Here is a 242,236-nt window from a genome sequence, read left to right on the forward strand (position 1 = left end):
ATGTCATTCAACTGCTCTCTGAACACTGCAAAATGTCCTGCAGAAACTGGAAATTTCAGTGCTGTCTGTATGGGTCAGGCAGATAATAGGCTTACCTGTCAACCTGTTTTTTGACATCTCATGACTAATACAATCAGTTCTATGAAGAAAACACAATATTTGCTGGAGTTCTGTCAAATTCAGTGCTGTGCTTTGCCTTGATAATTTGCTGTAGTTTTCCTTCGCCTACATGATGGAAATTACAAGTGCTTACAAAAAGCAGTGGAACATTTGGTAAATAATAGTTGAAAACAGTTCCCCTGATATTTTTAAGACTCCAGTTACAGATTTCTACTATAGCAACATTTTCTTTTCAGATACACATTTAGGTCCCCAGACACTAGAATAAATAGAAATAACTTCATTCAAAATATCCAAAAGTAATTTTGTCCATGTGAGGTTTTGTTGTTTTGGTTTTTTTATGAATTAGATGATGACCAGATGGTTCGTTGTTTCATGGGATTGGAACTACTATGGTAATCCAACAGGTTTCAAATCCTTTAAATTGGTCCTTATTGCTTTATATTAATACCGATGGTTTGCCACTAAAACCACTCATCTAAGTGAGCAAACACATAAAGATTCATAGCACAGGATTCAGAATGAATCAGCCAATATCTGATTGTACAGGTTTAACTAAGAGAGATATCAGCCACCCCAAAGGACAAAACTATAAAAAGCTGTTGTCTTTTTAGTCCTGGGAGCACATGGAAAAAACTCTTTATTTTTGGCCTAATGGCTGCTTCCATGCCAGAGGCATAAAAAGTAATTATTCACCAGCCTTTGCTTATACTCACAAGCACATTCAGCAAATGACATCCACAAAACAGATCCTAAGCACTCTTTCCCTTATGGAGAATTTTCCAGAATGAATGGTCTGATTAGGTTACTGCTTATGATTACCATCTTTGAAATATGTAATTCATAAATCAAGGCTTTGTTTTAAAATTTAGGATAAAGAGGGGCACCTGGGTGGCTCAGTCGGTTAAGTGTCCAACTCTTGATTTTGACTAAGGTCATGATCTCACGGTTTGTGAGATAGAGCCCCAAGTCGGGCTCCATGCCAACAGTGCAGAGCCTACTTGGGTCTCTCTCTCTCTCTCTCTCTCTCTCTCTCTCTCTCTGCCCCTAGCCCATGCTCTCTCTCAAAATAAATAAACTTAATAAAATAGAATAAAAATTTAGGATTAAGAATAACAATACAATGCAAGAATTCTTGTGAAGATTCAAACACTTTTCATGAACATGAAACTATTTAAAACTATTTAAAAATAGTAGCTTGTTTCAATTATCTTGTTTTGAGATGGTATGTCAATTCAGATGCTCTGTGACACAATTGCTATACCTCTCTGTTCCCAAATGCTTCCCAAATGTTAGCTCCTCCTGCTGAATTCGGATAATGGAGAGACTGAGGAAAGCCAGGAGCACTACCAGTAAATGATTTTAAACAAGGACAGCAAAACATACACCAAGTTTCATTTTTTGAAATGACAAAACTCTCACTGTGCACACAATGTTTCTAATAATACTATAATGTTAAAGTTCAAGAACAAGATAACAAAGTATGCTTACAAGTTTCCCATTGTTTCAAGAACTTTGTTTTCCCCTATGCAATGGACAGAGTTGCCCTCATTCAGCTGAAATACTTACCTGAGATTTAACACAGCTGACCTCACAAAAAATTTTTTTAAAAATTTGAAAAATCATCATTTACACTTTCAAAGTTAGAAAAAGATTTTTAAAATGTTTTTGACTCTCATTTATCTTTTCTGTGGGTAATCAATGAGTGTGTCCCTGTTGGTCCATGCTATGCCAAGGACAGCCATTTGGCCCTTCTTTAGCATGGACAGGTATAGCAAGTAATGTGACCATGAGAATTAGTGCAAGGCACTTGATGTCCAAGAGGTGGCAGATGGAGTAAGATAGGGCCTTGCGAATATAGAAACAATGCCCTCCCTGTTCATGCTCTCCTCCAGCCAGGGCTTCCTGGAAGCCACAGCTTTGCTGGAGACTTGAGACCACTAAGGACACTTCAGCCTGAGGCCTAAGAACACCAGAGCACAGCTCAGTTGGCTCTCTGAAGAACTCACATGGCATATCTCAGTCACTTTTTTTAAATTTTAATTTCAATTTTAATTTATTTATTTTAATGTTTTATTTTTGACAGACAGAGAAAGACAGAGCATGAGCAGGGGAGGGGCAGAGAGAGAGGGAGACACAGAATCTGAAGCAGGCTCCAGGCTCTGAGCTGTCAGCACAGAGCCCGACGCGGGGCTCGAACTCACAGAGTGTGAGATCATGACCTGAGCTGAAGTCAGCCGCTTAACCGACTGAACCACCCAGGTGTCCCTCTTAGTCAATTTTTTAAATTGAAAATAACTTCTTTTTCTTATTCCGTAAGTAATGCACGTTTGTTATGCAGAATACAGAAATTTAAAATTAACACCCCCCTTCCCACCCCCAAAAAGAGGTGGGAGGGAATATCCTTTCATTCCCCCACTTCTTGGTTGAATTTTGGTGTATATTCAAAGTTTGGTCACTCCTCTCCCTCTCTCTCTCTCTCTCTCTCTCTCTCTCTCTCTCTCTGGGATCTTATTGTGAATATTCTTTTGAGTTATCTATACATCATTCATGTCTCACAGAACCTAGCACCGTCCTGCCTGAGTAGGTATTCAGTAAAAAGATGAATAATTGAACATCCAAACCGGCTCCCCCCGCCTTTTTTTTTTTTTTTTTTTTTTTTTTTTTTTTGCCTTATGCTGCTAGAAATAGTATAACAACTGCTGCACCACATCTGTTCCCATGTGCTTGCCAAAGGAATACTAGGTATTGGCATTTATCTGAAACCATCAAGAAACCACAGTATTTACTAACTTCCTCAGAAAACCCCTCCTTAAAAGGAGCACTTCACAAGTGAAGAAGCCCTTGATTTGGAGTTAGAAGATCTAAGTTTGAATTCCAACTAGGTTATTGTATTTCTCATACAATATTTCTTTCTCATACAATATTGTATTTCTCATTTTACTTCTTTAAGCCTCCACCTTTTAGTCTGTGAAATGAAGGCATCAACCTATAGCATCCCTAGCAGTTAAAATCTTATGATTGGGGCGCCTGGGTGGCGCAGTCGGTTAAGCGTCCGACTTCAGCCAGGTCACGATCTCGCGGTCGGTGAGTTCGAGCCCCGCGTCAGGCTCTGGGCTGATGGCTCAGAGCCTGGAGCCTGTTTCCGATTCTGTGTCTCCCTCTCTCTCTGCCCCTCCCCCGTTCATGCTCTGTCTCTCTCTGTCCCAAAAATAAATAAACGTTGAAAAAATAAAATAAAAAAATAAAATAAAATAAAATCTTATGATTTATCATATCATATAATCATATATGATAAATCATATGATTTATCATATTATACAATCATATATGATAAATCATATGATTTATCATATTCTACCCAAATATACACACACATATGTGTAAATTTTTTTATTTTTTAGTGAAGAAAGGAGCCAGGAACTGGCCTTTGAGGTACCAGTACGACAAAATCTGGTTTTGTTTGCTTATTTTCTAAACACTGAAAATCTGGAGGAAATCAGCCTATAGACACTTTCCATGGCTGGGGTGCCTGGCTGCTTCAGCCAGTAGCATATAATTCTTTTGTTTGTTTGTTTGTTTGTTTATTATTTTTGAGAGAGAGACAAAGCACGAGTAGGGAGGAGCAGAGAGAGTGGGAGACACAGAATCCAAAGGAGACTCCAGGCTCTGAGCTGTCAGCACAGAGCCCGACACGGGGCTCAAACTCACAAACCATGAAATCATGACCTGAGCTGAAGTCAGATGCTTAACTGACTGAACCACCCAGACGCCCCAGTAGCATATAATTCTTGATCTTGGGGTTGCGAGTGGAAGTCCCATGTTGGGGGTAGAGTTTACTCAAAACAAAACAAAGAAAGCATTTTCATGGCTAAGTTGGGAAAACTGAAAGCATGAAAACCAGCAAAGAAAAACAGAATAATAAAAACATCCATGTGTGGATTTTATTCATTTTTAGTCAGATTCTCAGATGAATGTTGCAATTTTGTCTGAGGCTCCCTCTCTTGTTTCATGGCTTTACACTTTGTTGTGTCATAAAATACCTGCCTCCCCACTCCTCCCTACTCTGAAGGACACAAGCAGAGAACTGCTCTTCACCCGTCTGTGAGTGATGATTCTGCTTGGTAAAGGAACCTAACAACTGAATCAAAGAAAGCCTAGTATCAAAACAGGTTGAGACAGGAAAGTGATTGGTAATTCAAGCGTCTGGGTGAAGAGAGTGAGGACCATCACCACCTACTGTTTCTTGCCAGTCAAGCTTGGAGTCATTTTAAAACCCCACACTAATTCCTGGGATGCATTTAAGAAATGAGAGGTTTCTAACAAGACCTGAGCTACGTAGGGGTCTCCTTCATGCCCGCGCCTCTTCACCTGCCTAAGTGGAGGGCAGGTGAAGTGTAGTGGGGGACTGCGAAGGACCATGCTGGGCAAGCCCTGCCCGTGGAAGTCCGTCCACTCACGTGCGCCAGGGCTTTGGAACTCACCACCTCAGTGTCTGCTTTTTCCAAATGATCAGTCAGAACAGATTTGTCCGTTCCCAACATGACTGAAATGTACCCAATTCTTACTCATTTCCTCTAACTTGGGACAGTTTGCCCCTCCGCTCGTCCCACCACAGTGCCAGGCCTGGTCGGAAGTGTTGTCTTTGATTCCTGGGGTCGAGGCCAGGCTTTGCCCATCCAGCCATCGCTGCTGTGGCCGCCAAATGGGATGTGGGCTTAACACCTGGGCTCTACTGTTCCTGTGGAGCCAGGGCTGTTTCCACTGCAGCTAGGAAAGCAGTCCTCTGTGTTCAGCTAGAGTCGCTGCTGCTGCGGCGGCTGCTCTTACTTCTTTTGTTTCTAAACTTTGGGTTTTAAAGTTAAAAAGAAATACTGCCTATGGTCACGTGGCTCAAGAAGGGATACAGTGTTATACCTCGGCTCCAATCCTGTCTTCCAGCTATTAATCACTCTACCATAACAAGAAAAAATGTACATATATTCTTTTACCCGCTCCCCCTCCCCGCCCCCCGTTTTATGAAAGCATTAACATACTATGCTTGGTGCTTTTTTTTTTCATGTGACAAAATATTACACTGTTGCCAGCAATGGGGTGAGTGCCTACTGCCTGCCCCACACTCTTGCCATCAGTTTCATCAAAACTTTTGATCTTTGCTAGTGTTACAGGTGAAAAATATCAGTATAATTTTAATTAGTAAGGCTCATCCTGTAGGAAGTAGCAAAAATGCCTGTGGGAGTTACCTGTTCATACTCTACCATCTGAAGACAAAAGGAGAGACTGACACAACCCCACCCCCACCCCCACCCCCACCCCCGTCCACGCCCCCCATGTTTCCATTATCAAGCCCACCCACCGGCATCCAGCATTCCCTCACTCCTGACGGCTCTTTTTTCCAGAGTTCTTTGCCTGTGTCTTCTCAATCTGGTAGCATCTGGAGCCTATCTTAAGCCTAAACCTCAAGGGCCAAGGGAAGGAAACTGTTTCCAGAACCCCAACTGAGACATCTGAACGGAGAGGCTCACCTAGCAAGAGCTGTGATCTTCAGCCAAGGGCACAAACAGACCACTGCCTCCCAGCAGGGAAGTGAACCAGCAGACTAAGCAACCTGACTGTCTCTTCCCACCCTCCAATCTCCTGCCAACACTCTCCATTGGCTGAATGTAAGCAGGAAGGCTGAGGGGGAGGGAGACCACTGATGGGCCTCCTGACCACAAAGCAATCCACTAAAGGGTAGAAAGGGGATCTAGAAAAGCAAGAGAAGACACCAAATGTGCTCACAAAATGGAAAATCACACGTGCCTTTGTAACTTGTTCCTTGGATTCTTTACTTTGTCTCTTCAATTTTCCAAGCTTACTGAAAGACAAAAGTTTTCAGTCAGGACTGTCTATGCATTACCCCATGTTAGATTTTGCTGGTAGGTGGGCACTCAGCTGCATAGTAGCCATAATTGCCTCTGGGTTACTTCTTATAAATTTTTTAAAGCTCATCACCTGAATCCTGGATTAGCACAATTAAAGTCGCATCGAAGAAAAAGAACTAAATAAGGATGACACAATTAGTATTATTCATTTGCAACAGGAGGATGTTTCATGATGATCTGCTTGTTTCATGGGTTGGAAATAGCTACTGTGTGTGTTCTGAAGACTAAGTAGGCTAGGGAAAACTATTGTTTCAACTCTAGATCCTGTTGTCTCATTACCTTAAGACAACAGGTACAAACGAAACCCTACTGATATTAGTAGCTAAATCTTAATAGTACCTCAGTCCCACTTGCTCAACTATCTGTAAGAGGCCCAGTCTCTAACAGTGTCCTTATTTCTGGAAATTTGCTAGAATCCTCAGTATCTTACATGTGTCCAGGAGTCGGTAATGCCCATTATTTGCCATTCTGGCAAGTTCGGCTAGGTTTCCAACTTCAGCGGCTGATGGTTCCATAGAAGTGACACACAGAACTAAACTGCTCCTGTGCCCAGAGCTGTGCCTTGCGTCCTGGTGGATTCGAAACTCAATAATGCCTGGAACTACATCTAGGGTCACTGAGCTAGAGTCTGGTGGAGTTGGAAGTGAAATGTTGTCCTTGAGGTTAGAGGTCCAAATGTTGATCTTAGAAGGTGAGGAGGAGATTGCTCCCTCTGGGTGATGCTCAGGAGACGCAGTACAGGGTCCCACGGCAAGGTTGCTTGAATCCAAAGCATTAGTGCATTTAGTTTCACAGTTATCTTAATTAATACACTAAACAACCATTGCCAAGGGTCACACCTTGGCAGAGGTCTGTGCTTAGGTAAGTAGTACAGTCCCCACCCCTTTTGAAGTTCTGTTTCTGGGTCTGACTTCCCCACCAGGCTCTTTCTTCTCTTATCAGGTACTCCTATTGCTCTCATGCCCCACATCACTCCTCCGGTGAACACCCTGCCAGTCCATCACACATGTTGGATATGCCATCACAGAGCTCGAAGTCTTTGTCTCGCAAAGATGTTCAGCCCGGATATAGAGAAGTGGATATAAACAGATTCTTAATGAGAGATGTTCCCTAGGTCCTTTCACAAAACCACATGAGCTCTTTTCCAGACCCTCTCCCCCAACAATACAACTGCACAAATAGCACAAAAGGGAGTTCTTGTGGGGTGGAACAGAGAGCATAGTACCCAAAGATCACTGTGTTGTCTCCCATTCCCAAGCCATTCCTAAGTGATGGTTTCCAGAGAGTCGAGCCAAACTGAAGACTAAATAAATAAATAAATAAATAAACTGTTCCCTACAGTAGTATCCCAACTAATAAGTGTAGAAGGAATGCTGGAAACAGAAAATTACCATTTGGCAAACACAACTGTAATAACTATTTTAGGGTTAATGGACCCTAAAATGAGTGGGCCAAAGTATCATGAAAAGCAAAATGTTTACATAGTTTCAGACTGTCACCTCATTAGATGCTTATTAATTTCAAAGGGAAGACAGTAACTTGCCAGCAATGCAATCTGCCAGGTGCTACCTTAAGTGATCAAAATTAGCATCACCAGTGATGGGACACATCAAACATGTTCCTGCCGATAGGATGCATTGACAGGCACAATGTCACTTCTGTGATACTCTTGCCGAAAATGTGTCATCTGAACGTAATCAAGAGGAAATATCAGACAAACCCAAATTGAGCAACATTCTAACTGGCCAGTGCCCTCCAAAGAGTCAAAGTCATGAAAGACAAAGAAAAATTGAGGATTTTTTTTTTTTAAAGATTAAAGACTAATGAATCGTGAAAGCTAAATGCAATGCAGGATTGGATCCTGAGCAGGAAAAACAAAAAACATTAGTAGGACATGACAAAATTTGAATAAGGACTACAGATTACTAGGTAGTATTCTGTCAAATTAGTTTCCTGCTTTGAAAATGGTACTGTGGTTATATAAAACGTTAACATCTGTAAGGTGGATAAAGAGTAGATGATAATTCTTCACATTCTTTTTTGCAACTTTTTCGTAAGTCTGAAAGTTTTTCAAGATGGATAGTTGAAAAAAAGTTAAAAATAAATTTTAAAAACCATGACTGAACAAAATTCATTTATTACACTATTGGTTTGTGGACATAATAAAAGCATACATGTTAATTGAAAGAAGTAACTTCAGTCTGGAATTTAAGACTAGACAAGCAAATTTCTCCTTTTGATTAGTCATGTGTAGAATTATTCAGGCATTTCTTAAAAGCACACTTTAAGCTTTCAGCATTTATTTTATTACCAAAACTTGAATGTCAGAATGGCAATTGTATGTGAAAATTCTTAGGTAATTCAGGTCTGTCCTTGTAACAATATGAATAGATCTCTGCTTGCCATTGTTTTATTATGACAACAAGAGTACTAACTACACTGACCTTCGGATCAGCAATTCCTGGGTAGAAGGTGGATGGAAGAGGAAAGTTCTCCACCACCCCCCCCCCGCCCCCCCCCCCCCCCCCCGTAAATCCGTTTCTTTACAAAGTATAGCTTAGGAAAGGAATTTAGTACTTTTTTGTAATGTTTATCTTGAGACAGTGCGAGTGCGCAGGCGCAAACGTTGGCGGGAGGAGTGGGGGGCAGAGACAGGAGAGAGAATCCCTCGCTGTAGCTCGCTGTGCAGCTACATCTCATGAACCCTGAGGTCAGGACTAGAGCTGAAATCAAGGTCTGAGGCTTAACGACTTTATGCTCCCCCATCCCCCCCCCCGCCCCCTACCCCCCGATTTGGGGGAACACTGCCCAAGGACAAGGAAAGAGCCTTTGCCAGTCTGGTACTCTCCCCAGACTCTCCAGGAATTTCTCTGGACTTTCTCTCGATGGGGAACTGACGACTTCCTGCCAAGGTTACTTCCTCGGTGAGGATCCAAAGCCCCAAAGGGGAACCAGCCTGACCACCCTTGCCTAAAAGGGTGAGGGATTTCCCCTTTTGCCCTTTGCAGGGATCCTTCCCTCCCTCTCTTTTCTCTTTTTGGCCCTCCGGCGCCCTAACCCTAGTACTTCCCAGACAACTTTTAAGTCCTCCAGCCGGGGCGGCTCCTGGGTGGGGTCTAAAGGTCTGAGGGCGAGCAGGTTGGACCCTCTGCGCCTGAGAGGGCCAAGGGCCCTTTTCCTCTGCTTTCTCACTCTGACCCCTGAGGTCTGCTCCCAAAGTCCGGCACGACTGGCAGCCCGCCCAGGGTGAATCCACAGAGCTTGCAGACTTGGTTGGGCCCTTTCCTGACGCTGGCTAACTCTTAGCAGCCTTTCCCTTTGTTCCTGTGGAGCCAGCTGCCATCTTGATCTCCAGACGAACGTGTTCCTACCCCTCTGAGTGGTGGTGTCCTACTCCTTTGCCTGACGGTCTGGCCTAACCAGTGGCCGGCTCTCCCTGTTGCTAGGGGACACCCCAACAAGAGGTGCCAGGCAATTAGCAGGGATCCTTTTCTTGGTGGGACCACCCAACTTGGTGGGATGCCCCAAAGGAGCAGTCACCTTGTATGTGCAGCCACCACAAAAAGAGTCAGTCGTCCCATATTAGCCGCAACTCCTCCCTGTGGTGGGACACCACCAGAAGAGTCGGTCACTTTGTATTAGGTCTGGTCCTTTTTTAGGTCAGCAGGACACCCTGGCTGAAATCATGACCACGAGTCGGAGCTCCTTTCCCTTTGGAGGGATGCCCCTTTGGAAATCGGCAGCCGGTCTTTCCCACTTTGGGACAAACCCCCTCTCTTCCTTTTCATTCACCTTTGGGTTATGTTCTTAAAAGCTAGATCAAACTTGCGGTATATATATACAATGGAGTATTACTCGTCAATCAAAAAGAATGAAATCTTGCCATTCGCAACTACATGGATGGAACTAGACGGTATTATGCTAAGTGAAATTAGTCAGAGAAAGACAAATATCATAGGACTTCACTCATAGGAAGACTTTAAGATACAAAACAGATGAGGGGCGCCTGGGTGGCGCAGTCGGTTAAGCGTCCGACTTCAGCCAGGTCACGATCTCGCGGTCCGGGAGTTCCAGCCCCGCGTCAGGCTCTGGGCTGATGGCTCAGAGCCTGGAGCCTGTTTCCGATTCTGTGTCTCCCTCTCTCTCTGCCCCTCCCCCGTTCATGCTCTGTCTCTCTCTGTCCCCAAAATAAATAAAAACGTTGAAAAAAAATTAAAAAAAAAAGATACAAAACAGATGAACATAAGGGAAGGGAAGCAAAAAGAATATAAAAACAGGGAGGGGGACAAAACATAAGAGACTCTTAAATATGGAGAACAAACAGAGGGTTGCTGGAGGGGTTGTGGGAAAGCGGATGGGCTAAATGGCTAAAGGGCATTAAGGAGCCTACTCCTGAAATCATTGTTACACTATCTGCTAACTAACTTGGATGTAAATTTTAAAAATTAATTAAGTTTAAAAAAAAAAAAAGAAAAGAAAAGAAAAGCTAGATCAAACTTGACCCCAAGGCCTATGGATGTTTCCAGGCCTCACTACAAACTCCCAGGTCAAGAGGTATGACCCTCCCATGAACTCTTTCTTAGATACTATTTTCCAGCTTGACCTCCTTTGCTAGAACTCCTCCAAATGGTCAGAAGTCTCAAATGTGTCTTGCTTGGTTTCATGGCCCTGAATCAGGACCTCAACCTAGGAGCCTCTTGCAGAATGTGTTTGGCTGCTAACAAAACACCTCCTGACATGTTAGCTACTGACTCTCTCGTTGTTCCTCCTCCTTTTTTTTTTTTTTTTTTAATTTTTTTTTTTCAACGTTTATTTATTTTTGGGACAGAGAGAGACAGAGCATGAACGGGGGAGGGGCAGAGAGAGAGGGAGACACAGAATCGGAAACAGGCTCCAGGCTCCGAGCCATCAGCCCGGAGCCTGACGCGGGGCCCGAACCAACGGACCGCGAGATCGTGACCTGGCTGAAGTCGGAGGCTCAACCGACTGCGCCACCCAGGCGCCCCTCGTTGTTCCTCCTCCTAATAGACCTAGGTTACTCTTGCTATATCTGGCAGCTTCCCCCTCATTCATTTCCCATGTTAATGGCTATGATATCTGGAGTCAACTGTGGTTAGTCTACCTCAGGAAGGGGACTTTAAGGAATATTCCCAAGCAGCTGCCACTTTTGTTTTGGGGAGGTTCTCTATCTTCTCTGGCCCAGCATGGACTACCCATTTCCACTTGTGGATGAGAAAAAACAAACAAACAAAAAACATGGCTTCTGCTCTTCTGTCCAAGCTTACATGCTTTAGAATTGGGAGTCCTTTTTCTCAGCCCTCAGGCAGCACCTCACCTCTGCCTCTCCCCACCCCTCCTCCTGTTTCTGCACCACCTTGGGTGTGGCCTGCAAATCTGGCTCTTACACCACCTTTGGTGCCTCCAGCACCATTGACTCCTTTCTTCCCCTTGCTGTCTATAAGCAAAGAGCACCCCCTTGGACTTACACCACCCACTTCAGATTTCTTCATAGGTGTCCTAGGTAAAAATTGGCAATGGGGAACAAATTGATTGACTTTTAAGTAGACCCAAATAAACATAATTCGCTATTTATTTTTTTTTATTTTTATTAAAAAAAAATTTTTTTTTAACGTTTATTTATTTTTGAGACAGAGAGAGACAGAGCATGAATGGGGGAGGGGCAGAGAGAGGGAGACACAGAATCTGAAACAGGCTCCAGGCTCTGAGCTGTCAGCACAGAGCCCGACTCGGGGCTCGAACTCACGGACTGTGAGATCATGACCTGAGCTGTGAAGTCGGCCGCTTAACCGACTGAGCCACCCAGGCGCCCCCATAATTCGCTATTTAAGCTAATTGAAACTTTTATTCTACCAAAGTTTGCTGAAGGTTAAATAAGCTCGTGATCTCTGTTGCAATTTGTTAGCAAAAGATGTCTCAAAGTTTTCATCAGCAATTGTTAAGACAGATTTCAAAGTGTTTGGTAACCTGAAACTTTAAAATTTGCTTGAATGATAAATTGGATGAATTCATTGGATATCTAGGTCTTTTCCAAAGAGGATGAAATGCTGAAGCATTGATTATTAAACATAAGGTTTATCTGCTTTTGACATCTTATTGCAAAAAAACCAAGGATATTTGAGTCTGTTGGGAAACATGCTTTGTGTTTAATTGATTCATAAATTTGCCACCCACAGAATTCTGATATAATAGTTCACAACTGGTTACTAGTTTTCACTGGAGACTAAGATTTCTAAGAGTTAAAATTCTGCTAAATAATTAGACTCATGGAAATAACTCTGTATGTAGGAAAGTAGGAGATGTGTAAGAAAGATATAAGGGACGGGAACACATTTTTGTTGACGGTAAAAGAAAGTAATTTTGTCCTAAAATGAGACTGATTGTTTGCAGAGAAATGGCATGTGACACAAATCTGAATGTAAAGGAAAACTGTAGGTTTACGAAGGGAAGTCTTTGGAAAGGAATTTTATGCATGGTCAGGATAGACTAAGATGGAAAAGAAGGAATTCTATTTATTTATTTATTTATTTATTTATTTATTTATTTATTTATTACTGTTTATTAATTTTTGAGAGAGGGAGACAGAGTGCAAGAGGGGCGAGGGCAAAGAGAGAGGGGGACACAGAATCCAAACAGGCTCCAGGCTCTGAGCTGTCAGCACAGAGCTCGATGTGGGGCTTGAACACAACTGTGAGATCATGACCTGAGCCAAAGTCAGCTGCTTAACTGAATGAGCCATGTAGGTGCTTTGAGAAATGAATGGATTTTAAAAGTACACTGGTATAAGGTTGAAATGCTGCTTTCTCTCTGTTAATAAAAGTGTTTTTGGATTGTTGGTCTGTTCTTGATAAGCAAATGTAAGCAAAGTTTTGTTTTTTTGTTGTTTGTCTTTTTTAATCTGCCCAGAAAAACCAGTTTCTATGTTTTGTCTTTATCAGGTCTTTGATTAGCTATAATCCTACTTAATCTTGTGCTTTTTTTAACACACTTCCCTGAGATTTTTTTAACAAACTTCCCTGAGATTTAAATTGTAAACAAAGTCTCTTTGACTAATTAGGCTTGTTTATTTGGCAGGTTATGTTCTGGTATAAGGTCATCACTCAATATTCTGATTATTAAAGCATTAAAATGAGTAAGAATTTTGGAAAGTAAAACTAAAGCTGCGTTCAAACTGAATAAGAATTACAGTTTTTGTGACTCTTATTTAAAACATTGCTGGCTCTCTAATGTTTGCTCTTCCAGATTAAGGAAACTTTCTCTTAGGATATCTGTGACTTACAGAAATGTGATAAAGTATTCATTTCTGAACCAATTGAAGCATTTAACTTTTCTCTCGACCTGAAACCTCTGAATTCAGAAACTCTGAGTATTCGCTCTTCCTTGACAATCATAGTTATTTGCAGAAGTTCAATAAGAATCTCTTCTCCTTGCAACAGGGTACCATTGGAAACAGTGGTTATTTTACCAAGGCTTTGACTGGAATGTCATATTTGAGAGTGACATTCATAGACTCTGATATGACCAAACAGCTTTAAGGAACTAAGGTTGACTTTATGAAACATGGAGCCATAAAGCCCCTTGGAAATGTTGGCCTGATACTTTGCTTACAGAGTTCCCAGCAGCCTTACCAGGTGAGTAAAGAATGTCACTTCCTGGCAGGTGCAGGGATCTCAGGATATTTGGAAACCTCAAGAAGAGAAATTCACCCAAATCTACAGGTATTGCAGGCATGTCTGACAAGTATTTGGGTGGGCTTGTAGCCTAGAGAGGCTACTAAAAGTTCAATCTAGATTCCTTATGAAAAGTTCCAGCAAAACAGATTTTAGAAATCTGTATGATCAATCACTATTCTTGCTGAGTATGAAAAAAATTGGCCAAGTTTGTTAAAATTGGACTTGTTTTTCAAACAAATAAGTCTTGATTTGGCTATCTCTGTAAATAAGGGGGATTTTAAAGAAAAATTGGTTTTCAGTAACACACCTTTGCAAATGTTAAATTCTAGTTCTGATTGTCCTGAAATGTTTATTGTCTGCCTAAGCTAGACAACTTGAGGTAAACTTCAGAGAAATCACCACCATAGCTTATGTATAGACAGTCTTCATGCTTGTTATTCTATGGGGATAATAAGAGGATCCCATGGACATACGATTATTTGAACATCTGGAAAATGGAATGGATTCCCTGTCAACTGTATAACTCAACTATCACCTTGACCAATTCTGTGTCTGGGATGACAAAATAGTTCCTTAAAATCCAGAGCATTCCCCACTCCGTGGGGTTAACTATGGACTCAAGGAAACAACAAATGGCCCCACTTTCCTTAAGATTGGATTGGATGATGCACTTGGGGATACCCATATCCCCAGACAAGTCTTTTCCCACTTGTCAGTGATTCCTCGTAATTAGGATATTGTTAAGGCTAGACATCAAACAAAGAGGGCTTCTTGATGGTTTTATCCGTTAGGCATATTTGTCCCAGGAACTGCCTCTAGTGATATAAAATTGCAAGTAGAGGCTTTAGCCAAGCATACAGCAGCCACCTTTAATTAAGCTCAATAGGGTGTCACTCACAAATCCAAAAGGTAGCCCTCCAAAACTGAATGGCCCTTGATATCCTGACTGCAGCTCAAAAAGGAACCTAAGCTTCATTAGAACAGAGGGTTCTATATATAGTCCAGATTACCATGAAAATATTGCTGGGTTTCTAACTAACATGAATACTCAAATTGGTGCTTTAAATGATCCCTCTTTTTACTTTAATGATTGGTTAAACTCCCTGACTAGAGGAAGATTTGTCAGCTGTCTTAGTTGGGCTTCTTTTAATTTTTGTTATTCTAATTACACCATATGTTATATCCCTAGGACAAACTGACCACCAAACCAGTGCAGTCCAAAACCTGACCCCTCTTTCTTAGGTAACATACATCCAAAACTTACATCCAGGGATTGGGTATACCTTAAGACTCTTTCACAGGACAAAAAGCCACTCAAACCTGACTGGATCAGGCCCTATCAGGTTCTCTTGACCACTCCCAACAGTGGTAAAACTTCATGGCTTCTCCCTGTGGATTCATCTTTCCAGAATCAAGAGCATTCCAGCCCCAGATGTGGAGCCCTCTGCCAAGTACAGTTGTGAGCCCGTTGGAGATCTATGCCTGTTACTCAAACAAGATTCAGATGATACACACCCGGAGACCTAGACACCCATGAATCCGGCCCCTTGCCAATCCCCACTCTCTTGCATTTAATCATTCTATGACATTATCTTAGAAAAACTTTCTCAATTCTTTCCTTCTGAAATTCACGATTTCTCCTTCCCAATTCCAAGACTTCATTCTCAACCTTTCCCTTCAGGATGACCCCTCCAGATTTACTCAGTCAGAAATCATAACTTACCTGGAACTGTTTCCCCTTGCTGTTCTGCTCTTACAATACAATCACAACCCCTTTTGGGGCTAAGCTTTGTCTTTTTCATTGTAACCTTCTTTTAGCTTCCCTCTTCGGGGATGCAACACAAGGATGGTTTTCCTGAAAAGGAACCTGTTCATGGCTATCCTGACTCCTTTCCTTCTTAAGACCCCTGGCCTCAATAGTCATGCTCTTAATTATTGGTCCCCCTATCTTTAATCTCTTTGTTAAATTTGTCTCTTCTAGAATCCAACAATTCCATATATGAATGATGGTTCAACAGGGAGTCCAGCCCATACCATCAGAGGGTCCCCTCCATAACTTCACAGAACCCCTGATGAAGCAACAAGTTTAGATCATGTTGTCTATAGGCTCCTCATTCAGTAGGAAGAAGCTACTGAAGATGAGACTTCCGCCCAAATGCCAAAGATTTGTCATTGTCGATCTGTTGGGGGTGGGGGTGGGGGCGTGGAATGTAGAGGCTGCTTGTAGGCAAACAGGCTTGAGCAATGGAATGTAGAAAGGGCCACAGGTGACCACCTGGCTGAATACAGACAGGCCAATCAGGTGCTCCACCTCAAAATACCCATAGGCCCTAACTGGCCAATGGGCGGCTTACAGTCAGGCACAGTTACCAAAAAAGGGAGAATTCCATATGTTGTCATACTTCCTCCTCTTCCCCCTTTAGAAACAGCCCCCACCCATTGCCTTGTTGCAGACAGCCTCTCTGCTGCCCTTTCCACTGCTCCCTTGTGGTGTATTCAGTAATCTTCTATCTTCTTTGTTCTGTGTCAGGTGACTTCTTCCACTACCCATGCCACTGGCTTCCACTCAATGGTCACTCTACATCTGGGTCCCTTATCCGGTCAGACAGACACCCTATTTAGACATTACATGAAGTAGGCACTGGACTAGACATTGACTCTGAATGGTTCACGGTCTGGTAGAAAGGACACAACAAATTATAATGTGAACTTATATACTAACAGTGAGTGCATAAAATGTTATAAGAGGCAGAGAAAGAAACAACCGAGTCTGCTGAAGAGAAAATTCAGGGCAGGTTTCGCTGTGGAGGTGACCTGTTACCTGACCCTTGAAGGATATGGCAAGTGGAAAGAGGAAAAAATAGTAGACATGTAAGTGTGAAAGTGCACATGGAGGGATGAGGGAATAGGAGGAGAACTGTGGTATGGATGAGGTATAGAAACAGAAGAATGTTTGCCTTTAGCCTAGAAGGCTGACCTAATAGCCTACATAGTTTCGATAAGGATCAAACACGCATTGGTTGCTACATTCTGCAAGGGTCTCATGACTGCCTGTATATCTTGCCAATAGTTAATATTGAGCCAAATGATAAGGACCACAGAAATCTTACTACAGTAGATTTATGAGTAGAAATTTATGGATAGAAATTCAAAGGAAACATGATCTAATACTCCCTATACATCCCCTCTACCTTGAGCACTAAGCATATAACCACCAGCTTCATACAGCAAAAGTACGGCTCTTTCTGCCCAAGGGTCCTGTCCTCGTGCTGCTTAAATAACCTTACTAAGTTGCTCCAGAAAACATCTCAAGAATTCTTTCTTGGCCATTGTGCTCGACAACCCTGCGTCAAAGATGGACTTTGTGTCAAAGATGTCCCACGGTGTCAAAGATGAAGGAGGAAAGGTAGGCATGAGCTAGGTGATTCTAAGGAAGAAGACAGTTGTTGGATATGGTCAGCTAGCACCCAGCAGAAGATGGAGAGCTAAAATCTTCATCTCCCGATTACCTTACAATTAGAGTTCTGGTTCTAATTCAATGCAGTGGCAGGATATCAGGACACAAGTAATGACACCCTCTTCCTGCTGCTGCTGGCCTTTTCTCTGCTAGCAGGCAAGGTCATGGAGTTACAGGGTCTTTCTATAGCTTCACTGCAGTGTCCAGTCTTGATTGTGGGAATTAAGAGGCAGTTGTAGCAGTGCTGGCAACAACCTCTGATGCTGGCTTCCTAACAGAACAGTTATCCTAGTAATTTCTTGGACTCAGTATTTCTAATAGTGGATTCCCCCAAAGATCGAGATCTCCCTAACTGATCTATGCTGCAGGGTTCCAGCAGTCATTCAGAGAGTCCCAAGCCTTTCAAGGATTTGGGAAACATCAAATTCCCCTAATTAAGTTCCTTTCTTCTTCTTTTTTAAATGTTTATTTATTTTGAGACAGTGTGAGTGGGAGAGGGGTACAAAGAGAATTTCAAGCAGGCTCTGGACTATCAGTGCAGACCCTGACACAGAGCTCCATCCCACAAACCATGAGATCGTGCCCTAAGCCAAGATCAAGAGTTGGACACTTAACCAACTGAGCCACACAGGGGCCCTGGAAGTCCTTTCTTATTAAAATACCTAGATTAGTTTCTCTTTTATGCACTGAACTCTGACTGATAAAGTGAAAATAAGGAAATCCACTGTCTGAATGAGAGTATCCTGGTATCTGAATGAGAATGATACTGCTAAGATTTGTGTTTGATAAGACAAAATAATTACTATTTCAGTTAAAAAGACAAAGTGATTTTTTAATATTAATCATAAAAATAATTTTTAAAAATATTATCATGTTAAATATATAGTACTTTTTCAAAACAAAAAATGCTTGTTTTCCAATGATACATAGTCAATATCTTGTTCATGCCATTTCTTATTTATACTAGAAGTCTAAAGAATCAACTAATTTAAAAATATTAATCAACTTTCAAATAAAATGGGGCTTTTATTTTATATTAAATATATTTATATTAAATTTATTTTTCTTTGTGATAACAACTTTAAGTCATTAACTACATTTTTTTATTTTTTATTTTTATTTTTTAAAGTTTATTTATTTTGAGAGAGAGGGAGGGAGGGAGGGACAGATAGGGAATCCCAAGCAGGCTCCATGCTCAGTGCAGAGCCAGACTTGGGGCTTGATCTCACAACTGTGAGATAATGTCCTGAGCAGAAATCAAGAGTCAGACACTCAACTGACTGAGCCACCCAGGCACCCTAGCTACGTATTTTTAAATGCTCTTATAAAAACCATGTCCAAAAAAGGCCTGGCTTTCATTTGCTATACTTCCCTATAATTTCTTTCTTTTTGATTTAGTCACACATATATATGTTTAACATATACAATGGACCCAAAGACGGTGTTATTTAAAACAAAATATGAATGTACCAGTTTCTAGTTTACTTAAGTCTGATCAATGCCAATACATTTTTCTTTTTTTTTTAAGTTTATTTACTTTGAGTGAGAAAAAGAGACTGAGAGCAGGGGAGGGGCAAAAAGAAAGGGAAAGAGAGAATCTCAAGCAGAGCCCGACTCGGGGGCTTGATCTTGAGAATGGCAAGATCACAACCTGAACTGAAATCAAGAGTCAGTAGCTTAACGGCCTGAGTTACCCAGAGCCCCTGGAATATATTTCTATATACTATTTCCTTCCAATCACTGGGATGGTAGAACCCAAGAAATTGAATTTTTCAAATCCCCACCTATTCAACAGTCCTCCAGAGAGGCAATCCACAGTGGAGAACCCTTTGTTTAGTAAAACATGGTAATGAGTCTATAAGCCCAAAGGAATCCAGTAAAGAGTGAAGACCTCCATTTCTCTTTCAGAAAGAGCCCTAGGGAGAAGTAACAGAGCTCAGGGGCAAAGAAAAGTTTTGCTTGGGCAAAAGACAGCAGGAGGGGCAATGCTTCCCATTGGGGAAAGAAAGAACAGTCCAATGACAAGAGTGAGACTTTAAATTCAAAGGGAAATCGGAGCAAGAAGCGGCTAGGATAAACTCCCTGCTACCTGCATCAACCATCAAATATATAAATAGAATGCTGGAAAGAACGTTTGAGCTGTTTTTATATAAATATTAAATAAAAGACATCTGACCTTTGGCTTCTGTGAACATTAGCCATCACGAATGCTGTACACAATTGGGGAGCCATGGGGTTGGGGAGTGGAAGATGGCCTGGGGCATAGAGAAGGTAGAGCTGGGGAGAATGATTAGGAGGCTCTTGCAATAATAGTTCAGGTAGGTAATGCTAAAGACCTGATCAAAAGCAATGGCGGTAGGAATGGTGAGGAAGGGAAGAATTCCAAACATTTCAGTTGTAGAATCAATTGGGAGTGGTGACTGATGGACAGAGAAGCATGGTTGGGATGCCTCCAAAGTTTCTAATATGAGTAACTAAGTGACCAGTGATGAAGTTATCAGAATTTTAAAATACAGCAAAGGGGGCAAGTTTTGTGGGGAGAGTGGTGCTTTTTATTTTTATTCTTAATGTTTACTTATTTTCCTTCAGTAAGCTCCACACCCAAGGTGGGGCTTGAACTCACAACCCCAAGATCAAGAGTCCCGTGCTTTACAGACTGGGCCAGCCACGTGCCACATGAAGTGGGGATTTTTAATCGGGACATTCAGTGGAGAAATCCAGGAGACAGATAGTATATTTTGAAATTGTTAGCATGACTAAGAATCCCTAGAATAATAATAGTTTTAAGAGTAATTCACTCCCAACTTCTTAGGTTCTCTCTCCCATTTATCTTACTAGCTGCTTGTACTTCCCTAGGTTCCAACTCTTGGATTCTAAAGGTCAGTTTTGAGAAGCAAGGTAGAAAATGGAGTGGAGGATCCAAACTTTGTTTTAGGTGAGCGGTACTACCTCGCACTTCATATGGTAAAAGAAAATTAGGTTAGGTCTCAATTCTGCGGTCTACCAACTGTGGAGACGTAGATAAATCTTCATATCTCTGCCCCGCCGTTCTTTGTTTTCCCATCTTTTAAATGGGGTTAGAAGAATTTACACATGGGGAGTGGGTGGGTCAGGACTCGTTGAGAACACAGGAATAGCCACAGAGACGTCTGAATTCCGTGGATCTTAGTGATACTATCTCTCTGAGAAAGACTCCACCCCAAACGTACTGACCCTGAGTGGGGTGGGGCCCGGGAATCTGTATTTTAGTGGTTCCCAGGTGATTCAGATGCTCAGTCAGGATTGAGAACCAAGGACTCTTCCCAGCCCTTCTGTTCTCTGAACCACTTCTCCATTTCCTTCTGCTCCCAGAGATTTCCAGCTCCCGCAACAAAAGGAGCGAGTGAGGAGGAGCGACAAGGCGTCAACGAAGCCCGGCCGGCCCGGGTCCCAGCCTCTCCCGGGCCCTCTCCCTCCCAGGGCGCCCGGCGCCGGACGCTAGCCGCCAGCCGCCACATTACATAACGGGCCCACGGCCCGCTCTCGCGAGGTTTCCAACCCCCCCCCCCCCCCCCCCGCCCTCCGCCCCTCCTCGCTCCACGTCAGAGGGAACCGGGCGGAGCGGCCAACATGGCGGAACGCAGGCGACACAAGAAGCGGATCCAGGTAGTAAAGGCGAGCCCCGGGGTAGGGGGGCTTCAGGGCGCTCGGAGTAGAAGAAGCGAGGGAAGCCCCCGGAAAGGCGAGCGAAACCGAGGGCAAGACGGGGTGGGGGTTCCTCCGCGAGGCCTCCGGGCGCGGGCTGCGTCGTTGTGAGGGGCCTGAGGGGGGGCGGTGTTGGCGACGGCAAAGACCGAGGCGGAGGTGGTGGGGCAGCGGCGGAAGGTAAGAGGCGCCGCGCTCGGAATCGGCGGCGGAGGCGCGTCCGCCAGCCTCGGATTCCCGTGACTGCCCCGGCCCAGGCCTCCTCGCGAGCTCAGACACCGACCTCCCCGGGCTCCTCCCCTCCCTTTTTTCTACCTCATCCTCTCGCCTTAGTTATCCCGAAATTAAGGCCATGGTAATTAGGGTGGGAGGAGGCGGAGGGCTGACCTAAAGCATTCGGTTCTTTGTGCGCAAATGGGAGGAACGTAGGTGAGGGAGTAACCTCGGTTTGGTCAGCTGCCCCGGGGGCCCGGGCGACGGTCTGGCAATCCAGATGTTCAGTTGCGTATATCCTCCTTTCTCAGTGTTAGGAACAGGCCAGTTGAAGCTTTCCGGCTTTCTTCCAGGCGACACGGTGTAAATAAACACAGCGTCGTTGGTACTGCGACGACCTGGTCGCGCCCAGAAACCTCTCACATGCCAGTGTGCCGGCCCCATAACCTACATAACATGCCTCCCTCATTCCACATGCCTGTCATCTGTGCCCATGTTCCCTGCCGTTTTCCCCCTGTTGTTCTAGCTTTTTGCCGAGAGGATTAAACACATGGAACGTCTTAGACTCAGGATCATTTCTGTTAGTCGTTGCCTCCTAAGCTTATCTGCCTGGAAACCTTCCGACGGCATCATAAATGGATAAAATGTTGTGAGTTGTTACGATGCCAATCACAAATTGTGACACTCATCGTTGACCTTCTGTGTCTTGGTATTTCATTGCCTAGAATGACTTTTTTCTGTGTAATGTTTTGTTCCTCCATTAAAAAAAAAATGTATCACTTAATTGGACTACACCAGAGGTGATTTGAGCCATGCACGTTAAAATTCTCCTGAAGACTAGGAAGCGCTGGGGGGGGGGGGGGGGGAGATGCCAGCCGTCAGTAAATTTGGAATTGTGGGATTGGGCAGAAGTAAGAAAGTCTTCCGAGCAGAGCGCAGAAGAGAATCAGAAAGAGACAAGTTCCCCCAGGTTCCAACAGGTCATCAAAGCAGGGTTTAAGGGGATTATGGAAGAAGTTTCTAATGACCCTACTCCCAGTGGCAGGATTTGGTGTTATCGTACTTGCATTAGAGTTTGTATTGAAGTTGCCAGTCAAATGTGTACTCACCGTACGTAAACTCACACACAGAGTGCATTTTATGCCCCTTAACACACATATTTGCCCAGTTTCAGCTTTAACGTTGTGAAGGTGAACCTTACTCACTTTTGAACAGCGGCTTTTTTTCCCCGTCTCGATCCTGTCTTAAAGAGTAAGGTAGATGGAGAAGCTGCATGGTGGTGGTTGTGTCAGGGACCTAAAGCTGGAGCCAGAGTGTTCTGTTTGCGCCCTCGTTTCACTGGTTACTGGTTGTGTAACTTTGGGCAAGTTACTTAACTTTTCACCTCGACTTACAAATTGTAAGAAAGGATATGTACCTCAAAAAAAGGAGAGGTTGTAGGGTTGTTGCGAAAATAGGTGAGTCAGTGATTTGCTATTGAAGATTATAGACGTTATTAGGAGTGTTTGGCATGTAACTGCTTCCTTTCCCCTTCTCCAAAAGGATGAAAGGTTTGGGTTGGCTGTTTTGGTTTCTGTGAAGCACTCTGACGGACTGAAGAAAGATTAACAGCTGTCCATTCAGTGAATAAACCATCACCTTGTGAATTCCGTAAAGTATAGCTATTTATCCACTGCTGTGAATTTGGGGATTAGATATATATGTGAGGATCCGATTGTTAAACATCAGTTTGGCATATTCCTAAATAAAAGCATATTAACATTTATTATTCCCATCCTGGAGGTTTACACGTAGCTGTACTAGAATGTTGTAGAGATCTTGGGAGTGCTATTTGGAGTACTGCTGTGCAGTGTTAACAAACTAATACAAGTGTACAATATCTTACAATGTCCTTGGGTTCCCCCCCCACCCCCCAAATCAGAAACTGTAGTATTGGCCTCACTTTGGACAAAAAGATCAAGTGTAATGTCAAAGTTCAGAGTTTAAGTTACAGAAAAGATTCTTTTATAAGACTTTTGGGCAAAAAAGTCTAATATTAACTGAGTTTCCTGTTTGTTACTTGATGTTTCATATTTAGAAAAGATTCTTATGTTTAATAAATTCAAGTGACCTTGAATTGTAATTTTACATTGGAGGAAATGATTGGTATAATATCAGAGTTTGGAAAAGTAGCTAATTCATTTGCTTTTTCTAGTGTTACATAATTTCAGATTCTGATATCCCATCAAAGTTGGAAAGAAGGGGACTATTTTGTCACACTTTCTTCTTGGATTCACTTTACTGATCACTGAAAACTGGAAGTGAGCTACATGTTTATTAATGTTAGGAGATTTTAATGATTGAGATTCTCAAATGAGAGTGATCCCAATCCAAATTAATGAACCATTTGAAAATAAATAATTTTAAGATTTAAGAAATGAATTATGCAAGTTTTAAAAAAATATACAGTATGGGCATATTGGTTAGCAAAGTGCTTACTGGTTTGGAATGCTGGTATCATGAAAGTTTAGAGTTGAGAAGGATTTTCAGATAGTAGAATTTGTTTGGAATCCTTTTGCACAAATGCCGTTCTTACGGGAAAAGCAAGATGGTAAAGCCCTATAACCTGGTACCCCCTACCATTATCCCATACTCATCGTCCTTAAACTATTTTTGGGACCTACATCTAAAAGTATTACTAGTATAAAACTTACTGATCTAATATATCACCATCATTTTATGGATAAACTAAGGTTCAGTGAGGTTATTAAGTGACTTGACCCAGAGTCAGTCATCAAGGTAGTAAAACCAGATTTAGACCAAGTCTTCTAGTTCCCAGTTGAGTGTTCTTTATACCTCCCCAGTGGTTTAAAAAAAAAAAAAAAAATTCGGAAATACTTTAACCCTGAAGTCCTTATATTAAATAATATAACATAAAGATTTAACATGACTTGTCCCTGCTAAAGAGAGAAACCTCCCATTTAGTATTCTGTTGATGTGTATTCGGTTGAGTGTGGGGACATTTAAATGGCTTACTAATTCTTAGAACTTTGGTAATCTGCATCTCAGTTAATTTTATTGTACCCATCTGTCTTCCTAACAGTAAAACCCTGACATGTCATGGGCCTGTATGCTTAATTTCAGAAAAGGGAAGGAAAGAGAAAGTTTGTGACTATATAATCTGACTCTCTGAGACCTTCTGAAGAAAATAAGACAGAACCCATGAAGCCAGTCCTGAGTCCGAAAACTTACCCAGAGGCTTACTGGAGGGCTTGCTTGCAATAGGAGTCAAACACAGAAGGGCACTGTCATAGTCAAGATACAGAGACTCTTGTGAAGCTTTGTTAGTAACATGCTGTGTGACTTTAAGCAAATAATTTACCTAAGTTCCCCTCCAGCTTTCAGGTTTTACTCTGTTAATCTATTTGCATTTCACAAATATTTTACACTGCTTGCATGAAGATACGAATTTGTAATTTGTTAACTAACCTTTTTCTTTTTTCCTTACTTCACTTGACAGATCAACCAAACTTATTTCTTCTGAATGTAGCAATTAAAAAAATTCTGTAACAGGGGTGCCTGGGTGGCTCAGTCGGTTAAGCGTCCGACTTCAGCTCAGGTCAGGATCTAGCGGTACGCGAGTTTGAGCCCCGCGTCAGGCTCTGGGCTGATGGCTCGGAGCCTGCTTCCGATTCTGTTTCCCTCTCTCTCTGCCCCTCCCCCTTTCATGCTGTGTCTCTCTCTGTCTCTAAATAAACGTTAAAAAAATTTTTTTTTTAAATTCTGTAAGATAGAAGACTGGCTTTTTTTTTGTTTTTTAAGTTTATTTATTTTTGAGAGAGGGACAGCACGAGCAGGGGAGGGGCAAAGAGAGGGGGGCGGGAGAGAGAGAATCCTAAGCAGGCTCCTCGCTGTTAGTGCAGAGCCCAACACAGGGCTCAAACCCACAAAACTATGAGATCATGACCTGAGCTGAAACCAAGAGTTAGATGCTTAACTGACTGAGCCACCCAGGCACCCCAAAGACTGGCTTACTGACTCTTGACCTAATGTTTTTTCTCAAAAAAATTCTTGTAACTACTGGCTAAAATAAAATATAGCTAAAAATGATAACCCCTATTTCATTACAGTATTTGCATGTTGATCTATTCTAAAGTAAAAATAGTATTTAAGTAATTTAAAAAGAGTGTTCTAACCAACTTACACAATTTTGGGTTGTGAGTTGCAGCAGCCAGCATCTTGGTATTTGGGTGCAAAGATGGCAGTCTAGCCTCAAAAACCTTATTGGCTCTTTGCTTTCTAAGACATTTGAGCTCATTCATTGAGCTATAAAGTTCTCTTCATTTAAGGGTTGATGAGCTGGCTTCTCTCTCTCTCCCTCTCTCTCTCTCTCTCTCTCTCTCTCTCAAGACTTTTTAAATGTTTTTTTATTTATTTTGAGAGAGAGAGAGAGGGAGAGAGAGAGACTCCCAAGCAGGCTCCATGCTGTCAGTGGGCAGCTCAATCCCACAAACCGTGAGATCATGACCTGAGCCGAAACCAAGAATCGGACACTTAACTGACTCAGCCACCCAGGCACCCCTGGCTTCTCTTTATTAGTGGTTGATGCTATTCCCAAAAGGCCTTCACCTTTTTGTTAGAAGGTTTCTAGAAAAGTTATGAAAATATTCTGAAGATTTGTTCACATCAAAAGAGAACAAAGAGGGGAAGTATTATAGTCTAATGCGTAAACAGGAAGAGAATAAGACTGTTTTATACTCTTTAGGCTTTAGCAGGGCAGCAGTGAGAGTGAAGACTCCATGGCAGGATCTCTCTAACCAGCTTCCCATGGTCATGTTTTCTTGGTAGTCTTCTTTCTGGCTTCTTCAGGCTTCAAAGCCAGAATCTTTCTATCTGGCTTCAAAGCCCCAGCAGATGGAACAAATTCTATACTTTTCTCTTAAAGGCATTCTACAATATGATAACTTATATGTGGTATAATGAACATTTCATAATATTTCACAAAACAAATTGGAAACCTATTAAGATTTGAACTTGAAGAAGGAGCAAGGAAGGTTATAAGTTGTGTTACACCAATATCTTGATAGAATTCACTACATTTCTAGGGAATTACTTCAAGGGAAGTTATTGATACTTTTTAATAAAAAAGTAACTGGACAAGTAACTATCTACTTGGGAAAGATTATCCAAGTCCATATTTTCTGGGTCTCTTCTGTTCATTGTTGCTTAGTAGTATCTTTAATTTACCAAGGAGGGAAAAGGAATAAAAGTAGATTACTTGGGTCTGTCTTGATGTTGTTAGAAGAGTTTGGTGAACTTTGAAGTTAGTTGTTAAAGTGAGGTTTAAAAGTGTTATGGATTCATGTAGTATCAGATTCCCTACTGTATAATAATAGAATAAATAGACTTTTCCATTTCTTGTGTATCCTCATATCAGATTTTACATGTGATGCCTCTGTCAACAATCAGTAGATGAGTACATTTATACCTGTGTTTAGTAAATGGTTTGATTGGGTGCTAATATGAGTATAGACTTGTCACGCCTAAAGTCGATGTGCTTGAGAAATATGTATGATATGATTTTGGAAAATAACAATTGCTATTTTGTATAATTATAACAAAAGATAGGTATCATGCTTTACAAATTTTGGTATTAACTGAAGCATCTAAAGGTATTCTAGGGTATACACTCAGTAAGTATGTATTTGAACAATTTATGTTTATCTAGACTTATTTCCCATGGTTTTTTTTTAATCAAGCATATAGAGTAATAACTTATCAGTTAATTACATAAAACTTTACATTGACAACAGATGTATCAAATGAGAAAAAAATTGAGCATAGGTGGGTGTGATAATAAAATAGAATTGGTTTCCATAAGCCAATTAGTAGTAGCTCATTATTTTCAACTATTTGTAATATTACTTTTTGGAATACACAAATATATAGGATATTATTTACTAATAGATGAGCCTCTTAGAAATGCATTGTATTATTCAACCAGAATTTAATACTATCATTTAACATATGATACTAACATGTTAATATATGTTAGTGTGATTTCAAACATTGAAATATAGGGGTGCCTGGGTGGCTTAGTTGGTTAAGCGTCCAACTCTTGATTTTAGCTCAAGTCATGATCTCACAGTTCATGAGATGGAGCCCAGTGTAGGGCTTTGCATTGATAGCACCAAACCTGCTTGGAATTATCTCTCTCCTCCTCTCTCTGACCTTTCCCTGCTTGTGCACGATCTCAAAATAAATATTAAACACACACACAAATTGAAATGTAGATTTTTTTCTCCTTTTAGTGTGTCAGAAAGTATACTTTGTGGTTCAAATCATTATGAACCTTGTGGTTTTAGTGAACTGGGAGTGTTAACTTTTGTGAATTAATTTTTGTTAATAGTGTTAATTTTGAAATGCAATGTTTTCAAGATTCTACTTTTGTATGATACATATTTTTCTATATAAAACTAAAGGTTTTTATTCACGCAAATATTTGGCTTTCACTGTAGTCTTCATTTGGATTGAATAGTTTGAACTTTTAATTTTTATTGCCACACATAACCCACAGATGGGGTACTAGTAAAGTATAAGAATCATACACTGTTAATTGGGCAACTGGGAGAAGAGGATTTGGAAAATGCAGAGTAAGAAATATGAGAAGTAGCTGCCAGGTGATTTAACAACCAAAGTACAGGCTTTCACTTCATCCAACAAGTTACTCCTTTTCAGGATAAAATTGAAGCTGGTACTTTGGTTTGTTCATTGTTCCTCATTTTCATCAAACATAACTGAATTCATACTTAACTGAAATTTGTGGGAAAACTGACATAAAGACTGATAACTTGGATTATTTTTTCTATTTTGTGTTATTAGAATGTCTTATCTAAAACATAACTGTCTTTAGCATTAATTGTTTTTAGCACCTAGATTCTTGGCAGATAGTTCTTTACGAATATTTGGCACTTCATTTAAGAAACAGACCTTCCCGAAATTACTCACATTTAGATTATACATTGCTGAGAATATTGCTTGAGTGCTCTCTGTATCATGCTTACATATGTAATTAAAGACAGTACTTTTGTTTTTGTAGCTTATAGCACTACAACAACTTCTAAAAGTGTATCAGATGTATACAAACGTAGATTGCCTTCATTTTCTTCAGTATATAGGTGGGAGAATACATACACAGGAGTAATTGAAAGGGAAGAGAATACACCTCTTTAGTATCTGAAATAGTATTCTTATGGCTCCCACACTGGGACAGATCTCTCTGGTTAATTTGGGAGTTCCTCCTGTAGTTTGTTGTCCATTGTTCAGGGTACATAGCTTTGTTAAATTTAACATTTACTTATGGCACCTGTTTCTACTTACTTTGACATTTGAGCACTCACTACTGGCAACCTCTTAATCTTTGAAATTACTGCTTTGTGGCTTATAAAAAAAGACCGGGCAAGAGTGAGGTGAGCTAGTACAAAGTAGTTACCATACTGGAAAAACAACTCAAAAGAAATGCCTTAGCTGAGGTGAAGAGGCAGGTTTTGGCCCTATCAACAAGTATTTGAAAAACATGTAATTTTTTAAATCTCTCTTCTGTCTTTTGTGTATATTATCAGGTCTCCTCCAGAGAAGACTTGAAAGAAAGGCTTATACTCCACTTCAAAAGATTTGTAGAACACATATGTAAATTCAACACACGAATTTGTGAAGTAAATGATTACACTAAATATTCTTATTTTGCAGGAAGTTGGTGAACCATCTAAAGAAGAGAAGGCTGTAGCCAAGTATCTTCGATTCAACTGTCCAACAAAGTCCACCAATATGATGGGGCACCGAGTTGACTATTTTATTGGTAGGATTATATCAGTAAAATTCTGTTAGTGTACATATTTTATGAAGATACCTAAATTTGAGATATGTAGACATTTTAAAAGTGCTTTCCAAGTATTATACAAAGATGCAGCTGGGTAATGGACATATGGCAGTTGATTATCCTGTTCTTGCCTTTTTTGGTTGCAAATGTCAATAGTAAAAAGACAAAAGAAAGTGCTTTGTTGCAACACTAGTTGCAATTTTTTTTAATGGGATTTATTTTCAGTGATAATACTACAGTTTGTTCCGATAGTAAAAGTACTTGAAGATAATCTTTTTGTAAAACTCTGGAATAGAATCCAATGGGAAACAAGTTTGATGGAACCAATGTAGGAGCTTTGGTTCTTCACATAATCCAAAGGACCTCATTATAAGCTAATGTCATCTATAATATGGCCCTGTAGCTTATAAATAGTGGCTGAAAAAAAATAATATGAAAGTAAAATAAATGCTAGTCTCATCAGACCTACTATATTTAGTTTCTTCTTGTGATAGCAGTAGATTGTTCACAGAGCTTATTTCTCAGTGGGTCACAGTAAACTTGATAACAGAATTTCTATTACTGTCAGGGGAAGATTTTTGGTTTGTTTATTCTACATTTAACTGTGATTATGTGATAAGAATGATACTTATATTAATTTTAAATGTTTTTGTCTAGAACATTTCCACATAATATATCTGGTCTTAGTTCATATTTTTGAATGTCAGTTATTTCCCAACATTACTTTAAAAAGACCCTTATTGCTGTGTTTCACAAATTTAAGTTTTGAGGAATTGTTTATCTATCATGATCATGTCCGAATTAATTTCCTTTGAATTTGGTTTTATTTTCTGATGCCAGAATATCTTATAAATTATTACTTAGACATAAATTCCCATGTATACATAATTTACAATGATAAATTTTTTCTTTAGCTTCAAAAGCAGTGGATTGCCTTTTGGATTCAAAGTGGGCAAAGGCCAAGAAAGGAGAGGAAGCTTTATTTACAACAAGGGAGTCTGTGGTTGACTACTGCAACAGGTAGTGTTTATTTCTTAGTGATGGATAACATAAGTAGTGATTTCAAAATACTTGCCATAGTCCTAAAGCTCCTTCCCCATTTTTATCATTAAATGTAGTGATACTAGAACATAGCTCAAACAGAGCTTTTTCATGCAATCTGGATTTTTTTCAGTACCTTTGGAAATGCATTTATTTGGTATTAGACTATGATATTTTCATAATTTTAATTTGTATTATATTACAATTATACATTTGCCAGGCTGACCGAGCTGAAAGGTCAGCAATACAAATCCTATACCAGTGTTAAAAGTCACCAAAAAAAGTCTTTCTTTTCTACGCAAATGGCTAGGGAGTCTTTCCCAAAACTTTGGCAGGGATTCCTAATAGACCTGCTATATCTGGGTTGTTTGTTTTTGTGCCTGTATGGGGTTAGTCAGTCAGGTACCCTTCCTTATTTTGTTGGTGATTGCTAATGTATTCCTTGTAAAATCAAGGCAACGACAGCATCTGCCTTCTCTTGATTCCATGGTGAAGCATAGATAGTTCAGTAACATATCCATGTTTTTCATAATAGGTACTTCTCCTTTGGGAAAAACTTCTGATGGTGAGTGGTATACAAAAACCACTTTCCTCTGAAAATAAATATATTGATTTTTCTTTCAGTTTTTTCTCTTGGCTTACTTACTAAAATAATTAGGCATATTTATTAAGATGTTAATAAACCAAATTTTGTTTTTATCACTGAAGTTTATAGTTGGTAGGAATCTTACATTTTAGATTATTTTATGTTTGGTAGGGAGATACACATAGTATTTGCTAATATGTTGTTTAATGGCATTTAAAGTATCAGTCACATGACACCCCTTTAAAAACCACTGTTTCCCAACCTGGTTTTAAAACTGAAGTTAGGGGTGCCTGCGTGGCTCAGTCAGTTGAGTATCCGATTCTTGATTTCAGCTCAGGTCATGATCCCAGGGTCATGGGATTGAGCCCCACATTGGGCTCCACACTGAGTATCAACCTCTCTACCTCTGCTCCTTTCCCCAGCTCACTGACTCTCTCTCTCTCTCTCTCTCTCTAAAACAAAACGAAATAACAAAAAATAAAACTGTGATGTTAAAGAACTATCAAATATTTCTTAAAATTCTTAGTTGCCAAAAAGTAGAGTCACTGTTGGACCTTTCAGAAACAATGAAAATTTCACTGTTGGGACAGGAATGAGCTAACAGTGATGTACCTTTACAGCCATTTCTGTAGAGCTCCAGAGTGCAAATTTCTCTGCCTGCCTCAAAAATAGACTTTTGTTTTACATATGGTGTGAAAATTAAGATACTATACATGAAAAAACAGAGAAGCTAGGTAATTTACTCAAAAGTAGTAGAGCCATAATTCTAAATCCAACACTCTGGCTCCATAGTCCATGCTCCTAACCACCATGATATACTACCTCCTCCAACAAAATGATGATGCATTTAATGAAGCAAATTAAGATGAAGGGTTCATCTGTCAATACTATTTGAATATTCAATCTGTGAGCCCAGAGAGAGCAGCAAGTATTAATCCACATCTCTTGTCCTTTTAGGAGCCTTGATCCCTTGTTATATGAAGAGCCTTAAAGACCTAGAGATATACTCACTTTTCGTTGTAGATGTTATTCCCATTCATGCCAGGTTGTTTGTGTCCTTTCTACATGGAAATAGAGAAGCATAACTACCTAAATGTTTCAGAGCCACTTCTGATAAGCCATGGCCAGCCCTCGTGGGTTCCATCCTGACTACAAATAAAACCACAGAGATATTTGTCTAGTCTCATTTTATGAAGTTGATCAGTAGACTTGAGGGAGTCTGAAGAAAAACAAAACAGGAAGATGTAGGATGATACACAGAGCAACCTTTTCTAATGTGCTCTGTGCCTCATAATGGCCTGCTTTGAGTATGAATCTAACTCTACATGTGACTTTGCATCTCCAACCCACGACTCCAGTAATGTCTTTCTCACTCTCATTCATATACCACACTCATTTTTTTCTGGTCTTTCATTGATAATAACCTGCCATTTTCCCCAAATGGTTTTTTGTTAATCCTGCCTGCCTCTCAATATAAATATCCCTCCAGTTCTATCTCTGCCATGTGCTATTCCACAGGTCCTCCAGCCCACATTAATCTTTGTATCTAAGGTTCTATAGCATTTATAAAGTTAGTTCATACATTATACCCCTTAGCTATTTTAGAATTGTTGCATATGAATCAGTTTTTAAAATTTCCTGCCAGCCATATCTGAAGGCAGTTATAGGACTATTTTCTGCTTTAGTGTAACTCCATAGCAATTAGCACAGTGTGGGCATTTAATAAAACGTTACCATTGCTACATGGGTGAAAGTCTTAAACATGTCTGGCTTCAATAAATGTTTGTTAAACCTGAAAAAAAAGTAAGAGGTGAGGAAAAAATACAATTTAATGACTTTGCATAAGCTGCTTTTAACAATCCCATTTGTGTATTCAGCAGTTATAAAATATCTGTTGTATTCCAGGCCCCAAGAATACAAAGATGACTGTGACTTGGTCCCCACCTCCAAAGTACATATTCTAGCCTTTTAGAGAAGACTCATGACTAATTACAATGCATTGTGTTCTGTAAGGAGGACAGGGATGAGAAAACGTCAAGAGTGGCTTCACAGAGAAAAGGTTTAATCAAAATTTGAAACATAAATAGGTGATTACCCAGCAAACAATGGGAGAAAGGACAGTCAATCCTGGCAAAGGGAGCAGAACATACTGGAAGAAGGAAGTAGTTCTGTGGAAATGTAAGAGAGCTTTGTGTGAGTGATTTGTACTATATATGTTAAATAAATGAAGGCACTGGTTTTGTTACGATAGTAAATGTCATCTCACTTTTCCAGTCATAGAGTGAGTTGAAGTAGGCATTCTCTAAAGACCTGTCAAGGAATATGTCAATAATTTTACTTACTAGTGAATAGATTGATGCTATAATGTAATAATATGAAACCAAAGTATGTGTATGTATATTCTGTAACTATTAAATGAAATTCAAGGTTTTGCTATAGCAAAGTTTGCTTACTTTGAGTACATATATTCCAGGCACCATGCTATAAACAATCTACATGTGATTGTGAGATAGAAATTTTACTAAAATTAAATAATGCACCCAAACCCACATAGTTAAGTGGTAGAGGTGGTATTTGAGCTCATGTACCTGAATATGACTTGTTCGACACCAGTTTTATTGTTTAATAGTCTGCATTTGACCCTTGAACAACCTGAGGGTTAAGGGGTGTCAACCCCACACAGTCAAAAATCCATGTTTTTAACTCCCCTCCAAACTTAACTACTAACAGCTTTCGTTGACTGGTAGTCTTACCGAGAACATAAACAGTTGATTAACATGTATGTTGTATATGTGTTATATGCTGTATTATAAAGTAAACTAAAGAAAAGAAAATGTTATTAAGGAAATCATAGGGAATATAGGGCATACTGTATTTATTAAAAAATAATCCATGTATAAATGGACCTGCGTAGTTCAAACCTGTGTTGTTCAAGGATCAACTGCACATGGGTGGCAGATACTAATGGTACAGTCTGTGGGACATTTCAGACAGTTGCAGAGTTTTATGCTATGTAGGTCTGAACAAGTAGAAGGCCAAATGAGAAGACCTAGAAATTAGTTTTGTGGAAATGTTCATGGAGTGGACCCCAGTTGGGCAGCAGAATAAAGGCCAGCCAGGCAGTTCAAAACAGAGGCCTCAGAGGGCACAACATAATGACCAGCAATAAGTGGTCACTGGACAGGAAGAAAGCACTTAGTTAAGAAGTGGTATGATGTGCTGGAGCAGGCATTAGTGGAGGTAGTGGAGGTAGAAAGGTGGGCAGTCAACAGGCACAGATGGTGGATTTGAGACTTAGTTTGTATGTTGTGTTTGGTAGTTGTACATTATCAAGGAAGGAATGAAGAAGCAAATCAGGAACTCTGAAACTGGAACATAAGATTTGAAAGGATGGCTTTTAGGTAACAAAAGTAAGGGCAACTCAGTTTCTTGAGTAGGATTGTGAGGCTAGAAAAGAACTACCACTTAGATTGACTTAATTTAGGGTCTTCTAAGCTCATCAGATGAAGAAATGAATAAAGCAAAGATGTCTTAGGTAGTTTATACTAGTAAAGGGAGCAAGCAGACATAAATTATATATTAAGTTAGAAGATGAATGCAATGGCTAGGATAACAGGAAACAGGAGAGAGGATGGGGGATGGGCTTATAATTTTAAACACGATAGGGCTAGTTGAGAAGGTAACATTTGAAGGAAGTGAGGGAGTGAACCAAAAGGACATTCTTGTTTGAGGGAAGAGCATTCCAGGCAAAGAAAGGCATACAGAGCAGAAGCCCTCGGGTAGGAATGTTTAAAAAAAATAATTACTGAGTAAAGAACAATGCACTGAGAGAAATTAGTGAAACAAGGAATACTTGGTGTTTTGCCAGTATATTGTACAATTTTCAGTTTGTTACTGCTGTGGTTGTTTTCAGGGTTCAGGAATATCACCTTAGCATATTTAGTTATTCATTACTTAATTGAAGATATTTCATGATAGTGGCAGGCTGAATCGTGAGAGAAAAAAATAACATCAAGGAAGACTGCTGCAAACACGATTTAGATCATTCAAATCATGGGCACATTTTTAATCTGCTAACATTTCTTAAACTGTTTTATTTATTTTCCCCTTCTATCTGCTCTTGAATTTGAAATTTAACATTAAATAAAGAAGCATCTTGATTTACTCTTAATTCAGAGAAAAGTTTCATAAGGATAATTCCAAACTTGTAATCTGTTATATCTAAATTATATGGTTGAAAAATAAAAATTAGGTGAAAAACTTATGAAATCAAATTGGCACTACATGTTTTGATTAGAGGTGGGTTGACTATTTTTCCATGGATTTACTAGTTGTAATTTCTTTCATGAGTTGCCGGTGTATATTTGCTCATTTTGGGGGGGTGGGGGCAGAGGGGTTAGTGTTTTTTCTTTTCAGTCTATATCTATATAATTGATAAGGAGTGTAATTTCATGCCATTTTTCCCGTAGGCTTTTAAAGAAGCAGTTTTTTCACCGGGCACTAAAAGTGATGAAAATGAAGTATGATAAAGACATAAAAAAAGAAAAAGAGAAAGGAAAAGCCGAAAGTGGAAAAGAAGAAGATAAAAAGAGCAGGAAAGAAAATCTAAAGGATGAAAAGACAAAAAAGGAAAAAGAAAAAAAAAAAGATGGTGAAAAGGAAGAATCCAAAAAGGTGATTTTAGCTAAATTTAAGTAAAAATAAAAATGATTATTTGCATATGATCACTGGCATATGAGCATTTTTGAAATGCTGTGCAGCAACCATTTAAGATAAATACATTAGGGTTCTTACGAATACCATGGTTGAGAATTTTTATTTCTGTGTCTCAAATAGTGAAACTTTTTTTGACTATGAATGAATGTCTTATTGTTTTTGCTTTTTGTGGTTTTTTTTTTTCGTTCTGCTTAACTTGTGTTTTAATAGGAAGAAACTCCAGGAACTCCTAAAAAGAAGGAAACTAAGAAAAAATTCAAACTTGAGCCACATGATGATCAAGTTTTTTTGGATGGAAATGAGGTGAGCATATCTACTTTATAAATAGAAATCCAGTTTTCCATAGGAGTTTTTAGAGTTATCTGTGATGACTTTACTAAGAAAACAAGTAATTTTGGTAAATCTAACCACATAGACACTACTTTTTAAAAAAATCAATAATTTCTCTGAATTAGAGTTACGAAAAATGTATAGAATATTAGCCAGAATTAGGTTCAGCTGTCTGTGAGTAATAGGAAACCTGAAATAACAGTGGCTGAAAACAGAATAGATGCTTGTTTCTCATCAGTTAAATCTGAAATTTAGTAGTACAGCTATGGCAGCTCTATGGTGCAGCTGTGTGGGGCAATTAGTAAAGGTTACCTTATGGTCCAAAATGACAGCTAGCCTTATATCTGCATCCAAAGGAAGAAAGGAGAATGAGGAACATGCCTCCTCTTTAAGGACATCTTCCAGGAGGCTAGCGGTTGCATTTCTGCCTGGATTACCATGGCCAGAACCTGGTCACATGGTCATGCCTACCTGCAGTAAAGTGTTAAAAATGTGCTTTTTGTACTGGTGGTCATTTGCCTAGCTAAAATGCAGGATTTCCTTACTATCAAAGAAAAAAGAGTAGAATCGTTAATGGAGGGCACCAATAGTTTTCTGTCTTTTATATTCAGACTATACACTGACTATACACTACTTTAGAGGCCTAAGATTTTCAATGTTACTTAGTGCTTTACTCAAGGAAATTGTATTTATTTCTTTTGTAATGGAAGATTTGTGTGATGGTAGCCTTCCATGAAGACTACTTAATGTAGTCATTTAACCAATACAAAAACATTAATTATATACTGGCCATTGAATTCTTGTGAATTTCAAGGCATATTTCTTTTTGTTGTATCTAATACAAAAGTAGTATATATAAAGTAGTGGTTCCTGGAGCTATGAGTTTGAAATTCTGGGAAAGCTTTTCAGAAAATATGTGCTCTTGGCTCATTCTAGACATACTTGCATGAGAATCTGTAGTATGGAATATAAGGGTGGCACGTGTGTGTAATTTGTCTGACGTGTCCCAGGACAATTCTGATGTGAACCCTTGGTTAAGAACTACTAGAAGAGAAGATCACAGTTCTGCCCTAATGTGAAAGTTCAAACACCTTCAGTTAAACATCAAACATTAGCTATATGCAAGGACATTATAGGTGCTTGGAAAAGCATGATAAATAAGGTAAATTATTTTCTTGGAAGTGCTTGTAGTCTAGCAAAGATACAAGCTTTTAAACATATTACTGTATCATAGGTTGGTGACTGTTAGGATAAGAGAACATCAGTTAAGAATAGTAAATTTAAGGGGCGCCTGGGTGGCTCAGTCGGTTAAGCGTCCGACTTTGGCTCAGGTCACGATCTCGCGGTCCGTGAGTTCGAGCCCCACGTCGGGCTCTGTGCTGACAGCTCAGAGCCTGGAGCCCGTTTCGGATTCTGTGTCTCCCTCTCTCTCTGACCCTCCCCCGTTCATGCTCTGTCTCTCTCTGTCTCAAAAATAAATAAAAGTTAAAAAAAAAATTTTTTTTTTTTTTAATAGAAAAAGAATAGTAAATTTAAGACAGGATAAGGAGGGTCTGGAGACCTTGAACACTTGAACTAAGTTTTGAAGGATGATTGGCAGATTACCAGGTACACTGAAGGAATGTACAGATCTATTAGGTGAAGGACACAGCCTGAGCAAAAGCAGGAGTGCTTGCATTCCTGAAAATACTATATTTTGTTCTATAGAAGGCAACATGCTTTCAAATTTTAAAAGTGGGAAATGTCTTTAAAAACTGGATTTTTAGAACGCTAACTGGCAGGTGTGATGTCTATGGGTCTGATTTCTAGGGGAAATGTGCAGTTAAAAAAGAAGAATTGTGGGTGCCTGGATGGCTCAGTTGACTAAGCATTCGACTTTGGCTCAGGTCATGATCTAGTGGTTCATAAGTTCAAGCCCTACCTTGAGCTCTGTGCTGACAGCTCAGAGCCTGGAGCCTGCTTCAGATTCTGTGTGGCTTGGGTCATGTGATCTTGCAGTCATGAGAACGAGCTCCTTGCTTTATGTGGATGGAGCCTGCTTGTGATTCTCTTTCTTTCCTCTGCCCCTCTCCCCTGCTCACGTGTATGCTCTCTCTCTCTCTCTCTCTAAAATTAAAAAAAAATAATAATTTTTTAAAAAAGAGAAATGGAACCCCCAGTGTTAGAAATAGAATGAAATCAAAGACAATAGAGTTCTGGTCAAAATAGAATCAGGAAATGGAAGAGTAGTGATATTTATAGAAACTAAGAGATAAAAGTAGGAATTTTAGATGGTGATTGGAGCAGAGTTCTGATTGTTCTGAATGAAGGAAACTTCTCTTGTGTAAAGCAAATCAGGCTTTAAAGCAGTGGTTCTCAGCTTATGGGCTACAGACTCTCCACAAGGGAGGAGGCAATGAAATTATTGCAGTTAGTCATGGAATCTTTATGTTCACTAAGCATGGATCTTCATTAATGATTCTTTGTGTTTCACAGTGAGAGGGAATAAGGTAGAGTTGATTGCTGCTGATCTGTAATAGGGCCTGGCTGAATCTATCTTAACTGTGCTCTTAGCCCAGACTGCTTCTCCTTATACCAGTGTGCACCATTACATTAGGAACAAAAAGTTACACAGTTGCTGCTCTTTGGGTGAAAATAAGCAATGGTTTGCACACATGAACAAATTGTTAAATGCATGCAAGTACATGGAAATTTACGTAAGTGCCTTAAGGAATTTATAGTTTAAAACATTTTTTTTTCTAACTGAATAAATACCCAAAGAAACACTATTCCTGAAAGAAGGGTCTTTGGAATTTGTTTTCTTAGAAACTTAGTTCTTATATGTGAAGAAGTTGGAAGTGACTGTTATAGACGATACAGAATTAAGCTTAACTTTCTAATGTAACCTTAAGCACTGGGGTTTCTTGATTCTTCTAGGTATTTGTGTGGATATATGACCCGGTTCACTTTAAAACATTTGTCATGGGATTAATTCTTGGTAAGTACAATCTCTAAAATTTAGAAAGGAAAATAAAAATGCAAAAGCCATAGAGAAAAATATTTAACATAAAATAGTTATTTTAAAAGAGGTGTACTTGAAATAAGGTCAGAAGATTAATGACAAGCTGAGAAAAATATTTACAAGACATTAAAGCAAAAATGAGATGAACAACCTGGTAGAAAAATGGTAAAGGTGGTCCACGGGTAAAGAAATACAGTGATCAATAGTCAGCAATAAGGTAACTTAGCCTTGAAGGGGTTAAATAACTTGCCTAGAGTTACTTAGCTTATAAATGATAGAGGTAGAATTTGAATCCTGATCTTTCTTGCTTTCGGAAGACCTAGAACCAGACTTCTGATTTCTTCTGATTATTCCATGTGGTCCCATTGTACTTAGAAAAAAAACTGGAGATGCTTGTATCCAGTTTCCCTAACTACCGAGAAACCATCAGAATACCTGCTGAGCTTTTCAGTCTGTAGGTGCCAGAGCTTCACCCCAGACTCAGAATCTTCAGAGTGGAATCATTTTTTGGTTTAGTGTTGTTCGGAGGTTGTTTCTTTCGGCTCCTCTAGTTAGTAGACAGATACAGTCAGACAATAAGACATTGCTTGAAAGCAGCAGCAGTTGATCATTTAAGGAGCTGACAATGTCACATTTTTAAACAACACTTTTTTCTAACTATATGTAATTTATACTAGAAAACTTCTAGCCTCCAAGAGTAATAGTTAAAATGTTAGGTTGAGCTATGTGAAATGGCTGATAAAATTTACCATTTTTTATCTATAAAAATGGCAATTTTATATGTCTTAATATGTTTATATTTCAGTTTAGGAATATGGATGGAATATTTAGGAGTATTTAGGAATATTCAGTTTAGGAATATGATGACTGTTATTGTAACCAAGCCATTTAAGTTTTAATCTAAAAGTTCTCTATGTAACTTTGTCATTTCTTGTTCTAGTAATTGCAGTGATAGCAGCCACCCTCTTCCCACTTTGGCCAGCAGAAATGAGAGTAGGTGTTTATTACCTCAGTGTGGGGGCAGGCTGCTTTGTAGCCAGCATTCTTCTTCTTGCTGTTGGTAAGTAGCATTAGTAAATTTGACCTCAGTAAGGAATATACCAAGCAATTTGGGCTATAATCTGGAGCTTCAAGTAAAGCTTAATTGCAACACTAATGTAGGCAGATCAAGGAGTATATGGACCTACTTTTTGGGTCATATCCCAAAACTGACTCAGGCTTGAGGTAGAATATGTACCTGATTAGATTTGGTCTGTTGTGAAGAAAGTATTTAATGTGTCTTCATCTGCATGTAGATATGGCTTAAAGTTTAGCTATCACAGAGACTAATATTTTTATGATGGTTGATGATTTATGAGACATAATCCTTTTAGTAAGACATTTTTGTATTTTGACTTAAGGCAAATGAAACTTGTATTAAATACTTAAATTGTATAAGCTTAATAAATATATATTCAATTCAGTAAATGCCATCTTGGGGAAAAATTTTGCACCTGTGTACCAAAATAAATTCTAGATGCATTAACGTGTTATAAATGGTTTTTAAAAATCAAACAAGGAGACATAAGTAATGGTTTTTTTACACACCTGGATGAATGGGGTCTTTGTAGCTAAAGACAAAACAATATAAAAATAATCTACTTCAAATGAGGAAATTGAAAACAAATGATTAACAAATAGCTGAAAAATTCTTATCACTAGTAGTCAAACAGTAAAATTAAAATAATGGAATAGTTTTTTGCCTGTTTAATTAGCAAGTTTTTTTGTTTGTTTGTTTGTTTGTTTTTTTGGAATGGAGATACTCAGGGCTCCTGGATGGGTCACAGTGTCCAACTCTTGATTTCGGCTCAGGTCATGATCTCACGGTTCTGGAGATCAAGCCCTGTGTCAGGCTCCATACTGACAGCACAGATCCTGCTTGGGATTCTTCCTCTCCTCTCTGAAAATAAATAGATAAACTTAAAAAAAAAAAGAAAAGAAATGGAATCACTCAGTGCCAGGGAAGATCTGACTGAAAGGAAATGCACTTAAATATGAAGAGTGGTGGTAGTTGTGAATAATTTTAATGTTGTTCTTTATACTTGTCTGTATTTTTTACAATGAGTATATTACTTACCATGGGAAAAAGAAAACATTATTTTACTTAAAATCCTAGTCTTTGAAGATATTTCCATAAAGGGTAGGCAGATTTAATTTAACTTTTTTACTTTGAGAAAGAAGTGGAAGTTTTTCTCAGCTTATCTAAAGCTGTGTATTGATATTTAAACTTACATACAGTATATTATTCCTTGATCCACCTAGATTTTATATTGGTATATGGTACTAAGTTCTGATTATTTTCCCTAACTGACAAATCCACCTTTCCACCAAGGCATAAGAGAGTACTTCCTATACAAAATTTAAAAAATCACATTATTGACCTGATATCTGTTGTTAGAGGACATACTTTGACCAAGATTATCTGAACTGAGCAAATGTTATTCTGAGGTCTGTGATACATAATAGATTGCTGTGTTATAAAGCATTACTCCTATAGTCCTAGCAATTTGCCTCTGCGTGACCCTTCACCCTGGACATCAGGGTGTCCTGAGTTAGTGCCGCTAACTGCACCCTGTAGCTTATGTAGTATTTTCATTCAGTTTATCATGTTTATGGGCTTCTCTTTTTTCTCTGTGATCTCTGACTGTGTGAAGCTTTCTTCACCCACCTTTCATATTTTCCCTCTTCTAGCTTAGTCACCTTCAGAAAATACCCTGATGGTTCTGCATGTAACACAGTGCATTTGTGGACCAAGAAATTATATCTAAGATTGTGAAGCAGCTAACTAGTGGTAGTATACTACCTGCATCAAGAATGAGAAGCTATATTAGGGCACCTGGGTGGCTCAGTTGGTTAAACGTCAGACTTCAGCTCAGGTCCTGATTTTGCGGTTTGTGGGTTCGGGCCCCGCGTCAGGCTCTTTGCTAACAGCTCGGAGCCTGGAGCCTGCTTCAGATTTTGTGTCCCCCCCCACCTCTCTCTGTCCCTCCCCTGCTCACGTCCTGTCTCTCAATAATAAATAAATGTTTTTTAAAAATTAGAAAAAAAAAGAATGAGAAGCTATAAACTTAAATTAGTACCTCTGGCTCTCAAATCCCTGAAAATTTAGAAGCTCTTTCTTTTTGCTCTTTAAAATATCATTTTTTCAGTAGTGTTTTCTATCATCTTTCATTTTAAATATCCTATGGATTTAAGTATGCATTATAGATTAAATAATCTTGTAAATTAAAGCAGAAAACAAACCCAACATTTTGTTACTTCTTTTAGGCACTAGAGTTCCAAATATACTTTCAAATAGTTTTGATCTGTAGCTGAGTTATAAACTGGATATTTATTTTATATTATCCTATGAAGTATTATATATTAGTCAAAATTCTATTTGGTGCTACTCTGAATATGTATAAGACCTTTGGCGGTTTTCTAAATGGGTCCCGTTTAGTATAAGGATGGTATGACAGTACATATCACAATGGTTTTCCCATGATTCTTTCACTTTTGCCCCTGGTAATCTAATGCCCCATAGAGGAAGAACTGTAAAACCTGTTAGGATTCTGCTATGCCCAGTTTATATATGTGGAGAATTTAAGTTTCATTTGTGCCATTTCCATATTGCTTTTCGTTGGATTTGAGCCAAAATTTCATATTATGGACCACTGGTCTTACAGCCCTACAAAGTCTATAGTAGTATCATAATTTTATTTGGAGAAAAAATGTGCAACCCTCCTTAAAAGACATTTCTTTTTATCAGTGGAATTTATTAATAAATCATAATTGCAAACATATTTGCCATTTCTGTTTGTACCACAAAAGACATTAATGTGTACAGTCTTTCAGAATATTTATGTTCTTTGTGAAAATAGAAATCACTGCTTCCTAAAAGTCAAGGCAGCTATAACTATTTCCTTTTATTTACTCAAAGCAGAATAATGGAGGAGGCACAAATGGCCGAGCTTTTTGCAGACCTGATATGTAACAAAACAAAACAGGAAAATCACATAGCTCTGTATAACTGGTAGATGAAGAGAAAACTATATGAAATACTAGGGTTTGTGTTTGTGATAACTTATTGCTCTAAACTTTAAAATTCTCAAATTCTTCCATTATCTAACCACAGTTTTGAGTTTGAGTTTTGAGAGTAACCTCAAGTGCTATTTGGTTAAGCAATCTTTGCTTTGTTTCCTAATATTAGGAGAGGAATCATCCTTAAATAAGCAGAAGTGACATACTTAATTAACAAAATTGTAGCTAGAAAAATGTTCTTTTATTGTTCAGAAGTGTGTAATTTTACTTAGAAGACTCACCATTTAGGCAGAGTATGCACATGCCTTGGATCCATGATATATTTAGGGCCCTTTGGAAATGTATTTTTATTTCTTTTAAAATCAGCACTAGTAATATATGCACATGTATATAACAACCTATGCAGGATTATTTTATATGTCTACTACTATGGTCATAAAGAGTATAATTTTTAATATTTTTCAACAGAGTAATTGCCTCACAAAGGCAAAAGTGCCTACTAGGAAAGTTAGGGTGCAGCCTTGCTTTTTCCCTTTTAAAGGCTTCTTAAGATATCCTTCATCCCTTACTACTCTGTTCCCTTTTTCTTACATCAGAGTCTCATGCATACTGAAAGATCTAACTAATGGCTGTGCTTATTGATACACGATGTAGTCAGCTGTGCCCTCAGGATTGGAGCAGAATGTTCTGTGCCTGGAATACTGTGGTTGCTTCTAGATTAGTTAGGATTTCATTGTTTGTATATAAGGTACATGTAATGTGCAAATAATAAACTGAATGTTTCTTCAGTGTTTTATTAATATTCCTTGCTATCCAAGTCAATGCTTGAATTATTCAATTAGAGCCGTTTTTCTCCTATAGCTCGTTGCATTCTGTTTCTCATCATCTGGCTCATAACTGGAGGAAGGCACCACTTTTGGTTCTTGCCAAATCTGACTGCTGACGTGGGCTTCATTGACTCCTTCAGGCCTCTGTACACACATGAATATAAAGGACCAAAAGCAGACTTAAAGAAAGATGAGAAATCTGAAACCAAAAAGCAGCAGAAGTCCGACAGTGAGGAAAAGTCAGACAGTGAGAAAAAGGAAGATGAAGAGGGAAAAGTAGGACCAGGGAATCCTGGAACAGAAGGCTCGGGTGGAGAACGGCATTCGGACACAGACAGTGACAGGAGGGAAGATGACCGATCCCAGCACAGTAGTGGAAATGGGAATGATTTTGAAATGATCACAAAAGAGGAACTGGAGCAGCAAACAGATGATGGGGATTGTGAAGAAGAGGAAGAAGAAGACAATGATGGAGAAACAACTAAATCTTCCCATGAAAAATCATAATCTGACTAATTTGGGACTAAAGTGCAAGAGGTTGGATTTTCTATGTTGGCTGATCGTCCTAATGTACACATGACATTTGTAGCATTCTTTAAATCCATTTGCTGAAATGTATTTGACATCCAAGCAATTATATTCAGTCCTTCATTTCATAGAATACTATTATTGGTACAGTCTAAAGCCATTTATAAGTTGTATCTATTTGATAATTTTACAATAAGTAGGTCTTACTTGTTTTGATAGTTATCAAAGATGCATTTTCCACAATGATATTTAGATTAATGGCATTTTTGATAGTTGTATGGCTTTTTACTGTTAGATTAATCAAAATAACCAAAAGGGATAAAAGAGAAACACCAACATTTCAGATTATGCATAGTTATGTAGCCATTTCACAGTTTCTTTAAAATGAAATGCTTAAACTCCTTGTTCTTGATAGTTAAGCTTTGGTTGATTATAAAAGTATACCAGGGAATTTCTGGGATTCTGAGTTAGCAGGGTTCAAAAGCATTTTGTGGAAACAAGCCAACTAGTAATGGTGCAGTAACACTTTTAGTTTAGCTACAAATTCTCCTTTTCCAACTTAGGAAATCCAAACTGATTTGTACATCTGACTCAGAGAAAGATAGTCATCTCCAACAGAGAAAGCAAACAGCACTGGTTGGAAGGTGATGGCTCTTCCCATTTCCTTGTCGTAAAGTAAAATGTATTCTGTACATAATTTACAAATAAACATTTTATTTTAATTGTTACTTATTATTTAGACATTTTTCTCAACACTTAAATTTGTAAAATTAAGACCATGTAAGGGTATGTTTTTAGAGAAATGGAAGTTTCAATAACCCACAGAACATCTGTGCTCTTTCTACAGCAGCTTCAGTTTTGTGCCAACATTCCATGTATTTGAATATGAGTTAAAAAGATCCTTAATAAATAAGAGCAGACTTAAAGTAGCTGTTTGTATGCCTTAATGTTCATTTTGATTTATCTTAAATCGATACATTCAGAAAGGAGGTACTGTATTACCAGACCAGGAGGCACCTCTATGAAAGATAATTTACTGTTCTAAAATAATCCATTTAAAATAAAGAACATAAAAGAAAACACAAGAGAACCATTGGACTCTTAAGTGCTTTGAACTAGTTTTGCAGTTTGATTTTATGCCTTGCATTACCTTAGTTACAAATCTTTCAGAAAAATCTGGTGTTTACTTATGAGCATAATATCATTCCTTGGATTTAGACACTTCTAAAATGATGATGAATATTAAATTATTTTCCTTCAGTCACAGAGCATTTTGCTTTGTAGTTCAAATAGGTGTTGTGGGTAGGTTTTTTTTCTTTAGGCTGTTTCCCATCTAGTGTTTGACTAAAGATGTTAAATTTTTCTAATTGTGAAAAAAGGCATTTTCTGCATACTGACACATTTTATTAAACATGGCTTGACTGCTTCTTTATAGTATTCCTTGTAAGTGGACAGAAATACAGCTGTTGATGTTAATGCAACTCTGTCAAGGCTACAGTCATTTTAATAAGTTTCCTCCCGGCAAATGTTCATTGATTTAAGTGCCTGGGTGTTTTCCCCTCACATTTTCAGAATGCTGCTACTGCTTATTTTCACAGGAAGGATATGCATAATTACAGCTTCGAGCCTCTTAATCACCAGTAACACTAATCCCTATTTTGGGGTATGATAATGGTACCAAAAGTGTTTTTCAGAAATAAAAAATGACCTAACTTTTACTACTGTGTTAAGACCCAGGCACTCAATATTTATCCTAAAGCTCTTTATAATATATGTAGTATGTCTAGTCTTAAAGACATTTGGAGCATGACAAGAAAGTCAGCTTCTTATTGATGTTTGTGGATTCTTACAGAATGTTAGTACAAATTTTTATAAATACCTGGTGGTCCCTGGGGGGAAATAACATCCTTAATGATAGAAAGTGGGCTAGAAATTTCAGGTCAGTGTCTCTACTATTCGAGGTTGTATACCTAAAGCAACTAAAAATCAAAAGGCTGCCACTATTCTATGCCTCAAAAGCATCACTGGCTGTCTTGTTGGCTAACATTAAATATTCTTATGCCAGAGCATGGAGGAATTGTCCACATTAGTCAATGGAATGGTGATTTCTTTTTTACAAGGAACTTCCAAGTTTGCTATGCTACTGTAAGTAGAAGCGTGAAGCTTTTGGATAATGTATGATTTATTGTGGAGTAGGTATAAATTGGCCTAAGGACTGAATTAACCAGCTGAGTCCAGATAATAAGAATAAAGCATATGTAATTCTTCTTAAAGTCAATGTATTAGATTGTTTTCCCTCCCACTAATTTCTTCAATTTTCCGACTATATGGCCTAGACAACTCTAATTGAAATAATTTGGAATTAGTCAAATACTATTCGGAAACTAATAAATTTTAATGTATCACATCGAAATTATGCAGTGGTGATGGGTGTTAATGTTTCTCCCCTTTTTGGTTTTACATTATAAGTACCAATTAGCTGCCAACTATAAAAAATGTCTTTTGTAACTTGAATTTTCTTTTTTGAATCTTTATTAGGAACTGGAAAACTGCAAGTACAGTTGATTGTTGTTCTTCATGGCAGTTAGATTCTATAGTCACCACTAATACAGAACTAATACAGAATACTGAACCATTGCTCCTAGGGAAAATACAGGCCTATTGTTCTGCAAGCCTCTGGTCACATTTTTATCAACTAGTCAATACAGAAGCTTGTTTCAGGTGTCTTTGTGTTTTGTTGATTTACTAACATTGATTTACTAACATTGAAGTCATGGTCAACAGCCCTGTAACTTCATGCTTCACCGAAGCTCACCTAACATGTTATTTTCTGCATGAGGCATATCACAGCCTTCTTGCACCTATTAGGAAAAATAAGCACTTCAGCATTACATCTGGGGGGCATTTTAAACAGGGAAATCACCAATGAAAGCACAAAAATGCAAAAAAAAAAAAAAAATGGCACTAACTGGAGCAAAGGATATTCATCTACAGTATGGGAGGTGAAACACCTTGCTCAACCCCAAGTAGGAACATATGCATTGAGCAAGTCAAAATTTTCACTCTAGAGGTGACCCCGAGAGCACCAGGGAAGTTTTAAAGAGTAGGCAAACACGGAATCCATGAATGAGGATGCTCAATTGTACTTACTATGTTACAAAGCTATGACATCCATCTGCCTGAGCTACAGAATAGATCTTCATGCTCCCATATTTCCATAACATTTTAGAAAATATTTTTAAGTAATCTCTACACCCAGCATGGGGCTCCAACTCACAACCCTGAGATCAACTCTGCTCCACTGACTTAGTCAGCCAGGCACCCCTCCATAACATTTTAAATGTCCACCGTCTGAAAGTAAATACTTAGTTCCTAATTATTGGTAGTCGATAGTTTGCTTTTACTCCGTTTCAGTGGCATGGCAATTCTCTGTTTAATCATTCAGTAACATTGAGTACTTAACTGTGTGCCAGAATTTTATTAGGCACAGCCATGAATTAAAAATTACAAACATAGGGGCACCTGGCTGGCTCAGTGGTTAAGCATCCGACTCCTGATTTCGATGGTCTCACAGTTCGTGAGATCAAGCCCCAATTCAGGCTCTGTGCTGACAGCATGGAGCCTGTTTGGGATTCTCCCTCTCTCTACCCCTGCTCGCTCTCTCTCGCTCGCTCTCCTCTCTTTGTGTGTGTCTCAAAATAAACTTAAAAAAAATTACAGATTAGTTAAATATTACAGCCCTCCCCCCTTAGACCATCAAATACTGTGATATGTGCTATATGGTAGGGATTTGTCCTATGTGCTGGATATCTCTATCCCCTCCATCTCTACTCCACCCTCTTCCCCATGAAGCTGATGAATGGACCACAGCAATGAGCTCCTTTGCCTCCTGGCCTCTGGGTGGGTTTGGCCGAGGAGTGCCCTGGTCAGAAGTAGACTGATGGTCAGAATACCTATTCTTTTGGCTCTGTCACCATCTTTTCCAAGCTTCCCTTCACTAATTTCCTTGGATTTGCCACTCCCTGTGCTTTTCCTTCTGCCCAAGAGGTAATATCAGCTCTGCTGCCACTAATCTGGAGTTGCTCAAGTTACTGTGCTTCCTGTTGTGGTTCCCTGCTCCCAAACCTTTGTGCAGTATCTCCTCAAAGTATCTTTTTTTTTTTTTTCAACGTTTTTATTTATTTTTGGGACACAGAGAGACAGAGCATGAACGGGGGAGGGGCAGAGAGAGAGGGAGACACAGAATTGGAAACAGGCTCCAGGCTCCGAGCCATCAGCCCAGAGCCCGACGCGGGGCTCGACTCACGGACCGCGAGATCGTGACCTGGCTGAAGTCGGACGCTTAACTGACTGCGCCACCCAGGCGCCCCTCAAAGTATCTTAATTTAAGGACCATCTGCTTCCCATTGGAACCAAGACAAATCAACCAAAGAGAAATTCCTAGAGGACAAATATTCCAATGAGTTTACAACCTCTGAGAGGTCCTTGTCTCCAGTTATTAGAAAGGATCTCACAACCTTGCAGAACATGTCCTAACAGTTTTAGTAACTAAAATCCTATTCTAGTAGATATCTATGCAGATACTACACAAAGAAATGAATTTGTCTTCTTGGACAAGTCTTAAGCCAAAGTCGGCAGCGTTTAGCTGTGAGTTTATGAGTAGATCCAAATGCATTTACTCCACTTTTCCAACCTACCCCAGAGATCCTCTGAAACTTAAATAACTCACATGGCTTTTCCATTCAAATAAATTTTCAGGCTGAGAAAGGACATCCTTTCTTAGATTTATAGTTTTTAGGATTGTCCAAAAGGCCTATAATCTCCATCCTTTGCCTGGTGGTACAAAAGGCAGGAGGGCTAAGTTTCTCTGGAATTAGATCACCACACTTTGGTCGTATTTCAAATGAATGCCACCATCAATTCAATTTTTTTGTGCCATGGATTCTTTTTCAGAATAATGTTTTTAAGCGCAGAAAATGAAATGCATGGGATTACAAAGAAAACCAATTAGGCGCACCTGGGTGGCTCAGTTGGTTGAGCTTCTGACTCTTGATTTCAGCTTGGGTCATGATCCCAGAGTCGTGTTGTCAGGCTCCAAGCTGAGCATGGAGCTTGCTTGGGATTCTCTCTCTCTCTCTACCCTTTCCCCTGCTCACATGTACTCTCTCTCTAAAAAAAAAAAAAAAAAAAAAAAAAAAAAAAAAAAAAAAAAATTAAAAAATAAATAATTTTTTTAAAGTAAAAAAATTATATTGAAGTACAAGTTATCAAAATAATGTAAATGTATAATACAGTAATATATGTGCTCACTTAATAACCACATCTAGCAGGAAGTTTAACAACTGCTGTGATATCAAAGTAGCATAAACAGTATGATATCTCTACAACAGTTGTGGTATGAAAATACCTGATTTCTATTGTTGACAAACTCACAGCTACTGCCTGATACAGCTCTGGATTGTTGCATTTATAATAAAAAGAAATACTAAATTCCGCTTAAAGTTTAGAGGAAATAATTTTTATTCGCATCCAAGTTCACGTATCATCTGAATTCTACCCTCAAATCTCTTAGAGGTCTGCAGACTCTGGGTTAAGAAACCCTGACCTAGCTAACCAGATATTGGTGGCAATATTTCAAATAGAACTATAACATGGTATTCAAAGGCCAATGATACTTAATTTAGCATGATTTGATATTTTATTTTCATATTATTCACATGTCTACTTCATTAACACATATATAGCAAATTACATGTGTTGTGTGAGGTTTTATTTATAATACATTGTATCTTGGGGCATCTGGCAGGCTCAGCTGGTAGTGTACAACTCTTTTTTTTCTTTCTGTTGTCTTTTTTAAAAATTTTTTATTTAACTTATTTTTCTAATTTACATCCAAGTTAGTTAGCATATAGTGCAGCAATGATTTCAGGAGTAAATTCCTTTATGCCCCTTACCCATTTAGCCTATCCCCCCTCCCACAACCCCTCCAGTAACCCTGTTTCTTCTCCATATTTAAGAGTCTCTTATGTTTTTGTCCCCCTCCCTGTTTTTTATTATTTTTGCTTCCCTTCCCTTATGTTCATCTGTTTTGTATCTTAAAGTCCTCGTCTGAGTGAAGTCATATGATATTTGTCTTTCTCTAATTTCGCTTAGCATAATACCCTCTAGTTCCATTCACATAGTTGCGAATGGCAAGGTTTCATTCTTTTTGATTGCCTAGTAATACTCTATTGTATATATATATACACCACATCTTTTTCCATTCATCCATCGATGGGCATTTGGGCTCTTTCCATACTTCGGCTATTGTTGATAGTGCTGCTATAAACACTGAGGTGCCTATGTCCCTTCGAAACAGCATACCTGTATCCCTTGGATAAATACCTAGTACTACAATTGCTGGGTCATAGGGTAGTTCTGTTTTTAATTTTTTGAGGAACTTCCATACTGTTTTCTAGAGTGGCTGCACCAGTTTGCATTCCCACCAACAATGCAAAAGAGATCCTTTTTCTCCGCATCCTCACCAACGTCTGTTATTGCATGAGTTGTTAATGCTAGCCATTCTGACAGGTGTGAGGTGTTATCTCAGTGTGGTTTTGATTTGTATTTCCCTGATGATGAGTGATATTGAGCATTTTTTCATGTATTGGTTGGCCATCTGGATGTCTTCTTTGGAAAAATGTCTGTTATTGTCTTTTGCCCATTTCTTCACTGGATTATTTGTTTTTTGGGTATTGGGTTTGATAAGTTCTTTATAGATTTTGGATACTAGCCCTAATCCTAACCCTAACCCTAAATTCTTTATAGATTTTGGATACTAATCTGTTATTTTGTTTGCAAATACCTTCTCCCATTCTGTCAGTTGCCTTTTAGTTTTGCTGATTGTTTCCTTCTCCGTGCAGAAGGTTTTATTTTGATGAGGTCCCAGTAGTTCATTTTTGCTTCTGTTTCCCTTACCTCTGGAGACGTGTTGAGTAAGAAGTTGCTGCAGCCAAGATCAAAGAGGTTGTTGCCTGCTTTCCCCTCAAGGATTTTGAGGGCTTCCTGTCTTACATTTAGGTCTTTCATCCATTTTGAGTTTATTTTTGTGTATGGTGTAAGAAAATGATCGAGGTTCATTCTTCTGCATGTCGCTGTCCAGTTTTCCCAGCACCACTTGCTGAAGAGACTGTCTTTATTCCATTGGATATTCTTTCCTGCTTTGTCAAAGATTAGCTGGCCATACGTTTGTGGGTCCATCTCTGGGTTCTCTGTTCTGTTCCATTGATCTGAGTGTCTGTTCTTATGCCAGTACCATACTGTCTTGATGATTACAGCTTTGTAATACAGCTTGAAGTCCGGGGTAGTAAACAACTCTTGCTCTTGGGCTGTGGGTTCGAGCTCCACATTGGGTGTAGAGATTACTTTAAAAAAATCTTCTAAAAAAAAAAATAGATTATGCCTTAACTCCTAAACAAAAGTTCAAGATTTTTTGTAAGAACTTTATAAATGGAGGAAGCAGGGTATGATCTTATCCATACTGAGGTTATCTTTCAATCATTCAATAAACACTTGTGGGCCATTCATTAAGCAATCACTGAACACAAGGAGCTAGTTTAGTGAGGGAAGGACAGTATTTATGCAAACAAGAACTTGCAGCAGACTGTAGTATGATGTCAAGAGTATCAATTACATGCTTATGGGATCACGTAGTTGAGTACCCAGCCCAGATAGTGAGGATCAGGAAAAGCTTGAAGGATGAGTTGGCAGTAGGTAAAAAATTGAGGAAGGCTATTTGCAGCCAATGCAATGAGATGCATAAAATAAAAGACAAGGAAGTATGTCTGGCATATTCCTGGAACCAAAAATACTTCGGGTGCAGCTAGAAAAGAGATGAGTCTAGAGAATCGTAGTGTGGTGACTGTTGGTCAGGCAGTCTGTGGTACCAGTCTGCTGCCGTGCTGCCGCCATGATTATACCTATGTGCTACGTCACTTGTGGCAAGATGGCAGGCAACAAGTAGGAGGCCTAGCTGGGGTTGCTGCGGGTCTTGGAGACTGAGGGGGCGCCCTGGACTCACTGGGCCTGAGTGCTGCACGCTACTGTCTCACGCTGAACTGATGGAGAAGCTGCTCAATTCTGCGTCCCTGGAGAAGTAACCGTGCTAGAGCCTCCTGCCTCCTGCTGACCACGGGCAGTCAGGGTTGTGCCTGGAGTTCATTCCACTGAGGTAGAAGAGCTGGGAGCAATGCCTGACCACAGCCACGTGGGTATGTGTATGTCCTTCCTCTGGAAGGAACCATCAGTAAAGGTCCTTGAAGAACCGAGAGAGAGAGAGAAGGAGAGAGGGAGAGACAGATGAGTCTGGAGAGGGAAGAGATAAAGGTGTCATGGTTTGCCTAGAATCCTTTCCTTTGGGAAACACCCATTTCCCTCTGTTGTACTCCTCATTCTCTTCTGGAGTTGCCCTAAGAAAGAGCACATGACCCAACCCAAGCCAACCCCAATCCTCTCCCTTCCTCAGGATCCGAGTTTGAAGGACCATGGGGGCCTGGAGTTACCGATGGCATATTGCCTCCACATGGACAGAACCTGTCTAGAAACAAAACTAACATGAGAAAAGCAGGACTAGGAAAGATAAAGCATGAATGCCATCTCTGAACTCCTAGTCTAGTGCTGCCTGAAGCCAACCTCAGACTCTGGTTACATGAACAAAGAAATTCCTCATTTTTGCTTAAGCTACTTTGAATGAGGTTTCTGTCACTTGGAATTGAAAGGTGACTGACTTACATAGGATGATAAGGACGAACAGAGACACTGACATCTGTTTAGAGGGAATTGACTCAAAGCAGGGAGGTGCCACCATCAAATTTGCATGGTGGATGACCCTGACCACTGGAAATGGGCTGATGAGGGGCATGTCCAGAGGGAAAGAGAACGATGTAGTTATTGGAGTGACCATCATTTTCTCTGAATGTTTCTAACTATTCTCAGATTTGTATGTTCTACCCACAACTCCCCTCTTGTTTCAAAATAACAATTTTTTTTCTTGGGGTGCCTGAGTGGCTCAGTTGGTTGAGTGCCCGACTTTGGCTCAGGTCATGATCTCACGGTTCATGAGTTTGAGCCCTGTGTCAGTCTCTGTGCTGACAGTTCAGAGCCTGGAGCCTGCTTCGGATTCTGTGTCTCCCTCTCTCTCTGCTTCTGTCCTGCTTGCACGCATGCACTCTCTCTCTCTCTCTCTCTCTCTCTCTCTCAAAAATAAATAAAAAAAATTTTTTAAGTTTTTTCTTATTACAGAAAACTCAGGAAATACTTAAGAGCAAAAATACGGAAACAGAAAACCCCCAAACCTACCCTCCATGGACGATCACTGCTAAAACTCATATACATCCTTCTAAACCTTTACATATGTGACATGTGTCTGCAGGTTCACAGAGGTGGGAAAAGGTATTAAGCAAATGAGATTGTACTGTATGTACCTTGCACTTCAAATATCAAAAATCAATGATCTGGAAAAAGAACATTTTTTTCCAGAAACAACTCATTGATCAATTTATGATTTTAAATTGTATTCCTGTTCATCAGATCCAGACTTTGAAATGTGAACATATGTTATGTTAACCTTAGATTAAGTGTATGCCAAATGCATGTCACAGACACAGATTTCCACATTGCAGTGTGTTTGATGATCGACGTAAGAGGGAATCAGAAGAGTTCATGATTAACTTTCCCACATCTTCATTTTTTTTTTAAATTTTTTAACATTTATTTATTTTTGAGACAGAGACAGAGCATGAACGGGGGAGGGTCAGAGAGAGGGAGACACAGAATCTGAAACAGGCTCCAGGCTCTGAGCGGTCAGCACAGAGCCCGACGCGGGGCTCGAACTCACGAACTGCGAGATCATGACCTGAGCCGAACTCAGACGCCCAACCGACTGAGCCACCCAGGCGCCCCTCCCACATCTTCAAATAGACACCTTCACCTCTTACAGTGATGGTATTTTCCACTGCAAAGAAAAAGTAAAATCACTAACAAGCAAATTTGTCTAAAACTGAGGGAAAGCAGTGAGTATGTAGAAAGGAGTTTGCATTTTTAGAATCTAATCAGTATCTGTCAGACTTCACGACTGTAAAGAGCTTTGGTGCACACAAAGTAAGCAGGCTGCATCTCTGTCCCTAGTTCTTAGCTGCATAGAGGCTGCAAGGTTTACAAAGTTGAAACTTTTATTCTTAGTAACTTCTTCTCTCACTGAACTTTAATGTTTATTATTGAGAGAGAGAGAGAGAGAGAATGAGCAGGGGAGGGGTAGATGGGGGGGGGGGGGACAGAAGATTCAAAACAGGATCCGCACTGACAGCAAATAGCCGAATACGGGGCTCAAACTCACCAGCCGTGAGACCATGACCTAAGCTGTAGTCACACGCTTAACCAACTGAGCCACCCAGGCACCCCTCTCCCTGAACTTTAACACCAGAGTTCTCCACTGCTCAAATTCCTATGCACTTTCTTCTACCTCGCCTTCCATCCTACCCACAATTTTGTCTCTTTCCACAGGACTGGTTGCAGATTTTATTTCTTTAAAATGTATGTGCAAGGACTCTGAAGATGTCTAGTACTTCCAAAGTGACTTACTAAGTGAGCATGCAATGTTTGTTTTAAAGGTTCTATCAATGCCAAGCCACAATTATAAACAGATAATTTCCCTATAGCAGGGGAACCAATCCCTGGGAAATAAGCTCAAATTTTCAGCCCCATTGCCACCCCACATTCTTTATTCTGCCCTCTATAGGTTGAGAAGAGTGTGGTGATCAGTAGGGAAAGAAGGAATGCTACGTAGACCCCTTCTTCAGGGAGCCATCACAGTTTTCTGCAGCACTCGGGAGGCAGGGCTTCTGAAGACTCTAGAAATTGGGAGAACTGATCCACCATCCCTTCTTTTCTTCATTTAACCAGCACTTCTTGAACCCCTACTGTGTACCAAACAATGGAAATACAACATGAAGAACCTTCAGCTCCCAGTCTGAAGAAGGGGCAAGCAACCAGCTTCTGCCATGCAAGAACAGATATGGTGCAGGAGATCCATTTCTACCCAATGAGCTACAATTTCTGCCACTGGAAAGTTTCCAGCCTGGGGGGGGAGGATAAGGCAGTTACAAAGTCAAACCCTATGTGCCAAAGAGACAAAAACATAAATGCTGTGGGACTTTGAGAGAGAGAGCAGGAAGGTGAGCTTGGGGAGGCAAAAAGAGAAGACCAATGAGATAGATAGCATTTATCCAGCCAGCAAGAATTTTACAGCTGCCATCACTCATTCCCTGTCTTTTTTTTTTTTTTTTTTTACCATCAACAGATGCTTTCCCAAATGGAGAATATTGGCCTCCAAGACTTTACAAATCCAAGTGAGAAATAACCCCTACTGTCTGGGTAGGAAAAAAGGAACAAAATACTTTGGGCCTCTTTGTGATAGAGGCTTCCAGCACCAAGACTTAACATTTGGACAATATCAAGTAAGTATTCCATTTCTCTCTAAGTATCTTGCACTTATTATGCTAAAGTTAACCCTACCTAAAATAAAATCCACAAGGATGCTCATTTTGTTTACTCTACCCTCACCTGTCATGTTACAAAGAGGAAGCAACCCAAGACATTGTTCTAGGCTGCTGAAAACAATTCCATTTCCTTCCTGTTGGATGCTTTTTTTTTTTTCTTAATACAACATGCAATTATGGGAGTTTTTTCCCCAAATAGATTTGTGCTCTAAAACTTCATACCTCCCAGAGGAACATTAAGAACCCCCTGCAGATGAAGGCAACCAAGAAGTGTGCATTTAGAGAAGGTGGTTTGCTTTAATTGTTGTATGTGATCAACTTCCTGTTGCCTTTTAATGTTCTGCTGCTAGAACAGTCTAACTGGATAATTTAGAAATGTATATACAGGCACAAGAAATATTTTAAAAGAAACCTTTATTATTATTATTATTATTATTATTTATTTTTTTTTTTTTTTGAGAAAGAAAGCACACAAGTGAGAGAGGTGCAGAGAAAGGAGAGAGAGAGAATCCCAAGCAGCCTCTGCATTATCAGCACAGGGCTCGATGCAGGGCTAGAACTCACCACACGCATGAGATCATGGTCTGAGCCGAAATTGACAGTCAGAGGCTTAGCTGACTGAGCCACATAGGCACCCCTAAAACAAACTTTTACAATAAAAACTGTAACATACCTAGAGAAAGCCATACACATCGTAAGTGCATGGTTCAGTGAAGCATCACAAAGGGAACATAACCATGTGACATCAGTCAGACCAAGTAGTAGAACACCAGCACCTAGAAGGACCCACAACTCCTAATGCCTACCAAGAACCTGACTCCTCCCTTCCCCAGCACGCTCACTTGTGACACCATGTGGTTAGTTTTGCCTTTTTTTTTTTTTTAATGTTTTATTTTTAAGAGAGCGCAAGCAGGAGGGGGGCAGAGAAGGGGGGGGGACAGAGGATCTGAAGCAGTCTCTACACGGACAGCAGCACAAAACATGAGATCATCACCTGAGCTGCAGTTGGACACTCAACCTACTGAGCCACCCAGGCACCCCTAGTTTCGCCTCCTTTTAACTTCGTGTATATAAAATTATCATACGTAGTTTTCTGTGTTGAACTTTTCAACATTGTGAGATCCATATTGTATATAGCAGCAGTACCTTCATTTTCTCTGCACAGATGAATAATCACATCCTGAATGGGAGGAGAACTACAGAGTGTGAGGTTTCTCTCAGACTGGGACTCCCAAGTGCAACTCCATTTCCTCACCTCCCAGTTTAACTTTGGATGAACAGAGCTGCCATTATCCACTGAGAGTGGATTCCTGGCTAGAATACTAAATTCCTGAGAACTTCCCAACCATTATAACTCAATCCCTATTAAGAATTTTTCTGTTCCTTCCACTGTGAATTCAACTAGTATTTGCTGAGCATCTGCTATGTACAAATCCTTGTGCTAGATGAGTACAGCAGGACAACAATCCCAGCCATGAAGCTCACACTGAAAAGAAGGAGTAATAAGACAAGTACACAATGACTATCTTTCAAGGGCATAATCTGATTAGAAATGATAAAAGACATACAAGGTGCTTTGGGAATTTTAATGTCAGAGGAAATCACACTCATTCAAGGGATCTGAAGAAGCCTTTAGGATGGTGTCTGAGCTTTTGAGGACTAATAGGATCAGTAGAATGATCTGTGTATTTGGGTTTTTTGTTTGTTTGTTTTTATTTTAGGGAGAGAGAGTGCAAGATTGGGGGAGAAGGGCAGAGAGAGAGAGAGAAAGAGAGAGAGAGAATTTTAAGCAGGCTCCATGCTCGGTGTGGAGCCCGACACTGGTGGGGGTGGGGGGTGGCACTTGATCCTACAACCCTGGGATCATGACCTGAGCTGAAATCAAGAGTTGGACGCTCAACCAACTGAGCCATCCAGGCTATAATAATCTGTGTAAATATTCCAGGCCAAGGCTATATCCTGAGTAAAAACAAACCAACAAACCAAGTAAGCAAATAAAAAAAGACAGGGACGCTGTGGTGGCTGAGCCGGTTAAGCATCTGACTTTGGCTCAGGCTCATGATTTCCAACCCCACATCAGGCTCTGTGCTTACAGCTCAGAGCCTGGAGCCTGCTTGGGATTTTGTGTCTCCCTCTCTCTCTGCCCCTCCCCTGCTCGTGCTCTTTGTCTTTCAAAAATAAATAAACATTAAAAAAAAATTTTTTAAAGAATCTTAAAAAAAAAAAACAAAGACATACTATGGGGCATTTATAGAAAATATTAAGTGTCCTGATTGCCTTAATTATAAGGAATATTGGGAAGTGAGTCTAGAAAACAAGATGGGAATCATACTACAGGAAAATAATTTTAATTAAGCAATCTCTACACCCAACATAGGGCTTGAACTTATAACCTCCGAGATCAAGAGTCTCATGCTTGACTAACTAAGCCAGCCAGGCACCCCTGCAGGAAAACTTAAATGTCAAGGTAAAGAAGAAATTTATTCCAGTGGCTTCTTCCACTGGTTTCTACCCTTCAGCCTACAAATGTGCTCAGACCTCCGCCTTTTCCAACAACCAATTTCTTTACACTTTACTTCTCTCTCAAATATCTTTATCCCTCCTTTCACTCCTTGTCCTTTTTAAGAATTCTTATTCTCCACTTCAGTTTAACCCATTGCAAGCTGGTTTCTGTACCCAACATTCTTCTGAAATCATTGCTGCTGAGATTTCTGTATCTCTCAGAGCTCTTGGTGACAATGAATTAAACCAACTCTGGCTAGAGGACACGGAAATGGGATTTTTGGGGAAGGATGTGAACGGCTCCCAAGATTGAAGGAAGACTGGAAAAGTATGCTTAGAAAATAGGAAGGAACCAGGAAATATCTGGCAGCCTAGAAACCCAACCACCAGAACAGGCTACTCAGGTCTTCAATGCCATTGAATCCTGCCACCACACTTCTGCTTGAATGATCTGACTGCTCTCTTTGTGTCACTCTTTCAAGAGTCAAGGTTCTTGGTGGGAGCATCCTTCTGGCTGAGCTTGGGTCATGGGTCTGGCCCCTCACCCAGGTTGGGAAAATGAATTAAGAACAGACAAACAGAAGGAAACTAGAGAGATGGTATATTTAAGGCCAACACTGAATATAAATGGTTTAAATAAAACTAAAATGCAGAGGAGATCAGCTTAGATAAAAATTAATGCTTAGATAACTTAAAAGGAAAAAGAACACAAACGCAAATCAAAAGAAAGCTTCAGTAGATTTATTAATATCAAATAAAGTGGACAATAATAAACAGGGTCATTACATGATGATAAAGGAATTATTCATCAGGAAAATATAACAATCCTAAATATGTATGCACCTAAGAACAAAGCTTCAAAATACATGAAGCAAAAATTGTTAGAATTGATAGGACAAATAGACTATCCTACAGATAGAGTTAAAGACTTCAACACTATTGTCTCAGGACAAGTAGACAGAAAAATCAGAAAGCATATAGAAGAGAATTATACTATTAGCCTCTTTGACTTAATTTCCACTTATAGAACACTCTGCCCAATCAGAATACAAATTCAAGTGCCAATGTAACATTCACCAAGTTAGATCATATTCTAGGCCATAAACATTTTTTTAAAAGAATTGAAATCATACTAACCTTTCTGTCTACAACAGAATTAAAATAGAAATCTAAAATCTAAAATAGAAATCTAAAATAAAATCTAAAATGGAAAAGATTTGGTAAATCCAAATGTTTGGAAATTAAGCAGCATATTTCTAAATAACCCATGAGTCTAAAAGGAGGTCAAATGGATGATTAGAAAATATTTTGAAAAAAATTTAAATAAAGACAAAACATATCAGAATTTTGGGCATATAACCAAAGCAGTGCTTAGAGAGAAATTTATAGCACTTAAATGTTTACATTAGAAAAATAGAAAGGTTTTTCTCTTTCCCATTTTGCAAGATGACAGGTGAAAAAGCTGAGAAGCCAGACACTAAGGAGAAGAAATCTGAAGACAAGAAGGCTGATGCTAGTGACAAGGTTAAGAAGGGTAATCTCAAGCCTAAAACGCAAAGAAGGAGAAGCCCCACTGTGACTAAAACCCTGTCAGACAGGGGAACTAGCAGATATTTGAATGGCTGTGTATTCCAGAAAGGCTATATAAGAGGAAGTATTCAGCAACCAAATCCAAGGTTGAAAAGAAAAAGAAGTTTCTTACTACTGTCACAAAACCAGTTGGTGGTGACAAGTGGTATCCAAGTGGTTAAACTTTGCAAAATGCCTAGGGATTATCCTATTGAAGATGCACCTCAAAAGCTGTTGAACCATGGTAAAAAAAAAAAAAAACAAAAAAAACCCCAAAAAAAACCTTTCAGTCAGCATGTGAGAAAACTCCGAGCTAGCCTCACTCCTGGGGCCATTTTGATCATCTTCACTGGGCGCCAGAGAGGCAAGAGGGTAGTTTTCCTGAAGCAACTGAGCAGGGGCTTGCTGCTTGTTTTTGTTTATTTTATGTTTATTTATTTTTGAGAGAGAGAGAGAGAGAGACTGCAAGCAGGGGAGGGGCAGAGAGAGAGGAAAACACAGAATCTGAAGCAGGCTCCAGGCTCTGAGCTGTTAGCACAGAGCCTGACGTGGGGCTTGAACTCATGAACTGTGAGATCATGATGTGAGCCAAAGTAGGACGCTTAACTGACAGAGCCACCCAAGCTGCCCAGTGGCTTGCTACTTGTGACTGGACCTCTGGCCCTCAATCGAGTTCCTCTGTGTAGAACACACCAGAAATATGTCATTGCCACCTCCACCAAAATTGATATCAGCAGTGTGAAAATCCCAAAACATCTCACTGATACTTTCTTCACAAAGAAGAAGCTGCGTAAAGCCATTCATCAGGAAGGTGAGGTCTTTGACAAAGAGAAAGACAAATATGAGATTACAGAGCAGTGCAAGCTTGATTAGAAAGCTGTGGACTTGCAAATTCTGCCAAAAATCAAACCGTTCCTCACTTCAGGGCTACCTCTGCTCTGTGTTTTCTCTCACAAATGGAGTTTATCCTCACAAATTGGTATTCTAAATCACTTACAAGGAATCTAATTAAATAATTGATCCATAAAAAAAGAGAGAAAGAGATAATTATCAAATCAAGGGTCTAAGCTTCTACCTTAAAAAACTAGAAAAAAAAATTAAGCCCAAAGCAAGTAGAAGGGAATTATAAAGCAAAAAAAGGAATATCAATGAAAACAGTAGAGTGAAATCAAGGAAATAAAAGCTGGTTATTTAAGAGTGTTTAAAATGGGTACACTTCTAGCAAAACTCATCAAGAAAAAAAGAAAGAAGGCAGAAATGACAAATATCAGATGCCTACAGACATTAAAGAGATCGTAAAGGAATATTGTGAACAATTTTATGACAGTAGATTTGATAAATTAGATAAAATAAAATTCCTTGAAAAATACAAATGATCAAAGCCCACTCAAAAGGAAGTAGATAACCTGAATATTCTTATATCCCATTTTAAAAATTAAATTTGTGGGGTGCTTGAGTGGCTCATTGGGTTAAGCTTCAGGCTGTTGATCTCTGCTCAAGTCATGATCTCACAGTTCATAAGATCAGGCCCCATATCAGGTTCTGTGCTGTTAGCTTGGGATTCTCTCACCCTCTCTCTTTCTGTCCTTCCCCTGCTCTCTCTCTCTCTCTCTCTCTCTCTGTCTCAAAATAAATAAATAAACTTTAAAAATAAATAAATAAATGCATACATACTAAATTTGTATTTAAGAACCTTCCCATAAAGAAATTTCCAGGTTCAGATGGTTTCACTCATAAATTTAAAAACGTTACACACTTTATGATTCCATTTATATAATATTCTCAAAATGCAAAACTATAGAAATGGAGAATGGACTAGTGGTTACTGATAGACAGGGATAGTGGTTGAATATAAAAGGGTAGCACAAGGGAGACCTTTTGTGGTGATAAAACAATCATATCTTGTTTTTTTTTTTTATTCTTTTTTTTTTTTTTGGGGACAGAGAGAGACAGAGCATGAACGGGGGAGGGGCAGAGAGAGAGGGAGACACGGAATCGGAAACAGGCTCCAGGCTCTGAGCCATCAGCCCAGAGCCCGACGCGGGGCTCGAACTCACGGACCGCGAGATCGCGACCTGGCTGAAGTCGGACGCTTAACCGACTGCGCCACCCAGGCGCCCCAAAACAATCATATCTTGATTGTGGTGGTATTACATGAATTTACATGTATGATAAAATTGCACAGAACTATACACACAATTACAAATGTATATTAAAAATGATGCAACCCAAATAAGCTATATAGCCTAGTTAACAGACGTGTACCTACGTTATTTTTCTTGATTTGCTCCTACACTACAGCTGTACCATTGCGAGAAACTGAGAGAAGAGTACAAGGGACTCTGTGTATGCTTTTGCAACTTCCTGTAAGACTATAATTATTTTTAAATAAATTATAAAAAATGAGCCAAGCATTAGTGAGCTGTGGGACAACTTTAAGTAGCTGAATATGTGAGTAATTGGAATCCCTGAAATATGTGAGAAGGCAACTGAAAGAACACCAGAAGAAATAATGACCAAATTTCTTCAAATTTGATGAAAACTTTAAACCTACAGGTCAAAAAAATCCCAACAAACCCCAAGCACAAGACACATGAGGGAAAACAAACAAACTATACTAGGGTACAGCATAATCAAAGTGCTCAAAACCAGGGATAAAGGGAGAATCTTAAGTGCAGAAATGGAAAAAACACATTATATACAGAAAAACAAAATAGAGGTGACAGTGGATTTCTCATCAGAAGCAACACAAGTGAAGGCAACAAAAGCAAAAACAGGGGCACATGGGTGGCTCAGTTGGTTAAGCGTCCTACTTCGGCTCAAGTCATGATCTCACTGCTTGTGAGTTTGAGCCCCACATCAGGCTGTCTGCTGTCAGTGCAGAGCCTGCTTCAAATCCTCTGTCACCCTCTCTCTCTGCCCCTCCTCCCCTTGTGCTTGCTCTCTTTCTCAAAAATAAATAAATGTTAAAAAAATAAAAATAAAAAATAAGAGGGACTATGTCAAACTAAAAAGCTGCTGCACAGCAAGAGAAATTATCAACAAGATGAAAAGGCAACATCTTCAATGGGAGAAAATATTTGCAAAGTATATGTCTGATAAAGGGTTAATATCCAAAACCTGTAAAAAGCTCATACAACTCAATAGCAAAAAAACAATCTTATTAAAAAATGGGCAGAGGATCTGAACAGACATTTTTCCAGAGAAGACAAATGGATGGCCAGAAGGTACATGAAAATATGCTCAATATCACCTATCATCACATAAATGCAAATAAAAACTGCAATAAGATATCAGTCCTTGGGGCGCCTGGGTGGCGCAGTCGGTTGAGCGTCCGACTTCAGCCAGGTCACGATCTCGCGGTCCGTGAGTTCGAGCCCCGCGTCAGGCTCTGAGCTGATGGCTCAGAGCCTGGAGCCTGTTTCCGATTCTGTGTCTCCCTCTCTCTCTGCCCCTCCCCCGTTCATGCTCTGTCTCTCTCTGTCCCAAAAATAAATAAATGTTGAAAAAAAAAAAAATTAAAAAAAAAAAAAAAGATATCAGTCCTTACCTGTCAGAAGGTCAAAACAACAAGTAATAACAAGTGTTGGCTAGGATAGGATGTACAGAAATGTGAACCTTGTTCACTGTTGGTGGGAATATAAATTGGTACTACCACTATGGAAAACAGTATGGCATTTCCTCAAGAAATTAAAAATACAACTACCATATGATCCAGCAATCCCACTTCTGGGTATTTACCTGAAGGAAATAAACATACTCACTTGAAAAGCTATCTGCACCCCCACTTTCACTGCAGAATTATTTACAATAGCCATGACGTGGAAGCAATCTAAGTGTCCATCAATGGGTAGATGTATAAAGAAGATATGGTATATAGAAATACAATGGAAATTTATTCAGCCATAAAAAAAATAAGGAAACCCTGCTGTTTGTGAAAACATGGGTGAACTTTGAGGGCATTATGATAAATGAAATAAGTCAGACAGAGAAAGACAAATACTATATGATCTCACATGTAGAATCTAAAAAAAATGAAATAAAAACCTGAACTCAGACACAGAGAATAGATTTGGTGGTTTTCAGGAGACAGATGGTGGAGTGTGGTTGAAATAGGTGAAGGTGGTCAAAAGGTACAAACTTCCAGTTATTAAACAAATAAGCATAGGGATGTAATGTACAGTATGATGACTATAGTTAATAAACCTATATTGTATATATTGTAAAGTTGCTAAGCGGGTAGATCTTAAAAGTTATCACAAGGAAAAGTTACTATGCATGGTGATGGATGTTAGCTAGACATATTGTGGTGATTCTTTCACAATACATACAAATATTGAATCATTATACTCCACACCTCAAACTGTTTTAATGTTATATGTTAATTATAATTACATCCCAATTAAAAAAAAAGAAATAGCTTAAGTGAAAAGACAGTGGAGCAACACCATTAAAATACTGAAATAAAACATTGCCAATCTAGAATTCTACCACTCCAGTGAGAATATCTTTCAAAAGCCAAAACAAAATGAAGACTTTTTTCAAACGTGCAAGTTGAAAGAATTTACTACCAACAGACCTACATTGCAAGAAATGTTAAAAGGAAGTTATTCACACTGGAGGAAAATGGCGCCCAATGGAAGTACGGATCCACGCAAAGAGTGAAGAGTACCAAAACTAGCAACAGTTGTCAACACACGGTCTGGGGACTGCTGCTTGTCCCTTCCAGGAGGTCTGCAGGTTCTAATTATTTTCATAATAATGCTAATATGTTCCTGCCTTCCCATGCTCATTTTCTCAAAGTGTACCATGGAGTTTTCTGGTGTGATATGGCAAGAGGAGAAATGCACAGGCAGATATGAGAATCTAACTTTCTTCTATTAAGCCAGACATTCAAGAGATTTGTTAAAAATAGTACTGCTCTTCCCACAAATGTTTTTTTGAAAAACATATTTATGGAATTTAAATTAACATGTAATCTCTTTCACCGTTGTTTTAAAATCAATGAATAAATTTTTTTTTTCAATTTCTGCTTTTAAATTTTTCAATGCAGTGAATAATCTACAGAAACAGAAGCTTTTTTAGCATCCTCAATCATTTTTAAGATTATTTAAGGAATCCCGAGACCAAAAAAATGTGAGAGCTGCTGTTCCAGATCAGCTTAGCATTTAAAGGCCCTTGACAAAGATGATGAAAAAAAGGGTTTGGTGACACATAGGGCCATGTGGTGAGAAAAAGGATGAAGGAAAGGCTTTAGAAATGAGAGGCAGATAGAACAGAACACAGAAAACCCAAGCTGGAGGTTTGTACCAAGTAAAGGAAGGACAAAAGCTTTGAGGAGATTGTCTCTGGGGTGTAAATCATTTACCTGCTCACCGTGGACCAGTTGTGCCTGGCAAATATAATTGCCTGGCAGCTTCAGAAATTAGTTGTTGGAGACACAAATATGATTGCAGATTGTGGCTGCATTTAATAATACTACCATTTGTATTGTATTGGGGAGCACCTTGCTGGCTCAGTCAGTAGAGCACACAACTCTTGATCTCAGGGTTGTAAGTTCAAGCCCCACGTTAGGTATGGAGCCTACTTAAAAATAGATAGATAGATAGATAGATAGATAGATAGATAGATAAAGGGAGTGAGCCACTTGGACTTTGCCTCTAAATTCATTTTGTTCTCATAGCAATAAATGAGGGTTCCAATTTACCACATCCTCCCTCACACTTGTTACTGTCCATCTTTTTTATGACAGCCTTCCTGGCCATGGTCAATTTCCATTGTTTACAGCTAAAATAACTGTGGGTCATCTCAAAACAAGTCAAGTCATAAGCAGTTCATGGAAAACCCTCGTTATGTAATGCTTCAGCTTCCAAGTTGAGGGACTACTCTGACTTGTATGAGCACAGAGCAGTAAGGAGTCAATACTGTATAACCCTGGGAGGCAAGTATCATTTGTCCATGAGGCTGTGAGGAATATTCCATATTTTTGAAATGGAGAGTTCCTGAAAATATCTATCCCCAATTTCCAAGTCCTAACATTTGCAAACCTCTCTCTGAATCCTGGACTCCACATATAAATCTGGCCATAAGTTCCAGAGAATTAATACATCCCGGAAGCAGCCTTCAACCAATGACGGTTGGGGACTGGTTGATAAGTATTCCAGTTCCCTCATCCCGCAGGCAGGATAGTTTTGTTAAAGATCCACTCTCTCTCTAATTGAGGAAAAATTTACATACCATAAAACTCACACTTTAAAGTGTGCAATTTAGTGGTTTTTATATATTCACACAGCTGTGCAACCATCACTATTCAATGTTCTAGTTCCAGAACATTTTCATCACACTGAAAAGACACCCTTATACCCCTTAATAGTCACTCCCCACTCCACCATCCCTCCAGGCCCTGGCAATCACTAAAACACTTTTTGTCTCTATTGATTTGTCTTTCTAGGAATTTCATGTAAGTGGAATCATATCATATGTGGCTTTTTGTGACTGGCTTCTTTCACTTAACACGTTTTCAAGATCTATTCATGTTGTGGTATGTATCAGTATTTCATTCTTTTTTATTGCTGAATAATATTCCATTTTATGGATATACCACATTTTGTTTATCCATTCATCAAGTGATTCATTTGCACTGTCTCCACTTTGAGCTATTATGAATAATGCTGCTATGAGCATTCATTGTACAAGTCTTTGTGTGGACAGACATATATTTTCTTTTTTTTTTTTTTTAATTTATTTATTTATTTATTTATTTTTTATATATGAAATTTATTGTCAAATTGGTTTCCATACAACACTAGACATATATTTTCAATTCTCTTGGCTACATACCTTGGAGTGGAATTGCTGGGTCATATCATAACTCCATGTTTAACTTTTTGAGGAACTGGAAAACCGTTTGCTGAAGCAGCTGCACCAAAATCTCACCAGTAAGAATAAGGGTTCCCACTTCTCTATATCCTCATTAACACTTGTTATTATCCATCTTTTTAATTATTAACCATTATTCCCTAATTATTTATGATGCTGCTATAGACTGGATGTTTGTGTTCCCCAAAATTCATATGTTGAAGCCCTATATGATGGTATTTGAAGGTAGGATGTTGGGAGGTAATTAGGTCATGAGGATGGAGTTTCATGATGGGATTAGTGTCCTCATGAGAAGAGGCAGAGAGCTAGCCTTCTCTCCTCCACAGGAGGATACAATGAGAAGACATCTGCAAGCCAGGAAGAGGGCCTTCTCTGAGAACTTGATCATGTTGGCACCCATGTTGGACTTCCAGCCTCTAGAACTGTGAAAAATAAATGTTGCATAAGCCACCCAGTCTATGGTATTGTGTTTTAGCAGCTCAAACAAAGACAATGTTAAACATCTTTTCTCATACTAACTGGTCATTTGCATATCTTCTTTGGAGAGATATCTATCCTTGTCCATTTTTAAATTGGGTTGCCTTTTTATTGCTGAGTCTGGCAGGACAATTTTGAGATGCACATTCCACATTGCCTGCAAAGTTGTCCATTTGAGATTAAGACCCATTAGAGCACAATGGTAACTTGCCTGATAGCACATCATTTATTGGTGCCTTTTCTTCCGTATTAGTTTGCTCGGACTGCCAGAACAAAGTTTTACAGAACTGGGGAGATTCGACAACAGAAATTTATTGTCTCACAGTTCTGGAGGCTGGAAATCCAGATCAAGGCGCTGGGCATCTTAGTTTCATCCAAACAGAGAAAAAATCTGTTACATTCTTTTAAACTAGTTTCTAATTGTTTGCAATCTTTGATGTTTCTTGGGTTACAGAAGTATCGCTCTGATCTCTGCCTTCATATTCATGTGGTTTTCTACCTCTCTGTGTGTTTGTGTTCAAATTTCCCCTTTTAATATTGGATTAGGGCCCGTCCCATAATCCAGGGGTCTGTATGACCTCATCCTAACTGAACTAATTATATATGTAATATCCTATTCCCAAATAAAGTCACATTTTGAGGTGCTGGGGGTTAGGAATTCAACATAAATTTTGAGGGAAAACAGTTCAGCCCATAACACCTCATTATTTCACTTTCTTATTCCCCAGTTGATGTTTGCTGAGATCACTGCCCAATAAACTACATGCACTCAAATCCTTGTCTCAGGGCCTACTTTCGGGAGAGCCCAAGTCAAAGCCAACCTCGCTAAGCTTCAAGGCAAACATCACTCCCAGGTCCTGTGATCACCCTCTTCCAACAGGACTGAAAGTCCCAGTGACACTCATCCTTTCTGAAAGCTCCAAGGGTTTGGTCTGGAAATCTGAACACAATGGCTACTTAGAACTTAATATAACTTGGCAATTCTAGGGGTGGGAGTCTTTGTCAATCAAACTTTTGTGGCTTATTTGGTGACATTTTAAACTTATAAAAGGGTTTCAGAGGTACCTGGGTGGCTCAGTCAATTGAGCATCTGAGTCTTGATTTCAGCTCAGGTCATGATCTCAAAGTTAGTGAGTTTGAGCCCCGCGTTGGGCTCTGTCCTGACAATGTGGAGCTTGCTTGGGATTCTCTCTCTCCTTCTCTATCTGCCTCTTCTCCTCTCTCTCTCTCTCTCTCTCTCTCTCTCTCTCTCTCTCTCTCAAAATAAATAAACTTAAAAAGAAAGAGTTCAAATGAGGTAGGTAGATTAGAAGGAAAGTCTTTTGCCAAAATCATGAAGATTGAGTTAAGATGTTGTCTAAAACTCTAGACAAAAATTGGGTACATCAGTATTCACTTCCCCCAAAGCCCCCCCGGCTTCTAAAGAGCTGGAGTCTTAGATTTCCCTAAACACACCAAGCTCTCGTATATCTTTCTGCCTTTGCCTGGGCTATTTTCTCCATCCCACTAACAATTCACAAGCTCTCACACGTTAAGTTCCAGCTCAAATGTCACTCCTTATTTTAAGTCATTTCCAACTTAGTTTAATCAGAGTGAATTCCAGGACCTGTGTGGCAGCTATCAGTCCAGATAGCCTGGTGGCCTGGAGCTCCTGGCAGTCATCTTGCCACCATATGGAGTCTGAGAATGAAGCCAATATGGAGAAGAGTGGAAAAGAGAGATGGAGACAAGCCAAGAACCAGGACATCATTTAATTCCTGGATCAAACTATGCCAAACCCTGCCAATCCCTTGACATTTCCATGTCATGTGCCAAAGTATTTCACCCTCTTGCTTAACTCAATGTGAGTTGGTTATTGCTTTTTATAAATGAATCGGAGATCTAAGGCTGATTCATCCATGAGATATGACTTCCAAGACATGGGCAAGATGGCTGTGGACCATTTTGTCACAGCAGGGGTCCTAGAATGACACAGCACCTAACTCCTATGTCGCGTATCTTCTGGGTAGAACATTTTGTTAGTCAAGTCATATAATTTGGAAGTTCCTTTTATGTTATAATCTAAAAAACAATATTCCCTAATGTTTTAACCGAACAATTGAGGAAATCTTTATATTTTCACTATATCTTGCACTTAGTGGATATTCAATTAAAATACCTAGTTATAAGTTTTCTATTCCTTAGAATCTTGAATTTTAGAACTATAGGGGATTTTAAAGGTCCCGAGTGTGCCCCTCTAGTTTTATAGATGAGGAAACATTTGCGTAGACAGGTTAAATGGCTTTACAAAGATCCTGCTGCTAGCTAAAGACCAGCAGGGAAGACTAAAGGGAAGCCAGAGGGATAGAACCTGGGTGTCTCAAGTCTCATGCCAATTCTTTTGCATTATATGTCTATCCCAAAGCATCTAGCACAGTACTGAGCACATGGCAAGTGCCTGATTAATGAAGAAATAATGGATGACCCATAGGGCCTGAGAGCATCAGCTCTGAGACTTCTCCAAGAGGACAGGATAAATGCTTGAAGAGCCTCCTGGCTGCAGGATTCCTAGTTTAGTTGGCCTGCATTAGCCCACTGAGTGCTGTTTTGGATAGCAGCTCAAATCTCAAGTAAACAGGTTTCTTGCAAGTCAAAATGATTCCTCCAGGGTTGCTGCCAGCAAATGCTGGAGGCAGCTGGGATTGAAATTGTGCTGCCTGAAGCCACACTCTTTATTGCTGCTTTGCAGAACCAGGTGATTCAAAAAGCAGGTCTGCGGCGCTGAAATAGTAACTTTCTTGTCTTTTAGGGGGAAAAAAACCACATAATCACCTTTGAGAACACATAATCCACCCCTGAGGTCCAGGTGGAAAACAAGCTGGCCTATGACATGCTCCGTTGTTGAAGGATTTGGTGTCTTGAAGTCACCTTCTTCCCCAAGTGATGGGAGATCACAGACAGGCCTCCCGATTAAAAAAAACCCTAGCTCTCAAAACTACACCAACCACCTCAATGACCAAAAGCTCGGAGCCACACTAGACTTCTGACATGACAATTTAGCCTGAGTACAAAAGGCTTCATGCTTGGTTTTGAACCCCCTTACCCCTCTTCCTCATTCCAGGGCTAAAATCATAATAAGAGTGCAGATGGAGAGGAACAAAGCGGTCTGCTGCAGACTCAATCACCAAAATTACATGGAGCCCAGCCCCCAAACCCCTCCTTGTTCAGTGGGTCCCTACGTAGCTCACAAATGCTTCTAGTGGTCACAGTGGTCCTTTTGTGACCCTAGCCTGCCCCCTGTCCCCCTCACCCATGCTCAGCATCCACCCATGCTCAATATCCATCCCTTCCTTGCTATTCTGCCATAACCCCTTTACCATAGCGTCTGCCCCTGTCATCACTCTCCTGATGCCGTTCCTCTTATCCTAGCCACCCTTCAGCTGGGCTCCGGCAGTCACAGCTCTACCCCCTTGGCGCCTTCCAGTCTCTGGTTCCATCAGTTGTCACTGATAGACTCTGTTTCATGAAGCATTTCCCTCTCTGTGCAGGAATGTGATGCCAGGCACCTGATTGGTTGGACTGGAAGGTGAGGTGAGTTCACTGCCAGGACCAGCTGTCTGAGAAGCATGCAAGCCGTTGGCATATGTCCCCACCAACCAGTCTAGAGAAATGCTTGACAAAATACTCAGCTCCCAAAGAGTCCTTATCTCTTAGATACACATACTGAAATATTTATGGATGAAATGATACAAAGTCTGGGATTCACTTCTGAACAAAACATGTGGGAAGAAGTGGGTGGGGATAGATGAAGCAAGACTGAGTTAAGAAGTACTGAAGCTGGGTGATACTATCTGATTTTTTTTGCATGTTTAAAATCGTCCATAAAAAAAAAAAAGTTAAGGGGGAAAAAGGCCTCACATTTCACTTTACATCATTGAAATGATATATTAACGTTTGGATATATTTTACTGTCTAAATAATTGCCTAGATGTAAAAAATAAATACACCCAGGCATATAAATATTTGACAAAACCATCATTTTCTGTAGTCGCTGGGGTCACAGCAGAGATGAGAAAGTACTGGATATCTTGACTGATGCTCCTCTTGAGACAATAATGGTCTATCCTCCAGAGAAGAAACACAAAAAACTCTAGAACTTTATTCCAATAATTTGATTCAAAGAACTGAGGGTATCATTTGCGAAAAGACAGTTTAACTTGATTAAGCAATAATTGTGACTCTTTAGGATGGAGGTGATGAACTGGCTTGACCTGTCTCAGAATTTTCATTCATTTAATTTTCAGGCAGCATATTAGCATTCAAATCTCTTTGGATCGTGAAACGGTGGTTTTTAGCCTCAGTGCAAATCTAAGAAAAACAACTTGAGAAATGGATAGAATTTTCTTTGGAACGCCTTCACCTGCCTTTTCAGAAACTCCCGTGAGGTAGTATGATGTAGTGCAAAGACCACAGGCTTTTGAGTCAAAAAGTTGACTTGACTTCCATTTTGGACACCTGCTGTGTGACTTTGGGTAAGTTACATAACCTCTCTGAACCTCAATTTCTTCATCTGTAAAAGAGGCCTAACATTATCTACTTTACAGGGAAGCTGTGAGAATTATGGATAAATGGATGTAAAATGTGAGTTCCGTCACAGACATTCAGTTAATGGTACCGTATTGTTTTTATAACTGCCTCTTTCTCTTTAGCCCACTCCATATCTCCCAATGTGATCCCTAGCACACGGGCAGAATTCAACAAATGTTTGCTGAATTACATTAAACCTGGAGATGGTAGAGTTCGTGGGACGAAGTAGTAAGACTCTACCAGAATCCCCCCTTGGCAGATCTGTCACTCATCCTCAGGAGAGCTTCTCCACCTAACTGTCCAAGCCAGACGACAAGGACCCACTTGTAACGTCTCCCTCCTCCTCTTCCTCAGATCTGATCAATCGCCACATTCTCTCCCTCCAAGTTCACAATTATCCCTAGAATCCTTCCACTCCCTCCAATTCCTACCACTACCACTTTAGTTCACAACTGTCTTCTCTTTCACCTTTTCTACAGCAAAGTCGGTTCTCTTCACATCTGTTCTTGCTCCTCTTGCTCCACATCTTGTTCTCCTCCCTTTCTGTTCATTGTAGCTGGAGGGATTTTCTTTCTTTTTTTTCTTTTGAATTGCGGAAGAATTTAAATATTCACAAAAATGGAGAGTATCATGTACCCGGCATTCAGTTTCAACAATGATCGATGAGTGGCCAGTTTTGCTCCTTATATATTCCACCCATTTTGTTCAATGTTCTCAGATTGTTTAACCCAAATCCAGAAGTCCTAGCTTTTTGCAGGGATCATTTCCCGCATTTAGAATAAAATTCTAATTTCTTTGCGATCTGATCCCTGTTGATTTCTCCAGCTGCAGATCTCAATTTGCTATTTCCCTTCCCCAGACGCAGTCAAACCTATCAGCCCGCACATCACCCCTCAGAGGCCCCTACGCTAGGGTGTGTGCCCCATGTCTCTCCTGTCAGTGCCCTGTGCTGCTTCTCTAATTATACATACGTAATTTGGTAAGAAGTCATGTACAGTTGTCTCTCCTGTTGGTCATAAACTCCATGGGCATAAGGACTGTGTCTATCCCGTTCCTTGATGAGGGACGCAGAACGTAATTCAATACCTTCGGTATAAGAGGCACTTAAGCATTTGTTGAATGAGTTTCCCAAGAAAGGTACACAAAAGCCACGTGCATTTCATGTTGTAAATTGCTTATAGACTGATGTCCTAACCTTCTAAAACCACAAGAACAATGCTTAGGCTTTTAATTTTCAGTGTATTTTATTATGTTCAATATGTTGTATATTCCATAGGACTATGAAAAAGATTATTAGCTGTATTATGCTAAACACTGAGGATTCAAAGATGACTAATACACGATCCTACCCTCAAAGAGCCGAGTCTCCTAGAAAACACAGTCATTTGATTATTTGAAAATTGGTAATTTCTGGGGCGCCTGGGTGGCGCAGTCGGTTAAGCGTCCGACTTCAGCCAGGTCACGATCTCGCGGTCCGTGAGTTCGAGCCCCGCGTCGGGCTCTGGGCTGATGGCTCAGAGCCTGGAGCCTGTTTCCGATTCTGTGTCTCCCTCTCTCTCTGCCCCTCCCCCGTTCATGCTCTGTCTTGCTCTGTCCCAAAAATAAAATAAAAAAAAAAAACGTTAAAAAAAAAAATTGAAAAAAAAAAGAAAAAAAAAAGAAAATTGGTAATTTCTCATGTTTTATATATATAAATCAGAATATTTAATTAGCCAGAGAATCTGTAAAGTGTCGAACCACTAAGAATAAACATAAATTGCTATAAAAATAATAGCTAATATTTATTGGGTCCTTCCTTTGGTCCAGGTATGGTAAAAAGCATATTTCATACATGATGTCATTTAATCCTTATTATACCCTTTGAGATATGCTTTATTTCCAGTTTGCCAATTTTTTAAACTAGTAAGACATTAAAAGCTTGGATAACTCTAAGTGACCCAGGATTTGAAACCAGGGAGTCCCAACTCCAGAGGGAGGACCCCAACACTCTTTGTTGGGGCCGGCAAGTAATCTTTGAGTACTGCTGCAAGAAAAGAATAAAATAAAGGACACTTCCCCATCCATCAGTGCTTTCTGTGTGGTGTCCTGGTTTCAGATTCATGTGTACACACTTTCGTAGGAAAACAGCATCTGTTGAAAAACCTGTTACTGATAAGGTCGGGTTCCTGTGTGCCCAAGGCACTACCCATTGAATGTGAACTTTGTACCAAATCTTTCCTATCAAGAAATATAAATGAGAAACTCTCAAGTTGGAACGTCACCGCTGGCTGTGAACCTAGCCTGTCTTCTCAGCCAGACGGAAAGCTCTTCACATTTCCTTCATTGTACAGAGTATCTTGTCTTCTTATTTCCTACAGATAGGTTCTGACCAAGAGTAAATTTATTATATTTTAAAAGGGAGAAACTGTTAGGGTAAATTACATGTGTGGACTCTGAACCATGAAAAACAACTTTCTATTAATTATGCATGTTTGGGAATTTGTTTTTATATTTGTTAAATGGTTTATTTTATTTTATTTTTTTGAGGTAGAGAGAGCATGAACAGGGGAGGGGCAGAGAGAGAGGGGGACAGAGGATCCAAAGTGGGCTCCACACTGAAAACAGCGAACCTGATGTGGGGCCCGAGCTCACTAACCTAGAGATCATGACCCAAGCTGAAGTCGGATGCTCAACCAATTGAGCCCCCCAGGCGCTCCCGTTTTTAATTTTCCATTAAGAAAAATTTCCATCATATTCAAAAGTAGCTCAAATGGTATAATAAACCCCTTTGTACCCATCACCGTGCTTCAACAATGACCACCTCATAAGCAATCTGTCATTGATATTGCCACCGACTTCTACCCCTCTTATTTTTTTTGAAGCAAATGTTTGGGACTATTTTGAATGCTATGTTCGGTTGGTAAAATGTAGAATTATGGAATCAATAGAATAAATAAACATGAATTGGTCAGCAAGATACCTGGGGAAACAGGAACAAGAAAGAGGAATAGGTTGGGGCGCCTGGGTGGCTCAGTCGGTTCAACGTCCGACTTCGGCTCAGGTCACGATCTCGCAGTTCGTGAGCTTGAGCCCCGCGTCGGGCTCTGTACCGACAGCTCAGAGCCTGGAGCCTGCTTTGGATTCTGTGTCTCCCTCTTTCTCTGCCCCTTCCCCGCTCATGCTCTGTCTCTCTCTGTCTCTCAATAAAAAGTAAATGTTAAGAAAATATATATTTTTTTTTTAAAAAAAGAAAGAAAGAGGAATAGGTTGTGTGGTTTTGACACACCAAAGACAGGAGTGCTGACCTGGATTGTTGGCAGCATTTGCACAGGCAGACGATAATGCACCATGTGGGGAAAGTTTTGGTTGTGGACAAGGGAATATGGTGGGTCTACCTGTGAGGTGGTGGTTTAGCACACCACCTCTTCCTCTTGTTCTGTCCCTCCGGCATGTTCCCACCAATGTAATGAAGTCATTTGTTTGTGCATCCATATTGCCTCCCTCTCTGGCCTAAGCCATTGCTGCATGAAAGGAACCCCAAGATCCAATCAAAATATGATATGAGCCACAGGGGTAAGTTTACGTTTTCTAGTAGCCACATTGTGAAAAGTAAGAAGAGGAAACGTGTGAAATTAATTTTAGTTTCCTACTTCATTTAACTTTATATGAAATATTATCATTCTAATATGGCATCAATATAAAAAATTATTAAAATGTTTTACTTTTCTATCCTTTATACTAAGTCTTCAAAATGCAGTGTGTTTTTTAAAGTTCCAGCATATCTCAGTTTGGACCAGTGATATTTTAAGGGTTTAATAGCCATACGTACTAGTGGCTACTGTATTGGACAGAGCAGCCCTTGGGAACTCAGGCAGTGGAGTCAACAGCTACATTGCAATTTACTTGAAAATAATGCCACTAAAGATTTCTGGTAAAAGTTGAAGTGTATTGTGTATATGCTGGGCTTCTCCAGGAAATCTACTGAGATGAACAAGAGAAAACAACAATAAGAAAAAATTTAGACAAGTCCATCTAAAAACAAGGAAATACCTGCAACGTCCAGAACCCGGGCTATGAAGAAATGTGGCTCTTAGGATCTTAGGCAAGGTGACAGCAAGTTTAGAAAGCATGTTAGTGGTTCCTGAGAAGTGCTTCTTCATTTACAAGTATGGTAAAGTGCAGTGGTTCTGGTTACTCCAACCCTGGTTCTGTTCTTTATGTCATGTGACTTGAGCAAGTTATTTCATCTCTCTGTGCCTCCAGTTCCTCATCTTTAAAATGAGGATCATAAAATCTAGGGCGGTTGTATGGATTGAATCAGGTGATAGCTGTAAAACACTTAGAACTATGCCTGGCCCATATGTTTACTTCTCCATAAATGTTAACAATTAAAAGCAAAAATAAAACAAACCCAATAGCAACCGTATTGTGGATGGGGTGCCTGGGTGGCTCAGTCGGTTAAGCGTCCGACTTCGGCTCAGGTCATGATCTCACGGTTTGTGAGTTCGAGCCCTGGGTTGGGCTCTGTGTGCTGACAGCTCAGAGCCTGAAGCCTGCTTAAGATTCTGTGTCTCCCTCTCTTTCTGCCCCTCCCCCACTCACACTCTGTCTCTCTGTCTGTCTCTCTCTTTCTCTCAAAAATAAATAAACATAAAAAATTTTTAATAAAAAAAAAGAATTATAGATAGACCAAGAGGAAAGTGGAGCTGATGATAAACTGAATTCCTTTTTTTTTTTTTTAAGCTTATTTTGAGAGAGATAGAGAACATGCATGCGGGTGCAAGAGTTGGGGAGAGTCAGAGAGAGAGGGGGAGAAAGAATCCCAAGCAGGCTCCACATTATCAGCACAGAGCCCAATGTGGGGCTCAATCTCACAAACCACGAGATCATGACCTGAGCTGAAATCAAGAGTTGGACACTCAACCAACTGAGCCACCCAGGCGCCCCGATAAAACTGAATTCCTAAGTCATTTTTATTTTCTCTGAAATCTGGGTTCTAACCTGATGAGATTGCTTGGAGGTGAGAAGAAGAGAAAAGAAACAAAAACTGGCTTTGCAGGTGCTGACCAGCACCGAATAGCACAGTTTAACACAAAATCACCAGTTATCATCCAGGAATCATTATAACAACCTCCTACTTGGGCAGCCTACTCACCTGGACGGAAACTGTTCCACCAAGAACGAGGATGACACAGATAACTTAGAGCATTCGGAGGCAGCATTTTCTTTTTTTTTTTTTTTTTTTCAACGTTTATTTATTTTTGGGACAGAGAGAGACAGAGCATGAACGGGGGAGGGGCAGAGAGAGAGGGAGACACAGAATCGGAAACAGGCTCCAGGCTCTGAGCCATCAGCCCAGAGCCTGACGCGGGGCTCGAACTCAGGGACCGCGAGATCGTGACCTGGCTGAAGTCGGACGCTTAACCGACTGCGCCACCCAGGCGCCCCTCGGAGGCAGCATTTTCACTTTGAAGCTGCTGACTATGCCAGCTCACTCCCCTGACCCTCTCCAAATTGTTATTGAACAATAGGCAGACCCAGATATAACATATAGAGGTGAATCAAACACAGAAAGTACAGCTTAAGTCATATGCATAGCCCAACTGAAAAAACAAAGAGAGAGACATGTATGGGAGGATATTTAAGAAAACTACTTCACTCTCAAAGAATTTAAGAAGAACCTATGATTCAGGAGTAGAATTCAGTGATTCATCACTTGCATGCGACACCCAGTGCACGTCACTGAATTCTACTCCTGAAACCAATATTGCACCGTATGTTAACTAACTAGAATTTAAATAAAAATTTGAAATAAAAACATACAGAATGTAATTTATAAAAAGAGAGAGGTAAACCAAGAAACATACTCTTAACTATAGAGAATAAACTGATGGTTACTGGAGGGGTGGTGGGTGGGGGATGGGTTAAATACTTGATGGGGATTACAAAGGACACTTGTGATGAGCACTGGGTATTGTATGTAAGTGATGAATCACTAAATTCTACACTTGAAACTAACATTACACCGTATGTTAACTAACTGGAATTTAAATAAAAATTTGAAGAAAATAAATAAATAAAAATAAGGAACCTATGATTCATTGAACCTATGATTCAAGAGCTTCAGGAAGACATATGAAAGATCAGAAATGAAGTAAAATGGCATCAACCAGGAAAGAAATGAAATGACATTGAAACCATTTTGGAAATGAAAACCACAACAGAAGCGCTAAGAAGTAAAGATACGTTTGTAAAAAGAATCAATGACTTGGAAGATGGGCTTGAGAAAATACAGCAGTCAGAGGTAAAGGAAAGACAATGAGTCAAGATGATAGATATGAGGACCCATCATATCTATGGGCACCCATCAACCTTTCTCAGAAAAGTTACTTGCAAAATCTAGACAATCAAAGGACAGTTAAAGAGAAAGAGTTCAAGAATGGGAAAGACACTGCCTTAATGGGTCGCTGGTGAGAAAGGAATCATTTAAATACCAAACTAAGGTGAACAATAGCAAGAATTATTACAAGAATTATTACAATGTGTTGCAGGTTTGACATCATCAATGTAAACAATTAATCAGGTGGTCTAAGAGAGCAAGTGGGGCATCAGGGCCCAGAGACACCAGCAGTGAGGCATTCATCAGAGTATTTGGGCATTGTTTCTGTCTGCAGAAGTGCACTTGGCTCTCTGGTCTGCCCAGAGATTCTGTGAGCTTCCTTTTAAAAAATTTATTCTTCTGCTTAAATTAGATAGAGTAGATTCTGTTGTTTGTCAGAGAGACTTTGTCTGACAAGCCCTTCACATAGCATTTAAGAAAGACAAGTATGGGGGCTCCTGGGTGGCTCAGTCAGTTGGGTATCTGACTCTTGATTTTTGCTCAAATCTTGATCCCAGGGTCATGGGATCAATCCCTGCATCGGGCTCTGTTCTGACAGCATAGAGCCTGCTTGGGATTATCTTTCTCCCTCTCTCTCTGCCTCTACCCCACTGGTGCTCTCTGCCAAAAGAAATAAATAAACATGTAAAAAAGGAAAGAAAGAAAGAAAGAAAGAAAGAAAGAAAGAAAGAAAGAAAGAAAGAAAGAAAGAAAGAAAGAAAGAGGGGCACCTGGGTGGTTCAGTTGGTTAAGCATCCAACTCCTGGTTTTGGCTCAGGTCATGATCTCTTGGTTTCATGAGTTTGAGCCCTGAGTTGGGCTCTGCGCTGGCAGCATGGAGCCTGCTTGGTATTCTCTCTCTCCCCTTCTCTCTCTGCCTCTTCCTAACTCATGCTATCTCTGTCTCTCTCAAAATAAATACATAAATAATAATTTAAAAATAAAAGAAAGACAAGTATGTGGTCACAGTGGTGAGTGTGAGGGGAAACTAGTGGTCAGTTGGTAGGAATGTTGTTCCAACCTTTGGAAAGGGCAATTTGGAGGGGTTGAGTAAAATTCTAAACATAAATCCCTGTGGCCCAGAAATTATTCTTCTAGGAACCTATTTTACATACTTAAACACAACTTTCATTCACTCAACAAATCTATACTGAAAACTGCTAGTTGCTGGAGATACTGCACTAAACGAAACCAATCCCTACTCTCAAAAAAAAAAAAAAATCCTTACCCTCTTGGAGTTCACATTCTGAGGCGGAAGAGTGGAGGGAAAACAGTAAAGAAGGTGAACACTTCAAAGATACAGTATGTTAGAAGGTGAAAAGTGCTAAGGGGAAAAGAGAATGCAAGAGAGGGAACCAGAAGGTATCAGGCACTTGGTAATTTGTGCTCAGGGAAGACACTCATATGAGTAAAGACTTGAAGGAGGTAGAATATCAAATCATATGGTATTTGGAAGAAGAGAGTTACAAAAAGAGATGGCAAGTGCACAGGCCCTGTGGCAGAAGCGTACCTGGCACACAAATAATAGGCCACAAGGAAGCTAGTATGGCTGGAACAGAGTGGAATATGGAAGGAGACAGCTCAGAGAGGTAATGGCATTGGGGGGCAGACAGAACAGTTTTATAGGCCATTGTAAGGACTGGTTTTCACTCTGAATGAGAAGAAAACCACTGGAAAGTTTTGAGCAGAGAGGGATAATATCTGACCTACGTTTTAACCTGACTATTCCAGCTACTGTGCTGTAGATGGATTGAGGGAGGGCAAGGGCAAACACAGGGAGCTGTTCAGGAGGCTATTCCAATAATACAATCAACAGGAGGGTAGTGGCTTGGGGTTGGTGGGGTGGGGAGGTAACAGTGGAGTGGGGAGACGTGGTCGGCTTACAGGAATTGGCCAAAGAATAGGGACAAAGATGTTCAAGGCAATGTTGTCTGTAATTGAGAGAAACTAAAAATAACCTAAATGTCTAGTAATAGAAGGCAGGTTAAATTAGGCAAGTTAAATTATGGTACTTTTTTTTTTTTTACTTAAAAACTACAGTTGAAAGCATGTATATTTTTTAAACTAAAAATCTAAGTAATACTAATTTTTATATTTTATTTTATTTTATTTTTGAGAGAGAGAGAGAGACAGAGTGGGAGCCAAGGAGGGACAGAGAGAGAGAGACATACACAATCCGAAGTAGACTCCAGGCTCCAAGCCATCAGCACCGAGCCCGATGTGGGGCTCGAACCCACGAACTATGAGATCATGACCTGAGCCAACGTTAGATGCTTAACCAACTTGAGCCACCCAGGCTGCCCATGAGTAATGCCAATTTTTAATGTTATTCAATTTCCGCAAAGAGGGATATGAGGTGGTTTCAACAAAAGCGTGTTTTTGGACCATGAAAACATCTTGTTTGGTAATTAAAAATACAAACCTAGCAGCATTGAAAATAGAGTTTCTTATTTTAAAAAGATTCAAACAGAAATATGCACTTGCATTTGTTAACCTACGGGACCAGTAATTCATGACTATTTGCTACAAAGCACATAATTCTATTCTTTTACTTTTTTTTATTTTTCATTTATTTTAAGTAAACTTTATGTCTAAAGTGGGCTTGAACTCATGACCCTGAGATCAAGAGTGGCATGCTCTACTGACTGAACCAGCCAGATGCCCCTCTATTCTTTTTTTAAAAACAACTTTTGGTACAGCAGATATAATCGAGAAATCGAGGAAACAAGAAGATTGAAACTTTAAGATTGACTTTGTTCCAAAGCATCTAAGAATAGGCAAAAATATTTGTCTAGGGGTGAAATTGGAAAGTGGATATGCGATTCTGAATCAACATAAGGCTAGGTATCCATCTGGTGGAGGCCAGGAACTCTATCAATGATCATTTATTAATCACACACCATATGCCAAGTACTGTGCCTTGTGCTTTTATGACAATTCCTAATTTTACAATACATAATCTAGGTTCACAAATTTGCCCAAAGTCATTAGCTAAAAAAAAAAAAGAAGAAGAAGAAGGGCTGAAACTCATACTTGGATTGTTGCATTGTCTCATACCAAAACCCATCCTTTTTCGGCTATAATACTCTATATCAGGTAGGGTATCAATCAGGATTTCTTTCTGAGGCTTTTCTTTGGAAGGAATAGTGTATCCATGAGGACTGTATTCAATTGCTTGTAACTATTCAATTGCTTGTAACAAAACCTGACCGAGAGTGCGGAAAACAAGTAAGGGAATTATTCATCTCATGTCTTAAGTGCCGCTCCTCCTTTTTCTGGTGTGTTGCTCTGTGGCCACAAAACGGCTGCACCCCCTCCAACTTCACAACCACCTCAAAGCCGGAGGGAAACAGGAGGAATGCTGTGACAACTGCGCAACGGTCCTAAACAGTAAACTCCTCAGGCCTCGCTAGGAGACTTCCTCCTACATCTCATTGGCCAGAGTTGAGCCACGTGACTGCTCCGCAAGGCCCTCTGGGAAGATGAGCACTTTCGCTCCGCTTACTGCCTCCCTGACCGAACTCTGCGTGCTCTTAGGAAAGTAGGAGAAATGGGTATTAAGAAGGCAGTGAGCAATGACTGCCCCATGAAGAATATCGGACAGAACAAGGATGTTGGGGGAGGAACAGCGACCTCGGAAGTGCTGCTGGATCTAGTGGATTCCAGGGGCTCTGGGCAACTCTGTTGACGAGTTTTCGTGCAAGAGAGGCAAGGAAATGTTCTGAGCAGCCTTGGGCTCAGCTTCAATTCTGTTATTACCGAAGGAGAGAATAGATATTGGGGAGCAACCAAGGGCTCTGCCTCAGTCCCGCCACAGGCCCCTGAGCCAGGGTTCCCCTTGGGAAGGGGTCTGATGTGCACAGTTGTGTGCTCTGGAATCATTTCTAGACAGGAGGGGTCTGGGGCAGGTAACTCAGGCTTTGGGGGATGGAGGGAGAGCAGTAGGCACTCGAGGATACTTGGGGATGCTGGGAGCGTCTGAAGACAAATTCGGTCTCCTGGATTGGCTGGAAAGTGCCAGTAAGAGTGTGGCTAGCCCCTCAAAGTCACCTCTTCCCAGCCCTGTCACTAGCAAGTCTTCATTTTCCTCTTGGATGAATAATAACCCTACCTTGTAGGGTTGGTGCGAGCTTAGTTTGACGTGATGCTTGTCCACCTCCTGTTTTATATACACTCCATAGACGGCGGCTGTTATTTTTGAGAGGAACATAATCTGGCCCCCTCACGCTCGCTGCTCGACCTCAGCTCACATCCTCTCCTCAGCTATGCTGAGTCACATGCCTTTTCTCTATCAGAACGTGCACACCCTGCCCAGCTTTCTGCTTCTGGCTTTGCTCACGGTGACATCTCGGCTGAAACACTTCACATCCTGGAGAATCCTATGGTCCTTTACTACACCAGCTCACCTCCAGGAATTCTCTGGGGAAGTCCTCAGTTCCAGTAGCTTCGCACACTTAAACTTCTGCCAAGGCTCGGTTCTTATTGCACCCTCTGGCGGGCGTTTACTAGATTCCTCGTAGAGCCAGTCCAGGCTTTCTGAGGGGTTAAAAAAAAGGCCCAGGCCACTCCCCTTGTTCAAGGTTCTGCATGAAAAGGAGGAGGAAATCGTGCCACATTTTAAATGTTTAGACGACTGGGAACTTGTAGGTGTTCAACAAATACTTGTTGAATAAATACAATATTTTAGCACCGTTGTTGATAAAAAAAAAGAATGCAATGTAATTGTGCTATTTGCAAATGTGCTATTTGCAGTTTATATAAAACTGTGAATTCATAGTGCACTGCAGGCTTTGCTTAGTGGCATGCATATTTCAGGTTCTGTCACCCTGCGTGTACCTTCATTTGGAGACAACTGCCAATGGCCCTGTCCACCCTACTGGGGACGTAGATTCTCCTTGGGTTGGGGCTGGGGCTGGGGCTTCAACGCCTGGTACACGGCAGGGGGTGTCACTAAGCGGCGAGTGGCTGTAGCTCTCCCCCTTCTCTACCCCTCTCCCAAGGATCCGGGGTGGCGGCTTCCATCGTTTGTCGCCGCCCCACCGGCAGGGGGCGCCCCTCCGGCCAGCCTCCCGGCGGGGTCGCGACGGGGCGTGCGTGTTCAAAGTCGGGCCCCCGCGGACGCCCGCGCTTCCTGGCGCCAGGCGGCTAGCCGGCCGCAGCTGGGGCTTCGGGGCCGGACTCGCAGCCCCCGCCCTCCTCCTTTGAGCGCTCGGGGCGGAGCCGGGCGGGCGCGCGGGGCTCCCGCCCCTCTCTCGGCGGTCACCTGGGGCCGGGCGCAGCAGGTGTCTGGTCTGGCACCCAGCGCCGGGAACGCGGAGCGCACGCCGGAAACCGCTGCACTTCGGGTGAGTGCGGGGGCCGGCGCCCGGCGGTTCGCACCTGCTTGCTCGCCCCGGGGTCCAGAATGGTCAGCGGCGCCCGCGTTTTCTCCGGCGCGCGTTGTGCGCGTCGAGGAAGGAGACGAATTTCTCTTACAGGGATTCAGAAGCTGGGGTTTACTACTTAAGAGATCCTGGAGTGGGGCGGAGGGCCCTTGGCGGAAAGCTGCAGACGCCCGAGCCTGACCGCTTCGGATTGGGGGTTACCGCGTAGCCTTCGCGCCGGCGGTCTGTAGTGGGTTTCTGGTCCGGGGTCCGTGGCTTGGGTTGGCCAGACATTCGCACCCTGTTTCCAGTGGAGATAGCTTTTCAACATACACAGGTGATGTAGAAATGGTCTATGTAATTTTCCTCTCCTGGCACCCAGAGGTGGATGTAATCAGTCACGTACACAGACGCACGTGTGTTCGTTGGGGCGGACTCCGCGTCCCCTCTCTTGGCCCTTCGGCGTTGGGGACCGTGCCCCCGCTCGCGCCGGCACAGAGATTAAGCCCCAAGATTTTTCAGGGCTGTTTGTTCTACGAGACCGTGGTACCCTGGTTCGTTCCTCTATCCTGGCTGGCTCAGAATTCCTTCTAGATAACCTGGGGCTGCTTTCCGGAACTCGTCAGCTGAAGCTCCTTTTTCTCACCTGGGCAGGTGGCCCTGGGAGGCGGCAGCTGGGTCCAACCCCGGAATTCCGGAGGCGACCGCCAGGACCTAGCCCGCGGAGGAAGGTCCTGCGAGGAAACCGGCTCGCTCCGCCCCACCTTTTGCAAAAGACTCGGGTAAGGCTGGGATATGCTCTAACATCATAAATAAACCCACACGGATCAGAATTGCAAAGGACGCGTGCTTGAGTGGCCCTGAGGATTGCTAATCGCTTCAGGTCCAATCGTTTCGCTTGTACTTCTCAGATTTTTTTTTTTCTAAACGTATTTAATTACAAAAATTACTGCTTAATATACGTGTCTGACGTTTTTTAAGCAAGCCTTTAAGGCCGGAGTCTCTTTGCGGTATCCCCAGAGTTGAATCATTGGGAATTTGCCACTAGGGATCAGCGCGGCTGCCGTGGGAATCACGGGGAAGGGGGAACCTGCGGTTTAAACACTGTTGAAGAGACGTGACACAGCATTGCAGTCCGTCTGCGAACGTTGGTTGGATCCTGATTCGAAGGGGAGAAGTTCATGAAACATTGAGCCAATAAAAGAAAGGTGTACTGGTCAGTTGATCGTACAAGTAAATATTAGTTTTGTTTAGTTATTTTTGGTAATGGTGTTAGGATTGTGGTTGTTAAAAAAAAAAAAAAACCCTTTAAAAATACATACTGAAGTTGAAATATAGATGGAGGGTTTGCTTCAAAATAAACCACTTTGGGGCAACACTGCTAGTGGAAAAGTTGAGGGGGGAGCTCCAAAGGAGATTGGCTGTGAGTTGTTAATAGTTGAAGCGGGATGAAGGGTGGGGTATGGAATTCCTTACACTATTGTCTCTACTTTCCTATGTTTGGCATTTCCCTTTAAAAGTAACCACCACCATTGCCAGCGGAGCTTTTGTTTGTTTGTTTGTTTTCCTGACGGTAGGTTGGAAGGCACCACCAGTGAGTGTTTCTAGAAGAGATTCAAGGCCTTCCACAGACCCTCACTCTTTGTAAATCGGGTGTAAAACCTGCCTCTTCAGACGCAGACTCTTTCTCCCTCGTGGGGTGCTGCTTTATTTTGCTCAGAAGGCATAGGGTGTTTGCTGAGTGCGACAGAGCTGAGGGGATCAAGTTGATGCAGGTGGATGCTGGGTCAGCCCTTTTGATACAAAGGGTATTAGCAAGCCTAGGGGTTGAGTTGTGTCCAGACAGACAGGTTGTGTAAAATGTGGTAGCAGTTTTTCTGAGCTGCCCAAATCCTTTCCAAGTTATGCACATCAAGAAACAGCTCAGAGTAGTAAACACAGTACTTATCCATTTAAGATTCGTGTATACTTTTGGAAGCATGGTATATACGTCAGTAAAGAGTGTACATTATAAAAACAAATCACTAGGTAAGTGGAGGTCTACTTATTGCCTGAAAGAGATCTTAACCTATTTGTATTGTCATTTTCACCTTGTTTGCCCCAGACATTATGACTTGAAAGTGTTTAGCAAAGAAGCGACCCCTAAAACATTCTGTGGTGTTCTTTTTCCTTTACCAGAACCTTGCTTTGAAGAAGGGGCTGGGTGGGAGGAGTAATATCTGTATATTCATCCAACTTGCTCATTTTTTTCCTCTAGATTTATTATACAATTCCTGCTCATTCTGTCATGCTTGATTGGTGATTTGGAAACATGGCGATTGCATGAGGGAGCTTTTAAAGTTTGGGGTGGGGAGAGGCATACTCCTGAAAGGTAAAAATCCTTAGTAGCTTCAGCGGAACTGATTTTAATGCCTCTTTGCTTTTAAGAGAAAACCTGTCCATAATAGTTGAAAGTTGAAGTGTTGGTGCTCCTGGGTGGCTTAGTCGGTTGGGCGTCTGATTTCTGCTCAGGTCATGATCCCACAGTTCGTGGGTTCGAGCCCCCCATTGGGTTCTATGCTGACAGCTCAGAGCCTGGACCCTGCTTCGGATTCTGTGTCTCCCTGTCTCTCTGTCCCTTTCCCCTTCACGCTCTGTCTCTCTCTCAGAAGTAAATAAACATTAAAAAAGTTGAAATGTTAGATCAGGCCCCTCAGCCTAGACCTTGCTGGTGTAGTCCCATTCGTGTAAAAGAAGTTGTAAAGATGCTTTAAGTCAGTCAGTTGAGGAAATGCCAAAGCATGTCCCACTTTTGTCAAAGGGTGTGGAAAATAAGAGAATTGACAAAAATCCCCGTGCGTTTGGAAAATGTCATAGTGATGGTACTTCAATGAATGTGTTTGGCCTGCGGCTCAGTTTTCTTTGTGTGAGGAAAAGAAACATTGCAGCTGTTAAGTGACTTGACTTTCTTCCTCGGTTGTCTAAAACAAGGCGTGGAGAGAGAAAGCAGACTTGCTGGGCCCTTAAGTGACCAGGCAGTGACCTAATGTTTCCTCACCTCTGTGTAAGGATGGTGGGATTGGACCCTGGGGAGTTGATTGCTAATCGCTGTTTTAAAGATTGCTAATCGCTGTTTTAAAGATTGCTAATCGCTGTTTTAAAGATTGCTAATCGCTGTGACTCCATCTTCTCCCCACATCCCCTCACGGAAGGGGATAAACACCTTTAGGAAAGCAGATTGCTGCTTTGTTGGCCTCGAAATGAGAGGAAAGGGTGTTGGCAATCAAGCCAATCATACTTTTCTAAGTTGTAAGCACCCTGCTTTTATCTGCACCACTTCATCCCATCCTGTGAGGTAGAGCCCCAGTGCTGGGTGATTATTCTAGTTTCTAACAGATGAAAACCATGACATCTGAAGAAGCTAAGATTAGGCTAAATCGTTTCTTTAGAGTTACGGGGGAAGGAAATTTGACATTTATGAAGAGTTCACGGTAGTCTTCGCACACACGTTTTTAATTCTCACAAATCTCCCATCAGCCCATTTTGCAGATGGCATGGTAGCTAAGTAAGGTTAATGGTGGACTTGGACTCTTGCAGCTAATAAAAGCAGAGCCAGGATTCAAACTCAAATCTGTTGGGTCTTCGCATGGATTCTCCAGCCCCTCCGCTGTCCATACTGCCTTTTGCAGACAGCTAAGCTACACACCCAAGAGTTGGTTAGTCAGTCTAGGCGAACTGTCTTTTGACTACATTCAACTGCCTTGGTTACAGACGGGGTCCGGGCCACATGCAACCAACAGAAGTTTTATCGGGCCAGCAGAAGGTCAAAACAAAACACAACAAAAAACAACAACCCAAAAAACCACTGAATCAGTGTTGAAAATTGGGAGATTTCACATGTGCTGCCCCCAGGAATTCCCAAAGGCAGTTCTAGAGCAGAATCGTGCCCCCCTGTTCCCCTGGCCTCCGCTACTCCCTGAGGCGTCCTCAGCTTTGAGACGGGGCTCCGTCACACTCACAATGTTGTTTCTACAGTGAGCTGTCTTTTTATGCATCTGTCCTAAAGGGGATAACAAAAATAGGTTGAGAAGCTCTTGTCCCAAGAAAAATGGGATAAGCGCATATTCACCTGAGGGAATGAAGAGTCTTGTTTTCTCTGCAGTGTTTCTATGTCAGAAAGATACAGGCTATGTCATCATTTCCCCCACACCCTGCCTGCTGTGCTTATTACACAGAACTCGAGAGTTTCCTACCCCTGCTATACAACCCAGATGGAGTGATGTGTGGGCAAGACACAGAGGAAAGGGGTGCCCCCAATACCCAAACCACTAACTCTCTGTGAGTGGGTATATGGGTCTTGTGCACCAGGGTGTTCCGTGGGGAGAGGACGCCAGCAAGCCCTCCCTCTTTAAGCAGCCTGACACTGGGACCCATGTGGATCCTCCAGCTTGTGCGTTGGCTCTCCATAGCCGCTCTGAGGGTTCCCAGGACTTGCAGGGGCGCTCCCCACTCTCCCATCACTGCCCACCGGTCTGCAGCCAGTGACAGGTCCACTCCTACCCACTGCTTAGGCATAGCCCCATCTGAAGCCTCTGCAGGAATGAGGAAGTGAGGTGCCCACAGCCCAGCCTTTGAGAGATTCCTGTGAGGCAAGTTGAAGGATGGCCTGATTTCCTCATCTTGAAACTTTCAGTTAAGGGTCATGGGACAGATGTTCTCACCTCTGTCCGTATCTGGAGTTTTATTACAGTTGAAGCTTCCTTTCTGATCGTTGTTTCCTTCCCCTGAATTCTGAATGTTCATAGATCTGGGGTGTGGGCAGGGGGCGGGTAGAAAAGAGAAAAATACCCTAAATGAAACCCTGTTGGAGTGGTTTTGAGGAAATGTCAGGTGATGTTTTGAGGCCTTTGTTACTAGAACTGTCAATGTAGGCATGTACTTACCCTAGCATGATAAGAAAGAAGAATGGAGGGCTGCAAGTAGAATGTCTTGTTTAGTTGAAAGTAAGTTGAGAGACTGAGCTGTGTGGGAAATGCTAGAACAGCTGGTTGACTGGATCTTTTCCGGAGAACTCGGATCCAGGTTTGTGGGTGCCTGCTCCCTCAGATAGGTGATTACTAAGGCCCTTGCCAACTGACAGATGGCATGGGAAAGCGGGTTGATTGCTTATTGGCCAGACCAAACAGAGGTGAGGCCGCGCGATCCTGAGTGTGGACTATCACGAGATCACTGTATTATTTCCGGTTCTTCTGCTACCTAGCTGTGTGTCCTTGACCTACTTTTTTCAAACCACTCTGAGCCCCAGTTTTCTCCTGTGTAAAATAATAATACCCATCTTGTAGGGCTGTGTGTATTCCATGGCCCATCAGATGTTATGGAATAAGGATTCACCATGGGTCAGCTCTTACTGTTGTTGGTAGAGCTTGCCTTCTTCAATTTTGCTTTTATTTGTAGGACTTTCCCCCATAGTTTTAGAAGGCAGGCTATAGGGTAGAGATGGTTCCCAGCTCTGATCTCCCTGTTTTCAGAGTGAGCCAAGAGCTGCCCCTCTGAGCAGCCTCATGGCCTTAGAGAAATGTTCTACAGGACAAACCCTAACAGGGTGTTTGGTGTAGCCACAGCTTTGCAATTGATGAAGAGAGCTAGGCCTGAGCCCATGGCTGTGAACCCTGAGCTTTGGCTCTGTTGTTGGGGGATTAAAATCTGCACAGACTCTGGAAAAGAGACGGACTCTCCTGGCATTCCGTGTGGGTGCAGACCCGTCCTGTTGTGGAAGAACAGGCTGATGTCAGCGTGGAATAGGGAGACGCAGGAGTCCCAGCCCCACCTCTGCCACTGCTTTGTGGGGGGGCTCATGGCAGACAGAGCACTCTGCGGCCAGTGCCTCGCTGTCAGCTGGGGATGAGCGGTCCTCGCAGGAGTGTTGTGAGAGGCTAACAAAAATTTTGTGAAATCCTGACACAGGTACAGTGACATACTGTGTCCCACTTGCCCCATGTTAGCAGTGAGATCGTAGAGCAGGTAGACCAGCAGGTTTACCTTTTAACCTGGAGAAGTAATAAAGAGGCTATTAATTTTTACATAGCATTTTGTAGTTTTAAAAAAAGAGCTAATTTGATCATCGACCAGTGATGCAGGTTTATGTATTTGTATTTGTTTCTGTTGCCTTTTGTTGCCTATCAGGAGAGGGACACAAGTGAAGTGAGGTTCAGGCCAGAAACGAACCCAGAAATGGGAACAAGGCAAAGGGCTATTTATTTTGCTTTATTAGAGAAGGTAAACGTGAGTTTGTATTCCTTATGCCCTTAAGGAATCCTGAGGAGCCTGATATCCTGGGGAGGGAAAGGGAGAGATTGATAATTGGGGTGTTCCTGAGAAGCAGAAAACATCCATTCTGTACAGGGAGGCTGAATGGAGGGGTGGCCAGCACCCCACAATCAGCCAAGACGGAGGTTGCTCCTGTTGACGGCTTCTGCCCAGACCTGTTCGTGGAAGTGCTAGCTGGGGGTCAGGGAGAAAGGTAGTGGGCGGTTGGTCTCCTTCCTCCTGCCCCTTGTCCAGACTTGTCGGCTCTGCACTCCAGCCTGCGCTCGTTAACCCATTGCCTTTCTCCTTATTTCTCTTATTCCACTCCCAGCCTGGTGGTCCAGTGAGCCCTCTTACAGCCTCGCGCTCCCACCCATCCCCAACTAATAGGCTCCCAAGCCTGCTCCCTGTGATGAGGTTTTTGGGGTGACCGTGGGGTTCGTGGGGTCCAGAGCGATGACCAAGAAAGAATTCTTGAAGACATCTTTGCAAAAAGGTGATTTTATTGAAGCACAGGAACAGGACCAGAGGGCAGGAAGAGCTGCCCCGGGGCCATGAGGAGAGACTGGTTACATACTACCGTGTTGGGGGAGACAAAGTTCTGGGGAAGTTTCCAGTGAGATTTTCATATGCTAAAGAAGACTCCCAGGATACTGGAGGCCTTGGCTAGTGTCAAGCTAAGGTTATTTTTCCCTCTACAAAGCATTAGCATTAAGACAGTAGGGACTTCCTGGAGGAACTTGTTACTCTGCTAGCCTCAGGTATTTGTCAATGGGCTGCAGGTTATAAGGAAATTTAGTTCGATCTGCCATTTCCTTATGCCTTTGTTTCCCACATCTCCATGGAGGGGTGATGGAGACTTGGGTCCTGCGGGACTATGATCTCTATCAGTTAACCATTTGTTTTCCACCTTCCCTTTGTTCTTGGGCCACCAGGAGTGCCCGAGGAATACCACACATACTCCACCTGGTGGGGGGGGGGGCAGTGTTTGTGGCCTGTTAGCTTGCCTTATGCTCCCTCATCACCTGTAACCAGCCCTTGAATGGGTTTCTCTCTGCTGCCACCTCCATTTTCCATTGGTATCCTTGCATCCATGATCGTAATCACATGCAAGCTCCTTCCTGTCAATTTGCTTTTATTCTGGAAAGGAGAAAGGAAAAAAAAATCCTCTATTACCCCACTATTCAAGGACCCAAAGACATGAACGTTTTGGTGTATTTCTTGCCAGTTTTGTTGCATTTTACTATTTACTTTTTAAAAAAATAATTTTAACATTTTATAAACATTTAATTCATTTTATGTTAGCATTTAAACAAAGTTCTCATACTGTGATTAAAATTTATCGTTCCATTTTTCATGTGTTTATAAATATTATAAATATTATTTGTAATAATTGCGTGCTATTTCAGGCTTTTTTTTTTTAAGCCATCCTCTTAATATTAGAGCACTAGGTGGTTGCTTATTTTTTGGTATTGTAAATCATTCCAAGTTGCATTACATAAACCTGTGATTCTGTGATATAATAAGAAATAAATATATTTGGCCTTCATCCAAGGTTCTGGTACCAAGCTCCTGGTGAGGGGAGTGTCTTTTGTTATTCAGAATAAGTACCTTTCCATTACACTCAAATTTATGCTAATGAGGCAACTCTAAGGGCTGGTTGCCAGGGGAGCCAACCATGTGATTAGAGGGGTGGGACTTTCAGCACCGTCCCCACCCCCTTCCCCTCAGCACCCCCCCGCCCAGGGGGCTGGAGATCATCTTAATAACTAATGGCCAGCTATTTAATCAGTCATGCCTATGTAATGGAGGTTGGTGATCCATCAAGATGCTGGGAGGATGATGTGCCCAGAGTGGGCACAGAAGCTCTGCACCCTTTCCCTGTACCTTGCTCTGTGTATCTCTTCCAATTGGCTGTTCCTGAATTGTATCCCTTATAATAAAACAGTAATAGTAAAGTGTTGGTCTCAGTTCCAAGAGCTGTTAACAAGCCCGAGGAGGGGGATGTAGGCACCCGCAATTTTTAACTTGGTAGACGTGTAGGTGACAACCTGGCCTTGTGGCTGGCTGGCATCTGAAGTGGGAAGCAGCCTTCTTGTGGGGCTGAGCCCTCACCCTGTGTGGCCTCTGCTAACTCTGGGTGGTGTCAGATCTGCTTGGTGTGGAAAACCTCACAAGTTTGGTGGTAAGATGTGTTATGTGTGGGGACAGTGCTTTTTACCTTCTGATTCCATTTCACATTATTTGGAATGGACTCCTGTAAGAATAATTACCGAGTCCCAGGTTTTGAATAGTGAGTTTTCTTTCTGATTACAAAAGCAATGAATTTTCATTGCGAAGGATCCAGTGAGTGTAGGGGGTGTAAAAAGTAAATGCGCCCATCCCGTGACCAACCAGAAAGTCACTGTTGGTGTAGCTTCTCTGTCCTGCAGGATGTGTGCATCCACAGCTTTGCTTGTCCACGTGTGGCCCATGGACAGCAGCCTGGACATCGCCTGGGAACTTGTTAGGAATGCAGAATCTCTGGCCCATGCCAGACATTGAATCAGGATCCATTTTTTTTTTTTTTTTAATTTTTTTTTTCAACGTTTATTTATTTTGGGGACAGAGAGAGACAGAGCATGAACGGGGGAGGGGCAGAGAGAGAGGGAGACACAGAATCGGAAACAGGCTCCAGGCTCTGAGCCATCAGCCCAGAGCCCGACGCGGGGCTCGAACTCACGGAGCGCGAGATCGTGACCTGGCTGAAGTCGGACGCTTAACCGACTGCGCCACCCAGGCGCCCCAGGATCCATTTTTTAACAAGACCCACATTCAAGCTTGAGAAGTGTTGGTTTACAAGGCCGTGATCCTACCAATCACAGGGTTCTGGCATTGATTAACTCTGATCTGTGTATATACACACGTTTTTCCTATTCACCCAGTATTGAGATGGTACTCTCTGCCACTGGTTTTCAGCCTCCCAACCTCTCTGCCCTAAGACCGTCTGAGGACAAGCGCTCACTCCCCTCAGTAACACGGATTCCAGGATCAGCAGAATCTCTGGGAAGCAGGGGGAATACCACGATGCTCCCCTGTGAGAAGCCCTGATATATACAGCTTTTAGCTTGCTTCTATCATTGAACATCATATTGTCAGCATTTTCTAATACTCTTTCCTGCAAAGCTTGTCTTTCATGTCTGCAGATAGTGTGACTATCATAATTCATCTGACTACTTCCCTGCTTTAGGCATTTAAGTTTTTTTGATTCTTTTGAGGGAGGAGAGTGTTCTGTAGGCTATTATAAGTATGCTCTAGTGAGCTGCTCGTACAGTACTTCCTTCCTTCAACTCTGATTATTTCCTTATGATAAATCCCTGGAGTGGAGATAACTGGGTCAAAAGCCACGAACATTTTAAACACTCTTTAAAAAATCTACCAGGAGTGTAGGAAGTACCCCGACACCGAACCGTTCTGCGCAGTGGTTAGTGTGGTCTGTAGACAGACTCTCTGGGGAGCAGAGGTCATGGCTCATTCAGCATCACCCCTCCAGGCCTGGCTTAGACCAGACTCTAGGTTATGACTCTAAGGGGGGTTGGGAGAGTGGAAGGGAAGTTACTGGAAGGGTGGTGGCTTCCTGTGGTGGTGGCCTTCCCTTCCTCCTAGCCTGAGGCTTGAGTTGTAAGAGATGCCACAGCTGTGGCATCCAGAGATGCCTGGATCTGGCCACAGCTCCAGGTCTATCTTACAATGGTGAGGGGCAGGGTGGGGGGGTGGGCTGTGTGTTTATGTGTGTGTGTGTGTACATACATACGTACCTGTAGTTGAGGCCTGACTCTGTTGGACTTGACTGGCCCTTGACTTGGTTTTGCTTCTTAAGTCTCAGACTATTAGGCTGTCTAACACTTTTTCTTCCCATGACTAGACCAAGAAACTCACATTAAGCAAACATTCTGAGAGGTACACTAGGATTCTGACATAAAGAAAAAGTGAAATATCAGCATTGTAATTGAGTTGCAATTTGGACTTGGATGCCTGGAAAATATTTTTGGCCCTCCATAAATATTTTTGAAGTGAATGAATGAATGAATATACAAAGAATAAATGAGTCTGATTCTGTTTCCATAACATACAGAAGTTGAATATATATGTGTGTATTATATGACATAATTAAAGCATTTAAAAATGAGTATTGAATCATTAGCCACTCATTTTTATTAACTATTTGACATGTTATGATTTCCAAATAGACACACACATAACCATACCTTCTGGAAATAAGTGTGATTGATTGATTCAGAGTTTGTCTAATAGTAAAGTTTTTATAGAGTTTTGGGAGGAATTTGTAATCATTTAACAGTTTATTGAGGTACATACAGTAAAATTCACAGATCTTAAGTGTTGTGTTTTGATCAGTGTATGCACCCATATAAACATCCCAGTCAAGATCCAGAACATTTTCATGCTCCAGAAAGTTCTCTCATGCCCCTTTGCAGTCAATCTCCCTACCCTAGAGGCAACTGCTGTCCTGATTTCTAGTGCCATACATGAGCATTGCCTGTTCTTTTTTCTTTTTTTAAGTTTTTTAAAATTTATTTTTGAGAAAGAGACAGTGTGAGTGGGAGAGGGGCAAAGTGAGAGACACAGAATCTGAAGCAGGCTCTAGGCTCTGAGCTGTTAGCACAGAGCCTGATGTGGGGCTAGAACTTGTGAACCATGAGATGGTGACCTGAGCTAAAGTTGGATGCTTAACCGACTAAGTCACCCAGGCGCCCCGACTTTGCCTGTTCTTGAACTTCACATTTATGAAACATAATTTACATTATATATAAATATAATATTTGTAAATGGAATAGTATACATTAGAACAAAACTGCCTTTTGTCAACAGGTTTTTGAGATTCATGCATATTTTGTGTTTCAGTAATTTGTTTTTTATTAATAACTAATACTCTTTTTTTCAATATACCACAATTTTTCCATTCTCCTTGGAAGAGCGTTTGGGTTGTTTCCAGTTTGAGGCCATTATGATGAATAAAGCTGCTATGAACAATCTTGTACAAATTTTTAAAACAAACTGTTTTAGGGGGGTGTAATTTACATGCCATAACATCCATCCATCATAAGTGTACAGTTCTATTATCCTTATAGACTTTTACACCCATTACCTCATTCTAATTTTAGAACATTTCTGTCACTCCCAAGGTTTCTTCATGCCAGTTTACAGTCAGTCCTCTCCTCTAAGCCAGGACAGCCATTACTCTTTCTGTCTCTCGCCTTTTTTGGATATTTCCTAAAAATAGAATCCTAGAATATGTAGTTTTTTTGTGGCTTCTTCCACTTAGCATTGTAGTCTTGAGGTTCGTCCATGTTGCCATATCTGTTAATAGCTTGTCCCTTTGTAGTTGATAGTATTCAGTTTCATAGATATACCATATTTTGTTTATCCATTTACCAGTTGTTGGACATCTTAATTGTTTCCAGTTTGGGCCATTATAAATCATGTACAGGTGTTTGTGTGGACTTATGTTATTTTTCTTGGGTAGATTCTTAGGAGTGTAATTACTGGATCATATGGTAAGTTTAACCTTTTAAGAAACTGCCAAACTTTTCCCAGAAGTGGCTGTTACAATGTTAGAGTCTCACCGTCAGTGTATGAGGGTTTTGATTTCTCTACATTCTCACCAACACTCAGTATTGTTAGTGGTTTTGACTATAGCCATTCTAATGGATGTGTGGTGATAATATCATTGCAGGTTTTTTTTTTTAATGTTTATTTATCTTAGAGACAGAGCATGAGTAGAGGAGGTACGGAGAGAGAGGGAGACACAGAATCTGAAGCAGGCTCCAGGCTCTGAGTTGTCAGCATAGAGCCTGACATGGGGCTTGAACTCATGGACTGTGAGATCAGGACCTGAGCTGAAGTCAGATGCTTAACTGAATGAACCACCCAGGCAACCCTCTCATTGCAGTTTTTAATGTACGTTTCCCTAATGACTAATGATGTTGAGCACCTTTCCATGTGCTTGTTAGTCACTCATGTTATCTTCTTTGGTGAAATGTTTAGTTAAATCTTTTGCTCATTTTCGGGCACATGGGTGGCTCGGTTAAGTGACTCTTGGTTTCAGCTCAGGTCATGATCCCAGGGTCATGGGGTCAGCCCCATGTCAAGGCTCATTGCTGAGTGTGGAGCCTGCTTAAGATTCTCTTTCTCTCTTTCTCTCTCTCTCTGCCCCTCTCCCCTGCTCTCACACTCTCTTAAAAAAATCTTCTGCTCATTTTTAAAATTGGGTTGTCACTGTTCTCTTAGTTTCAAAAAACTTTAAATATTTAAAATATTTAATAAAAATTCAGTTTAAAGTCTTTTAAAAAGTCTTTTATCAGATATATGATTTGCAAATGTTTTCTCTGAATCCATGACTAAGCTTTTTATTTTCTTAATGATGCCTTTTAAATAAAAAAACTTAAATTTTGATGAAGTCTGTTACCTGTTTTTTTTTCTTTTATGGTTTGTGCTTTTAATTAGGTATCTAAGAAATATTAACTAACCTCTTACAAGCCTTTTTTTTTTTAGTAGACTTAATCTTTTAAAGCAATTTTAGATTTATAGCAAACTTGAGCAGAAGGTACAATTGCCAAAGATTCCCAGTATACCCCCATATACCCATATACCTCCACACATGCATAGCCTCCCTGGTTATCAGCATTCCCGTATCAGAGTGGTACATTTGTTGCCATTGTTGAACCTACATTGACACATCTATAATTGCCCCCAGTCCACAGTTTACATTACAGTTCACTCTTGGTGGTATATATTCTGTGAGTGTTGACAAACCCATAAAGACATGTATTTACAGTTACAGTATTATACAGACTGATAGTAAAAATGCTCCGTGTTCTACCTGTTCCTTGCTCCCTCCTCTCTATCTCCTGGCAACCACTGATCTCCATAGTTATGCCTGTTCCAGAATATCATGCACTTGGAATCACATAGTATGTAGCCTTTTTAGACCGACTTCTTTCACTTAACAATATGCAGTTTTTCTCCATGTCTTTTCGTGACTTGATAGTTTTGCTTTGTTTTTTAAGCCCTGAATAATAAAGGTTTATCCAAGGACATTTTGGTTGCTTCCATATTTTGGCAATTTGAGCAGTCTTTTGTGTGGACATAAGTTTTCTTAAAAAAAAATTTTTTTAATGTTTTATTTATTTTTGAGAGAGAGAGCGAGAGCGAGCCTGTGTGTCCATGAGTGGGGGAAGGGCAGAGAGAGAGAGGGAGACATGGAATCTGAAGCAGGCTCCAGGCTCCAGGCTCCAGGCTCCAAGCTGTCATCACAGAATCCATCGCAGGACCCAAACTAACAAACAATGAGATCATGACCTGTTGATTAACACATATTTTGTATGTTATATGTATTATATACTGCATTCGTGCAGTAAAATAAGCTAGAGAAAAGAAAATGTTAAGAAAATCATGAAAGAAAATACATTTACAGTACTGTACTCTATTTATTGATAAACATAAGTTCCTGTTGTTTGCGTACAAGATGAATCATCTGTGTGTCAGTACCTCCATCAGTATTGTCTTATATGGTAAAAACACTCTAGCTATTGTACGTATTACTAACACTAGATGTCAAAAATGAAAGGTAATGTGAAAAAGAAATTGTGTTTATTTACAGGTATAACGACTAATGCATTGATAACACAAAGAAGCAACAATATGATTGCTTTATGGTAGGTAGCCTATACACTAATGAATGAATCGTTATAAAATTTTTTTGGCATACAGTATTATAGTCCTATTTGTATGACAGTGTTGAAAACATTGTTACATTTTTTTTTTTAAACCGCTTACCTGTAATGATAGGCTGATACATAATTTCTCCAATCAGGAGAGAAAGGGGCATATTGTATGGTAGAGTTATTCTTTGAAAACAAAGTTTAGAACAATAAGAAAAATAACACATTATTAATTTTATATTATCACTCAGCTTATGCCTATGTAGAAGAGGCTGTCTACAGCCTCGCCTTTCATACAAGTCTTGTACGCGATGTTTTACGTGATGAATACTTGGGTGGTGATGACGAGGATATAAAAATGTGTGATACAGTTCTTGCCATATAGTTACTAGATTTTTCACACGAAGACACTTTTTCCCCAAATACATATAACATAAGCTTATTAACTGGATGTCATGATGATTATTTACTGTTCATTAAGTGGAAGTAGACCATGATAAAGGTCTTCATCCTATCATTGTCACATTGAGTAGGACGAGGAGCGAGAGGAAGGATTGGTCTTTCCTGTCTCGGGTGGCGGAGGTGGAAGAAATGGAAGGGGAGTCGGGAGACGCAGGCACACTTGGTGTAGCTTTATGGAAGTACATCGTATTTTCTGTCTGATATTTTTTGCTTTTTCATTTCTCTACAGATGTTTCTATATGGTACCAATCCTCCTACCACCAATTTGCTTTAGCTTCAGTTCTCGTATCATAGAAGAGTCCACATCATAAAAGTAGATAGCAGTCTTGAATAATCAGAACACTTCTGCCCGATTGTCTACTGTCCATTTATTTTCTGGCACTGCTTCTTTTTCTTCCTCGTTGACAATGGTTCGGAAGCACTCCAGTCATTTTCTGTTAATTCTGCAGCGCAGTGTCTGTTAGCTCTTCAAAATCCATATCTTGAAACTCTTTAGTCCCACCTTTTTTTTTTTTTTTTTTTTTTTTTTTTGCCATATCTGTAGTTTCTGTCTTTGGCTTTGTTGTAAATCCTGTGCAGACATGCTCAAACTGCATCTGGATGAAGTTTTCTCCAGCAGGAATTTGTTTCAGGCTTGATGGCATTTTCATGGGTTTTTCTTTAACAATGATGGCATTTTCAATAGTGTAATCCTTCCAGACTTTCATGACATTCTCTCCATCAGAGTTCTCTTCCATAGAGTACCATGTGTAATGAGCCCTAAAGGTCCTTATGATCCCCTGATCTAGAGGCCGAATTAGACACGTTGTGGGGCGCCTGGGTGGCGCAGTCGGTTAAGCATCCGACTTCAGCCAGGTCACGATCTCACGGTCTGTGAGTTTGAGCCCCGCGTCAGGCTCTGGGCTGATGGCTCAGAGCCTGGAGCCTGTTTCCGATTCTGTGTCTCCCTCTCTCTCTGCCCCTCGCCCGTTCATGCTCTGTCTCTCTCTGTCCCAAAAATAAATAAACGTTGAAAAAAAAAAATTTTAGACACGTTGTGTTTGAGGGCAAATAAGGGACACTTTGATCCCTTGGTGTTGAACTCCTAGGGTTGTAAGTGACCGTGGGCACTGGCCAATATCAAAGGAACTTTAAAAGGGAATCCTTTATTGGCAAGGTACTTCCTGACTTCAGGGACAAAACATTAATGGAACTGATCCAGAAAAAGGGCTTTTGTTGCCCAGGCCTTCTTATTGCACAACCAAAAGACTGGCAGCTGGTGTTCATCTTTTCCCTCCAAGGCTTAGGGGTTAACAGCTTCATAGATATGGGCAGTCTTTATCATCTACCTGACTGCATCTACACAAAAAGTAGCGTTAGCCCATTGCTTCCCGCCTTAAATCCTGGTTCCCACTTCTCTTCCTTGCTAGTAAATGTCCTTTGTAGCATGTTTTTTTTTTTTTTTTTTTTTTTCCAGAATAAGACACTTTTGTCTTCATTAAAAGCTTGTTCAGGGGCTGCCTTGGGTGGCTCAGTCAGTTAAGTGGTCCACTCTTCATTTCAGCTCAGGTCATGATCTCATGGTTGGTGAGTTTGAGCCCCACATCTGGCTCCACGCTGACATCCTGGAACCTGCTTGGGATTTTCCCTCTCTCTGCCCCTCCCAGGCTTGCACTGTCTCTGTCTCTCTCAAAGTAAATAAATAAACTTAAAAAAAAAAAACCAAAAACTTGTTTAGGCAGATGTCCTTTCTCCCCAACATTTTTCTTTATGGTGTCGGGGAACTCATCTGCTGGCCATTGATTGGTCTGCAGAGGCTACTTCTCCTTTTATCTTGACATTTTTTTAAAGCCAAACCTCTTTCTAAAATTATCAGACCATCCTTTGCTGGCATTAAACTCTCCAACTTGAGATCCCTTTACCTTCCTTTTGCTTTCAGTTGTCATATATTTTTTTTTCTTGAATCTTTTTAGAGTCTGTACGTAAGCCTTTTTTATAGCAATGCTCTACCCACATGAAAGCTGCATTTTCAATACAAGATAAAAAGGCATTTTGCAAACAGTGTAAGATTTTGAACCTGCTGGTGTGACTTCACAAACTTCCCTCCCCTCCCTTCCCCTCCCCTCCCCACCTCCCCTCCCTCTCCCTCCCCCTTCCCTCCCCCTTCCCCTTCCCTCCCCCTCCCCCTTCCCTCCCCTCCCTCCCCCTTCCCTCCCCTCCCTCCCCCTTCCCTCCCCTCCCTCCCCCTTCCCTCCCCTCCCTCTCCCTCCCCCTTCCCTCCCCCTTCCCCTTCCCTCCCCTCTCCCCTCCCCTCTCCCCTCCCCCCTTCCCTTCTCTCCCCTCTCCCCTCCCCTCACCCCTCCCCCCTTCCCTTCCCTCCTCTCTCCCCTCCCCCTTCCCTCCCCTTCCTCTCCCCTCCCTCTCCCCTACCCTCCCCACCCCACCTTCCCCTCCCCTCCCCCTTCCCTCCCCTTTCCCCTCCCCTTTCCCCTCCCCCCTTCCCCTTCCCTCCCCACCTTTCACTCCCCTTCCCCCTTCCCCTCCCCTCCCTCTCCCCTCCCCTCCCCTCCCCTCTCCTTTCCTCCTGAATTCAGCCATCTTGACACAGTGGGCAGCCGCAGCTGCAGACCTCAGTCTCCAGTATGTATCAAGCAAGCCAGCTCATTCTTGCAATATCGTGACTTCTCTCTGCTTCTTGGGAGCACTCCCAGCATCGCCGGTGCGCTTCGTATGCGTCCCGTGGTGTTATTGAAGATTTACGGTATTGCGCTAAACACGAAAAATACGTGAGAACTGTGAGAAATCACTTTTTACTGCGACGTGCATTTCATTTCACTGGAGAGGCACGCTGCTCACGCGGAGATGGTCAGCGTCACGGGGCGTCTTAAGGGGATACTTGCAACCCTTGAGCCCACCGCAGACGGGGATGGCTGTGAGGTGATGACATCGTGCAGTACGTACTACAGGTGGTTTTATGCAGTTCTGATTCCATGCCGCATCTTTGTGCTTGTTTACGTTTCTCTCGACAGCAAATGGTGCCATGTTAAGTGGCGGTTAAGTTGAACTTGTTACAACAAATTTGTGGATGTTTTATGGTAGCAAATGATAAAACTGACGAGTATAATACATTTTCATATATTTTATGCATTTATGACATACCTGACTTTCTCTTGATTTTTTCCGATATTTCTAGCCTACACAGTTTGTGTCTGAGTTTTTTCAAATCGTTGCAGACCTCCAAAAATTTTTTTTGTATGTTTATTGAAAAAAATACCTGCATGTAAGTGGGCCTGCGCAGTTTTAAACCCTTATTGTTCAAGGTCCACTGTATATAAACACGATCTACCATGCGGCGCCTGGGTGGCTCCGTCGGTTAAGTGTCCAGCTTCGGCTCAGGTCATGATCTTGCGGTCCATGGGTTTCAGCGCTGCCTTGGGCTCTGTTCTGGCAGCTTGGAGCCTGGAGCCTGCTTGGGATTCGGTCTCCCTCTCTCTCTGCCCTTCCCCCCACTCACACTCTGTCTCTATCTCTCCTTCAAAAAAAAAAAAAAATTAAGAAAACAATATTTAAACATGATCCAGAAATAGTTTTACTTTCCCTTTCTAATCTCTGTTGGTTCCCCCCGCCCTTGCCTCACTGAACTGACCAGAACATCCTAAAATGTTGGATAGAAATGATCAGAGAAGATATTCTTGCCTTTTTCCCAATTTTCAGGGGAAAGTGGTCAGTCTTTCACAATTAAGTATGATGATAGATCATCATTTCTCAAGTTCTTGAGGAAATTTCCAACAATTCTTACTTTGCTGAGAGGTTTTTGTCATGAATGGGTGTTGAATTTTGTCAGAAGCTTTTTGGGCACCTCTCAAGATTATCCTATGATTTGTTTTCCTTTATTCTGTTAATGTGAATATGTCTCTTATGTAGGGCACCTTTTCCTCAAATTAATGAAAAAGTATTCGGGAAAAAACTATTACTCAGTTTTAACACATGAACATTTTGGCATCATTCATGGAATATATGTTCAGGAGCATGATTTAGACACTTTGAATCACATAATCTCCATAAAATACTTTATAAACTAAAAAGCACCATGTATGTTTAGGTAGAATTATTTTACTTAAGGGATCTGCCTGCTCCCCAAAACTTGCCTTAATCTCCGAAACTTCTACCATTAGTGTTATGCTTTAAAAAAAAAAAAATCAGTCTGAGGAGATGTGTATGTTGTATTTTCTGAATCCCAAGGGAATGGAAACAAAGCAGGCAAGTGTTTATGGTAGTAGAATAAGCTGGCGCAGAACTCAGGTGCTGTTGTGGTTGGCCAGGCTATCCCAGGTTGTGTGAGGTCGAGAAAAGGCTGTCCCTTGGGCAACTGGCTTGGTTCATATTTTCAGCAATGACAAATGGAGCCATGGTTTTAGAAGCCGTGGACGATGGAACTTAAGGAGTGTCATCTTCTCTGGTTGTTGAGTCATCCCAGGAGCTGCGTTCAGTAGCTTGGGACTTCCGAGTAAGGTCTCAGGAACTACAGAGCATATATTTGTGATTAGTATTTCCCAGGTCATTAAGAGCAAAACTAAAGTTGATGACAGTCACTGAGAAGTAGGAAGCCGTCTCTAGTTCCTTAGTCCTGTGATGACTTAACCACTTTTATGAGCATGTTTGCTCAGCAGTTATCTCATCTGTATTTGGACATTTCTCGTGGTGGTGTAAACACTAGTTCCCAAATGAACATATCCTTCTTTCGAACAACTCCCGTTCTTAGGACGCTTTCCCTGTTGCTATTATGAGTCCCTGTCCTAGATTTAATTTCTTTAGGTACATTGATATCTTAAAGTTTGGTACCAAAAAATGAATAACTAATACAAGGTATAGAAGTCCTTTTTCCATAATTCTGAGATTTATACTTGTATTAATTATCTGTTCCCTCCAAAATGATGAAGAGCTGAATATATGTGTAGAATCTTCAGTAAATAAGACACAGTCACATTGTGAGGAAAAGATACATTAAAATATACATCACCAGAATGTTAATTTACTATATTTAAGCAAATGTAGGACATTGGGTAAAAATTAATGTGGAAAACTGAATCATATCAGTATAACCTAATTTTTTTAAGAATGTTGGAAGGATCTGGAGGAAGCAGGGCACATATGTTTTGACTTTCTCATACTGTTGATTTAATTATGAAAAATGTAATCATGAGCAACCCAGGGAAATGTAGTTTAGGTCAGATGATACCACGATTAGATGGTGGGAAGGTCATACAGAAACATTATTAAGGATATGGTGCTGGTGTGGATAGCTTTGATCAGTTACAACCTTTTACAGGTCAGGCTGCGACCAAGTTCTGTTTAATTAGTTTTAATCCATAACTAGTGATGTACTGTGTACATATTTGTAGGCCAGAAATACTGGAAATAAGTAAAGATAACCTGGATAAATTGGGTACTTACAAATTGGACAGAGCGAAATGAAGGCTAATGAATTTTATAAGTAGGAAGTTCACATTGGTAAATAATTGCCTTTGTGCCTATTCCTGGCAGAAAAAAGCCCCTGGGCCATGGTGAATCACAAGGTAGTGGAGCCATCAATAATTATAATACAAGTACATGCAGAATACCACATTTCATAAGTCAGTGCTCTGGTTAAGAATATTTATATGAGGCTAAGAGCAGGCACAAGATACAGTGAAGGCTTATAGTGAATAAAAAATTTGAAATAGAAGTAGGAACATATGCAGCAAGAGGGGAAAGATATGAAAAAGAACCAATTAGAAATAATTTGTATTGGGGCGGCTGGGTGACCCAGTTGGTTAAACGTCTGACTCTTGATTTCGGCTCAGGTCATGATCTCTTGGTTTTTGAGTTTGAGCCCCATGTCAGGCTGTGCACTGACAGTGTGGAGCCTTCTTGGGATTCTCTCTGTCTCTTCCCCTCTCCCCGTCTCTTCCTCTCTCTCCCTCTCCTTTTCTCTCCCTCCCTCCCTCTGTCTCTCCTCTCTCCCTCCTTCTCTCTCCCTTCCTCTCTCCCTTCCTCTCTCCCTCTCTCCCTCTCTCTGTACCCCTCTACCACTCACACTGTCTCTCTCAAAATAAATGAACTTAAAATTAAAAAAAAAAAAAGTATTTTATATTAAGTAGGATGGGCTAAAATGCTGTAAAAATAAACCAAAATTTAATGGCTCAAATCTAGTACAAGTTTCTTTCTTTCATGTCACAGTCCTGGGTGGGTATTTCAGGTCATTGGGTGGTTCTGTGCACTCAGGGACCCAGCTGATGGTAGTTGTGCTGCCTTCACCATGTGTTCTTCAGAGTTGGCTCTGGTTGTCCAGGAAGGGGGAATGAGCTCAGCCCAGGAGTGGTGAATATCACACATGCTCACATTCCTTTGGCTAGATATCAGTTACGTGTCCGTACCGAACGGCAAGGGAGTTTCCTGGATAAATATAGGTGCTTCAGAAAAGGAAGGGGACATATATTTTGAGAGTTGCTAACAGTGTCTGCCATACCTCTGAGAAACAACAGCTAAATTGACAGCAGGTTTCTCATCAACAGTAGAATTTAGAACATAGGAGACCAATATTTCAACTTAGAATTCAGTACTAGTTAAGCCATCATTCAAGAATGAGGGTCAGAAAGGGGAAAGATGGCAGAATTAAAGGCTCCTGAGCTCACCGCGTCCCACAGACACACTGAGGCAATAATTACATCTACACAAGTAACTCTGAAAACAACGTGAAGATTGGCAGAACAGATCTGCTAGTTGTAGACAGAAGGCCGTATGGAAAAGGGTTAGATGGGTGGAATTGCAGTCTGCAGCCAAACTCCCTGGCCTGACTAACTGTAAACGGGAGGGACATCATAAGCATGGAAGACTGAGGGAATCCGACCCCACACTGGGCACCTTGTCCCTGGGGGCCCTCACTGAGAAGACAAGTCCCTTTAACATGGCTTTGAAAATTAGCCTTGGCTTAACTCTGGAAGAGCCAGTGGGTGACAGGAAACCAAGCCCTTGCTCTTAAAGAGCCAGCATGCTAAATAGCTTGCCCAGAGACCCAGCACAGAAGCACAGTTTGAAAAGCACCTGGGGTGTGCATGAAGCAGATTCATTGACTAATTTTATAACATGTGCTGTGGGGGCAGAAATCTGCAGGAGATTTCTCCTGGAACAAAAGTGCTGGTGGGCACCATTTTTCTTGCCTTCCCTTAGCCTAGATAGCTAGACACTTGTAGGAGCCACTCCCCCCTCCCCCCCCCCCCCCCCCCCCGCAAGATCTGGGCTGCTTTCTTTTCTTTTCTTTTCTTCTCTTTTCTTTTCTTTTCAATATACAATTTATTGTCAAATTAGCTAACATACAGTGTATACAGTATGCTCTTGGTTTGGGGGGTATATTCCCGTGATTCATCACTTACATACAACACCCACTGCTCATCCCAACAAGTGCCCTCCTCAATGCCCATCACCCATTTTCCCCTCCCCCTCTCCCCCATAACCCTTAGTTCTCTGTATTTAAGAGTCTCTTATGGTTTGCCTCCCTCTCCGTTTGAAACTATTTTCCCCCTTCCCTTCCTCCATGGTCTTCTGTTAACTTTCTCAAGTTCCACATATGAGTGACAATATATGATATCTGTCCTTCTCTGACTTATTTCTTTTAGTGTAATGCCTTCCAGTTCCATCCACATTGTTGCAAATGGCATGATTTCATTCTTTCTCTTGCCAAGTAGTGTTCTATTGTATATATAAACCACATCTTTTTAAAAAATGTTTTAAATGTTTTATTTATTTTTGAGAGAGAGACAGGGTGAGTGGGGGAGGGGCAGAGAGAGAGAAACATAGAATCAGAAGCAGGCTCCAGGCTCTGAGCTATCAGCACAGAGCCCGATGCGGGGCTTGAACTCACGGACCGGCAAGATCATGACCTGAGCTGAAGTTGGACACTTAATCAACTGAGCCACCCAGGTGCCCAAAAAAAACATTTGGGCTCTTTCTATAATTTGGCTATTATTGAAAGCACTGCTATAAACATTGGGGTACATGTGCCCCTATGCATCAGCACTCCTGTATCCTTTGGATAAATTCCTAGTAGTGCTATTGCTGGGTTGTAGGGTAGTTCTATTCTTAATTTTTTGAAGAACCCCACACTGTTTTCCAGAGCAGTGCAGGAGCCACTTCCAACACTTTCCATCTGTCTTGCTGGCACTGTGTGCTCTGGCCCAGAGATCCCCCCACAGACCAACCCCACCCAACCCACGCACCTTTGCAGGCACCACTGCAAAGTGACTCATACCCTAGGGAGACAGAGGAAATAACTCCACATACTTGCATACCCTCAGTTCCTGCAGCCAAGTCTCTTAGGTAGCTGAGCAGGGAGCAAACTCTGCCTTTCATCGTGCCTGCAGCTCTGGCAGAGGTTAATTACAGATACCTGGGCTGAGTGTGGGCTCTAGCCATCAGTGAGCCTACCATAGCTGCAGTTGGTCCTTTCAACAGCATGGGGAGTAAACTGTGCCCAGTGCACTCATAGCAGGTGAAGCAGGTCATTGCAGCCAGCTGGGCTGAAGGCTAGCCCCATCCACCAGCATGCCCACAGCAATCGTGGTACAGTCAGAACGGGAAGGTTGATGCAGCCCACAAAGGGGATACCCCTGGAGAACTGGTATGGTGATTAGCGGGGATCATGCTATGGGGAACCACAGGACCTTTCTACACAAGGCCATTCCTTTCAAGACTAGGAACTGACCTAGCTCACACACAGAGTTAGATAGTAGTCAGAGAGATAGGCAAAATGAGAGTTAGACAAAGAGTTAGACAAAGAGTAGACAGAGAGTTAGACAAAACATATTCCTCTGTCCCAAATGAAAGACAAGACTAAATCATAGAAAAAAAGCTAAATGAAATGGAGGTAAACAATATGCCTGATAAAGAGTTCAAAGTAATGGTCATGAAGATATTCACTGGACTTGGGAAAAGAATGGATGAATGAACTCAGAACTTCAACAGAAAGATAGAAAATATAAACAAGAACCAGTCAGAGCTGAAGAATGCAATAACTGAAATGAAAAATACACATGAAGGAATCCATAGCAGACTAGAAAATATAAAAGAAAGGGTTAGCAATCTGAAAGAAAGGGTAACGGAAAGCAGCCAAGCTGAACAGCCAAAAGAAAAAAATAAAAAATGAGAAAATATTAAGAGAACTTTGTGACATCATACTGCATAATAACATTCACATTATAGGGATCCCAGAAAACAAAAGGGGGCAAAAGATCATTTGAAGAAATATTAGTTGAACATCTCTCTAATCTGGGGAAGGAAACAGACATCCAGATTCAAGAAGCACAGAAATACCCTAATAAGATGAACCCAAGGAGGGCCACACCAAAACACACAATAATAAAAATGGCAAAAATTAATGGTAAAGAGCATCTTAAAAACAGGAAAGGGGTGCCTGGGTGGCTCAGTTAAGCATCTGACTCTTGATTTCGGCTCAGGTCATGATCCCAGGATCATGGAATCAAGCCCCGTATCAGGCTTCAAACTGAGTGTGGAGCCTGCTTAAGATTCTCTCCCTTGTCTCCCTCTCCCCTTCTCGTGAGTACATTCTCTTCTCTCTCAAGAGGAAAACAAAAGCAAAAACAAAAAAACCCAAAGAGAAAATGGTTATACATAGGGAAATCCCATAAGACTATCAGCTCAGTTTTCAGCAGATACTTTTCAGGCTAGAAGGGAGGCATGATGTACTCAAAGTACTGAAAGGAAAAAACTACAACCAAGAATACTCTCCACTAAGATTATCATTCAGAATTGAAGGACAGATAATTTCCTAGATAAACAAAAGATAAAGAGTTTATCACCAGTAAACCAGCCTTATAAGACCTGTTAAAGGAATTTTTAAGTGAAAGGAAAAGGCCGTAAATAGAGGAAAATTATGAAAGGAAAAAATTCACAGGTGAAAGCAGACCTATAGTAAAGGTAGATTCACCACCAACAAAGCCAGATATGGAGGTTAAAACACTATAGTAGTAAAATCAATTCTATCTAAAATAAATTAGTCAAGGGGTACACAAAATAAAAAGATGTAAAATATGGCAACATATACATACAATGTGGAGGAGGGAGTAGAAGTTTAGTGCTTTTAGAATGTGTTTGAATTTAAGTGGCCATTAATTTAATATAGACTGTTATACACATAGAATGTTATATATGAACCCAATGGCAACCACAGATCAAGAACCTATAATAGATACATAAAAAAAAAAAAAATGGAATCCAAGCATAACACTAAAGAAAGCTATCAATCCACAAGAGAAGAGAGCAAGAGAAGAAAGGAACAGAGAAGAACTAGAAAAATAACCAGAAAACAATGAACAAGATGAAATAAGTATATACCTATCAATAATTACTTTAAGTTTAAATACACTAAATGTTCCCATCAAAAAACATAAGGTAACTGAACAGATAAACATCTATATGCTGCCTGCAGGAGACTCACGTAAGACCTAAAGACACACACAGACTGACAGTGGAGAGATGGAAGAAGATACTCTCCATGGAAGAAAAAGCTGAGGTAGCAACTTAAATAAGAGAAAATGGACTTTAAAATAAAGACTGTAAGAGACGAGGGCATTACATAATCATAAAGGTATCAATCCAAGAGGATATAATGATTGTAAATATCTATGCACTCAACATAGGAGCACCTAAATACATAAAACAAATATTAATATAAAGAAAGAAATTGAGAGTAATAATTGAGAGTAAGTGGGGGGACTTTAACACCCCACTTACAAAGATCATTCAGACAAAAAATCAACAAGGAAACAATGGCTTTGAATGATACATACAGACCAGATGGAATTAACAGATCTATAAAGAACATTTTGTTGGGGCACCTGGGTGGCTCAGTCAGTTAAGCATCCGACCTCGGCTCAGGTCATGATCTCACGGTTCATGGGTTCAAGCCCCACATTGGGCTCTGTGCTGACAGCTCAGAGCCTGGATCCTGTTTCAGATTCTGTGTCTCCCTCTCTCTCTGTCCCTCCCCCACTCACGCTCTGTCTCCCTCTGTCTCAAAAATAAATAAACATTAAAAAAAGAACATTTTGTCCAAATACACATTCAAGTGCACATGGAACATTCTCCAGCATAGATTACATGTTTTAGGTCACAAAACAAGTCTCAATAAGTTTAAGAAGATGGAAATCAGGGATGCCTGGCTGGCTCAGTTGGTAGAGCATGCAACTCTTGATCTCAAGGTCAAGAGTTTGAGCCCCACATTGGGGATAGAGGCAAAAAAAGATAATAAAATACACTTAATAAGATTGAAATCATATCAAATATCTTTTCTGACCAAAATGGTATGAACCTAGAAATCAATTATAAGAAAAAAACTAGAAAAACACAAATAAAAACTAAAACATGATACTGAACAACCAATAGGGTCAACAAAGAAATCAAAGAAGTTAAAAAATAAATGGAGACAACTGGAAATGAAACATAATGGTCCAAAATCTTTAGGACACAACAAAACCAGTTCCTAAAAGGGAAGTTTATACCAATACAGGCTTATCTCAAGAAACAAGAAAAATCTCAAATAACCAATCTAACCTTGTACCTAAAGGAACTAGAGAAAAAAGAACAACACCACAAAGTTAGTAGAAGAAAGAAAATAAAATTAGAATGAAAACAATGAACTAGAGACTAAAAAAAAAAAGAAATAAAATATTGGTGAAACCAAGAACTGGTTGTTTGACAAAGATATACAAAGTTGATAGACCTTTAACCAGATTCACCAAGAAAAAAAAGTGTGGAGAACTTAAATAAAATCAGATATGAGAAGGAGAAATAAAACCAACACCACAGAAATGCAAGTGGTTATAAGAGAATGCTGTGAGAAATTATATGCCAACAAATTGGGCAACCTAGAAGAAATGGATAAATTCCTGGAAACAGACACTCTTCCAAAACTGAATCAAGAAATAGAAAATTTGAGCAGACTGATTACTAGTAACAAAAGTGAATTGGTTACAGGGGCACCTGGGTGGCTCAGTCAGTTGAGTGTCCCAACTCTTAATTTTGTCTCAGGCCATGATCTCACAGTTTGTGGGTTCGAGCACTGCATCGGGCTCTGCACTAATGGCGCAGAGCCTGCTTGGGATTCTCTGGTGCGCGCTCTCTCTCTCTCTCTCTCTCTCTCTCTCTGTGCCCCTCACCTTCTCCCCCACCCCTTTCAAAATAAAATAAACATTAAAAAAAAAATGAATTGGTCATCAAAAAAACTCCCAAGAAACAAAAGTCCAGGATCAGGTAGCTTCACAGTTGAATTCCACCAAACACTTAAAGAAGAGTTAATACAACTATTCATCTTAAACTATTCCAAAAAATAAAAGAGGGAGAGAAATTTCCAAATTCATTCTACAAGGTCAGCATTAGCCTGATACCAAAACTATCAAAGACCCTACAAACAAAACAAAACTATAGGCCAATATCCCTGATAGACATAGATGTAAAACTCAATGAAATAATAGCAAAGATAATTGTAATACATTAAAAAGATCACTCACCACGATGAAGTGGGATTTATTCCAGGTGTGAGGGTGTTTCAATATTTGCAAGTCAATCATTGTAATGCATCACATTAACAAGAATAAGAATTGAAAAAAAACATATTTCAATAGATGCAGACAAAGCATTTGACAAAATACAACATTCATTGGTGATAAAAACCCTCAACAAAATAGGTGTAGAGAGAACATACCTCAACATCATAAAGACCATATATGAAAAACTCACAGCTAACATCATACTTAATGGGGGAAAACTGGGGGCTTTTCCTGTAAGATCAGGAATGAGACAAGGATGTCTACTCTCACCATCTTTTTTCAACATAGAACTTGAAGTCCTAGCCACAGCAGTCAGACAAGAAAAAGAAATTAAAGGCATCCAAATTGGTGAGGAGGAAGTAAAACAGTCACTATTTGCAGATGACATGATACTATGTATTAGAAGCCCTAAGGATGCCACCAAAAACTATTAGAGTAAACGAAATCAGTAATGTTGAAGGATACAAAATTAATATACAGAAATGTTTTGTATTTCTATACACTAATAATGAAGTTGTAGAAATAAATTAAGAAAATCCCATTTGCAGCTGCACCAAAAAGAGTAAAATACCTAGGAGTAAATTTAACCAAGGAGATGAAAGACCTATACTCTGAAGAGTATAAGACATTGACAAAAGAAATTAAAGACAGCACCTGAACAGATATTTTTCCAAAGAAAACATACAGAGGGCCAACAGACACATAAAAAGATGCTCACTATCACTTATGATCAGGGAAATGCAAATCAAAACCACAGATATCACCTTCCAGCAATCAGGATGGCTAAAAGCAAACCCATGGGAAACAACAATTATTGGTGAGGATGTGGAGAAAGGGGAGCCCATGTGTGCTGTTGGTGGAAGTGCAAACTAGTGCAGCCACTGTGGAAGACCATTCAGAAGTTTTCTGAAAAAAAGTAAAATTAGAAATGCCATCTGATCCAGTAATTCCAATACTGGGTATTTACCCAAAGAAAATGAAAACGAATTCAAAATGTATGCACCCTTATGTTTATTGCAGCATTATTTACAATAGCCAAGATATGGAAGCAACTTAGTGTCCAAAGATAGATGACTGAGTAAAGAAGGTATATGTATACATACATATCCACACACAATGAAAATATTACTCAGCCATAGAAATCTTTCCATTTGTGACAACATGGATGGACCTAGAGGGTATTTGAAATAAGTCAGACAAAGAAAGACGCATACCATGTGATTTCACTTCTATGTGGACTCTAAAACACAAAACAAAAAACAGACCCTTAAATACAGAGAACAAACTGGTTGTTGCCAGATGGGAGATGGGTGGTGCAATGGGCAAAATTGGTAAAGAGGATTAAGAGAACAAACTTACAGTTACAAAGTAATGTGTATATTTAATAATAGAGTGACAGTGTCATATAGTAACAGATGATGAGTTATTGTGGTGAGAAAAAAAAAAGAATGGACGTCAGCAGTCACTATGGAGAATTTGGTGATATCTAACAAAAATATATGAACATTTCCCCTTTGACCTAGCAGTTGCACTTCTAGTAATTTTTCCAGAGGAAATACCTCCACAGGTCATTTTTGTAGAAGATGCTTAGGAACTATAAACCAGAAACAGGTTGTAAGTGGGTGGTGGGCGTGGTTGAAGGAGGATAAGGATGGAAATAGGACTTTTCTGAGTATCCCTTTGTACGTAGTTTTGACTTTGAGCCATGTAAATATTTTACATATTCAATTAATGAAAACAAAGCAAATCTTGTAATTGAATATACAAAGAGCAACTGATAATCAAAAACAAATTGATTATATAAACACAAAGTTTAAAAAAAAATTGGGGGTGCCTGGGTGGCTCAGTCTGTTAAATGTCTGACTCTTGATTTTGGCGCAGGTCATGATGTCCTGGTTCATGAAATTGAGCCCACATTGGGCTTTGAGCTGACAGTGAGGAGTCTGCTGGGGATTCTGTCTCCCTCTCTCTGACTTTCCTGTGCCGCGCACACGCTCTGCCTCTTTCACTCGCACTTTCTCTCAAAATATATAAATTAAAAAAAAAAAAAAAAAACAGGAAGTCAGGTAACTTTCAACACAGTTCTCTGACTACACCATAATGGGATATGGTCTAGAGACAAAAAGTGGGAAAGAAATGTTGCCCTTTATTTCTGTTGGCAATGGTGTCAGTGTAGTAAATCAGAAACTCAAAGTTCGTGAGTTTGAGCCCCGGGTTGGGCTCTGTGTTGACAGCTCAGAGCCTGGAGCCTGCTTCAGATTCTGTGTCTCCCTCTTCTCTCTGCCCCATCCCCACTCATGCTCTGTCTCTGTCTTAAAAATAAATAAAACATTTAAAAATTAAAAGAAAAAGATTTACAGTTAGAGCCGTATCCAGTGTTAACATTTATAGAACTGTGCGAAAACCACCCACAGCTAACCAATGTCATATGTATGATTACAGTTGCATATCCTTTCCTGAACAACTTTTTTGTTTTCCTTTCATCTTTTTTTCTTCTTTATTTCTTTATATTTATCACTAATTCAATCATAAACTCTTCCCTATTCTGTAAATCTCTTCAAGTACATTCAAAAGTATTTGGAATTTTCATTTTCTCCTAGAAATTGCTCCCATAGCCATATGCTCTACTCTGATTTAGATGGTGTGTTCTATAACTGGTGTATAAATACACCTTTCTCCCCAGCTAAGGATCCTTCTTCCCCTCTTCGAATGCATTCTCTGTTTCCTGAATTGTATATCTTTCTCTTTTTTAGTTTAGTCTCTTGTTTTGAAGGGGTATGCCTTCTCTTGGCTTCCTAAGAACTTCAAGTGATGCAAACATTTTGAGACCTCACGTACCTAAGAATGGCTTTGCTTTATGTCTATACTTAATTGACCATTAGGCTTGGTATAGAATTCTACGTTGGAAATTAACGATTTCATTAAAGACTTAAAAGCTTTTTAAGCTAGTACTTAAACCATGTGTATAGTTGAAAGTTTTACCAATTTGTAAATAACTTAGTTTTTCCTTATTTAGTATATTTAATTTTTTGAATACGTAATACATTCATGTGGTTAAGAAAACTTTTGTAGTAGGGAAAACGTATATATTGGGAGTCTCCATCCCATCCATGACCCAATCTGCCAAGTTCCTAACCTACACGAACCTCTGTAACTGTTTCTAACTTCTGACATAGTTTTGTTACGCATCCATGGAATATATATGTATATGTAAATGTTTTTATTTATTTTTGAGAGAGAGAGAGAGAGAGAGAGCGTGAGTAGGGGAGAGGCAGAGAGAGAGGGAGACACAGAATCTGAAGCAGGCTCCAAGCTCTGAGCTGTCAGCACAGAGCCCTGTGCAGGACTCGTCCTGAACTGCAGGATATTACCTAAGCTGAAGTTGGATGCTTAACTGAATGAGCCACCCAGCTGCCCCATGGAATATATTTTTTCCTGTATATCCTTTTTCTCTCCCCTTTTACACAAATGATGATATGTTTTATGTACTGTTCTGTGTCTTGCTTTTTCCTTAATAGTGTGTGTATCTTGGAGACTTGCCCATATCAGTGTGTGGAGAGTTTCCTCATTTTTGAAAGACGGCTGCATAGTATTGGATTGGTTAGGTGTATAGTTTATTTAACGGTTTTCTTATTGATAGACATTTAGATTGTTTACCCATTCCTTTCTTCTTATGAACAGTACTTCTGTGCATAAATCTTATACACTAATTTTTCATTCACACAAGTAAATTTATAAGATGAATCCTTTAGGAGTGGAATTTTTGGGTCGAAGAACGTTGGTGTGTTTTGTAATTTTGATGTATAAAGCCAAATTCTACCTACCAGCTACATTCCAACAGCCTCACAGATACTCTGTTGATGAATTGGAGGCAAAACAGTATAGCTTTTAAGAGGCAAACAGCATAGTTTAAATTGTTGTTTTTCTGTTTTGTAAGTAACGCTGACCATCTTTTCATATGTTTAACAGCCCATTTTATTTGTGTGTGTGAATTGTCTCTTCAGAGCAGATCCCTGCTTACAATTTCACTACTGGCCTTAGATTTCTTTTTTGATTTCCAAGAGTTCTTTATATAGGGAGATTAATATTTTACAATGTTTGGGTTTTTTCCCCCAGTTTGTTCTCTGCTTTAGGTTTTGCCTGTGGTTTTTATGCCCAGAAGGTTTTTGGGTTTTGGGTTTTTTTTTGTTTTTTTTTTTGGATGAACTTATCCCTTAGAGTTAAAGGTATCTCTGGCTTCCAGTGTTGCTGAGGGGCCCGATTCCATTATCATTCTTTTGTTTTACATTTCTTTTTTAAAACATAGAGGCACCTGGGTGGCTCAGTCAGTTAAGTGGCTGACTTCGGCTCAGGTCATGATTTCATGGTTCACAAGTTCGAGCCCCACATCGGGCTCTGTGCTGACAGCTCGGAGCCTGGAGCCTGCTTCGGATTCTGTGCCTCCTCTCTCTCTACCCCTCCCCCGCTCATGCTCACGCTCTGTCTCTGTCTCTCTCAAAAATAAATAAAAACATTAAAAAAAATAAAAAAAAAATAAAGTACAGATACAGAAAGCCATACACAAAAATGTAGAGCTTACGGAATTATACAGCAAACTCCCTTGTAACCAGCGGTCAGAACTAGTCCTCTGCCCTATACAGCCCTTCTTTGTGACCTCTCCCATTCCTGGCCCCCTTCCCCCAAAGTAACAGCTCCTAGAACAGTCACTTTCTTGCATCTCTAAAAGATCATGTTATCACCCCAAGTGTATCCCTGGAGAATTTGATTTAGTCTTATTTACTCTTTTAAAAAAATTGTTTGAGTTTTTTTTTTTTTTTTTTGAGAGACAAAGGGAGACAGGGCGTGAGCAAGGGAGGGGCAGAGAGAGCAGGAGACACAGAAGGCTCCAGGCTCTGCTGTCAGCACAGAGCCCGACACAGGGCTCAAACTCGCAGACCTTGAGATCATGACCTGAGCCGAAGTCAAAAATTATTTGAGATCTTAAGTCTCTTTTTTACTCTATAGACTTCTTCTCCATTCCTTGTTTCCTTTGTTCTTATACTGAAGAACTGAACCATTTGAGCTTCAGAGTTTTCCAGTGTGATTTTGCTGATTACACACTCACAGTACAGCTGCCCTCAGTGTTTCTTTCCTTTTTTAAAAACAGCTTTATTGGGGCGCCTGGGTGGCGCAGTCGGTTGAGCGCCCGACTTCAGCCAGGTCACGATCTCGCGGTCCATGAGTTCGAGCCCCGCGTCGGGCTCTGGGCTGATGGCTCGGAGCCTGGAGCCTGTTTCCGATTCTGTGTCTCCCTCTCTCTCTGCCCCTCCCCCGTTCATGCTCTGTCTCTCTCTGTCCCAAAAATAAATAAACGTTGAAAAAAAAAAATTAAAAAAAAAAAACAGCTTTATTGAAGGGCAGTTGACATACAATAAACGGCACATACTTAATGTGTACAATGTGATGCCTTTTGCCATATGTCTGTACCCATGAAAAGATCACCAGCATCAGGATATTAAACACAACTGTCACTCCCAAAAGTTCCCTGCGTCCCTTTGTAATTTTTTCCTCTTGCCTCTCCCTGTCTCCTCTGCAACTAATGATCTGCTTTCTCTTAGTATAGACAAGTTTGTATTTTCTAAGATTTTCTACATGTAATCGTGCAGTGTGTACTTTTTTTTTCTTTTGGCCTGGCCTCTTTCATTCATCTTAATTATTTTGAGATTCATCTGTGTTGTTGCAAGTTTGATACTTTATTATCATTATTATTATTATTATTATTATTATTATTATTATTGCTGAGTAATATTCCACTGTGTGAGTACACCACTTTTTATCCATTCAGTTGTTGATGTTTGTGTTGCTTTTGTGTCCTCTGTATTTTTTGCAAATTGGCAGCTGATCTAGAGATTTTATCAGACTCAGTTTCAGTCTGTAGGAGGTACAGAATGTCTAGTTTTCTCCTGTTGTGACGATGATGGCAATAAGTGCTTAATGCTCACACCTGTTAACTCATGGGTGGGAGGTTGGGAAGAGCTGGTGGCAAAATGATGGAATTCTAAGTCTCCGGTTTTTCATTTTGCAAGTTGAAACCCCCTTTAAGGGATACTTCTCATCTACTACTTGGTTCCCCAGTGGTACATCTCACATGGGGCAGAGTAAATGTCTTATTCTTTTCCTAAATTTACCTGTTTTCAAGAGATCCATTCCATCTTTCATTTCTTTATGTGAAACCTGTTTTTTTGTTTTGTTTTGTTTTTCTGTTGGAAAGCTAGTAATTGCTTTGTGGCCACTGTTTTGAAATTTCCAATGATGTGTCTCAGTGTGGGTCTGTTTTCTCCCAGCAAGGTGGGCACTGATGGACTCTCATTCTAGAAAATGTTAGTCTTTTCTTTGATTTCTTACCCTCCAGTTCATTTTCTTTCTGTGACCCCATTATTGAGATTTTGCACCTACTGGATTGGTTCTCTAATTTTCTTGGCCTTTATCTTCTTCTAAGTTTTGGGGGAATTTCCTGAATTTTCTAGCTCTTGTTCAGCTTATCATTTCTGCCATGATTATGTTTTTTATTTTTTTATTATTTACTTTTTAAAACATTTAAATCCAAATCAACAGTGTAATAATAATTTCAGGGATAGAATTTAGTGAGTCATCACTTCTATATAACACCCAACAAATTTCCTCCTTAATGCCCGTCACCCATTTAGCCCATTCCCCCACCCACAACCCCTCCAGCAAACCTCAGTTTGTTCTCTGTATTTAAGAGTCTCTTATGGTTTTTGTCTCTCTCTCTGTTCTTATATTATTTTTGCTTCCCTTCCCTTAGGGTCATCTGTTTTGTATCTTAAATTCCACATCTAAGTGAAATCATATGGTATTTGTCTTTCACTGACTGACTTATTTCGCTTAGCATATAATATACTCTCATTCCATCCATGTTGTTGCAAATGGCAAGATTTCATTATTTTTGATCGCTGAGTAATAATCCATTGTGTATATACCACATCTTTATCCATTCATCTGTCGATGGACACTTGGGCTCTTTCCACACTTTGGCTATCATCAGTGCTGCTGCTATAAACATTGGGATGCATGTGCCCCTTCGAATCAGCACTCCTGTACCCTTTGGATAAATACCTAGTGGTGCAATTGCAGGGTCATAGGGTAGTTCTGTTTTTAATTTTTTTGAGAAACTTCCATACTGTTTCCCACAGTGGCTGTACCAGTTTACATTCCCACCAGCAGTGCAAAAGGGTTCCTCTGTCCCCACATCCTCGCCAACATCTGTTGTTGCCTGAGTTGTTCATGTGAGCCATTCTGACAGGTGTGAGGTGGTATCTCATTGTGGTTTTGATTTGTATTTCCCTGATGATGAGTGATGTTGAGCATTTTCTCGTGTGTCTATTAGCCAGTCTTCTTTGGATGCCTTCTTTGGAAAAGCATCTTCATGTCTTTTGCCCATTTCTTCACTGGATTATTTGGGTTTTTTTGGGTGTTGAGTTTGATAAATTCTTTATAGACTTTGGATACTAACCCTTTATCTAATGTGTCCTTTGCACATATCTTCTCCCGTTCCATCAGTTGCCTTTTAGTTTTGCTAATTGTTTCCTTTGCTGTGCAGAAGCTTTTTATCTTGATGAGGTCCTAATAGTTCCTTTTGCTTTTGTTTCCCTTGCCTCTGTAGACGTGTCAACTAAGAAGTTCCTGCAGCTGAGGTCAAAGAGCTTGTTGCCTGTTTTCTTGTCTAGTATTTTGATGGCTTCCTGTCTTACGTTTAGATCTTTCATCCATTTTAAGTTTATTTTTGTGTATGGTGTAAGAAAGTGGTCCACATTCATTCTGCATGTCGCTGTCCAGTTTCCCCAGCACCATTTGCTGAAGAGACTGGTTTTTCTTCCATTGGATATTCTTTCCTGCTTTGTCGAAGATTAGTTGACCATACATTTGTGGGTCCATTTCTGGGTTCTCTATTCTGATCATATTGATCTATGTGTCCTTGTGCCAGCACCGTACTGTCTTGATGATTACAGCTTTGTTATACATCTTGAAGTCCAGGATTGTGATGCCTCCTATTTTGGTTTTCTTTTTCAGGATTGCTTTGGCTCTTTGGGGTCTTTTCTGCTTCCATACAAATTTTAGGATTGTTTGTTCTAGTTCTATGAAGAATGCTGGCGTTACTTTGATAAGGATTTTATTGAATATGTAGATTGCTTTGGGTAGTATTGACATTTTAACTATATTTGTTCTTCCAGCCCATCAGCATGGAATGTTTTTCCATTTTTTTGTGTGTCTTCTTCAATTTCTTTCATAAGCTTTCTATAGTTTTCAGTGTATAGATTTTCCCCCTCTTTGGTTAGGTTTATTCCTAAGCATTTTACGGGTTTTGGTGCAATTGTAAATGGGATCAATTCCTTGATTTCTCTTTCTGCTGCTTCATTATTGGTGAATGGAAATGCAACCGATTTCTGTACATTCATTTTTATATCCCGTAATTCTGCTGAATTTGTGTATCAGTTCTAGTAGTTTTTTGGTGTAGTCTTTTGGATTTTCCACAGAGTATTCTGTCATCTGTGAAGAGGGCAAGTTCAACTTTCTCCATGCCAGTTTGGATGCCTTTTATTTCTTTGTGTTGTCTGATTGCTGAGGCTAGGACTTTCAACACTATATTGAAGAACAGTGGTGAGAGTAGACATTCTTGTCATGTTCCTGATCTTAGGGAGAATGCTCTCAGTTTCTCCCTGTTGAGGATGATATTAGTCGTGGGTCTTTTGTATATGACCTTTATGATCGTGAGGTATGATCCTTATATCTCTGCTTTCTTGAGGGTTTTTATCAGGAAAGGATGCTGTATTTTGTTAAATGCTTTCTCTGCATCCATTGAGAGCATCATGCGGTTCTTATCCTTTCTTTCATTGATGTGGTGTATCACATTGATTAGCAGATGTTGAACCAGCCCTGCATCCCAGGTATAAATACCACTTGATCGTGGTGAATAATTCTTTTAATGTATTGTTGGATCTGGTTTGCTAGTAAGTTGAGAATTTTTGCATCCAAGTTCGTCAGAGAAATTGGTCTGTAGTTCTCCTTTTTAGTCAGGTCTTTGTCTAGTTTTGAAATCAAGTAATGCTGGCCTCATAGAATAAGTTTGGAAGTTTTCCTTCCATTTCTATTTTTTAGAACAGTTTCAAAATAATATATCTTAACTCTTCTGTAAATGTTTGGTAGAATTCCCCTGGAAAGCCATTCTGGACTCTGGTTTGTTGGGAGATTTTTGATTACTGATTCAATGTCTTTACTGGTTATGGGTCTGTTCAGATTTTCTATTTCTTCCTGTTTCAGTTTTGGTAGTGTATATGTTTCTAGGAATTTGTCCTTTTCTTCCAGATTGCCCAATTTGTTGGCATATAATTGCTTATAATATTATCTTCTGTGGTGTTGGTTGTGATCTCTCCTCTTTTGTGATTTTACATATTTGGGTCCTTTCCTTTTCCTTTTGAACAGTCTGGCTAGTGGTTTATCAATTTTGTTAATTTTTCCAAAGAACCAGCTCCTGGTTTCATTGATCTGATTTTTTTTTGGTTTTTGGTTTTTGTTTTTACTTTGATATCATTGATTTCTGCTCTAATCTTTATTATTTCCCTTCTTCTGCTGGTTTTGGGCTTTATTTGCTGTTCTTTTTCCAGCTCTTTTAAGTGTAAGGTTAGGTTGTGTATTTGAGACTTTTCTTTAGGAAGGCCTGGATTACTATGTACTTCCCTCTTAAGATCACCTTTGCTGCATCCCAGAAGTTTTGGGCTGTCGTGTTTTCATTTCCACTGGCTTCCATGTACTTTTTAGTTTCCTCTTTGATTTCTTGGCTAACCCATTCATTCTTTGGGAGGATGTTCTTTAATCTACAAGTATTCATGGTCTTTCCGGATTTTTTCTTGTGGTTGATTTCAAGTTTCATAACACTGTGGTCTGAAAATACACAAGGTATAGTCTTTTTTTTGTATTTGTTGGGGGCTGATTTGTGACCTAGTATGTGATCTGTTATGGAGAATGTTCCATGTGCACTAGAGAAGAATGTGTATTCTGCTGCTTCAGGATGAAATATTCTGAATATATCTGTTTAGTCCATTTGTTCCATTGCGTCATCCAGAGCCATTATTTCCTTGTTGATTTTCTGCTCAGATGATCTATCCTTTCCTGTAAATAGGGTGTTGAAGCCCCCTACTGTTATGGTATTATCAATGGGTTTCTTTATGTTTGTGATTAATTGATCTATATATTTGGGTGCCTCCATGTTGTGGGCATAAATATTTATAATTGTTAGATCTTCTTGGTGGATAGAGCTCATAATTCTTATATAATGTCTTTCTTCGTCTCTTGTTACAGTCTTTATTTTAAATCTAGTTTGTCTGATATAAGTATGGCACTCCAGCTTTCTTTTGACGACCATTAGCATGATAGATGGTTCTCTATCCCCTTACTTTCTTTTTTTTAAAAATTTTTTTTTTCAACGTTTATTTATTTTTGGGACAGAGAGAGACAGAGCATGAACGGGGGAGGGGCAGAGAGAGAGGGAGACACAGAATCGGAAACAGGCTCCAGGCTCTGAGCCATCAGCCCAGAGCCCGACGCGGGGCTCGAACTCACGGACCACGAGATCGTGACCTGGCTGAAGTCGGACGCTTAACCGACTGCACCACCCAGGCGCCCCTCTATCCCCTTACTTTCAATCTGAAGGTGTCTTTAGGTCTAAAATGGGTCTCTTGTATGGGAATGCAAGCTGGTGCATCCACTCTAGAAAACAGTATGGAGGTTCCTCAAAAGAACTAAAAGTAGAACTACCCTATGACCCATCAATTACACTACTAGGAATTTATCCACGGGATACAGGTGTGCTATTTTGAAGAGACACATGCACCCCCATGTTTATAGCAGCACTATCAACAGTAGCCAAAGTATGGAAACAGCCCAAATGTCCATCGATGGATGAATGGATAAAGAAGATGTGGTATGTATGTGTGTGTGTCATACAGTGGAGTATGACTCGGCAATCAAAAAGAATGAAATCTTGCCATTTGCAACTACATGGATGGAACTGGAGGGTATTATGTTAAGTGAAATTAGTCAGAGAAAGATGAAAATCATATGACTTCACTCATATGAGGACTTTAAGAGAAAACAGATGAAGAGAAGGGAAGGGAAACAAAAATAATATAAAAACAGGGAGGGGGACAAAACAGAAGAGACTCATAAATATGGAGAACAAAATGAGGTTTACTGCAGGGTTTGTGGGAGGGGGTGGATGGGCTACATGGGTAAGGTGCACAGAAGAATCTACTCCTGAAATCATTGTTGCACTATATGCTAACTAATTTGGATATAAATTTTAAAAAATAATAAATAAAATTTAAAAAATAAATAAAATGAGTGTCTTGTAAGCATATAGATGAGTCTTGTTTTCTTATCCTTTCTGATACCCTATGTCTTTTGTTTGGAGCATTTAGTCTATTGACATTTAGAGTGAGTACTGAAAGATACGAACTTAGCACCATTGTGTTTCCTGTTATTGTTTCTGGTGATGTCTCTGATTCTTTCTGGTCTTTGTTACTTTTGGTCTTGTTTTGTTTTGTCTTTTCTCCACTCACAGGGTCCACCTTAAAATTTCTTGCAGGGCTGGTTTAGTGATCACAAACTCCTTTAGTTTTTGTTTGGGAAACTCTTTATCTCTCCTACTCTGAATGACAGCCTTGCTGGATAAAGAATTCTTGGCTGCATATTTTTCTGATTCAGCACATTGAATATATCCTGCTACTCCTTTCTGTCCTGCCAACTTTCCATGGATAGGTCTGCTGCAAACCTGATCTGTCTTCCCTTACAGTTTAAGGACTTTTTTCCCTTGCTCCTTTCATAATTCTTTTCTTGTCTGTGTATTTTGTGAATTTGACTATGACGTGCCTTGGTGATAGTCGGTTTTTATTGACTGTAATGGAAGTTCTCTGTGCTTCTTGGATTTTGATATCTGTGTCCTTACCCAGATTAGGAAAGTTTTCCACTGTAATTTACTCACACAAACTTTCTCCCCCTTGTTCTCTCTCTTTATCTTCTGGGACTCCTATAATTCAGATGTTATTCCTTAATAAGTCACTGAATTCTCTAAATCTTATATCATGATCTTTTGCCTTTGTTTCCCTCTTTTTCTCTGCTTCATTATCTAAATTGATGATTCGCTGCTCTACTTAGTCCATCCTTGCCGTCGTGGCATTCATTGAGATTGCATCTCAGTGACAACATTTTTAATTTCATCCTGACTAGATTTTATTTCTTTTATCTCCTCAGAAAGGAATTCTATGCTTTTTTCAACCCCAGCTAGTATTCTTGATATCACGATTCTCCACATTTTAGTTCAGACATCTTGCTTATATCTGTGTTGATTAAGCCCCTGGCTGTCATTTCTTCCTGTTCTTTCTTTTGGGGTGAATTCCTTCATTTTGTCATTTTGGAGGAAGAAAAAAATTAATAAAATAAAATTAAAATTAAAAACAAAAATAAAGGAAGCTAGATCCTCGGTGTGTTTTGGTCTGCTTGTCAAAATCTTTTTTTTTTTTTTTTTTTTTTTTTTTTAGTGTTTGTTTATTTTTAAGAGAGAGGGAGAGACAGAGAATGAGCAGGGGAGGGACAGAGAGAGAGGGAGACACAGAATCCAAAGCAGGCTCCGGGCTGTGAGCTGTCAGCACAGAGCCTGATGCAGGGCTTGAACTCACAAACCGCGAGATCATGACCTGAGCTGAAATCTGACACCCAACCAACTGAGCCACCCAGGTGCCCCTTCTTATTGAAGAATCTTAATAGAACAGAGAAAAAAGGGAAAGAAAAAAAAAATTTAAAAATTAAATTATAAAATAGAATAAAGGAAAATGAAATAGAACAAGAAATTTTAAAAATAATAAAAAAGGAAGTAAAAAAATAATAAAAAGATAAATATTCCTTTCTGTATCCAAGAATGAGGAAAGGAAAAAAAAATTTAAGCAAAAAACAGAAGCTAAGAAAATGAGTAAATGAACCAGCAAACAAAATGAAACCCTAATGAAATTACATCCAGTTTCCCCTAGAACCGAAACTATGCCTTCTCTAGTCCTATAGTTTGTACCCTAAGCAGGTGGAGTGACTTGTGCTGTTCTTCTAGGGGATGTGCTTGGAAGGCACAATTGGACAGGGCTTGGTGTAACGGCTCCATTCTCCACTAGGTGGTGCTGCTTAGCTTACTGGGGTGGATCAGTGTGGTGTGCATGTGTGCATGCACATGCCTGGGAGAGGTGGAAATGGCTTCCCCCAGCTCCCTAGTCTCTGGCCTACCCGTGATCAAGCACCCCTCTTTTGTCTCAGGCCTCCATCCCTGCCTCTACCCTGTCCATTTCCAAGCCATCCACCCGCCAGGTGGCACCTCCCTCCAGAGTTTTATCTCACTTGGGATTGTATTTCAAAACCCCACACTTCAGAGACCCCTGTGGCTTGGACCCACGCCAACTTTCTGGGAGAGGGTCTCGCTGAGCAATGGCTGGATGCCAGCTTTCCCCAGAAAACGTTTGTGTGATCGCATAGCAGCAGAGTTTCAGGGATTACAGCAATCCAAAATCACAGCTAGCTCCAGGTTTTATCACACTCTGGCATCTTTGTCCCAATACCAGCAAACGTGGCTGCTCTCCGGGGTCTGCTGGGATCTTTGTGGGGAGGCTTTATGGCCTCCACCAAATGCACTCCAAGTAGGGGAACCACTTCTCCCTGTGTGGTACATGTACCCCTCAGACCTTGCTGCCTGCTCCTGGAGATTCGCCCTACCTCCTCACCAGAGCGCTGCCAGGCACTGAGCTCCAAAACTTCAGACTCAGCGCTCCACTGTTTATAGAATTCTGGTGGAATTGAAACCCTCTCCTTTCTCCCCATCAGTGGTTTTGGGGAACAGATTTCTTGTTCAGTCCCCTGTGAGTGTTTTCACTCTTTCTCTCTAGCTGGTTTTGAGGGAGTGCTTTTCTTTTTTCTTTTTTAACTTTTTAATTTATTTTTGAGAGAGACAGATACAGAGTACAAGGGGGGGGGGTGGGGAGAGAGGAAGACACAGAATCTGAAGCAGATTCCAGGCTCTGAGTGTCAGCACAGAGACAGATGTGGGGTTCAAACTCACAAACCGCGAGCTCTTGACCTGAGACGCAGTCAACCGCCCAACTGACCAAGCCCCCCAGGCACCCCTTGGGGGAGTGCTTTTCTTGCACAGTCCCGATGCAACGCACTCCCTCCTTTTCCCTTTCACTGTCTTCTCCACAAAAACAGCTCCCTACCCTCAGAGGCTTTTCTCTCCCCCGGTTGACCTCTCTGCATCCTGTACCTGTCATGTTCTGTAGCTCACGTTATGCAGATTGTTGTGTTAATCCTCAGATAAATTTCGTAGGTGTTCAAAATGCTTTGGTGCTGATCTGGCTGTGTTTCAGGGATGAGAAAAGCTGAGGATATCCATGCTGCTCTGCCATCTTAACTCCTCTCTGCCTTGATCATATTTTTATTTTCCAAAAGTACTTTTTTGTTTTCTTGTTGTTTTAAAAGCCTGTCTTTTTGTTTTAATGGACGCAGTATTTTCTCCCTGAAAACAATGAGTTTCTAAATAAAGTTTTCTTCTAACATTGATTGTGTCTGTTTCCTCCAAGTTGTCTTTTTTTCTCCTTGTGGGTTGACTTCTCATTAATAGAGATTTTCTTTGAATGTCTGGGGATCTTTGGATGTCTAGTCATATTTATTGATAGGGCATTATCTAGGATGTTTCCCTAGGGAAGATTCAAGGTCAGTATCGTTAGATATTTTTTGTGATAGTAGTATTCCTAAAATCCAAGTGGGGAATAGAAGGCTAGAGAGGTCTCAACTTTTTTTTTTGTTTTTAATTTTTTTTAATGTTTTTACTTATTTTTGAGACAGAGAGAGACAGAGCATGAGCGGGGAAGGGGCAGAGAGAGAGGGAGACACAGAATCTGAAGCAGGCTCCAGGCTCTGAGCTGTCAGCACAGAGCCCGACGCGGGGATTGAACTCACGGACTGCGAGATCGTGACCTGAGCTGAAGTCAGACGCTTAACCGACTGAGCCACCCAGGCGCCCCTGCTTTTTTTTTTTTTTTGATGTTTATGTATTAAAAAAATTTTTAATGTTTTATTATTTATTTTTGAGAGACAGAGCATGAAAAGGGAGGGGCAGAGAGAGAGACACACACACACACACACAGAATCTGAAGCAGCTCCAGGCTCCAAGCTGTCAGCACACAGCCCAATGTGGGGCTTGAACTCACAAACCGCGAGATCATGACCTGAGCTGAAGTCAGACACTCAACTGACTGAGCCACCCAGGTGCCCCATGTTTGTTGATTTTTGAGAGACAGAGACAGACCACCAGTGGGGGAAGGAGCAGAGAGAGAGGGAGACACAGAATCTGAAGCAGTCTCCAAGCTCTGAGCTGTCAGCACAGAGCCTAATGCGGGGCTTGAACTCAAGAACAGTGAGATCATGACCTGAGCCGAAGTCTGCGCTTAACCAGCTGAGCCACCCAGGCACCCCGAGGTCTCAAACTTTTAATGTGTGTATTTTTCCTTGATCTCTTGTGTTTTTAACATGGTATCCCTCTATTCTCAACTCCTTCCAGACTCCAGAGACCATGGAGACAGTCATCTGTTGCACTGAGTCCGTGAAGGGATCTGGGATCCAATTGTTTCTTTCATTTGTAAATAGTCCTCTAGTTTTTAACCCCGTCTTTACATCCCTTTGCAAAGTTACCTGAGCCAACAGTTCCTGAGTCTTTTGAGGGGCCCTGAGGTGTCAGTTAGGTTGCCACTGTGCCTGCACCACTGCTAGCTGTCCTCAGTCTGTTTTCAGTATCTGTGGTTCATTTGAGGATTTTATTAAAAATGCAGCTTAGGGCGCCTGGGTGGTTCAGTCGATTGAGCATCCGACTTCAGCTCAGGTCATGATCTCATGGTTCATGAGTTCGAGCCGGCGGGGGGCTCTGTGCTGGCAGCTCGGAGCCCAGAGCCTGCTTTGGATTTTGTGTCTCCCTCTCTCTGCCCCTGCCCCACTCACACTCTTTCTCTGTCTCTCAAAAATAATAAATGTTAAAAAAAATAATAAAAATAAAATAAAGATTCAGCTTGATTCAGCAGGTCCAAGTTGGAGCCTGAGATTTTGTATTTATAACAAGGTCCTAGGTGATGCTTATTACACCTCTCCTCCTCAGACCTTACTTTGTATGTCGCAAGATGCTAAGTCATTTACCATTCAGCCGTTCATTTTCCAGTGTCTGGGCTTCCCCCCCACGCCACCCCCATGTCTACTATCAAATACCTTTGTCCTTGGAGGTTTTGGTCTTTTAAAAAAATTCATGAAAGGGGTACGTGGGTGGCTCAGTTAGTTAAGTGTCCAACTTCGGCTGAGGTCATGACCTCATGGTTCATGAGTTTGAGCCCCACATTGGGCTCTGTGCTGATGGCTCAAAGCCTGGAACGTGCTTCTGAGTCTGTGTCTCCCTCTCTCTCCTCCCCTCCCCTGCTCGTGCTCTGTCTCTCAAAAATGAATGAACGTGAAAAAAATATTTTTTTAATTCATGAAACATTTCAAAGATACATACAAGTAAATAATCATTAATTTGTGGTCAATCCTGCCCCATCTACACTCCCATCAACCCTCACTCCAGCCAAACACATAGTGTTATGTTTAGCAAATTACAGAGAACATATTTCATCTGTAAATATTTTAGGATATATTTTTATTTAAAAATTAAAAGAAAATTTAACGTTTATTTCTGAGAGAGAGAGTGCAAGCAGGGGAGGTGCAGGGAGGGGGGACAGAATCTGAAGCAGGCTTCAGGCTCTGAGCTGTCAGCCCAGACTGAACCACCCAGTTGCCCCAAATGTTCATTTATTTTTGAAAGAGAGAGTGCGGGCGGAAAGGACAGAGCGGAGGGACAGAGGATCTGAATCCCAGAGCCCAATGTGGGGCTCAAACTCATGAACCATTAGAATTATGACCTGAGCCAAAATAGAACGGTTAACTGACCGAGCCATCCAGATGCCCCAGGATATATTTTTATTTTTTTAATTACCATATTAAGTTGTTTAGGGCTGCCATAACGACGTATTAGAAACTGGCTTAGGGGCGCCTGGGTGGCTCAGTCGGTTAAGCATCTGACTTTGGTTCAAGTCATGATCTCGCAGTTTGTGATTTCAAGCCCTGCGTTGGTCTCTGTGCTGACAGCTCAGAGCCTGGAGCCTGTTTTGGTTTATGTGTCTCCCCCTCTCTCTGCCACTCCCCTGCTCATGCTCTTGTTCCTCTCTCAATAATAAACGTTAAAAAAAAAAAAAAAAAAAAAACTGGCCAAGATCAGGGTCTCAACAGATTTGGTTTCTCCTGGGGCCTGTCTTCTTGGCTTATAGATAGCCACCTTCTTGGCATGTCCTTGCATGGCCTTTGCTCAATGTGCATCCAGTCCAGGTGTCTCTTGTGTGTGTCCAAATCTCTTCTTATAAAGATACCAGTCAGATTGGATTAAAGATGAATAATTTAAGATAGTTTAATAAGTTAAGATAATTTCAAGATTATCCCTTTAAAGGCCTCATATCCAAATACAGTCACATTCTCAGGTACTGAAGTTAGGGGCTTCAACCTAAGAATTTTGAACACAGGGGGGAACACATTTTAGCCATCACAAAATATTGTTATTATAAGTCATTAATACCTTCAAATTTCTCAGCAGTGGTCTCATTTCCAGTTGTCCTATAAGTGTAATTCTTTGTTTCACTGAATTCAGGTAAGTTCTACACGTTGATACATCTGAAGTCTCCTTTAATCTTTTGTTATTGATACATTGCATTGAACATACAAGTTGTTTGTCTTACAGAGCTTACCACCGCCTGGATTTTGCTTATTGCATCTCATGGGGTTATTCAACGTGTTCTTTTGTCCTGGTTTTGTTTTTAATTTTTTTTTTTTTTTTGTAAATAAGTAGTTGAATCTGCAGGCTTGGTCAGGTCCTAAGTTTTTAGCAAGTCTACTTCTTAGGTAGTGGTACATCCTTCCATCTCTCCCTTTGGGTGTTAATAGTCACTGATGATCATTGGATGCCTCCATTTAATACGTCAGGAATTACAGAATGGTGATTTTCAAATTTTATTATTCCGTATTCACTCATTAGAGTGCTTCTCTAAAAGTAAACACCCCGTCACTATTCTTTCACCAAGTATAGAAAAGGTAGAAAAAAAAATGCTTGATTCTTTCCTGTTTTTACCAGTTTAAACACATAGTGACTCGGTTTCTGGTGTACTCACGTATGACAAAATGACGTTTGCTTGTTCATTTTATTTTTCTTAATGTTTATTTTTTGTTTTGAGAGCACGTGAGCAGGGAAGGGACAGGGATAGAGGGAAAGAGAATCCCAAGCAGGCTCCACGCTGTCAGCACAGAGCCCGGCGTGGGGTTTGATCTCATGAACCTTGAGATCACGACGTGACCTGAGCTGAAATCAAGTGTCAAGCGCTTAACCGACTGAGTCACCACGGGTGCCCCTGCTTATTCATTTTAGAATCAAGTACAAATTAAATTTGTTAGTTTAGTGGTATTATGAGAGTGAGTAGAGGTAATCTCATTTATTCAAAATGCCATCTTTCATTGGAAGTTGTATCATAATTTATGTAGCCCATTTCTTATTGTTGGATATATAACTTAACACTAGGCTTTCACTTGTATATCCAGTAATGTGAGATGAACATGCTTAAACATAAATAAAATACTCTCATATTCAGTGTAGAGTTTGAATCTTGGAAAATGTATTCTCTTGTTGAGCCAGCACCCCAATCCAAATAAAGGACATTTCCATCTCCACAGAAAGTTCCCTGGTGCCCCTCTGCCCCAGCCTGGCCCCAGATTTCCACTGACGGTCTGTCTGGCCTTACGGATTTGTTTTGCCGTTCTGGAATTCCGCATGATTGGGAACATGCCGTCCGTACTCTTTCCTGTCGGGTTCTTTCCATTCAGCGTGTTTCTGAGATTTCTTTCTGTGTCAGTCAGTACTGCATTCCTTTTTATTGCTGAGACGTGCACTGTATGGGTATGCTACAATTTGTTTGTCCATTCTCCTGTTGATGTTCATATGGAGCATTTCCAGTGTGGACCCTTGGTGAATAAAGCTGCTGCACACATTTGTGGCCACGTTTTATGGACATAGGTCTTTGTTTCTCTTGGGTAGATAGCTAGGAGTCGGATTAGTGGATGAAATGGTGTTTGAATGCTTAACATTGTAAGAAAGCTCCAAATGGATTGAGCAGTGTTTGAGAGGTTCCTTGCCAACACCTGTACTCAGTCTTTTAAACTTTGCCATTCTAGTGGGTGTGCAGTGGTGTCTCCTTGTGGTTGTCACTTCCATTGGTATCTAATGTGTCCGTTCAGATCTTTTGCCCATTTCTCTAAAGGGCTAATTGTCCTGAGTTGTAGGAGTCCTTTTACATTCTGGATTCAAGTCGTCAGTCACATATTTATTACGAATATTTCAATTTCACTTCCACAGTCTTTTGTTTCCAAGTTTTTATTTAAATTCCAGCTAGTTAACATCACAGTGTAATATTAGTTTCAGGTGTTTAAGCGATTCAACACTTACATACCTCACCCAGTTCTCATCACAAGTGTACTCCTTAATCCCTACCACCTATTTAACCTATCTCCCTACCCACAGTTAGTCTTATGATCCATTTTGAGTTTATTTTTATGTCTGGTGTGGTGTAAGGGTTAAGTTTTCCCATATGGATATCCACTTTCCAGCACCAATTTTAGAAGAGGCTGTCCTTTCCCCCCATTAAATTACCTGGCACTTTTTTTTGAAAATCAATTGACCATAAATGTGTGGTCTGTTCCTGGAGCCTCTTCTGTTTCATTGATTGATCGAACTATCCTTATGCTGATACTATTCCTCTTCCCTCTTGATGTACCTTTATAACAAGTCTTAAAATCAGGTAGTAAAGTCCCCCAACTTTGTTGTTCTTAAGGATTATTTTGGCTCTGCTCAGTCCCTTACATTTCCCTACAAATTGTAGAATCAGCTTGCCAGGGGTGCCTGGGTGGCTCAGTTGGTTAAGCATCTGACTTTGGCTCAGGTTTCTGGGTTGGTTAAGCATCTGACTTCATGATCTCACGGTTTGAGTTCAAGCCCCATCGGGCTGTGTGCGGACAGCTTGGAGCCTGGAGGCTGCTTTGGACTCTAAGTCTCCTTCTCTGTCTCTGCCCTTCCCCTACTCACGTTCTGTCTCAGTCTCAAAAACAAACATTAAAAAAAATTCTTTTTAATAAAATCACATATACTTAAAAAAAAAAAAATCACCTTGCCAGTTTCAACAGCAAAAAAAATAACTGAGTCTTTCAACTCATGGTAAACGTCTTCACTGATTTAGATCTTTGTTTCTGTATTGTTTAAATTTTTCAAAATACTGTACCAGCATGTGCTTTGTCAATTTATCCTATGTGTTTCATATTTGTAATGCTATTAGTGTTTTTATTGCATTTTCAATGGTTTATCACTAATATATAGAAATAGGATTTTTTTTAAGTTTACTTATTTATTTTGAGAGAGACAGAGTGAGTGGGGTGGGGGCAGAGACAGAGGGAGGCAGAGAATCCCAAGCAGGCTCTGCACTATCAGCATGGAGCAGGGCTCGAATTCACGAAACCATGAGATCATGACCCAAGCTGAAAACCAAGAGTCTGATGCTTAACCAACTGAGCCACCCAAGTGCCCTTGATTTTCTAATGCTAAACCGGGCTTGCACTAGCTATGATATTAGGGTATATTAAAGTTTGGTATTTCTTCCCTAAATGTTTGGTAGAATTCATCAGTGTAGACATCTGAGCCTAGTAGGTTTTCTTTCTGGAAAGGTTTTTAAGTGCAAAATCAGTTTCTTTAATAGAGATTGTTAGAGATCTTTTTGAATGAGATTTGGTAATGTCCTTCCAGAAATTTGTTTCATGACAGTTGCCTCATTTATGAAAATTATTTGTAATGGTCCCTTATTATCCTTTTTTTTTTTTTTTAATTTTTTAAAAATGTTTATTTATTTTTAAGACAGAGAGAGACAGAGCATGCGAACAGGGAAGGGGCAGAGAGAGAGGGAGACACAGAATCTGAAACGGGCTCCAGGCTCTGAGCAGTCAGCACAGAGCCCGATGCGGGGCTTGAACTCACAGACCGTGAGATCATGACCTGAGCCGAAGTCGGATGCTTAACTGACTGAGCCACCCAGGCGCCCCCCCCTTATTATCCTTTTAATGTTTGTAGGATCTGTAGTGAGGTTGTTTCTTTCCCAAGTTTGGTAGGTTCTTGCTCAGTTTGGCTGAAGTTTTATCAATTTTATTGTTGTTCTTTTTCCAAAGAACCGGCTTTTGGTTCATCAGTTGTTCTGTTTGTTTTATTATAAATGCCATTGTTTTCTGCTCTCTATAGCCTTCCATTGCTTACTTTGGGTTTAATTCACCTTTTTTTTTTTAAGTTTATTTATTTATTCTGAGAGGGAGAGAGGGCAAGAATCCCAAGCAGGTGCCACATGATCAGTGCAGAGCCAATGCAGGGCTCGAACTCATGAGTCACGAGATCACGACCTGGGCTGAAATCAGAAGACGCTTGGCGGACTAAGCCACCCAGGCACCCCACACCCTTTTTTTAAGGTAGAAACTTAGGTCACTGAGACCCTCTTTTCCAAATATAAGAAATATGTATAGACAAACATAAGAAAATTGGGAAAAAACAGTGCAAAAGCAATTAACGTATTGGAAATTAAAACTGAATTTTTACTTACCAATTTTCTGACATTTGCACTGTTGCTTTTCACAGTTGTTTTCTACTATAGTTTTTTTTAAATTCTGATAATACAAATAATACATGCCGTTAAATTTCAAATTATGTGGAATTGCGTTTGTTAGGATAAGGCAGAGCAAATGATCACAAAATCCTTGCAGCTTAACACAACAGACTTTTATTTCTTGCCTGCACCATACATTCACCGTGGATCACCAGCGGCTTTGCTCCACACGGTCACTCAAGGACCCACGTCGACAGAGGCTTCACCATCTTGAGCTATTACCATCTGGAACACACGGCCTTTATATTCCCTATGGCAGAAGAGAACACTGAAGGGGGTTCTATGCAATTAAATGCTTTGGCCTCATAGCCCTTTAGCCAGAAATAGCCACTTCACAGGCTAATCCTAACAAAGAAGTGAAATCTTTCTGTGGGCCTAGAAGCTGAGAAGTAGGTAGGAGTGAATACTGTAAATCTATACTCCAGGAAAAAATAGAGATTACTTCTCATTCTGCTGTGAGATAATCCCTACCTACTTCCTGTATTCCTGCCTGGCCTTTCTGACCTTCTTCATGGCCAATCTTATGTTTGGGGTTGGTGGGAATTACTCCTGTGATCTGATTCATATTTGATTCATATGTGATTCATATTTTGTTCTACCTTTGCAGCTCTAACATTTTATAAGTATGTGAATGAGACCTGTGAAAGGGCAAATCAAGAATCCTTTGCTACATGAAAATTTCACATTTTTAAAACCTTGCTTTAGAGATCTCTGAAAGATACATAAGTAACTGGTAACCATGGTATTATCTAGGGAGGGAACTGTACTGGACAGTGATTAGTTGGGGGTAAGGGTGGGCAGGATGAATAATTTTTACAGCAGACACTTCTGTTGAGTTTTATACCGTGTAAATTACATTACCTATTTAAAAAAAAAAAACAAGGAAAAACTTATTTTCTGCATTGTCTTTCTATATTGAATTATACCATGTAAATGAATAAAAACATCGGTTTCTTCAAAAGTTGTCAGAGTCGGGGCGCCTGGGTGGCGCAGTCGGTTGAGCGTCCGACTTCAGCCAGGTCACGATCTCGCGGTCCGTGAGTTCGAGCCCCGCGTCGGGCTCTGGGCTGATGGCTCAGAGCCTGGAGCCTGTTTCTGACTCTGTGTCTCCCTCTCTCTCTGCCCCTCCCCCGTTCATGCTCTGTCTCTCTCTGTCCCAAAAAAATAAATAAACGTTGAAAAAAAATTTTTAAAAAAAAAGTTGTCAGAGTCAAATGACATTTTGTTTTTTTCACTGAATTTTGAATATCAAGTAAGGACCGTATCTTGAAAAGTTTATTTACTTTTCAGAAGAATAAAATTACATTATCCAAGTAGATCAGTTAGTTACGGTCCTTTGGGTACCAGTAATCAACACAGTCACTTTTACTTGGATGTCACCTTTTCAGAAAGCTTTTTCATGTACATAGATTGGGTCCCTTTTTACATTTCCAGTTGTGACTTGAGCCATAATGAGCTTACTGTCCGCTCCCACCTTTATCAGTCATCCAGCCAGAAAATGTGCTTATTAACACCTGAGCCTCTTTCCTCATGGGGAAAAATCTATACCTTCCGTGATTATTGTAAGGGGAAGGCGGAAGGTATATAAACCCCTGGACAAGGCTCAATACATTCGTTATTTAGCCACAGGCTTGCCTCCGTTCATTGGTTTCAGCAAATCTAACTACAGTGCCAGTTCCAATTTCTGTATGAGAGTAGACCGGGATGTCAATCCTGCTCCCCTTTGCATACCGCTGTTTAATGCAAATCGTTCTGTCAGGCTTTTCTGAGATTGCATGGTGCAACTATTTGATTATAATATTATGTATACACCTTTTTTATTTTACTCTCAAACTCTCATGAATGTACACAGGACTTTGTAAAAGCTACATGATGTACGATATTGCAACTGATTAAATGTAGATAATTGAGCAGCCTGCTATTGAGCTAGACACCAGAGCAGTCTGTGAAATGTGAAAAAAAATGCCACTCGGCTCCCTAAATCTTTTTTGTTTGGTAAAATACAGTAGTCTTTCATTACAAAAAAAAAAAAATGTTCCTTATGTTAATATGCAACAAGTGTCAAAAGGTCCTGAAACCAAACAGTTGGAGAACTTCTGGTTTGGACTCTGAAGCCCGGGAGCGAACACTGCGGTGCAAACAAGGTTTTATCAAATAGGTGCCATGTTACGTCTACACATATCTCAGGGTCTTTGGGAGACTTCAACCTAAATGTATCCCCTTTCTTCCTTTTCCTGGAAAAAAAGAATATAAGCAGTTAATTAATGCCACAGAAAGTTATAGTTTTTCTAAGCAGAGAACTAGAGCCAGTAGATGACACTGAACTCCCATTAAGATGGCTATTAATGATGGTTATTTTTGTTTTCTATCTTTCACACAGAGCTCGTTCACACTGGTATGCCAGGTACCAAGAGTAAGATCACTGAAGGCAGTAAAATTGAAATTGGAAGACTGTCAGCCAAGAAAGACCTACTAGAGGAAGCAGAGTGAGTATGTCAAGTGTTGTGTAGTGTTAAGAATTAACTGGGTTTTAAATAGGAAACCAGAGACCGGATCAGTGAAAAGAAATCATGGTTTGTTTCCCTCCGGCCCTGCTAATTCTTCCAAACTAGCCAGGTTGCAGTGCAAACCCAAAGATGCCTTAAAAAGGACTTCCACGTTAACTATTTACATTGTATATGAAGCGTATGAATTAATTCATAAATAGTTTATAAAGTTCACAATAGTTTAAAAAGTCATTCAGGAAAAGAGCCGTATCTTACAAATCTCTGGATCCCTGCCGTTCATGTGGACATTTTTTCAAGGGAAAATTCAGGACAGGTAGCCTATCAGAGGATTTGTCTTGCTTTGGAGGTTTAAAGAACAAAATACTGCAATTTTGAATACCTTTTTAGTGGTTTGTGGGGAAGTGGGACACAAAATTGGTATGAGAAAGTTTTTATTCGTTTCCACAATCACTATATTCAGGGACCATCATAAAATGACTAAAACCCTGTGTTCCGATAGACTTCTTTCAGCTGCTTTTTATTGCTTCAAGTTGCGTCTCTAACCAGGGCCTTTTCCCCCCTCCTCTCTAGTTTCTTTCAGCTTCATGATTCTCTTACACACCCAACTTGTCTTCGCTCTTCCATTCCTCTTGTGAAGAGGTTCATGGCTAGTACCTTGGTGGCTACAACTGATCTTTATCCTCATCATCCCTTCTTACTTTCTTCCTCCAGAGACTAGCCTGCTTCTCTGTCCTTCCAGTTGGCCCCTCTCTGAGAGCCAGTGATGAAATGGACCTCAGGAAACATCCCTCGGATGTTGACCACTTAAACATGGATTCTTTAATCTGTTTAATTTTGGATGAGTTATAAAGGTTAAAACTACTTTATACAAGTAATTCTTTTACCCTAAAAATATTTTTTTTAGACGGGTCTAAATATGAAGCTACTCTATTTACCTTTTTCACACCCATTTTAAACCAACACCGCCTATGTTTTTCTCATGTTTATTTAACTTTGACAGCACACACGGGTGAGCAGGGGAGGGGCAGAAGGAGAGGGAGAGGGAATCTTAAGCAGGTTCCATGCTTAGCACAGAGCCCAACTCAGAGCTCAGTCTAATGAACCATGAGATTATAACCTGAGCCAAAATCAAGACTTGGATGCTTAACCAACTGAGCCAGCCAGGCACCCCAACACTGGCTATTTAAAAAAAATTTTTTTTTTCAACGTTTTTTATTTATTTTTGGGACAGAGACAGAGCATGAACGGGGGAGGGGCAGAGAGAGAGGGAGACACAGAATCGGAAACAGGCTCCAGGCTCCGAGCCATCAGCCCAGAGCCTGACGCGGGGCTCAAACTCACGGACCGTGAGATCGTGACCTGGCTGAAGTCGGACGCTTAACCAACTGCGCCACCCAGGCGCCCCAACACTGGCTATTTTAAAACAGCCTTATTTTCTCTTGTCACAAGAACGACTTCATATATTCTTATCGTTCCACCCGGGTTTCCTTATCCAAGCAACACCACTTTTAAGGCCAGTGGCATTTGTCAAGGTGGTAGTTATGATTCTCTGCCTTTGTACATCAAATCTGAATGGAACTTTTTTGGCAGAGGGTCAAGTTAAAACTGTATAGATTTAAACTATATATATTTGAGTATAGAAAACAATTGTGCATACAAAAGAATTTGTTTCATTGGTTCTTTTCTACCTATGTTTATAAAAATAGGTATAACTGATTTTTTATAATTGTCTTTATATATATATATATATATATATATATATATATATATATATACACACACACACACACGTGTGGGGGGGGGGGTAAATACCTAATTTGTGTATCTTTGTAAGTCATCTTATAACATGGTAGATTTATAGCCATGACACTATGTTCAAGAAAAAGTAATTTATGACCCTTGTTAAAGAATGTTAAGGCAGACTCTACTCAGGACCTTTGCACTAGGTGCAGGGACCACTACAATGGGATTTTGCAGTGGGGTAGCGATTGGGCTCAACTCTGAATGCAACAAGGAATAGTAGAAATTTATAGCCAGCGAGCAAGGTGGAGGTTAGTAGAGGAGTATTATTGAGGAAACATCAGGGATAAGGAGGGATTCTTGCTAAGGCAGGCCAGAGTGATAGATCATCACTGGGGGATGGTGCGGGATGAGGAACTTCATCAGATATTGAAGGTCAGATTCTGGCAAACCAGACTCAGCAGGATTCTTGCTAAAGTTGGGACAATGAAAAGACGAACACGGAAGCTCAAGAAATCACTGGAACTCTCTACTCAAATGTGGAAAGACTCAAGTTAGGGTTCAATCTGTCCAAAGAACTGATCACCTTCTCTCACACGGGATTTTTTTCTTTACCCTCAGATAATATCCTCAACTACTCCCTTGAAATTATTTAATCATCATTTAACTGGTTTTAGGCAAATTGAGTTTTTTGTTTTTTATTTTTCAGGCTTGGTGTTCCCTTACTATTTTCCTTGAAGTTTGAGAAATTCAGAGAAACCTATAACACTATAAATACTCGATGTATACTCTTTTAGTCATTTTCTGTATATGTATAATGTCTTAACAATTAGGTGATATGTTGCTGCATAATTTTGTAAACTGCAATTCACTTAAACATCCTGTAGAAATTTATTTTTAACATGTAACAAATTCATAAGGTTAACATTTAACAAGTTATAGAAGAGGAAGAGTCAAAACTTCCTCCTATCCCGAGAAGCAGTTTTAATAACTGCATAATGGTACATTATTAGGATGTGCCATGTATCATTTTTTTAAATTTTGTTTTAATGTTTATTTATTTTTGAGAGACATACAGAGCGTAAATGGGGGAGGGGCAGAGAGACGAGACACAGAATCCGAAGCAGGCTCCAGGATCTGAGCTGTCAGCACAGAGCCCAACGTGAGGCTTGAACTCACGAACTGCAAGATAATGACCTGAGCCGAAGTCGGACGCTTAACCGACTGAGCCACCTAGGTGCCCTGTGCCATGCATCATTTTTAACCCATCTCCAATTGTTGGCATTTATGTGTGGGTTTGTTAGTGTTTTTGTTTTGTTGTTTATATAAACATTGTGGTGGAACAGTCTTAGAGAAACTTTTGGTCGTGTTTTTTTATGATAAATTCCTCGAATTTCCTTCCATTTTATTTTTATTTCATTTCATTTGGAGTAATTTCTACACCCAATGTAGGGCTCGAACTCACAACTCCAGGATCGAGTTGCATGCTCCATGAGCTGAGCCATCCAGATGCCCCTCCCTCCATTCTTCCCCTCTGACCTTTCTTTTTCATCTTCTCTTTTTCCTGCCACCAAATGCCTTAATCACTCAAGCCTGAACTCCTGTTCCTTTTTGCCTTTACCTAGCATTTCTTAATGTTCTCAGCCCCTGTTCCTTCCCCGGTTTCTTTGTCTTGTCTGTCCAAGTGCCATAACATGATCTTTGTCATGTCCAAAGATACATCTTTTATCATTCTTCCCTTTATCTGTGTCCCCATTATTTTCAGCTTTACTGTTTTCTATCTTTGAGTGTCAGAATGATGATCCTGCAGCCAAAAAGCTTTGAAAATTGCTATCCTAAATTTTACTAACAAAAAGACAAAAAGTTGAGTGGGGGTAATGTTCATTGTCTGGAGTCAGAGTGAGACTGGGTTAACAGCCGTCAATGATTGTTCTGAGTATTACTATCAGGTTGCTGTTTTAAGCCTGTTTTTGGCTCTGGTAGATTCGTTTCCTATTTCTCTCTGCAAGTAACTAAAACCTGTACTTTTCTAGAAGTTGAGTAATTTTTATATAACATTTTGGTTAGAGATCTTAAAGTTCTGGACCATCCTGGTCTCAAAAAAAAAAAAAAAATGAACGAAGTATACACATTAATTCTTCTTGATCATATTCTGTATTATGAGAAATTTAAATTCCTATTTATATATTTACAGTTGACCCTTGAACAACACAGATTTGATGTGCAGAGGTACATTTACGTGTTGATTTTTTTCAATAGATATAGTGCAGTACTGTAAATGTATTTTATGATTCTCCTAACCTTTTCACTAGCTTTACTCTAAGAATATAGTATAGGATATATATAAAACCTACAAAATACATGTTCACTGACTTGTCAGTAAGGCTTCCAGTCAGCAGTAGGCTATTAGGAGTGAAGTTCTGGTGGAGCTGAAAGTTACACACAGATTTTTCACTGTACCGGGGATCAACCCCCTACCCCCCTTCTTGTTCAAGGGTCACCTGTAATTTATTTGGGAAAATGACTGGATTAAATATGTTGAGACTAGAGGTGCTTGCTTTGAAAGGCTTAAATTAGACATAGCATCAAGGTTTTCTTTCCATTTTTCTTTACAGGGATGGAAAATAAAGTGAAGCAGTGTTTTGTTGTGTGTATTTCAGCAGGCCTTCTGCAGTTCAACTAAAAACATGACTGCTCTTTCTTCCGGGAACTGCTCTTTTCAGTACCAGTTACGTCAAGCAAATCGGTCCCTAGATGGTAACTGTCTGCTATTCTTGATAATACTTGGGAAAGTATTACTAAATACCCTCACACTAGGAATGAGAAGAAAAAACACCTGTCACAATTTTATGGAGTATTTTTGCTTTTCACTAGCATTCATTGATTTTTTACTTCTAGTAAACATTTCCATTATATACTACTACAGAGATTTTGTACTTTTAGGTGTTAGGTTTACTAAATACCACATCTGCCTATTTACTCAAATTATTTCATTTACTTACGGTTTTTTGCATTATCCGGTTTTCCTGATAGCTTGTATAGATTATTACCTGAATTTCTCTAAAACTCCAAAGCTTGCATTGAAATGCAAAAAAATATTTTATTTCTTTACAGTAATTTTAATTTGGATTTCAGTCCTTGCTTATGTTTTGAGGGATCCAGGTATCTATCAAAGCCTGAAGGCGGCACAGAGTGTTTATTCTTATCAATGTCCTTTCTACATTAGCATTCAGAGTTACTGGCTGTCATTTTCCATGGTGATGATTTTATTTATGGCTTTTATAACCTCTTGGTCAGAAGTGATTGCCTTGGTGCAGGCTGTTAGGATGACTTCCTATATGAATGAGACTATTCTGTATTTTCCCTTTTCTTCCCATTCTAGTTATACTCTGAGCTCTAAGAAAGCACTCTTGCCCAAGTTCATTATCTGTTTTCTCGGTACCTGGCTACCATTTGTACTACTTCAAGTAATTATCCTTCTACTTAAAGTACAGATTCCAGCATATATTGAGATGAACATTCCGTGGTTGTACTTTGTCAATAGTTTTCTCATTGCCACAGTTTACTGGTTTAATTGTCACAAGCTTAATTTGAGAGATGTTGCATTACCTGCGGATCCTTTCGTCAACTGGAAATGCTGCTTCATTCCACTTACAATTCATAATCTTGAGCAAATTGAAAAGCCTATATCAATAATAATTTGTTAATGTTGCCATGTGAAAACTAATTCAAACTGACAACTACAATAAGAATCATAATTTTACAAATGGGAAAGAATGACGACTCAGGACATACAAAGATTGAACTGAAACCGCCCCCCACCCCATGCCTCCAGCCCCAACTTTCATACCTTTTCACAATGTGTCTTTTGGGACTATGGTATTAAAAACAAAATAATTCCAAGAAAAATGTTTATGCCTGTTCTGGAACACTGCATGTTGCAAATACTAATTTAGCAAAGAAGTGAAACGAGTTAATATTTGGCCAGTAATACTGATCTGTGTTACCCAAAAAATTACTGGATGCAAACTGTTATGTAAATCTGAGATTCACTGCCAGTAACATACAAATGTAACTAAACACTTTTATTAAATTCAGAGCAAGAAAATCAAGATCATTTTCTGAAAATTATTTGATATAAATATTCTTTAACATAAGGGGAAGAGAGAGTAGCTCAATTTAAATTTACGTAATTGAAAAAAAAAAAATGATCTCTGTTCTTAATGCAGATAATCCTGGAAGAAAAGGTTTAGTTGCTCACCTTACAGAATTGGGAGTACTGACTAGGTCTCTTTCCATGACATACCAGATTCATTTTCATTTATAGCTTGTATGTCACATACTTGCATGTCAAATCATAATCACATTGGCAGTGTATCTACACTGTAAAAGTAAAGGAGGGCTTCTTATCCTCAGCACTATTCACATTTTGGGTCGGATAACTTTTTGTTGGAGACTGCCCTGTGCATCGTAGGATATTTAGCAGCACCCCTTCCCTTTGCCCACTAGATGCCAATCAAAATGTCTACAGCCACTGCCAAACTTACCCTGGTCGGCAGAATTGCCCCCCTCTTGAGAACTGCTAGAGTAAATCAATCCAAACGGCAGAATCATCTGAAGTCACTTTGTTACAGATTTTGTTTAATCTGTCACAATTTCTGAATTTGGTCCCTTCTCTGTGTTACTAAGTGTACCACTTTCTAATTCGCCATTACATAGGACTGAGATACTTTTTTTTAATAAAGTTTTTTAACTATATTTATTTTTTGAGAGAGAGAAATAGAGAGCAAGCGGGGGAGGGGCAGAGAGAGAGAGGGAGACAATCCTAAGCAGGTTCTGCAGTGTCAGCAGAGACCCCGATGCAGGGCTTGAGCTCGTGAACTGGGAGATCATGACCTGAGCTGAAATGAAGAGTCAGATACTTAACCGACTGAGCCACCCAGGAGCGCCCCAGGACTGAGATACTTTAAAATATATTGTACTTCATTAGTAAAGATTTACACTCTGCAGATTTCAAATAGGCAAATTTGTAACTATTTCAAAGCCCTCATAAACTTAAAAAAAGAAATTATTCAATAGACCAGCCAAATGGAAGAGGCTTTTATTTGTAAAGAAATGAACTTACAACTGGTCTACAATATATTATTGTAATATAAACAATATAAATAAATGATCCTGTAGGCCCACTAACCTTCCATCCAGACCCACATGAGGCAATGTTAACAACAATATTCTATGTGAAAATGTGCAGGTAACAAAGGTGCAATTACAAGCAAGTTTAAGCAGCAGAGTATAAGGTGCTTTAATTTAACAGTTAATGTTGCCATCAACAAACATTTGAATGTTCAATTTTACTTCACTGAATACAGACACAACAAATATGAAAATCTAAAATTCATACACATGCTACTTGTTAATATGAAAGTGCTTTCTCTTTTAAAAAAATACACCAAATGGACAGTCTTTTTACATAGATCATGGTGTGCTCTTATTAATGCAAAATTAACTTCATTTTCAGGTTATACATTTTAAAACGGTAGCTATAGACACCAATCTAGGAATGCTAATGCTAAGAGTGCTAAACTATTTCATTTCCTGTAAGGAGGACTGTAATACAATATCCAATGTAAAGAATACATGTATATATAATCTTAACATTTGTTTCTGTAAAAGTAAAAAAGGTTTCCTTTCCCCTTGGTGACGCTCTGCTCAACCTGGGTGGATCAGCTTTTGAGGTTAATATGAAAGTCCTATGTTAGGATAATGGGAGGAACCAAAAGGAATTAAAAATCAGTTAACATGTGCTTGAAGCATCAAAAAAAAAATCACAACAATTTGCCTTTGTGAAATCAAAAGACTGTTTTTTTTAACAAGCAAGACAAAAACAGTAATTTAACAGAGGCTTGGCATGCCTGCCTCTCCTCTGTCAGTGCCCCTCCTGCACACTGTCTACAAGTCCAGTCTGCACCACAGCTCACTCCTGACTCTGAGGACCGTTTTTAGAACTGACTTTGACTTTTTCCTATGGAAAAAAACAAGACCAAGCTTTTGAATGAAGTGATTGGGAATCTAGTTAAATGTCTTGGAAATGAAAAATCTAAAATTATATCATCTTTGCCCAGCCCGTTCATTTTTTAAAATTTAAAAATACATATACAAAAGTATGCAGTAGATATTTTAATAGCATAAAATATTTGAAAAATTAGGTAAATTAAAATATTTTAAAAGTACACTTTAACCAATACCATGGCAAATTTTTTTAAACCCAGACTATCTGGTTACTTGGATGTCTGTGTTCTAATTTCAATCAGTTTTAGATTCTAATCTATCACGTGTCTGGACATTTTCCTGCTTTAAAAAGCTGTGACTATGATGAATAAAAGATGTTTTTAAATATTAGGTATTTTCATTTTGTATCTTTATGGAGAATGTTAGCATCAAGTGATGTTAATCTGTTTCGCTGGGCCAACAGGAATGACAACATAATTTCACAGGATCCCCAAGTGGTAAGGAAACTTCACCCAATTAATCAATGCCATTCAACATTTACTCCCCAAATAGTTGTCAATTCAAGCATGGAAGGGTTTTATGTTTACCAGTTAAAGGAAACCCTTTTCCTATGTAATACATGTGTGCTCTCTAAAAAGTATTTGTAATAATAATAAAATTTTGTGTAATTTCTTGCTTTAAAAGCAAAAGAGAATAAAAAACCTGTTCAGCGATCTTTTCAGTTGTAGAAAGTTACTTCACTGTCAATAGTGGGTGTAAAGCTTTTGTAGTTAAAAATGTATAGTAAGTCAGCATCGGCTTCTATCTTTGTATTCTTTGTATTGTTCTGTCACACACCCTGTATAGCAACACTTCTGGAATAGATTCAAAGTGTCAAAATAATTCTGAGAAATATGGGCTGTCACAAAAGTCTCAGAATGTAGATCCTTATTAGGTGCCCTTGATTTTATAACCTAATCAGGTTTATTATTGGCTGATGTGTATGTGAAATGTGTTTTAGGAATTGTGCTGTGATTCACTCAGACCACCCCCTACCCCCACCGCCCCGATGTCATCTAGCTAAATACTTCACCCAGTGCATAAAAGTTTCCCTCTCAGTTCAATACAGTAAGTAAATAATGTCCATGTTTGTTTTAAGCCACAATTAGAATTTTGTTTTGGAAGATTTTGTTCACTTATTACTAGTTCCTGTCATATATACCACACATTTCACATAAGTGTTCAAATGGCTTGCATTTTAAACGAATGGAAAAATGCATGAATGACAATGTTCCTATGTGTTCACAGGTTCAGTGGTTAACTAGCAAGAAGCATTTAGAAAATGTCCTCATTTGCTTGTCTGTGTAATTTTTCTTCTCTACATAAATCCTTAAGAGAACAAAGACTGTATATATAGGTGAACCAGGAAATGGATGCTTAACAATTCTCTTTTAGCAAAAGCTCTTAAGTATGAAATGAACCATTAAAAAGGGAAAGAGAATTAAGTAGAAGCATTTAAAAGCATGTAAGTAGAAGTATTTAAAAATACGTAGAATCATAGTTCTAGATCTGGGAGGTACCTTAAAGATGACTTAAACACAAATCAGCATTTTGAGTAGTATAGGCTCCATACTTATATTCAGAAGAGGAAACAGATTAAAAGCTAAGTAATTGCCTGAGGTGTCACACACCAGCTAATTCACCAACTGGAAGTAGAATTCCCAGCCCCCCAGCCAGCCCTTATCTTCATTCATCATATTCATCTATTATTTATTACTGAAGTAGATTATTTGGTACTACCTAAAGCAAAAAGACTTTAACACACAGCACTCTAAACAGATTTTAAGCAGTGGACACTTCTGGTTTGCTTGAGGCAAAACTAAAAATTCCTTCTTTCTAAAATAGATCGATGTTTATTTCACTACCAGCCCCACCAGTATCTTATGAACACCCAACTTCTTCACCTCCATTAATTAAAGCTCCACAAAACATGGATTTAACACTGATAATATATATTCCTTGAAGTTTAACTTTTAAGCCAATAAATGATGGCTACGATCAATCCTTAAGAAGATTACTGGAGTCAATTTAAATAGGTGGTCTAAAAGGACTTACTAAATTACTGTTATATTTAACACTATGCCATGTTAGCAATATTTTATATTCAGTTTTTTCCAAATTAAAATTCATCACTTCTTTTCAACAATACATTTTAAAACCTTTGTACAGGTTTTCTTTCTATGGACTCATACTGATGCCATCAATATCACTAAAAGCAATTATACTATTCAAAAGCAGGGAAAAAAAAACTTCTCTAATGTACCCTCTTCTCCAATATCTGAGAGTTTTAAAATCATCATCTTTAAATAAAATTAAATGTTCACAAGCTATAAAAAAAAAGAAAAAAACATTCTTGGAAAACACTTCCCAAAAGGTCCCATAAACATGGCACTTAAGAGGTGTGTGTTCATGGGTTCAAGTAGAACAGGGGATTTTCATTAGAGAAGCGAGGCCTCAGATCTGAGAAGTAGGGAGGCCACTCCCTTTTAATGTCTGTGAAATAAGTTCAAAAAAAGCCCAACACTGTGCTCTGGAAAATGATGCTGATTTGTATTAGTGCTTTATAACTTTCAAAAAAAAAAAAAAATGCCTTCTCATAGTATTATTTTAAAATAGATTAAATAAGCTCTAAAAAATAACATGTAAAACTTTAAATTCTTAAAAAGTTAGGAAACTTTTTCCAAAGAAGATAATATAATTTTCAACATTTTTTTTTCTTTATTGAAGAAATGGCTTGTATTGTTGCTATGAAGGAAACTATATAGTGTACATATTATGGACTAACAAAAGAGGAATATCTTTCCAAAGAGTTTTTTTTTTTTTAAAGATGTACAGCTTATGATAGATTGAAATTAAATTTCAGTAAGATTGCATATTTATTTTTCCTAATACTGTATTTGTGCTTATCTAAATTACAATCTTTAAGATGAAATCAAATGCTTTTAAAGAGACTCATAAAATACCAATGTTGATGAATGTGAATTAAACAGTTCATTTTATGATCCACACTACTGCGCATCAAAGAAATAGAGGTAGGCTTCCGCTGAAATCCACACCGATAAAGAGAAAGATAGCTCTTTAGTCATCCAATTCTTAGATACAATCTAACAAAATACTATCTTAAAATGCCTTTATAACAATCTACAAGGGTGATTCAACTGTGGTATCTGAAAGTGGATACTCCCTTCTATAGGTCCAATAACTCAATTATAAATAATTAACCTTTGAGTTTTTGACAAATATTCTCCAAGTACAATAGTTGTCACCTTTTTTTTGGAAGTCAAAAACACTAGCTTCTGTATCATTGGAACTACTGATATGCTCCTAGGGGCAGAATCACTTGACAGAGAGTGAAAGAATGAGTATGGTTACAGGTGAATTTTATTGCTATAACTGGGATCAAACCATTACAATGTATTATTTTGAACTACTGAAGGTCCTATCTATACTACACAACCTCACTCCATTAACTGTATTATTACCCTCTTGGGTCTAGAATGTTTTCCTCCTATTTGTCACTTCCTCCATTTCCCTATCCTTCACCCTGGAAAACCTTCCTTAAGGCCCAGCTACATATATGGTGCACAGGAAACAGTGAACAAACACTGCATAGTTGGGCCAGTGTCCACCGCCCAAAGGTTTCACTGACACATGACTGTTAGGTGTTAGAAAGTCCTGCCCCAATTACCTTCCTAAAATTAACGCCACTACAAAATCCTCTCTAAGGATTTTCAGGCAAAAGTGTCAAGTTTTCACGCAGTTCCCTTAGGGCTGGAATAGGCTTTAGGAGAGGAAAGCAGGAAGCGAGGCCCTTTCATGCTATCAGGCAATGCCCAGTGTCAGCTGCACACAAGGCAGCATGTGCTCCTGCCATTCATTAAGGGTGAGGCTCTTCAAGCCACAAAATATAATCAGTCTGTTCTAGCTGAAAATGTCTTTAAAACATTTTAACAGTGTGTCCAGCCAGGGATTTCATCTACTCAATATGGCTGTGAGGGCAGCATCATTCACGTACGTCTACAATAGTTTATTCTTTCTCAAACTGTTTACACCCATATAAACACAACCGAAGACTATACAATCTATATATTGCCTTCCCACCATACTTGTGCCATGACAGTACCAGAACCTTGCAAATTCAAATGGGACTTTATAACATTTAATTGAACAAGTCAGTGATAGGGGATGCTGTGACAGATTTCAGCCTAGGACCGGTATTTGAATAAATGTCTATAATTTCACACAAAAATTATTCAAAGGTATGGGCACAGCAATACTTCAGACAGTTCTAAGGAAGTGTTTCAACACACTAGGAAACAAAAACAAACAATGGGCTATCTAAAAAAAATCATTTCTACTTAAGGTAAATCATGAATATTAACGTCAAAAGTGCAGAGATTCGTTCAGTGTTGAAGTGGGACAAGCCAAGTGGCAGGTCTCTTGTCTGCCTCTTTCCCATTCTCACGCCTCTTCACTAACATGTCTTCCCCTCATTCTACCTTCTCTACTCCTACATGACAGCCCTTAAGCTGAGACTAAGGAAAATGTCTGTTTAGCGATGCCACAGCAAATCAAAAGTACCATCCTGGAAAGTTAGATGCCACTCAAAAAGTGACAGGTTTGGGGACAGTACTCTGCCTTATATGACAATGATTACATCAAAGGTGCAGAGCCTGTCAGACACATGCCTACTACACTAGGCTTGATGAGAATCCATGTCATGCAAAAACATCTACAAACCAACCAACTCTCTCACTTTATTTTCTTAGGAACACATGGCTTAAAGTAAATAAAATTTGAAACTTGTAGGTTTTTTTTACTTCCCTCAAAGGGAAAAGAGTGCATCAGTTTAAAGTCAGAAAATGTACACTTAGCAAAAACAGGAAGAACTTCCCATGTTCTCTGTCATTCCTTCTCATCAATGAAAATCCTAAAACAATTTAGTAGCATGATGGAAACAGAAAATAATACTCTCCCCACCTGTATCATACCAGAACTGTGCTTAGAACTTAGAAGAGAAATGGACATCCAGTGTTATCATCTATATTCATATTTAACTGAAGCTTTGATTTTTAAGATTAAATCCTCTAGAAAAAAAAAAAAAAAAACAGTTGCATCAATAGGGAAAACTACCAGTTGAAAGCAAAGAGGCCATTTCTAAACAAAATAGCTCAGCTGAAAGAAGCAAGTATATTTCCTGGGTATGTTTTGAGTGAGGTCAAGAGATCTGGACTACTGTTAAGATCAAAAGATTTAAGATTATAAGGTGCTCTCAATGGAAATCCCCCTTCTGGTAAGCTTTCTTGGATATTAACATGGTGCTAGGCACAAGGGCTTTCAATCAGTATATAATGACTGATACTAAAAGAGACAGTAAAGAAAAGGAGAACCTGTAACATAGTTCTAATACCTTAAAGGCTATACAGATAATTTAGTTATGGGAGGTACCCATTATTGCTAAGGGAGTCTACCCCGAAATCAGTTGCTTGTGGATCATCTATGATAAAGTTTTAACTCCACGGGAGACTTCCCTGTGTGCTCTTCACCCACCCCGCACACAGTGGACCATCCTATTAATGCTTAGCCTATTCCTGTGTTCTGAAACGGCAAGATGAGGGGGAAAAGCCAACGATATGACAACTGTCATAATGATTAACTGCTAATAAATGAAAACTGACTATAGAGTTCCTACCTTTCCTTGAAACTTTAATCCAATAATTAACAATGTGATATAAAGAAATATGTAACATAGACTACAAGCTATTGTAGGTCTGGAACTTGAGCCTTACACTATATTACACATTCTAATCCTACACATAACTATCAGTAAACATCTTTTTTTTTTTTTTAAACATTACTACACAAAAGAATCCCACAAAGCATACATTCAAACAAGAGGCATCTAAAGATTAAAAAAATTACCCGCTGTATTTTTGTATAAAAATAATCAACATTCTCTAATGTACACAAAGCCAAAAGATAAATATCTGTGATGTCCTTAATGACATCTTTAGTCTTCTACTAGCTCAACACAATCTTTTTGAAAAGAGCAGTGACAATGACTGAAACCCATGGACTCTTCCCCACTTACTGAACGTCTGCCAAATATCTGTGTATGTTCCTTCTATTTTAAAACATTTCCATCGTGTGGTAAAGATAAAAAGGATTAAAACAAATTTTTTATTTCCCGACAATAAGGCTCTCAGGGCTCCCACAACAATTTTGTTTTAATGTCATAATTCTGATAGAACACTAACTGTTCAGTGAAAAATTTTGTTTTAAAATGTTTTTTCTGTAAAACATGTACATACAAAATTATATGTGATAATCCAAGAGATACTAGTTGGTGGGAACTTTGTAGGAAGCATGCAAAGGTTTAGTCAAGGAAAAAGGAATGTGCATTCTAGCTAGACCCAGCATGTTCAACATTAGAAAAAATCCAAAGACCAAACACATATCCACTACAAACTACTGTCTTGCCAGCAAAGGCTATGCACTGGTTCATAAGGTATAATGATATTATGCCTTCATCAGTGCAGAGCAGCAGCTCTCTGCTGCTCTATGAAAGAGAATATGAATTCGTACTTTCTGAGACTCAAATTATTTGTATGCTAGTCCTTACTTTACAGGTCAATTTAGTGGATTTTAGTTTTATAGGTCAATTTAGTGGATTTTCCCTTTTTCTAGTATGCATAAAACTGGGAAAAATACTTCTGCAGAACATTAATGCTGTCTGAAATACTTCCATTGTATAATGTATTCCTTATTATGTCTCATCTTTTCAAACTAACCCTCTGGGTAAAAAAGAGCAACATTTATTACTCCTACATCAGGGTTTCTGAACCCTGACACTACTTGACATTTTAGACTTGATGAATCTTTGTTTTGGAGGACTGTCTTGTGCACTGTGGGATATTTAGCAACATCCCTGTCCTCCACGACCCAGATGCCAAGAACAACCCTCCCCAACCCCTCCAAGCTATGACAACCAAAATGTCCCTAGGCATTGTCAAATATCCCCTGGGGAGCAAAACTGACCTCTGTTGAGAACCACTGCTCTAAATGTACAAAAACTAAGAAGAAAACTAACTTTCTCAGCCACATCAAATTCTTGGGCAAGTTTGGAATAGAAACCAAGTCTTCTGACTTCCAGATTAGTATTATTCATGCTAGAATGCAATCCTTTTAATAGACAAAGCAATTGTCTGACAGACATGTTTCTTAAAATGTACAACTGATATCTCGTTGCATACAATTCCAGTCACTGGACTCCTACTAAACTATTCCTAAATTACTCCTAAATTATATCTCTCATGACAACCTATAGAAAACTTACAGGGTAGAAAAATGTGTAAGAAAACCGAATCAAAAGAGGAAAAATGTAAATCATTAAATTACTTTTAAAAGGATTCTTTATATTAACGATAAACATCACCTTTAAAAAATTATCTAGTATAACACGTTTCTTTGAAAAATATCATGGCCCTCTATATCAAGTCTTTCAATGTTGCATGTAACCTGTAAAATTAATTTTACCAATGTTGGCTAATTAAGAAAATGTATGATGAATTACTGTATCTGTAGAAGAAATATCAGCTTTTGATGTGGAGATCCCAATGTGCTTGGCTATCCACCACAATATATGATAACATTCTAGGCCAGCTTGAGCCTTTACCTTACAAGTTTGTTTAAGAAGAGTAAAACTGCTGTTTTCTCACAGCTTCATGATCCTGTTAAGATTCCTTCAGAGAGTTGATGCGTGCACAGATCTTTAGGGCCGGGCCTAGTTTGATATTCATTGCACTCATAAGATGGTCTTCTTTTAGCAAAAGAAGGGCCTGTCCATCAATCTCCTGTGCTCTGAATTCATCTGCGATATCTTGGCAGCCTGAAATTTGATCAGAGGACGGAAGTTAGCATTATTATGTAACAACCAGGTGTTACTTTAACAGTGACAGTTATTCTCTCAGTGGGTTTGAGTATCTGAAATACAGGCTGGGAAACAAATGAAATTTATTTAGGGTAGTCTTGGGTTCACTCCTGAAGAAGAGAGTATTTCTTGGCATTCTGAAAGTAAGAATTAATTTGATATCCAGGTAAAGCAATTTACTTGGAATTCTTGTTCTAAAAATAATATAGAAATAATTAGTAAAAGTCAGGAAAAATGTAGATTCATCGGTCCAGATACAACCTACCTTGACAAAAAGGATAATGTATTACCTCAAAGCATGCCACACATATAACAAGATTGGATTAACTAGTTATTACACGTCATGAACTTATCTTTGTATAAGAAACCTTCACATATGAAGGAATAAAATGTAATGTTCTGCCATGTGAATAACAATTTAGAAATGTTTTCTCAAATACCAGAGTACCCTTTTCAGCATCATTTGTACCTTATTCGAATTTCCAACCTTCAACTGCCAAGCACATTTAGAACATTTTTATTTTTCACTCAGGAAAGAACCAAACCATCAAGATTGTAGTATCAATCTACTGTAATGCTGCTCAAATATATTACACTGCTTGACTTGTATTCCAACTTCATATCTTAGCATCACTGGACTCATCTCCATTTTTGGTAAGAAAACATAAATCCCCATTGAAATCATGAGCTTGCCCGCCTAATCTCTTACCAAACAATATTTTATCTCTCAATGTAAACCAGGTGCTTCAGCAGGTAACAATGCTAACATCTACTTGAACCTCAAACGTTTTTATTATCTACCAAAGTCTGCACAGCCAGGTTACTCAATAAACTTCCCCACGAAGGGTAAGGAAACAACCAGGGAAGGTAATGAGTTAAGGAACCAAGAAAGGAGAGAATGCAGTAATGTGGAAGCTTCCTTTTAAGAGTGAAATTATAAAAATGAATTTAAGAATAAAAACTAACAGCTTAAAATCGGTTTTATTCAAATCAACATTCTAAGAGAAAACACAAAGATAATGAAAACTAGAAATGGTTATATTACACCCCTGGATAGCACAACTCTGCTGAAATGATTATCCTTTCTATTGCAAATGTGTCATCCTCTTGTTTATAGAAGATAATGATGTCATCCCTAGAACCCCAGCACCATGCTCAAAGCATTGTTAGGGGCTAAATACATACTTTCTTGTATAAGTGAAGGACTGGATGAGTGAATAAACAAACAATGAACAAAAACAGAATCTGCCACAGAGGAGCTATTTGTAATAGTAATAATACACTTCTTTCTGTATTTAGCTGTATGGCCTTCTCTTGGTTATTTCTTTTCCCATCTTCTCTGTTAGTTGTTTCTTTCCTGTTTCATATATAGCAGCCAGTTTTTTAACTTCTCTATTTTAATTTCTCAGACTTAAAAACTGACCTTTCAAAAGTACCCTATGCAGACTGTTACAGCTTTGCCATTTACCATATAAAAGAAATTATACAGTTAAAATGGGATTACTCACCATAGAAAGCTCCCTTTCTTTTCCCAGAGGTAGCTCTCAAAACTGGGCAGACAAAACTGACTAATCTTGCATCTAGTTGTGACTTCATCCTTCTTTTTATGAAAGAACTAATGTTCTTCTCTCTTCAGTCTTACTTACAAGAACACAGGAAAAGAAAAGAGAGAGAAAGATAGGGCAGGACTTACTTAGAGTCAGAAAACAGGAGCAATGAGAAGTAATGAGGACTGTAAGAGCTACGTTTGGGAATAGAAACAAGGAGTTTTCCATGAGGAAATGTATAGCATGTTTTTGTTCCTCTGTATTGTGAGATCCCTCTTCAAATGTCTTCAGGTACTAAGTAAACGTATTAGCAAAATAATAAAGAACAAAAAATGTTTTGGGAAACCACATGATTGAGTAGGAATGCATTATCTTCAGAATTTTGGATCGATAACTCTCTTAAGCCAACCACAACTAAGGGTAGTTATACTATACATTAGTATAGAAATGAAAAAATAAAATTACTTTAAAAAGAAAAAGTGGGGGTGGGGAGGCAGAAGCAAATACTCTTCCAGAAACTCATTAAAGAAAAGTGAATTTTCAAAAAATTTTTAGACGCTCAAGGTATTGAGTTTCTGACACTAGAATCTACTTCTGTAAAATGGCTGGTGCCCCAGGGACTCCTACCAAACATATCCTACCTGCAGCAACCAGTCACCTTGTTGGGTTTATGTCACCAGAAGCAGCTATCAAGATGGGCATCGGCCTCTACAAACGGACATGAGTCACAACTATACTTTGCAATGTCCAGTCACTTTTTCAGCTAAACCCAAAATGAAAGCACTCTACACAAAATTTCAGGCTGGTGAAATAGATCACTTGCCACAATGTAAACAAGTCCCAATATTAGTATTATGAAAACCAATAATCATATATTTTTAGATAATTCCTACTTTATATGCCTACAGAAAAAGTGAATCTACTACAAATTCACAAATCGATAAATACCAAATAAACTGATGTTTGCATTGTAACAAGAGTTAAGAGAACTGCAGTTAGTTGAAAACAAGAATCGTTCCTCTAGAGAACTTCTGAATACACAAAACTTGAGAAGAAAATAATTTTTCACTGTGGTAACAGCTCTGAGATTGGGTATAAAGCATACCAGCTCTAACATGGTCTCACCAGGATGGTTCACAAGATGATATTACACGAAGAGAAGAGCAAACTCTAGGAGTAAATATAAGTGCCCTGAATAAAGAGGGAAGTCTATCTCAACTGGAAAGAATGAAAATATAAGAGATTACAAAATTTATAAGCTCGTTCCTTCTATGAGAAAAGTTTGAAAGTAGACTTCTTGGTGGGGGGTGGAACACAGTCCTGAATGAGCTTGAAAGAGGCTTCAAACAAGTTTACAAAGGCCAAAGGAGTACACAGAAATGAAGACAAAAGCATTTTCTGATAGAAGATTTTCTTTAAGTCACAGACATAAATTACTCAGAGAAACTTTGTGAAAGAAGATAGAACTGATCACACAGATAATCTTGTTATTTAGCCTGTCAAAGCAGTTTGGAAATAGTCCCATTTAATCAGTAAAAGGAAAGCAGAGTTACATTAAGCAGACTTACACAATACCAAGCAATTCTAAATTATAAAGCAGTTTCCCTTTAATGATATGTAATATTCTTTGAATAACTTGCAAAATTGTGTCTCAATGAACTCAGTAAGACAAGCATCTCAAGCTATAAGCAATATTTTTTTTCAACTGAAGAAGCAAGAATGAGACAAGAATTTAGCCTTTGTTCTAAAAAAAAAAAAAAAGCATATGAAATGCTAGAAGAATCAGATATCTATTAATTGTTCATTATTTGACCAACTACTTTCCTCAGGTTATGAACAAACCCTCCTTTCCCAAAGGAAATAGTTTCCCCCAAATGAGAAATCAGGCTAACAGTTCACACGCCCCATGTGGAAACTACTTCTGAAGAGGACAGAATCAAAGTCAAGCCCCAGGGGATCAGTAAAGATTCCAGTGTTAATTCTCATGATATCTAGACTGGCCTAAAAACTAAAATTTATTTCAGTCCTCATATATTAAAACCACAACCAGTGAAAACTCACCATCCTCTAACATACCAGTTTTAAAGCAGATTCAAAACCTCTATGGTCAGCGCTTAACTCACACCTAAGTTTTCTTAAGTGTGTGCTTCAAAATCTTCTATGAAAAATGTATCCTCTCTTTAAAACAATTGCGATCTTTCTTTAAAAGTGACTATAACTTGTTTAATTAAAAAAAGACTTATTTAGCATTTCTAAAACAAGGTACTGAAAAATAATAAAATGGGGCGCCTGGATGGCTCAAGTCAATTAAGCAACCGGGTCTTGCTTTCGGCTCAGGTCACGATCTCATGGTTTGAGTTCAAGCCCCACACTGGGCTCTGTGCTGACAGTGTAGAGCCTGCTTGGGATTCTCTTTCCCTCTCTCCCTGCCCCACACCCCACTCTCTCTCCATCAAAATAAATGCATAAACCTTAAAGAAAAAACAATAAAATGTCATAGAATTCTGTATATAAGGTAAAATGACAGGTTTTTTTAAAGTAGTACTAGTTCTGAATATACTTTCTTCACTCAGCACATTAACTGTAGGTTTGCTTCTGAGATAGTGGTTACCTTCATAGATTAATCAGCAAAAGTAGCTGGATTAATTTTACTAAGTCTGTAGACAAGTTCAAAGGGAATATACTTTTCTGGAAAGCTTGTGTCAAGAGAAACAGTATGATTCACAATAAAATCAAAATGGAGCAAACATTTAAAAAATCTCCTTGTTTTCCATATTCATAATGGAATGAATGATAAGATTTGCTGATTTTAAAAAAATATACTCTTAATATATATAATCAGTGTGGGTCTCATCATGAGCAATGCTGCAATTATCTTTAGTAACCAGCCCCTTGGAGAAAGTAGATATAAAAGACTGTTGCATTAAAAAAAGATAAAGAACATAAAGAATTAAGCTGATGGAAAGAGTACCAAAATGAGAGAGCAGAAAAAACATAAATAAGAAAGTTACCCTCAATACTGGAATGGAATATCATAAATGAATTTTAGTTGTCTACTTAAAAAATCAAATTCCAGAAGTGTTCTTGATGTCTACTTATTGAAAAGAATCAAGGAATGCAGCTTCCTTTAAAAGAACCAGCTTGATTTTTTAAAAAGAAACCAAAATGTTATCATATTCTAAAAGGTCTTGATTAGCTTTCAAAAATGCAAAAAGAAAAAAATATATATATAGTCTCTCTTATTTTATTTAAAAAAGGTTAAATTAGGAAATAAAGAGGAAATGGAATAGAAAAATAGAAGAGAAGGGAAGAAGTGTCTGACTCAATCTCTCTACTGACCTCTCGAGAGAAATCAGACTGAAGAGAAGAGAGCACCTTTAATATCTTCACCGGCTGAGGTGTCACAGCAGAAGCAGGACTAGTCAGTTTTTATCGACTTGGGGGGTATGAGAAAATACCCAGTTGTGCTGAGGGAATAAGCAAGAGGAAACAGATCACATTTCAATAGCAAATGCCATTTAATTAACACATATACATAGTACTTCTCTAGCCCTTTAGTGCAATAGGTGTGGATGGATCTAACATCATTCCTGTGTGTGAATGCACAAGAAAAATATTAAGGCCAAAGTGGTGAATTACATACCAGGCAAAGAATGGATGAAGGCCCAGACATCATCAACTGTCCATATAGATGGCTCTGTTTGTGCAACTGGTAGCAAATCACTGTTCTCAGGCATTTTCCTAATTCTCACATCCCGGAGCTCACGTTCTCTTTCCCGCTCACTCTGCCTGCGCAGGCGTGTTGTCATAGCAGATGGAACAGAATCTTCATGAGAAGCCAAGTCTTCTTCTGCAGATGGATAAGTAATTGGAAGCTGGAAAATGTAGTACAAGTAAAATACAGCATTGCACTTTCCTTACATTTCTGAAAAGGGTATTGTACATTGAAGCAAGGTTTCTACAGACCTGCCTAAGGATATGTTCTCTTGCTGCCCCATCAGGGCCACTTGGACGACGGCCACGATGCCCAAGACTCTGATTATCAGGCTTACGATTCCAACGACTAAGTGCAAATTTTTTAGAACAGCTAACATTGTACCTAAGAAATTCAAGTAAGAAAAAATATTAAATGATATATGGAACACTCCATTTAGTATTTAATTATGACTTTAAAGTGCACTTGTGAATCAGTAAGTGCCAGATACTTCATTAAAGACTGTGATACCTCAGAAAGTAAACCATAGTAGGGGCGCCTGGGTGGCTCAGTGGGTTAAGTGTCCGACTTCGGCTCAGGTCATGATCTCACCGTTTGTGGGTTCAAGCCCCGCATCAGGCTCTGTGCTGACCGCTTGCTCAGAGCCTGGAGCCTGCTTCTGATTCTGTGTCTCCCTCTCTCTCTGCCCCTCCCCCATTCATGCTCTGTCTCTGTCTCAAAAATAAATAAACGTTAAAATAAATTTAAAAAAAAAAAAAGAAAGTAAACCATAGTAGTGTTCAATGGATTTACTTATGGTGACAGTCAAAAAATGGTCTCTGTATATATCATAATATAGCTCTCAATACATTATTGGATACCAATAGGTATTGATATTTTCTCCTAATAACAGCATGATATAGAGGATAACCAATTTACTGCAAAATAATTCAAGGCTCCAGGAAAAAAGAAGTTTGAATTAATTGTGTAGATGTTGAAACTATTTTCCTAAGTAATTGTTTCTGAAGAGAGATTAATAAGAAAGGTTAGTATAGTAGAGAGGGGGAAATCTCAAATGGCTAGTAAAAGATTTTTCAAATAATACTGAAATCAAAGAGTGAAAACGTAAAGTTGAGATTTTGAAGTTGCACAAATTCATCATAGTTCTATTTAGGAAATTCAAATACACATAATTCTTTAAAACTGGCTGGAAGATTATTTTCATTTTATCAAAATAGACTAATTTTTTTTAATGTAAGACATGATGACAGTTTAAAAAAAGTCCTGTGAGTGTTTATTGGGCTTCAAGGCCCTAGAACAGGGCTGGTAAACTTTTTCTACAAAGGACCAGATGGTAAATATTTTTGGCTTTGTAGACAATAAAAGACTGTCACAACTACTTAACACTGTAACTGTAACATGAAAGCAGCCATCAGCCATGAACAATAAATGAGCATGGCTGTGTTCCAATAAGATTTTATTTAGAGTAAAATTTGAATTTCACATAGTTTTCATGTGTCGTGAAATATTATTTTTATCTTTTTTCCAACCCCCTAAAAATTGAAAAACAATCCTTAGCTCAGGGGCCATCCAAAAACAGGATACACAGATGACCTGGCCTGGGTACAGTTTGCCAACCCCTTCCCTAGAAAGAAGAGCAAGGGATGCCCAGGGTGGCTCAGTTAAGCATCCAACTCTTGAGATTGGCTCAGGTCATGATCTCACAGTTTGTGAGATGGAGCCCCACACTGGGCTCTGTGCTGACAGTGAAGAGCCTGCTTGGGATTATCTCTCTTCTCTCTGCCCCTCCACTCTCTCACGTTCTCACTCTCTCAAAATAAATAAACTTAAAAAAAAAAAAAAGCAGAAGAGATAATCTAAGAAACAAATTTCTGAAAAGCTAAAGAAAGGCTAAGAAAAATACATACAGTTCCTCTTTTTTTATACATCCAAAACTGCTACTGTAGGGGCACCTGAGTGGCTCAGTTGGTTAAGCATCTGACTTCAGCCCACGTCATGATCTCACGGTTCATGAGTTCATACTCTACATCGGGCTCTTTGCTGTCTGCACAGAGCCTGCCTCGGATCCTCTGTCCCTGCCACCTCACGGTCTTAAAAATATTTAAAAAAAAAACTGCACTGTAACTTCATATTGTCAAGACTCTTCCTCTAAGATTTCTCAGGAAAATGACAAGAATAAATCCCAATTAACTTTGCTATTGATAACTATCCTAGGACCAATATACAGATACCAAAGTGTATTTTCCTCACCTATGTTTTATGAAGATATCAGGAGGTGGAAGGAGTACCATGAAAATGAATAAGCTATTTTTTCCCTAAAAATATATATATATTTAAAAATGTGTTCACAGGGCACCTGGGTGGCTCATTTGGTTAAGTGTCTGACTCTTGATTTCAGCTCAGGTCATGATCTCAGGGTCCCTGGGATCAAGCCCAGGGCAGAGTCTGCTTGGGATTTTATCTCTTCCTCTCTCTCTCTGACCCTCCCCAACTCACACATTCACTCTCTCCTAAATAAACTTAAAAAACAAAAAGTGTCCTGATGGCCACTTCATGTTACCCTAAAACAATTCAACAAGCTCAGCTGTGTTCATTATGCTGATCTGTGGGCTCAGCGCTGTAGGTTTCTGATTTCCATTCATAGCAATTTCCATTCACAAACCTTCCTTCCTCCAAGACTAGAGAGAAGAGAGACTAACCTTACACTCGCTGTTTAGTCCCTAAATATTTAAATCTCCAAGGCAGACATGTAAATAGCAGCATTTCTTCCCTGACCTAATTTATCCTCTCTTTTTTGCTCTGTCTGTATTTCTCTTATGTTAAGATCCCTAACCTTCTAAAGAAATTCATCTACGTAGAATAACTTGACAACTCGGTAATCATCTCTGGGAGGAGTGATGGTAGCATTAAATGTTCTGAAATAACTTCTAAATAATCAAGACCTTTAAAATATTATGAAAGGCTGCCCTTTCTCCTCAGAGTTGTTAATCACTTAGAACCAGAGAGCCACTAGTCTTTTTATGGAAAACCCCCAAGTTTAAACAGGAGTTATAGAACTTGCTTAGGGCTATCAATAACGTGAGATAATATGTGAATAAAAAATTGACATGAGAAACCAAATGAAGCCATTTTTGGTGGAAAATACTTCTATTACTTACTTAAGTTTTACTAAGTATATTTAAGTGGCACCATACTAGATAGTATGTTCAAGCAAGAAAATCCCTAGATGTAAACAATTAAGATCTTATATTCTTTGAGAGAATCATCACTTCCTGGAACAGAGAACAAATTTCAAAATAATCTGTACATACACCTCACCTCTAGTGGTGAATACTTATATTAGGATTTATTATCAGCATCAGGTTTTTTTTTTTTTAATGTAAACTAAATCTGTGACAAGAGTAACGAAGACCCTAAACATTTCTTTTGTTATTAGTACTGTTTACCTATAATATTACTATTGAAAATAGAGATTTAGATAAGACATATTTTGCTCTCTGATAATGTAACAATGTGGAGAAATTGTGCTACAGCTGTCCCACTTAAAAAGCTAAAATAAATAGGATGTAATTAAAACAAATTAAAACATTTTAAAACAAAAAAAAGTAAATCCTGAGGCACCTGGGTGGCTCAGTGGGTCGAGTGTCTGACTCCTGATTTTGGCTCAAGTCACAATCCCAGGGTCGTGGGACTGAGCCCCACATTGGGCTGTGCACTAAGAGTGGAGCCTGCTTGAGATTCTCTCTCTCCCTCTGCCTCTCTCCCCTCCCCAGGCTCTCTAATAAAATTAAAATTCAATTAATAAAATAAAATAAACAAAAAACAAAGTAAATCTTGGTATTTTAATACTGACCAACAACCAGGTGATAAAAGAAATACTGTTTTGATACACCTTAAGGATTAGTAGTCTGTCCGTTCACAGGAGAGATTCTCCTAAGCATATTTTTAACATGAGATTGCTACTTCAGTATCAGAATATGCTGTAAAACTCACTGTAAATGTTATGAATATGTAATTTTCACAGAACAAAATTTAATAACTAAATATCAAAGTAGCTCCAGATAATGCCTATTTGATATTCTTCCTCTATATTACAATATCTAGTTTTGGCCACCGGTAAACTCTACAAGTTTTTTGGTTTTGTTACAGTAGTTGTTGGTTTATGCTTTAGGAAAGTCAAGAGAATAGAAATACCTTTTGGCACAGGACATAGTACAGAATCGTTTTGACCGAAGAAATTCATTAGCATATCCCATCTTCCCACAGAATTCACACTTGAGCAACTCACTGTCCATTTCTTCTAATGTCTCTAAAAAAGAAAGAAACAAAGGAAAAAAACTTCCAAAAATTTAATTGTGGCAAATTTTAAGCCTCTACTTTGGTTGGATGCAGCTAGTTCAGTCCCTCCAGAAAACTTAAAGGAATGGTCTTTTAACTTTTCAATCCACAATCACTTTGGCAAGGAAGATACTACAAAAGCAACTGCATCCATCAATTCCCTCTTGCTCCTCTATAAAAACTTTATGGAATTTTCTCTATATAAGTAAGCAATGCATTTTCAAAGGTTCATTCTGCTAAGAATCCAACATACCTAAAATGTGCAAATAACTTTATTGAGCAGTGTTACAAGAAGTGAAGATGAGTAAGTAACCTTCAGGAGGAACACTTTCAAAAAGCACTGTATAGGCTATGAATTTTGGTTCCCTGTGCTATGAAGATATATAGCAGAGAACACTTCATTGTAACTGGAGACGAGGATGCCTTCAAAGAGGAGCTAAAATTTTAATATACTTGATGTCAGAGGAGCATATAAGATAATTAACCTTTTCAAAGATCTGCAATATATAACAGAAAATATAAAGATACAGATACCTAATTATAAAATAGTCCCTTTTATATGTATCGTATAAAAATAAAAATAATTTATATTAATCTTAAAAATCACAAATAATTTTGTCATTTCTAACCTCTGCTCCTTCTTGTCAGAGCACTATTAAGTTAGAATATCCTTCCCTCCCCGCCCCCCCATATCCATAGTTTTCTTCAAGCCATAGCACTAGACCCAAGGAAACCTCCTACCTAAATCCTCCAGTATTCAGCAGCAAGCAATTTAATTTTCATCGCCCACAGCTTTCTCATCTGTAAAATGGGGTTTATAGTACCTTTCCCAAAGAACTGCAATGACGACAGTAGGCATAAAAAAGAGGCAATTCCATTTCCTATTTTCCACATAAGAATTAAGAGTACCAAGACCTGTAATAAGTACTTAAGAACTAAAAACTGTTAACATTCTTAAACCCACCATATTCTACCATGTTCTTGCGTCACCATAATTCCTAGGCCACGTTATGTAAAATACACGAAACACACTTTACTAATTAAAGCTTTTAGCTATGAGTTCCATGTTTGCTTTTCTATGTTACTCATTTAACCAAAGGCTTATTAAGATAAAGAGACTCCAGGGGCGCCTGGGTGGCTCAGTTGGTTAAGCATCCGACTTGGGCTCAGGTCATGATCTCACGGTCCGTGAGTTCGAGCCCCGCGTCGGGCTCTGTGCTGACAGCTAGGAGCCTGGAGCCTGCTTCAGATTCTGTGTCTCCCTCTCTCTCTGACCCTCCCCCGTTCATGCTCTGTCTCTCTCTGTCTCAAAAATAAATAAACGGTAAAAAAAAAAAAAAAAAAGATAAAGAGACTCTGAAATGTAGGCATGGATGACATGTTCTCAGGAAGTTTAGGCAGTCTATCCTAGTGTTATTGGAGAAGCAATGGCAAAGTGCTAAAGCAACATAAGACGGCTACAGCTACTAAAAACATACTCTGAAATATCTGAAGTTCCAGGGGACATCCAAATACATCATCATGACTGATCAAATCATGAACTAGCAAGAGGTCATTTTAAAAATTTTTTCAGGACTATCTTCATAAGTAAAACTCATCTGCTGAGTAGCAATGAAGAAGAAATGGTCTCAAAAGAAGTAAAACTAAAATTACTCCTTCCAATGACCTAGAAATGCCTTTTACACAACTGTGGCTCAACAACACATTCCTGGGACCTGATGTCACAACTTCCAGTATTGTTTTCACTTTGTCATGCTTGAAACCTGAACTGACTTTGAAAAGCCTATACAGGAGACAGAACCTCTCAGTCACCTACCACTGACACCAATCTGGCCCTAAAGAGTCTGGACATCAAATTGTTCCACTTCCAGACTACACTGAAAGCTTTGTTTAAAAAGTTTCTATTAATTAATGTCGCAATATACAACATGTGATAATAGGCTAGAATACCTTATAAAGAAGAAGAAATGTTTTGGGTCCAAACAGGTATGGTCTAAGGGCTAACAACCTAACAAAAAATGAACATCAGCTTTATTTCTCATAATGAAGAGAGGAACATTAACAGATTCAAAAATCTGTTCCTCGGGGCACCTGGGTGGCTCAGTCGGTTGAGCGTCCGACTTCGGCTCAGGTCATGATCTCACAGTCCGTGAGTTCAAGCCCCGCATCGGGCTCTGTGCTGACAGCTCAGAGCCTGGAGCCTGCTTCGGTTTCTGGGTCTCCCTCTCTCTCTGCTCCTCCCCTGCTCATGCTCTGTCTCTCTCTGTCTCAAAATAAATAAAAACATTTAAAAAAAAAATTAAAAAAAAACCTGTTCCAATGTTTGTCAGAATTTTAACAAATTTGGTAATGTTAACAAGTCTACTTTTCTACATTGGTGAATAAAAAATTACAGAGCCAAAAGAGTTCAAAAACTGTTGCTTCAGCTAATAAAGATAGGAGTCTATGGCAAAGACAGCTGGTAATTCTCCCCCTTCCATTCTTCACTTTTCTCCTACAGCAACAAATCCTAATTTGTAACAAGACATAGGGTCTCTGAAAACAAAAACTACAGTTTCTGCCCAAGGTGTGGCCATTCATGACGTGTGATGCCCCTTCCCCCAACTCACTCTTTAGAATGTGAAAATGAAGATTAACTATCTTAGAAATGAAAGCAACATTCTAGGGATGACAGAGCCCTAACACACTGGCAGCTTAGATGCCAGAATAATCCTTACACTAAGTTTTATTCTACTGAATTAAACTGTATATACTACTAAAAGCCACTAAATAAATGACCTCACCATTTCACCCTATAGTACTTCCCATAAACAGTGAAGTACACAGTAATAGAAACACTTTATAAAATTACCTTGGGAAATTAAATGAAATATTTAAAAATTTGGCATATTCTATGTAAATATCTCTACTGTGAAACAGATTCGTCTTTTTCATGGACTACATTTACCTTATAACACTGTGCAAATTTAAATGTACAATGTGTTACATTTATATATGATGACTGCTATTGTAGCAATATTTAGCACCTCCATCACCCTGCTTTCCTTCCTGTTTAGTGGTTGGAATACTTCAGTTTTAGTCTCCAAGCAATTATATTATGCATTAGATCTCTATGGTTTATTTACTACTTACTCCTTGCTCAGATTAATCATCTTTAAATCTTTCTTTGCCTTACTCTGGTAACTTACCCTGTTAAACTATCCTTTGCCTTATCCTCCATAAATCCTTTCCTTTCTCTTCTCAACATAACTACAAGTATCAATTACATGCCAAACCTACATTCATCCTACAGATGACCAGCAGTTTCCAAAAACCCTCTTTTCATGTTACCTGCCTAAAAATCTTCAGTAACCATCCTCTTGAAAAGATAACTCCTAACTACTTGGTCAAATATCCAAGATGCTCTACAATCTGATTCTGCCAGTCTTACTTCTCATTACTTCTCTAACCTAACAGTCTACTTTTTGCTGCCCCCTTATGAAGTTACTGCACATCCTTTGTACATTTATTCATGGTTCCAACTTAAAAGGTTCTTCCTGTTCATTAACTTAAATCTGTGTTTTATCATCCCAGGTCAAATCCCATCTTTACAGAAAATTTACCAAACTGGCAATAATCTCCACCAGGTTTGTTGTTGCTGTTGTCTTCCATCAGCATAACCCTTAATCCCATCACCTAGTTCCCCCACTTCCCCTCTGGTAACCATCAGTTTGTTCTTGATAGTTAAGACTCTGTTTCTTGGTTTGTCTCCTTTTTCCTTTGCTCATTTGTTTTGTTTCTTAAATTCCACATGTAAGTGAGATCTTATGTTATCTTTGTCTAACTGATTTATTTCACTTAGCGTGATACTCTCTAGCTCTATCCATGTTGTTGCAAATGGCAAAATTTCATTCTTTTTTATGGCTGGATAATATTCCATTGTATGTAAATATTACATTTTCTTTATATATTCATCTATCACTAGACACTTGGGCTGCTTCCAGTGCTGGTTATTATAAATAATGCTGCAGTAAACATAGGTGTGCATGTATCCCTTTGGATTAGCGTTTTTGTATTTTGGGGGGAAATACCCAATACTGCGATTATTGGAATGGAGAGTAGTTCTATTTTTAATTTTTTGAGGAACCTCCATAGTGTTTTCCACAGTGGCTGTACCAGTTTGCATTCTTTTCAAGTGTTCTATAGAAACAACCATAAAACAAGTAACAAAGTGTCAATAAACACATATCAGTAATTACTTTGAATGTAAATGGACTAAATGCTCCAATCAAAAGACACAGGGTGACAGGGTGGATAAAAAAGCAAGACCCATCTATATGCTGCCTATAAGCGACTCATTTCAGACCAAAAGACAACTGTAGATTGAAAAGGAGGGGACGGAGAAACATTTATCATGCAAATGGATGTCAAAGGAAATCTAGGATAGCAATACTTACATCAGACAAAATAGACTTTAAAACAGACTGTAAGAAGAGACAAAGGACACTATATAATAATAAAAGGGACAATCCAACAAGAGGGTATAACAGAGGATATAACAATTGTAAATATTTATGCACCCAATGTCAAAGCACCCAAATACGTAAAATAGTTAATAACAAATACAAAGGATATCATCGACAGTAATAATAGTAGCAGACTTTAACACCCCATTTACACGGATGAACAGATCATCCAAACAGAAAATCAACAAGGAAACAATGACTTTGAATGACACACTGTACCAGATGGATTTAACAGACATATTCAGAACATTCCATCAACCAGGTTTTTTTTTAATTGAAGTATAATTGACAAATTAGTTTCAGGTACACAAGATAGTCATTCAGCAATTATATGCATTATGAAATACTTGCTACAAATGTGTAACAATACTACTATATTCCCTATACTGTACTTTCCAGCCATGTGACTTAATTATTTTATGGCTGGAAGTCTGTACCTTTTAATCTCCTGCACTAATTTCACCCATCCTCCCATCCTCCTCTCTCCTTTGGCAACCACCAGTTTGTTCTCCATATTTATAAGTCTATTTCTTTCTGTGGTTATTTTTTTATTTTTTTATTTTTATTTTTCTAGAGAGAAAGAGAGCAGGGAGAGGAGGGAGGGGAGAGAGAGAGAGACAGAGTGAGCGAGCATACGAATCTTAAACAGGCTCCATGCTTAGCACAGAGCCTGATGTGGAGCCTGATCCCACAACAACCCTGGGATCATGACCTAAGCTGAGGTCAAGAGTCAGACGCTCAACCAACTGAGCCACACAGGCTCCCCTGCTTGTTTTATCTTTTAGAATTCACATATAAGCGAAATCAGATTGTCTGGTTTATTTCATTTAGCGTAACACCCTATAGGTCCATCCATGTTGTCACAAATAGCAAAATTCCATTCTTTTTTATGGCTGAGTAATATTCCATTGTGATATATACTACATATTTATTCATTCACCTATTGATGGACACGGGCTGCTTCCACATCTTGGGTACTATAAATAATGATGCAGTAAATACAGGGGTGCATATATCTTTTTAAATTAATGTTTTCATTTTCTTTGGGTAAATACCCAAAAGTGGAATTACTAGATCATATGCTATGTCTTTTTTTAGTTTTCTGAGGAACCATCATACTATTCTCCATAGTGATCGCATCAATTTACATTCCCATCAACCATACATGAGGGTTCCCTTTTCTCTACATCCTCACCAACACTTCTTATCTTTTTGATACTAGCCATTCTGACTTGTGTGAGATGATACCTCATTGTGGTTATAAAAGCACAATGTGGTTTATCTCAACTAGTTTTAAAACTTATTTTAAAGTCCCAAGTTTGGGGCGCCTAGGTGGCGCAGTCGGTTAAGCGTCCGACTTCAGCCAGGTCACGATCTCGCGGTCCGGGAGTTCGAGCCCCGCGTCGGGCTCTGGGCTGATGGCTCAGAGCCTGGAGCCTGTTTCCGACTCTGTGTCTCCCTCTCTCTCTGCCCCTCCCCCGTTCATGCTCTGTCTCTCTCTGTCCCAAAAATAAATAAACATTGAAAAAAAAAAATTTAAAAAAAATAAATAAATAAAATAAAGTCCCAAGTTCATACTGTCTATATACTTCATTTAAAACTTACTATATGTTACTCCTTAGCTATCTTACATTCATCAGTTCCTACTAGGTCAAAAGCTCCTCTCAGGTTCTAGCACAGTCTAACATATGCTGTATGTCTATTATATTATAAGCCATGAATATATGGCATATGCTGTGAAGCTTCCTAAACAGTTTTCCACTTTTCTCCAATGTATACACACAAGACAGCATATGTGCTTTTAAGTTTAGAATGTTCATATATACACTTATTGTAGCTATAGGCCAAAAAAAAAAAAAAAAAAAAAAAAATCCCTGTACATTCATCTTTACTATTCTTCAGCTCAAATGAAACATTTTCTCAGAATAGTATGTATAACTAAAGTATTCAGGAATTAAGTGAAATTAAATTCATAACAAAAGGTAAAATGCAGACATTGTTGGATTCTGATTTGAAAAATAACTATAAAAGGATATTTATACAATTTATATAATTGAGGAAATCTCAATATGAACCAGGTACTAGATGACCTCAAAGAATTACCATTAATATTGTTTCATGTGACACAGCATTATAGTTATTATATAAGAAAACGTATGCATTTTTATTTATTTAAAATTTTTTTTTAAACTTAGTGGGTTTTTCCTTAATGTTTTCCTTAATGTTTTTGAGAGGGGGGAGGGGCAGACAGAGGGAGACAGAGGAGCTGAAGCAGGCTCTATGCTGACAGCAGGGAGCCCAACACAGGGCTCAAATTCACGAACTGCGAACTGCGAGATCATCACCTGATTGACGTCAGACACTTAACTGCCTGAGCCACCCAGATGCCCCGTATATATTTTTAGAAATGCGCAATGAAATGAGGACTTTTTTTTTTAACAGGAAGGAGGAGGGAAGAAAAGAAGAGAAAGAGAAAAGTGACAGAAAGGAAGAAAGGGGAAACGGAGGGAGGAAAACAAAAGAGATGGATGAAACTAGCGTGGCAAAAATAATGTTTGAAATCGGGTAACAGTGTTGAGTCTGGGTGAGGATTCATCATACAATTCTGATTTGTAGGTTTGAAATTTTTCATTGTTAACATTTTTTTAAGTAAAAGAAACCAAACTGATCTCAATATAAGTTAGCAGTAAAACCAAATTTGATACTATCATACTCTTCCCTGTTCAAATAAAAAATAAACCAGGGATGAATGTATTGCAACAGTTTATAAGGTAGTAACAATGACACAGGTGCCTTCCTTTTAATAATCAGGCAAACTGTGGGCAAAGACAATTATATATTTTGTTTACCAGCATGCTATTTTGTTTAATTTAGCAAAGTACAGGCACACAGTACATGCTCAATAAACATGTGAAAATTAATTTCAGATGAAATACACTAAGATACTGAGGACAACTACTTTGACACAGATGTTTATAAAACCACTACTGTGCAGCCCTGGCTACACTGAATGTTATTTGATTCAACTGTGTTGCAAGGACAGGACCATGATCAGAATCAATAAAAGGTATCAGTTCTGAATGTATTTGTGTTCATTCTGGAATATTCACTATTAGACTAAAGTCTTTAAAAGAGGAGTCTCTAACAATAAGAAGATTTAGTGATATTTTCCTCTTTGAACAAATTTAATTACTTCTTGATTGACAGGTACATCCTTAATACAACTGTAATTCCCACCTGACATCAAACATCAGAATATGGAAAGCCTAAAACCAAACAACCCAGGAGTTTTAAAATTTTAAGCAAACTCAGTCTGCTTAGAAAAAGAGAACTGGGGGGGCGCCTGGGTGGCGCAGTCGGTTAAGCGTCCGACTTCAGCCAGGTCACGATCTCGCGCTCCGTGAGTTCGAGCCCCGCGTCAGGCTCTGGGCTGATGGCTCGGAGCCTGGAGCCTGTTTCCGATTCTGTGTCTCCCTCTCTCTCTGCCCCTCCCCCGTTCATGCTCTGTCTCTCTCTGTCCCAAAAATAAATAAACGTTGGGAAAAAAAAAAAATTTTTTTAAAAAAAGAAAAAGAACTGGTTGTTTTGATGCTAAAATTCTGAACTACTTTCGTATATAGGGGAACTTTTCCCTCTCATACTCCTTCAAAGGTCAATCTGACATTATGCAAATTAAACATCTTGCTATTTGAATTATTTAGCCATTAAAGGTCTGATTAGCTTTCCATTTACTTTTGTCTTCCCAGTGTGAAAATATGTGTAGAATAAAAATCCATATTGTGTTTCAAGCAGTAAAAGTCAAAGTTAATTTAAACAGTATCTTAAGTAAAATCCACAAACCTTCAGCAATCATGTCTTCCATTTCTGTGTCAGATGAATTATCTCCATGCTTTGTATTATTCTGTAGCTCTGGCTGAACACACACAGAGTTTATCACCTGATTATCCAAAAGAGGCCTTTTTTTCACAGGCTGTTCTATTAGCAAAGACGAACGGCTCACCTTTAAATGAGACAGAGAATAAAACAATCTTTTAAAAGGTTTTTCAAAAATAACTTGGTTAAGGGGCCCCTGGGTGGCTCAGTCGGTTAAGCATCCAACTCTTGATTTCAGCTCAGGTCATGATCTCACGGTTCATGAGACTGAGTCCCATGTCTGGCTCTGCACTGACAGCGCAGAGCCTGCTTGGGACTGACTCTCTCTCTCTCTCTCTCTCTCTCTCTCAAAACAAATAAAAAAAAAAAAATCTTAAAAAAAAAAAACTTAGTTAAAAAAACCCTCTTGAAATGAATAGTATCTGTGATAATTTACTTGTTCAGCCAATCAGGTCCATCATTAAGAAAATTTTAGGCAATCTAGACATCAACAGTTTGTATTTCAAGTAATCATCAATATGGATGCTTCAAAATCTGTCAAATAGAACCTAGTGTTCTAGTTTAGGCAAATAGTTTAAAAATGTCTTTGGGGCACCTTGGGGGGCTCAGTCGGCTAAGCATCTGACGACTTTGGCTCAGGTCATGATCTCACAGTTCGTGAGTTCGAGGCCCACACTGGACTCTGGCACGGAGCCTGCTTCAGATCCTGTCTGCCTCTCTCTCTCTGCCCCTCCCCAGCTCAAACACTATGTCTCAAAAACAAACATTAAAAAAAATTACATATTTTCATGTTTTGAAAAATATGTAATAAATTTTGATTAGCCAGTATCCTCAACTTATTTTTTTTCTGCAACAACTTTTAAGATTTATTTTCCACGTACAAAACTTTTTACTTAAAGAGTTACTGCCTTAGGATAGATCATTATTGTATGTATTTTAAAAATAAGAGAACTATAGGGCACCTGGGTAGCTCAGTTGGTTAAGCATCAGACTCTTGATTTTGGCTCAGGTCATGATCTCATGGTTTGTGAGATCGAGCCCTGCATTGGGCTCCATTCAAAGCACAGAGCCTGCTTGAGATTCTTTCTCTCCACCTCTCACTCTCCCTCTCTCTGCCCCACCCCTGCTCGCATATGCGTGCGTTCTCTCTCTCTCAAATATTTTTTTAAAAAAAGCAAGAGAACTAATGTTCAAAGTGTTTAGGTGATTTCTTTACAGAAGCACAATCAGGCCTAGAACTCAAGTCTCCTGACTCCTAATTCAGCAGCCTAATCCAATATAATCACAAAAAGAATTGGAAAAATCCTCAAACATTAACATTAAAATCAACAACAAAATATTCACTTATGTTCAGTATACTTGGTTAAGTCATGAATACTTATTTCAGAAATATTTTCAGCAAAAACAACCCAAAAAAAACCATTTACTGATTTGCTAGTGAACTTTCAGCTAATCTGAAATAGAACCTCCTATTTCTATTTAAGAATGCTGGTTAAGTCTCCAGTATCTGCCACAGATGGTAAATGATGCTTACTGTAAATTCTACATTTAACTTCAGAGAATAATCACCCGTGAACTTTTAAATTTTGTTCATTTCAGTTAGTATATACATTATGCCTCAAGTAAAATTTACAAAAAGGTATTACTAAAGACACTGTAATATGCAGTGCTACTAAGAGTTTACACTTCTGCTGTGTGAATATATTTAAATAATCTTTCCAGAAAACAATTTAGCAATATATATACCATGAGTCTTATGAATACATATGTAATGTGATCCAGTATCTGTACTTCTAGGAATTCATCCTAAAGAAATTATTACTATTTATCTTTTATTTATTTTGAGAGAGCACATGCACAAGCAGGGGAGGGGCAGAGAGAGTGAGACAGAGAATCCCTAGCAGGCTCTGCACTGTCAGTGTAGAGCCTGGCCTGGGGCTCGATCTCATGAACTGTGAGACCATGACCTGAGGCAAAATCAAAAGTCGAATGCTTAATTGACTGAGCCACCCAGACACCCCATTACGGCTAAAGAAATTATTAAATAATAGAAACCTAAAACGCCCAACAATAATGGAAGAATTACATAAATTATAGTTGTTCATAAAGCAGAGTATTATGTAACCTTTCAAAATATTCCCAAAGTACTATTTATCATATGAGAAAACAAATGCTCTGAATATACTATGTGACAGATGCAGAACTGTATATATAATAGTCTTGATAATATGAAATATATGTATATAAAACAATACACATTGTGGTATTACTGAGGATTATTTGTTCTGTCCATTTCCCATATCTTCCATTTAAAATAATGTCATTACTTTTGTAATCAGGAAAAAAAAGTTATAGTTGACACTAATAATTATTAATAATAGCAGCTATGGATATTAAGCGCCAGGCACTGCACAAAACAATTTACGCACATTTAATCCTCACAACAACCCTAAGAGCAAAGTATAATCTCCATTTGCCATATGAGCAAAAATGAAGATCAAAAAGGTTGAGTGACTTAACAAAGGTTACAGTATGCAGCACTGCCAGAATCCAAACCCTGAGGAACAGGGAAAAAAGACTTGTTCCACTATCAGAATTCCTATAGGAGATCCACATTTAATACACGCAGTTAACTGAAAAGAAAGGCAAATGATGAGGCAACCCACTATCACAATGCAAGATCTTCACCACCCATAAATCTAAAAACCCAGATGATTCAAAGGCCTTTGAAGGGAATTATTTTGTTTCCTTGTCTTATTTGGCTTTGACTTTGGCCACCTGTCTTTGATTTATTTTCTAAGGAAAAATGTTCTTCTCTAGGTATTAGCATATAAATTACATACAACTAGTCTCAAATCATAAGACTCTCAGTGACAGAAACAGCACCTCCATTTTGATGTGAAGATTTTAAAACATTTTTAAACATTTTTAAACCATTTTAAAAATCTGACTGAAGGCAGAGATTTAAGAATGAGAAAATCTATTTGCTAATTTAAACCATCAACTGGATAACTTCAGAAATATTAGGACACTAGGAAGTTATGATTTCATGCACTTAAGTTAAAAGTTCACAAAGTAATCACACTATATAAGAAACACCATTTTAGGGGTGCCTGCATGGCTCAGTTAAGCATCTGACTCTTGATCTTGGCTCAGGTCATGATCTCATGGTTTGTGGGACTGAGCCCCAGGTAGGGCTCTGTGCCAACAGTGCAGAGCCTGCTTGGGATTCTCTCCCTCTTTTTCTCTGCCCCTCGCCTACTTGCTCTCTCGTTCTCTCTTGAAAGAAATTTAAGAGAAAAAAAAAGAATAGGGGCGCCTGGGTGGCGCAGTCGGTTAAGCGACCGACTTCAGCCAGGTCACGATCTCGCGGTCCGTGAGTTCGAGCCCCGCGTCAGGCTCTGGGCCGATGGCTCAGAGCCTGGAGCCTGTTTCCGATTCTGTGTCTCCCTCTCTCTCTGCCCCTCCCCCATTCATGCTCTGTCTCTCTCTGTCCCAAAAATAAATAAACGTTGGAAAAAAAAAAAAAAATTAAAAAAAAAAAAAAAAAGAATAAAAAAAAAAAAGAGAAAGAAACACCATCTTAGAAACATAAGGCACTTTTGTGTAATTTCAGTCCCCTTAAAAAAAATTTAAAAATTTATTTCACTGGAATAAACTTCCAACTATCTTTCTCTAAAAATTATAAAAATCGACATCCTTAATATCCTGAAATTTTTCTTAGTTTATATATAGCTAGTATAAAAATTCTAGAAATGTATTTGGAAATATATAAAGAATATATAGAGAGAGAAATTCCAGGCAAGAGATTGACTTTTTTTTTTTTAATGTTTAGTATTGTGTGTGTGTGTGTGTGTGAGAGAGAGAGAGAGAGAGAGAGAGCGCGCGCGCGCACGTATGCACACACAAGTGGGGGAGGGGCAGAGAGAGAGGGAGACATAGAATCTGAAGCAGGCTCCAGACTCCAAACTGTCAGCACAGAGTCTGATGCAGCGGCTCGAACTCACAGTCTACGAGATCATGACCCGAACCAAAGTTGGATGCTCAACCGACGGGAGCCACCCTGGCACCCCGACAACTTTTTTGAAATAAAATTACAAGCAGTTTATTAAAGAACAATACACTACATTTTAATATAATACTACATGAATAATTTTTAAAAATACAAATTTGCTTACTACTTACAGGAAATGGCTCCAATCCCTCCTGAATCACAAAGCCTTCGATAACATGCGTTAAAATCTGTGGTTTAACAATAGCCTGTGGAGGTTTGTTTTCTATACTGGGAATGCTGCTGGGTACAGAAGTACTATTACTCCTTGTGGTAGCAGCTGGAAGTAAGAGTGGAGGTGGAGGAACAGAAACATGTGAAGGATCTGATGGAGATTTAATTACTGAAGCACTGACTGATGCCACAGCAGGTAATTCCACTTGCTCTGAAAAAGAAAAGTCAGTTTTTATCTTTATCATTCTGTGCAGGCAAATATGAAAAAAATTCAAGAATAAACATTAACAGCAACAATAGTTAAGATCTAGTGCTTTAAAACACCATCCTAAGAACTTTATATTTAATCTCATTTAATCTTATGAGATAGAAGCCACTATTATCCCCACTTTACAGAAGGGGATAACTTGCTAAAAGTTATCATTCCAACCTTGGTTACAGGTTACATTCCAACCTTGCCCCATAAGACACAAAAATATTTTAGAATGTCAATTTAAGAATATGAAAATTGTTGCTTTTTAAAAATTTTTTAAGCTAAACAGATATTAAATTCCCTGTGTTCCTGTTTATATATTCCAGATGGCATGGCGGGGGGGGGGGGGGGAGGTTGGTGGGGAGTACTCTGAAAGTACACTTAAATAAAAAAGGATCATAAAATCCATAGAGATTTTTAAAGGATTACACAGCATTCATCACCTTTATTTCAAGCAGTAAGGCTAATCCAATCCATGTACATTTTTTTTAATACCTCTTCAGTGGCAATGTGTATGTCAGTTTGGAGAAACACTTTAGTACCAGGCAATTGCAAAACATTGGGCTGGATCACTGTGATTCCTCCCCTTCAAACTCTGATGACCACATTTAGATAGACCCCACAGCCTATGATAGAGACTTTACCTAGCCGTACAATAGCACCAAACTGTATGAAAGCCGTGCGATAGCACCAAACTTTACTGACTGTATGAAATAGAAAGAACCAGCTGAAAACTAAAAATATCAGTGACTAGAGATGTCTGAGAAAAATAACAAAAAAAAAGAGCACATGTGTAAAGATAATAGTATGATTTACTGAGCACTTACATGCCAGGTACTGTGCAAATGCCTCACAGGTTGTAACTCAATTAATCCTGAAAACTAGCCCAAGGGAAACAGGAAGATAAAGAAACTTGGTCAAGGACACACAACTAATTAAGTAATGGAGCTGGTGGGATACTAACCTAGGGAATCAGTTCTTGAGACAATGCTCTTATAATTGCTGTGGTAACTCCTCTCCATCATCAGTATGAAAAGGGTTGACACCACTATCAAAAATGCTCAAAATATAGCCCAGTTAGGTAGAGAAGAAATAGGAATCCCTAAAGAATAAAATTTTCAGCTAACAATACAGTGTAGCGATCATCTGTATAATCTCAGAAATGGAAAAGCTAACAATTCACACTCAAGAACACGAATGTGATTAACATCATATATCTGATCACAGCACTGTTATTATAAGCCATTTATTAACCTAGTTCCACCAAATAATCCACCAAGATAAACTGTACTGGAAAACCTGTTAAAAATTACACAATCCTTGGGGCGCCCGGGTGGCTCTGTCAGTTAGGTGTCTGATTTCATCTCACGGTCCATGAGTTTGAGCCCTGCATCAGGCTCTGTGCTGACAGCTCAGAGCCTGGAGCCTGCCTCCAGACTGTGTCTCCCCTTCTCTCTGCCCCTCTCCCACTCTCGCTCAGTCTCTCAAAAATAAATTTTATAAAGATTTAAAGAAATTTTTAAATTACACAATCCTTTATTAAAAACTAAACAAGAAAGTCAACAGAAAAATGCTAGTTTATTGATTTCACGGAACACATGCAGTGTTACTGTATGCATGCATTACGAAACTGAGGAACTCTAGAAAAATTCTAACCCACATTACCAAATCTTCACATTTACTCATAGAGTAAAAGGAAATTAAATTATAAAATTATAAAGTGGGATTGAAAGCCATGTTTTATGTTTGAAAGAAAATATAAATCTATGGGGGTACTGAAAAATAAGATAAAATATTAATGTCCCTTACAGATTTATAGATATTTTGTTACTTTAGAAATATAAAGCTGCATTAAGTGTAATTTGGCTTATTCAGAAAATATTGCTTGGTGTATGTTCCAATTGATTTTTAGATCATACATACAAATGTGCCAATCTTACACAGAGTCCTAAATGTTGTTAAAAATAGAGCTGTAAGTTACTGACTTTTTGAAGAGGCTAATAGCTATTACTTGCCAGTATATATAATCAGCTGTTAAAAATAAAAACAGGTGAGAAACACTGATGTTATGAAAGTAGAAAAATTATTACATTCTCTAGATTTAAGATAACTACAAGAGAAAACACAAGTAATAGGACTTTGCCACAAGGTACTCTACTTATTCAAAGTCTCATTTTCTGAACAAGATCTGTGAGCTTTTTTTTTTTTTTTAAATTTTTTTTTTTCAACATTTATTTATTTTTGGGACAGAGAGAGACAGAGCATGAACGGGGAAGGGGCAGAGAGAGAGGGAGACACAGAATCGGAAACATGCTCCAGGCTCCGAGCCATCAGCCCAGAGCCCGACGCGGGGCTCGAACTCACGGACCGCGAGATCGTGACCTGGCTGAAGTCGGACGCTCAACCGACTGCGCCACCCAGGCGCCCCTCTGTGAGCTTTTTTAAAAATTTTTTTTAATCTTTATTTTTGACAGAGAGAGACAAAAACAGAGTGCCAGCAGGGGACGAACAGAGAGAGAGGAAGACACAGAATCCGAAGCAGGCTCCTGTCTCTGAGCTGTCAGCAGAGCCTGACGTGGGGCTTGAACTCACAAACTGAGAGATCATGACCTGAGCTGAAGTCGGACGCTTGACCGACTGAGCCACCCAGGAACCCCCATGAGCTTTTTTTTTAACAGATGCTTTTTACTTGTATGGAATTTTTAGAGATTTACAAAAACTAAATACTGGATGGGAACAAATCCCTCTGTTTTTGCAGGTTTGCTTATTTTATGATTTGCTGAGAACTATTCTAAAAAATCAACTTGTGCTTGCTCTGCCCCTTCATAGACACTACAGAAGAGTAGTAGGTATGAAGTAAATGAGAAGAAGATTCTCTACACTGTACCTAGACAATTTAGCCTGAGAGATACACGTGACAGAATCCTGAACTGTGTTCCTGAGGGAAAAAATGTGAAGCTGTGTTTGTGTTCCAGTATTTCAAGTGCTTAAACTTTCTTTGTGTTGCCATGAGTAATGCTTTTTTTTTTTTTTAATTTTTTTTTTCAACGTTTTTATTTATTTGTGGGACAGAGAGAGACAGAGCATGAACGGGGGAGGGGCAGAGAGAGAGGGAGACACAGAATCGGAAACAGGCTCCAGGCTCTGAGCCATCAGCCCAGAGCCTGACGCGGGGCTCGAACCCACGGACCGCGAGATCGTGACCTGGCTGAAGTCGGATGCTTAACCGGCTGCGCCACCCAGGCGCCCCCATGAGTAATGCTTTTAAGGTAATTCAGTCACAGTCACAATGCAAGGTTAGTATCCAATTAAACTTTTATTTCTGTCTTTAAATCAAACTCCAGGAAATCTGCAGCAAAATTAAATCCATTTTCAGTGTACAGAAACTACAAAGATTTAATACTATAGTTAGATTTTCCTAAATCTAGTTTTTGTGGTATTACTTTGAGTAAACAAAGGCAATATTAAACTTGTCTTAAATATTTTATCTAATTTTACTGACTAAACATTTTCTGTTTTTCAGGAGGGAGAAAATGTTGGAAGAAAACTGATTTCTCCCTTTTTGTGCCTTCCAGAGATTCTCACGGATAGTAAGGGAATAAGGGTTAGAGTTGTGGCACAACTGAAACAAAGGGATGGCGAGAGTAGCTTTGGTAGCAAAGTCAGTGTCCTGTTACAATCTGTGTCTGTACCTGTGACAGGGGTTCTTATTTACTGTAAATAATCACGAGAGTCATAAGATATTCAAGAGGACTGAATACTTACAAGGAAGACTGAATCAAGATGACTATTATCTGGATCAAGCTTTCTGTAAAGAACCATATGGGCTCTACAACTACTCCTCTTTGCCACAAGAATACGAAAGTAAACATAGACAATATTTGAATAAATGAACGTAGCTGTTTTGTATAGAATTTTATTTATGGACAATGAAATTTCAATTCTGCATAATTTCACATGGCATGAAATATTACTCTTCTTTTGATCTTCCTCTACCACTTAGAACTTTTAAAACTATCCTCAGCTCATGGGACATGCAAAAATAGACAGCAGAAAAGATTTAAAGCATGAACTGTAGTTTGCCAACCCTGATCTAAATTAAATATTCATAGTTTTTAAAAATCTAACATGGGGGCACCTGGCTGGCTCAGTGGGCAGAGCATGCAGCTCTTGATTTCAGGGTCATGAGTGTGAGCCCCATGTTGGAAGCAGAGTTTACTTTAAAAATGTCCTTTTAAAAAGAGGGAAAAAAAGAAAAGCTTTTATTAAATACATACACAGATAAATTAATTAAAATCTAACATGGGATGTATTTTTTAAAGATCTAGACAGAGGGCTATATGAGTTTTATTTTAGTAAATGTTCTAGTTTTAGTAAATGTTTTATATAATGTTTTGTAAAATGTTTTAAGTAAAATACCTAGGATTCACAGTCACGTTAGTATCGTGAGGAGGAGCATACAGAAGATTTACTTGATTTCATGAGTAGCACTAAAGTAGTGAATAAAAATTTAAATGCTTAAGGACAACGATTTTTTTTAATCCATGTCTCTAGTAAAGAATTAGTGAGGCTTAATTTAAGAACTGTCTGGGAAAGAATATTTTTAAAAATATACTCAGCCTGGATCACAAGTAATTACGAGGAATGCCAGATATGACTCAGAATGTTTTGTGATTTCTGGAAAACATAAGTGAAATCTTTTTATAGAACTTTGATTTACCCTAATTTTTAAGCTTAGAAATAGCTTGACCAATGAACCTGATTGGGCATATAAAACATATCTGTAAAAACTACTAAAAATTAGAAGGCTAAAGTATGTTTTTCACTTGGGTGGCTCCTCATCAATTGTTTTGTTTCTCATGAAAAAAAAAAGAAACAAAAAGAAAATCTTGAATTCTATTATGTTTTGCTGTAATTAATTACATAAAAAACTAGTTTCATATCATTTCCAGTGAGGGCTCTATACTCACTTTATTACACTTCATTAATTTTACTTTACTCAACTTTATTACTAACATTTACCTAGCACAAAATTTCCCCAAATTTAGGTATTTCCTCACCTAACAAAGGATGTTCAGAAGTCAAATCTTCTCTCCCCACAGTTATAGCTGCTGGAGACAGTGTGGGTGGTGGTGGCGTTCTGTCCATCCGAACACATTCATCTGACTCTTCTGGCATTTCTTCTTCACACACATCTTCTACTTGATAAACCTACAATGACAAACCACACTGCCTTAAAAGGTTTCTAAAAATATATTTACTAAGGTGTTCCTAACTTAATTGAAAAAAATAAATAAATTCTAAGTGTTTTAAATTTTAAAAAGGCAAAACGACTATGGAAGCAGAGTTGAAACTATTTTAGTTTCTATTTAACAGGTTGAAAAGAAAACTTTGAAACAACTCAAATGAGGTTTTTCATAATGCTCGAAAATATTTCACTGAAAGTAAGTTGCGAATCAGTATCTAGGCTACAAATTACTAAAGTTTCCCAAAAGGTGACAGTCAAGTCAGGACATATTCTTAATTTTGAGAATTAAAAAAAAGTTTGATCTTATACACTCAATAACTAATTGGGGAATTTGCTATTGTTTCTATTAACTTCCAACTGTCATAAATAAAAATAAATGCTAGTACTTTTCACAAGCACACTAAGTAATTCTCCAAAATGACACATAATATATCAGGGACTGCGTAAAGGACTATACCCCAGGTTCTTCTTTATTATATTTATGTGAATTAAAGATTAAATTATGAAAAATAACATCTAAGAACATACAAAAAAGGTATGCAATTACATCTTTAATTCTTTAATCTTCTGACCTACGCAAGAATCTAATGAATTTTTATAAGCTAGTATCAGGTAAACAGAAAATACATGTCCTTGAATTAATACACACCCAAACCCACCACTCCTAAGCCATCTGACACATTATTTTTAGTTCTTCAATATTGTTTCATACTTACAAAGTTTTTAATTTTTTAACTTGACCTTTGTAATCCAATGCTAAAGAGTATACTTAAGAAAACATGGACTCAATCTGAGAAGGTACTATGTAACTAAAAGTAACTAATTTTTCATTAAATTTAAGGCTGTTTTCAAAGTCCACTTCTAGACTATTTTTGTCATCATTATTTAATCATTACTTTTAATTTTTTTTATTTAATGTTTATTTTTGAGAGAGCGTGAGAGACAGTGTGAGTCGGGGAAGGGGCAGAGAGAGGAACAGACAGAATCTGAAGCAGGCTCCAGGCTCCAGCAGTCAGCACAGGGCCCGACATGGGGCTCAAACCCACGAACTGTGAGATCATGACCTGAGCCGAAGTTGGAGGCTTAACCAACTAAGCCGCCCAGGCGACCCTATTTAATCATTATTTTTGAAAGATGATAGTCTACAAAAAAACAAAACCACAAAGCAGTTCCTTTTCCTAATATACAAAGCTTATTACTTAAATTTACAAAGGTCGTAAGTTTTTAAGATGACTTAAACTGATTAATAATTATAATAAACGTTAAAACAAAAAAACCTTTCAACAACATTCACAAAAAACTTGAGGTGATATCTAATACTATATGTATTTTTTATACTATATTTTAATCAAACTATTGAAAAAGCTTGGTGATTTGAAGTATATCTTGGTCAATATAAAAGTGATCAAGATGTCTGGGGCGCCTGGGTGGCGCAGTCGGTTAAGCGTCCGACTTCAGCCAGGTCACGATCTCGCGGTCCGGGAGTTCGAGCCCCGCGTCAGGCTCTGGGCTGATGGCTCGGAGCCTGGAGCCTGTTTCCGATTCTGTGTCTCCCTCTCTCTCTGCCCCTCCCCCGTTCATGCTCTGTCTGTCTCTGTCCCAAAAATAAATAAAAAACGTTGAAAAAAAAAAAGTGATCAAGATTTCTAAAACCAACATAAACCAAATGTTATAAAAGGGACTATCAAGTTTCATCTACAAAGGCATAGCTAACAGCAATACAGTTTAAAAAAAAAAAATTAAGCGCGTGACCCTTGTTCAGCTCAGGTCATGATCTCATGGTTCATGAGTTCAAGCCTTGTACTATTAGTGCAGAGCCTGCTTGCTTGGGATTCTTCTCTCCCCCTCTCTCTGCCCCTCCCCTGCTCATGCTCTCTCTCAAAATAAATAAATAAACCTAAAATAAAATTAAAATAAAAAAAAACAAAAAACACCTAACTTCCAAAGCCTCTAATTGTTTGTTTGTTTGTTTTTCTGAGAGAGAGAGGGAGAGAGGGAGGGAGGGAGGGAGGGAGGGAGGGAGGGAGGGAGGGAGGGAGAGAGAGGGAGCGAACATAAGTGAGTGACGGGCAGAGATAATCCCTGACAGCATGGAGCCTGAAGTGGGGCTCAAGCTTACCCTATGTGGGGCATGAACTCATAAATGGTGAGATCATGACCTGAGCCAAAGTCAGTTGCTTAACCAACTGACCCACCCAGGAATAAAATATCTTAAAAGAAAAAAAAAGATCTTTTCCTTTTAAAAAATTTAAAAATCCTAAAAAAGTAACTTTAATCCTCCTGTTGCTGATAATTTTATACCAAATATGATATCCAGAACTGTGATGTGAATCAACTAAGTAGGCTACATTTTTAAAAATTATTGGGGCACCTGGGTGGCTCAGTCGGTTAAGCGGCCGACTTCGGCTCAGGTCATGATCTCACGGTCCATGAATTCGAGCCCCACGTCGGGCTCTGTGCTGACGGCTCAGAGCCTGGAGCCTGTTTCCGATTCTGTGTCTCCCTCTCTCTCTGCCCCTCCCCTGTTCATGCTCTGTCTCTCTCTGTCTCAAAAATAAATAAATGTTAAAAAAAAATTAAAAAAAAAAAATTATTTGCTCCCACCCCTGCATCTGGAAACCTGTTTCACCAAGGGAGATTCCTTAACCGTCTGGATCCTCAGAAGTGAAAGCAGTCATTCATTATCGTACAGTACAATAATGAGAGCTGCTAGTATCTGTTCACATGACAATTTTTTTTATATGATGATAATGTCCAACACAGGTAAAGTCATCCAAAAGGAATGTCCTAGGGGTTAAAGGGAAGAAAAAAAATCTTCTAACGAGGGGCATCTGTCATAGTGATTACCTTAATTTGACAGTGGCAGGTATGTTGATCAGAGGTTATTAGAAAAGTATGGTTTTATCAACCAGTTAAGGTACACCCGTGCAGCATTCCTTTATTAGATATTTTCTTAAAATGTTTAAATTCTCTCTTTAATATTCATGCTGCCACAAAGTCTAATCATGCAAAGAACTCTGATTTTTTAAAAATAATGAACAAGTTTGAAAGGATAAAAAGAGTCATTAATAGCATATTCTGAAATAATCTATGAAAGAATATTATAAAATAATTTTCATTCTTTATAGGTAATTCTAACTAAACATACTTTCTTCCAAATCTATGTAAAGGCAAAATAAGTTAATAAAAAAAGTAGGAAATCTATCTATCACAGACATCTGGCACCATTAAACATAAAAAATCTAAGTGCAACAACTAAAATATTGAATAAGACAAAGAAGTTGATGTTTTACTCACAAGATTAGGAAACTCCAAGATTAGGAAACTCCACAACACAATTTCTGTTTAGCCCATAACTAAAACTATTCTAAAACTAGCAATGACTGCCAAACTTACCTCAATAAAGTACCTTAGTCCTATCTGTCTACTTTTCCTAAATAAACTGTGGGACATTTATTGGTTCTAAATTATCTACTGTCACACATCATACCCATATATCAATGAAAAATTTTAGTTTCATAAATGTATCTTTTATAATATATATTTTTAAGAACTACACTGATGGGGGCACCTGGGTGGCTCAGTTGGTTGAGCGTCTGACTCTTGATTTCAGCTCAGGTCATGATCCCAGAGTCATGGGATTGAGCCCGACATCGGGCTCTGCACTGGGTGTGGAGCCTGCTTGGGATTCTCTCTTTCCCCCTGTCTCTCTCCCCCACACTCTAAAATAAAAATTAAAAAAAAAAAAAAAATACCCTGATTTAACTTCGATATTCATACTTATCTTTCAAAATGTTACATCTCTTAAATAAATATATATTCCTATCTTTAAATATCTGAAACAACCAGGAAACTGAAGAAATGTGTAATTCACAAAGAAATGTGATTTGATAAAAAAAAATCAGATTTGATCAAAGGTAATAAAAGAAAAACGTAGTTTAATAAATTTATCTTTGAGAAAGATAAAAAATAAGATAACACAGAAACATCTACAGTATGTATGACCACACCAGTGATAGCAGAAAAATGTACTATTTTCATGGGGGAAAAAACCCAAAAAAATTCCAAAATAAGATAACGTACATTTTTTAATTATTATTTTTATATTCATTAAAATAAAATTATTTTTTAAATTTATTTTAATGTTTATTTTTATTTTTGAGAGACACAGAGAGAGAAAGAGAGAGGGAGAGAAAGAGAGTGCAGAAGTAGGGGAGGGCAGAGAGAGAGGGAGGCACAGGATCCAAAGCAGGCTCCAGGCTCTGAGCTGTCAGCACAGAGCCGAACGTGGGGCTCGAACTCAAACCGGGAGATCATGACCTGAGCCGAAGTCAAATGCTCAACCAACTGAGCCACCCAGGTGCCCCGATATTTCTATCCCAAAGTTTCTCCTAACAACGATAACTAGAAAAATAGTAGGCACAGAAAGAAATTTTACTTTTTACTTGTAATTACTGTACACTTTGAAGCCTGTGTTCTTTATGTTACAATATCCACTGTAAATTCTTCAGAAATCTAACAGATATGGAGACACGATAACTGAATGACAAACTTATTTCTAGATTCCCATTGCTGTTTCTGTCAAGTTGTTATTATTATTATTTTTTTAGTACTCTCTACATTCAACATAGGGCTTGATCCCACGACCCCCAAGATTAAGAACTACACGTTCCTCTAAGCCAGTGAGACACTCCTCTGTCAAATTGTTTTTCATAAAAGTAAATCAAAGTGGAATTCAATCTCTCTATGCATGTAAACATCAATGGGGATGACAAGAATAAAGAATCTATAAATTTGCATCCTGTGAACCAAAATGTTTCCCATTGAGGAACAGACTTTGAAACTCCTTTCCTTTCTGAATTAGTGGTTATTAATTTTTAAGTGATAAAACTGCTTCAGTGAGGTTTAATACAAAACCTCCTTTGGGAAGACTGTCTTCCTCAGTTATAAACTAATTATGGATTTGATCATTCTGCCTAGACATTTAACAATCTTATTTCAACTTTTATTGTAAATCATTTTATAAATTTAAAGTCTTTTAGAGAATGTTAAAAAAAAATTCTCCAGGATAATTTTCTAGGCAACAAGTACCTTTGCTAAAGGTTTATTCTAAAAATTTCACCACGATCTATCTCAATTATTCAAAACTTTTACTCCTCCCAGTGGATTTTTTCATCTTCAGATTCAATTCATCCACTCAGTTTTTTTAACTTTTTAAATGAGAAATCTTAAGTACATATTTTCCCTTCATAGAAATTTAAAAATCACAAGTTTAGTAATTCTAAAAGATGGTCTACAGTTAATGTTTTTTGCAAACTTGGATTCTTTCCTAGAATATATTTATTTATTTTTTTTACAAAACTTAATTACAAAATATAATTGTACCCAAAAATTACATCATACAAGCATACCTCCACCTTGAAACCAAAGCCCCTAAAGGCCCAGGACTTCAGAATGCACACAACCAAAAAGGTCAGGTAGATAAACCATACGTTTAAGAACATACAAGCCAACAGAAGGGATCTATGAAGGATAATCACCTTAAGAGAAAAAACTTTGTGCAGATGACACTGGTTCAAATGCATTCCCTTGGGGAAAAAAAATCAACTCTGTAAAGATAGCAGATGGATTTGTTTAAATAGTAATAAAATTAACGAGGGACTTTAATAACCATCACAAATTATCAAGCATGCAACCATACTACAACAAATGGCATTTTTTTTTTTTTTGCCCATATAGCATGTTTGTCAGACACTGACAGATGGAAATTTCAAGCTTTTTAAATTCATAGGCATTTAGATCTAGCAATATAACATAATGTGGGAAAAAAAGTTTTTACTCTCAGTTCAGCAAGAAAGTCAAAGAGCTTCCAAGGGCTTACCACTGGTGGATCAACAGGTGCTGGTGGTTGTACTTGTAGGTTTACCGCAACAGTCTGTGGAGGAGGAAGAGTCTGAAATGGCAACTGGACCAAAGCTTCTGCAGCTGGAAGCTCCTCTTCTGACACCAAAGCATTCTGCACCAAAACCTGGCCCTGGGATAGAATTTCAGGCTGCACTTGTAAAGACTGCATAGACTGCAAGGGCAGTGGTGGAATCTGAGCTGGAGGAGATGTCGACATCTGTGGAGGGGTTGCAATTGGGATTGGAGAGGACTGCAGGGTTGAATATGGCTGGTGTGATGTTGGAGACACAATCTGCTGACCTGGGGACACCAAAGCGGACTGCTGAACTGGGCCAATGTGTACGACAGGGGAAGCTGGAAGTGGAAGATGGGATGAAAGATTCAGCTGTGCTGTAGGTTGCACCTGATTAGCAGTGGACTGCTGCAGGTTTGACCCTGGCTGGAGAGCTGATGACACAAGAGGGTGTGGCTGAATAAGTGCTTGTGGATGAATAATTATAGTAGGAGACTGACTTGGTGAATGAGGCGGTGGAGGAGACACCACTACAGACTGCTGTGCTGACTGTGACTGGCTAGGAGACATTGTTAAAGAAGGGGGATGGCTCTGAATTGGTGAACAATGCTGTGACTGGGCATTAGTAGGTGCTGGAGGAAGGCCATGGTTTTGGAGTGGCATACAGTGCTGGGATGGGGGTGGGTCTTGAGTTGGATTCTGAAGTGTGATTGGCTGAATTTGCTGTTGCTGCTGTTGCAATATCAGCTGATGATGGGAAACCTTGGGAGGTGGTGAATGAAGAGGAATCTGCTGATGTTTTATTAGAGGATGAGGCTGAATTGGAGGATATGAAGCTGTGAGAGAAAAAAATGACAATTAGTATTTTTTCCAGAAATATCATAAACATTTTTAAATAAATCTAAAGGAGGCAAGTTTTCACATCAGAATGTCATAATCTCCAGAAATCTTTTATAAGACTTTCAGACAAGAGTGATTTGAAAATACAATAACAACTTTTCCTCAGAAAACTATAAAGACTTCATAAAATAACCTTACTGTGATAAGGTCAAAAGAAAAATGGCCTAAAGCAATTGATTCATACATCTGAAATATACACATGATTTATTCTTATTAAATTTTAGAAGTCATCAGAATATCTGCAGTAACTTAACAAAGTTTATCCATCTGAATTCCTTCTTTGGGGAGAAGAGAAGAAGTACCACGAACAAATGTAATATGTATATAAGTAACTTCAAAATCATAAATATGCAATATCAAAATTCATAAATGTCTCATCTTTTCTAATCTACGTCTAAATACTCTTCCAACTAATAGTCAATGTAATTATTTATAAAGCTTCCCAAATAACTTTCCAAATTTGAGCCAGGATGAAAAGTTGGTATTATTTGACTCAGAAAATGTTTTGTATAAAAAGTAAATTCAGCTAAGCAAAACACGTGTCAATTCTATACCACTGTTCAATAATCACTGTAACTAAGAAATAAAATCTCAGAGGCCATTCCAAATCTAGGAGAGCATTAGTTTTGCTTGCAGAGAGAATCCATGCTGTCTAAATAAATGATCTTGTTTAACTTCTCTCCCTACCCACCAAAAATAAAAAAAACCAACAACAAAACCTACAGTGATCTATCACTGATACTATCAGTTTTCTCCACACAGGAGTCACTCACAACAGGGATAATATATGTAAGAATTAGCAAAATCAAGTAGTAAATATTTGTCCCATCATTATGCTTCTTCTGCATACTAGTGTGTATGTTTACACAGAGGGGGATGCTGGGGAAATCCTGTTTACTTAAAAATGGACACTAGGTTCATTAGAAGATAAATTGAAAAGATTGCTTAATATCATATAAAAGCTATATACACTTAAAATAGGTCTAAAGACTCTGCAACATTTTCTTTAAATCTCAGAATGTTAAGATAAACCTTGCATCTATTTTTGTACTTAACCACATTTGTGGCAAAAAGCCTTATGAAACCTTGTAACAACTTTAACATTCTTGCATTTGGTTGGTTATCATTTAAAATTTGGAGATCCTTTAAGGAAATTAACATCTGATTAACATCTCAAAAGAGAGGGTTCAACAAATATCCACAAATTGTATTAAGAAAAATGGAGATTAGGTCTAAAATTTCATTTAACAAAATAATTCTCACATAACTAGATTAGCACTTCAAATTAAGACTGAAAATTTTACACTAGTACTTTATAAATGTGTTGATAAAGATTATATTATAGAACATTCAATAAAATCTTGAAATTCTTTTAAGCTTTTTTTTTTTAATATTTATTTATTTTGAGAGACAGATATGGAGGGCTCATGTGCATGGGGAAGGGGCAGAGAGTCCTCAGCAGGCCTGATGCAGGGCTTGAGCTCCCAAACGGTGAGATCATAACTTGAGCCAAAATCAAGATTCAGATGCTTAACTGACTGAGTCACCCAGGTGCCCCCAAATCTTGGAATTCTAGAGAGTGCCTTTTCTCCAAAGGGCTCAAGATACTATTTTTCCTCTTTTAAATATAGGGAAATAGAGTTTTTTCCAGGATAACAGCAAAAGCCCATTTTAGTTCAACTTTTTGAGTTGTAATTAAAATTTACCACTCTTTTAAGTTTCTTTTTAAGTTTATTTATTTGAGAGAGAAAGAGAGCATGAGTGGGGAAGGGGAAGAGAGAGAGGGAGAGAGAGAGAATCCCAAGCAGGTTCTGTACGGTCAGCACAGAGCCCGATGCTGGGCTTGAACTCACAAACCGTGAGATGATTACCTGAGCCAAAGTCAAGAGCTGGATGCTTAACCAACTGAGCCACCCAGGAGCCCCAAAATTTACCATATGATTGAAGTACAATGTACATCATATTTATGGGAATAAAAATTCCTTCTCAGCTCTAGCAAATAAGCAATCTTTTTGTATATTCTAGAGCTGATAATTCAATACTCTCTCACCTAAACTAAATTTTTGATGAGACATCAAAGTGAGTCTATATATTTTATATTAGTCCATAAGTCCAACTGATAAGCATATACATTACAAAATAATTAAGAGAATACCTGAAGCAATACTTCTTTTTACAAGAAAAGCCCTAGTGTTCTGGAGAATATTATGTTTCTTAACTTCTCTGATTTTAATAAGTATTATTAAGATGGGTTTATATTTGGAGAGTTAATGATTATCATACTCTCTCACATATGTAGAATTCTTTATTTTTTATTTTTATTTTTTTTAATTTTTTTTTTCAACGTTTATTTATTTTTGGGACAGAGAGAGACAGAGCATGAACGGGGGAGGGGCAGAGAGAGAGAGGGAGACACAGAATCGGAAATAGAATTCTTTTTTTTTTTTTTAAATTTTTTTTTTTCAACGTTTATTTATTTTGGGGACAGAGAGAGACAGAGCATGAACGGGGGAGGGGCAGAGAGAGAGGGAGACACAGAATCGGAAACAGGCTCCAGGCTCTGAGCCATCAGCCCAGAGCCCGACGCGGGGCTCGAACTCGCGGACCGCGAGATCGCGACCTGGCTGAAGTCGGACGCTTAACCGACTGCGCCACCCAGGCGCCCCGGAAATAGAATTCTTTATATAATTACTTACAATTAAGTATATTATTAATTACACATTATTTTTTTTAATGTTTATTTAATTTTTTGAGAGAGACAGAGAGAGAGTGTGAGCAGGGAGGGGCAGAGAGAGAAGACGACACAGAATCTGAAGCAGACTCCAGGCTCTGAGCTATCATATCAGCACAGAGTCCGATGCGGGGCTCAAACTCATGAACTGTGAGATCATGACCTGAGCTGAAGTCGGATGCTTAACCGACTGAGCCACCCAGGCACCCCAACAATTACACGTTATTGTAAATTATTAAACATATTATTTTATTAAATAGTTATAGCAACCCCATGAGGCAAACAGGGTACTATGATAATCCAATATATTACAGATGAAGAAACTGGGCAGTTAAGTGCACTACCTGAAATCAGCTGGCTATTAATGGGGCAGCACTGGGTCTAAAAGAACCCATAGCCCTAGCTGAGTCTGGGTTCCTCTTATGGACTGAATGTTTTTGTCCCCAAAAATGCATATGTTGAGACCCTAACCCCTAATGTGACTGTATTTGGTAATGGGGCCTCTAAGGAAGTAATTAAAGTTTAGGGGCGCCTGGGTGGCGCAGTCGGTTAAGCGTCTGACTTCAGCCAGGTCACGATCTCGCGGTCCGTGGGTTCGAGCCCCGCGTCGGGCTCTGGGCTGATGGCTCAGAGCCTGGAGCCTGTTTCCAATTCTGTGTCTCCCTCTCTCTCTGCCCCTCCCCTGTTCATGCTCTCTCTCTGTCCCAAAAATAAATAAAAAACGTTGAAAAAAAAATTAAAAAAAAAAAAGCTGAATGAGGTCAGAAGGGTAGAATCTTTACAAGAGTATACATCAACATCAGAAAGCTCAATATCCTCTCTCCTGGCACTCAGATGAAAGGCCATGTGAGGACACAGCAAGAAGGCAGTCATCTGCAAGCCAGGAGGAGAGCTCTCACCAAAAACCAAACACTGCCAGACCTTGACCTTGGGTTTTCCAGCCTCCAGAACTGTAAGAAAATAATTTTCTGTTGTTTAAGCCACCTAGTCCATGGTATCCTTTATGGCAGCCTGAGCAGACTAGCATAGGCTTTTCACTACCTATTAAATTCATGTCTACAGAAAGTGGTATATATTTTTTCCAACTAAACTGATTTTGTTTAGAAAATTTTGTTTGGAATAAAAGCTCTAGACTAAAAGCTCTAAAAACTGCTATAAAGACTTGAACTCGAATAGAGTTCATGATAATATCCAGATATGTGGTTGTTGTTCACCTTTATTTTATATATTAAAAATACATTAACTATGAAGTGAGAACTACACATTCAAAAAGAAATGATGAGGGGTGCCTGGGTGGCTCAGTCAGTTAAGCGTCTCACTAGATTTCGACTCAGGTCATGATCTCACGGTTTGTGAGTTTGAGCCCCATATCCAGCTCTGTGCTGACAGTACAGAGTCTGCTTGGGATTTCCTCTATCCCTCTCTCTCTCTGCCCTCCCGTACTCACTCTCTGTCTCTCTCTCAAAAATAAACTTAATTTTTTTTTTTAATTTAAAAAAATGACGGAAAAAATCAAATGATTTTAGCACCCTAGAAATAAATATAAAGAAATAATAACCATGTCCATTATAATAATTATTAGTCTATACTGCATTAGGACACCAGTAGATTTTTCTCATATTTGAAAGCAACTTATAGGAATAAGCATTTTTCTAAGGAAAAAGACAAATGACCAATTCAAGAATCTCAAAAAAGAAAAAAAATCTTCATTTCAGACTAACTTCCCACCAACAAGTGCAGAAAAACTAAGAGTGGAAAAATACAGTTGTTTCCTAGACAGAAGATATAAATTACCTTGCATAACTGCAGTGTAAGGCTTGAATGAATTTATAAGTTTAGCAGCTGCAAAGGTTTTTGTGGCTGAGGGTGTTTCATTGGTTTTGTTTCTAATCAACAACACCATGGGAAACTGGAGTTTGGTTAGTACACGTTAAGAGATCTAAATTTGGAATTGAATTGTCCTGAGACTCTGATGGTTTTACCCTACCTGTCTCCTCCATACCCACATAAAATACTGGCTATCAAAGGAAGGCAACTATAGGGATACTATCACACTATCAATGAAAAAAAAGGGGAAGAGTAACTGTCAACTTAGAACCAGGTATTGGGACTCTTGATTTCAGCTCAGGTAATGATCTCAGGGGTTTGTGAGTTCAAGTCCCACATCAGGCTCCACAATGACAGTGCAGAGCCTGCTTGGCATTCATTCTCTCTCTCTCTCTGCCCCCCCCTCCCCTCTCAAAATAAATAAACTTAAAAAAAAAAAAAAAAAAAAAAAGAACCAGGTATTGGGAGTTCAGTAGGACTGAAAATCTAAAAGTAGATCTCCTTGCTTGAACTCACCCTGAAAGAGGTCCTAGCTTTCTTTGAAGGTAGCATTCTCTTTGGCAGTAAACTAACCCACCCTTCATAATCTATCATAACTGTAAGAGTCACTAAAAACTGTCTCCTAAGCAGTCATTTCAAGTGCAGTGGGTCACTGCTTGTCCACACTGACTCCTCTATCAACACTGGCCAGAGGCTGGTTTGAGGCTGAAAATACTCTGGACAGTACAATGCAAAAATCCTGTTATCAAGCCATACAGAGAACAGTACCTAAGCACACATATGTTTATAAAAAAGAATTCACACCACACTACACTATGAATGGATTTATTAATTTATACATTATAACAAAGCCTGTACTTAATTTCCAAAATTCAAAGGGAAAAAAAATCAACTATTAATCCAACAAATATTTACTGTCCATCTATTGTAGAAAGTGTTTATAAGGTACAATTTATCGCTGTTAAGATTAAGGGATGAAAAGGTGAATCTGAAAAAGGATTAAAGGAGTTAATAATTGTAAAGTACTTGACATGTAAGTGCTCAATATTATTATCTTACTCTCAAAGAGCTTACTATCTAGGGAAAAGCTAAGTATATCAATAACTATAAAAGAAAAAGGACCATGAAGAAGCATAAAAATGCTATACAAGTTCAAAGTGATGAGAGATTTCTAACTAGGGGAATCAAACAATTACAAGACACTGAGGTTGGGTGCTGCGGATGCTGGCAATATTAACACAGAGGAAAGATGTAAGAGAAATAGGTTTAGGTGGAGAAAAAGGAGACTTCAGTAATATAAAATTAATCTTTAAGAAGTAATGCAGAGTTTTAAAAAGAAAGAAGACGCTTACTTGATGAAGCTGGATCAAAGGAGGGGTTTTTTAAGTTTATTTACTTATTTTGAGAAAGATATTTATTAGAAATAACTTTTTTTAAATTTATTTATTTTGAAAGAGAGAGAGAGAGTAGGCATGAGCACACAGGGGAAGGGCAGAGAGAGAGAGTGAAGGAGAATCCCAAGTGGATCCTGAGCTGTCAGCACAGAGCGTGCAAGGGGCTTGAACCCATAAACCATGAGATCATGAACTGAGCCAAAACCGAAAGTCAGACACTCAACTGACTGAGCCACCCAGGTGCCCCAGGAGGATTTTTAATGAAACATATGTGATGTCTAGCCCAGTGAATGACACACACACATACTTTCAATAAACAATAGTTGAAATAGCTATTGAAATAACATATGCAGATATATATAGGAGAAATCTGGGGCGCCTGGGTGGCGCAGTCGGTTAAGCGTCCGACTTCAGCCAGGTCACGATCTCGCGGTTTGTGAGTTCGAGCCCCGCGTCGGCTCTGGGCTGATGGCTCGGAGCCTGGAGCCTGTTTCCGATTCTGTGTCTCCCTCTCTCTCTGCCCCTCCCCCGTTCATGCTCTGTATCTCTCTGTCCCAAAAATAAATAAACGTTAAAAAAAAAGCTATGTTATATAGGAGAAATCTAAGTATGCATGAGAAGCAAAGGAAAGGATCCAGCATGAGGGAAACAAAAGATGCTGTAACAACTACAAGAAAAAGTCAGGTGCTGGTAAAAAAAAAAAAAAAAAAAAAAAGATGCAAATCAATGACACAATCAGTGTTAACTTTAAAGTAGGAAGCAGATAACTCCTTATCTTACTATAAGTGAACAAAGCTCAACACTGAGAAATTCTGAGATGAATAGAAGAGATGGTAAGGAAACTCATGCTGGATGGCCCCAACATTTTCAGCATGAGAACCGTGAAACAGTTATCTGTGGACAGCAGAAGGTTTCAAAGGTTGATGAGAATCAAAATGACTTAACTGACTGCCTGACATCTTCCTCTCAGAAATGAAATAAAAGATGGAAAAAAAGCAACATGGTAAGGGAAATAATTACACAAAATCCTTAGTTTTGGAAAGTGGTAAACTCCACTCACTAATGACAACTTTAAACAAAAAATATGTGTGCTTTTTTTTTTAGAGGTTTTAATTTTGTTCCACTAAAGCATATTAAATAAACTATAGGCAAATCTTTTTTTTTTTTTTCTTTAAAGCTAGAAGGTTTTATAATAACAAGCACTGACAGGATGTGGAGAAAAAGGAACCCTCTTGCACTGTTGACAGCAATGTAAACTGGTGCAGCCACTGTGGAAAACACGATGGAGGTTCCTCAAAAAATTAAAAATAGAACTCTCCTACAATCCAGTAATTACACCAATGAGTATTTACCCAAAGAATATGAAAACACTAATTCAAAAGGATACATGCACCCCTGTTTTTGCAGCATTATTTACAATAGCCAAATTATGGACGCAGCCCAAGTGTCCATCCATAGATGAATGGATAAAGATGTGTAGATATATACAATGGAATATTACTCAGCCATCAAAAAGAATTAAATCTTGCCATTTGCAACAACATATATAGAGCTAGAGAATTTAATGTTAAGTGAAACAAGAGAAAGACAACTACCATATGAATTCTTCACATGTAGAGTTTAAGAAACAAATGAACAAGGAAAAAAAAACAAAAAAACAGATTCTTAACTACAGTGAACAAAGGGTTTACCAGAAGGGAGTGGATTGGGGGATGAGTGAAATAGGTGATGGAGATTAAGAGTATGCTTATCTTGATAAGCAGTAATAAAGAGAATTGTCGAATCACTACACTGTACACCTGAAACTAATATAACACTATACTTTAACCATAGAAGAGTTAAAAATTTTTTTTAATCAAATAAATAAAAAATAAAAGCTATTGGTTTTACTAGTATAATGGGAGACCAGCACACAATGAAGATGTTAATCAAATGTTAACTGACCAAAAAAGTTTATTATTGTAATTTGTTTTAGCTGTTGGGCTCTTTTGGTTTCCCTTTTTTCAAGCTACAATACTGACTTTTTGTAAACTCATGAAATTCACATTTTAAAATGTTTTAAAAGCATTGTTCTTGTTCAAGTAATAGACATCTTTTGTATGAATAATGCAACTACTTTCAACAAGTTTTATCCTACCTGGTGCTATTAACTGGTGAATACTTGATGTCCGAGTGACAGCTGTGCTGCGTGATTCCAGACTTGGACTTTCTCCTTTCTTATTACTTTCTGGAGAAGGATCTCGTTGGCTGATTTTAGAACTGGTCACTGTTGTTTTGTTATGACAAATTGTCAATGACTGAGTTTGACTAGTGCTTTTTGGCGGACCGTTCTGTGAGCTAGATAATACACCCAACTTCTGGCTGCGTAATGTTAAATTCTGAACCTAAGAACCACACAACAAAAAATAAGGATGAAACAGATGGTATTAATTGAGATGTGATAATCATTACCATTATAACAATGACAACAAGTTTACATTACGCTTTTCATACATAAAGTTCCACTTTAAACAACTGATTAATCCTAAAGGAAAGGGGAGTTAGGACTCTAAGTAATCATACCTTAAATTAAGGAAAAAAATTTTTAGAAGACATTAAGGGAATCATTAAGAACAACATGAAAACAGTATGTATATAACAAATGAACTATGAATATGAGGAAATTACTATGCAACATACTGCACTTTGAAGTTACCAGCTCAGAGACAGCCAAAGGGAGGGGAAAGAAGGGTATTCCAGATACGGGAGAAAACCTGAGCAAAGGTGCAGGGCAGAAGAGCCCAGGGTGCATAAGGGAAGAAGGAGCAATTCCTTCAACTTCACTTTCACTTCTCCAGGCCAAGATTGTAAAACACTGAAGGTTACAAGGGCCTCATGTTACATGGGCCTCACTGTTACTACACATACAGTTAGGAGAGTGCACAAAAGATACTGTCATCCTCATATAGATCAGAAAGAGGTACCAAAAGGAAAAAAAAAAAAAAAAACCCATTCTATCGAGATTATATGGAAACAACTCATCTTGTTTTTTTGTTTTTTGGGGTTTTGGGGGAGGGGGCACTCATCTTGTAAATAAGAAAACTAATTCATCAAATCACTTACCCCATTGTGATAATTATGAAAATCATTTCCCATTAACTCCTTTTTAAAATCCTGTTGTTATGGAATACTAACTTGCTTCTGAGAACTAGATCTTGTGAACTAACAAGACTGTGCACAGACTTGAAATGGCTTATGGTCAAGGCTCCTGTCTACACCCAGGGTTACTCTACACATACTGCCAGTCTGGATGGTAGCAAGGATCATCCCAATGACTCTCACCTGAGGTTTATAACATTTCCAAAGAGCAAGGCAGAAAATGCCTCTCCAAGAGCTGCCTAACCTTTCACCTATCTGGAATGAATGCATTAAATACATTTATGCTAGCACACGGCATGAGTAGGAAATTAAAGTAAGAGATTCTAAAGTGACAAAGCAAGTGAGATACTGCTGCATTATGAACACTCCTCAGTTTCATGTGTGGTCTGTCTCTAGAACTGTATCATTAACTGATACTCACAGGCGATCCATTCTCTTCACAAGTGCCAAATGCAGTGTTCAGCCAACGACAGACACTAAATAAATGTTTACTTCAGAGCAGTTGAAGCTTAAATCATTCTATTCTGAGCTACTGAAAAAAATTTCTAAGTGAGACTACATGGAGCATCTTCTCTGATTTTTGTCAAATACTCCATAGCAATGTAAGTGGACTAACAACTGCTGTATTATGAAAATTTAATGCAAAAATAAAATGTGCTTAAATCCAGGTTTCTAAGCTTGCCACTGAAAGCCCTCCACAGTCTAGGTCCAAACCACTTCAAGCTCATCTTCCACTACTCCAATCCACAATATTCATTCTAGCCAAACTGTTCTGCTCACCCTTCTCCAAACACATCTTGTACTTCCTTGATGTACTTGTTCATGTACTTGAGCCCTTGACTCAAGTTTCTCTTGCCTAAAATGCCAAATACTTCCTCAAAGCTGTCTCCTGAAGTCCAATCCATTCTTCAAGGCCCAGTAAAAATCACACTGACTCTCCCAAAGAAACCTCTACAAAGTCACTAGTTAGAAATAACGTCTCCTCCGTCTAGAATGCATTTCCCATTGAAATTGGATCATATTGGCCTACAGCACTGACAAATATCTAGCTTATTTTAGAATTACTAATGTCTCTGTCAATGAAATACTGAGACTCTGGCTGGCAGGCTCTCATCTCTGACATGCATTTTTATACTCCCCACAGCTGAGTGCTACAGACATAACAGAAACTCCACAAGTCTGAGATATTCTCCTATTTCTGATTTTAAAATATATGTTAACTGGCTTTTATTTATTTTTTTGGTAAGTATTTAGTTCTATCTATGTTGTTTTTTTTTTTTTTTAGCAAACATTAAAATCTGTTCATATCTAACCAAAAAAAACTCAACAAATATCTAGTAGAGGCACATTAAAATCTTTCAGGAAGCAAGGAGAAAGAGCCTAAAATTTAACATCTGCCATAATTGATCTGTAAGGTGAACCACATCACAATAATAACCAAAGGCTGAATTATAATCTAGAAAACTTGAAAGCTTTCTTTCAAATGAAAAGCATATTCACAGTAAATGAGGATTTCACACAATGAACGCTAAACCTGTAGCAGTCCATTTCTGTAGAATCATACACCTTTTCTTCTAATTTTACTTTCTGGAATTCTGAAAGAAAATATATGTGTGTCCTTATTATATATTTTATAAACTATATGTTATTTATATGAAGAGATAAATTTTAGAATATGGCTGTAATAGCCATGGTCATCTCGGTTTATATGTTTACAATAAATTTCAAATCTGTTAACTATACTCAAAGTATGTTACTGAGTTAATTTAGCTGTTAATAGAAAGATCGACATGTTCAGATTTCCTTGACAGAGCTTCCCTTTTGAGAAGAACCCAACCTTTCTAGATACAGAATAGTAAGGCACTCTAATGTCCAATTTGCTTTCATCTGAACTTTTCCTATGATCAAATTATGGAAACGTTCTGACTTTTAAAAATGTCTAGGTTTCACATGACTTATTTCTGCTAATTTCACACATTACATTTTTACAGTGGATTCCTCAAATACTCTCACATCAATTATTTAATTTGGTTCTAACAAATACCGCGTGAATTACTATAGCATCCCTTCTTTGCAGATGAGGAAACTAAGATTTAATGTCAGACTGCTAACAGTGGAGTTGAGTTTCTAGTTTTTATTTTAAGCTTATTTATTTATTTTGAGAGAGAGAGTGAGTGAGAGCACACCAGGGGGAGGGACAGAGAGAGAGACAGTAGAGAGTCTCTGCACTGTCAGCACTGAACCCTATGCAGGGCTCAAACTCAGCAACAGTGAGATCATGACTTAAGCGGAAGTCGGAAGCTTAACCAACAGAGCCACCCAGGCGCTCCTGAGCTTCTAGCTCTTAAATCCAAAGGGCTGTTTTCTTCTCAATTCTAAAAGCATTCCCCCGATAGCATTGGTAAGTAAGATTTGTTGCTTTTAGTCCTGTATCTTTCTGAAAATTGTATTTTTTTTTACTTATTTTTATTTTCTTGGTCATGGTAGGGAAAAGGGATGGAGCATTTAAAATAGTAAATAAGGGGGGGGGGCCTGGATGGCTTAGTCGGTTGAGTGTCCGACTCTTGATTTCAGCTCAGGTCATAATTTCAGTTTGTGACTTGGAGCTCCACACTGGGTTCTGCATGGACAGCATGGAGCCTGCTTGGGATGTTCTCTCTCTTCCTTTCTCCACCCTTCCCCGCTTTCATGCACGTGCACTCTCTCTCTCAAAAATAAACATTAAAAATTTTTTTAAATAAGTAATAGTAATCAAAGGTAAGATATTCCAAATTTCTTATTTTTGGATAGTATGCTACAAATAAAATTTTAATACAAAGGAAAAATTAACTGTTATACCAACTTCTGTAAAAGAGTATTAGAATAAAATGTCAACTTTGGTATTTCTCAATTATAAATTCATTGTTTAAAAATTTTCAAATATGGGGCTCCTGGGTGGCTCAATTGGTAAGCATCCGACTTCGGCTTAGGTCATGATCTCACAGTTCATGGGTTCAGGCCCTGCATCTGGCTCTGTGCTGACAGCTCAGAGCCTGAAGCCTGCTTTGGATTCTGTGTCTGCCTCTCCTCAGCCCCTCACCAGCTCGTGCTCAGTCTCTCAAAAATAAATAAATGTTTAAAAAAATTTTTTTAATATAATAAAATAAAATTTTCAAATATAAGTTTAAAAATTAACAAAGTGGAACACAAATATTTCAAAACTAACAGCCCCGAATTTGAGGAAAGAATATTCAAAGTATTAGCATCCCCTACCACTGCCAGTTTCATTCACTGCCATTTCAAACCCACAGTAAAGAAAACACATTTGTAGATAAATTCCTAAAGGTCAATCCATTCCTTTAGTTTCTCAAAGTCTATCCTTGAATTAAGTCAGATCATCACAGAGCCAAATACTTGTATCACATTGACCTGAATCCCAAAGAGTCACTTTTATAAATTATTTTGACTATGTTCACATTTAAAGATACTACTAAAGACACTGTAAGATGTTTTCTCCATGAGAACCCACAACACAACTCTAGAGCACTCTAGAGAGCATGTAGTTGTTTCCTTAACAACCGGTTTATTCTACCTTGGAAACTATGAATCATTTAAATGGTTGTCTTTCTCTCTTCACTATTAGCTACTTGAAACCCAAGAACCAAATTCATGACTCATCTTTAGATACTGTATAACAAAAATGGTGATTAGTGGCATGTGATAGGTGCCAAGCACTATGCTAAGTACTTTATGAGTACTGTCTCATTATTCCTTATAACAACTCTGAGCTATTTTAGTTTACAGTGAAGAAATTGAGCTCAGGGCACCTGGCTGCCTCAGTCTGTAGAGTGTGTAACTCTTTATTTTTTTTAAGGTATGTATGTATGTATGTATTTAGAAAGTGAGAGAGCACAAGTTGGGGAGGGGCAGAGAGACAGAGAATCCCAAGCAGGCTCTGCAATGATAGTGTAGAGCCCGACACAGGACTCGAACCCACGAGCCGTGAGATCATGACCTGAGATGAGGTTGGATGCTTAACCAACTGAGCCACCCAGGTGCCCTGGGTGTGCCAACTCTTGATCTCAGGGTTGAGAGTTCAAGCTCCACACTGGGTGGAGAGCTTACTTAAAAAAATAAAATAAAAAAAAAGTGAGGCTCAGCCCAGGTAATAATAACAAAAACATCTACTGAGTGCTACATATCAGATATTGTTCTATTTTTCAACTATTAACATATCTAATCCTCACTACAAAACTTTGAAGTAAGCATTTTATAAATATTTATTTTATACTGTTGAAACTGAGGCAAGAGATCAATGATATACAATGAGAAAGTGGTAGAGCATGTATTCCAATCGGGAGAGTCTGGCTCCAGAGACCAAACTTATAACACTACGCTACACTATGACCTCGTCCAAAATCAATCAACTGTTAAGTGACAAAGCTGGCAGTTGGTGCTGAAGTCAGAATCTGAACCCAGGTCTTTCTATTCTTCCCTCTGCAAAAAAAGTACTGGGTGCCTATAATGTTCTAGACACTAAATACATCTACTATTCATACTTCAACTTACCCTGCAAGTATGTATGACTATTAAACACGTTTGATAACTTGGCTAAAGTTATACAACTAATAAATAACTGAAGTGGGAGATAAAATTAAGTCCATGGAGGACTTCATGCATGTAATTTGATTTGGGAACCTCACTCCTAACTCCATGCCACTTTCCTATTTTAATTTCTGCTTTTTTCATGCATGTTTTCAATTTTTTTTATCTCATTTTATTGTCTGCATCTTGTAAATCAATTAGAATCTTGTTGGAACAATGTCAAGCATTAAAAAAATAAACATATTCTGGAGGTTGATAATGGTCTTCCTTTATTAGGTTTACAAAACCAAAAGAAAACAGGAAGATCATTACTTCAACAAATTCACTCCACAAAGATATATCAAAAAGGCTCACAGCTCAGGTCATGATCTCCTGGTTCATGAGTTCAAGCCCCATATAGGGCTCTGCGCCGCCCCTCTCCCACGTGTGCGCATGCAAATACTCTCTCCCCTCTCTCAAAATAAACTTAAAAAAAAAAAAAGGTTGGAGCTCAAAAAACAAAGTTAACAAAGGTTTCATTTTGTAAATATGGAAACTAAAGTACAACAAAGTTAAGGAATTGTGGAGGGCTCACAGAGCACATTAGGAGAAACCTGACCACCATCTTTATATTCTGATATATGCAAAATGGTCTTTATTATTCAATAATAAAGAGGTTCTACAAAAAGTACCAAAGAATATTACTATTCTCTCATTTTTTACCTTTTACCAAAAAATTGAGATTAAAAATATAAAGCTAAGGATGATTCTAAGATACACCTATTTCTGCCATATGTATCTAAAACATTTTTTATGGAAAAATACCTAAACAGTATCTATCATACAAAGTATTATTCTACACAATTGTTTTAATTTAAAATTTATTCTGGGTGCCTGGCTGGTTCAGTTGGTAGAGCATTTGACTTTTGATCTCAAGTTTGTGAGTTTAAGCCCCATGCTGGGTTGTAGAGATTAGTTAAAAAAATAAAATCTTTAAAAAAACAAATTAAAACTTATTCAATTTAATCTTTACTGAGGTGTAACTTACATACAGTAAGATGAATAAACCAGTTCTACTGAATTTTGATATATGTATACACCATGTTACCACCACCCTAATGAAAATACAGGACATTTCCATCATCCTAAAAGTTCACCCATACCCTGCACCAGTCAATCTCTCCCACATTCAGTCCCAGGTACCATCAATCTAATTTTTTCACGACAGATTAGCTGTACTTGTTCTAGGATTTCACATAAATAGAATCACAAGGTAGATACTGTCTGGTGTCTGCATTATTTGCTATTATAATGTTTCTGGGATGCATCAGGAGTTTGTCCTTTTTTATTTCTGAGTAATACTCCATAATTTGTTTATCCATTCACCAGTTTAAAGACATTAGTTGCTTCCAGTTCAGGGCTATTCTGAATAGAGCTGCCACAAACATTCATTTACACATCTTTATATGGCTATGTTTCCACACCTCTCAGAGTGAACACCTATAAACAGAATTGCTGGGTCTTATGTTAAGTATATGTTTAACTTTTTTTTAAATTTTGTTTGTATTTATTTATTTTTGAGAGACAGAAAGAGACAGAGCATGAGCAGGGGCGGGGGGGGGGGGGGGGGAGGGGCAGAGAGAGAGGGAGATACAGAATCCGAAGCAGGCTCCAGGCTCTGAGCTGTCAGCACAGAGCCTGATGTGGGGCTTGAACCCATGAACCGTGAGATCATGACCTGAGCTGAGGTCAGACACTTAACTGACTGAGCCACCCAGGCGCCCCAGTATATGTTTAACTTTATAAAGAACTGACAAACTGTTTTCCAAAATCACTGAACCATTTTACAATCTCACCAGCAATATTATGAAATTGTGGTTGCTCCACATTCTCACCAACATGTGGTATTATGAGTCTCCTTCATTTCAGCCATTCTAGTGTGTAGTGATATTCACTGTGATTTTGATTTTGATTTCTAAAGGGATTAATGATGTTGAACATTTTTTTCATGTGCTTATCATGGCCTTTTGTATATCTTCCTTTGCAAAGTGTTAAATCTTTGGCCCATTTTTAACTGAATTGCTCACGATCTTATTGAGTTGTAAGCATAGTTTGTATATTCTGCATACAAGTCTTTTGTCAGATGTATGTACTATGAACATTTTTCCTCAGTCTATGGACTGCCTCTTCACTTTGGTAACAATGTTTTTTGAAGATTTTAATTTTGATAAATTCCAATTTGTTATTTTCTTTCATGATTAGTACTTTTTGTGTCCTAAGAAAGCTTTGTCTACCCTAGTGTTGTGAAGATAATGCTATGTTTTCCTGTAGAGATTTTGTAGTTTTGGCTTTTACCTTTAAGTCTACATTGTACTTCTAGTTTACTTTTGTGAATGGTGAGGAGAAAATTAAGGTTCGTTTCTCTCATAGTACCAAACAAGATAATACTCTATTCAATTTTTCAAATTAAAAATATCCCCAGTTCACTTTTAAACTTAAAATCTATCTTGACTTACGTTATTACACAACTGCTTACAAAATAATCTACACAAAAGAATACAACTCACATAATAAGAGCAATAAATCTGCTTTATAATAAAACAAACATATATAACAGCAAAACCTCATTAACTTTCACTAAGGTCAAATAACCTAAATATCTGTGTTTAATGGCAATATAATTTGTTTGTTTTGTTTTGATTGGTTTTGTTTTGTTTTTAATATAATTTGTATAAAACCAAAAAACCTTCTTGAAGTTCTCATGGTATTTTATTAAATTCCAATCTGAAATGTACGACAGAGAGCACTGTAACCATCAGTAACTTAAACACAACGTATGCTTATCTTTAACCTGAAGATCCAGACCTCAAGTACCACATTATGAAGCAGACAAGCTCACCTGAGTAGCTGCAGACTGACAGGAAGATGACGATGACGACGAGACAACAGGAATGTCAGACTGTACAGCAGCCACAGTGGTAGCGGGTGTGAAAATCAGCTGTACAGACAGAAAAACCAAAAAAATACCCTAAGACAAAAGAACGTGTCCCACACACAATGTATAGCAGGCAAGAGAGACTGAAATTTGTGACAGAAAGACAATGCAGTTTAGGATTGTCTCCTAAGCAAAAGGTTTTACGTGACAAAGAAAAGTTTCTAATAGAGAACTAAAAAAAAATAAATAAAAATTAAAAAAATAAAAAAACCATAAACAGTTTGAAACAGCTCATGATTCTGATGAGTAGAAAAATAAACCAGTGCTCAAAAAAGAAAATGTATTTTGGTAATATGAAATCCTCATACCAGATTTTGCCCCAAATAAGCTATTATGATGCTTAAACTTTTGCCAGCTTAAAACTATGGCAGGATTCCTAAAATGGAAGTTATTTACAGTGGACAACCATAGTCACTACTCTTGAATACAAATTTCAGTGAGAAACCTGAAAAGAAACACAAAAGTCTTTTCAGTGTTCTTCATCACAAAAGATAACTATGCTACAAACTACACTACAGTATTCCACTCAGCCACATGGGATCTATAGTACAAACCTAGGCTGCCCTTGATTTTAAAACTATTCATAAAGAAATATTCATTCCAAATGTAAATGCCACAACATGTCAAAATACAACAATGAAACACCTGCAAAAAAGCTTCACATCAAATAAAGGAAGACATACTCGATTTATTTATCATTACCATCTCTTCAAATGTTATTTTTTAATATTGAAACAGAATGCCATTAGTTTAAAAAGGCAATACAATCCACTCAGAGATTATCCAATTTAGTAAATTATGAGAGTTATTTCAAACAATGTGTAAATGCTCTATTTCAAAGTTGCATTACAAATTATTCAGTTTCCTATTTAAATTAAAATTACCAGTCAAGAGATCTTTTAAATTTCAGTTCTTTATATGCTAAATTTAAATGAATTAACCAAGTATAACTTTCACAAGAAGGTAATTCCCAGAATAAACAGCTGAAAGCAGGAAACCTCAAGAGAAAATGTTCTATGTAGCTTGAACCATGTGAACCTGCAAGTTTTATAAAGAGGTCAAAGTGGTCATTTCAAATAGTTTAGTCTAATTTTAAAGCATATTATTAATTAAATAAGATCTCCTGGGGAAATAAAATCAGAAATATGGTAATGTCTACTGAATAATCTGTAAATAAAAGGTCGGTCATGTCATGGTTTCCTCTTAGAAATATGATGGAAAACTCTGTCATTTTAGTGGAAAACTGGTGATCCAGATATATATTCATTCACTGAACAAAAAAGAATATAAATAAATATATATTAGGCCAAAGCTCTTGTCTAGCTACCTGTAAAGACACCAAATAAAGTAAATGTCAACAATTTCTACATTCCTTAAAGAAGCTCGATAGTCAAATTAGGAAATCAGCAGGTACTCAAATAAAGAATAGCCAAATTAACATTCCTGTATTAACAAAAGATCAAAGTAAACACAACACAAATACCTCTCAGATTTTGAGATGGGAATAACCAGAGCTAAAAATCATCTGGTAAACTACCAGGAACTCCAATCCAGATTTCAGAAGATCCCACAACATAAATTCTAACTTAACAGTTAACCACCAAGTTTTTAACATTTGTAACTACTTCATCAAATTTAGGATGTCAAAGATACACAATGGCTTTCTTATCACTGCAACTCTCAATTATAATACTGTAAGATGCCATCAGTTACAAATGCATCTCAGTTTCAGAGATGTAAAAATGTGAAAAAGGTTTGAAATCAGTAAAACTTTATATTAAAAAATCGCTCCATGTTACAGAATCTGTTAGCTTCCCAAAGTTGCTACTATTTGATACACCAAGAAGGCCTACCAATTAAAAGTAGAATTTTTCATGACATATATGTATAAGAGCTAAGCACACATATAAAAAGTTTGTTAAACATTTCTTAAATATTAAAAATGCCTCTTATTGCATCAAATCAAGAAACATTTTGATCTCTCTCAAGTCCTTAAACACTGAAAAAATTTGGTAGCTCGTATCTTACCATTTGAGCTCGGAGATACATTTGAGCTTGGCTTGCCGTTAGGGTAGGGGAGGTACTCCCTAGTAACATAGTCTGTTGGGTAATACTGCCGCTGGTAGAACTGGAAGCCTGGGAACGGCTTATTAACTGTGCAGGTGTAGGAGAAGTGGAGAGGTTGATCTAAGGAAGAAAACATATTAGGTCATAGGCTTCCATTTTTTGTTTCCGTGCCAGTGAATCTCACCAAGCTGCAGTTAGGCAATCAATGGTATAAACTATGGCTAAGGAACCTAAAAGAGAGGGCTTCATCTTTGACAGAGCCTCCTTCACTTCTCTGGGCAATTATCTGCACATATGCAAACAACACTATGTACTGATTAGTAATTAGGATAATTTTTAAGGATATCCTCAAGGTGTTTTGATAAGATTCCAGTATCTTAAAATATCATTTCCACTACCTCCTAAAAATTAGGGTTAATGTTCCACTATTTTAATATTCCTTATAACACTTGAATCAACAGTTTATACTATTTTGTCAGATTCTGTCACATTTTGAGGGTTTTCTCAAGTGAACAAAAATTAAAACACAGATAATCCATTCACATATATATATATAAACATACATGTAACACATAATTAGTATAACGTTCTCCCTCAAAAGCTCTCAAAGAATACAATTACTACTTGTCAAACGGAAAAATCCTGAATACTGATTACAAAATTAAATTATAAGCACTACCTTAAAGTTAAAACTGCTGTTAAAAAAAAGAAAACTAGTGCACAGTCTATCTCTAGGATACATAAAAAACTGATAAATGGTTATTATCTATAAAGGCAAACTGGGTGAGGCAGGTAGAGAACAAAGGGAAACACATATACCCTTTATATCTTTCCAATTTCACACCACATGCATATATTATCCTTTTTTCGTATTTTTTGTGTTTTATTTCTCTATTTTGATTTTTTAATGTTTATGTATTATCCATATTAAAAATAAATATTTTAACAAGAGTAATATAACCTGACCTCCAATACTTTAAAATTAAGAAATAAATTATAAAGCAGTTTATTAGACTTTTGATTCAAGCGACAAGGTAGACTAGACAAATACATCTATGTGCCCAAATACACTCACTGAAATGCCAAATCAACAAGAAAAACTAGAATACAATTGAACTCCTAAAGGGCAAGGATGGGGGGGGTGGAATTCCCAGGTTCCAGAAAGGAAGAAACTCAAAGATGTAAGCTCTAGCTGACAGGAAGGCAGTCTCAGGGGATCCTGGTCTAGAGACAGAAGACCTGATTCTGAACCTATTTCAGGCAAGAGCTGGAGGTAAAACCCCTATTTTGAGCCGAGATCTTCAAAAGCGGTGCTCAGTATGTGCAAAGGGACTGGAAATGCTCCACCCATGTGCCCTGAGAAGCGGCAAGGGAGCTTGCCGTCTGCCCTGCCTTCAATGGAAGGAGAGAGGCTCCGATGAGAATCATAACACCAGGCTTGCACCATGTGGGGGATACAAAATCAAATTTACACTACCTGCAGTTCCATAACCCATCCCAAAACATCAGCATTTAAACCAGTTCAGGACATCTGTTAAAATGAATAAGGTATCTATCTGTTAAACTAGAAGAGTGACTGGAGGAAGCTAAGTGAAGGATATATTGGAGGTTTTGCATAACTTCCTAGGAGTCTATAATTATTTAAAAATAAAACCGTTAAAAAAAAAAAACAGTATGGTGGGTACACAAGAGTTGGTTAATGAATTCTCTAAACTTATCTGCTATCTTTTGATTTAAAAAAATATATGCACTGGCACACCTCTGTGGCTCAGTTGGTTAAGCATCTGACTCTTGATTTCGGCTGAGATCATGATCTCACAGTTTGTGATTTCAAGCCCCATGTAAGGCTCTGCATTGACAGCTCAGAGCCTGCTTGGGATTCTCTCCCTTTCTGCCCCTCTCCTGCTCGCTTTCTCAAAATAAATAAATAAACATTTAAAAAAATAAAAATACGGGCTCCGTGCTGACAGCTCAGAGCCTGCAGCCTGCTTCAGTTTCTGTGTCTCCCCTTCTCTCTGCCCCTCCCCTGCTTTCACTCTTTCTCTGTCAAAAGAAAACAAACGTTGAATAAAATTTTTTTATAAAAAAAAATACAAATAAAAAATAATATGTGTACTTAAATCTACAATTCAGTGCATAAAGGCAATGACTATCATACACAGAATTATTCTGCAATATGGTTTTTACTCCTGGCACACCACTAAAATCCCATTAGCAATAATCACCAATGTCTTCCATCTAACAAATTCAGTGGATTCCTTCCAGACCATTCCCTCTCAATCTTCTTTACCAGCTCTTCTTTCTGGCCCACCCCTATAGTGTTCATGTTTTGTTCTCAACACTTTTCTTCATGAATTCCTAGATTATCACATCTACACTACCACAGTCTCAAAAAAAAAAAAAAAAAAAAAACTCAAATCTGATGACTCTCAATCCTTGATTATAAATTCATTCAGAGCTCCAGATCCAAATACCTACAGAATACATCTTTCTGGATATCTCTTATCAACTCAAATTCAGCGTGTTCATACACCAAACTCATTATAATTCCTTCTTAAACCAGCTTCACCTCAAATGGCCACAGGTATCCTCTAAAATCCTGTAAGACAGATTATATGGAAGTCATCCTGAATCTTCCTTCTCCTTTACTAACATACAAAATCGGTCACACCTTACTGTTTATACATCTTTATTTTCTTCATTTTCATTTTTAATCACTTAGTTTGAGAGTCTGGGCCTATGGCACTTCCAGCTAGATTACTTTAGCAGCTGCAAACTGACCTCCATGCCTGAAATCTTGTTTCCTCCTACTTGCCATATAGTCTTTCCCTGATTTAATTAACCGACCATTTAAAAATCTGGGTAGCTTCAACCTCCCCTGACTACCTCTCTAGCATCAACTCCTTTCACTCCTCCAGACACAACTTTCACATTAGCCATATGAAGCTACTTGCAATATCATAATATCCCAGGCCTCTGTGGCCCTAGTAACAATGCTCTGGACTGGTCTGAGCATCCCCTTAGCCCATGCCCCACCCCATCTGCACCTAGGTAGTGAACAACCCTCTTTCAAAAATCATCTGCTCTAATAAGCTTTTTTCAGGCATCCCTACATCCCACAGTAGAACTACTTCCCTTCCTTTTTGCTTGTTATCATCCATATACTTCTAGCATATACTTCTATCTCACTCTTATTTATAAACAATAATTTCTATAAGGTGGGGGATCATGGACTATTTGCCTTAATATATCCAATATATACAAAAGTACCTTCATTCAATAAGTTTACTGAGTTAATGAATGCCATGTTATTTTAAGGCACACTTCATAATTTTAATTAATATATAAGCCCAACACAGAGTATCAGTAGATGTGTAATAGAGAAAAAAAGCCATTTTGGTACAGTCCCTAACAAAGCAGAGTAAAAAGGCAGAGGCAGTGTGGTAATATCAGTTCAACTCTATTTTTGATGTGCTTTATAATAAATTATTAATAGCCCCCTCCCAAAGCTTTTTATTTTCCTATACCTCTACAAATGGACACTTTGAACAAAGCCTTGCTGCAAAGATTAAATCACTTAGCAGGGTAAAACTGGACTCAGGTTTTCTGACCCATGTGCTTTGGCGTTCAGAGTTGTCTTCTACACCCTGATCACTTGCTAATTTGGGTCATTCTGCAGTAATAGTGCCATGGCACTTTTTTTCGTCAGTGGAAGGAAGAAGGGGAGGGGAGGGGAGGAACTCTAGTAAGAATAGACCACACACTCTTTAAACAGAAACACACAAAAAAAGTCTTTATATAAAATGGTTTGCTGGTAGCTAAAATGCCTGAGAGTGCTCTGTAAGGAAGCAGAACACAAAGTACAAACAGAATGCTTTTCTTTTTCTTAAAAAAGAAAAAAAGGAAGTACGAAAACTAAATTGTAACTTCCTCACCACCTGCATTCCATTCTGTGCAGGCTATAAGATTAAAAAACCAGTATCATGTTTATTTTTAAGTTCCACATAGCAAGTGTCTCCTCACAAATGCCTAACCCATGAGGGCAAATGTATCTGTGTGAGAAGTCCATCTCCACAACTCATCTAACTAAAAAAACTTCCTTTCCTTTCCACAACTGATAAGCCTCTCCTCTCCTCTCTGCTTTGGTCTGTTGACCTGAACCAGAGCCTTAACTGTTTGCATTATATTCTCTGTTAATTCCATCCCAACATTCCTAATTTCTTATCACTTTAAAGCCTTGGCCAATCCTGTCACCTCATACCCAAAGACCCATACTCCACAAAGGACCCAGACTCCTTGAGCCCTTATTACGGAAGCTCTCTTCCCAGTTGGAAGCACTAATTCCAAGAGTCACCAGAGAAAACCATGTATACCAAGAAAAGCCATTTGACTCCCAACCATCTTGGTATCTGCCCAAAAGGAGGTTACATAGGGTGTCCGGCCCAGAATTCTCCCTAAAGCCAAAGCCCATTTGAGAACCACTCCTGTTATATGACTGATCAAAATCAATCAGGTATGTCTACAGAGACATAATAGTTCACAGACATTAAAAGGATAATATATATCTGTAATATTCAATGACAGGAAAATATCTTTAATGACCCACTGAAGAATGAAAAAACTGTAGAACATATAGAGTACATTCCTTGCATTCCCACTTACATAATTATGTGAAAATGTCCTCATGCATACATACATATCACATGTGAAAAACACGTTGAGAGAAAAATGAATGCATAGTATATGCACACAATAATGCACTCATAAAATTGTATGTGATTAAATTTCATATATATATGGATACACACACACGCCCCTCTGGAAGGACAGTCACCAAAATTTAAAGGTGACTAGGGGCGCCTGGGTGGTGCAGTCGGTTAAGCGTCCGACTTCAGCTCAGGTCACGATCTTGCGGTCTGTGAGTTCGAGCCCCGCGTCAGGCTCTGGGCTGATGGCTCAGAGCCTGGAGCCTGTTTCCGATTCTGTGTCTCCCTCTCTCTCTGCCCCTCCCCCCTTCATGCTCTGTCTCTCTCTGTCTCAAAAATAAATAAACGTTAAAAAAAAAATTAAAAAAAAAAAGTGACTAATCCCCACCACGGGTAAAATTTGGGATAATGTGTATTTTCTTTTTTGTCTTTTCTATGTAGGTGTTAACTTTAAAATAGGAAAGGAAATGTTATTTTCCTTTTTTTTTTTTTTAATGTTTAGTACATTGTTTTGTTTTTACCACTTCAACGCAGTGTATACCTTTTCCTGGCGCATTATTCAGTGGGTATTAGTAGGTAATTCAAGTGTCTAGAAGAATAAAATATTAATATTTCAAATAATATCTACCCATTTAGATAATATCTACCTAATATTTCAAATAATATCTACTTAAAGGATTTCCTTTAAGAGACTGCACGTTTTTTAATTTTTTTTAATGTTTATTTTTGACAGAGAGAGAGAGAGCGAGCGAGCATGAGTGGTGGAGGGGCAGAGAGCGAGGGAGACACAGAATCTGAAGCAGGCTCCAGGCTCTGAGCAGTCAGCACAGAGCCCAACACAGGGCCTGAACTCACAGACCACGAAATCATGACCTGAGCCACAGTCGGAAGCTCAACCGACTGAGCCACCCAGGCGCCCCAAGACTGCACACTTTTAATAATACTATGAAATAAAATGTGTATCCTATTTATTATAGAAAACCATTATTTCTACTGAGATTCAAGCTATAAACATAACAGCAAAACAAACAAGAAACCTCATAATCTCCCATTTGCTTTCAGATTTTGACATCTTAGAAAAACTGCAATGCTGAAACAATTAAAATATGGTAAGTAACTTAAAATGTCCAGCAATGGAGATGGTTATATAAGATAAAGTGCATCCATACTGTACAACACTATGCAATAGCTTAAGTAAGATTGAACTCTGTGTGCTAACACAGAAAGATCTCAAGACACCATGGAGTGTAAAACACAGAATGCAGAACACTGCTCCCAGTGCATAAAAATATATGTTAACACACACACACCCATTTCTTTTTTTTTTTTAATGTTTTATTTATTTTTGAAAGAGCACAAGCAGGGGAAGAGCAGAGAGAGGGGCACAGAGGATCTGAAGCAGGCTCTGCGCTGACAACAGCCAGCCCAATGTGGGGCTTGAACTCACGAATGAGATCATGACCTGATCCAAAGTCAGACACTCAACCGACTCAGCCACCCAGGCGCTACTACACACATTTCTTTATGCTCTGTATGTCCATAATGCATAGGTAAAGATGTGATGGAGGGATATCCAGCACACTGAGGAGTCAGAAGGACTGAGGGTCAGAGGGTTGAAGGGGACTTAACACTTTTTTTTACTTTTGCTGTACTTTTGTAATATTTTACAAGAATGTGGCAAAGCTGCTCATGACTGTACAAATATTCAGGCTACAATTTTATTTTAAGGTGGTTAAGTTTTGGAATAGGTCCAAAACATAAACTCAATCACTTGAGATTTCATTTTTAAAAATCCATGACTAGGGGCACCTGGGTGGCTCAGTCAGTTGAGCATCTAACTTAGGCTCAGGTCACGATCTCACGGTTCATGGGTTTGAGCCCCGTGTTGGGGTCCGTGCTGAACTCTTGCTTAGAGCCTGGAGCCTGCTACAGGTTCTGTGTCCCTTTTTCTCTCTGCCCCCACCCCCACCGCCGCTTGTATCTCACTCTGTCCCTCAAAAATAAATGCAGGGGCGCCTGGGTGGCTCAGTCGGTTAAGCGTCCGACTTCGCTCAGGTCATGATCTCGCGGTCCGTGAGTTCGAGCCCTGCGTCGGGCCCTGTGCTGACAGCTCGGAGCCTGTAGCCTGTTTCAGATTCTGTGTCTCCCTCTCTCTGCCCCTCCCCCGTTCATGCTCTGTCTCTCTCTGTCTCAAAAATCAATAAACGTTAAAAAAATATATATATATTAAAAAATAAATATAAAATTTAAAAAATTTTTTAATTAAAAAAAAAAATTCCTTGATTAAAGTAACTCCTAAAATAGGGGCACCTGGTGACTCAGTTAAGCATCCCACTTCCACTCAGGTCATGGCGGCACAGTTCATGGGTTCAAGCCCCGCACCGGGCTCTCCACTGTCAGTGTGGAGCCCGCTTCATACCCTCTGTCTCCCTCTCTCTCCACTCCTGCCCCACTTACATGTGAATGTGCTCTTTCTCTCTCAAAAATAAATAAACATTTCAAAAAATAAAATAAATAAAGTACCTCTTAAAATAGGTAAGAGGATGAGGACACTAGCAATAGAACACCGAGAATGACTGGTTATAAGCAAATAATTTTCTCTCAGAAAAACTTACAATGGATTCATTTGATACATGATTAATCTGATTTAGACATTTTTAGGGGAAAGTAAACATTTTTAAGATTGATCTAAAAACAATCTCACTGACCCAAAAAGTGTACTCTTAGGAAATTTCTTAAAAGAAAATAACTAGATATGTCAACAAAGATATATAACAGAATATTCAATGCAGGTTTACTTATAATAGCAAAATTTCCAATACAGTCGCATGGGGGTTAGGGCATCAACAAACGAATTTTGGGTAGATGCACAAGACGTGACTAATCACCAGACCTCAACATGAACTCCAAACTCACAGATCCAATGTCTACTCAACATCTACAAGTGGGTATCTAATATCCACCACAAACTCAGAATGTCCAAAACCAAACTCCTGATTTTCTTCTCCAACACCTGCTTTGGCAGGTCCTTCCAGAGTTTCAGGCCAAAATGCTACAGTTATCCTTGACTCTTCACATTTCCTCACATCTTTTATTCAGTCCATCAGCACATCCTATTAGCTCTACTTTTAAAACATACCCAATTCTCTATAATAAAATATTGGTGAAAAAAAAAGTCTAGAATCTGGCCAACCACATTTCACCACATTTACTATCACCATCACAGTCTAAGCCACTAATCTCTCAGATAACCATTAAAAACTATTTAACTGGTCTCCCTGCTTCTATCTTTGCCCCCTAGAACCTAACACTGTCACTAAGTTAAAACCTGTCTGAGATCATGTGGCTTCCCTACGGAAATAGCTCTTCTCTCCAATAGCTTCGCAATTAAATGTGAGTAAAAGTTTTATCATCTCTTCCCAACTGGATTACAATTACCTCTCAAATGTCATCTCTACACCATACTCCCACTCTCTCATTCCACTCCAGCCACACTACCCTCCTCTCTGCTCCTCGAGCATGTTTGCCTCCTTCACTCTCCTTCAAATACCATTTTTATTAGCAATGCTTTCCCTGACCACCCCGGTTAAAAAAGCAAATTCCCTCTCCCCATTCCCCTTTCTTGCATTATTCTTCTTTATAGCACTTACCATCTGACATATTACATACCAGCTTACCATCTGTCTATCTCTAGCTCCACAAGGACAGAGAATTTGTCTGTTGTGTTGCTGTGCTCCCAGCACCTAAAGGGTCTGGCACATATTGAATGCTAATAAATATGTGTCGTATAAGTGAAATATATGAATGAAAAAGAATCACAGAACTGGGCTTCAAAATCTCATCTTGTTTAGCACCATAACTAGAAAGCTATCACAAACAAGGTTTTCCCTTTTTGACTAAATAGTACAGTGAATGAAAATCAAAACACCCAAGATTAATGTAGATCCCAGGACCAAAAGACAACAAAGAAAAAGAGAATGAGATACAAACAGCTACTGAGTCATTTAGAGACTTATGATTGCAATTTTCAGCTACATAATCCTTTCCAGCTGAAAATGCCCATAAAGGAGAAAGTATATAAAGAATGATGGCACTTCAGTTACATTAAAACAGACAAATAAAATTAACTACATAAGTCTATCTGTTTACATTCATGTATAAAAACACACAGTAATAGGAAAGCCTGACACAAAATTTTTTCAGGGTCAAAGGGACTACTGAATCAGGATGTCCCTTCTACTTTATACAATTGTAGTGTATGTCCCTTAAACAATACGAGTACGTTTGTGTTTTATTTAGGCAATATAAAAATTAACAAAATAAAGCTCTTCAATCTACTTCCTCAGAGATAACCAATGACTAACAATTTGTTGTGTATCACAGATTTTCTTCCTGAATAGTCAGGCAGATATATAGATTTTTTTTTTTAAGTAAGTTAAATGACAGGAATTCTGTTTCCAGGAAGATAGAGATACTTTTCAGTATCCCTCCCACTAAATAAAACTAAAAACCTTTGATGTTACATATAAAATAAGCATAAGATCCCGAGAGGTGGAGAGAAGCAGACTGGCTAAGGACCTCAGAACCCACTTAAACATGTTGTTGTGAGGTCCCTGGGTTTTCTTTTTGTCTTATAGAACCTAAAATTTTAAGCTGAAGTAGTCAGTAACCCAGAAATACAAATGGGTACAAACAAAAAAAGCCCCAAAAGCAGCCTGTTCTTTCCAGCCGAAAGACCAAAAAGGGGCTACCTACAACATGGAAAACTTTTAGACAACTGTTCTACTCTAGCCAAACACCACAGAAAACACTGTGGCCCCACCCACACCAGCAAAAACTTCCACCTACACCAGGATGTAATGAGGTACCCCAATTCTCCTAATCCTTCCAATGGATATGCTTCAGAGAAAACAAGGTAGAGAGGCAGGATTTTCATCCCAGACAGGCAGTAACAGACTTACCACCACCAACCCACCCTGTCCCTGCAGTATCAGTGGAGCGGTAACAGGTACTTTTACTCCCCTCGCTCCCTCCAGCCAGGACTCTCACCACCACTCAGCAATTATGAGTGTCAATAGAGATCAAATGGGTAACCTGGACTTTTTACCCTCAGACGATAGTAAGGAGGTGGCACACATTCCCTTTCAGAAGCTAGCCAAAACACAAAGTTTAAATATGATACACTCATAATACTCAAAATATTGAGGGTTCAATCAAAAATCACTCATCAAACTAAGAACCAGAAAGACCTAAGCTGAATACAAAAGACAATAAGTAGATGCCAACATCAAGATGAAAGATAAAATTATCTGGCAGATTTTAAAGCAGTCATCATAAAAATGCTTTCAACAAGCAACGTGAGCCCACTTGAATGGAAAAACTCTCAGCAAATAGAAGATACAAATAAGAAATCACATGGAAATTTTAGAACTGAAAAACAGAATAACCTGAATGTAAGTTAATGAGATCATACTATAATTTTTTGCTTTTTTCACTTAATACCTAATGAAAATGTAAGCCTCTGTCTGTATACACACATATTTTTTAGCTATAGTAGTCCACTGTACGAATTAACTATAATTTGTTTAATCTTTAATTAATGCGCACTTATTTATATTGTTTACAATTTTTCACGATTATAAACCATGCATAGTTGTATAATTATGTCATTTTTGCATGATTATGTCATAATTATCTGTCATTTTTAGTAAATGACATCACTAAAAATAACAGTAAGTAAAAGGGAATGCGTAGTTGAAATTTTCATACTCACTGACAAATAATCTTTCAGAAAGGTTGTACCAAATACATTCCCACTTATAGTGTATGAGTATACCTACTTTCTCACATCCTTGCCAATAATGGGTATTGACTCAATGTTGTTCCTTGTTTTCTGATTTAAGAGATGTCCTTGTTTTTACATACACTTCTTTGTTACTAATACAGTAAATACATTTTCATGTATTGAGAAGCCAGAAATTTTTCTTTGAAAATTACTAATACAGGTCTTTTGTGAATTCTCATTGTTTATCTTACAATTATAAATGAATCCTTGTTATTTCACAAATATCAGCTGGTTAATCTACAAGGTACTAATATATTTTTAATCATTCTGTTGGTTTTTAACTTTGTTGTTTTTTTTGCAGCAGAGTTTTTAATTGGTTTGGATTTCATTTTGGCAAGTCAAATTTAACTAAATCTAAGTCCCATTCAGTTAAAGTACAAAGGCATCAACTTGAACACTCAGTCCCAACTACTTTTAAAACCAAACAATCAGGGGCGCCTGGGTGGCGCAGTCCGTTAAGTGTCCGACTTCAGCCAGGTCACGATCTCGTGGTCTGTGAGTTCGAGCCCCGCGTCAGGCTCTGGGCTGATGGCTCAGAGCCTGGAGCCTGTTTCCGATTCTGTGTCTCCCTCTCTCTCTGCCCCTCCCCCGTTCATGCTCTGTCTCTCTCTGTCCCAAAAATAAATAAACGTTGAAAAAAAAATTTTTTTAAATAAATAAATAAAACCAAACAATCATAAAATCACCACTCTCACTACTGATCAAAGTCTAGAATTAGTCTGTTTTAATGAGGTTTGGAAAGAAGAGGATGCTGGCACCCACTGATTACCTATATATTCAATTAACAACAGCCTTCTCCACAGTTTCAACCCTAAATCACATTGACTGGATTTTGACTCCGTTGTTTAATAATATTCCATTTCTCCATTGGGATCCCACTCCTATTCTAAATCCAAGTCTATGGATCTGGCTGATGACTTGACAACCTACCTTCCAGCCCTTTCTCCTACTGGAGGCTGGACCCTTCCTGGTGGGATTTCACTGTTGATCTGGAATCCTACCTTGAAATAACCAAAAACTGTGAAAAATTTCTAGACTGCCACCTGACATGGCTCATTAGTATCACTACCTAGAGATTTCTGCTACCACACTCTTCCCCTCTTTTGGAGACTGACCCATACTTACTAAGCTACCTTGGGTATCATAATTTGGATAGCTAGTCCACTCACTTGAGCTACTGCTCAACTGGGATATAAAATAAAACAAATGCAGTGTATTTTTTTTTTTATTTTCCTGGACATCTGCTCTCCATGCTTACCTCTTTCCCCCCACCAACCAATCACAGGTTCTGGCATGCTTTATCATACATACAAGCCTGCCTGGTTTATGACAAGCAGCACTAATAATGTCATAAAAAAATAAATACAATCACTGGAATCAGAATTTCTGTGAAAGTCACATACATAAATTCATGAGAGAAAAAATAGTTTAAAAGGATACCTTTTAATAATTTGAAAATCTCTCTTTGATATTTATGATATTCCAGTATTTCAAAGAATAAAAAAATTTGCCCATAATTTTTTTTAACTAGCTCACAAATGTTTACAGTGCTTGCCTTAACTACCAATGTATTAATTAAAGACACATCCGGCATCAATAACCATAATTATAGTATTAAGGCTTAGGGCTAGATTACATTGCTTAAATTTTTCTTTTTCAGTCTGTTTTCAAGTCATAAGTAACATCTTTTTTTTTTTTAAGTTTATTTATTTATTTTGAGAGAAAGAGGGGAGGGGCCAGAGAGAGAGAGAGAGAGAAAGAGAGAGAGAATCCCAAGTAGGTATGCACTGTCAGCACAGAGCCTGATGCAGGGCTTGATCTCACGAAGTGAGATTTAACTAATTTTATTCATGTTCCAGGATACTTCCATGCCAAAAAATAGGATTTTTAAATTAAAAATGTCAGTAGCCATAAAAATAATCATATGCTCCTATATATGTACTTAGTCAGCAAAGACCATACCCCTAGCTAAAGAAATACAGTACAAGTTATCTTCAATTCCTTAGCAATCTACAACTACACTCTACTGCAGTCGATTTTACAAAGTATCAGAGTATTATCATCTGGGATCAGGAAAAATTAGTTAGAAAGGATATTATTAGGTTAACTCAATGGTTCTCAGCCAGGGGCAGTTTTGCCTTCCAGGAAACATCTGCCAGTGCCTAGACACATTTTTGGTTGTCACATTGTGGCAAAGAGGAGGGCCTACTAGTATCTAGTGGGTAGAAGCTAGGGATGCTGATAAGTACCCAAACAGTGCACAGGATAGCCCCCCTACACACACAGCAAAAAGTTATCTGGTCCATAACATCTGCAGTGGAGGAGACAGAGCAATCTGGAACTAATGAAATGTGAATATGGACTACACTGTTAAATTTCCTGCATCTGACCATTCTCATGTGGTTTTGTAAAAGAACTTTGTTCATAGGAAATACATATTGAAGTATTTAAGAATAAAGGAACATGTCTCAACTAACCTGCAAATGGTTCAGAAAAAGATGTCTGTCTACACGTATATATGTAGAGAGAAAGAATGAATGATAAAGCAATGAACCAAATGCTAACAATGGTGAATCTGAGTAAAAAGTATATAGAAATTTTCAATATTCTTACAATATGAAATTCTATCAACATAAAAAATTAAGTATTACATGCCTGTAAATTTCTTTTAACTGGGAAACTGCACAATTTCTATATATGTGCAATATAGCAAATCAGATTTACTCCTTTCTCAAAATAAATTACGTTATCTTAGGGTGCTGGGTGGCTCAGTCATTTAAGCATCCAACTCTTGATTTTGGCTCAGGTCATGATCTCACAGTTCATGAGACTGAGTCCCGCGTCAGGCTCTGTGCTGACAGTGCATGCCTGCTTGGGATTCTCTCTTCCACTCTCTCTGCCCTCTCCCCTGCTTGCGCGCTCTCTCTCTCTCAAAATAAAAATAAACTCCAAAAAAAAATTTTTTTTAAAGTTACGTTATCTTGAATGGATACTTGTAAATTGGCCAAGATAAGTCAAGTAAGCATAAGCTGAAAAGTATTAATTTCTAAAATGTGAAGTGTCCAAAAAAAGCTAGAAACATTTAGATGTCTACCAAGGGTTGACATTCTTTAGTATATCGCAGGGAATACATGGCCTAATACTCCTGCATTGTACCTTTCAGGCTTTCAATACATACTGAAAACTACCATCATTCTGAATCACATAAGATCTGAGCAAAATCAGCGGGAAAACATATATAAGAAATACAAAAACATTTTTTTTTTAAGACTCAGATTTTCACGGCGCCTGGGTGGCTCAGTCAATTAAGTGTCCTACTTCAGCTCTGGTCATGATCTCACAGTCTGTGAGTTCGACCCCTGTGTCAGGCTCTGTGCTGACAGCTAGGAGCCTGGAGCTTGCTTTGGATTCTGTGTCTCCCTCTCTCTCTCTCTGCTCCTCCCCTGCTCATTCTCTCTCAAAAATAAATAAACATTAAAAAAATTTTTCTTAAAAAAAAAAAACTCAGGTTTTCAGAAGCTTAACATTAGCTCTGAATTCTTGAAACTTATCATTTCTATTTCTAGGCACTTATCACTTAAGTATCAATCAACAAATATACAACAGCAACTTTGTAAATATTAAGTTCACTTTTGGAAAGCAGTAATTAACATTTTTAAATCCAGGAAAAAATTTAGGGCACTTACAGATGTCTGGGACATACTTGACTGTTGTGTGACACTTCCTGTGGGGGATGTAGATGGTCTTCCACTGGACAAACTTGCCTAAAATAATAAGATCTTTATAATATGTCTATAAAAATCTGAAGTTAAAAACTTTCTGGCACCAAGATACCAAAAAATCACAATAAAAGTTAAAACATCTAGGTATGAACCAATGCAAAATTCAATTCACAGTCAACACAGATTAAGCTTTGGCCCAACAGATTAAGAAAAAAAGGAAAAAGCTGAATAATGAAAACGAAGGACCCAAAGGCTAATCTTATTTTAATAGCTGCGCTCATTGTCAGTTTCACTGTACAAGTCTCTGTCTTCTTTCAAGTGGAATCACCACTCCAACGTTATGAAAAAGAAAATGGGAGCCACATCAAGTGCCAGTGGGTTTCAGTTTCCTAACTTGTATCATGAACATGAAGTTATTTAAAATCATACCAGGAAGAAGATGAAAGAGCTGTGTTCCTAACAGAAATAAACCTTTTTCAGGTTCAATCAACTGAGATCCTCCTCTCATAAGAATATTTAAGATTAAATCTTCACATACAGTCTTATTTAAATAAACAGAATAAGAATGAAAATCTTTTTCAAAGCAAGCATTTAATTATAAAAATATCCCATTATCACTAGGAAGATATGACTGGATATAAGAAAGGTGCATGTATGTGTATTTTTATACAGAAAATTTCTGGAGGAATATATACTGAACAGCAGCCACCTGTGAAGAATGAAAAACAGTAGTGGGTCTAGAAAATGAACACCTCCACTTTACCTCTTATAAACAATTTGATACTGCTTGATTTTTTTAAATGAATGTAAATTACTTATATTAAAATTTTTTTCACTGAAATGTAAATACAATTCCTGTAACCCTAAGTATTCACTGTTGTACCCAGAATTTTATCACCCACGAAACCATGACCTAGCATAGTATTTCTGCAAAGTAGATAAAAAGAAGTGGGACGGAGCTAGCAACCGAGTAACATATAAAACATATCCGTATACTTTTTATTAACTTCTATCCGGCAGCCTATTAATTTAAGAAAAACTAATCACAGGACATCTGAGAATTCCGAAATAATACCCAATATATCTATTTTCAGTAAGTATCTGCAAAAAATGTGAACTTTTGTCAACTTTACCTCATAAAGTCTGAATTCAGTTAAGTCTCACCTGAACTGCAGCAAGGCTCTGAAGCTGGGAGCTGCTTAAGTGCTGCTGCTGGAGGGCTGCGGTGTGTAGCATCAAGTGCTGCTGCTGAGCAGCGTACATCTGCTGAAGGTACTGAGCAGCAGAGCTGGGGGGGCGATGCAATGCCTGCTGAATCACCTGTGACGAGTCAATTGAACCAATGTCAAATCATGATCTTAATGTTAAGCTTAACCATGAAGTATAAAACAAGCGGTGGTTTAAAATTTCACTACGTTAATATTGAGTGTAACGTTTATTAACATAGTTCTCTCCTAGTTATGTACGACTAAGATTCGCTAATCTGTACAAATCAAAGCCACCCAAAAGAAGCAATTCACAAAAGAAAAAAGAGCCAAATAAGCACCTGAAAAAATCTTCACTCTCATTAGTAGTCAAAATTTACAAATTAAAACAAGATACTATTTTCCAACTTTCAGATGAATAACTGACTTATTTTAGTGTATGCGGTGCCAAAGCAAGAACTGAATAACTGACTTAAAAGAATATTACCACTAAATAGGGAAACAGATAACTCTCACAGTGTCAGTAAGAATGTAAACTGGCGTACTGTTTTAGAGAAAACTGGGTAGCATTCAGGGCGTGGGTATAGAGAGGAATATGCATTTACAGCCATTACAAATAATAACATAGACCAATGCTGCTCAATATAGCAGCCACTAGCCACATGTGTCTCCTAAGCACTTACGAATGCAGCTAATGCAACTAAGAAAATGAGCTTTTAATTTTACTATATTTTAATATAAGAAGCCACAAGCACCTAGGAACACAATACACCTGTATTGTACAGCACAGACATATCTACTTTTAGCAACAAAAAAAAATTCCCAAATATATCATTTGGTGAAAAAAGCAGATTACTAAATAGTGTATAGAGTAAGATACCATTTTATATTAAAATATTTAAAAGACTATTCAGGAAAACATTAAAAGACTACCAATAGACAGCTAGATTTGAGGAGATTTTTACCTTCTCATTTGTACTTTCCGTAAATATCTGGAAAAAATCTACAAGCAGGTATTATATAAATAATCATGTAAAACTATAAAGCTACTTCCTGTTTTAAATTATTACTTCTTTTAATGTTTTTAAATGTCAGATTCCTTTCAACATAAAAAAAAACTATTCTAACTTAAAAAAATTCCTGAAAAAGTGTTAATTACTGTGAATATTAGTAAAATATAAAATCTGAGCCTGAAACTTCACAAATAGATACATGTAGAAAAGTATTCTAAAAAAAGAGAAAAAAATCCTTGATCTGTCCAAACTCATAAGTCAGACTAGACCTCTCCTCTGCAACCACATTCCAAAGTCACACCATGCCCCACAGTGATCTGAAACAGCACAAAACCCTACTCTCAGGATCAAACCACAGTGTTCAGAACTAACATAGTAATTGAGCCATAATCCTACAGCTTGAGGTCTGAGTCAGGACACCATGAACCACAGAGCAATGAATCTCTTTATCCAAATTCCAAGAAACATATTTCCTTGTTTACTTTCATGTATTCATATCTCATCTCTCCAACTACAGATTGGCTATATCTGCTACAGACTCCTGTCACAATATCAATGTATGCTTTTGACCTCTCAGGAGACGACAGACCAGCATTAAGCAATTTAGAATTACAGCAGTACACCTTTTGGGTCAGGTAAATCTATATATGTTCTTCGAATTCCATAATAAAACTAAAGTCAAACTAAAATAACATAAATATAATCTATTTGACACATTTTTGCCAGTGTAGCCATTTCTTCTATTTTGTCAACACAGTCTTTCATTATCATTCAATGACACACTGATGGGAGAGAGACTCCTAAAAGGCAAGTTAAAGGTACAACACATTGTTCTTATTTTAATCTTTAAAGAAACAAAAAGGGTAAAGAGAACTCATGGGACTGGAAAAGAATGCTGGACAGTATTGAAGAACTACTTAGGTAATTCAATGAATATTGATTTGACTGTACTTTAGAGGAAGCAATTCTATCACCTCATAAGAACTAGTATAAGTGCTATTTGTGAGAGATACCTATACCTATCCTTCTCCGGTAACATCTTATTTTTTATTAACACATTCAGCTTAGATAAAAACTAGAGATCAAAATATCATATTAAAATACCACATCAACTACATGCTCAAACATCGAGATACTCTCTCCTATATCCCTTGCCGCAAAGAAGGTAAAAAACATTAAAAACACATTCCTCATTCCAGTTTGAACTTTTGCTGGACTGACTCAATCTTCAACAGCTCTGATTCTACCCCATGGTAACTTCAGAATTCTAAACAACAAAACAGTTAAAAGCCATCATGCTGGGATATCCAATCTAGAAAAATGGAGTGGAGAGAGGACTATATCGCAACCAGGTTAAGTTATTTTCAGAGTAGAATGAAACATAAAAACTCACGGAGTGATTAAAGGCACAAGTCTAAAACCAGACAATCTACTAGCTATGTGAATTTAGGAAAAGTTAATCTATTTAAAACATCAGTTTTCCCATCTGTAAAATGAGAGATAACAGCATCCACTTTAGAGGTGTGGTGAGGATTAAAAGAGATAATCCAGGAATGCCCGAGTGGCTCAGTAGGTTAACATCCTTTGACTCTTGACTTTGGATAAGTTCATGATCTCATAGTTTATGAGTTCAAGCCCTGCTTCCAGGCTCTGCACTGGCACTTCAGAGCCTGCTTGGGATTCTTTCTCTCTCTCCCTGTCTCTGCCCCCTCCCCTGCTCGCGCATGCACTCTCTCTCTCTCAAAATAAATAAATAAACGTAAAAAAAAAAAAAAAGAGGGATCCCTAGGTGGCTCAGTCAGTTGAGTGTCCGACTCTTGATTTTCGCTCAGGTCATGATCTCATGGGTTTGAGCCCCACACCAGACTCTGCACTGTCAGCAAGGACCCTGCTTAGAGTTCTCCGTCTTTTCTCTCTCTCTGCCCCTCCCCTGCTAATGCTCTCTCTCAAAAATACGTAAACTTTAAAAAAAAGATAATCCACGTAAAGCATTCATCAAATGCTTGCCACAAAGCAATTGTTCAATAAATATTAGCTACTGTTATTGACTGGGAATATATAATGTGCCCCACACCGTTTTAATGCTTCCTTTAATGATCAAAGTAACTAAGGAACTAGATGGTCTCATCCTCATTTTACAATTTCCTGATGGTCAAAGAGATCATGCCTCTCAGCCAAGACACATAGCTACTAAGGATTAAGAAAATGGAATTCAAAGAGCATATCAGACTACAATGCCCATGCCCTTTTTATGAAATACCATATTGCCTCAACCTCATTATAAAAGTTAACCAAGTAAACTTAATTTCGCAACCAAGTGAAGAGACTAAAACTTTTCCTAAATATTCCCTTCCCCCCTCTGCCCCTAAGAACTTTAAATGATTCTTCTGCTTAGGTTCTTAAGCCACTTGAGTTTAAAATGAACCTCTTGGGGCACCTAAGTGGCTCAGTCGGTTGGGCGTCTGACTTTGGCTCAGGTCATGATCTCGCGGCTCGTGGGTTCGAGCCCTGCACCGGGCTCTGTACTGACAGCTCGGATCCTGGAGCCTGCTTCGGATTCTGTGTCTCCTTCTCTCTCTGCCCCTCCCCCACTCGCACTCTGTCTCTCAAAAATAAACATTAAAAAAAATCTTCAAAAAAATAAATAAATAAAATGAAATAAAATAGGGGCACCTGGGTGACTCAGTCGGTTGAGCATCCGACTTCGGCTCAGGTCATGATCTCACAATTCGTGAGTTCGAGCCCCATGTCGGGCTCTGTGCTGATAGCTCAGAGCCTGGAGCCTGCTTCAGATTCTGTGTCTCCCTCTCTCTCTGCTCTTCCCCTGCTCACATGCTGTCTCTCTCTCAAAAATAAAGATTAAAACATATTAAAAGAAAAAAAAGAAATAAAATAAACCTCTTAACACATCCACAGACCTGAACAGATCTTCCTAAGTCTATATTTTGGTTTCAAATATAAAAGAACCTAGAAAAGCCTAGATCCATTCTGTATATTTAGGCTGTAGGCTGAGTGTCTCCACATTGTAGCAGCCACCTAGAGCCCTTCCAATTATAATTTTCCTAACATATGGTTTTATAAGCCACATGCTGACAAATGTTAAGCCCTTTCAATAGAAGGATTATTAAGTAACTTTTGATTGTTTCAGATATTAACTATTCTAACTGTACTCATTTAGAAAATATCATGTGACTCATTTGAGGACGTAAAACAAGAGGTTCACCTGGCTTAAGAGAAAAATAACGGCATCCTAAGTCTTAGCCCACCCGTCATTATAACTGAAATACCTGTACAGCATGTCGGTCTGAGCCACTGTAGACAGAGATCTGTGGCTGCTGCATTCGAGAGGAGGAAGTGGTAATAGTTGTGGTGGTGGTACTACTGGCTGTTGTCGACACAGAAGATGTGCCAGGGTTTGCTTCACTATCCATAGCTGTACTGTGGTCCTTGAATCTGTCAGGTAACACAAAGGGTTTGTGTCGGCAAAAGCATTGTATGGCAGGCTTTAAAGAGTATTTAATTATTTCAAAGAAATAATCAGCAACAATCTAAATTTTTCAGACAACCCTCATAATAGCAGAGATAGCATACAGTCACCATAAACACTTAGAAAGGAAAAGTACTTCACAAATATATAGCATATTTGATAGTTAATACCTTCTAAATTTGAGTTCAAATAATTCAGGATATGCAACTTAAATAAATCCTGGCCTAAAGTTTATCTTTTCATTATTGAAAGATGAATGAAACCGAAACAAGTTTATAAAAGAATACTATACCTAAAAAATAAATACTAAAGCAACATCAGAATTTAAAATATTTCTTTACTTTTTTTTGACCAAAGTCATTCTTCTCTATCTATTAAAATAGGATGCCTAAGCATTTGTGTTCATTAGCTTATTTCTGGTTACCATATACACTCCGCTTTTAAAATATGTTCTCTTATTAATTTTTAAAATAATTTAAGATTTTATTTTTTGGGGCGCCTGGGTGGCTCAGTCAGTTAAGCATCCGACTTCGGCTCAGGTCATGATCTCGTGGTCCGAGAGTTCAAGCCCCGTGTCGGGCTCTGTGCTGACAGCTCAGAGCCTGGAGCCTGCTTCAGATTCTGTGTCTCCCTCTCTCTCTGCCCCTCCCTTGCTCATGCTCTGCCTCTCTCTGTCTCAAAAATAAATAAAAACATTTAAAAAAAAAAAAAGATTTTATTTTTTAAGTAATCTCTATACTCGATGTGGGCCTCCAAGGGGCACCAGGCTGGCTCAATGGGTAGAGCATACAACTCTTGATCTCAGGGTTGTGGTGAATTCAAGCTCCACACTGGGCACAGGGCTTACATTAAAAAAAAAAAAAAAAAAAAGTAGGGGCGCCTGGGTGGCTCCATTGGCTAAGTGTCCGACTTTGCTTCAGGTTCGTGATTTCAAACCCCGCATTGGGCTCTCTGCTGTCAGCACAGAGCCTGCTTCAGATCCTCTTTCTCCCTCCCCACTCATGCTCTCTCTCTCTCAAAAATAAACATTTTTTAAAAAGTAAAAATAGTAAGTTTTTATTAACTCACACCGGCTTTTCCCCTAGTCTACAACACTGTCCACACTACACCTAATAACTCTGGTTATACTTATAAGCAGATTACTCCTGGAAAACAGAGCAGCTGACAACAATTTCCTCACTTCCTTCCAAAAACCTCCTCTCATAAAGAATTGCTCCGGGGCGCCTGGGTGGCGCAGTCGGTTAAGCGTCCGACTTCAGCCAGGTCACGATCTCGCGGTCCGTGAGTTCGAGCCCCGCGTCGGGCTCTGGGCTGATGGCTCAGAGCCTGGAGCCTGTTTCCTATTCTGTGTCTCCCTCTCTCTCTGCCCCTCCCCCGTTCATGCTCTGTCTCTCTCTGTCCCAAAAATAAATAAACGTTGAAAAAAAAAATTTAAAAAAAAAAAAAAAAAGAATTGCTCCAAATTTTGAAAAACCGTAATTATGTTACTTTCCTCATGTATGGACAGTAAAGGACATTTTTGTACCAGACTTTCTGATTCCTTCAAACTCACTTCATTGCTGTGGTATAAAATTCCACTTAACACTGAATCTACAACTGAATAAATTCAAACAACGTTTTAAGTCACATCTGAGGGCCTCAATATTGTTAGAAAGTCAAACTTAGAAATGCACCAGAATGGTGAAAAGGACACTTGAGAATATACTGATTTTATCTGTCTTTCTTATCCAATCTTTTCTTCTGAGAAGCAAAATCTGCCACACATCACATCAGCATCATTGACAAGAATGGAGCAAGAACACTTTCTACTTCATGAAAAGACAAAGGAATTTGGCACTAATTGTGCATACACACACTATTCCCATATGGTGTCCCTTTACGTACAAATTTTCTTTGTTCTTTACACCACTTATGCAAATAGTATTTATAGGCTGTCCAAGGAATTAAAAGTAAAAAAACAAAACAAAAAAAAACCTCAATTTAATAAAAGGAAGTGAAAGGAAAATAGTAGAGGAAAACAGCTGACTTCAGTTTTTTGATTAGTAAATGACTCACATCTTTATGCTTCTCTAGGGTTTTTTTTTTTTTATACTTTTTCAAACTGCTTTCCAATCATCAAATCATATGTTCAAATCATACAGATTTAGTGGTAGACAAGGTAAACTTTTTGCCAAATTGCTGGCTGTCAAAACTCTTACCCATGTAGCAGTGATATGCAAAAAGCCAGTTTAAATTCTGGTCCTTTCAGACAGCTATTCTGCACAACCACGTCCTCAAACTGAAACCCCATGGTAAGTTCGTTCACTAACAAACCAAAGATGGTCGCAGATAAGCCAAATTCTAGGCCCAAATCTAAACATCAGTGAGCAGGAAGGACCAAACCATTGTATCACATTTGGAGACCTGGCACAAAAAAACAATTTTACTAACTCCACCGTCTGTGCGTAGTACTGTCTGCAAAATACAGCTGGCAATCGTGGTGCACAAGAGGCCTACCCAGGAAACACGAAGTTTGAGTAGCTAACTAAGGACATCATCACACCACACCGCCGCACAAGAACATGGCTCTCTAAGGCAGGCGTCAACACTGCAGCCAAAGACCCAGGGGAAATAAGGTCTTTCTTTCCGGGGTGTTTCAGCCTGCCCAGACCCGCAGGAGCCCCCGCCGCGCTAAGGCCCGCGCTAGGACACCTTCTCCACGCCTCCTGGGGGAGGGCGGTGAGCAGCCTCGTCTCAGGTTCTCCCTCCGAGGAGGAGTGGGGTGACGCCGGGGCGGGAAGGGGGGGAGCGCTAAGGAGGCCCGGCAGTGCCCGCCCAACCCTACCCAGCCTCCGCGGGCCCCTGGAGCGGGCATCCGTGACAAGGCTGCCCGCGGGGCCCACTTGCAGGGATGACAGCGCCTGAGGGGCCCGCTGGGGCCCACCTCCCGGAAGACCCCAGCGGTCGGGGTCCCTGGGGTGACTCTGCCTGCAGGGCCCTGCCGATTCGGGATCACACGGCGGAAGGGGCGCTCCCGCCTGGAGGTAACTAGACCCTTACAGTTGGCCTCCGCCCCCCTATATGGGCCAAGCGGGCTCCTCCAAGCAAGATAAGGAACTCCTGAGTCTCCCTTTCCCTGCACTGCCCTCCAAAGAGCCTTGAGCTTTCCCCTCAGGGGACATGTCGCTGCCCCACTCGCCCCCCGGTTACGACATCAGTCACCAGCAAGTCACTCACTCCGCTTCCGCCATCTTCTCTCCTCCATCACTAACACGGGCTGCGCATGCGCCCCCCGGCGGCGAGCGGAGGGGCGGGGTCGACTCAGCCCGGGGGCCCCCCAAGGTCACGTGGCGTTCTCGGCTTCCAATCCCCCCTCCCACCTGAGGCCTTGTTCGCTCTGGGAAATGACCAGGTTTCTCCAATTTAGCTGCCACTGTCTCCCCTCCAATCCCTCCCTTTCTCTTGCCGATGGTCATCTTCTTAAGGAGGGGTCTGTAACCAAGATATAAAAAGTTCTGCTTGGACAGTTAACTTAAAATTTTTAAGAACATCTAAAATATACCAAAGCCTATGCAAACTGCCATAAGTGAAATGAAAGAAAATACAACCGAGATTGGATGAAGTTTCAGTGGGAAAGGAAATGCCTTGGTGGCTACCGGGCTTTTTACCTAGGGCTTATTGAAGTTGAGGGTACAGACAAGCAGTTCCTCTCTCAGCCTCAAAAATTGTGTTCCAGACGCTGTGAGATTAAGGAATCACCATGATTACCCTATGAGTATTATTCACGTCTTCCGCATGAATTTACTGAGCATTTAGTAGGCATTGCAAACTTGAGCACCGGAAAGAATAAGCAGGAATGGCCACCGGTTTGCTAATATGGTTTGCTGTACAGTGCATATGCTAACTACACTGAGGCAGGCTGAGACAAATAAATAAAGATGACTTTTAAAAATCTGTGTCTTCCAAGAAATTTTAATATCAAGAGTGGGGTGTTTTTGTAGAGATATCCATTCAATGTAATAAGTATTCTGAAACATCCATTAAGTGCTTTGGAAACCTTAAGTTCATGAAATAATCAATCTTTACTGCCCTTAACAGAAAAAAAAAGTGTACTGATGACAATGTCTTTTGGTATTTCTAGACCTAATTTCAAGACCTGAAAAATGAAGTATTGATATAAATCTATCATAAAGTGTATTGTGGTCTAATGAAAAGTATACTTAATCTTAGAAATCTTGTGCTTTCAGGCTTTCCCTAGGGAAGGAAAAAGAACATTTCCAGTGTAAACTAAATTGTCAGTTTACTTCTTTTCCCCCCTCTGAAAAGATAGGTTTTTGTGTGTTTTTTTCCTAAAGATTTTATTCTTGGGGCACCTGTGTGGCTCAGTTGGTTAAGTGTCTCACTCTTGATTTCAGCTCAGGTCATGATAGTGTCAAACCCCACATCAGGCCCAGCTCAGAGCCTGCTTGGGATTGTCTCTCTCTCTCTTTCTTCCCCTTCCCAGCCCATGCATGCATTCTCTCTCTCTCTCTCTCTCTCTCTCTCTCTCTCTCTCTCTCTCTCCAAATAAATAAACTTAAAAAAAAAAAAGATTTTATTCCTAAGTAATCTCCACACCCAAGACAGGGCTCAAACTCACAATCCTGAGATCAAGAGTAGCATGATATTATATTTAATATATATATTTTTAAAAAGAATAGCACACTATTCTGACTGAGCCAGCCAGGCACCCTTGAAAATGTGGTTTCTTTACTTCATTTTCCTCTCTGAGGGCAGTGCCTTTCCTACTACTCCTAGGAGAACTCACTGAGAAAGTCCCCTTTGAAAAGTCCCTTTGGATATTTAAAAATATTACTACTTTTTGTTTCATTTCTGACATGCTTATATGATGGCATTGTCATTTGACTCTCAAGAATCAAATTTCCATTGGTATTGCTGAAATTTTTGGTTAGAGAAACAAAAGTGAAGAAATTACAGTCTTAAACCTAAAGATAGAAAATGTCAAAGGAGTGTTTGGGATAAACATGTTAGGTAAAGTATTTTAGGTAAAGTCAGACCAGTATTGCTTTTTGAGAAACATTTCTTTTTTTTTTTTAATTTTTTAATATTTATTTATTTTTGAGATTTTGAGAGAGAGAGAGAGAGAGAGAGAGAGAGATGTGCAGAGTACGAGCGGGGTAGAGACAGAGACAGCCAGAGAATCTGAAGCAGGCTCCAGGCTCCGAGCTGTCAGCACAGAGCCTGATGCGGGGCTCGAACCCATGAACCGAGAGATCATGACCTGAGCTGAAGTCGGATGCTCAACCGACTGAGCCACCTAGGCACCCCATTGAGAAACATTTCTAAAGTTGATAGTTATTAGAACAACAGCAACCATGTATACAGCCTTTTTACTAAGCGCAGACTCATTTAATCTTCACCAAAACCCTGGATATAATTAACATCATTCCCATTTAGCACAGAGGTAGAGTAAGGCTCAAGGTGATTAAGAATCCATAGTATCTCTGCTTGAATGTACCAGAAGCAGGATTCTAACTTCCATCTCCAAAGCCAAGGTTTCTTTTTCATGGCAGCATTCAGAAAGCCACTGTGTGAAATGTTAGAAGAAACAAAGTATGATGAGGGACTACTCTTAAGACATTTATCATCATAGCGGTGCCTGGGTGGCTCAGTCGGTTAAGCATCCGACTTCGACTCAGGTCATGATCTCTCGGTTCATGGGTTCGCATCAGGCTCTGTGCTGACAGCTCGGAGCCTGGAGCCTGCTTCGGATTCTGTGTCTCCCCGTCTCTCCGCCCTTCCCATGCTCATGCTCTGTCTCCCTCTGTCAATAATAAATAAACATTAAAAAGAATTAAAAAAGAAAGAAATTTATCATCACTTACCTGATCAGAGGAAGGTATTTTCCTCCTTTGTGATTTCCTTTTTTTAAATTTACTTTTTATTTTATTATTGTTTAAATATAATTTATTGTCAAATTGGCTAACGGACAGTGTGTGAAGCGTGCTCTTGGTTTTTGGGGTGTGATTTCCTAAGGAAAGGATGTATATGGCATGCTAGCGAGTTGAACTTCTTTCTAAAGTTTCCAGGAACCATAACCTTGGAGAAGTGTTAGGATCCTATTTGGTTTTAGAAAAACCCCTCTAGCTTTGTGAAGGATAGATTGGAGGAGAATGAAAATGGAGACAGGGCAACTAATTTAGAAACTATATGAATCCTAAGAGAAATAAATGATAAGGGCTACAGGAATGGAAAAGAAGGCGAGATGAAAATTTCAGTTCCTTAGTTGCATTAGTCGCACTTCAAGTGCTCAATAGCCACATGTAGCTAGTGGCAACTACATTGTGCAGTGCAGATATAGAACATTTCCATCATTACAGAAAGTTCTATTGGACAGTGCCAGTCTGGACTCTAGGTCAGGGATTGGCAAACTACTATTTCTGCCTTAATCAGTTTGGGCCACTATAACAAATACCGTTGACTGGGTAGCATAAACAACAAACATTTCTTTCACACAGTTCTGGAAGCTGGCTGGGAAGTCCAAGATCAAGGTGCAAGTAGATTCAGTGTCTAGTGAGAGCCCTCTTCCTAGTTTGCAGACAGCTGCCTCCTTGCTGTATCCTTCCATTGTAGCAGGAGTGGGAACCACAAGCATATGGGCCGCTTCTTCATGTAAACCACTTGTGCCTTCAGGGTCTGCTGGGCCCTTTCCATTTGATGGTGCAATGCTGCTATGCACAACCAACTTGGTTTGGTAAGTCAGATGACGCTCAGTTTATGAAGGATAGCTCAGGTCTCATGGTAACTGGGTGACCCATTTAGTCTCTATTCAGGCCCAGTAGCAATCCAAGATCTGGTTCTCAAAACAAATTATCTGCAGAGGACAGTGGGACTTTTTTCCAAAATTCTAAGAGCTTGCATGCACTATGATGCACCTGTAAGGGCCTATCGAAGGCTCCAAACAGCATCCCCGTCTGCAACATACACTCCAAGCCCCATTGGATCTGTTGGATCATCTGGCCAAGTGGCAATGCAGCTTGCACATAAGCCTGGGCCTGTCACAGAGCCTTCTCTCGTCCAGAGCCTCATTCAAAATTAGCAGCTTTTTAGGTCACTCAGCAAATAGCATGGAGTAAAACACCCAAATGAAAATATATGTTGAATCCATATTCCTGGACCCCTAGAAATTTCACTGAGGTGGAAGCCCCTAAGGTCTTTTTAGATTTTATTTCCCACCTTGTGACATGCAAATGCCTTACTAGTAAGTCTAGAGTAGTTGCTACTGCTTGCTTACTAGGTCCAATCGACATACGTCATCAATATAAGGGACCAGTGTGATACCTTGTGGGAGGGAAAAATGATTAAGATCTTTGTGAGCCACGTTATGACATAGGGCTGAAGAGCTGATATACCCCAAGGTAGGACAGTGAAGGTATATTGGTGGCCTTGCCATCTGACAGTGAGCTGCTTCTGGTGGTTTTTACTAACAGGTATTAAGAAAAAAAGCATTTGCCAGATCAGCAGCTGTACGCTAGGTACCAGGGGATGTGTTATTTCATTCAAGCAAGGAAACCACATCTGGTACAACAGCTGCAACTGAAGTCATCACCTGGTTGAAGCTCATGATTGTCCACTGTCATTTCCCAGGATCCATCTGTCTTCTGCACAGGCCAAATAGGGGAGTTGAATAGGTGTGGGGTAGCAGTAATCTCTGCAGTCCCTCCAGGAATGGGCTTACGATTTTTCTGGGCAGAAGTGGTTTCAGGGGCTCCCACTTGGCCTTTTCCACCATATTAGCCCTCATTTCATAGGTGAGGGAAACAATGCAAGGATTCTGCTATCTGCTAAGTATATCTATTCTAAGTATGCATTCCAGAACTGAAGAAATAACCACAGGATGGAGTTGGGGACCAACTGGGCCCACTGTGAGATAGACCTGAGATCCAACTCCACCAATCACCTAACCTCTATAAGTCCCTCTTCTGACTAATGGGCCACAGTGACATTTGGGTCTCCTGGAATCAATGTCACTTCATAGCCATTGTCCAGTAGACCCCAAAGGGTCTGATTGTTTCCTTTTCCCCAATGCACAGTTACCCTAGTAAAGGTTGTAGGTCTCTTTGGTAGAGGCTAGAGAAAGATTAACTATAAATTTTTGGTAGTGTCCCAGTGGCCTCCCTTTCATTTAAGGGTTTCTGGGTTCTGTAAACTGGCTGGAGTCTGAGAATTTGATTGAGGGGCTGTGACTCTCTTTTTATGATACAGGTTAGACTTTTGTTTACTTAACCAAAGACTTCTCTACTGATCCAGTTCAAGTAAGAATTTAGTAAGCTCCCTATCTGTTTCATTTCTAGGAACACCATGATGAGCCAATGACATAGGTCTGCACAAGCCAGACTAATTACTGCTTTGACTCTGCTGTCCATCATGGTAACCATGCCCACTTAGCCTTTAGTACTTAAGCACTGCCACTTGGCCCCTGCCACCCTAGGATCTGATTACTCCTATTGCATTTAGTTTCCCAATCGGTTGAAGCAGTTCCCACTGTAAGTCTGGCCTGCAGAGAAGAGTGATCGCAGAACTCTTCTGTGTGCCAGGGCGCCTCTCATAAACTGCTGCAGGGTGAGTGTGTCCCCCCAGACTCCGTATATTGAAGCCTGAATTCCCACCATAATGGTATTTAAGAGCCTTTGGGAGGTAAATAGAGCATCAGGGTGGAGCCTTCATAAATGGAATTAATGCCCTTATAAGAAGAGACAGGAGAGAGAGATGATCTCTCTCATTGCCCTGTGAGGATACAGCAGTAAGATGGCTGTCTGCAAACCAGGAATAAGCCTCTCACCAGACACCACAACTGCCAGCACTTCACAGCCTCTGGAACTGTGAGAAATAATTGTTCACTGTTTGAGCCACCCAGTCTGTGGTATTTGTTATAGCACCCCAAACTGGCCAACGCCAGCCCATGGGCCAAATCCGGCCTGCCACTTATTTTTCCTACAGCTCTCAAGCTAAGAATTTGTTTTTAGGTTTCTAATGATTGGGGTGGGGGAGATCAAAAGAAGAATGATATTTGGTGACAAGCGAAAATTATGTGAAATTTAAATTTCATTATCCATGAAGCAGAGTCTTATTGGAACACAGCCATGCCCACTCATTTATGTTTTGTTGTCTATGGCTGCTTTTGTGCCACAGGGGCAGGATTGAGGAGCTGCAACAGACCCTATCATGACCCCCACTCACTAGGTGGCCCTCTACAGAGAGAGTCTGCTGACCTCTATTCTAGATCATGGATCACTCCATGCTGCACCTTTTCAGAGTAGTTCATACAGCACACACACCATCCCATACCCCAACTAGACTGCGATCACTTTCGTAAGATCCTATGTGGTGAGGTGAAAAATCCAGCAGACCCAAGTATGAATACTGGGCTCACTACCTTATGCTTGAACAAGTGATTAGACTGCTTCGGGTTTTAGTTTTATTATGTGAAAAAGAAAGGAACAACGACACCTTATAAGATTGTTGTAAAGTCTTAAAAGGCCAGATGTAAAGTCTAAAAAAGTCCTCGTTTGTTTTTTAACTTCACTCAGATTTGCTCAATAAATGTTATTAAGTACACCTAATACTCAATAGGTTTTAAATGCTTGGTGAGGGAATAAATACTTGAATATTTGGATGAATGAGGCGTAAAATTCTAGCATATCTTGAAAATTGGAATGACAACAATGTATAGACCTGCTTTCTGTTTTCCTTGAAAGCAATCTACTAAAACCAAGTACTTTTACGAAACCAAATAGTGTTGAAACTGAAGACAGTCTCTAGTCCTGCTCCTCTTATCTGCTCTTGCCGTAATTAGTATGCTAATCATATGCTAAGCCATTTTATCTTCCCTTGTACACCTGTGGGTGGCACCATACATAGCTCTATCTCCCCAGGGGCCGCATAGTAGAAACACAGAGCACGAAAGCTAGAAGGGACATTAGATGTCATGTGATCCATGCTGATGAAGGATCCCAGGCAAAAGCAGAGTTTGAACCCTGATCTCCTATGCACCCAGTCGAGAGGTTTTTTGTTTTGTTTTGTTTTTGTCTTGTTCCACAAAGCCTTACCTCAAACATATAGGTGGCTCAATAAACACTGGAAGATACTATGTACTTTACATTCTGCCTTTATGCTTTTGTTGTTTAGCATTGTGACAGCCTAGAATTGTTAGAAGCATGGCTGTAGAATCAGACATACTTAGATTTGAATAATGGCTCCACCACTCCTTAACTGTGACCTGTGGCAATCCTGTCAGCTCCACCTTCAAAACATAACCTTATCTCTGGCCACACCATGCATGAAATCATCAAGAAATTAACCAAATCTGCTACTTTTTCTTCTCTTTCTTCTTCGTCTTCATCTTCTTCTTTTTTTTTTTTTTTAATAATCTTTCATTTTATTTTTATTTATTTATTTTTATTTTTTAGAGAGAGAGTGTGCGAGCAGGGGAGAGGGGCAGAGGGTGAGAGAGAGATTCTTAAGCAGTCTCCACACTCAGCACAGAGCCCGACATGGGGCTGAATCCCACAACCCTGGGATCATGACGTGAGCCACAATCAGGAGTCGAACGTTCAATTGACTGAACGACCCAGGCACCCCCAAATCTGACCACTTCCACTATTATCCACCTAGGCCAGGCCACCATCACCTTTCTCCTGGACCACTGCAATAGGCTCCTGACAGGCCACCCAACTTCTAGCCTTATTCCTCTACAGTCTATTCTCTACATGGTAAGTAAGCTTTTAAAACTGTAAATCAGGGGCACCCGGGTGGCTTTGTAAGCATAGCACACTTTGTAATTATGTGTTTGTTCACTTGTTTTCTTGCCTATCTTTTCTCTCTAAACTGTGAATCTCACAAGGACAGGGACTAAACCTGTTTAGTCCCTTACTGTATATTCAGTGCCTAACACAGTGCCAGGCACTTAGTAAACTCTCAATAAATAAATGTTGGAAGAATAAATAAATACATAAGTCACTCACCCAAAAAAGTGTATTTCATCTTTGATCTTTTATCTCCTGTACATGATGAATGGACCATTGCCTTCTCCCCCCACCCCCACCCCCAGTTCTTTATTTACTCTTAGTTAAGGAACCATGCCACAGTTGTCTTGATTTGTACCTGAGATTTGCTTTAGTTAGGTATGGTAAGGTGACAGACACAGGGACACCTTCCTTTGGAAGAAGAGTTTATTATTTACAGCTTCCAGGCGGGGGGTTGGGGGGTGGGGTGGGGGGGCATGCCACACTATGGGGGCCACTGGGGAAGTACCAGTGTCCATTAGGAGGCAGAAAGAGTGAAAGAGAAAGCAGGGCCAGAGCATTCATTGTGGTTTCTGCAGGAAGGAATGGACAAGGCAGTGTAAGAAAGTTTGAGCCAATTTGGGATTGGATAATTTGAATAATTTTAGCAGGCTCTTGTCTATAGGGGTGGTCTCTAGTTGCCCAATGCCTGGCGCTAGAGTAATTTAGAGCAGGGGGAATAGTGGCTTGTATATGAGTTAGATAAAGGAGGTGTTTAGGGATATAAAGTCTGGGTGGGTTGGTTTGCATATGAAAGGTATGGTCACAGGGGAGTCATTTGCTATCTCTAGGAATTAGCCAGCCCTGGGAAGGCCCCTCTGTCAGTAAGGCCACCCACATGTCAAAGCCTCACAAAATATACAGAGTAAAAAACAAGATTAATACATGTCCAATTTAGGTATTATGAAAGTTTATTCCCTGATCAAATTCTTCAGATTGACTATAAACCATTACTATGTGGTATTTTAAATACGCGATATATTTATGCAGAGTATAGTATGATATACATTCATGTCAGAATAATTTCTGCTGTAATGATTTAATATATATAGTTTATTCAAATAATTTGTGTAATTTTGATGTATTATTTTGAGAAATGCTTCGGTTATTCATTTGAAGTAGTTTTATAGAAATAAATTAAAACATTTAAAAGCTGATAAATTTCTCTTAGCCAATACTATACTATTTAATCTACAAATAAATTACCTCTGTCTCGGGCACCTGGGTGGCTCAGTTGGTTAAGTGTCTGACTTAGGCTCAGGTCATGATCTCCAGGTTTCTGAGTTCCAGCTCCACATCAGGCTGTCTGCTGTCAGCACAGAGACCACTTGGGTCCTGAAGCAAATGAGGGACAGAGAGAGGGAGAGAGAGAATCCCAAGCAGGCTCTGCACTGTCAGAGTGGAGCACAATGCAGGACTTGAACTCAGGAACCATGAGATCACGACTTCAGTCAAAACCAAGAGTTGGATGCTTAACAAACTGAGCCACCCAAACGCCCCCAAGAAGTAGCCTATTCTTTGTAAGAGGTATGGAATATTTTGCAGGGAATTAAATGTGTGTGTGTGTGTGTGTGTGTGTGTGTGTGTGTGTGTGTGTAGGAATCTTTGTCTAGTTTAATGCAGGAAGATAGGCAAAGCCTGGAATCTAGAGTTAACCTGAGTTTAAGCACTGGTCCTGCTCATGTCTAGCTGGTTGTTATTAGGCAATTCATTTCACCTGTTCGCATACCAAGTTCACCAACATTACCAGTTGAGCTTTTTGGGAAAAATCAATTAATCTGAATGTGATTGTATTTGTAAAAGTGTTTTGTGACCGCAATGTACTATGCACATGTGTCTAGAATTTATAATATACTGCAGGGACTTTTTCAGAGTAAGAATTCAGAAGGTTTTTCATTGTTGTTGTAATTGTAGAAATGTTCAAGGGCAAGATTAGAGGAAGGAACACTAAAAATTGATTCAGGAAAAGAATAATAATTCACTGTCTATTTACATAATGAAATTTTGGATTTGAAGGGTAGTTTCCATCAATGAACTTCAAAGAGCTTTGAGATGTTTGTTTATTTTCACAATATTTTGAAGTCAGCCAGGTTAACGTTGTCATCATTTATTCTCTGAAAGGGAAATAAATTCACAGCAAGTTACATAACCTGCTTCAGTCAAAAATAGAGCCAAGTCTTTCAATTTTGCCATGTAGTGCTCAGGCTGGAGATTGTATTGTTCTCAACAATAAGTACTTTTTTTTTTTTGCTGGTATTATCTAAGATTTAGTTTTACCAAAATACTAACTGAAGTAAGCGATTAAAATATAGAAAATGTCACCAAATAATTATTTTTAAAAATTTTTTGAAGTTTTAAAAAAATTGTCTTTTGAAGTTTATTTATTTATTTTGAGAGAGACAGAGCAAGTGGAGGGGGGAGAGAGAGGGTGGGAGACAGAGAATCCCAAGTGGGCTCCTCACTGTCAGCACAGAGCCCAATTCAGGGCTTGAACCCATGAAACCGTGAGCTCATGACCTGAGCCAAAACCAAGAGTCAGATGCTTAACTGACTGAGCCACTCAGGTGCCCTGTCACCAAATAATTGTTAACAATTCATTAGAAAATAGGCCACATCAAGTGCCTCTAATATGCCCAGATTTGGTTTACATTTAATAAAGTCAAAATTCTGTATCGTCTCCTGAAGTCCCAGAAACACCATTCTTATCTACTTCGGGCTACCCTTCCCTCTGCTGTCATCTGAAGACCCAGTATCTTCACATTCCTCTTCTCTTTAAAACTTCAGTGGATTTAGGACTAAATCATAGGACCAAATTCAAAGTTCCTTCTTTTGCGTACAGACTCTCTATTTTCTTTTTTTTTTTTATCACTTAAAAAAATTTTTTTTATGTTTACTTTTATTTTTGAGAGAGAGAGAGAGACAGAGCACAAGTGGGGGAGGAGCAGAGAGCAAAGGAGACACAGAATCTGAAGCAGGCTCCAGGCTGTGAGCCATCAGCACAGAGCCCGATGTGGGGATCAAGCTTACAAACCCTAAGATCATGACCTGAGCCAACGTTGAACACTCAACCGACTGAGCCACCCAGAGCCTCTATTTTCTGACTCTAAAACACCTTCTTCTGCTCCCAGCTGCCTTTATTCTTAAGCCTTATTGAACTTCTTGCCATTCAGACCCAAGCTAGGCCTTTCCCTGCTCTGCCTTTACACTCAACATTAATTCCACCTAAAACAGCAATATGAGGTTGAGGGGAGAAAGAGAGGGCTATGCTTGTTGAATACTTACTCAGTGCTCTACATACAGTATCCTATCTAATTTGCACCCATGAAGTAGGTATCCTCTATTTCACTGATGAGGATATTCATTTTAGTGAGTTTAAGTAAACTGTTCAAAGTCACACAGCTAGTATGGCAGGACTAGCTTTGGAACCAAAGTCCAACTCCGAGATACATGTTCTGCCCTTTTCAGTATGGCTGTCTCTCTCCATCCATTGTCAGCCAGCATTATCCTTCAAATTCCACTCAATATTTTCCCCCTTTGACCTTCACAGCCTCTCCCAGATGGAGTTAGCTGCTCCCATAGTACTCTGTTTATACTCCTCTATGAGTACATGTATTTTTAATTGAGGTATAATTTACACAATATAAAATCCATCTGTTTAAAATATACAACTCATGGGACCCCTGGCAGGCTCAGTTGGTAGAGCGTGTGACTCTTGATCTCAGGGTCATGAGCTTGAGCCCCACCCTGGGGGTAGAGTTTACATAATAAAATAATAATAAAGCATATAACTCAGTGTATATTAAAAATGTTGTGTAATGACCACCACTATCTAATTTCAGAACATTTTCATCACTCCAAAAGAAACTTCATGATCATAAGGCAATCATTTCTTTTTTTTTTTTTTAAGTTTATTTATTTATTTTGGGAGCGAGCGTGTGTGAGTGGGGGAGAGGCAGAGAGAGAGAGGGAGAGAGAGAATCCCAAGCAGATGCCACACTGTCAGTGCAAAGCCTGATGTGGGGCTCAAACCCACGAACTGTGAGATCATGAACTAAGAGCCAAAATCAAGAGTCTGAAGATCAACCAATGGAGCTACTGAGGCCCCCCAGCAATCATTCTTCATTCACCTTCTCTGCAATCCCTGGCAACCACTAATCTGCTTTTTGTTCCTTTGGATTTCCTTATTCTGGACATTTAATATAAATGGAATTACACAGGATGTGGCTTCTTAGCATAAAATATTCAACATCGTCATATCTTTCAGGACTTAATTCTTTTTTACAGATAAATATGATTCCATTTTATGGATATACCACATTTTGTTATCCACTCTTTAATTAATAGATATTTGGTTTGATTTTACTTTTTAGCTATTACAAATAGCACCTCTATGATTTAGTTTTTGTGCAGACATATGTTTTTAATTTTCTTGGTTATATAACTAAGAGTGGAATGTCTGGGTCATACTCGGTGTTTTATATCTTAAGGAATAGTCCAGCTGTTTCTAAAGCAGCTTCACCAGTTTAGATTCCCACCAGCAATGCATGAGGGTTCCAACTTTTGCTCATCTTTGCCAACATTTGTTATTATCCACCTTCTGATTATAGTCAAACTAGTGGGTATGAAGTAGCATCTCATTGTGATTTTGAGCTGCATTTCTCAAATGACTAATGATGAATACTTTTGCATGTTTTCATTGGCCATTTGTATGTCTTCTTTAGGGAAATATTTATTCAAATCCTTTGCCCACAAAGAGAAATTGAGTTATGTGTCTTTTTACGGTTTAGTTGTTAAGAGTTACTTAAATATCTGAATACTAGTACCATATCAGATATGTGATTTGCAAATATATTCTCACATTCTGTGGGATGGTTTTTCACTTTCTTGATGGTGTCCTTTGAAATACCAGCGTTTTTAATTTTGATGAAGTTCTACTTATCTTTTTCTTTTGTTATTTGTGTTTCTGGTGTCAGTCTAAGAAACCATTGCCTAATCTTAGGTCACAAGGATTTACTACGTTTTCTTCCAAGAGTTTTATAATTTTAGCTCTTACATTTAGATTTTTAATCCATTTTGAGTTAATTTTTGTAATGGTTTGAGTAAGGGGTCCAACTTAATTTTTTTGTACATGGATATCCAATTGTTCTGGCATCATTTGTTAAACAACAACAACAACAACAACAACAACAACAATTATTTCCCCCGATTTAATTGGGTTGGCCCTTGCCACATGATTTTATTTTATTTTTAATGTTTATTTATTTATTTTGATAGAGAGAGAGAGAGAGAGAACAAGAGCATACACAAGCGGGAGAGGGTCAGTGGGACAGGGAGAGAGAGAATCCCAAGCAGGCTCTGTGCTGTCAGTGCAGAGCCCAACACGGGGCTTGATCCCAAGCACTGTGACATCGTGACCTGAGCTGAAATCAAAAGTTGGATGCTTAACCAACTGAGGCACCCAGGCACCACTTACCACATGTGTTTCAGTAAATGTTGACGTACATCTACTACTGTGAACTTCCTAGGGTTGAGTTTCTTGTATTCCTATCTCCATGTCCAGCATGGGAGTATGACATAGTAAACTCTCAACTAACATGTTCAATGAATGAAAATCTGATTGGAAATTCCTAGTGTCGACCAACAAATACTAACTGCCATAGGCTTTGCTGGGTCCTGGGGAAGTTTTATACAGAAAGAAAGCTCACAGTTTAGTGAATTTTTCAAACCAGAAGTTCCTAAGAGGCCCCAGAATCTTATAATTCTAGACTGGAATGGATTTTGGAGATCGTGGGCCCCCTCGTTTTTTCAGTAAGACAAAAGCAGACCTTGAAAGGGCTAAGTAGCAGCCTGTGGCCTATCTCATGTAAATTTGCCAGAGGGACCCGGATCTCTTTGAAATTACATTCTATTACAAGTTAACAAAGGACTTTTCAGTGAGTCCTTGATAAAGCATTTTTTCAGTTAGTCCTTGATAAGTCCCTTCCAGATGAAAGACAATTGCTTCTGTTTTATATCACACTTATCTTCAGAGATAACTGCTATCAGAGATTGAAAACAAAATTCCTCCAACCTAGCTGTACATAATTACTCCTCTCTCTGAATTTCTATGGATCATACTTGCTTTTGCACAAATTAGCAATGTCTTCTGTATTGCCCTGTTGCTTTGAATTGTTATATAATCTTGAATTATTATTTATCACAGGTTTATGTGTGACCTTCCTAAGTAGACTATCTCACCTAGACTTAGTGGCAAAATTTGGATTTTACATTTTATTGTATGAAACATAGAGCCTTGTGCCTAGGAGACCTGCAGTACATGTTTCTTGATATTATTTGCATATTTAAATAATTCATGTTTAAAATCAGAAGCTAGTCGGCCTACGTGTCATTCTGTTTTCCCCGTTCCACAGATAATAAAGCAGCTTACTCAGATGCTCAGGGTGAGAGGCTCTAAGGGAAAAGAATCTTCTGTCTTTTGGAAATTTTCTAGTGCCTCTTTACTTGCCTTCCTAGAGGAATGGAGAGACTAGAGACCCAATAATTTAGTACAGATGTATACTTAAATATTTCTTAATATTACTATTAAAGCTTTTAAATTCTATTAAAAGGATAAAAAAGATTGGCAGCATTCCTCTAGGAATTGAGTAAATCAAACTAACTCTCAAGGGAACTCTGCGTTATAGTTTTAAATTACTGAGTCAGAAAGTAGAAAAAGACATCCTGTTTCTCTCCTTAAATCAAGCTTGCTTTCTAGTTATGAGGTGGAAAAAGAAGACAGAATAATCTAGCCTCATACTGAATAGTGCTTTGCAGGACATAACCAAAATCTTTGAAAGTGTTTGAGTTAAAATGTTACTTATTCTTTTTATTTTTAAAGATTTTATTTTATTTTATTTTATTTTTAATTTTTTTTTTTTCACGTTTATTCATTTTTGGGATAGAGAGAGACAGAGCATGAACGGGGGAGGGGCAGAGAGAGAGGGAGACACAGAATCGGAAACAGGCTCCAGGCTCTGAGCCATTAGCCCAGAGCCTGACGCAGGGCTCGAACTCACGGACCGCGAGATCGTGACCTGGCTGAAGTCGGACGCTTAACCGACTGCGCCACCCAGGCGCCCCAAAGATTTTATTTTTTAAATAAACTCTACATCCAACATGGGGCTCAAACTCACAACCCGGAGGCCAAGAGTCACATTTTCTACTGACTGAGCCAGCCAGCCACCCAGAGTTAAAATTTTAAATTGAGATGAAATAAAAGGTTGCTGAATGAGACAGAATGAGTATGTCATGACCTGATACTCAGTATACAGTCATGCATCTATGGGAATACAGTGAGCCTATTAATTGATTGTGATGAGAACAAATTATGTGTGGGTTAAAGTGATTCTCTAATTACAACACATCCAGACAGCATGTTCCCACATGGTTAGATCATGGAGAACAAATAAGAAACAAAAAAAATAAATAAAACTAAGAATTTTGTGAAGTTAACTTTTTTCTTCATCTTCCAGAAACCGCTCATTCCCTATTTCAAATTCATGACATTTTAAAATTATGCTAATCAATGAAACACTTTGGAGCAATGATAAAATCATTGTCATTTCACTTCTCTGGACAAAATGAGGCCTAGACTTTTTGCTCCTCAAACTCATCAGTGAACCAGCAGCATAAGCAACCCACCAACAATGGTTTGAAATGCAGAATCTGGGTCCCATTCTACACCTTTTCAATCAGAATCTACACTTTGAT

At 39.1% G+C, this 242,236-nt stretch overlaps 4 protein-coding genes, 2 long non-coding RNA genes and 1 pseudogene across 20 annotated transcripts; 5 read left to right on the plus strand and 2 right to left on the minus strand.

Moving 5' to 3' along the window:
* Window positions 1-20,720: 20,720 nt before the first annotated feature.
* On the plus strand, window positions 20,721-44,964 carry SEC62 (SEC62 preprotein translocation factor). The gene is made up of 8 exons (XM_025912904.2): window positions 20,721-20,837; window positions 28,818-28,926; window positions 29,862-29,967; window positions 35,044-35,248; window positions 35,501-35,593; window positions 38,537-38,597; window positions 39,562-39,681; window positions 43,542-44,964. Exons 1-8 carry the CDS (start codon window positions 20,802-20,804, stop codon window positions 44,012-44,014), a joined length of 1,203 nt encoding a protein of 400 aa, XP_025768689.1. The 5' UTR covers window positions 20,721-20,801; the 3' UTR covers window positions 44,015-44,964.
* A 5,439-nt stretch (window positions 44,965-50,403) lies between these two features.
* Window positions 50,404-53,372, plus strand: LOC112850344 (RNA polymerase II, I and III subunit L). The gene is given in 3 exon segments (XM_086720241.1): window positions 50,404-52,077; window positions 52,080-52,100; window positions 52,103-53,372. Coding segments are annotated over 3 exon segments (186 nt in total). The 5' UTR covers window positions 50,404-51,983; the 3' UTR covers window positions 52,174-53,372.
* Window positions 53,373-54,359: 987 nt separating this feature from the next.
* Window positions 54,360-55,612, plus strand: LOC147577290 (uncharacterized). Its single transcript, XR_015255794.1, has 2 exons — window positions 54,360-55,245; window positions 55,371-55,612. It is a non-coding gene; the product is annotated as an uncharacterized LOC147577290 (long non-coding RNA).
* A 3,590-nt stretch (window positions 55,613-59,202) lies between these two features.
* Window positions 59,203-61,241, plus strand: LOC112849656 (large ribosomal subunit protein eL6-like; annotated as a pseudogene).
* A 21,397-nt stretch (window positions 61,242-82,638) lies between these two features.
* GPR160 (G protein-coupled receptor 160) lies at window positions 82,639-177,434 on the plus strand. Of its 4 annotated transcripts, none has more exons than XR_015240116.1 (5): window positions 82,642-83,265; window positions 83,938-84,065; window positions 134,606-134,711; window positions 139,088-139,229; window positions 176,430-177,434. XR_015240116.1 is itself a non-coding variant. In XM_086674700.1 (3 exons), the coding sequence occupies exons 1-3, from the start codon at window positions 82,723-82,725 to the stop codon at window positions 84,402-84,404; spliced, it is 744 nt and encodes a 247-aa protein (XP_086530826.1). In that variant the 5' UTR covers window positions 82,639-82,722; the 3' UTR covers window positions 84,405-84,521. The 4 variants fall into 4 exon arrangements, 2 of the variants coding, with proteins under 2 accessions (XP_086530826.1, XP_086530825.1); XR_015240117.1 differs by lacking the exon at window positions 176,430-177,434 and adding an exon at window positions 172,616-172,725; XM_086674700.1 differs by lacking the exons at window positions 134,606-134,711; window positions 139,088-139,229; window positions 176,430-177,434 and adding an exon at window positions 84,332-84,521 and having other exon boundaries at window positions 82,639-83,265.
* LOC147577291 (uncharacterized) lies at window positions 132,317-134,921 on the minus strand. Its single transcript, XR_015240118.1, has 2 exons — window positions 133,445-134,921; window positions 132,317-133,205 (listed from the first exon to the last, which is right to left on the minus strand). It is a non-coding gene; the product is annotated as an uncharacterized LOC147577291 (long non-coding RNA).
* PHC3 (polyhomeotic homolog 3) lies at window positions 141,558-226,943 on the minus strand. Of its 12 annotated transcripts, XR_015240114.1 has the most exons (18): window positions 226,881-226,943; window positions 223,465-223,630; window positions 219,124-219,279; window positions 217,924-218,001; window positions 203,648-203,806; window positions 201,524-201,622; window positions 193,061-193,307; window positions 184,036-184,907; window positions 183,695-183,742; window positions 177,967-178,117; window positions 172,614-172,864; window positions 168,396-168,555; window positions 159,907-160,021; window positions 155,964-156,096; window positions 155,641-155,872; window positions 155,337-155,464; window positions 151,959-152,087; window positions 150,271-150,408 (listed from the first exon to the last, which is right to left on the minus strand). XR_015240114.1 is itself a non-coding variant. In XM_086674690.1 (16 exons), the coding sequence occupies exons 1-16, from the start codon at window positions 226,892-226,894 to the stop codon at window positions 150,254-150,256; spliced, it is 3,036 nt and encodes a 1,011-aa protein (XP_086530816.1). In that variant the 5' UTR covers window positions 226,895-226,943; the 3' UTR covers window positions 141,558-150,253. The 12 variants fall into 12 exon arrangements, 10 of the variants coding, with proteins under 10 accessions (XP_086530816.1, XP_086530817.1, XP_086530818.1 ...); XR_015240115.1 differs by lacking the exon at window positions 151,959-152,087 and having other exon boundaries at window positions 150,272-150,408; XM_086674690.1 differs by lacking the exons at window positions 151,959-152,087; window positions 155,337-155,464 and having other exon boundaries at window positions 141,558-150,408.
* Window positions 226,944-242,236: the final 15,293 nt, after the last annotated feature.

This window comes from Puma concolor, chromosome C2 (assembly GCF_028749965.1).
Source record: "Puma concolor isolate L17-30 chromosome C2, mPumCon1.1.hap2, whole genome shotgun sequence".
Lineage (NCBI taxonomy): Eukaryota > Metazoa > Chordata > Mammalia > Carnivora > Felidae > Puma > Puma concolor.

Bases quoted from the DNA above. Each gene is read 5' to 3' on its own strand.
- PHC3 (XM_086674690.1), bottom strand. The intron at 184,908-193,060 runs GTAGGATAAAAC...TTTCTCTCACAG, and splicing joins TCACCAGTTAATAGCACCAG to CTTCATATCCTCCAATTCAG. The intron at 160,022-168,395 runs GTTTGTGGATTT...TTTCTTTTTTAG, and splicing joins GGAAGACATGATTGCTGAAG to AGACATTAGAAGAAATGGAC.
- SEC62 (XM_025912904.2), top strand. From the start codon at position 20,802: ATGGCGGAACGCAGGCGACACAAGAAGCGGATCCAG. The intron at 35,594-38,536 runs GTGAGCATATCT...TGATTCTTCTAG, and splicing joins TTTTTTTGGATGGAAATGAG to GTATTTGTGTGGATATATGA. The intron at 39,682-43,541 runs GTAAGTAGCATT...TTTCTCCTATAG, and splicing joins CATTCTTCTTCTTGCTGTTG to CTCGTTGCATTCTGTTTCTC.
- GPR160 (XM_086674699.1), top strand. From the start codon at position 139,160: ATGACTGCTCTTTCTTCCGGGAACTGCTCTTTTCAGTACCAGTTACGT.